Here is a 276,274-nt window from a genome sequence, read left to right as displayed (position 1 = left end):
TAATTGAGAAAACATAAGTAGCGTGAGAGATAAAATGAGTGTTAAAATTATAATACTTTTGGTTTTTAAGAATATATACATTATAATCCTCTTTACTTGATAACGATAATTCTCTTATATAATAGTAAAGACAGATGTTTGTAGCTTTCAAACAATTTGATTATCATACATGGTGTTAATATTAAAGATAGAGAAGATACAAGTTATTTCATCCATTCGTACTTTTTAAACATTTGATAGGCCTTAAACAATCATTATCATTGACATTGATATGTCATTAAGGCAAGGAAATTTTTTGGTATGATCATAAAAATGCTACAATATTATTAAATCACGTATTATAATATCAATAAATCACGTGTTAATATGACACGTGTCAATAAATTTTTAAGGAAGGCAAGGGTATAGATCCATAATAGGCTAGGAGTGGCCCTGCCCCCCTCCCCTTTTTTGACCTCTTTCCCATTTTTTTGACCTCTCTTCTATTTAAAAGTGTTGTAAAAGTCTTTGATATGGAGCCCACTTACTGTTCATGAATAGTGATTTTACTGTTCATGAATAGTGATTTTACTGTTCATAAATAGTGATGAATAGTGATTATTTCAGCCTATAAATAAGAAGAGAAACGGAAAGAAGAAAAGAAGAAAAAAAAAAAGAGAAAGGAAGAGAAGGAAGAAAGAGGAAAGAGAGAGCAGAGAGAAATTCTCCTAGAGAGAAAATTCAGTGAGCCACATATATTGTAAACACTAAACTTGTAGCTCTATCCTTTTACATAGTGGAAAAGTTACTGCTGCTGCTCTCCGAGGACGTAGGCATAGCCGAACCTCGTTAAATGCTGTGTCTCATCTACTTTACGTGCAGCTCAGACTTATCGCACATATCCCAGGTTATTTTTATAACACGTTATCAGCACGATAGTCTCTCCTTTTATTTCTGAAATTTTTCAACTAACACTTTACTTTATGTAATTATTAACCATTAACAAAAATGGACCCTTGGTAATACTAAACATATTATCAGTGGGAGACAGTTACTAATGCTAACACTTTACTTTATGTAATTACTAACCATTAACAAAAATGGACCCTTGGTAATACTAAACATATTATCAGTGGGAGACCGTTACTAATACTAACACTTTACTTTATGTAATTACTAACCATTAACAAAAATGGACCCTTGGTAATACTAAACATATTATCAGTGGGAGACCGTTACTAATACTAACACTTTACTTTATGAATTTATTTTACCGCACATTTACATTTATTTTAAAGGGTGGTGCGGGTTTATCGTCCACGCCTTTGCTTTTATTTAAATGTATGGAGCAGAATTAGTGCCCATACAAGCACACTTACTTTACCGCACATTTAAGGTATGGTGCGGAATTAACGTCCATACAGCAAGCAATTTAATTCATGATTTTATTTTTATCATCAATTAATATACCTGAATAATGAAATTCCTATTAATAAGTGGCTTAATATCCCAGATCTCGAGCCTAAAGTTTCAGATGGCAAATTTGGCAAAACTGGAGTTTGCTGCCTTGGACCTTTCCGGGGACAACTTTTTATCATGGGTCCTGGATGCCAAAATTCATCTACGAGCCAATGGCCTCGGACAAACAATTGTAGATGAGAATGATGCTTCGCCTGAAGAGAATGCGAAGGCCATGATCTTTCTTCGCCGCCACATCCATGAAGCGCTGAAAAGCGAATATGTGGTGGTTGATGAACCGTTGGTTCTGTGGAAAGCTCTAGGTGAAAGATACGATCACCAGAAGACGATGACTCTCCCAAGAGCTAGATACGAATGGACCCACTTGAGATTTCAAGATTACAAGTCAGTGTCCGAGTATAACTCTGCTATGCATAGAATTACCTCATTAATGAGGCTATGTGGGGAAAATATATCTGAGGAGGATATGCTCGAAAAAACTCTGAGCACTTTTCATGCTTCAAATGTCCTCCTTCAACAGCAATACAGACATAGCGGTTTCAAGAGATACTCGGAACTTGTATCTTGCCTCTTGTTAGCTGAGCAGAATAATGAGCTCTTATTAAAGAATCACCAATCTCGCCCAACGGGCTCAGCACCACTTCCTGAAATAAATGCTGCATCTCAGGAAGTGAATGCCACTTCATCTCGTGGTAATATCCATAAACGTGGGCGATGGGGCAAGCGTGGCCACTGGCAAGGAAGTAGAAAAAATCATGGTGCTCGTTTAGAGGGTTTAGGACCAAGGAGTGGTCCATCCACAAATGGCAAATATGCATCCCGTAATAAGGGAAAGGCACAGATGAGTCATGTGCCTAGAAATATTGAAAGCCCTTGCCACAGATGTGGAGCAAAGGGATATTGGGTGCGCACTTGTCGTACGCCTAGGCATTTGGCGGATCTCTATCAAGCTTCACTTAAGAACAGGAAAGTGGAGATAAATTATATTGATCATGCTCCGCCAGCCACAGATGGCTCATCAGAAATATCACGTCAGCAAAACAAGACGCATCTAGATGTTTCTGATTTTGTTACTAAAAGAGGGAATGAAGGTTATGAGTCCGAATTAGATTAAATCCCTTAATGTACTATTTGTATTAGCTGTACTATTTGTATTAGCTGAAGTGTTGTTTAAATTTCAATCCAATAAAAGTTGTAATGTTGTCTTCTTTTTGATCCCAGCTTATTTTACTTATTTGGTGGCATGGATGTAAATTATGGATGCCCTCAAAACAAAGGCTATAGCAGAGATATTTGTCTCGCAGACAGCGCAACTACTCATACGATCCTTCAAGATCGGAAGTATTTCTCAAAATTAATGCTTACAAAAGCAAAGGTAACAACCATATCAGGTCCTGCAAATCTGATTGAAGGTTCAGGAAGAGCCCAAATTATGTTACCAAATGGAACAATACTGTCTATTCCAGATGCTTTGTATTCATCTAACTCCAGAAGGAATCTGTTGAGTTTCAAAGATATACGTTTGAATGGCTACCATGTTGAAACAAAGATAGAGGAAAACATGGAATATCTTTGTATTACCTCCAGTGATACCCAAAAGCGTATACTGGAGAAGCTTTGTGAGCTCTCATCAGGGTTGTATTACACAACCATACGGACAATTGAGGCACATAGTGTCATGGACCAAGAGCCCACTGGCTCAAATGCTTTTAAGCTTTGGCATGACAGGTTGGGTCATCCTGGATCCACCATGATGCGCAGGATCATCACCAACTCTAAAGGACATCCCTTATTAACTAAACACATTATGTTATCAAGTGACATCTTTTGCCAAGCTTGTTCACAAGGGAAGTTGGTGATCAGACCATCACAACCAAAGGTTGATGTTGAGTCTCCATCATTTTTGCAAAGAATTCAAGGGGACATTTGTGGACCTATTCACCCCCCATGTGGACCATTTCGGTACTTTATGGTCTTGGTGGACGCATCTACCCGATGGTCACATGTTTGTCTTTTATCTACTCGGAATATGGCATTTGCTAGGCTTTTGGCTCAGATAATTAAATTACGAGCTCAATTCCCAGATTATCCCATTAAGTCAATCAGACTCGATAATGCTGGTGAATTTACATCTCAGACTTTTGATGACTACTGCATGTCACTAGGCATAGATATTGAACATCCTGTTCCCCATGTGCATACTCAAAATGGCTTGGCAGAAGCTTTAATTAAACGCCTTCAATTGATAGCACGCACTTTGCTAATGAAAACAAAGTTGCCAGTTTCTGCTTGGGGATATGCCATTTTACATGCAGCATCACTTGTGCGATTAAGGCCCGTTGCCAACAATCAATGTTCTCCAATACAACTCGTATTGGGAAATCAACCAAACATTTCACATTTAAGAATTTTTGGGTGTACAGTATATGTGCCCATTGCACCACCACAACGTACTAAGATGGGCCCTCAACGCAGATTGGGAATTTATGTTGGTTTTGATTCACCATCTATCATCAAATACTTAGAACCCCTGACGGGTGATATTTTTACCGCACGATTTGCGGATTGTGATTTTGATGAGACAATCTTCCCACCATTAGGGGGAGAAAAATCTGTGTCTAAAGAACAAGGCAAACTCATTCCTGAAAAACGATGTGAATTATCATGGAATGTATCCACATTGTCTCATCTCGATCCTCATACTGCTCAATGCGAAAACGAAGTAAGAAGGATTGTTCACCTCCAAAGTATTGCAAATCAGATGCCAGATGCATTTAATGATGCAGCAAAGGTGACAAAATCTCATATCCCAGCTGCAAATGCACCCGCACGGATTGATGTCCATAATGGACAAAGCAATGTGCCAGCAAATGGTTCATCTGCTGCACGCCTAAAACGTGGCAGACCACTAGGCTCAAAGGATTCAGTTCCTCGAAAGAGGAAGTTGATGGACAAAATGAATCCAAATGAAATAAATAGAGAGCCCACAATTCATAATTCAAATGCCCCTAAAGAGGGACATGTACTTCTTGACAAGGAAAACGTCATTGGTGAGACAAGTGCCCCTAAAGTGGCAACCGTACCTGAAAGTCAAGAAATCTCCATAAATTATACGTCCACTGATGAATTGTGGAGTAGAAATGAGATGATCATCGATGATATATTTGCATTCTCAGTGGCTGCTGAAATCATAAAAGATGATGATATTGAACCACGCTCTATTAATGAATGTACACAGAGGCAAGATTGGCCCAAGTGGAAGGATGCAATCCAGGCAGAATTAAATTCTTTGGAAAAAAGGAGTGTTTTTGGACATATTAGTCCAACTCCACCCAATGTGAACCCTGTAGGTTACAAGTGGGTATTTACAAGAAAGCGCAATGAGAAAAATGAGATCTCAAGGTATAAAGCGCGACTCGTTGCGCAAGGTTTTTCACAAAGGCCTGGAATTGATTATGTGGAAACGTACTCTCCAGTAATGGACACAATTACATTCCGTTACCTAATAAGTTTGGCGGTTTCAGAAAAACTTGAAATGAGACTCATGGATGTCATTACCGCATATTTGTATGGAGAATTGGATACAGATATATACATGAAAGTTCCAGAAGGATTCAGGTTGCCTGAAGCAGCCAGAAACAAACCACGGGGCATGTTCTCAGTTAAATTGAGAAGATCATTATATGGGCTAAAACAATCTGGACGAATGTGGTACAATCGTCTCAGTAAGTATTTACTGAAGGAAGGATACACAAATGATCCTGTTTGCCCATGTGTGTTTATTAAGAAATCAAAGTCTGGATTTGCGATAGTGGCAGTATATGTCGACGACATGAATCTAATTGGAACTTCTGCAGAGCTTCAAAAGACTGTTGATTATCTCAAACGTGATTTTACTAGAGATTATCTCAAACGTGATAAAAGACTGTTGATTATCTCAAAAGACTGTTCAAAAGACTGTTCATAAATAGTGATGAATAGTGATTATTTCAGCCTATAAATAAGAAGAAAAAAAAAAGAGAAAGGAAGAGAAGGAAGAAAGAGGAAAGAGAGAGCAGAGAGAAATTCTCCTAGAGAGAAAATTCAGTGAGCCACATATATTGTAAACACTAAACTTGTAGCTCTATCCTTTTACATAGTGGAAAAGTTACTGCTGCTGCTCTCCGAGGACGTAGGCATAGCCGAACCTCGTTAAATGCTGTGTCTCATCTACTTTACGTGCAGCTCAGAATTATCGCACATATCCCAGGTTATTTTTATAACAAAAAGTAATTAAAGATGACTAATTTAGAAAAATTTAATTCTAACATCTATTTTAAACACTTATATGTATTTGATCTATTCGTGTTTTCTATCTCGACTCTGTAATTTTACAAATTTAACTCCACCCTTAGCTATGATGATGTAGGTCCCAAAGACGAAATGATAATAGGTCGTCTTTCTCTAGCTACTTATTTTTATTATTTATGTGGAAATGGAATTTGTGGTCGAAAAAAAGTGAAAACTGGAAAAAGCAAAGTCCTGCATTATAACAAATGAATGATAATGAGCCCACACGGTTTTTTTCGAAAGAATAGAAATCAGTTTAATTAGCAGACGAAAGCAAATAAATTATTCATTTGCAGAAACAGAATCTGACATTATCTTTGCTAAGCCATTTTCGTCGGACCTTCCAAAAGCAGAATCGGTCACAACCAATGTATTAAATATCGATATTTTCGCCGATTTTTTTGGACCGACGATATTTTCGCACATAATCTTCCATTTATCGTCAATATATCGATATTTTCGTCGATATTTTCGAGGATATTTCGGCTGCGATATTTTCGTTCAATACCCTGCTTCAAATGGTCAATATATCGCGATATTATCGATAATATCGCGATATGAACTTTCAAAAATTAAACATGTAAACTCACTCACACATCTGCGCACGCTGGGGCTCGAACCCAGCCCCCTTCCGAAAAACTGCAGCCTCTTAACCACTACACTGGTCATCAGTTTGTGATTACAATCTATGTAATCTAATATATATAATACACTACTTGCGAGCTGGTTTTCAAGTTTCAACTTTTCAACTACTCACCACGTTTCAACTTTTCAAATGATTTTGCTCATGGACAGCGTCAACCAATCTCGGATCCATATGGGTGGCATGTTAACAATTACATGCAAAATTATTTTGGGGATTTATCATTCGATGACTACTCTTCACAATATACTTACTCTACACATAGAGATGATGAAGATAGTGAAAGTTTTGAACCTCATAGGAACTCTATGTGGTACTAAGTCATTTATGTATCATACCATGCAATGTATAAAATATAAAATATTGTAGTAAATTTTTATATATAAATGATTGTGGTGTGTTTAATCTTCTTTCATTAATTACTACATATTTTCTACACTCACAGTGTTTGTCAGCTTGCTATATAATCAACTTAAATTAGTTAAATCCATCATGCAATGCATTTCCTTCCAATTTTTTGTGATAAACTAATAGATAATTGACTAAATAAGCATCCTCCAAAGTTTCAATAAAAATTTCCAAGTTTTTCTTACAATTTCCGTGGTTTTTATTCAATTTTTATCGATATCGATAATATCCCGATATTTCCATCGAAATTTCCGTGTTTTTGGACTATCGATATTTCCGATATCACCGATATTTTAGACCTTGGTCACAACCCACCACGAGCAAGCAATCCCTTGTTGAAAAGACATCCATAACCCTAAAACCCTCCTCCAAAGCTCTTGCAAAATCCCAAATGATAGGTGCACCAATCAATGCATGTTCATAGATGGATCGTACGTTGGATATTAATCAACGAATTTGAGTTGACTTGTTTGATTAATCATGTTAAATAATTACATGCTAACTTAATTTGATAATTACTCAATGTAAGAATTCATCGGTTATATTGTTGTGAAATTCATCAAGTAGTTTAGAGTATTTATTCTCGCACTCGAACTTCTTATTTATATATTTTTTTCTTCTAATTTCCTCAATATTGCTTGTATCAAAGAAAAAAAACTTAAAACTTAAACCCAAGAAATTAAATTCCACTTAATTTTGAACTAGAGAACATTTATATCACCAATCTTATTATTCTACGAAGATTACTTGTATTCAACACTAATCCGACCTTATAATTTATGTTAATCAAAACATAATGGGCTTTTAGGCTGATGGTTCATCATAAACAAAACAGAACCTGTACATTTTCCTTCTTGTTGCTTTTGAATTTGGATGATGATGGTCATTGAGTTCCAAAAATTTGAAAGTAAAATTTTCGACCAAAATAGAAAGAAAGTAAAATTACAAGAATAACACTGGCATGAATTATGGAGAAAAAGTCGGTTTGCACAAACCAGGGGAAGCAGACAAAAACCCAACATGTGCTTGAATGCTTCACAGCTTTGATTGATAGGAGGAGGCAGGTTGCCAGGTGGCTTCTTGTTAACGTGATTTCTGCAAAACTTTCCTTCGTCCCCATTTCCCATTTATCCTCTTCACTATAAATGTAAGCCTCAAGCTCTGCTCTCCCTACCTCCCTCACCAAACACCTCTCACCCCTTTCTTTACTTTTTTGGGGTGAAAATGGCAGCTGTGCTCTTTCTTCTGCTTGCATTCTCATTTATGTTCACTAATCCTGCTTATGCAGCTGTACAAGTGCCTTTGGATGGTAAAGCTCTCTCTCTCTCTCTCTCTCTCTCTCTCTCTCTCTCTCTCTCTCATGTCTAACCTTCCTCAGTTGAGTAGTTATGGTGAATATCTTATTTTGATCTGTTTACTGAGCTCTGTCTTCACTGATTTAAACTATTTTAGCATTTTGTTGAGCTCTGAACTGATCTAGTTTCTTTTAAAGTCTATATTTGCTCAATTTTGTGCTCTCTCTCTCTCTCTCTCTCTCTCTCTCTCTCTCTCCCCAACACCCCCCCTCCCCCTTTGGTCTTAGTCATGTAGTGTATGTAGGTAAAAGAAAAAAAAGGATACATTCTGATTCTGAGTTGATACGCTATACGAAAGTTGGGGTTTTTATATGTTGAGATACTCACAAAGATTTGTTGAACATTCTTCTTGTTTTTTCGTTGTTTACCCCAAAGTCAGTCACTTTCTTATCAGTTATCATATCTTTGATCTGCTTATCTTCTTCAGGGCTCTTGAACAATGGCAACTTCGAAGAGCCACCAAAACCAACAAACCTCAAGAAAACAGTACTCATAGGCAAATATGCACTGCCCAAATGGGAAATCAATGGCTTCGTGGAGTACATCTCCGGCGGCCCGCAACCGGGTGGAATGTACTTTTCTGTGGCTCATGGTGTTCATGCTGTGAGGCTTGGCAATGAGGCCTCCATCTCTCAAACCATAAAGGTGAAACCAGGGTCTCTGTATGCTCTAACATTTGGGGCATCAAGGACTTGTGCACAAGAAGAGGTTTTGAGGGTCTCAGTGCCTCCTCAGGCAGGGGACCTTCCTTTGCAGACTCTCTATAGCAGCAATGGAGGTGATACTTATGCTTGGGGTTTCAGAGCCACTTCCAATGTAGTAAAAGTGACTTTTCACAATCCAGGGGTTCAAGAGGACCCTGCTTGTGGTCCTCTCTTAGATGCAATTGCTATCAAGGAACTCTTCCCTGCACTACCCACTAGAGGTAATTATAAAAAACTTATAACTATGCTTATGCCATTCTCTGTATAAAGAATATATTTCTGTTCTAAATTTTGGATCAATCTGTATTTGGGGCTGTTCTTCTAAAACTTATAGGATCTCTGCTGATTTTGCAAAAGTTTGTTGCTTGATTGTTATCTGGGTTATCTAGATCTGGGTCCCCCTGTCCTCTGGTATCCAAGATGTGGTTTTTATTAATATGCATCCATATGAACAATGAGTTTGCCTTTCTGACCTTTTTGCTTCTTTTTTGGGTGAAGAACAATTGAGCTACACATTTAGCTAGCTAAATTGTATACCCTGTGTTCCCTGTTTTCTGAGGCCCGATGAATTATATACCTTGGTTGAGAATTTGCGCATTCAATTTGATCTGAAACAAACTCAGCGCTATAAGCTTACTCTGTTTCCTGTTTTGGGTTTGTTTTGCTTATTAAAACATTGAATGTTTCTTGCAGATAATTTGGTCAGAAATCCTGGGTTTGAGGAGGCTCCCCATAGGTTATTCAACTCTTCCCATGGTGTACTCCTCCCTCCAAAACAACTAGATGTGACATCCCCCCTTCCTGGCTGGATCATCGAGTCCCTCAAAGCCGTAAAGTTCATCGATTCCCAACACTTCAATGTCCCATTTGGAAAAGGCGCCGTTGAGCTTGTTGCAGGGAGAGAAAGTGCCATAGCGCAGGTTCTTAGAACTGTGCCCAACAAGATCTACGATCTCTCATTTGTCGTTGGCGATGCAAGGAACGGCTGCCACGGTTCGATGATGGTTGAAGCATTTGCCGGCAAGGACACCTTAAAAGTTCCCTTCACCTCCCAAGGAAAAGGCGGGTTCAAGGCTGCTAGTCTCAAGTTCAAAGCAGCTTCACCCAGGACCAGAATTACATTCTACAGCTCTTTCTACCACACCAGGGTTGATGACTACGGAGCTCTTTGTGGCCCTATCCTAGACCAAGTTAGGGTTTACCCTGTTGCTTAGATTCTAGTTTAGTTATATTATCACCATAAGACTACAATATCATTACAGAGATTGTGCCACGGATATTATTCCTACTTTTTTGTAAATTTGACCGTTGATGAAGGTAAATGTTTTACCTATTTTCGACTAGAGAGAGCTATGTACTTTTCAAATTTAAGAAAATTTGTCCACGTTAAGTACTTCAGGAATATATGAAGTGAAGAATGAGTCGGGCCTTCCTCTTGATCGCATTGAGATATATCAAGGGTTTTCGGATGTTTGATGATGTGAAAAATCATATTCCACAGCTTGTTAAGAACCAGGTTGCCCTTACTAGTTTAGCAGCTCAACTGCCGAGCACGCTGGGATCATAAAAAATACATGTCGAAATTTTTTAAGTTAGATTTTGGGGAGATAATTGAATCAGTGATATGCTGTGCCAAACCTGCTATTTAGCATTTAAAATCAAGAGCTTTGTTTAAACATCATAAATTACTATTTTGATTATTTCATAGCACAAACCATAGAGCCCTAAAGCACGAATCTTATTACGAAAATTATAATATACAACAGAATCTGAATTTGACAACATGGTACAACAGTGAATGAGAAAGTCTAGTTCTAGAGTAAAAATGTATTATTTTCTGGTATGATAATATGACGTTCGCTTGATAAAATTTGAATTGAAAAATAAATTGCTGTACCAATCTGCCTGTATGATGAACAGGCTCAAAATTTCTAATGATTGGAATGTTGCCCTTCGCCATCGTCTAGAGTACCAACAAGACACTTCTCAAGTAAAAATTCAGCATTCACCCAAGCATGGTATTTATCTAGAGTAGTGTAATAAGGATTGCAATAGTTAATAGCAATTTACAATAGACTAAGTAAAAAGGAAGATGGTCCAAAACACATTGCTGATTTGTAGGCACTAGATTCGCTTAAGGTTCGGCCAGGCTTAGGAAAACCGTTTGGTTGTGTTGTTTCGCTGAATTGGATTTTAGGAATCCTAAACTCATTCCTTGGAATGAAGTGATTAGAAACCAACAGAATCCAACATTCCAAAGGTTACAGGATACTAGCAGAGTTTCAGTTTTTGAAAGCATAAATATAGGAACAAGTTAAAGTATAACTGTGTTTTGGATATTAGTATTCAAAATTTCTTTGGTGAATAAGCAAAGAAAAAATCTGCCTAATTTGACTCTTCCACTAGTAGTAACAAGTTTTATGGCCAGTTGTTCTCAGAGAACAGATTTGCTCACCACCAATTAATGCTTGTGAGCAAATCTTTTCTCTTGTTCTCACGGAGAGGTCTGACTGAAGAACAAAACAATAAAACCAAAGGTCCGGCAAGAAGTAACTAGGCCAAACATACTCAGGAAATCGGCATAACCAAGTAAATTTTAGAAAGGATACTGAATAAAGATGTACAGTCTTTTCCTACCGCCTTCTTTAGCATATCAACACCTGAAAAAAATAGCTTCGTTAGAAATAAGGAAAGTATGTCATGTAGTTCTTACCAACTAAGACATACAGAAACTCTCGACAAAGTCAAATATTTATGATTAGCAGCAGTAAGAACAAATGACCCCGTCACCAAGAAGTTTCTAGGGGATGGATACCAATTGCAATATTAAGGACGTAATCAAATGGTGGTAATGCATTTGCAAATGCTTAATAGAAAATGATTTTGTTAACAACAGACTGTTCATCAATTCAACCGTTTTGCCTTTCCATATTATCACTCTTCCTAGGTCATTAATGAGCTCAAAACGAGGGTATGCATCCATCAAGGAACTTATACCAATAGCCCTCATCTTTTTATAGCTAGTCTTCATTAAAAGCAACAAAGAATGCCCAGGTTTTTGGTATAGTACTCATAAATCGCCCATCCTATTTATCTTATTTTGTCAGCTAAGTTGGCATACTGGAGCAAGGAAACTTCAATAAGAGTGAGAGTAACCTGATAAAACATGCCTACGACAAATAAATACATTTAAAAAATTTGGGTGTCACGAAGAAAATGCAGGTAATAGCCTGCATTAGCAATACACACATTGAATGACAGAACTAAATCCAGTAAACATTTTAACTTGAACAGAATAAGATCATGTCCATACCTCCAGGGTGAAATCTCATGTAAGGAGACAAATTGTACACACGACCTTTTAGAACAGTCCACATTGAATCCCCTTTTTGGTGTTGTTTAACTTCATTTATTGAAATCAGCCTCTTATTTGACTGTCCCTTTAAACCTGAGACAGAACTCGTATATCAAGAAGCTAACGTTGATCTAACAATGACTGCACTTGAAACAATATGAGAAATCACAAGTTGTTTCCTGAACTTATAATAATATGCATCATAAATTCACGACGAATAACCAATCTAAGATACATGTTACATACACACTGAAGTAGCTACATTCATTAGCTTCTTTAAGCAGTTCAATGCAGGCACACTAGGTAAATGAGAATCGCTAAGAAAACCCAGTACTTTCTAGCTGCAAGCAATGAAGATTTTGTCAACCAGAAGTCAGAAACCCTCTGGATAATCCAGGAATAATATTACCAGAATACATTGGTTCAGTCGGCCTGAAAATGAAGATACATTGGACAATTGGATCTGTTAGAGGTCATAGATCCACACACAAAGTAATACGTAGCTCTGAGGTTTGAGCAAGAGATGCACCTCGTCAAGCTCAAATTGAAAATAAAATATCATTAACAGCTTTGTGCTTTAAGAACACAATTAAATATTGCTAAACATTTTTTTTCCAAAAAGAACAAATTAGGAACCTCAATAAACTCCTGAAGCTAGAATACAAGCCCTCCCAATCCAACCCTTTTCATTTGAAAAAGTTTGAAGTAACTTTCCTTATATCTTTTGAGAATTGTCTTTAGGATTATAAAAAAGTACAAAGGCTTTAAGAAAGATCAGTCAAATTAGTCAGAGTTCGTGATAAGAGATGTAAAAGCTTACAACCAGAGAAGGAAAAAAACTCAGTAATTATGAATGCGTGAAAGCTACCAGAACACAAATGACAAGAAAAAAAAAAATCAAAAGAATGATTGCTGGGAAGAAAAATGCAGTTATGAAATACAAGAATTTCAGCCAGAAGCACATGTCACTATGTACCTGCAAGGTCAGGATGTGTTCGAGTAAGCTTGAGCCAATCCATTTGGCTATACCCCTTCTCAAAAGGAACTTTGGCACGAGGTACAGGCTTCACTGACTTCCCAGCACCTCCTGACGATGGTTGTTTTGGTAATTCAGATTTTCGGTTCGTGGATGACGCATCAATAACACTGACAGAAAGAGAACCAACTGTTTCCTGCTTTTCAGAAGTGGCACCTAATGGCAATCCACTTTGCCACAGAAAACCTCTATTCTGATTACTATTAGTGCCATTTGACAATCCATCTTTTATGGCAATATTTTCTATATCTGAAGTGAGCTTCTTTGTCTCAAGACCATCCTGGTTGCCAGGTGAGCCAACCTAAAATATACCACAGACCTTACATTTAAATAAAATTATGACATGTATAAATTGGACCCAACCAACAATGAATCATATTTCGGAAAAACAGTCCACTGTAAATGTTGCATTGAAACCAATGAGCATATTTTAGGGGTATAGCTTTCTTGATCTCGAATGAAATGTGCATATAACAATTACCTGGCAAAAAGTGAAATCATTATCATTATCCATCTGTAAGATGAATGAAGTTTCCACGCTATTTCAACCAAACTTTCCTGTCAAAAGATATTAGAAAACATCACCTTTTGACATCAAAACAATTATGAGATGACTTTTCTAAACAATTATGAGATGACTTTTCTAAACAATTATGAGATGACTTTTCTAAACAATTATTGTACCATTATTTGATAACCAAATTGAAATGATAAGAAATAAGACAAAATCCACAAAACTGCGACAATTGGAACATTGTTGCAGAGAGAGGAGTACATAAAGAAATGCAGATTGAATGAAACACTGATTTTCTAACACATAAAACCTATTAGGACTCTTGAATACACACTGCCAATTTGTAGGGCTCCAACTCTGGTGTCTATGTTAATATCTATTTTAATTCTACATGACTAGATAATTACCACAACTAGTAAAGCAATAAGGGCATGCTCAATTCTTCATTCAGAAATACTTGCCGCTAAAAATCGTGAAAACAGAAAACAATATGAATACATGTACCTAAACGAGTTTTAAAACTGTTTTCGGAAAACAAGCTTGGAAACAGAAAAGAACTGAATGGTATTCGTGAACCTGTTTTCAGTTGAAAACTTACAAAAATATTGAAAACAAGTGATAAGAACTGTTTTCTGCTACTTTTGAAAACCCAACTTAAATTTATATTGTTTTCTAAAACTCAGCCAAACAGGCCAAACGTCTCTTTCTCTCCCTCAAGAGGAAAAAGATAAATTCATAATAAAACAAAAAATTCTCAGTAAAGCTTTTCCTTTAGATATATTAATTGGTTTATTATGAAAAAGATCAGGACTCTTCTCTTGGCGTTTTGGAAAAGAGATGCTGGAGATATCTGGCCCAAACTCCTTTCTTCCCCATGAAACTAACAAAGCATAATCTTTTTGACAAAAGTCCATGATTCATCTCAAGCTAAGGAACAATTCATCAAGCTTAAAGTCCATTACAGATCATCAAAACTTCAATTTAATTGAATACAGAACAACTCTGCATGTCTATCTGTGAAAATCAAAATTTAAAAAAAGCAATGTAATTTCAAGAACTAACCCATTAACTTCAATCCAATATCCAACTCGATTTCAAACAAACAGCTGACTACCCAATTCCCATAATTTTGAACCCAAGTTCTTATACATTCAAATTCAATTTCAAGAAAACAATTCGCTGCTGCCAACTATGAATCCAATTTTAAGATCCTATCTAACATCCAGAAACTTTGAAATTTTATTTTCTTTGCGGTTTCATTGAACTTTCTCGGCCACCAAACAGAGAGCCAGCAATAATTTAAGTAGATGAGAGATGGGAAAAACAAAAACACAGTAGAAATTCGGTTGATGGATACCTGCTTTCCCTCCTTCAGTATGCGATCGTCTTCGACACAACCCAATTAGTTGATAGGCTTTTCATTCATTTCGTTTATTTACTTATTCGTTTATTTTATAAACATACTTTTATTATTTAATTTCAGCATTTTCAGTCGTCTAGAGCTATTCAAATCCAAAATAAACTCTCTTTTCAATATATTCTTTTTTTGGGTCAATTGTTGAAAATAATTTTGAGAACCTTTTTTATTGTGAGGGCCGATAGCATACTAAACTCACATACATTACACAGATACTAGGACTCGAACTCAAAATCTTGCCAGAGGGAGTAAATACTCCAAACTATTACACTAATGGGCCTTTGCTTGTTGAAAATAATTTAAGAAACGAGAAATCTAAGAAAGGATAAACCACGTCAGCATGAGTAAAGAAAGAAAGAATATTTTATTTCACATTAGTGTTTTTTAAGGAAGAAGGGTGTTGGCCAAGAAGAATATTTCGTAGGTTAGGGAAAGAAAATTCTACCATCATGAATTTTGCTAGGTTAGTAATTATGGAAAGATTTTTCCATTAACATGGTGGTAGAATATTTCGTAGGTTAGGGAAAGTTTGCTAGGTTAATAAGGGTAGTTGTTAATTAATTTAGAAAAGTGGAAAGTTTGCTAGGTTAATAAGGGTAAATCAGGAAAAATCTTATTGAAGTATTGTTTCTCTCTCATAATAATATTATCAAATAAATAAAAAAAATAAAGAATTAACTATAGTTAAACCCATGGACATGTGTCAACTTTTGAAAAGAGTGGTAAAGATACACTTAGGGTTAAGGTGGTGAGCAAAAATGCACCCATCATGCGCTAGGAGCATGTATGCGCCTAAATTTCAGCCATTAGATAACTTCGAATCTATGGCTCTTAACAAACACTAAAATTAAATCCCACCAACCTGTACAACCGGTGAAGGAAGAAAGAGAAAAAACAAACCAAAAAAGCTGATAGCCAACATGGGCTATATAAAAAAGACAAAAGGCAATGTTTATATATATATATATATGTTGTAAACAAGATGCGAAGCTTCCCCCCTATGAAGCTTCCCCCCTTGTATTGTATTGGTATGGTGGAGCCCACATGTTAGAATGTTTTGCTTATATACGGGTTCACCCCTTTGTTTGTAATACACACATTCAACACCTAAATGAGAAGAGAAAACTCTGAAGGGAAGTTCAGTTCCTACATTCCTCTCTCTCTGTCTCTCAATTCTTTCTCTCAATTTTCCTCTCTAAATTCTCCAGTTTTATAACACGTTATCAGCACGAATTCGCTCAATCAATATCAGCTGAATTCTCTGATGAAACCCAGATCTCTCATCCCTGTCTCCTTCCATCTCTGCTGCTCCACTGCTCCAAAATAAATCCCTTGAAAAAAAAAAAAAAAAAAAAAGGAAGGTGTCGTCCCAATCTGTAAACAAACACAGATAGCACAGCAGAAACCACATGAAGCTGAAGCAGCTGGCTCCAATCACTCGGTCAGCATGGATACCGAAGCTTCACCGTTTGAAAGCAGCGAGATGGTGGCAAGTTTCTTGGCCTCGACGCTCTTGCTGAGCGAGGCATGGAAGCTATGCAGCGTAGCTAACACGGCGGCCGCTGCTCCATAACGGCGGCTTTGGACCGGACATCATCACTATCACCATTACCATGGCCGTCATGGTACATGCAGGGCTGCTCAATCTCTTCCTGGGCTGCTTCCAAGCTGTCCGACGACGACGACGACGACCCATCGGTCTCCGCCTCCGCTGCCGCGAGTCGTTACCCCCTCAGGCACCACCGCAACTCCATACTCCATGCTCACGATAGTGAACAAGCTGCAAGACATCCACTTCAGGCTCGCTAAGTTCTTCCCCCTCAACACAACTACCACCAGGGACGTAGACGTTGAAGTGATCAAAGCCATCACCGACTTCCTGTAATTGGCCGCCAGGCTGTCCCCACCGTGACCCCGCCAGCAGGCCTCGTCGCTGCCGCTCTAGCCCACGGATTCGGCCTCTGTTTTCGGTGTACAGCAGTGGTGCTGTCAAAGCGAATCACGTCGGCTCTGTGGAACTAGTGATGCGGGTTATGGAGGCCCACTCGGTGCGGAGGCTGAGCCTGGTGAGGCTTAGCTATGGCGAAGGCCATGCCGGAGCCCTTGCCGGCGAAGACGAAGATCAGCGTGGTTGCCTGAAGCTGATGACCCCACCGATGATCATGCCCGTTTCTGCCTGAAGACATCCTACCATACAAGCAAGAAGGAAGTTGAGGAACCGATGGCCATGCCAGAAGCTTTGAGTATCCGTAGAGGGCCCTGGTGCTGAGACTGCAGCTGTTGTTGATGCACTATTGGCTTCACTCAACTGCTCAGTTCAACCAGAGGCTTGAGGACACTTTGTACCGCCCTTTATGGACCACTACTGCATAGCCTGGATGATGCCAACTGCTTTTATCACCAAGCCTGCGGCTGAGAATGATGAGTTTCCACATCATGGTGGTCTCTGTTCAGAGATTAAAGGGCTGCTGCTAAAGTTTTGTCGGGCACGCCTAAAGTTTTTATCTGCTAAAATAAAAAAATAATAATAAAAAAATAAATAAATAATAAAAAAACTCTATATATATATATATATAAAAATAAAAAAAAAGGAAAAAGGGGATCACTCAGCAAGGGCATAAGCGATAAGTTTTCTGCTCCCTTATCTTCCCTATTATTTCATATTTATCTGCTTTTCTTTTACTAACCATTAACAAAAATGGACCCTCGGTAATACTAAACATATTATCAGTGGGAGACCGTTACTAATTCTAACACTTTACTTTATGAAATTTAATTTACTGCAAATTTACTTTACCGCACATTTACTGTATGGTGTAGGTTTATTACCCATACAAACAGTATTTATTTAAAAGGGTGGTGCGGGTTTATCGCCCACGCCTTTAATTTTATTTAAATGTATGGAGCAGAATTAGTGCCCATACAAGCACAATTTACTTTACTGCACATTTATTTTATTTACTGTATGGTGTAGGTTTATTACCCATACAACAGTATTTATTTAAAAGGGTGGTGCGGGTTTATCGTCCACGCCTTTGCTTTTATTTAAATGTATGGAGCAGAATTAGTGCCCATACAAGCACGTTTACTTTACCGCACATTTACATTTATTTAAAGTATGGTGCGGGATTAACGTCCATACAGCAAGCAATTTAATTTATGAATTTATTTTACCGCACATTTACATTTATTTAAAGTGTGGTGCGGGTTTATCGTCCATACCAGTAATTTAATTACTAGTAATTTATTATATGGATTAAATGTGCTGTATGATGAGTTTTTTACAGTATGCAGATCAGGACCAGAAGTTCCTTAATCCTCATCATACAATTACATCAGGACTTGAAGATCCTTGATGATGATGAGAGCTGGCAGTCTCTCCGGTACTGTATTTGTAAACATGTAATCGGACTTAAGGGTCCTTGATCCCTGACATGTAAATAAGGACCTAGAGTTCCTTAATGATGTAACAGTATCATATTGGTTCATAGTGCCGTACACATTGATGATAACTGTACATGCAGATGAATAGATACGTATTCATGACTTGATGAATAGTACTATTCACATGAATAGTGACGTATGCATAAATATGAACCATTTTTGGTAAACCGTCACTATATACAAAAGGGAACCTGCAGTTCCTTAAACTCATGGATGAGCAATTAAATGAGATGCCAGAAGTTCCTCAAAATATGGACAATTATGTAAGGGCTTGAAGTCCAGAAATATGTACAGAAAATTGTAAAAATGTCCATACCATGAGAATATGTGATTTTGGCCCGAAGTTCAAAATCTAAGGGGATTGAATGTCCATACCATGAGAATATGTTATTTTGGCCTGAAGTTCAAAATTTAACAGTGTTGAGAACCTGAAGTTCCAACAATTAAATGGACAACCCTTGAGGTATTATTGCAAATTGTGGTATGCCACATATTTCTTTGGCATAAGAAGATGATGAATTTAATAAAGTTCGATTTTGTTATAATCGACACATCAAGGAAGAAATATATTTTGTGAATTCCGGTTGTTAAGAATACACCGCGAAATGGATAATATTAATATAAACCTCAAGTAATGAATTGAGGCCCCCCACATATTTTGTTATATCTGGGCCGGAAGCCCATGGATCCAAATATATGAGAGATCCTGAACTTGAAGTTGTGGGTATATAGTAGTTAATGCTCTTCACTACTATATTGCGATATTATCATGGCTTTTACTCAATTCATATTTCATGTCCATTTGAAAAGGGCAAATAAATTCTGAGTTTGTGCCCAGGCCAAAAGTTTCGGGCTACCATGCGATAAAATATGAAATTTGGGAGAAACAATGTGGTTATTTGAACCTATAAGGCACAAGGTTCCAAACTGTCATTTTGAAAAGACGTAAAAACCACAGGTGCAAGTTTAAGAATGTGCGCAATTATTATTACAGGAACATACAACAGATAGATTTTTCCACCTGCAATGAAGGTGCAGGCCCTGTAAAATCTATAAAATTACATTATGTTCTGGAAGCCTCTGAAGGAAGTTGAGTTGAAACGCAGTTGCTACAATCCAGTTTTGCAAGGGCAATATCTATAAGAGGAAATATGGCTACTGTTTTTCAGGATCTCAATATCTTCTCGGATCCCCATATTTCTCTTTTTCTTTCCTAGAGTCCAAAACTTCACGTGGCCTCTAATAATGCCTGTCGGCACTTTCGGCGTTTTCAAGTATTATTTTCAAAGCCGATCTTGCTTTACGGATTTCACGGAACTACTTTTTCAAAAGTATCCCGAGAATCTCGCAATTTTACTATGGTTAATTTGAAATTCACCGGTTCTACCTATTCCTTTTATTTGTGTATAAATATGTTACTAACGAAATTTTCTTTGCAGAAGACATCCAGTTTACTCCATACCTAGTGATGCGATATCTACTTGTTTTTCTTATCAGTAAGCACTTAATATGCCTGAGAAGCAAAACTATCTCTGATCATCCATTCAGGAAGCAAGACTATCCCTGATCATGTTTCTGCAAGATTAGGGAATTGTGATGGCGGCCTTATGCTCTAATCTCCTGAGGTCCTTCTAGACTAGGAGAATTGAGAGCTTGTTTTCTGCTCCCACCAGCTTCCTTCCCTGATTGCTTACCTTTCCTTGCAATCAATATCACAATATTTTTGCATTTTTTCTCTTTCTGTAACTTTCTGAGGATTATTTGTTTTTTACAGAGAAAAGAGTTGTGATTTTACTATTGCAGGATATAACAAGATCATCAAGCGGTACTTTATATTTACTGGGCCGATACAAGCTTGAATGATACTTGCGAAAAGTTTCTCCCACCTAAGGATGTAAGCAATACTTGTGTTATTTTATGCTTATATACCTATTTGATATTTTATCTTGAAAGGTAACCAAATGGGAAGATAAGTCCATTCCAAAAGAATGGCTTGTATGTATCCATGAATTATTAATGCAAATTTTACAGATTGCAAGTTGGATACATTGATAATACACTGCACAGATTAAAGTCCCATACGAACATAACATGGGTATAGCAGTGATCAATATGATGCACGCCTGTTGCGTAGCAAATGATGTGGATTGAAGTCCCAAATGGACAATCCTTTGACATGTCAATATTGATATTATGCACGCCTAATGCGTAGCAAATTATATGGGTTAAAGTCCCATAATATGGGTTAAAGTCCCAGAAATTAATTGACATGTATGTATTAATCTGTGGCATGCCTGCATCATGACAGATATATGGGTTCTAAATGTTCCAACTCCCTAAATGGAGATTATCCACGCCCTACTATAAAATAACGCTCCGTTGGAGGTTATAATCCACATTCTCACATAATAAAAGCCCTCTGAAGCGGCTTGGGTACCCAAAAGCAAAGAAATGCTTATAATTGATGTATGCGCATGCAAATGAGAATGGTGGGATCATGAATTGATGAATGACAATTTTTGGTTTTGGAGTAGCTACTCAAATCATCAATGGGTTGTGCTGATTGGAACCACGTTCAATTATTAAATGTCGACAATATCATTGGCCAAAATGGAACGAGGTAATTCCATTATAAATGAGAATGAACGTGGAAGAACAAACCCATAATACGAACCCCAAAATTTGTTAATACTAAAATTTATACTTGGGTGTTCGGAATAAAAGGGAATATACCTTCTTTTTATGACACACTGTTTCTGGCAGAAACAAGGAATGTTAGGTTTTCTCCATATTTACAGATTCAATTGTGCCCCCCCTTATTACACAATTACGGAGACCAACATATAATCTTTAAGGGTTATTAAATGCACGGAGCATATCGCCAGAAGCGATTCCCTAAAAGATGTATAAATAGCTGGGTTAAAGCTATATAATGTGTCATAAAGCTTAATCCCTTTTAGACAAAATCCGTTGAAAGAATTGACATTGCATAAAGCAAGTCCCTAAAGGACATGTGCTTGAAGCACAAAATTTGTACTCAATATTAATATGCATAAATTACCTCAATGAGTACATTGATTATAATGTGATTGCAACACATTAAAGATTCTGCAGAATTCACGAAATATTTGTCTCGACTTAAGGATCGAGCATTGTGCCAACGAGATTCTTGCTTATACTAAGAAAGTATTGAAGCATTTTTATGAGGATTATCCGTTGGTCCTTAAATGTTTTTCCAGAAGTATACTAGACCAGATAGAGCTCAGCTCCACATTGTACTCTTTTTCCTTCATCCAGGTTTTTATCCCATTGGGTTTTTCCTGGTAAGGTTTTAACGAGGCAGTGTCGCTCAAGGGTTTTAGGGTATACTATGAAAATTTTTATGGTCGCTTACTGGACAAAAGCTAGTCCTACATTTTTCAGGGGGAGATATTCACAAAGAGGAGCGTGGTTTTAATAAAGACCTCCATACACTGTACTCTTTTTCCTTCATCCAGGTTTTTATCCCACTGGATTTTTCCTGGTAAGGTTTTAACGAGGCAGTATCGCTCAAAATTGACTCACAGCAGCAGTGTCACTCAAGATTGACTCACAGAAGCAGTGCCAACTACGATATTCAGAAAGCTGATCAACAGTATAACTTAAAGATATTTTGCCAAGCATCAGGGGGAGCGCACTATCAATAAAGATCTTCAAATACTGTACTCTTTTTCCTTCGTCCAGGTTTTTTTTATCCCACTGGGTTTTTCCTGGCAAGGTTTTAATGAGGCAGTGTCGCACGCGCGTCAATATACATAGAATTTTATGTTACACATTATTATGTACTCTTTTTCCCTTCGACCAGTTTTTGTCCCACTGGGTTTTTACTGGCAAGGTTTTTAACGAGGCATATTCCGTATCATTTGTGGTCTCCAAGGGGGAGTGTTGTAAACAAGATGCGAAGCTTCCCCCCCCCTATGAAGCTTCCCCCCTTGTATTGTATTGGTATGGTGGAGCCCACATGTTAGAATGTTTTGCCTATATACGGGTTCACCCCTTTGTTTGTAATACACACATTCAACACCTAAATGAGAAGAGAAAACTCTGAAGGGAAGTTCAGTTCCTACATTCCTCTCTCTCTGTCTCTCAATTCTTTCTCTCAATTTTCCTCTCTAAATTCTCCAGTTTTATAACAATATATATATATATTATTTATTATTATTATCTTTTGAGTTGATTTCATGTATACGAATAGTAGGCTAGTTTTTTATTATTTATTAATTTCTCTTTTGGGTTGATGTTTATGTATATGAAAACTTAAAGTAAGAATGTAATTAACTGAAAAAACCAATATAAATTGAAAGAAAATTATAATAAACAGAAATTTTAAATATATTTATATTAAAATAATAATAATAGGGATTAAAAAATTTGTTCCATGTTTTTCTTCCACTAATCTCACTTCTATTATTTCTCTATTATTCCACCAATAACTAGGATGTAAATGATTTCTATAAATAAAAAACCAAATATTTTAGTCAAATATAAAAATATTAGGTATGAACAAAATTAGGAAAAATAATAGAATGATCTAAAGTTTCAAAAAGTAGTTAGTAAAACATTAAATTTTTACATGTCAAATATTTATTTATTTGTGGTTATGTTAAGTAACTTTGTAAACATCTTGATTACCATTTATAAAATATATATCTTGTTCATTGACAATTTTATGTGCATAACATACATTCAAAAAATATTCAAATGTTATTTCACCAAATATTTTAAAATCTAATAATATAGGTTTTTATAAACTTGTTCTTAGTTTAAAGTATAGTTTATATTTGCATATAATATAACATATTATTGCTAATAATTTAAAATCTAAGAATATAGATTTTTATAAAATTGATTCTTATTTTAAATTGTAGTCTTTTTTTGCATATAATATAACATATTATTGCTAAGCAAAAGAACACTATCATACACAAGCATTTGATCATATAAATACTTCTATGTAAAATCAACCAATTATTAATCGAATTTTTTTCTTCATGTTTTCAATGATATTTATTTTTTATTTTTTCATTCTGTATTTATAAATATATATATAATAAAAATAATCAAATATAAAAATTCTACATTAATAATATAGAATTATAAATAAATATTAAATGAAAAATATATAAATATGTTATACCTTAATTTACAGAGAAAATTACCCATAGTACAATGCTAAAGTAAAAGTAGACATTGAAGAAGATTGGGTCCTTAGGCTTGTAAACACAAGAGTTTACATTATTAAGGACTACTATTACACTATCATGGACATATGCAGTCCATAAGCTTGTAAATCATATCCTTAAGTTTGTACATTACAATCTTTGGTTTCACATTTAAGACACTTTGCTCCTTTGTTACAACATTAAGGTGAATCCTAATCCATAACATTGTAATACTCATTTACAAAGAAAATGATCCCCTTACAACATTAAGGTAAATATGGACCTTAGAGAAGTAATTGTGAAACTTATTCTTGTAAACACTAGGGTTTACAATATTAAGGACTTCTTTTACAATGTTTTGGACCTTCCATAAACTTGTAAAGTGTATCAATAAAATTGTAATATCATAAATTACAATAGAAAGGATCTCTATTACATGGTTAAGGTAATTGTGGACCTTGGAGATGTAAAATGGGTAATTATTCTTGTAAATGCAATGGTTTATAACATTAAGGACTCGTGTTACAGTGCTTTGGACGTAAGCTTTCCATAAACTTGTAATGCAGATCCTTAATCTCGTACATTACAAGATTTGGGTTCTAATTTTTGATTTTTTGCACCATGATTACAAGTTTGAGGTTCTTCCTTATCCATAGCATTGTAATATCTTGATTTACAGTTGAAAGGATCCCTCTTACAATGATAAGGTAAAGGTAGACTTTGGAGACGTAAACGTGGTCCTTATTCTTGTAAACACAAAGGTTTACAATATTACGGACCTCTTTTACAATATTTTGGACCTCCATGTTCCATAAACTTATAAAATATATCCATAAAAATGTAATAACATAAATTACAATAGAAAGGACCTCTATTACAAAGTTAAGGTAATGATGGACCTTGGAGATGTAAAATTAGTACTTATTCTTGTAAATGTAATGGTTTATAACATTAAGGACTCGTATTACAGTGCTTTGGATGTAAGCTTTCCATAAACTCGTAACGCAGATCCTTAATCTCGTACATTACAAGATTTGGGTTCTCATTTATGATTTTTTGCACCATGATTACAAGTTTGAGGTTTTTCCTTATCCCTAGCCTTGTAATATCCTGATTTACAATTGAAAGGATCCCTCTTACAATGATAAGGTAAGGGTAGACTTTAGAGAAGTAAAGGTGGTCCTTATTCTTGTAAACACAAGGGTTTACAGTATTAAAGACCTCTTTTACAATGTTTTGGACCTTCCATAAACTTGTAAAGTGTATCCATAAACCTGTAATATCATAAATTACAATAGAAATGATCTCTATTTCATGGTTAAGGTAATGGTGGACCTTGGAGATGTAAAATTGGTACTTATTTTTGTAAATGCAATGGTTTATAACATTAAGGACTCGTATTACAGTGCTTTGGACATAAGCTTTCCATAAACTCGTAATGCAGATCCTTAATCTCGTACATTACAAGATTTGGGTTCTCATTTATGATTTTTTGCACCATGATTACAAGTTTGAGGTTCTTCCTTATCCCTAGCTTTGTAATATCCTGATTTACAATTGAAAGGATCCCTCTTACAATGATAAGGTAAGTGTAGACTTTAACTTTGTAAATATGGTCCTTATTCTTATAAATACAAGGGTTTACAGTATTACGGACCTCTTTTACAATGTTTTGGATCTCCATGTTCCATAAACTTGTAACGTGTATCCATAAATTTGTAATAACATAATTTACAATAGAAAGGATCTACATTCCAAGATGAAGTCAAGAATGGATCTTGGAGATGTAAACTTGGCCCTTATTCTTGTAAGCGCAACGGTTTACAATATTAAGGACCCATATTACAATGGTTTGGACATTGGCATTCCATAAACTTGTAAAAATTTACCCTTAATCTCGTAGATTATAAGATTTTGGTTCTCATTTACGCGTTTTTGCACTAGGATTACAACTTTAAGGTTCTTTATAATCCATAATCTTGTAATGTTATAATTTACATTAGAAATGATCTATCTTACCATGTTAAGGTAATGGTGAATCTTGGAGAAGTAAATTTGGTCCTTATTATTGTAAACACAAGGGTTTACAATATTAAGGACCTTTTTTACATTGTTTTGTATGTCAATGTCCAAAATGTTGTAGAACTTGTAAACCTTGTGTTTACAAGATTATGAATATACTTTACAAGTTTATGGAACACTCAGGTTCAAAACAATATAAAAAGGGTCATTAATACTATAAACCCTTGTGTTTACAAAAATAAAGACCACATTTATATAGCCAAGTACCAAGGCCTTGGGAGAAATTTGAACAAGTTTCACATACTATGCAATTGCCAAACAGGCTATGGTAATTGCATACTATAATGCAATTGCTGAACAAGCAATGGTAATTGCTTACCGTAATGCAATTACCAAACAATATATGGTAATTGCATAACATAATGCAAGTGCAATTGAAAAATATGCAATTAATGTCTCCCGGTTGGGAATTGCTCATTATGTTGCCAATCTATCCTTTAACTCCTCCCATGTTATCTAAATCCCAAACAAATGGTAAATGACGATTTTGTCTTTGAAGGTTAGTGGGAAATTATAAGTAATTTGCAATTAGCAAGCGAAGATAGAATAATTGTGTTTATTAGCTTGCCATTGTATTTACTTATGCAATTAGTATCTCCCTGTTTGGCAATTACAGGTTACCTAGAACAAGTTCAGATTTCTTGAAGTTTTTGCATTTTATCGCATCGTCATGCCAGTCCAAGTTGGTTTCTAAGTTTAGGTGATTACAAATTTATGGATTTGGGTGAATCATGATGTTCTAATTAATAGGAAAAATTGTGTAAATTAGGACCCGAAGTCTTATAGCGCATGTAATGGAATGAGATTTGGATAGATTTGCAATTACCAAAAAAGAGTGTAATGCATTTGCGAAGTGGTTACCCGCATGCCATGGCTATTTTGCACGTAATTAGTGGCTCTAGTTTGAAAATTTGACATTATTTGAGAGACATTTTGGACATTTATCACATTGACCACCCCACACCCTCATCTGCACTTCCCGATGTTATTAGTGACTGAACTCATAGAAGGTGATTCCTCGCAATTACCAGACAGGGAGCTAGTAATTGCATATGGAAATAACTTAATACATTGCAAATTGCATTTTTAATGGCATTTTCATTCTTTAACTGTTTCGATGGTCATATAGAATTTTATGCCGCATAAAAAAAATATTGAACTGATTTCTCCAATCAAGAATTGAAACCATTGAAAGCATTGCATAGATAAATAGATGAAAGAGGTACTATTCAATTAATCACAGAAACATGGAAATGAAATAATAACAGAAAGGAAATGATAAAAGAAAATTGCTCAATACCCTGTGCAGAAACCATTTCCAATTTCAAGTAAAACTTCTTTGAAGATTACATAAACACAACCAAAGTACATGTGATAGAAATGGGCATATATAAGCATATGCACCATATACCTGTAAAATAAAAAATAAAAAATCTCCAAAATTAAACAATCCAAAATTTAGAAATTCCAAAACCAACTAAAACAATCTCTAATCATTCCCCAAAATAAAAACAAACACTAACAGACCAAGCAAATTTTTTTTTCTTCTTCATATTTCTAGCTATATATTTTCTATTTTTTTGGTCATTCAAGCTTGCTTTATTAAAGCATCAACCAAAGACACCAAAGGCCAGCAAAACAACAGAGAACTACAAACAGAAAAATAAATATAAACTCAAGGCACCCTGCACAACAACATGAGCATGTTTAGTAATAGCCCAAAAGAGAACCCGTCATGCACACTCAAGGCACCCTGAGAAGCATTGTTGGGACCAATATGAGTCATTCTAGGTAGTCCTTGGCTCAGCATACTCCCTCTAATCAAATAAAGTTCACCAAATTTTGGCAAGAAATACCTAAAAATCTAAGCTAAGTGGACCTTGGAAGAGGTAATTAGAGAAAAAATTCATATTCAATGGAAATTTCAAAAATTATGAGAAGATCATCATTATATAATTTAAACACTAGCATAAAGTTCAATAAAAAAACAATTTACAGATATTGAAACTGACCCACCAAAAATTGGAATTTCAATCTAAAATTTCATACCAAGTGGATCTTGAGAGTTAATTCAACTCAAAAACTACAGCAGAATATAAAATCAAGAAAATATTAGGCTCAACAAGAAATACAAGAGAATAAAAAATAAAAATAAAACAAAATCAAGGAAAATGATATTTGCTAGAGGGTGATGAGATGAGGTCCAAGATTTGAATATCACAATTATATGTCACGGTCTATCATTATTCTCTTCTCCAATTCTTGCATAAAATCCAACAATATAGACTCCATTAAATTTCACAAAATGACTTGGGCACAGCTCTAAGAGGGTGAGCCATTTGCAAGGTGAGGCCAAACTTCTCTTCCATGTTCAAGGTCTCTGGTAAAACCCCATCTTCAAGCTTTCATTCAAAAGAGTTAATGAGTGAACCCAACATCAAGGGCAGAATTCGCATCGTCCATGGCAAGCCAGGACATATTCTCCTCCCAGCACCAAATGGAATAAGCTCAAAGTTTTTCCCGCTAACATCAATTTGGTCATCCAATCCTAAGAACCTCTCAGAAACAAATGAGCTTGGGTTGTCCCAAATGTTGGGGTCTCTGCCGATGGCCCATGCATTCACAAAATATAACCGGCAGATTTCAACGTTTGAATCGGCTTTTCGAGGGAGAAGCAATGGAGTTGCTGGGTCTAGTAGAAAGGTCTCCTTGATTATTGCTTGGAAGTAAGGAAGCCGAGCAATAAGGCTCGTCAATGGGCTGGGCCGGCCCGGGCTTTAAAGAGAGGAGAGAAAATACCGGGCTGGGCTGGGGGGCCTACTTCATTCGAAAAAAATCATAAACTTAATCATAAGGGCATTTTAGTCCAAATTTGAGATTAAACTCACTTAATTCCAATATTTATACATCAAACCAAATTCATAAAAAAATTCCAATAAAGTCACACAACTCAATAAGATTTTTCACAAAAATAATAAAACCAAGTACTATTTTTGAGGTTATTACATAATTAGATCGCAATATGTTTTTAAGAAATAATTTTAAAAAATAATAAGTATAAAAAAAATTTTTTTTTTTTAAAGGATGGTATGCAAATGTTTGGTGATGTGTTCAAGAAAAGCATGATTATATTTGGTGGTACGATTATATTTGGTGATATGATATGTTGTTCATCTTATTTATATGTATAATTGTTGTATTAATAATTGACACAAATTAATGTGCTAATCATCCAATTATAAACTAAGAATGAGTAAAGAAAAGTAAATGAAATGAAACAAATTATATATGTGATTTAATTGATATAATCCTAATCCTAAACTCTATTTATACATAATTATATACGTATGCGGGTCTAACGGGCCAGACTTTTGTGTTTTTAGATGGGTCGGGCGGGGGCCTTATCGACCTATGAGCCCGCGGGCCAAATGATGAGGCCTACCGAGCAATGTCTCCTTCCTCTACTGGTTTTCCTTTGCCAATGATTTTCTCTAGCTCTTGTTGAGCTTTTGATAGCTTTTTCGGATTGCGTAGCAGCTCAGCCATTGCCCATTCCAACGTGGCTGAGGTTGTATCTGTGCCCGCAGTAAATAGAATCTATTCACATAATAAGTCACAAAAATTAATGGCATAACAAATTGTAATGACCAAGCAATTAAAAACAAAAAAACAACTAACCAAAAGCAGATGTTGAAGTTTGGTCATGTCCATGTCCTCACTGTTCACTCCACTGATGTTCAAAAAAGTATCCAACATATCATTGGTTATGACATAATCATGGGCTTTTCTAGATTCCAATCTTTGGATAATGATGCGGTCAAAGACCTGTTCTATCTTCTGGACATGTTTGATATGTGCCGCCTAATTCTCTGGGGGTCAATTTTCCTAAGAACAGAGAAAAGTCCACCCAGTTTGGCTTCTGTGCCTCTTCCATCGAACCCCACACAATCTCCTTGAACTCTCTAGCCATCTCGCTACTTGCGTCAACCAAATCCATAGAGAACATAGTATGGGAAAGCAGATTGAGCGTCGTTTTGAAAGTGGCTTTTCTAATATCTACCGCCTCACCTTTGACCAAGCTTTCATTGACATCATATATGAGCTCTTCCACTTTCATGCGACGGCTGGGTTGGTTGGCGTTAAGGATTTTGGGGGCGAACAAGTGAGAGTTGCATATTTTTCGAAGGCTTCTTCATTTGGATAAAGTTGGTATCCAGGGCAGGCTGTCTCCGGGAAGGTAACTGGCTTTAGGCCTCATGATTTGGCCCACGGACTCATGGGTTGATGAGGGCCCTCCCGGTCCATGGGTCAGACTTGGGCTTTGAATTTTCTAAAAAAAACTCGGTCAGGCCCGGCCAGACCCGGTATTTTCTCTTTCCTCTTTAAAGCCCGACCTAGTCCAAGCCTATTAAATTTATGCTAAGCTAGCCCGGCTTGGCCCATTGACGTGCGCTAACTGGCTTGGATTGCATTTGGCACAATTCGGTTGGACAAGAATCGGTCATGTGTTCGGAGGACTTGTTTGGTTGTGTTTGATGAAGAAACAACCACCGTTGTTACTTGGCCGAGTTGCAGAGTTATAATGGGGCCATAGATTTAAGAAAGCTTGGTGAAATCGAGATGGGGTTTGTTTCCAAGCTCTAAGAGATTGCCAATGAAAGGATGCTTTGGTCCAGGTGGAAGAAGATGCCTTTTGGGGTTGGCTTTGCTTCTGAGGGCTTGAATTGAGAACAAGAACACAAAGAAAAGACTAGTTAGGAGGACCATACAAAAACTCTATAAATCCATTCTCTCTCTCTCTCTCTCTCTCTCTCTCTCTCTCTCTCTCTCTCTCTCTCTCTCTCTCTCTCTCTCTCTGTGGTGTAATTTCAGACAGAAAACAAAAGTTAAGGGAGAGCATAAACCTTTTCACCTCCGACATCCTAAATAATTGTTAACATGAGGAACACGGAGTTGTGGAGTTGTGCGCTAAAAGTAGTCTTTCTACTTGATGGCCAACTCGGAAGTGTCTATAAAAGCATATTTTAGTGTTTATTTAGAGAAGACTTTTAATCACAAAACGTCCCTAACATTTGCCAAACTATCAAATTGCATCCTTAAAGTTTTTTTGTATCACTATTGGTTTCTAACGTTAATATGGGTGCTTTTAAATAGTCTCTCTATCAAAAAAACTATTAAATCCAAGGATATAATCATCAAATCAATCCCTGAATTAATTGTCCAAAATGAGATATATGTTATTCTAGCTGTTAACCTTTCTCTTATATAAGAACTCCATTCACATGATATTTCGATTTCCTTTTCAAAAGAGTGACTTGCGTGTCAAGAGTATGACTTGCTTGTCGAGAGTATGATATCATATGATATGTTATTAGACTGTAAATTGAAGATTCACATTTTACTTAATAAACAGTATATAATTTATAGTTTGACAATATATATATTTTTTTATAAAGGGTCCTGGTGGTCTAGTCTTTTTATGTGTGTTGCTTGAAAGATGAGCCAATTTGTGTCTCAGGCTATAGTGGGAGGGAGAAACACTTGCATGAAACGGGGATAGTACTATTTCAAACCAATAATGCTATGACATGCGTGATAACTTTTCTATGTTGTATAGTGTTATTGGCCGATAATAATGAAATAGTGCTATCCCCGTTGAAACAAATTTTTTCTCGAACACACCAAAAGCCATCTAACTAACATCACATTAGTCACTCCAAAAGCATTTAATAACCAAAAGTAGTGATAAAAAAGAAAAGGTAAAAGTAAAATTATGTATGGAGAGGAAAGTAAATTAAAGGAAAAACTCTAGAATATAAAAGAGGACTCTAGGAAGTGGGTGTGACAATCTTAGACGAAGGTTCATCCACTGGTATCTAAGACCAAAGGCTCATCCATCAACAGAGCATTCCCTAAGTTCATGTTTTTTCTTTTTATGCAAAGTTTTTTTTTTCCGTAAACTAAGCTACTTGCATGTGATGTGAGGAAAGAGTTGAGGAAGAGTTATATGGTGGGGTTGGTGTTGATAGTGATCTGAGTTTGAAGGAGAAAAAAAGGAAGGTTCATGCTTTCTCTCCACTTAGCCTATTTCGCAGATAACAATAAAATTTTATAAAGTAGTGGAGATGTACCAGAATTATCTTTGCTTCAATCAATCTAACAAAAGAAAAGAAAGAGAACCCTACAATAGGCAAGCTGTATCAAAAGAGTTCATACAAAACAAGAGTTTCGAAATTCTTGAAGCACACTATTTAAAAATGATATCAAACAGACCCTTTGAAAATGATATTATATTCTCCAAAAACACATTATCGCTATTTGTTGTCACTAATCGATCAAATATTGGAACACGTATGTTTTATCAAAGATTGAATTTAGATACAAGTTGGGTCACAAAATTATAGAGTCCAAGCCGTAATCATTCTATTTTGATAGGTTAAAGTGTAGACATCAATAAACCCAATAATTTATATGATTCGTCTTTTTCTCTTCAAGTTGAGTATGGCAGCTCTTTTACGTCTCTAATCTTGCTTGGCCCAAAAAAAGTCAAGAAAGAAAAACGATAATATAGCCGGCAGATTTCAACGTATGAATCGGCTTTTCGAGGGAGAAGCAATGGAGTTGCTGGGTGCAGCAGAAAGGTCTCCTTGATTATTGCTTGGAAGTAAGGAAGCCAAGCAATAGGGCTCGTCAATGGGCCAGCAGGCCCGGGCTTTAAAGAGGAGAGAGAAAATACCGGGCTGGGCTGGGCCGGGTCAAAACGGGCCTACTTCATTCGAAAAAAATCATAAACTTAATCATAAAGGCATTTTAGTCCAAATTTGAGATTAAACTCACTTAATTCCAAGAGAATACAAATAAAAACAAAAACAAAATCAAGGAAAATGATATTTTTTAGAGGGTGATGAGATGAGGTCCGAGATTTGAATATACAACAATAACACATCATACTTGGGCTAAGATGAGATGAGATCGAAGATGGCGCTTGCAGTTTGCATCAAGCTGTTATCACTATCAAGAGATAAGAGAGCTATGCAATCTGTACATGGGAGGAAGACTCAGTCACCGTTATCGAGAAATAGAGGAGTTGGCAGTTGAGATGGGTGGGTTTTTGGTCATCGTCGAGAGCACCACCATAATCTTTTCTATTTCTTTTTATTTCTTTTTGTTTTTGAAATATAATATATATATATATAACCAGCTACCTGCTATGGCAGTTTTGAAAAATTGGCGCATCGGTGCTCCAGGTCCACCGTAGACTTTGCTGGTTAGGGAATTCAAACTTAGGGTCAGTTTGCCATTGTTGTACTGTGAAAATAATTGATGTCAGATTTGTTGTGAGAGAAATTAGTTGTGAGAGAAAGAAATTTGACGTTTGGTAAACTTTTTGTTAAAATGGCTGTTGGTACTGATTCTCGCATAATCATTAAACCCAGCGCCTCTTCGAAATTGATTCTTGCATAATCAGAAAATGAAAGCACCTCATTAGCTACTTTCCCTTATAACTTTCTCTCAAAGCAATTTTTAACAATAAATCATTTTCTCATAGTTTAGCAAACGGGCTGGACTTCCCAAATTTTTTTTAAAATCATTTATTAACCCAAATTAAGAATGCCAAACGAGCACTTAATTTCTAAGAGCATCTACTAATAGAAACTAGATTATGGTGATTCTTGTGAAATTGTTTGGCTTGCCACATTATGTACAAGTCTGTTTAAGGATTGCAGTTTGCAGATTTTAGAGCATCTCCAATGAAATTAGTACATGGCGTAGCAATGTTGATTTGATATGCCACAGAGAACAAAAGCCCCTCAAATGGAAGTAACAAATTTAAAACGTAGTAATTTAAATATAGGGTTATTTAATCAAATGGTTCTCAATCTTATACCCAAGTTGTATTTTGATTCCTCAATTAAATTATTTATTCAAATGATCCACCAACTCTTTATTATTTGGTGAATTGGTCCACCGTTATATTTTCTGTGAGTTTTAGTCATGTGAACTGCACATGAGGGGAATATGAAGGGTAAATGCGACTTTTTGATAATGGAGTTTTTGTTTCCTTTTTTCTTCTTCTTCTTCTTCCCTCCCTGTACAACCAAATGACAGCGGCGTCAAAAGACAACCAATCGGCACAGGAAAGATGACAACGACGATGGCTTTGTTTAGACATGACTTCTTTGACTTTGATGGCCAAGGTGGCAGCACGAGTTGAGCTCCACAATATGTTACAATGGTGGAGCTGGCTTGTTGCACCGCTAAATCACCCCATGTGCATCCTTCCATATCTCTGTTTTAATTAATTAATTAATATTTTAGTATAAATTGATGATTTTAACTCTCAAATTAATAGCAATATTGATGGAGTGTAACGGTAGGACCAATGCGCCGATTAATAAAGAGTTTGTAGACCATTTGAACGAATAATTTAGTTGATGGACCAAAATGCAACTTAGGTATTAGTTTGAGGACCATTTAAGTAAATAACCCTTTAAATATAACTTCTTCTTTTTTTGTCATTCGCTAGGGAGGGAGAGAGAAGTATTCTATTGGGTTACCTCAAGATTGTCTCTTACGTGAATGGAACCCAGATGCTCTTGAGGAGGGAAGAGGAGAGTTTGACCCACTTTTCCATTGTGGTGTCATGTCATGTGCACAAGTGAGTTACCTATAACAAATTAAGTCCCACAACATATTTTAATCAAAAGTATTGTCTATTTATTCATCCTAACATATTTGAAGGATGGGTTGAAGGGTGGATTGGAGGGACAAAGTTTTGAAGTGGCAAGTTTTAGTATAAAGGTGCCACATATTTTTTGGTTTTGGTCAATAAAGGCGCCACATATAGGTTAACAAATGACCATTTCAAAGAAAAAATTTGCTATTTTCATTGGAGATGTTCTGAGCATCACCAAGGGTATAGGCAATGTATGCAATAATGTTTGATGTGCCAAGGGAGTAAGCAAAATATACATATTGTTGTACCAACGGGCCTAATATGAGTCCATTCTCGATCCAAACTATGCACTGATATTGTCCTTACCTTAACCACCTAGAAGAGAGAATGCCCAATAAACCTCTAGGTGTGGGGTTTTTAACTTAAAATGCCTCGATACAATAAGGAGTGGACCACCTATATTTAAATTGTAGATTATTGTTATATTCTCCAATGGAGGACTTACACATAATAGTTTGTATCGAGCCACCTACACCAATGCGTACTTTCCCCAATATGCAATGTTGCCTATTTTAAAATAAATATGTATACTGAGCTCAACTTACTTTTTATAATACAATATCATCTCACATCTCTCACTTAAAAATAAAAGTAATAATCAATAAAATAAAATACAAAGAGGACAAAAATAAATAATATAATAACAATTTATACAATTCCCACATATATAGTTTGTTCCTTCAAAAGTGTTGCCACATAAAATAATAGTTTCTTTCTTTAATATGCAACATAGGTTGTTATAGAACAACTTTGTCTACTTCATTTGGATATTCCCTTGAAGATGCTCAAAATAAAGCAAAAGTTCTTTTAGGATTATGTCCTAAAGGGAGTTGGGCGCTTAAGTTAGTTTCAGTTTGAGAAATGAGTTGTAGTTTTTAAATTTCTTGAATTGCATTATGTTTCAGGTTGTTTCGCATATTTGTACAATCTCAAATAATTTTTATTTTTTTCTTTATACAAACGATAATAAAGGAGGATGATTCGAACACAAGACTTGGTTCTTTACATAAGGAGCCGATTTTTCCACACAGATAAATCATATTCTAACAACCGTGCATCCAATTTTTTTTTTATGTATTTTTAACAAGCCATTTTCAGTATGAGTGGTGTATTTTTCACCACCACTATTTGTATTATATAAGAGAAAATTTGTAGTAAAAAAAATTATTAAAATAAGTAGAGAGAAATTGGAATGATGTTTGAAATAGTTAGAAATAGTGCCACTTATCAATATAGGTGTTAATTTATGATTTGTATAGGAGGAATGACTCATACTTTGTATAGGAGGAATGACTCATACTTTATGAATGCAAACAATATTCTCATTTGCTACTTAGGATTGAATTGTACTGAAAAACTTAGACATGTTGAAGAAAGAAATGAAGGAGTGTTGTTCAAGTTGAAGGTAGAAAGATGGCTTATTTAAGAAGAAAATTTCATCCAATCCCCCAGAATGGTAAGATATCAACACCTTATAACTTATCCTTTCTAATCTCCCCAAAATGGTAAAAAGTACATGATAAAATCATTCACCTCTACATTCATTTCTTCTATAAAATACTTTGAATTTAGTGAGTTATATCCAAGTTGCCAGACGAGCTCAAGTGCACTGTAGTTTTTTTTTTTTTTTTCTCTTCCAAAAAAAGAAAACTCATAATCAATAAAAATAACATAAATGTTCTACATAGAAAAATAAATGTTGAAAAAAAACAGAAGGAAAAAAAACAAATATTCATGATGAGATAATCATATGAGAAACCGTATCGTGCAGCCAACTCATCAAAAACGCAACGCACCATTGCAACAGAGATGGACCGAATCCCTTGATTCCCTTCTGTCCTAGTCCCCTTCATCATATCCACGTGATTCCCAAACTCAAAACCACAGCCGTCTGATCGCCCATCCCAAAATTTCAAAACACCGCGCCCAAAACCCCTCCATTTGAATTCAAATCCCTATTGACCGTTGCACCTTTCCTTTAAATCCCTAACCCCCCTCTCTCACCCACCCATTTCCTCTCTCTGGAACCTTCCGTCTCTCCGTCTATCCAAACGCCACAGCCATGGCGATCGAGAAGAAACGCCCACTCCAAACCAGCAACAGCGCTAACATAGCCCCAGCCCCAACTGATGGCCAAGGCAAGACAATCGAAGAGATGTACCAGAAGAAAAGCCAGCTCGAGCACATCTTGCTCCGACCCGACACGTACATCGGGTCGATCGAGAAGCACACCCAAATCCTATGGGTCTATCAAAACGACGAGATGGTTAACCGTTCCATCAGCTACGTTCCCGGACTGTACAAGATCTTCGATGAGATCCTCGTCAACGCCGCCGATAATAAACAGCGAGACTCGTCCATGGACGCCGTGAAAGTCATCATTGACGTCGAGCAGAACTGTATAAGTGTCTACAACAATGGGGCTGGAGTACCAGTGGAGATTCACCAGGAGGAGAAGGTGTATGTGCCGGAGTTGATCTTCGGACACCTATTGACCAGTAGCAATTACGACGATACGGAGAAGAAGACCACCGGTGGTCGCAACGGCTATGGTGCCAAGCTTACGAACATTTTCTCCACTGAGTTCATCATCGAGACTGCTGACGGGAAGCGACAGAAGAAGTACAAGCAGGTATTAATATGTGTTTTCTAGAAGTTTTGTGATGCTTGATTCTTATTGTAGGATTTTAATGTATGGTGGAATTGAGGAATTAGGGTTTGTTATTGCTGTTTTTATATATTGGGATTCTGATTAATTAGGGTTCATTTTTTATATGCATTTTCGTTTTTGTAACTTGTGATTTATTCGGGGTTCTTCATGGTTTTTGTTAAAATGGTGGATCCTGACTACGTAGGTTTTCGATTGATTCGGATCTGGGCTTTCAATTCTTGTGGAGTAGTATCAGATGCTTTTAGGTTTTTTTCATTTTCAGTTTGAAGCCTACTGTGCTTGGATTAGACCTGGTATAGGATCTTGAATTTAGTATCCAATTGTGATTCTGGTTTTATTCTTTATCTTTTGAAAATTATGTGAGTGTGTATTGTTTATGGGTTGCATGTAATTCTTGATTTGACTGTATTTTAGTATTAGTGTGCTAGTGTAGTAGTTTTGTGTTAGTCGTTTAGGGGTTTGTTTGATAACATTGATGTGGACATGAAGGGAGAACTTTACTTTTGACATACAAAAGACCATCGTATGGTGTTAGCCTAATTTTGTTTCTAGGAGGACCCTCCAGGAAAATAATCTCCTTCTTTTCATCATGGGATCCTTTTGATTGATGAGATTATATGAATAGTAAAGAAAAACAAAATGTTCAAATGTTAGGATTTTACTTTTTATGGGTTTGAAATGGTGAACACCAACTTCCAAAGTATATTTATGAGTTTTATTCAATTGGCAGAGATATCATGCTCATTTATATCACTTGAATAATCTGGTTCTTGCTGATTTCAGGTGTTCACTAACAACATGGGGAAGAAAACTGAGCCAGCCATCACCAAGTGCAAAGAGAGTGAGAACTGGACCAGGGTTACATATAAGCCGGACCTATCGAAGTTTAACATGACCCATCTGGAAGATGACGTGGTTGCATTGATGAAAAAGAGAGTGATTGACTTGGCTGGATGCCTTGGAAAGACTGTGAAGGTTGAGCTGAATGGAAAGAGGGTCCCTGTAAAGTCATTTCTTGATTATGTTGACCTCTACTTACAATCTGCCTGCAAATCTAGAGATACTCCCCTTCCAAGGTTCTTGTTATGAAGTTTTTTGGTTTCTGAATCTTTCATTCTTTTTTCTTCTTCTTTATAATAGGAATTTCTCACTATGTCTACTCATTTGACAGGATGACAGAGAAAGTTAATGATAGGTGGGAGATTTGTGTTAGTCTCAGTGACGGGCAGTTTCAACAGGTTTTAACAAAAAAAATTTGATACAGAGAAATTACTAAGTTCTGTACACATGGAATTGTGAGTCTCATGTTGTCGGATTTCTTTTTACCAGGTCAGCTTTGTGAATGGAATTGCAACAATCAAGGGTGGAACTCATGTTGATTACGTCACAAATCAAATCACGAATCATGTGATGAATATTGTAAATAAGAAGAACAAGAATGCCAACCTCAAAGCCCATAATGTGAAGAATTATCTATGGGTCTTTGTCAATGCTCTTATTGACAACCCTGCATTTGATTCCCAAACAAAGGAAACTTTGACGATTCGCCCAAATAGTTTTGGATCTAAATGTGAACTTACACCAGCGTTCTTAACTAAAGGTATGTAACACTAGTTCAATTGTTCAAGTAGACAACTAGACTGAAATACTCAAACTTGATTTTCATGTACTAATTATTTTGCAGTGGCAAAGTCTGGAATTGTGGATAGTCTTCTCTCGTGGGCAAATTTTAAGCAGAACAAAGACCTGAAGAAAACTGATGGGACAAAAACAGAGAGGGTTCATAATATCAACAAGCTTGAGGATGCTAACTTAGCTGGAGGGAAGAACTCTGAAAAGTGTACTTTGATTTTGACAGAAGGGGATTCAGCTAAAGCTCTTGCAGTAAGTTTTCATATTTTACAAATTCGGTACATTCATTTAACTTGTTTGTCTACAATAGATTGACATACCTTATCCTACACAGATGGCAGGGCTTGCTGTTGTAGGTAGGGATCATTACGGTGTTTTCCCATTGAGGGGTAAACTGCTTAATGTAAGAGAAGCTAGTGCCATTCAGGTCAGGGATAATGAGGAAATTAAGAATATCAAGAGGATTCTTGGACTGCAGCAAGATAAAGAGTATACCAGTCTTAAGTCCTTGAGATATGGTAGCCTGATGATTATGACTGATCAGGTTGAATGCCTCAAGCTTCTATTTCTTTTGGTTTTATTCTCGTTTGAAATTGTCTATGAAACCTTTACAGCATTTCTTTCTCTTTCTGATCACTAAGAGAAGTTTAATGTTTGTATAGGATCATGATGGTTCCCACATCAAAGGACTTCTGATCAACTTCATTCATTCCTTCTGGCCATCACTGCTTAAAATTCCATCTTTTTTGGTTGAGTTTATAACTCCGATTGTCAAGGTTGGCTTACTTGATTTAGCTAGTTCGCTTAGCAAATTCAACACATGTGGAAGATTGTTCTTGAAAGACAACTATAACTTATATTATTTCTATACAGGCAACCCACAAAAATGGGAAATCACTTGCATTTTACTCCATGCCCGAGTATGAGGCATGGAAGGAAAGTTTGAGGGGCAATGCAAGTGGCTGGTCCATAAAGTATTATAAGGTTTGTATTCACTTTAAGTGAAATACTCTTAATTCTTATACTTACAGAAATTGTACCATCTTTTTATATGGTCTGTGAAGTGTTACTGGAATTGTACCATTTTTATATTCTTATTCTTCTACTTACATTGATATCCTTTTAGGGGTTGGGAACAAGCACGTCTAAAGAAGGGAGGGACTATTTTCAAAATCTTGCTATGCACAAGAAAGATTTTATTTGGATAGATGAGCGTGATGGGGAGGCAATTGAGCTTGCTTTCAGTAAGAAGAAAATAGAAGAGAGGAAGAACTGGCTTCGGCAGTTTGAGGTGGGAAGTTTTGGCAATTTACATTAACATTTGTATTTTGGAAATTATTCTATGGAAACTCTTAACTCTTTGTATTTGCAGCCTTCTGTACATCTTGATCAGAAGGAGAAGCTTATAAAGTACAGTGACTTTGTTCACAAAGAGCTTATACAGTTTTCCATGGCTGATCTGCAAAGGTCAATTCCGTCAATGGTTGATGGCTTGAAGCCAGGTCAAAGGAAGATTCTGTTCTGCTCCTTTAAGAGGAACTTTGTGAAGGAAGCAAAAGTTGCCCAGTTTTCTGGTTATGTGTCTGAGCATTCTGCCTACCATCATGGTGAGCAGAGTCTTGCGAGTACTATCATTGGAATGGCACAGGATTATGTGGGCAGCAATAATATCAATCTTCTTCAACCAAATGGTCAATTTGGTACCCGTAACTTGGTGAGATTAACCATTCCTGTCAATAATTTAAGAATATTGAAGCTTGTCATGTTGCGTAACTGTATTCCAAGATATTTTTATTTACATTTGTATTTTGCTACTTAGGGAGGCAAAGACCATGCAAGTGCTCGTTATATATATACTCGGCTTTCTCCTATTACAAGATTCCTTTTCCCGAAGGATGATGACAGACTCCTTGACTACTTGAATGAAGATGGGCAATCTATTGAGCCAACTTGGTATTTATAATTTTTCCTGTCTCTACAGTAAGAACACTGCATTTAGATTGATGGTGGATAAATATAACTGACATATGGCTTTTGTTTTATAGGTATGTTCCAATTATACCAACAGTTTTAGTTAATGGTAGTGAAGGAATTGGTACAGGGTGGAGCTCTTACATTCCTAATTATAATACAAGAGACATTGTTGCAAATGTAAGGCGCTTGCTTAATGGTGAAGCAATGGTGCCAATGGATCCCTGGTACAGAGGATTTTCTGGAACTATTGAGAAAACTGTCAAGGAATCAGGTGTAAGCTACACTGTATGTGGGGTCATAGAGGAGGGCAATGAGACAACAGTTAGGATTTCGGAGTTGCCAATCCGTAGGTGGACTCAAGATTATAAGGAATTCCTTGAGTCTATCTCTCAAGGAAATGACAAGGCCAAGGATCCATTCATTGAGGTAAGGTCACCTAAAACTCTTGACAGTTGCAATATTCATCAACATCATGTGTTTCAGATCATTTTCAGTTTCTAAGTGCATTATGCATGCTTCAGGGTTTCACACAGCACAGTGATCACAGTACTGTAGATATCATAGTCCACTTACCTGAAGAGAACCTAATGGCTGCCAGGCAAGAGGGTTTGCTGAAGAAATTTAAACTGACCACCAGCATTAGCACAAGTAATATGCACCTGTTTGATCCAAAAGGCGTGATAAAGAAATACGACACTCCAGAACAAAGTATGTGACACAATTCGAGGTTGTTTGATTAATTCTTTGTTGTACAATTCATATAACTGGACTTTCTGTTTGTTTATTTTCTTCTTTCCGCAGTTCTTGAGGAATTTTTTCACCTAAGACTTGAATTCTATGAGAAAAGAAAGGTGAGTTCATCAGTAGACAAATGTTTGTATTGTTGACCTGGATATGGATACAACTGTTAACTGATTTTCTATTATATATGCAGAAAGTACTATTGGATAACCTTGAGATGGAGTTGTTAAAATTGGAAAACAAGGTCAGGTTTATCCTGGCTGTCGTAAATGGAGAGATCATTGTGAGCAATAGAAGGAGGGCTGATTTATTCCTTGAGCTCCAACAGAAAGGTTTCACTCCCTTTCCAAAGAAGACCAAGGCCCAAGAGCCAGAAGTTGCTGGGGCAATTGAAGATACAGAAGAAACGGAAGAGAACTCTGAGTCTGCCAGTGGAAATGGAGCACGTATTAGTGATTATGAGTATCTCATATCCATGGCAATTGGGACCTTGACCATTGAGAGGGTTCAGGCCCTATGCGCTGATAGGGATAAGGTCAATAATGAGGTTGCTGAGTTGAGAAATTCAACACCAAGGTCACTGTGGTTGAAGGATCTTGATGCTCTTGAAATGGAACTTGGTGTATGTATTAAAAATTAATTTTGTTTCACCATTCTTTATTCACTATGCTTTATACCTTTCTCATGTATGATGTATTATTATTTCTATCAGGAGCTGGAGAAAAGTGAGGCTCTGGCAGAGGAGGCAAAAAAGAAATCACGAAACCAAGTGAAAAATGCACCTGCTGCTAAGGTTTCTAGACCAGCACCTAAAAACCCACGCAAGAATAATAAGAAGGCCAACAATGCAGAAGCTGCTGCTGAAAGCAGGGAAACATCTTCCAGTTTTGTGTTTGAAATGGGTAAGCCTAGATTAGTTAAAAGCTTTCTTTTAAATATATCCCACAGACATTAGTTCGTCTTTGAATTTTTGGTTTATGCACTCATTTAACTAAAATGATCTGCCTGCTTTGTCAGAGAAAGCTCCTGAGATAGTGAAACGGAAAGTTGGAGCAGTTGCAAAGAAAGCTCCTGCTGGCAAGAAGGTTTGCGCTGCTGCTTTATTTCTAATTGTTTTGTTTTACCTTTTTAAGGGAATACCTATTACCTTGGAAAACTGTAACTTATGTTATTCTGTTTGTTTAACAGCAGCAGGCAAAATCTGCTGTAGTTTTGAGTGATGATGATGATGAAGTGCTTGAGCTGAAAGACAGACTAGCTGCCTATAATCTTGATTCATCTCCCGAAAATTCAGCAGGTACGCGCTATATTTATCCTTCTTTGTGTATTCTAACTTTCTTTTACATTCCCAGAGACTGCTGCTAGATAACATTTATGATTTATCAATCAGAGGCCATGTCTGGAGTAAAAGAGAATGGAACATGCAGTATGCTTGGGAATTTAATTATGCGCTTATCTAATGAACATTAGTTTTTCTTTTCCTTTTTTCTCAGTAATTGGAAAAAAAAAATACTAGGATTAACTTGCAATGTTCATTTAAAAAGAAGCATGAATAATGAGTTTCATGGTTCCTTTTACAAGCTTTTCCAGCTAATCAGTAAGTAGTGAATTAACATAGTTTTACTGCCACAGGTAAGGAAACCGAAGTGCCACAAGAACCAGTCCAGAGAAAAGAACCTAGCAAAAGGGCCATGCAAATAGATGATGACGAGGATTTTGAGGTAGAAATAGCAGCTGCCCCAGCAGCAGGAAAGAAGGGAGGGAGAAAAGCAGCTGGAACTACAAAGGCATCAAAACCCCCTGCAGCGGCAAAGAAGAGAGGCGCAGCAGCTAACAAGCAATCTCAAGCCTCATCATCATCAGGCCAGAAGCTTTTAACTGACATGTTAAAGCCTGTTGAAACTTCCGGGGTTTCACCGGAGCCGAAAGTGAGGAAGATGAGGGCATCCCCATTCAACAAGAAAAGTAGTTCCGTGATGGGCAAAGTTAGTTTGGAGGTTGAGATGGCTGAAAGTGAAGAGAAGGTGGACACTCCATCCACTGAAGAAAGAAGTGACGCTCCAGTGGCGGCCAGAGCTAGACCTCAGAGGACAAACCGCAGGCAGACAAGGTATGTGTTGAGTGACTCGGAGAGTGAGAAGGAGGTCAGTGAAGATTCTGATTTTGATGCAAGTGAAGAGGACTAGGACTAGTTTTTTGTTGTTGATGGTAGATGCTAAAAATTGAGTGTGCAAAAGAAGCTTGCTGTGGGAATTCTAGCTCATTATTCCCCTTGTATTTTAAATTGTAGTTTTTATGATTTTATTATCATGCTGATAAGCAAAGTTTTAATATTTTACCATCAAGTTTGATTTGTGTTGTAAATCTGTTGAAGATCTAGCTTGATTTGTGTTAGTTTAGCAAATTGAACTGTGAATGGGTCACCAAGATTGAGGAGTTTATTATCATGCTGATAAACCAAGTCCGAAGATTTCACTTTCAAGTTTGGTATGTATTGGTCTCATTTTGATGTGGCAAGTTCCAATTGGATGTTGAGATCATCAAGTTTTGTATGCGAATAACTTGCATGTTATAGGAATAAACACGATTTTGCTATCTCTAACTAATCACGCTGTCAGTGAAAAAATTATCACACCTGACAGAACGTAATTAGTTGAAAATAATAAAATATTGTTATCACATGATATATAAGTTTTTCTCACGTTTGTGGTGGCTGATGCGTACAAAAGTTTTCTCCAGTTATTGGACTTCGATAAAGTTCCTTACTGCAAGGCACAATCTTTAGAGCCCTGTCAAGAAAGAAAGCATTTGACAAGCTTTTGCTTTTCTTTTTGTTGATTTGAATAAATCAAAACTTACCATAGGCGAAGAAGTCAGTTTCTGTATACTGTTGATGACCAGATTAAAGTGTTTATAGGCCTGCTTTTGTCTAGTTTCTCAACTCTTTTCATTCTGAAAACCGTAAAAGCAAGTGGTACCCAACAACTTTTTGGACGCTTGGCTATTGGGTTGTTTTTGGATCCCAACGACTTTGAACTGGAACTGTCTGGTTTCCACCCATTTTTAAGGGCCGAAATACCATTTTGGTCGATATGCTTTGCCAAATTGTTACTTTGGCCTTTTGTGTTTTGTATTTAGGCAATTTGTTTCTTGCGTTTTATTGAGAAATAGACCGAGATTGCGTTTTATAATGAACCAGATTGGTTACAACACGTAATTGTGCAACAATCGCATAAAAAATCTCAACATGTCAATTTTATGGCATTATATTAATAAACGAACACACATATTATAACACGAGTGCATTGAAAACACCAAATAAGGATATTGTTACACCGGAAGTTTCTCAATTTTGCTTAATTAGACGTTAATCGACTTTGATGTGACAACCTCTATGTGCTCACATTAATGCCCAAATTACACAAAAAAAGACATCAAACCAAAATAACTAGATTAAAAATCCAAACAAAACACTGGAATTAGATGGACATTTAACCCAACTTTTATTGGTTAAAGAAAATGGATTTAAACCTAGAGAGGAAAAGGAAAAGGGATCAAATGGTTTGGCGCTTTGTTAGGGTCTTGGGCTACGATTTGAACAGTTTAATGGGCTCTTGACGTCTCTCTCTGTATCTCTTCCCAAAGTTTTATGGTGATTCGGCTCTCCTCTATTTTCGGCCATCGAATCAAATAAACAACGGTTTATTCCAATCAATAAAACAATTTGATTGCTTAAAAAAAAGAAACGGCTCTTGTTTGTTTTTGGGTTTTTTAAGTTTTACGTAGCTGCATACAAGAATATTAAACATGGCCCAAGCCGCCTTCAACTATTTCAGCTAATACAAAATAACATACAACCCTGTTGCATGTTGACATTTCGAGTCTACAGAATCATTTTTAAAACAATTTTTCATTACATATTAATTTCTTTTGCTTGATGTGATGTAAATAATTAATATAAAAAACAAAAGTATTTGATTACAGATTTTAACGTTAAAAAATTACAAATTTTTTTTAATTTTTTTATGTGTTAGTAAATATAAAAGATGCTACGAATTGAAATCATTAAACTACTCATATCTTAACCGATACACAGTTAACAAATACACGAGAAACAATAATTGAAATAATATTCAACTACTCATTCATAACAAGTAAACATTCTAGAGTAAATAAAGTTTCGAAATCTCATACTTACTTTATATATTACTATTATTTTATTAGCAATGTTTTGAGTGTGATTGAAGAATGATACCAACAATGACGAAATTTTTCTTCCATGTGTTTGTGAATCTATGATTTGTGAAGTGAATAGGTGAATTATTAAAATGGAAATGACCCGTCCTTCGAAAATAAGGTCGTTCTTTTGCCATATTCGTCACAAGTTGATGTACCTTTAGGCCATTATGTTATAGCGTCCCCATCTCAGGCATCTAAAATAAGTCACATCATACGTAGGTTATTTTTTATTGAAACTATTTGTCGCACTACAAAACAAACCGAAACTTATGATCTTCTAGTATTCAATTTTCATAGTATTTTCGTATTCTTAACAAATTATTGAGATCATTAAACAGAACAAATTGTTTTTCTTCAAAGTAGTGTTGATCTAATTAATAGGCTTACTTTACCAAATTTATAGTACATTAATATGACTATTTTATTATCAACGGGATCCAGCCTAATGAAAAAGGGTTTTGATTTACAGATCAGAGGTCTTAGGTTCGCACACCTAAGGACTAAAATAACGATAATATCGATAAAATATTGAGGATATTATCCTTTTTTTGGGTCTCGAATATTTTGGAACATATCCATACATATATCGTATAAGTATCGATAATATCAGAAAATATCGACGTCGATAATTTCTCTCATACTTCAGCAACATTTGGCCAAAATATCGCTATAATATCAATAATATTGAGATGATGAAGACAATGAAAAATTTAAAGAGTTATTTGCACTAACACCCTATGAGGTTTTTTCTGTTTTCACAAAATCCACTCAGGTCTCAAATATTACATGAACACTCACTAAGGTTTTAGTTTGTTTTCACGAAACCCATTTTTCGTTGATTATTTGTCCAAAAATTGATAATTTCATTGAAAAAAAACTTATGCAAATGACAAAATTAACCTCAATAAAGTATATGCAATCTAATCTCAAAGGCAAACTTTGTCATTTGGAGAACTTTTTTAAATATAAAATCATCAATCTTTGGATGAGAAATCAATGAAAAGGAGTTTTGTGATAAAGTAACAGATAATTGACTAAATAAACATCCTCCAAAGTTTCAAGAAAAATTTCCAAGTTTTTCATACACTTTTCATGGTTTTTATTCAATTTTTATTGATATCGATAATTTCCCATTATTTCCATTGAAAATTTCATGTTTTTGAACCACCGATATTTTTGAAACCATCGATATTTTAGACCTTGCTCACCATCATGACACTTAGTTGTGTGTGTTGGAAATTCTCATTCTCTTTAGTTTAGACTATCGTTTGTACTAAAAAAAAAATATTGCAACGTCAACATTTAGGAAAATTTTTAATGTTGATTTTCAAATTTAGAAATAAAACTTTTATTGTATAATACAAACTCTAGTTTAAATTAGGGAAATTCAAACTTGTATACAAGTACACCGACTCATTAACCTGACCAACTAATCTAACTACGTCTCCTATTACTACGTGCCTTAGTTTGTAATTAGGAAAATGCTCGGCTTATCATATTTTTCATACCACATTGTGTACCACCTCTTTCTAATAGAGGTGAGCCCCATTGTATTGATAGGCTCTATCTCTATTAAAAAAGTAGTATATAATATGATATAAAAATATGATAAGTCTAGCATTACCCTTTAATTAAGACGACCAACAACTAACGTGCTCCTCCTGGTGCAGGACGCAGCTTTCTACTTTGTGCATTCAAACAAAAGTACTCTTCTCCCTTGCTCTGCCAACAAAACGACTCACACTTGAATGCGTTTCCACGCACTTTGCGTATCCGACTCACTCACTCTCTTTCTCTCTCCCTCTCTCGCTTTCTCTCTCCTCAGTAGTTAAAACTGCGTTGACTCGAACATTACCAAACTTTGAATCACCGAAACTGAAACACCAACACCACCACCACTATTTTCCCAATTTTACCCCTCCCCTCTTTCCCCTACCTTCCTCCGCCGGTCTCTCTGCAACACCCTAGCTCACTTTCGAACAGCTCCCGTGGCAATACCCGTAAATACGACATGTCCTCGGGGCAAAATTCCACGCCCCTTTAGCTCATGTAACATATTCTAGCTCTTTATTTATTTATTTTCTAGATTTGTTTTTCTGTTTCTTTAATTTGGGGGAGAAATGAAGAGACTGAGATCCAGCGACGATCTCGATTCGTATGGAAAGGATCCGAATCCGAACCCGAACCCGAACCCCAGCCGGACCTCCTCTTCTACCTCGCACAGAAGCTTCTACTACAAACCAGACACTGTACGCAAGGGTTTGCTCTCTTCCTCCTCGTCGGCGTCTTCTCTGGCGCCGGCTCGCTCCTACGATGAACGGGACTCGGCCGGCGCCGGCGGCGGGTCCAGGACCGCCCGGAAGAGGCCGGAGCAAGAGTTCGACGGGTTCGACCGGAGAAAAGGGCTCGATCGGTATAATAGAGATGGCGGAGGGTACGATCGTAGCTCGATGCACAGGTCGGAGAGCTTCTCCGTGTCCAGGCGGTCGCCGGCGGAGTTTCCGAAAGGGTTTCGATCGGAGCGGGACCGGCCGAGGCGCGAAGGGAGCGGAGCGTTGTCGTGGCGGAGGTTTGGAAAGGAGTTTGAGGAGAGAGGAGGGAAGGGGTTGAGGGATGTGAGGTCGCCGACGTGGTCGAATTCGAGAGATTCGGGGAGTGAACAGTCTAGGGTTAGGTCTCCGGTGAGGAGATTTAGGGATGGAAAGGGGTCGAAATCGGAGTCGAAGTCCAAGTCACCGACTTGGTCCAAGGACTCGGTGGGGAGTGAGCAGTCGAAGAGTGTTGAGGTGAGGAAGAGAGAGACGGAGGAGGTTCAGGTTGAGAGTGGGAGTAGGGCTAGTAGTGAAATGGAGGAAGGTGAGCTTGAGCCTGAAGCTGAAGCTCAAGCTGTAGCTGCTGGAGCTGGAGCTGAAGGAGGTGAAGGTGAAGGTGAAGGTGAAGCCCAATTGGGTCCTGAAGGTGGAGCTGAAATGGAAGAAGCCCAGGATCGAACTGGGTCCGATACGGATACCAATAAGGTTGAGGAGAAAGGTGAGCCTTTGGATGAAGACGAGGTGAGGGAGGAGAAAGGTGAGTCTTTGGATGAGGAAGAGAATAGGGAGGAGAAAGGCGAGTCTTTGGATGAAGAAGAGGTGAAAGATGTGAGTGAAGAGAATGTGTGTGAAAGGAAAGATGAGGAAAAGAAAGATGAGGGGTTGCCAAATAGTGAGAACGATATGATTGATGAAGCTCGGAATATGGAAGGTCATGAAGATAGGGATGGTGAAAAAGAGAGTTTCAGGGAAGGTAATGAGTGCAAGGAGGAAGTGAGCAAGGGCGTGGTTGTGGAGAGGTCGATGGAATTGGAAGAGGGACCAAAGCAAGACAAGGGAATAGACCTTGAAGTGAAGGCTGAGGATGATGATGATGATGATGATGAAATCACCGAGTCGGATAAGGAAGTAACAGAGGAGGAGGAGGAGAATGAAGTGGTTAAGCTGGATATGGTCGATGCAAGTATGGGTCTGAGTCAGAATTTTAAGGACAAAGGGAAAAGCGTGGCTGTGGCACCGGCCCATGTGGTGGATTCAGCAGAAGATGGTGGGTGGAATGCCAGAGAATCCAGAGAACTACTAACTTGCATGGACAATGATATGGAAGGACCAAGCACTAGGGGTTTCGAGTTGTTTTCAACCTCTCCTGTTAGGAGACAGGAGAAAGCTGATCACTCTGGTGTTAGTATGAAGGATGAGAAGTTGGCACTTGAGCCACTTGATCTTTCGCTTAGCTTGCCTAATGTTTTATTACCTATTGGGGCAGCTCCTGGTTCTCCTGATCAAGCAAGGAGTGTTCAGTCTTTAAGCACTTTTCGTACTAACTCGGATGGATTTACTCAGTCAGTGTCTTTTTCAGGTTCTCAGTCATTTTATCACAACCCTAGTTGTTCGCTAACCCAGAACTCGATGGACTTTGAACAATCGGTTAAAAGTCGCCCCCTTTTTCAGGGGATTGATTGGCAGGCACTGGCTCAGAATGAGGCTAAAGGTAAAGAAGTTCCTTGGCAGGCACTGTCTCAGAATGAGGCTAAGAGTAAAGAAGTTCCTTTGTATCAAAGACTCTTGATGAATGGAAATGGGTCTCATCAACAACAGTCTCAATCATCACAAGGCGTTCAAAATGGTCAATCCGTCCAAGGGCAACAACATCTTAGACATCCTGAAGGAAGCTCTAAAATGGCAAATGGATTGGAAAGGCAGCTGAGCTTCCATAAGCAGTTGACAGGTGGACAATCAAGGCACCAGGAAGATGTTAGATCACCTTCGCATAGCGTTGGATCTCATGAAATGGGATCAAATTATAGTTTTGACAGGAAACGACTAATGAGAGAGAAAAGTAGTGGTAGTTTATATAGAACTAGCAGCCAGAAGGAACAAGAACAGTTTCTCATTGGTGGGGCTGATTTTGTCGAGACAATCATTGCCAGGATCGTCTCTGATCCAATACATGTAATGGCCAGAAAGTTTCATGAAATGACAGGACAATCTGCAGCATGTATGAAGGAGACCATTCGCGAGATTATGTTAAATATGGATAAGCGCATGCAGCTGGTTGCATTTCAGAAGGCACTGCAAAGCAGGTCTGACATAACCATGGAGACACTACTAAAAGCCCATCGTGCGCAACTAGAAATCTTGGTTGCTCTAAAGACTGGTCTACCAGATTTCCTCCAGCAAGAGAGTGATGTGTCATCTTCTGATTTGGCTGAGATTTTTCTGAACTCAAGATGTAGAAATCCTTCTTGTCGGAGTCCTGTGCCTGTGGATGAATGTGATTGCAAGGTTTGTTCGCAAAAGAATGGTTTTTGCAGTGCTTGTATGTGTCTTGTGTGCTCAAAATTTGATATGGCCTCAAATACATGTAGTTGGATTGGGTGTGATGTTTGTCTCCATTGGTGCCATGCGGATTGTGCATTGCGGGAATCTTATATTAGAAATGGACGCAGTGCTACTGGATCTCAAGGGACTACTGAGATGCAGTTCCATTGTGTTGCCTGCGATCATCCCTCTGAGATGTTTGGCTTTGTGAAGGAGGTTTTTCAGAATTTCGCAAAGGATTGGACAATTGAAAATCTTGCTAGGGAACTTGAATATGTCAAGAGAATTTTTGTTGTCAGCAAGGACATGAGAGGGAGACGACTTTATGAAATTGCTGATCAATCCCTGGCAAGATTGGCACATAAGTCTGACCTTCCAGATGTTTACAGTTATATCATGGCTTTCCTTGTGGGTAAGTTATTCGTTTTATCAGAAAGGATTTATTGTTTTGTCCTTCCAATCTTTTGGGGTCATAATCTGTAGACTTGATCATAATTATTAGTTTCGAAATCATGCCTTTTGTCTGTAAAAAAGTTGGCTAAAATATATTTTCAATTTGCCATATATTGTTTAGTTCTCTTGAAGTATAAAAGACCAATAATGTAGCACTATGCATAGTTTTCTAAGATGACTTTCCTCTAATAATTTGGAATTTCCATCTGGAAAGTGGCTTTGGCATATCATGCTACAAGATACGGATGTTACATGGAGATTTTAGGGGATATTTGCGAATCGATGTCAATATTGAATTGTTTTCGGTTGTTTTCCTTGTTTTGAGATATATGGAAACCCTTTGATATATCGAACAATTTTTTGGCCTTTTGTTTATGTATTGAAGCTGGAAAATGAACATATTTTGGGGAAGTTTTGTTCTTTCTGCTTTTACCATTAGAGCTGATGGTTTTTAATGCAGGCAAAATCATTGAGGAGCTACTAAAACCATAGTTGCAAATTTCAAATTTGTCATTTTGGATCTCTGATCTGTAACTTTGTTTTCTGTGTTGCATACATAATTTTTTTTTCGGTCCTTGTGTTACATACATTATGTGTCTTGCAGCTTGTGTGTTTCTTAGTATTCTTTGGGGGCTTGACTAAAAATGTATATTTCAATGATTCTGAACTTCTATTTTATGCTCATGGGAGAATGTTAAGGGGAAAAAGGGAAAAAAGTAGTACCAGTATCACTAAGGATATAGGATGAGTACAGAATGTCGTTGCAGCAACTCTTGGCTTTATTGAATCTGAAAGCTGTGCCATTTTGTTGTTGTAATTCTGTTTTTAGTTGGTTGAAAATGGAAACCATAAGATTGCTAATCAAGTCGTTAACTTTGGTTTCAGATGCTGACAATTCGAAGCTAGGCAAAACACCCGTTTTATCTGGGAAGGATCAAAGTAAAGTGAGCAATGGGATTGCTGGGCCAAGCCAGGAACCTGCATGGCTGAAGTCTGTATATACAGAAAAGGCACCTCAGTTGGAAACTGCAGCTAGCATTCTTCCTAGCTTTAACTATGACCAGCATGATAAGCGCATTATAGAGACGGAGTTGCACACAATCGCCCCGAAAGAACCTCTCTTCGATGAGTTGGAAAGCATTGTGAGAATCAAGCAGGCCGAGGCTAAAATGTTCCAAACACGAGCGGATGATGCAAGAAGAGAAGCTGAGGGGCTGAAACGCATAGCGATTGCGAAGAATGAAAAAATTGAAGAAGAATATAGGAGTAGAATAGCAAAGTTGCGTTTGGTTGAGGCTGAGGAAATGCGTAACAAGAAACTTGAAGAACTACAGGCTCTAGATCGAGCACATCGTGAGTACTCAAATATGAAGATGAGGATGGAAGCAGATATTAAAGATCTTTTATTAAAAATGGAAGCTACAAAGAGGAACCTTTCTTTGTGATTTGGCAGATCAACAGGGGTTTCTATAGAACTTTCACCACAGCAGGTGTTTGCAACCTTATTCCCCCCATAATTTTATGTTGTAATGTAGTTTTTATGGCTATCTTTAGGTTTATTTCCAAAGTAGTTTCTGTTGTATTTCTTCCTTTTTTCCTTCTTTTTTTCACCACTAACCAGAATCTGTACAGAGACTGCCCCATCTCTTAATGTTATAAAACAGCTCCCATTTATGATTCATGGAAGCAATCTGGGGTTACGGTGGATCGAGTGTTGATTTATCAGAGGAATTTACTTCAATGGTTGGAATGTACCTGCATGTAATCTGGTTGAGCAAATGCGGTTCATAACTTTGTTTTGTGGTATTTTGCTCAACCTAATGCTGTAAAGGACTAAATATGTGAGAACATAACCCTCTTCTATAAACATAGTGTTCACAATGATAATCAAATGATGAAATGATTTTCGATTTGGCTAAATTTTTGTAAGGGTGATGCTTGAAATATTGACTGAAAAAATAAACGGTTCCGATCATAAAACGACATTGTTGAGCGGACTCCAACGATTGATCAGCACTAGACTAGCTGGGTTTGCAGTTCAATGACTGTAGATCGAAAGATTGTTGCAGGAAAAATAATTCAGAAACCATTTGAATTTGATGTTCTGTTTGGATAGATTGATGGTTATGTGTATGGACAATTTTCGTTTCTTTTTGTTTTTGCCAATTGTTAAATGCATTCTACATCTCTAATAACAGTTAGTTTCTCAGTTTTTCTTCGACTGTTTTTGAGTTTTTAGTTTGGTCGAATTCGAGTGTGTTTTTTTGGTTGAGCAGAATAATATAATAGGGAAGGGATGGTTGGATGACAAGCCTGGCTGGACCAGAAAAACGTCATGTCGTATAAGAATGAAAAAGCAGGCCTTCACGTTTTCAATCTCTTGCCTCGTACGGCACGTTTTCTTTAACGTTTTCAAGAGGGTTTTGACTATAATGATACTTTTTACGTCATATCATTTCTTTTTTTTGACTCTGGCTTTGATATTGGTCGCCTTTGAATCTAGGGTGTAGTAGTTCGTTGGGTTATAATCGGAGGGTGTAGATTAAGTTTTAGATTTGAGGTGTTGGGGGGGCACAGTTGGGGCCCAACATCGAGATAAGATTGAGAAAGGTACCCCAGACGTGTAAGGTAAATCTGAGACTTAATAGTCAAAATGGTGAAAACCTAGGGGATAAGAGAGACTAGACCTAGTTTGAAAGGGGTCTTCAAATACCACAAACGTCAACGCATTGTTTGTTTTTTTGTTTCTAGATATGTATTTTTTTTCTTCTTCGAAGTGATTGGAGAGTAATGAATTATGACATGTTTAGTGTGCCTCATTTTACGGTTAAATAACGGTTGAATTTTAAGTTTGGTAAGAAAGGAGATTAATTTAAATGAGATTGTATAATCTAACAGTGAGAAAAACATCAGACTCGCTTGTCTAATACTAATACAATGAGGTCAAAATGTGATTCGCAAAATAGTGAGCGTGCTATTTTGAACACGTGAGTCCAATTGGAGTTAGATCCTTGGCTTGAATTAAAACCCCACCACTACAGACCCAATCAGACCATCATCACCACCTAATCAGTCAATCGACCATCATCGCCACCAATAACCAAGCACCATAACATAATAGAGAGAAGAAAGAAGGAAAGAAAAAAGGAAGAAAAGAAAGAAGAAAACGAGAAAAGAAAGAGAGAGAGAGAGAGAGAGAGAGAGTTGATTTTCTTACTCTCTTTTGCTTTTTAATACTTTTCAATCAATTTTGTTCTTTTTTGTTATTTCTCTTTCCTATTCTACCATCACCCTCCATTAATATTTTGATATGGATACTCAATCAATGAAAGTGAACAAAACCCAGGATTTTGGATTTCACCATCACTGTAACATAACAAAACATAGGCTTTTGGACTCCCCTACAGACTTGGAATGCTGAAATATTTATATGAGAAGAATTCTTTTCCATTATTTTATTTTTTCTTTCTCTTCAATCCCTGGCTTTTTGTATTTTCTGAGAAGGTACCCAAACAAAATGAAGGTTTGAAATGATCTCATATGAAACAAAGAGAACTCCATTAATGTGAATTTGAAACTCACAGTCTCAAACTCAATTTCATTTTCCGATTCATGTTCACAAGTTCATAAAAAAAATTTCTTCATTCAATATTTCTTTTCCGAATGGTTATGACGGAGAAGAGAGGGAGAAGAGTGAGACGAATATGGAAAAAGAAAATGTAAAAATGTGTAGTTAGATGCATTTATGTTTCTTTGTGGCCACCTAAAATTTGTTTCCTTAAAAAAACAAAAACAAAAAATGGTTGCAAGGTTTATTCGTGGGGCATGAGTTTTTGTAAGTGGACCATGTAATTTTGCCTAGACATACATGTTAATTATTTCTTACTCGATTAAACGGAAAAAAATTGGAAAATTAAGTATAAAGAAAAAGAAATATAAAAGTGAAAAAACAAAAAAGAACAAAATTGATTACAAAGTATTAAAAAGCAAAAAGGAGTTTAAGTGGAGAAAATGGGACTGGAAAAATCAGCTCCCTAAATAAAAGAACGAGAGAAAGAAAAGAAGAAGAAAATGCTAGACAAAAAAGATCATAATTTTATTTGTTTTTTAAATTTATTTTTACGTCAAAATTCCTAATTAATTTAAATATTAAAATAATTATTTTTTGTCCGACATAGCACCAAACACATGTCTTCATTATTTTTACAATCCAGCTTGCTAGTCTGACGAACCACCAAACGTAGATCAATACTTAATCCAGCTTAGGTCAATCCAAACTAATCCAAGACAGTCCCAAGATTTAGCAGAGTCCATGACAGTCCGTCGTACCAAACAAAGTAATTGTTATGGATTTTGGTATTGATATCCTAGATTTGAAATTACACTTTCCAGGTGTTATGTATACTTTAAGTTAATTAACTCTAATATTAGATTGCACGTGTTCAACTCAGTTATCCAAGAAGGTAGTGTGCTCGTCCTCTTACTTTCTCTCTCTTCCTTTCCTTACATGACCTCCCCCTTTCTTCTTGTCAGAAAAATTACAAAATATTCAGTTTGAAGTGCATATTGTTATAAAAGAAGTGCCAAAATCTTTACACCTCAAGAAGATCTAAGGAAAGTTGTTTGAAAACAGCTTATAGCATAATATTCTACAGTCATTCTCACAAGTCATAAGTAAAGCAACGCACAAACTACTAAGATTTTAGATTCAATATATATATATATATATATATATATATATTTCTTCTCGTATGCGGATGTCATTGTAAATAGAGAGAAAAGTAGGGAGGGATAGTAGAAAATATATGACGTCCGCACGATTTTAATGTCTAAACATCCGCATAGAAGAATATATATTTTTGTCAATCACCTTTTTTTTTGGGTCATAATTTAGTTCCCACTTTTTTTTAGAGGAAATTTGAGTTCAAATTTCATGGACGAGAATTTATTATGTTGAATAAAAAAAAAACTGAATATTTCTTACCATTGAATCCCAAATTCATCAAATACAAAACTAATACAGAGCTAAAAAAACATAGATCGCAAAAACTAAGAGGCAAAAAAGAGAATACATAGATAACAAAACATAACAGACTGAACCCAAACAAAAACAAGGAAAACCCTAAACTTCAATGAGAGGCCAACCTCATATAAGTGTAGAGGAGGAAGAAAGAGAGGAGGAAAACAAACAAGAGAGGCATGAGCCTTTGAGGAGGCTTGCCACCGATCATTACAATCCAATTTGATTGATTTCAATGACTTTGGCATACCAAATTGGATCTCAAAATTCCAAAAGGGTGATGATTTTTCACATTTTAAATCATTTTGCAATTACTTCACGCATTGTTCATGCGTGAGTGATAAAGGAGTGTGAAAAATAATATTTGAAGTGCTAAAATTATTCGAATTTCAAAATCAACATGCCTTGATTATGAGATTTTTTTTGTTTGTTCTCGTCGCATCATACTATTAATTATTATTAATATATTTTGGGAACTGATTTTCCCACTTCATTTTCTGCACTTACACTCCCTTTCGCTTTTTAATACTTTTTAATCAATATTGTTCTTTCTTGTTTTTTCTCTTTTCAATTCTAGCCTTAAGGTTTTGATAACTGAAATTAAGAAAAATTAACATAAAATAAAACCAAAATTTTTTTTGGAAATGGATAGGAATGTAAGTATTTGTACGCCAAATTCTTTGTCTTTTTACTAAGTATGTAAGTACTATTTATCTTTGTTGTAGTTAATAGATAATAAATTTTTTGGGCTAACATGTTTATAGGTAGAAGAATCAAAGAATGCTACTAACCAAACTTTCATTATGAGCTTAGATATGCAGAGAGCAAGGTATGCATAATAGTCTCATATTTTTATTCTTTCATAATATTAGTAAGTGATTATACATGTCTTCTTATTAAAGGGAATTGTAGGGTAAGGGTAGAATAGGAAATAGATAGAACAAAAAAGAACAAAATTGATTAAAAAATATTTTTTTTTAAAAAGGAGTGTAAGTGGAGAAAAAATAAGTGAGAAAACCACATCCCCATGTTTTTTGAATACATACTATAGTTTAGAAGGGGATGTAGATTTCTCTCACATACACACGCACTATCAAAGTGTCATAGAAATTCAAAAATGAGGCCACTAATCTGCAATCAAGACCCTCGTTAACTAGATTACACCTGCGGGTGTATGATTCATATACTGTGGATGTATGACCATATGACCAGTTTATAGTGGATTTTCGAAATTTGTTAGTTTCATACTCTTCATATTTGCATTTCAAACTATGAAAGCATAAATAATCCACAAAAATACATGCTCCCTTTTTTTTTTTGGGAAATAGCTTAAAATGCCACCTTTTTTATAATTTTAACTAAAAATACCATCCATTCCCAATTTTTTTACAACTATCACCTATAAATACATTTTTATTGTGGAATGATTGTACCCATTTCAGTTTTTCAGAAATTGGGTTCTCTCTCAACTCTCTTGACTCTATCTCTCTCTTCAGCCCTTCTCTCTCCCTCGTGTAACTCTCTCTCTCTCCGACGCAATCGTCTTTCTCCCTCAGCGGTGGCTATTCATCCAAGCTTAACTCCACGATTCACATCCACGAGGTACTGTTCATCTTCCTTGTCTTTGAAATTTGGGGTTTTTGTGAATTTGGTTTATGGTGTATGGATTTGTAAGAAATTGATTTAGGGGTTTCTTCGAAATTGGTTTTGGGTCTCAATTCTTTGTGCCCAAGTACTAATTAATACCAGTCATGGAGAATTGTCACTGAATGAAGCATCCGTGGAGAATTGTTGGATGAAAATATCTTTGCTATATTCATGCTACTTCCTCTTGCGGGTGGTTTATGTTGAGTTAATATTTAAATTTTAAAATGCATTCTTTTTTCAATTTTGATTTCAACGACGTTTTCTTCAAAATTGTTTGTGTGTAAATGCAAAATAAAGGCATAGATTCTAATTGGACTATTCATTTTGCCAAAAAGCATTCCTGATGCTTGATCTTTGTCAGTGTAACAATCATGTTATGGAATTATAAGTTTGCACATACAATTTGATGGTTGTCTAATTATATGTTTCATGTTTTGGAAAATTTCTGGTATTTCTTGAAACCAACCATGGTTGACTAGTTCACATTCTCATTATCAATTTTTTTTTCTTTCCCAATTTGCTTTATCAGCCATATAGTATTGTGATTTTAATAATTATTTTTCTTATAGATGTTCACATATTAACTGGTGAAAATAATTGAACAGAGAAAATCCAATGATGCAGAAGTCGAGTCACTGCGAGAGGAATACCATCAAAGGGTTGCAACACTTGAAAGGAAGGTAGGTCTTCTCATAAAGTCTTGTTTATAATCGTGCTTGGATTGATCTAGGTGTTATATGTTTCCCTTATGTTTTTGATGAAATTGGTACTTGCCTATTTTTAATTCAGCTCCTGATAATTGGAGGGGCTATGCCAACTTATGATTGCAGGTGTATGCTCTTACAAAGGAAATGGACACGCTTCGGCGGGAGCAGAATAAGAAAAGTGATGCAGCTGCTCTTCTGAAGGAAAATGATGAAATAATTAATCAAGTTATGGCTGAAGGTCTCTTTCTGTCCCTGTCTGTCTATGTTTCTCTTGAGAAGCTCAATATGTTCTACATATTTTGTGCCTCATAGTGAATTTCAACATAGCCAATGTTCTATTGTGGATGCGAGGAGGGTTTCTTTATGCAATCATATCAATAATTATGGAAATTCCTTCATTTTTGCATTTTGTTGTACCAGGTGAAGAGCTTTCAAAAAAGCAGGCTGCTCAAGAAGGACAGATTAGGAAATTAAGGGCTCAGGTATGCTAGCCGGTTTATTCATTGTCTGATTTTGTCATTCTTTAATCCTTTCACTGCTAGGCATTCTTATATTTTTTTTCTCTGAATACTAGATCAGAGAGTTTGAAGAAGAGAAGAAAGGGTTGATTACTAAACTTCAGGTAATTCATTTATGTTAGAATCTTTAAAATTGTGGTTCTCTGATTTCGTTTGATAAAGACAACTCTTGACCAGCATATTGAAGAGCAATTTGGTTGTGGTCGTCTATTGGCTTGTATCTCATCACGACCTGGACAGTGGCTGTGCTGATGGGTATGTGACTTTATTTGCCTATGTCTGTTTCTAGTCAGCAGATTTGTCATAGGCATATTAGTGTAGTTACCATATTGCAAGGGTTGAAATCTGGATGATATCAGCTTCTTTTTATTGTTGTTTTAAAGTGAGGTATGTATGGGTCTTATGAAATTTGTACAGAAATATATTGGAGGGCAAATAATTTTATTTTAGTTTTTTATTCCCAAATGATACCAAAACATGTAAGCTTCACACTATGTTAATTTTTGCAGGATGGGAAAACATTGGACAACAAGCTGGAGGTTGTTGAGGAAATGAAGCTAGACAGGGGCTACATATCCCCTTATTTCATCACCAACCAGAACAATCAGAAATGTGTAAGTTTTAGTTTGACTCAGCGATAACTATGTCTTGAAACTGTTAGAAGGCTGCTTGTTAAAGTTAGCAGCACCTCAAGTCCCTTTTTGCTTGATGCTGATTATCTTCAAACTTGTGTATGTGCTGATAGGAATTGGAAAATCCTCTAATCATAATCCATGAGAAGAAAATCTCAAGTATTAATGATGTGGTTAAAGTATTGGAGTTGGTTTTGCAGGTTAGCATTTTTCTGGTTATGTTCACTAGTTTCTTCGTTTTTACTATGAATTGGTTGACAAACTTTTGCTCCTTTTCAGAAGCAAAGATATTTGCATTTTGTTATATATTTCAAAACTGAAGTTATAAAAGAAAATGGTTTTCCTCTTTGCTAATTGAGAATCATGTGCAGTTATGATTTCAGATATGTAGATAACCTGTTGTTGCTGATATTGCTACACGGGAGGAGAACAGAACAACTTGGAAAATGTGCAAGAAGGGAGAGCTAACTCATACAACGAAGAACAAATTGATGAAGTTAAGATCAAATTAGTAGAATTTGTGAGCTCTCCATTATTTATAATTATAGGTGGGAAGTATGTATGTAATAGAGCAAAGATTGGTTGACTATGTAATAACAATTGAATTGTCAAGTTTTATGAAAGAAATAATTTTTGCTTCTTGGGATAGTACTGTTAGGGTTCGGTGGCGATTTATTTTCCATGTCTAAATTGTAGTCTGTAATGGATGTGTGTGTATTGTATGTAGATTGACTTAATATTGCTGTCCTATTGCATGTGTATTGTACTAATATTGTATGCATATTGCCATCGTATTGCATGTATATTGTAATGCTGTTGCTATCGTATTGCCATTATATTGACCTAATATTGCCTCTCTAGTGTATGTATATTGACTACAGCTCATCAATGGGTTTACTGTTTGGGCCATATTGCATTCAAAAAGAAGACGAGGAGGAGAAAGAAACAACGTGCCTTTCAAAAACAGGCAGTCAGGTGCATCATAATTGCATCGTAAGACATTGTAAGAAATTATTTTAAAAAATAATAACAACTAAAAAATAATTTACAAAAAAAGGAAGGTATGAATAAAGAGACAGAGAGCGAATAAGGGGAGAAAGAGGCAGAACGAAGCTAGAGAGAGACAGAGAGAGAGCTGCGCTACAGAAAGAGAGCAAAGAGAGAGTTGCACTAGAGAGAGAGAGAGAAAGAGAGAGATAGAGAGCTGCGATAGACAGATACCAAAGAGAGAGAGAGATGTGCCAGAGAGAGAGAGCCGAGTGAGCTAAGAGAGAACAAAATTTCTGAACATGTGAAAAATCAGCAATAAGTGGACAATAATTATATTTTTATAGGTGATATTGTAATATTATTGCTATCGTATTGTGGTTATATTGCTTTAATATTGCCTCTATAGTGTACATGTATTGGCCTAATATTGCTATTATATCGTATGTCAATGGCCATTTGGTCTAATAACAGAGTCTCCACTTCGTTGAAAAGTAATCCTGAATTCGAATCTCATGGACACGACAATTGTTATCCATCCTTATATTAGCATGAATTGATGTTGACCTTTGAAATGATAGTTGGAGTTGCACATCGATTCATATTCAAAAGGAAAGTAATTCTCTCCCTCAATGAATCTTCGTTCAAAAGAAGGCAGCTATCAAATATTGGGTACAAAAATGCAAGGTCCACAGTAAATTAATTGGACACAAACCACATATTACAAAACTAGGATGATTTTTGGCATGCTTGAAAAGACAAGGGCCAAATACAACAGAAAAGAAAATCCATTCAAGCTTCACACTAAACATGGCTCAAGCACTCGACCATGGTTTCAATCCAAAACCTACCCAACAAGAGCATACCACGTGTCCATCATAACAGAAGATGGCATTTACAAAGCATGAACTGCAATATGTTTCTTTTTCTCATAAACAAAATTGTTACTAAAATGGAACAAAAGATCTCTAACATAGAGCAATACAAGCAAAGATAGTCAATTGTCATACACAGAAAATTAGTCCTCATCCATCCCTGCATGCTGATCTCTCTCACTAGGGCCACCTGCTGGTTTTGCCATTATAATCTGCAAAATAGTCAAAGCACTGTCAACAACCTTTTTTTAATGAAGGTATTAAACATTAAATAGGCTGCAATCAGATGGATTCATCATTTCTCACAGATTTTTAGCTAGCCAGAAAACCCCCAACATATAGATTTTCTATTTTTCAGATTCAGATTCAGATTTTTCAGGCTCTGCTACCACAGTCTCTGTTTCCTCCACCGTCGCATCATGCTTATCATCTGTTTCTTCCTTGACAACTTCAGTTTCCTCCTTATCAGCCATCTGTTCAGTTGAAGAGTGTTGTAAAGTTTCTGTTTTGACCCCTTCCTTTGCCTCAACAGTAGAGAGTTTTTGTGGAGATTCAGATTCCCCTGATGATTTGTCAACCTTTGGCGGATGCTCTGAAGACTCAACTTTCTGTGATGAATCAACACTACTTCCCTCATTTATTTGTCCCATAAAAGATATAACAGGATCAAATAGCAATTTCCTTTCAGTAGACGAAGGCCATAATCCTGAAGCTGTCACACATATAGAGGGGACATCTTACTTTCAACTTTCATGCAAAAATAGAGAACACAGCATAACTACCAGAATTCCTTTTTTCCAAATAAATCCTATCATTGAAAACTCTGTTCTACCCGAAACGAGAAACACAATGCAATTAAATACGCTAAGGAAATCATGATTTACAAGTAACGGAAATTCACTATGAGGCACAAAATATGTAGAACATATTGAGCTTCTCAAGAGAAACAGAGATAGACAGGGACAGAAAGAGACCTTCAGCCATAACTTGATTTATTATTTCATCCTTTTCCTTCAGAAGAGCAGCTGCATCACTTTTCTTATTCTGCTCCCGCCGAAGCGTGTCCCTTTCCTTTGTAAGAGCATACACCTGCAATCATAAGTTGGCATAGCCCCTCCAATTATCAGGAGCTGAATTAAAAATAGGCAAGTACCAATTTCATCAAAAACATAAGGGGCACATATAACACCTAGATCAATCCAAGCACGATTATAAACAAGACTTTATGAGAAGACCTACCTTCCTTTCAAGTGTTGCAACCCTTTGATGGTATTCCTCTCGCAGTGACTCGACTTCTGCATCATTGGATTTTCTCTGTTCAATTATTTTCACCAGTTAATATGTGAACATCTATAAGAAAAATAATTATTAAAATCACAATACTATATGGCGGATAAAGCAAATTGGGAAAGAAAAAAAAATTGATAATGAGAATGTGAACTAGTCAACCATGGTTGGTTTCAAGAAATACCAGAAATTTTCCAAAACATGAAACATATAATTAGACAACCATCAAATTGTATGTGCAAACTTATAATTCCATAACATGATTGTTACACTGACAAAGATCAAGCATCAGGAATGCTTTTGGGCAAAATGAATAGTCCAATTAGAATCTATGCCTTTATTTTGCATTTACACACAAACAATTTTGAAGAAAACGTTGGAATCAAAATTGAAAAAAGAATGCATTTTAAAATTTAAATATTAACTCAACATAAACCACCCGCAAGAGGAAGTAGCATGAATATAGCAAAGATATTTTCATCCAACAATTCTCCACGGATGCTTCATTCAGTGACAATTCTCCATGACTGGTATTAATTAGTACTTGGGCACAAAGAATTGAGACCCAAAACCAATTTCGAAGAAACCCCTAAATCAATTTCTTACAAATCCATACACCATAAACTAAATTCACAAAAACCCCAAATTTCAAAGACAAGGAAGATGAACAGTACCTCGTGGATGTGAATCGTGGAGTTAAGCTTGGATGAATAGCCACCGTTGAGGGAGAAAGACGATTGCGTCGGAGAGAGAGAGAGTTACACGAGGGAGAGAGAAGGGCTGAAGAGAGAGATAGAGCCAAGAGAGTTGAGAGAGAACCCAATTTCTGAAAAACTGAAATGGGTACAATCATTCCACAATAAAAATGTATTTATAGGTGGTAGTTGTAAAAAAATTGGGAAGGAATGGTATTTTTAGTTAAAATTATAAAAAAAGTGGCATTTTAAGCTATTTCCCTGTTTTTTTTGGGGTAACTAAGTACATGCTAACCTACAAAAAACAAAAAGTTGTACATGCCCACAAAAGATATTTTCTCACATGTAATAGGGAAAAACAAAAAGATATTTTCTTATACATTGGCCACTGAGAATGATTTATTTTCTTCTTTTCCTTCTTTTCCTTCTTTTCCACGGTCAAACACCAGACACTTCCCCACACAAGCATCCATGGAGAAACCAATCTTGTTCAACTCCACCTCCCAACAACCCTTCTTAATTACCCAAAATTTGATCTTTCTTCCATGTCCATCTGCTCTTTCAATTTGCCATTCTTTCCAAATAAAAAATAGTTCCCTTCAAATTGAACCCAAAAGCAGAAGCAGCCCAAGAACAGATTCCATTCTTCTATCTTGCCAAGGCCGTGAGCCCGTAGAGAAAGATCAGAAGCAAGGAGATAAGCAGTCGTTGTTGCTGGGGCTTTTTGTTGGTTTTGAGAGGCTGGGGAAGAACTTGAAGGAGAATTTAAGTCCAAAGCAAAAGGGTGACTGGAAGGACTTGATGTTGATGAGCTTATCATTTGCTGTGTATGTTTACATCTCTCAAAGGATTGTCTGTGCTTACTGTGCTTGGATGTCCATGCCCAACCCTCCTTGGTAAAAAAAGATAAAAAAAATATTTGGGTTTCTTGCTTTATGTAAAATTCTAAACCAAACCCGGATTTTATATTTGTAATATGTATTAGATATGTTGTTTACTTCTGGGATGGTTTTTTATTTTATTTTATTTTTATACTGGTGACTGATGACAGGAAAATTCACCTCTAATGTATGTACAAAGAATAATCGTTACAACAGAAATGGTTTAGTCAAGTTGGTTTGAGGGATGTGATATTCATTTTGTACTGGGTTTAAATCTCCTCTCTGAAATTTAGATTAGATTAAATAGAATATCTTTTGTATTATTAAAAAAAAAGTTACAGCAATGCTTTTCACAATTTCAGTGCCTGTCTCCTTCTGAGAGGACATAGAAAATTAGAAATTCAGAGAGGGCAAATGATCTTTTCATGAATATTGAATGGCTAACATTTTCTATTCCATTTCCAGAATTTAGGACCAAAATTCGCAAATATGCTCAAGAAAGTCGTAAGATGGGGTCCATTTGGAATGAATAATTTCAAACCTAAATCCAATAGTTAATTTCAAATACATTCCATGCAGTGTTTTTATTTATTTATTACTTATTATAATTATTTCATAGTTTTTCTGAAACTAGTTCGGTAATATTGTCAAAATCCAAATCCTTTACTTTCAAATACTCCATTCAAACTATGACCAAAAAACCCAAAAAAAAAACTCCTTTCAAATAGACTCGTAACTGAGAAACAAGAACTGTCCAGCAAAAGGTAAACTAAAGAAACAAGAAGCATTACTGAAAGCAATCTGACTCGTTCCACACGAACAATCTGAAAGATTATGGCAGTGACGAAAAATTCACAACTGAAACTTTCAGCAAACGAAGGGAAAATGAGATAAACATGCTTTTGTTGAACAGTTCAGAACAGTCACTTTGTATCTTCCAGGCTAACTGTTTTCATCTAGATTTAACTCAAAAGGCCTGAAACTCCCTCCACAAATGAAATTTATAGTCTTGTTTATTATAATAGACTTCATACATAAATTTCTTCATTTATCGTACAACTCAAGACTTCAAGAGCTTTGACTAATCAGCTTTATGCCTTTCACGCCTGAAGACACTGTAGAATAATGACAATAGCCAGTGCCAAATGACGATCAACCAATTATTTCGCTTGGGTTTAGGTTCCGGGGTTGGTCCGAAAAGTCCCTTGTAGATCTCTTTTTGTTTCTGATAAACAGCCTTGTCATGCTCAGCAAGCAGACGCAACTCCCTTGCAATAGCTTTGTCTTCAGGTGCAAATTTACGTGCCTTTAAAAAGTCTTCCCGGGCAGCATCTGTCTGCCCAAGCTCTGCTCTGGCTTTTCCTCGCCTAAATAATGCTTTGACATTGTTTTCATCCTCCGCCAGAACCTGTGAGCGATTGTTCAATTACAGTTAAGACAGAATTTTGATAGGGAGCTGTTATTGGCACTCCAAAAAGAGTCATTTTGCACTCCTCTCTTGTAAAAACAAAAGAGACAAATTGCACATGGTGGAAGTGCATGATAACTTTTTTGGAGTGCTAATCACGGTTCATTTTTGATATTATATGGACGGGTATTGAAGTATCACTACCTTCATACAATGCATAAAAATCTATTATTAGACATCAGTGCATTTACAAATTCAAGTTATAAGAGTCATATAATTTGAAACAACAGGATGGCGCATGGGCACATACTACAGATATCATAAGAGTATAGTATAGTATTTTAAGCAAGGACTTTTAATTTTTGATTTTTGATTGAAGAATGGTGCCAGTGAGCCTTCAAAGTTTGTATTGGTAACTAAAGAGCATTTCCGTTTTCGACAACAATCCGAAATAATAGGTCAAAGCTAAGGAAAGAATCCAAATTTTGTTGATGCAGTATGCTATTTCACTTCCCAATTAAGCCTACTATAATCCAACTTTAAGTATCTAAGGATGAATAGTACAATTTCTGGGCACATGACATGAAATATGATTTTCTTGTTTGAGCATATACTTACAATACTGCATTGTCCAATGGCTTCTTCATACCGCTTGAGCTTTATAAGAGACGCTGCAATGTTAAGGTGGCATGGATTTTTAACAGCCAAAGCCATGTCCCTGTACTTCCCAAACAACTGGAACATGAAGTCGTCACCCATATATGCAATGGCCTAACAGAAACCCCACCAGAATCTTGTCAAAAAGGAAATCTAAATAAAGAGACTGTACAACTCAGAAGCTCATCTAGAACCATAAATATAATATCTAAGAATTAGAAGTGCATAACCATTTCATACTGTTGCATAGCCTCCTCTAGTTTTTCTTCTTTAAATAAAGCATTTCCATCCATCTTTCTTCTATCTGCTGCTCCAATCCTCTCCTCCACAGTCATGTCACCACGAGCTTTCCCCTATGAAAGGCAGAGTCCACAGATATATGTTAGCATATTACTGAAGCAAAGCACTCACAGAGATATTTTGAAACTTCCATGATAACTACTTGCGAAGAGACTTTTGGAAGCAACTTACTTCTTTGGTTTCATCAAACCCAATAAGCTCAACTTCATATGATATATCTGCCAAGGGTGGAACATTCGGAAAAGAAAAGCTTCCTTCTTTCCCATACCCTAACTCCCAGCCTACATGTAAAAGGGCACGCTCTCCAGATTTCATGTTGGAGACACCAATAGCCAAGCCAGTCATTTCTTTTTTCTCTGTTGTAGAAACAAAATATCTCTCATGAGAAGCCCAATGCATTTATTTTCGTCACTTGTCTAAATAAATACTACTATAGGAAGTTTGAATTTTTTATGAACACAAATGATCTGAGTAATTAGAGAGAATAAATGCAAATAACAAATCGAAAAACTAACCACGGGTTGAACAAGGAAGGTGTCAGAATCCATTTGCATATATTTTGTATATATTTAAAGAAACTGATGACTCAGCAAGGCAAATACCTTTTCCTAAAATCATTTCAAGTGGTCGTTGTTCATCCCATGTGTCTTCAAACTTATGCCGTGTGCTTTGAGTCCATGCCCTGTAGTGCACTGTCACATATATGCAGTCACTCAGCGATTGAAGGAACCTGACTAACTAAAGTTATACGTAAACCATCTATGAGAAGGATGTGTACAAAAAAGTAATTCTATGGGGTTATCCAAGCAAAAATTAAAAAATTAAAAAATTTGATGATGCATTTTACCTTAACAAGTAGGTAACTATTAGATGAAGTTGCATTGGAGGATGTGTAGAAAAATGTAACTGAAATCATATAGAAACGAGTCCAAGTTGTTGAGGCATACGTTAAAAAAATGAAAGTTTTGTTTTTCTGTTTTTTCTTTCTTTCCTGGAATGATAGAATACTATTACAGAAATTGTATTATAACAAACTGTGTTGTTTAAGTGTACAGAAACCTCTGTCTACTTGAATGTCATGTGTGTCTGTTTGCAAGTCTCAAGCTCATTCATATGCCATACTGCCTATACTAACAAATACTTGCGCAGGTAACTAGTAGTTGAAATTGCATTGGAGGATGTATATAAAAAATGTAACTGAAATCATATTGAAACAAGTCAAAGTTGATGAGGCATACGTTAAAAAAAATGAAAGTTTTATTGTTTGGCCCTTTCTCTTTCCTGAAATGAAAAGCAATCAACAGAGTGTGAAATAAAGTTATCTTCATACTGACTACTGTGTAAACAAAACATTCAACCAATGATATGTAGTCTCCAGCTTGCGGGAAAGTATGCCGGTAGTGATGGCTACTTACGGCTTGCAGACTGGCTTAATTCAATATTAATTCTTGTCTGTTAACTTGATACAAGGCTGATTTCTAGACCAAAATACTGGAGAATTGATTTATTTCTTTTCTACATAAACACATATTTACTCTATTCATGCGATATGATCTCCTCATACATCAACTATTGTTAAACTAATATGCACAAGTGAGTATTCTAGAGTAGTGAGTGCAAAGATTTTGAAGCCTTGCATGCCAAATTGGGATCCTCAACTTAATTGATCACACCCTTCCCGTTACACTCTCCCAAAACCCTATAGAACCCTAGTTTATGTGACAACATCAAATTTCCAACAAGAAATCGGATCCATCTAAAACTGTATGTTTTATGCCAAACAAAAGACACCTAAAATGCTTTATATCAGATCATATCACAAAGCCCAAGAATGCAACGGTAAGTAATGCTAAGAAATTACATGTGCACAAAAGAATTCCTGGGTTTTCAACTAATGTACACAGAAAAACCAAAAAGGAAACAATATCTACTAGTATTTAAACGTTATCGTGGCAGAAGTACAAGAATAAGCAACCATTTGACACTTACAGAAGCATGTTGAATATTTGGATGGTATTGGACCATGACCTTCCTTAATGATTTGCTTCGTGACTTTCTCATGAAGGACTTCCACCTTAGAATCAACTTTTGGGAGGCCATTAGCATCTTGAGGAGGTTCCCCATGAACAAATGTAGCATCTTCAGTTACTATTTCACTTTCACCATCTTGACCCAGTGTTTTTAAAGACATGCCTTCGCGCGCGTCGGAGCGAGGCGGCAGGAAATCGCCAGAGGCGGTCGGCTGTTTCACGAGTTGCACGTTTAGCGCGGGGAAGGCGTAAGGAGGTGTCGCAAGGCGTGGCCAGGCGGAGCGAGGCGTGCCAGATCTGGACACTTCTGAACCTGAAGAAATTTTGCGAGTATGCAAATTGGCTGCGACTCTGCGAGGAAGACGACTCGCGTGTTTCCTTTTTAGGTTTCTTGTAATGAAACGACGTCGTTTCGATTGCAGCGTTTAAAAAAAAAATCTAAATGAAACGATGTCGTTTCACTTGGAGTGTTTTGATTTAAAAAAAGGCAAGTTTCTGTTTTTTTTTTTGTCCTTACCTTTATTGTAATAAACGTAAGGCAAGAAGAATTAATATCTTTATTGCCTTTTCTAAAACCGGCTGTAGCTTTATTCTACTTACCTTTTTTTTTTCTCTCTCTAAATTAATATATTAACACATGGACTTATCTATATATATAAAACAAAAGATAGAGAATGGTAAAACATTCAAAATATCAGAAAATACCCTTAGTTTATGCAAACATTAAGAAATAAAATTATTAATTAAATGCAGATAATATGGTAAATTCACACTTTTTCATATTAAAAAAATTAAAATTAAAAGAAAAATCAGATAATGGATCATATTTTTACGGAACACAACTACCCATTATCTTTTTTAATTCTAAAATAAAATTTGTTTTTTTTAAAAAAAAAAAGCCTTTCACTGGTGCAGAAGCACCTGCAAAGAGGCTAGTATATATAAAACAAAAGGTAGAGAATGCTGAAACATTCAAAGTACCAGAAAATACGATTGGTTAATTCAAATATTAAGAATTGAAATTATTAATTAAATAAGGATAATATGGTAAATTCACATTTTTATATTTAAAAAATTAAAATTAAAAACGAAATCAGATAATAACTACCCATGTTCTCTTTTCTTAATACTAAAAAATAATAATAATAAATTAAAAAAATCAATTGGCACTTGCGTGAGCATGTGCCAAGGAGCTAGTATATATATATATATATATATTGTATAGTACAACCCTAATTTCTACCCTTCTCAGATAATCTCCATCAATTTCAAAAATTCTCTTCATCTTTCGACTGCAAGTAAGCCATTTTATTTTTCTCTCTAATTCTTCACAACTGTAATTTGAGGTTTCTTATAATTTTTTTTCAATATATTAGTTATTTTATTCATTTATATGAAATAGTAGAAATTTGACGTACATGCATCATACTTGTATCTTAGAAATATTAATGGTGTTGTTTTATAGCTATGAATCGAAAAGATCCTGTGTGGAAGTATGCAAAAGAAATAGAGGGGGAAAAAAAAAACTTGAGATGCACATTTTGTGATCAAAGATGCAGTGGAGAAATTTCTAGACTTAAGCATCATTTGGGTCAAACTCATCATGGTATGCAACCATGTAAAAAAGTTCCTGAGCATGTGAAAAAAGAGTGTGCTGCCACTTTGAAAAAATTTCAGCTTGAAAAAAGAAAGAAAAAAGAAATGCTTAGAGAGATTGGGGATGGTCCACGAGGAGGGGCTCAGAGTATGGAAACTTCATTGGATAAAGAGTATGGAATCCCCGGTACTAGAAATGTTGCAGTTGATGAGGCTCTTAGAGTATAACCTAAATCAAAATGACCAACGGATAGATTTAGAAGCTTGGCAAAATACATTAAATTCAGCATACAAACAAGAAGAAAGAAAGGAAGTTTGTCGAAAGATTGGTAGTTTTTTTCTTCTCTAGAGCACTCCCATTTAATATTGTAAATGATGCATTTTGGCTATCTATGGTGGAAGGGATTGCCGCATATGGTGTAGAATTTAAGCCTCCATCAATGTATGAGCTGAGGACTTGGATTCTTAAGGAAGAAGTTGGATGCATCACGTAGGGAAATATTGTTAGACGACGACACTGAAGCTAGACTCGCCTACATGAAAGCGAAAGCGTTAGTGAATCTTGATTTTTTTTCGTAAGTTCAGTGTAGATAAGGAGAATAGGCTTGCTAACTTGTTTTTGGAGAGACTCTACTTCACTTTTGGATTATTTTGCCTCTGGAGACGTCCTCATATTCGACAGCACATACAAAACCAATATGTATGACAAGCCTATAGTGTTATTTGTTGGTTCAAACAACAACCTGGAGAGTGTTGGTTGTGCCCTATTGCTTAACGAGACCTTTGGAACATAAAAGTAGTTATTGGAGACATTCATATCCTCTATGAAAGGCAAGAAGCCTGCATCAATACTGATGGATGGGGATGAGGCGATAAACATAAACAAATTGAGTATGTGTTGCTCATGTGCAATCATAAGTTGTACTCATGACACGTGGCAAGGAATGCACATAATAACTTAAAGGATAAAGAATTGGTACGATCATTTCAAGTATATCTTTGGGAACCAATTACAGTCAATGAGTTTGAAAAAAAAAAGGAGTTTTTGAAGGACAGAGTTACTACACAAACAAAAGGATGGCTGCAAATGATGTATGCAAAACGAGATGCGTGGGCGAAATCACGCCTTAGACCCAAGTTTTTCGGTGGTATGTGTACTTCTAAATGTGTAGAGTGTATGAACAAGTTTGTGAAAGATTACTTGAGGAAATGAGTTAAGTTGTTTGAATGCATACCACCGAAAACAGTCAATGAAAGTGCTTACAACAATACTGAAAGTCTTGAACAACATGTGTCCCAAATTTACACACATAGGTTCTTTTCGTTGGTATGTAACGAGATCAATGCTTCGTCAGTACTCATTCATGACAAAATAATCTATAATTTCGGAGGACAGTTGTATATTTTAGTGAAATACGGTGAACCGCAAAATAATTAGAGTTATGTGTACCTTGGCGAGAAAGATGTTCACATAGAGTGCAACTGTCAAAAATATGAAAGCGAAGGCATCCTATGTTGCCATTTGTTTTATGTGATGAAGTGGGAGCATGTTATGGAAATTCCCTCGTCACTCATAATGAAGTGATGGATAAAAACTGTCCGAATAGACATTGGATATGCATTTATGTCAGAAAGTGGAAGCAAGTGGGTTGTACAAACCGCGAGATATGAACGTTTAAGTTGTATATTGCCAACAAAGTATGTTTGTATACACCAAAGAGCACATATGGGTATAGTATTATTCATAAAATTTTCTTATTAAAATAAGTTAATGTTCAAAAGACTTACGCCTCGCATAACGCGACTAAAATGCCTTACATCAACGCGACTAAAATGCATCGCATCAACGCCTTGCCTTTCAAAGCATTGCCTTGACCTACAAAGAATATAATTGTCACTAGCCTATGTTGAGACGTCTCTTTCCAAAAATCACATGAGTTTCAATAAAATAATCACAGTGCATCATAATATATGGTCATTTAAAAATCTGCTTCGCTCCTAAGCAGAGGGGAAAACAACATTCTTCTCTTTCACCTGTACACATTATACAGAGCCTATATAACTGACATCCCCACATAGCTATGATGAGTTGTGAATACAGGGATTTGTCAGTTACTAACATAAAAATAATGAGGAATGATGAATCGGTGTATGGAGAAGAGAAAAGCCCCAGTCATTGTGTCCAAGCATTGTGTTCCTTCTCGAAACATAAATTATTCCCAAAATGCTATCAAGTTCTAACTGAACAATAGTTTGGCTTGATAATGACCAACAAGAATTGGAGATTGAAGATTTTGTCATGTTAGAGAAAAGGATAAGAAAAGATCTTCATGTATTCATTGCTGTAGAACAATCAATATAAAACCAAAATAACATAATAATAAAAATCAACGAATATATTTTATATAAATATAATTGAATCAATACAACAGTAATACAAATTGTAGAATACTGACTTAAATTATAGATAGAAAACTATCTTAAATTATTCCAAAGCACTGTTCAAAAGGTATATTCTGGTTTGAACGTATTGTCAATAATAGAGGTCTGACACCTCTTCATAAGGCCCATCTTTTGACAATTAATTATATATATATTTATTATACAAATATATATATAATCCAAGCCCAAACCATGATGAAGCCCAACTTTGCCTTCATTAGTCCCATACTCTATTTAGTTGGTGCTTATAAACCATGGAAGGAAACAACTCCCTTCCAATGTGGGACTAAATCCAAGCGTGTTTTCCTATACAAACTCTAACATTCATTTCAACTCAATAACTTTTAAAAAATGTGGGACTAAACCACCTTTTTTGAAAGTTATTGAGAGCGAAACCTAAATCGTATAGCCCTAGGTTGAGTTACGTGATTATCCAACCCTAATCGAGTCCTAAGTGCCCTACAATAGGTTTACAGTTAGGGTTCGAGGCTTGCGAACGATTTTGGAACAAGTTCGGATAAGTTCGAAAGCTATGGTTTTTGTTTCGAGACTTGGATTTATGGTTTGGAGGCCAAAATTCCATTTTTATAAATTTTAAATAATTGAAACTATTTTAAAAATAATTTTAAATTCCACAAAATTCTTTACGACCATTAAATTTAATCAATTAATTTAAATTTTTATGAAATTAATTCTAATATTTAGATACTAATTCTTCACTAAATAAATAAAAGTAATTAAAACATAATATATTCAACGGCTATACCTTTAAAATATTCTATTTACTATTCTATACCTTTAAATAGTATAGCCGCACGGCTAGACTCCGAAAATATAATATTTTGGAGTATAGCCGAGCGGCTATACTTTTAAAATATTATATTTATCCTTTTTTAAGGTACAGCCGGTCGGCTGTACTCTAAGAATACACTAGCTTAACAGTATAGCCGCCCGGCTATACCCTGTAGCAAACTAAGAAAACACCAGGCTTTTTTTTTTTTTTTTTTTTTTAATTTTAAAAATATAAAATTAGTTTCTTTACTTTTGTTTTTGGCCAACTTCTTTAATTTAATATATGTGATTAAGTAATATCTTAGCCTTTTTGAATCACTTGAATTAGTAATTAAAGTATGAATTGTTATTTCTTTGGTGAATATTTAAATATGTCACTGCTTTTTAATCCCAAGGCCCAAGGCCCAAGTCTTTGATTAATATAATTATTATTAATGAGAGCCAAATTCAAAGCCGTGTCAATTGCTAAGCCCGTTAGCCTCTCTCTCCAATGTTAATTAATTATTATAGTGCTTTGTTTATAAATACCTTTATAGGAGTGTGGGTTTTCTATGTGGTATTTTCACAAAGGGCACCTCAAAAGAGAAGGATTGTTAATAGTACTCTTTGCAATGAAAGAAGTTCTCGGAGCCATTGCATGGTTGGATTCCCTTGGACTTTCAAATATATGATAATTCTTCCCCAAGTCTTGTCACTAGTTGGATATAACTTGCTTTCTATTTCTGCACAGATAATCCTTGATGTCCCAACAGTAGGAGCACGCTTCATGCTTGTGGACATGGCTGGCTCTGAAAAGTTTGAGCAAGCTGGCCAAATTGGATATGAGGCAAAAATGCAGGTAATGTCTTGGTGATGCTTAATTTATGCTGATACTGTATGCAGCACTTTCATTGTCTAACTCACGTCTGCTTTTTGGTTAGTCAAATTAACCATATATCTTATTGTTGTATCAAAACATGAAAGTGGTATACTTTATATGAATATTTTTTTGCTTTGGGCTAAGCCAAAGTCTGATAACACAGCTATGGCTTCCTTACAATTCTTTGATAATGGCTCCTTTATGGAAGATGGTTACCCAAGAAATGACTTGATTTTCTTTAGAGTGCTTTTTTACTTTTATCGCTTTCTTCTTTTGTCTGCGGGCTACAATGGCGTGCCAATGGAGGGGTCTTGTCTCTTTTGAAATCTAGAGAAAAGGTTATAAAGGCAATTGAATAATTAAGCGCTAAAGTATATGCATTGCGGAGTATTTTCATCTACCTTACTGAAATCGTTTCACACAATGAATGATGCCTTGCTACTACAATACAATCACAAAAATGAAGTCATGAAAATAATGTTTTAGTCCACACAAATAATATTTAGTTCCAACCAGTTTGAACCATTAACGTAAATATGCATGGAAAAATGAACTAGCAAGGTATATATAATCAGGAGCGGATGCACGTTGGGACAAGAGGGGTCGGACGACCTCTTGGAAGGCTGGAAATTTGGCAAGGGACTCCATGAAAGCCCCCTTGGACAGCTGCTGGAAGCTCCCTTGTATGCACACAAACTGCTCGACGAAAGTCCCAGACGATATTGATGTTTGCTGTGCAGCTGTGCTGCGTCCTTTTTTTTTTAAAACAAGCCTTGCCAAACGACGTCGTTTGGTCCAAGGCTCAGTCAAATTTTTTTTAATTGACCTGGCCTCAAAACGACGTCGTTTTGGGCCATGTTTTAAAAAAAAAAAAAAAAAAAAGATAACAGCAGCACAGAAGCACAACACAGATTCATTCTGCCTCCAAACCTTTCATTCCCAATTCCACAGCTCCTCTTCCCATCCTCTCAAACCCTAACCTCTCCTAACCTCCCAACCTTCGACAACCTCCATCAACTCTTTGTAGAAAAATTTCAGAACTTTTACACTAAGCCCCCTTGGCTACATAATCCTGGATCCGCCACTGTATATAATATATGTGATTTATTAAGTCAAAGGCATGCCGTACTGTTATCATGCTATGTCACGGATAAGAGATATGCGTGCAAATCTTGCTTAATACAGGGGCCGACACACACAAACACACTGTTGAAAAACATAAAAGAAACACTACCCTTAGATTTTGCATTTTATGGGAGCAAGGCACTATTTAGTGTTAATGTTTGTTTGTTATAAATTTCGAATCGCAAATTCTAATAGTTTTTGTTTTCAGGGTCAGAATATATGTCTCTTGGAACATAATATTGACTCCACAAATAAACTAGTTGAACTGATTTTCGTTGGTACAATATGTATATAATATATATGTATTTTCTTGTTTTTTGTTATGATTAAATTTATTTGGTACAATCATAAATTAAGGGCTGGAACAGTTTTGAGAAGGAATAATGGAAAGTTTCGATTGTGCTATCACCTTTATGATTTAATGCGCGTCCATTTCTTCCCGTTCATGTCTTTTTGAAAAATATAAATCGTATCGCCGCTCGGCTATACTCGGGCATTTTTAATAAAAAATGGTTTAGCCGCTCGGCTATACGTGTTTTCACACGTGGGCACTTAGGTGCTAGGCGGTTTTTTTAAATAAAAAAAAATTAGTATAGCAAATCTCCCTATATTAGAAAATTAGTTAAATACCTATTCCTAAATATAGTTCTATAAAGAAACCCTATACCATTCAATATATATAAACACACCCAAAAACAAACCAAAAACTGACAACTGTTACATTTTTTTTACAAAAATTAAGAAAAAAACACCCCAGTAAAGCCGCACGGCTATACTCGTTTTAAAAAAAAAACTCAACTATAGCCGTGCGGCTATACAATATATTTAAAAGCAGTATAGCCGCCCGGCTATCCAAACATTGAATTTTGCAACTTATGGAATATTTTAAATGATGTAATTGAGTGTTTTGGGACTCAGGCATACTCAGGCCAATTGGTTTTGGAGTGGAATCTCAACTTCCTTCAAGGGAAGAAGGAGAATATTTTAAATGATGTAATTGAGTGTAAATCTCGTTGATTAATTAGGAGACTCACGTCAACATCTTACAACCTCCCTTCATATGCATCATGGCTCATGGGGTCCATCTCACCCACAGAATGGCTCTGTTGATGAGCTTGGAGAAGGGGAGGGATTTGGTTATAATTTGAATATACCTCTACCATATGGGACGGGACCGTGGATGCCATGACTGAGTTGGTTGTACCTGCAATCCAAAAGTTTGAGCCTGAAATGATGGTTCTGGTAGCTGGCCAAGATTCAAGTGCTGTAAGTTAAATCTTTCTGCTCAACTCCAATTTAGATGATTTGCTTGATTGTTTATTTATTGAGAAGATTGTCTGGTTTTTACTATCTACATCGTCATTTACATGAAAGAACTTCAGTTTAATCATGAACCATATAAATCTACTTAATATCTGCCTGACTGAGCTATAAATTGTCAGATTTCTATTTAAATTTCAATATCTTGATACATTCATAGAGCTGAGCATGAGGTTCTGTTCCTGATCTTGCTTTTCTACAAATTTAGAGTTACAATGAAAATTAGTACTGCTTAACAAAACTGACATCCTCACCGTCTTTATTATGTAGAGACTTCCCATCTTTTGAAAGAGCTGTTTCTGTATAGTAATTACTGTTTTTTGTTTTGTTGGCATAAACCCTTAACAATATCCTTTTTCACAGCATGAACTTCAAGTTTTTCTCTGGCTACCTTTGAACAAATTTTATTTTATTGTCAACAAAAATTGAAGTAGCTTATAGAATAACACTGCTTGTTCTCAGTATGATCCAATTGGAAGGCAGTGTTTGACAATGGAGGGTTATGAAGAGATTGGCCGGATTGTTCGTAGCCTGGCGGACCGACACTGCAGTGGACGTCTTCTGATTGTCCAAGAAGGTGGATATCATACCCAGAGGTTGAGGCATTGGCTATTGAAGTTATTAAATCCATTAAAAAGTTCCAGAAAGACAATGTACCATTCTTAAAAGGAGCTTAATTTGGAATTTATTTTAGTAAACCTCATTCTCTGTTTGTACTCTGTCTATGATATAAGATTGTTATTGCAACAAACAAGTCGTTTACTTTATTTTTTAAAATTTAATTGAGTATTGCTTATTGCTTCAATGTTTATGTATGAGCATCCCCAATTAAAGATGAAGGCACTGTTATCTTGCAGTACACCTACTTTCATATAAAAAATTTATTAAAAAAACTGAAACATGCCATGGCTGGAGCAGAAGATCAAATTTCTCACTTTTGTTAATACATAGGTGGATTCGCAATGATTTGTTTGTGTGAGTTTTGACTATTTTGTTTAGTTGATAGCATGGGTAGTACTCTTTCATACTTCTGGGTTTTGTCCCATGTGCTTTTCTAGTTCGAAAAGTTTTATGAGGCCGCTGTTAACATGCTCTCTGTACTGTTGAAAATGTTGAAATACCTAGTTCAAATTTCCCTTTACCCACTTGTGAAAAAAAACACTAGGTTTTTTAATGCTCTATTGCTGAGTTAAAAACACATGCTGATTAGACTTACAAAATTACAAAATTCATTTTAACTTAATTTACTGCTACACTGGTTTTTTTTTTTTTGGTCTGTACTGCTACACTGGTTTAGAAATTATGTTTCAGAGTTATGAGCGTGTATGATTATCAAAATGGGCACGATGCTGAAGCACGTAATCTGTTTTTTTTTTTTTTTGGATTGATACTAGCCTCTTGGAACACTCTCAATTGACCTTTATTTTTTTCAAAATTTTTGTCAAAAAAAGAGAAGAATGATAAGTCTCCACATAAATACATACAAGTACGACAATGATTTAATGCATTTACACGCATTTGAAAAGAAAAAAAAATTAGCCATTTACACGCATTTTTATAATGGTATAAGAATGGGTGAGAAGGGAGAAAGATCGCAGGAGAGAGGAAGAGGATGGCTAAGTAATACGGTGCGAAAGGAGAGTTTTAATCTAATATAATTATTATTCAGACAAAAAAAAAAAAAGATTCTAATACAAATATCATGAGGTGGAATAATTAAATTTCATTGGATCAATTAAATAGTTAAGATTTTTTCAAATGCGTACCGATGCTAAATGTAGAGACTTACATTGCAAAATTTCTCTTCTACCCAAAAATAATTTATACAAATTCTTTCATTTCACAATGCTGGTATGAATAATTAGCCCATGTGTGTATGAAAGGTACCTATGCACATCTTTACAATATCAAAATATGTAATGGGAGCCCATAATAAAATGAAACCTCCCCATCAAAATTAAAGAATAAAAGAATGGCGGCTGAAGAGATATGAACATAAAACAAGAAGGCTGAATCAGAGACAATACAAAATTTCAGATACGAAGATAGCTATTAGAACAAAACAACAGCAGACAGACATGGACTTTTTGGTGGATTGAACTTAAAGCCTGATTCTTTGCTCCAATGCAACACTCAATTCTTACAAGGACTACCAACCTTTCTCTACACATTAACAACCAGCAGCCTTTAAAAAGTTATCATACGGGCTTGATGCAGGTAGCTGAAATCGGGGATAATGCTGGTATTCAGTTGCCCAAAGCGTTTGCCCGTTGCCAACAGATTGGTTGAGTGAAATAGCATTTGAATCAAGGAATGGATTTCCACTCTGCAGCCCCAGATTGTTTACAAAATCAGAATGATTCAGAAGACACTAAGAAGCTAAGTAAAAATTGAGTAGAAACAATATGCATGCACTAAAAGGATTGAATTAAAAATTTAAATGCCAGTTGTATGATAAAGGAAATACCGTCGGAGCACCCAGCAGAACAACAGAGGGAGTTTCCTTTTGCTGGTTGCAATCATGAGGAGAAAATCTCATCAAACTTTCTTGTCTCAGTTGGGCAGCCACGAAAGTGGACAGTCTCTGCTGCTTCCCCATTTGAAGGGCCTCACAAAGGCCAGCCATTTCCAAATAAGGCATATCTGTAGCAGTTGAGACTGATAATCTTCCAACTTGATGTGTTGTCTCCAAAACCTGCATACCACTTTCTTACTTAGCAATATATTCAAGTAAGTGTACCACTAAAGCCCTTGAGACGCCTTGAATCAGAAAATTGGAGAGAGAACAAATGGTTGGCAAACGTTCATGTTTTATATGGCATCATATATAATTTCTTTGATTATAAACAACAGGGTTATAAATTTCATCTATAAAGTTCATGAAGGATTTGATATAAGAAATTTGAGGGCTCAAATTCCTTCTCCAGATCCCAATCACAGAGGTAGTTTTCCAGATCTCATGTAAGAAGTGATAAATCGAATTTAAGCTGTATTTGTCACAGTTGCAACACCACCACCTTATACTAACTTTATGAGAACCAACATGACAACCAGGAAAGAAAACTATGACCAAAATTTTCAAAAACTAATTCATCTATATGTTCATTTATTTACTTATTTTCTTTCTGATTTCTGCAAAGGCTGCAAACCCGCAACACTCTGCTAGTGAGCAAGATACCACACTTACCGAATCTAAAAGCTCATCAACACTTATGAGGCTCAGACTTTCCATGGAAACTTTTTTGTCAGGATCTGTTTGACTTTCAGTTGCATTGGGTAAGACATCATCCTCAATTGTGAATAATGGGGGCTCAACCTGCACGGTAAAACCATTGTGTACACTCAATTGCTTGCACATTATATAAAAAAAGAAAAGGAAGGTTGTTCAAGTAACTTACCATATCACGAGTTCCATTATCTTCTATGCCAAATTGGTAAATTTGTATGGGTGTTTCCATGCACAACTGAGTTCCCAACGGACATGCATCATCAGGCAGAAAATCATTAAGCAACTGCTGTCTTATAGTTGATGACTCCTGCAGTACAAAGTACCACACTCCTCATTAACAAAGAACTAGATACGGTTCCAATAATCAATATGTGATTGGAAGCTTACATTTGGTGAATTTCCCAGTGTCTGCACTATCATAGTAGCAAACGATTCCTTAGATTGGCTCTCAGATATTTCTATGGCAGAAAGTGACCTTAAAGCATCCTCGTTATCTTCCTTTGATCCATAAACTTCCCTTACTTGGTCAGGTCCAGAATTGACAGCTTGCAACTTGCTATCGTCAACCAACCGTAGAAATGGATCAATCTGATACCAAATCATGAAAGCATACAGATCAGTATTGAGTAAGATTACCTTAGGAAGCCTTGTGTATATGAGCATGGAAACATTTTTTTTCCAAGACTAAGAATATATCTTATGTCAAAGTAGAAATAAGTTAAAAGGTTCCACCAACAATCAATGAAAATGAGGTCTGGCAACCATGTTGCACCCACCGTTTCATTTGTAAGTGCTACTTTAGCACAAGGAGCAAGAGCAACAATGTTGTAGGCTTTAGCTGAGAAGATGATCATTGATGTTGCCAAGGTAAAGAGAGATCTGCGCCTTGATGGCTGCAATCCTGAAAATGTGAAATCCCCTAATTACAAAGATGGCATCACAAAATTTACAACACAAGAGTTCTTAGTGATCATTACATTTCAATGCAATGAAGTTAGTTAAAATATGTCCAATCTAGACTTACAAACTAAATTTGAAAATACCTTCATTGTTAAAATCACACCCTTTATCTTTGAGAAAAAAAAGGAAATTAGGATATGACAAATAGATGGACACGATTGAAAGAACATTGCTTCTTACAATACAATGCTTGCCCCTATTTGATAGATATGCTCTCGTCCTTTCATACTAAATATCTTAAGCCACTAATCTCTTGCTATTCAATCAACAAGAAGATTACCATAAAGTATAAAAGAAGCAAAGATCTTATATAACCTGAGTTAGTTGAGGTTAGGTGAAAAGACGCAACATCAGGTTTACAGCCAAAGCAATACAGCAATTAATCTCCTATTTCTCTACTCATAGTTACTTTTAAATCAAGTCAAACTTGAGTCTCGTGATCAAGTACAAGATTCCTAATTGAAACTCACCATTATCACACATGACTGGCATAATTTCAACAGACATTCTTCTATAAACTAAATCATGCAGTTAAGGATAGCTTCAGTTATAGGAAGACAGGGAGGGAAAAACCAACCTGCAAACTACTCTCAGCTCCTCTGTTAATTACCAGAAACTGAGCTGCTTTACTGAACCTTAATTATTACATAACTTCTACATGATTTCTAAATATTACAGTAGTTGCGCAAGGAATACTAGGTACTACGCAATCTAAATCTTGACATTTCACAATAGTATGAGCAATGCATTATGTGGTTAGACTTGGAACCTTAAAAGAAATTCAAAAATGTAGAAAATTTGGACTTGAGAACTTACCTCCTCCAAGAGATATGCTCCTTAAGGAAAAGGCTAGCTGAAAACTTCGGATTAGAGTCTCGTCAGAGGTGTTCTACATGACATAGTGAATTGAAACAAGTGAAAAATGGGGACCAAATAAGAAAAGTAACTAATTATGGATTTCAGGGTAAAGTGGATTTTTAACTTGGGAAAATCCTCTAACCCTGAAACTATATAGAGTAATATTAACTACTCCCTAAACACTTATTATAATCAAAACAAGGGGTAAAATGACATAGCATCTTCATTGTGCCTTGTTATTGCTAAGGCCTTTACGCTTAATCTAAGGGTTGATTGTCACTTGGGTTTAATTACGAATTAAATGATAGAGTTTATAAGGCTTGATTGGTAGAGCTGATTACTAAGGAATTTATAATACGATTTATTCCTTCATTTGTATAATGAAATACAATGATTTCCTATTTTTGTTTCAACATGGAAAATGGAAGCCATACCTTAGTTCGGGCATATAGCAACACAAGGCTGTAGGTATGAGCAATTGCTTCATAATTATCAGGCGTATTTAAAGGAGAGATGGATTGCACCCAGATTGATGAAAGCAGAAGGGTAATCTGGCGACTGCTTAACCTAAGTGACATTGTCTGCAAAATTAGTCAGATAAAAATCGTCATAACAGAAGATGATGAAGCAATACTATAGTGTTAAATGTACATAGTCTATATAACAGGATAGCAGGAACAACAATTCATACCGATTCTTTATGTGAAATACTCCTAGGTTTTTCATCAACAGTCGTATTTGATGGATTCCTTTTCATACTGTAGGCTCGGCTGTAAGTTGACTTCAACCGGTTCATCACAGAATGAGAATTGATTGCAGAATCCTCATTACCTACAGAGTCACTAGTAGCTGATTGATGCCTTCTTGAGCTAAATTTGGACTTCAATCTGTTCAACATCGATTCATTAGTAACCTTTGCTTCTTCTTCAATTACAGCTTTGTCCTTCATCTCTTCACAAATGTTTTCTTGTGAGGCGGATCGCTCGTTTAATTTTTCAAAGAGTGCAGCTGATGAAGAAAATACAGACACAGTTCTCGAGAGTGTCCTTCCTATATCATTTCTTTTTGCAGTGTGGGGAGTAGCAGCACAAGGACGAGGGCAAACAGATGATGGAACAAGAACGACAGAAAATATACGGTGTGCACCCACCCTGGTTTCATGGTCCGCACAGACCATAGCTACGAGTAACTGATGAAATAACGCCTCAGGAAAGGTCTACAAAGTTTCAGATATTCAAACCAGAAAATGAAAAGAAAAATAATTAGATGAAACCTTGGCAAGTTTGTGCACTTAATTGTAGATAAGAGGAAGTGATAAACCCAATGCAATCTTGCCTTGTTTTGATATGTCAAATTAGGTATTGTTGCCACAATTTGACCAGTACGGTAAACAGCAGAAATCAAGGTTCGAGACATAACAGTAATGTTAGACATATTTTCTAACATCACAGCCATCATGTCAAGAACAGGACCTGCATCTCCTACCTGCACAATATAAGAGAAATAGAACCTAGCTTATGAGAATAATTATTCCATAAAGTTTTTTCCATAACATCTCACAAAAAGGAGGTAATTCTAGATATAATTTACCAAATCCCTACAAGTTTTATGATTGAGTATAAACTGATCTTAAAAAAATAGAAAGGATGTTACAATCACCTTATGTGTTAACTGCACAAGGCATTCATCCACTACGGCTCGAAAATTTCGGTTCCATTCAATGACTTCGGTCCCCAAATTTGAATCATCAAGTGAGCAATGTATACTTTTGCGCAGGTGTCTCATCATATCACTCAATGCACCAATTATAGCAACTGATGATTGAACCTTTGCTTCTCGAGTAAGAGAGGTGGCAACATCAACAATGTCCAGCTGCATATTTGGGTTTTTAAGAACATTCTTGTGATCAAGATGCTTAATTAAGATGGACAATATAAAGTGCCGGTTCTGCCCTGCAAAAAACAGTGCAGAGATCATGAAAATATCAAATTGAAAGATGAAAGCTAATCTCAACACAAAGGAAGACTAGTCAAGTTCCCAGAGTCAACAAGTTCTAAGCAATTTGAAGAAATTTAAATACCACAATTTTCAATTATTAACTGCATATCCATCAAGACACACAATGCGAGCCCATGTTTAGGAGACCAGAGATTGCCATTATCAAAATAGCGGAACAAAGATTCTAATACACGCCGTACGGTTGTAGCTTCCTTAGCTAACTTGGCAATGTTATGCATGCAAACCCTTGACCAAAATCTGGGGTTATTCATGTCCTCCCTGTAAACGAGAAGAAGAAAGGTAGATGTTAGCTATAACATGTTGAAATAGCTAGATATATAACAAAAGTTACAGAAAATTGTGCCAAAAAAACTACCCTGAGACATTGACTTCGCCTTTTTCACTCACTAGCAGCCTCCAAGACAAAATACTTGTCATGGGTTCTCCTGAAGAAGAAGCTTCTTCTGAACTCCCATTCTGGGTGTCTTGCTTATCATGTATACTAGCATCTGACTTATTCTTTGGACCTCCATAATTTTCCAAGACAACTGAAACAACCTGATTTAGAAATGAAAATAAAATGTCATTAGAAGCTAAAGATCATGATTTGCGGCCGGAAAAAGAGGACTATGTGATTAAAAGTTCATAAATTAAATGAGACATGAATAGAGACAGAAAGAAAAAGAATTTGTAAACAATAGTTGATAATCAATGCCTGCCATCCAGTATGTTAGCATCTACTACGGGGTCAAATATTATGGTCATGGAATATTAATTCATCAAAGGGTTATTCATCTGCGTGTTTTATTTCTTCCAACAGCTATTGCAACTAACAAGTTGATGATAATATTTAGAAGCTATCCAAGTCAATGAGCATATTTTTCCAGTTAGACAAAATAGCAATCAAGAAAAGTGATGATGTAATTATAATATTAAAAAAAGTATATAACAAATAAAGCCAGCAGAAAATGATATCAAATGAACTTACATTATCAAAATCTGATGAAATGTGAGAGAATTCACCCATGAACCAGACCTGCGCACAAAGTACTCTTGTTAGGGTGCATATGATATTCAATTCACCAAGCAGGGGAAGGTCCAATTAAGGATTTCAGATATGAATTGGATCTACAAAAATAGGAAATATCAAATGTTTATAACCAAGCACTGAGTGCGAGCAGCTGGACATCATGAAATATAAAATGGTATCATTTAAAAACCAGAGATAAGAATCATGAGATTATTTCTGAATTACCATGTAACATAAGAATTCATTTTTACATGTCGCCAACATTTAATCTTCTTTTCCTTAAAGTCTTTGCTATTTCAGGACCATTATGCAAACACAAACATAACATTTCTCAAAAGATTCTTAGTATTTTAATCCTCAGACTGCAGGTCCTTCACTCAGCTAATTTTCATATGTTTTGCCAGTAACATTCTTAATTACTTATATACGTACTCTCTCTCCACACCAATAACATTCTTAATTAAGACTTCCGTTATGGAGAAGGAACTTTACGGCCATGGCATGCCCAGTATATGCCTGTGAACTCATGAGCTTAAGCCTATAGGTGGTGAGCTCATCTAGTGTATATTATATTATGGAGCCACTTTTATTCTATGGGATAACCCATATATGAAACCTCAAAAAATCTCCCTATTCATGTCTGACACCAGAACTACAGGGGACCTGAAATCCACTCAGTCTAACTCAGTACTCTCCACAAGAACCAAATCCAGTTACTCTTCCGAGTGCACTATGTGTTTCATACTACATCATACTCTTACGAGAGTCTGATCTTTGAAGAAGGTTCAATGTCACTCTCCATGAGTCAACAATTACCATATTAAGAGTCCTGCACCAAAAGTCTCCAGGTCCAAGAGAGTCCACTAGGGGATATTTAGATCCTGATCCCTAACCCACCATAAAGCTTATTAGATTTAGTATGTCGAGTCTTTTTTTCTTTTCCCTCATTTGATGATTTTTATGTCTATTATTATGTGACAATTGTGCATGTTATTGTATCACTGTTGCCTCAACTTTCAAGGTATTAACTATAATAACTAATACATTTCTTCAAAGTTCAAAATATCATAGATTTCATTCTACATAGCCGTTTCAAATTTGTGTGTTTAACAAATGCTTGTCAATATCCATCAAACAAGTCCCATGATGAATATAAACTTATGTAGAACAATTCTAATTTGGTATAACAATTTGAACAAAACTTTCACATGTAAGTAACAATGTCAAAATTATCAATTACCAGACCACGTGATATTGAAACAAATATAATGTGCAAAACAAGTATCAAATTTACATTGAGGTGAATTACCATTGATGAAAGAGTTTTAAGCCCAGCAGAACGCAAATGCTTTTCCGACCCATCCTCCCTCATTTCTTGAGCTAAGAGACAAAGTTTTGGAATCATGCCATCTAAGTTAAACATGTATGTACCATCCTTCTGCACAATCAAAACGGTCACGCGAGATTAAAACTTCAAAAGTAATTCATATCCAATAACCAAAAGCAAACACAGACAAACAACAATCCGAAAGAGAAAGAACATACCAACGACTCCCACCTGATTATTAACAAACTCGAAAAGAGTTTGGCATCCTAAAATACGTATGTCATCATGCCGTGATTGATCAAGTAGAATTTGTACAATGCTAAGCACGCTACTTGCAAACAATGGCCTGCCATATATTAATGTATCACAACTTGTACATGAAAATCAGTCATTATGCACAACATGAGCTACAAAACAACTCCAAAGGATAGTCTTGTAATTTCCTTTCAACAACATTCAGTATTTAAATGGCAAAGTATTCCAGGAACTTTACCCTAAAACAATATATGATCTATACGGGTTGAGAAAATTACTAGGATGAATCTCAAACTTCGGAATCAGTGTATACAATAAAGATAAATAAACCTGAATTTCAGCATATACAATAAAGGTCAGCCTGAATTTCATAGCTAGGTGAATACATTCCAGTCAATCCACCACATGCCAAATCATCTTCAGTCTAGCAAAAATGTCGTTTGTGCTCTCAATGTTTAGTCATACATTGGACATACTACGTCTTGCATCACAATATATAACATCTTAGGTTATGCCAAATCTACTCAACCTAGCTAAAAAAACCTTGTGTTGTCAATGTAAATTCCTACATGGGACATTCTACGCCTTGCATCGCACTGCATAAAATCATGGGTCTCTCCACTTACTGCCAATTCATTTTGTGTCTTTGATGCTCTAACTGACACATGAAGCCACAACAGGAAAATCATCGACATGTTAGGCCCGATCTGGCTACACATGCTCCATATGTCATCCAACATAACTAATCCTCCACGGAAAATTTTAAGCCTTGCATCACAGAGATAAAATTATGGGCCACTCCACTTATTGCCAATTGGTTTTGGATTTGATGATTTGACTTTAACAATTTTGGATCTCATACATGTGAAACCAAGCTTTAAAAAAGGTAAAGCCTTCATTTATAGTGTGGACTGACTTGTTTAAGTTCTCAAGTTTTCCTAAGTTACAGTGTTTAATGCATTCTTCCTTAATGTAGAAGTGCCCCATAATTTTTACAGGGTAAAGATTCAAATATGCACATTATTTTAATGGTCAAATTTCACAACCATAGTACTAAGTAATTTCTCATCAGGCTAGGTAGTTAGTGGAAGCATGTCATGAGCACAATGCTTCTATCTAATTGCATTCTCTGGCTTTATAAATTCTGAAAAGAAATGATAAATGGCTCAGCTAGTATGTCGTAATCAACTTAGCACTCCAGCCAATAGGTCTAGCTTTTCTCAATATGTTCAGGAATCTGAAAAGAAACATACTAGCAATAACCTTCATAATGTACTCACATTTATTATGAACTAAAGAACTCACATTTGCTCCTTACAAGAGACCAACAACTTCCGGTAGATACACATAACAACTTTCACAGAGTGAAAGTTCTCAGTTCTCAAATCCTTGTAACACCTTTGCTCCAGAGTAGTTGTGATCTGAAGTATGAATTTTTGAACTTCTATCAACACAACAGAATAGTACACAAATGAAAAGTAAAATAAAATCTATAACCTGGAAGATGAAACAAATGAACGAATATTGTTTATTAATAGATAAGAAAAACGATATACCAGAAGAAAAAAAAGGTATGGAATCATTAGATCCAAGTAAATTGAACAAATTAGAACTCTCAAAGCAGCTTTTGAAAATAATGAATCCCCTCTATTTAGAATAAAAAATAAAAAAATATTTAAGCTCAAAGCATGGTAGCTGCAAAGAAACAAGGTACTGATTTCCATAACTAGGTTTGCTACGTGTCTTTAACTACAATTCTTGATCATCTTGCCAAAAGAAGATGTATTGTGTCTCAGTCAATCTGCATGTAGAACTACAATATATGCCTTACAAATTTGCCTAGGTCCAGTTCTTTTATCCATATCAATTTAGTGCAGTACTTAATAATAACCACCATTACCGATCTGCATGTGGCAATACTATCTTGCAAATTCACCTACACCCAATATTTTATCTAGATCACTTTGGTGGAGTATTTAACCACCCTTACAAATGAATGTCCCTCCTCCAAACCAACAGAAAACTTCCAAAGGCATTCAACAGAAGCAGGGACAAAGAAGAAGGCAAAACAGCAGCTTAGCACAAGCATCACAAGGTACAGAACACTATTAGCATCTTAACCAGGAGATGCTTACAATTAGTGACCACTGACCACAAGTATATTTCATTTTACTTTCTAGCATCTTCATCTCCTTCACAATGGTCAAAGTGAACAGCAAAAGCATGTGCTGCTAGGATTTTGAAAGCGCTCCTCGAACAAAATAATCTACCTTCGCTCAGACATAAAACCGTTCCTTCAGCCTTCTTTCACACATATTCATCTTCCATTTTTATGGCCATTAGATTCATTCATAAAAGTCCCATTCCAACCCCTTAAGCTTCCATAGTCATTGAAACTATATGCAAACTTAAGCATACGCAGGAAACTAGAAATTATCTCCTTGTCAATTCAACAACCTCCACTTCTGAATTCCTAAACACATGATGCCTCTTATCACGTAGTACTGTAACACTAATCCCATATTAACATTTAATTTTCTGTTTAATTAGTTAAAGTCGTACAAAATTCTAAAGAAATTCAACGCTCACCCAAATTTGAATTATGTGAGCAGCTGCAATTTCAACTCCAGATTATCACTTCAGTTCGTGTTAACAATGTAAACCATATTTCATACATATATAATGAGCAGAGGTAGCACCTTTGGGATACGAAGAGGAGTTTTTGAGGCATATTCACATAGTTTACTGATCTTACGATCATTTGGTTCTTCATCCTGCCAAAATAAGAGGGAAAAGTTCCAATAACACAAACTGAAGGAACTGGCATAAAATGAAAATTGTAACATAAAAACCAATTATGCTGAAAGCCTAATTAAACAGCCCAAATCCAAATAAATATCAATTTACATACCAAATTGTGGCATGCCGAGTGATGCTTTTTCAGACAGACAAGAAAAAACAAATATCAATTTAAATACCAAATTGTGGAGAATTTTCAGATAACACATTGGTAATACAATTAGAACCGTAAAGCATAACCTATTTGATATGTAACTTTTATTTAGCAAGAAGAACATAATACAAGACCATGGTTTTCCTTTTGTTTCACCATATTTTCTGACCTGATCATGTATAGAATAAATAAAGAAAAAATTGTTCATTTCTTGGGAAGCAAGTTACTTTTTAACATAAATCAAATTTCAGTCCTATTTTCACAAGATCCCCAAACACAAGAACCAAAAGTTCCCACATTGCTTCTGTATACAATTGCGATTTCTTTTCACTTTGTAGCATAAAAATCAATTTTTGTTGAGAATTTCCACTACCCACATTAGACATTAATTCATAAACACACAAGGAAAAAAAAGTGAAGGTGAATAGAGAAATTCACCGGAGACCGAGGAAATATCTCGGCTAGCAGCTTCTTGTATCGTTTGACGGGATGCCGTGATCTCGCACGCAATGCAGGGCAAAAGAAACAGAGACTTTCACAAACAGGGAACACTTGCCTTGAAATCACACCCATCTGTCTTCAACCTAAGTCTCAATTTCTCAAAGCCTATACAAAATATACGTATACATGTACGTTTGTATATATAATCTACAATGTACGTATGTATGCGTTGTGAAAAGGATTTCAATTTCGATGAGATGGGATGGGAATTCGTTTAATTTTTTTATATAATTGTTTTTGAGTCTGAGAGGGAGATTGGGAATTGAAATCCTGGAAAAGGATTGTGAAATTTGGGAAAAGGTGGTGGTGGTGGTTGGGGTTATGCCTCCGGGGATCGGACGGTGGAGATGGTAGGAGGGAGAAGAAGAATGAGTGCGAGAGCACCGGATCACCGAGGTTCACCACCGGAGGAGGAATGAGTTAAAAAAAGAAAAAAAAATTATACTCTCTTCCTCTGTCTCTCTCTCCTTTCATATAAATAGTTTTGGGGGTTTTATATACGAAATAGTTATTACTGCAACGGCTATATTTGGCACTCTCTTTTGTTTTATTTTGGTTTTCGTATTTTTGTTTAATTTTGTTAACCCATAGCTTTATTTGTGGACTCTTCTAGGCTTGGAGAGTTGTAGAACTTTTGGAGAATGGGTACATGAGTGAAATGATTGCCCAAAAACACGTTTTTAGTGCATGTAATTCACAAAATATCATTTTCGTCTTTATATGTTCAATTGCATTGAATTTAGTCTCTATGATTTGTAAATTGTTTACTTTCGTTAATTCTTGAAGCGATAACTTTGGAGATTCTGAGCCTCTATATTTTAATTTCGTACATTTACCCGTATTTCGAAAAATCTTGACCATTCTAATAATCTAACCATTTAAAGACATGACATGCACAACATACATGTTTAATTTTCCTTTTTATTAGACAATTATTTAAATTTAACAATTATTTAATTGTATAAACAATAAAATAAAAAATAAAATAAAAAATCCACTCCCTTTCCACAAAAAATGAGGTTGTTGGTTTCTTCACGAAAAGTGAGGAGGAAGGAGGAGCTGCAAGGAATATATATATAACTATTAGTCTATGTTTATTGAGAAATTCGTCAAATAATTTTATTTAAGGACACTCTTTAGGGTTCCCTACAAAAAAAAAATTCAACGATCCAAACAATATATTTTCACATCTTCATTCATAGATCATCCTTGCAAAAAATCATGCAAATTGAAAACTATTAAGGCATCTAATTGAGACTAATAAAAATCCATGAACGCAGTGATTCAAGAAAGTACTTAAATTTCAATAATTTAATTGAGTGGTCAAATGATATTGGATTCAAGTGAATTTTTTTAAACATGATATTTGAACTAATGTCTACAAAATAGATGGTTTAGATTAGTGAAATACAATGTGGAGTAAGCCCTACAATGGTGTCCCTCAAATACTCCTTTTGATTAACAATGTTCAAATATATGTTTACAGAAAAGGGAATGAAGTAGATGGAGGTTTTTCTAGCTTTTCTTCTCTAAGTCAAGAAGTGGCCGTCTCAATCTTCTTGGAATCTTTCCTATTTATAAGGCTTCTTCCGCAAGATATTCTCAAGCTATATTCGTCGACTCGAAGCCAAGCAGACCACATCATGCCTGAGCTCATGTCCTGTCATAGCGGTGGACCAATCCACAATGCAGTTATGATGGTTCCGCATGCAAGGATAAGGGCGGGAGTGTACAAAGTAGCCTGCCGCCTGTCACATCCTGTCTAGCGACGAATAAGAGGTCTGCACATGGGACTAGAGGTGACATGAGCGGTGGTTCTGAAGGCTGTGCATAATGCTTTTGTTAAGAGAGGTCTTGTCATCGACGTGGCTCGTCCGGGATTGTTCATTTTCTGTGTACAAATGCTTGGGTCGGCCCCTGAGCGTACATGTTGGCCAGCCAGTTCTTCGAAGATCGATAATAAATCCTTGGGGGCTAAGATGATGACTTATGGTAATGCCTTCGGTCAGCCCCTGAGCCGATACATGTTCGTGCTTTGGTGGTGTGTCCCTTTGGTAGCTGGGGTGGTGACCTTGGTCAGTCCCTGAGTCGATATATATTCATGCTTTGGTGGGAGTTTGATCGAGGTGCTAAGTAGTCTGATTGGTCTTGTTCCCATTGGGCAATTCGATTCGATTTTTACCATGTTTCAACACATAAATATACAGTCCTCTTCTATTGAGGAATCCCTCAAATAAGGACATCCTTTAGGGTCCCTTACGATTTTTTTTTCAATGATCCAAACCATCTATTTTTTAAGTCTACATTCATAGATCATTCTTACAAAATTAGACAAATCGGAAACTATTTCGATATCCAATTGCGTCCTACAAAATCAATGAACACGGTACTTCAAGAAAGTAATAAAATTTCAATAATTCAATTGAGTGGTCAAATGATATCGGATTCAAGTGATTTTTTGTAGAAATAATATTTGAATGAGTATCTACAAAATAGATGGTTTGGATTAATGAAATACAGTGGGCCCTAAAAAAATGTCCCTATATATAGTGGTTCTCTACTACGAACGTCTGTATTTTTTCTAACGTCTGGACTACTTGTTCTTTTGCCTTCTTTATGCTAATAGATCAACCCAAAACTTTTATCACTTTTCTTGGTAAAGGTAGAATAGAAACCATGCTCTGCCAGTACTTAAGGGCATGTTTGGTAGGCTGGACTAGCTTGGACAGTGTTAAATAACACTTTGAAACCCATGTTTGGTGAAAGAGGGACTAACATAAATGGGATTGTATAGTCCATAAGTCAAAAAGACACCAGACTCACTCATCCAATTCAGTGAGGATGAAATGCATTTCACAAAATAGCGAGCGTGCTATTTTGAAAGCGCGAGTCCGACCCACACAGCGACCTCCATGAGCTGCTCCTGGTTGATGAGTATTTCCTCGTTCATGCCAGGCAAGATGGTGATGACTAGCTCGTCGAACTCAATGGTGCCGTTTCTGTTGGCAACAAGGACCACGTCTCCCGTGACAAGAGCAGGGCAGCGAGCTCGAGCTAGGTGAGGTTGCCGTCGGAGTTCACGTTGAATCGCATGAAGATTACGGAAGCTGCTTCTGCTAATCGGAGCCGAGCACAGCCATCATTCTGGTAATGGCCAAAGAAGAAGAAAGGGATCAATAAGATCCCACTTGTGTTTTGGGCGTTTTGGTGTTTTTTAATTTTAGTTTTGTGGTGTGGGGCTAATTGGTTTGATTCTATTTTTCTCTTTGGAAATTTACAATTATAGACACCGTTAAGTTTCAATTCAAGTGGGCATTCATATTTTATTGTTCAGCACAATTAATCTAAAAAGTTAGGTCGCTTTTTTTTCTTGGCTAATTCTTACTTCTCATATCTTAATATCTTTCTTCCTCCTTGAAGGTTGCATGAACTGGGAGGGTGGTGTTGGAGAGGGAGTTTGGTGTGGATTCCACTTATCTTCGTAGATACCCTCTTCCAGTATAATTCTAGAGAGAGACAGAGTCAGAGAGAGAGAAGGCAAAGATGGGAAAGAAGGGCAGAGCGAGCGAAGGAGAGGAAGGAAGAGGAAAGAATGAGAGAATGAGTTTTTTTTTCTTTTGAATTTTTTTATTATATTTTTATATTTTTTATATATTTTTTTTCACACATCAGCCCCAATTAAATATCCCTAATTAAATTTAAATATTTTTGAAAGTCAAAATTCCCAATTAAATTTAAATAATAAAAGAATTATTTTTTAGTCCGACACAGCACCAAATATAGGTCTTCACTATTTTTACAGTCCAGCTTCTTAGTCCGACACAACACCAAACGTAGGTCAATACTTAATCCAGCTTAAGCCAATTCGAGCTAATCCAAGACAGTCCCATGACTTAATCCAAGACAGTCCCAGGACTTAGTCCAGTCCATGACAGTCTGCCATACCAAACGACCCCTAAAAGTCAAACATCACTTCTAGATTGGGCTTTGGACTGTAGAGAGAATTTGGAGGCTGTTATGTGCGCTTTAGTGCCTTTTTTTAATGATAAAGAATAGAGATGCATAAAACAAAATGGAAATGATTTCCTTTCCATTGAATGAATGAATTCTTTCTAATCATGTGAAAAAACAAAACGAGTTTGGACATTAAGCAATTCTGGACGTCCGCACTAGAGAATAGTCCTATATATATCTATATCTATGACATGTTGTGTGTAATAACCCAAACCTAAAATTCATTTATAATTAGTAATTTATTATGAGGAAAGACAATTTTGCCTTTGGAATAAATTATGAACGCAAAGTTGACTTTTTGACTGAAAAGGAATTTGACAATTCCACATACACCGTTGCGTAGAGCATGACGACACGAGTTCGTAGACACGAAGTGAACTCGAATAGGAGCTTTAACGAAGAAAATACGATTAAAATATCATGAAGGGCAAAACGGTAAATTGGAAAAATCAGAATTTTTTTATAAAACCTCAGTCTCTCTCTCTCTCTCTCTCTCCCGTCGCGCCAACAACCCAGCCGATTTTTCTTCTCCTCGCCACCACCACGTCCGACCATCAATTCCGTCGGCACCAGTCCCAAAAGAACCAGCTCGTCCTCCTCTACACGTCTCAGCCCTCAGCTGCTCCACTCTGCCGTTGGCGTCGCCGAAAACTGCAGAAATTCCGTCGGTTTTGTCAAAACTTCAACCCGCTCGTTCTCCTTCAATTCTCCTCCAAATTTGTCAAGTAAGGCACCCGAGCACCAGTTGACCCGCAGGAGGGACCTTCAAGAGGTCGAGCGAGCTCAGACTATCAGTGAGTGGACTCTTTGTTTTAATAAATGAATTTAAGCAGTTCAGTTTCAGTTATAAGCTGTTTTATTCTGTTAAATATTTTATGTTGCATGCTGCCGAGTGAAATCTCCTTTAAAGAATTTAAGAAAAGAAATTCTAGTTAATTATCAGATAAATGACAGTAGAATTTGAAAGGTTACAGACAGTTACTTATGCTTCAGAAATTTTCTATTTTCCTAAATCACCTTGTACCCAGAGAGTAAATGTTGCCTTCGGATTATATTTGTTACCTTCGGTTTAGTCAGTATGCTTGACAGTTGCCCCACGAGTTCCTTGGTACTCGAACTCGTGTGGAGCGAGTAATGCGGATCAGGTGAACTACGGTCCCCTGCATCCTGCGAGTTGCGGCTCGGATTGACTTCGTGTCACTGAGACCTGCGAGTATGTGTCACCCATGGTGATGCAAGGAATTGACGAATATAAGGAATTGACGGAAATAATGGTACACCTAGGTGATAGTTTAAACTGTTTTCAAATGTATATAATTATATACATGCATTGATTTCTGAAATAAAGAAAATAAGCTAGTTTGTATAACTGTTGTTACAGTGAGGTTAGTATGTTCTTATACTATTTTCTCAACTTTGTTTTTGGGTCCACTCACCCTTATTGTTGTTTTGCGCCCCCAGACAGTAGACGTGCATAGGAATCCATCACCGGGCCATTTCCCATCTTCCGCGCCTTTCTTTTGATGTAGGATTTTTTTTTGTTTTGTAAAAAGATTCACTCCTTTGTAAATTTTTAGTAGTTGCTCGGATGTTTTGCCCTAGACTGAGATTTGACCTGTTGGAATGTATATATATATGTATGTTAGCAGTTGGTTATATATATATATATATATACTTGTTTGGCAGGTGAAAATGTTTTGGTATTGAGCCAGTTACAAGGAAAACTCTGCCGGTTTTTCGGTAGACGTTAACCTTATTATTTTATCATGTTTTGTATAGAAGGGCAAATAGGTCATTTGTGCCCGACATTCGCCAGGTATCGGACACGCACAGGGTCTGGCTCGGATTCCAAAGCAGAATTTGAATCGAGTCCTGTCATTGTGTCTTATTGCTTTATGAGAATCTAATGCAAGATAATCTTTAAATCCCAATTAAAAAATCTTATTTGTAATATTTATGTACATGATAATTAATTAAATCCATAGGAATATGAACTCGTGGGCTTGGCCCTGCCCACTTCAATCCACAGGGTGGGGTCCATATGATAATTTCTATAATGTTTAGCATACATAAAAATATAGTTATATTCTTATATTTATGTGAATATGTAAAGTCTAAAATGTTGGCATATTCACATATGAATATTAGTAAATGACCCACTGTGTAGTGGTTTGGAGCACATGCTCTCTTATGATAGATTTTGGGTTTAAATCCTAGCATTCATACAGTGTGTGAATTTACTAATTTAGTATTATTATCATCCCTCTTAATAAGAAAAGTCCTCAAAAATAAAAAATAATAATTAGCGAGAGCATTCAAACTTGGTGCTGTTTTAAAATTTGGAAAGAAAAATATACTTAAGGAAGGTGGTTCAAATTTGGGATCTTTTCCAACATTGGGAAGTGATCAATGACTACTTGGTAAATTAGTCAATTACGTTATCTTATTAAATGTCTCTGGCCAGACAAAAAAATCTTCCTCGTTCTATTTCAGACACTCTACTCGAGATAAAGAAAAACTTTGATCTAGGCGGCCTTCTCCAACTCATATGGGGCTAAACTCAAATTTTCCCCCTCCAAAAAGTAACTATTTGGGTTTTGCTCAGACTCAAATCGTTTTCCTCCCAACCCTAGTCTGCAACTTTATTAAATTATTTAAGAATTGTTTAAGTCTATTTTATTTTAATCGTTAATTTTTCTTCATTCAATCTTTTTAAATAACTTCATAATTTAATTTTTTGAACAATTTGACCTAAATAAATTGAGATTCCACAAATATAATTTTATTCCAAAAAAAAAAACACACAACATAATTCTAAAAGAAAACACACAATACTTCAAATTCACCATACATGAAACCCCATAGGAATAAACTAATAACCACTATTGTGGGGGCTTGGAAAATAGTCCCCTGAGTTGTTTTCAGGATTAACTGTAGCAAGGACTGTAGCGTGGGCCCCAATATGATTTCTTGCACATGGGCTGCACCAGCAGCAAGTGGGCTCCATTGAATTTTTTTTGGGTCTAGGCAACACCTTGACTGCTATTTGGCCTCAAGTTTGGGTTTTCCCAAATTTTGGCCCCTTCATTTTCTTAAGTTGGGAGAGATTTTGGGCTATAATTTAGGATATTTTGGGTTTGACCTCATGGGTTGGAGATGGCCTAAGAGCATCTTCAAGGGAGATGTCAAATGCAAAATATTAAATTTAAATTTGATGGCTTATGTGACAATTTGACACTTCAGAAAATATTTAACTCCACCCGAAATGCCAAATATCATATTATTTTATTATTTGTTAAAAGCAAATGGAGCCATATGATGCATAAAGTTTTAAAAGAAAGTAAATGATAGTGGGATGCATGACTAAAAAAATATTAAAATAATATTTGACATCAAGCTTTTTGATACGTTATTTTTGACATATCTCTCCCAGCCTTCAACTCCATATAAGATTTGACTACTTGGTTGAAGCAACTTTAACGTTCAAATTTTGTCATTTTATGTCCATGTGGCAATTTGACATATCGGTGGGAGATGCTCTAATATGAAGACAATATACTTTTTCTTCTTTTATTTTTCAAATGGAATCTAAACTTTGAGAAGAGAGGAGCGAGAGTCAAATTCTGGTTGTAATTTGTGATAAAATATTTTCTTATCACTAGAGTTATATAAGTCACCTTACCAACAGGATTAGCTAGCACATTCTTTCTTTCTTGTATTAAGATTTGCAAGAAAGAAATTGTTACATATATACACATGACAATTAAATCCGTAGGAATATGAACAAACTTTATTTCTTGAAATCCAGTTTTTTTTTTTTTTTTTTTGTTGCAAAAAATCCATTAGTTTCTTAACTAATCAAATTTATGTGTGGATTTATTAACATAGAAAGTAGTATTTTGATTCAAAATTTCCCATTTGTTTGCATTTTATTTAGAAGTTGTATAATTTCTACCATTGTAAATGGCTCTCTCTCCTAACCGCTCTCCTTTAATTTCTCCACAAACAAAGCCTTTTAATCAGAACCACAAACTCATCCTGCGAAAATCCAAGGTAGAGAGAGAAATGGTGGCATTGATGATCATTTGCAAACTTTCACACGAAAAAGGAAAAATCTTTTGCAAACAAAAACGCAAAAGAAGAAAGCTCAGGACAAAGATTGAGAAAAAGCAAACAAAAAAACATGGGCAGCAAGAAAAAAATCCATAGTTTCCAGAAAATTTCAATTGTTGGACCATGCACACTAAAGTTGAAAGAGCTTTTTGGAAAAGTAGCCAAGTATGCTTTTGGTTTCTTCTTAATGTATGCTTTGTGCAATATATCGCACTTCCTGTTAAAGCCATATTCTCAACCTCGCATTACCTCTGACACCGTTGTAAGCCCCTCTCTCTCTCTCTCTCTCTCTCTCTCTCTCAAGACTTGTATTAAACTCTCTTTTTTATTTTCCAATTTTTTTTGGGCTTTTGAGAGGTTGCCGATGAAATTACTGATGAATTGAAACCATCCCCAACAATTGGCACACATAGCTTGTTATGAATGATTGGCAATACATATGAGCGGGAAATGTTATTCTCACTCTGAGTTTGTCATTCTGCACTCGTTTTGCTAGTATTTTATAATAATTAATTTTGAAGTGCAGAATGACATTATGGGAGCGTATAGCTGGCTGGTTATGATGATATGTGTGATCATATGGTCATGCCTTTATAGTGGCATTCTTTAATATTTACCTTTCATATCAGTCATTGGGACTCTAATTTAGATCGTCCTTAACAGGGTGATGAAGATTGTTCTTGTCATATCAGTCTACTTGGTTGTAAATGTAGTGAACAAGTCATGACAACGGAAAAGAAAAAAAAAAAAAAAAAACCCTGAAGCAACCAGCAGAATTTAATTGGTCTTTTTGAGTTAGAACTTTGGTCCCTTACATTCTATGCTATCGATTTCGACTCTTGACGACATCAGTTGTAGCTCTTCCTAGGAGGAGGACAAGTTATTTGGTCTAGAGACCATAAGCAGAGAGAAGACATCTTGTATGTAGTTCTGATGAATTCAAAACAAAGCCCTTCAATAAGCCTTCTTATGAGTCTTTTTCTTCAGCATCCAGACTAGTAGTAAATTTGATCAGATAAAGACTTCCTTATTCTAATGAGGCCTATTTCATAATTTTGTATGTCCTGTGAATAGGACTTATGCCCTTTACTTATTTGTAGTGTAAATTCTGCATTAAAAGAGTAGCAGTTTCGTATATAAAAAATCTAAAGCCTGTTCCTACCACACCTTTCATCTTTATGACAAAAAAGTGCCATTTTTGTTGGTCATTCTTGATAAGAACTGTGCTATTATGGGTGCTGTTTTCTTTATGATGCTACTCACTGCCTACTATTGTGATTAAATTCTTATCTCTTATGGTATGCAGATAGGACTGCTCATTGGAAACATAGGGTTCATACGCAATCAAGTAACAGATTCAGCGAGTAAAACATTGAATTTCATAGTTGATTTTGGCATGATCTGCTATATGTTTGTGTTAGGCATAGAAATGAATCCGTATATACTCTTTAAAGAACCAACCAAGGATGCTAAGGTGGCCTATGGTGGTATGCTCTCCACATTCATCCTAGCCTGTGCCATAACCCCATTTATGCATTTTACAGAAGGTTTCAAGGTCGACTTCACTCTCTCCCTCTCCACGGTCCTCTCTAGCACAGCCTCTCCGGTACTGACACGTCTGATAACAAGTCTCAAAATAGGAAAGTCAGACATAGGCCAGCTGGTCATTGCTGCAGGAATGCATGCTGATTTTGTAACCACTCTTCTCCTCTCCATTGGCTATGTCTTTTGCCCTGTTGAATCTGGCAATAAAGTTGTAGAGACTTCAAAGCGGGTTCGGAGATCCATTGAAATGGGTTCTGCATTAGTAATCCAGACACTTTTCGCAGCATATGTTTCACCATTCTTCATGAACTGGGTCAACAATGAAAACCCGGAAGGCAAACCCATAAAAGGTTCACACCTAGTGCTTGCTCTTGCTTTCATGGCCTTGGTCATTTCCTGCTCACCAATTTATGGATACAGTCCTGTTTTGAGTGCATTTATGGCAGGAACCTTTTTACCAAGGGAGGGAAGAGTCTCAAAATGGGTAGTAGGCAAGATCAATTACTTGTTAACTACCATTTTTTATCCCATTTTTTTCTTTTGGATGGGGTACGAAGCTGTGTTCAAGGATTTTCAACCTGGTCAATTCGGGACATGGGGAAGGTTATTTGTAGTTATTGCTATAGCAACAATTGGAAAAGTTACTGGAACAGTCATCTCTGGAAAGCTGTTGGGGTTTAACTGGCCGGAATCTGTTGCACTTGGGCTTCTTCTCACTACCAAAGGCCATTTTCACATATACTTGGCCATTGCTGCAAAAACAGTTAGTCTCTGACCTCTATTTTTTGTTCCCTCATGTGCTTTCTTTTTTTCCTTCCCCAATTTTCATGTGTTGTGATACTAACTTCCTCATATGCATTTTTTACTTATTAATGGCACGGTTTAAACATAACTGAAGCTTGTGACAGAAAATTATAGTAGATATATAACTTATAACTATACATCAACAACCATTTTCATGCCTATTGGGACCAGCTTCACTGTTTGAACCATCCTGATCTTCTTGCTTTTTGCCCTTCTGATCACATGCAGGCTGGGAAAACGTCTACTTCAACTAGCACTGTGATGGTGATAGCTATCTTTTTCACTGTTGTGCACGCCCCATCAGTCGTGGCTCAAATCATCAAGCGTGCAAGGAAACGGGTACCTACTCATCGAATGTCGCTTCAGTTGCTTGACCCTTCAAGTGAACTCCGCATATTACTATGCCTTAATGGAGCTCAAAATGTGTGTACTACCATTAACTTCATTGAGATATCTAGAGGGACAGCTGACCCTGGTATTTTGGTATATGTAACCGACATGATAGAACTCACAGACGAAATCGCAGCCACACTGGTCAAAGAAGAAGGAGTGGACACCATGACTGTGACTCACACAGGAGTAAAAGAAATGAGAGATCAAGTCACAACTGCAGTTCAAGCCTATGTAGGGGAGAGCGGAGAAGGTATCACACTCAGACGATTGCTGGCACTCTCGACTTTCAATGGCTTGCCCCAGGATATTTGCATTTTGGCAGAGGACTCAATGGTAGCCATCATCATATTGCCATTTCACAAGGTCCAACGCGAAGATGGAACCTTGGATAACGGTCATTCTGGTTTCAGATATGTGAATCGTAAGGTAATGTATATCAGAAAACTGAATGATCTTTCAATCAGCTACATATTATATCGAGAATTAACAAAATTCATTCCGATAGTTGGTCAGGCATACCAAAATGTATCAACGAAATAGTTAAATACTTCTAGCAACATGATCATATGCTTGGAACAATTATAGATTTAAACTTTGCACTTGGAAGTATATATTTAGACATGTATGATACTATCACTGATGTAATCTCTAATTTACATTAGGGATTTTGGTTTATGTCTTGAAGAATTAGTCACAGAGATAAACATGTAAAAGTTAAGTCTCATATTTCCAACCTTTTAGTTACATAGTATATGCTAAACACAATGCTAATTAGTAAGGTCATATTACATATTGACTATGAATATAAAGGAGGTGATGTCTTAGATATCTGCTTATATTTCCAAGTTCATTCACATTTCTACAGACATATTTGCTATGGCATACTTTCCATTTATCAGTTAATGATAATTATGGTATTAACAGGTCCTCAAGAGTGCTCCGTGCTCTGTGGGAATTCTTGTAGACAGAGGTCTTGGATTGATTGAAAAACTACGAAGAACTTATGATCATTCTGTCAGTGTGGCAGTCATCTTTATTGGTGGTAAAGACGATAGAGAAGCACTTGCCTATGCTGGTCGCGTAGCACGACATTCGGGTGTAAAACTCACAGTCATAAGATTCTTGGTTGATGCTAGCTCAGAGGCAGCAACTAGACCTGGGAATTACACAGTCAGCTCTTCTGAGAAAGAAGAGGAAATGAAGCTTGATGATGAGTGCTTTGCTAGCTTCTATGAGAGACATGTGTCATGTGGGCAAGTTGCTTACATGGAGAAGCATCTTGCCAATTCTGCTGAAACCTATACTACCTTGAGGGCATTGGATGGGCAGTACTCACTCATTATAGTGGGAAGAGGGGAAAGAGTGAATTCGGTTTTGACGTTTGGGATGAATGACTGGCAGCAATGTCCAGAGTTGGGTCCAATTGGGGATGTTCTATCAGGTTCTGATTTCTCAGCCATAACTTCAGTTTTGATCATCCAAGAAAACAGTCTAAAAGGACAATTAGATGGGCTTGATGATGACTTTTCTATCATGTAAATGTATCAAACATAGCAAAAGATAGCTTAGAGTTTTAGATACCAATTGTAGCAAGGAACCAAATGGTCTGTGAAAATCATAGTTTGTAGAAATTTAGGAGCCATTTGAAAAAGAAAAGAAAATGGCAAGAAAAAGAGGTTAGAAATTACAGAGGTAGTATAAACTGTAAATCGACAAAGGAGAGGTTGACTATGAATAGAAACTCATTTCTGTCTGGAAGAGTGCTACAACAAGTTGCTTATTTTCTACAATTAAGTTATTTAGACATCAAAAGTAAGAAGTGACTTCAATGGCCCCAAAGGTGCTCATATGCTTGAAAGCATACTGCTTTTGTAATAGTATGTTGTGAGCTATAGTTGAAAACTTCCAGTCAGCAAGCATGATATCATATTTCAGGTCTCATCAGGTGCAAGGCAAAATATCATTTAGTCCACATATTGAAACTAATATTTGGGTAGAGAGAGAACCAATAGGTTTAATAGACACTTAGCCCAAGCAATGTGGGACTATTTCTCTAACACACATGCTGCCAAACTTACCTTGAACGGAATGAGGGGACAACTGTTTATACAACACTTATCACGTGAAAATATATCCCATTACTCCAAGGTATATAAGTTTTTTTTCCCTCGTAACCATATATAATGCTCACTGTCATACATACATATTAAAAAGGAATAGTCATTTTTGGTCAGACATCTACTCCACTTTAAAATCCATCAAAATCCACAATTTTTTTGTATTTCCTTCAAACTCAATTTTTTTTTAAATACACCTAGACTTTTGTGGAATTTTAAGTCATGATTGAATATATCTAGACTTTTATGACTCCTTTGATATCCTGATCAAATACCCATGGACTTTTAAAATCCTTTCAAATCCATTAGAGTTCCCAATTGAATACACTCCCACACTTATTTTGCTGGCATGAAAGTAGAATGGGTGAGATTCAGTTCTCATATTTAGGATGCACGGTCTTGGAAATGTACTACCTTTACATGGAATGTGGTATCCATGAAATCCAATGAGCCACCTTGGGTTTTGTCATTCCTCTAATAGCATGTTTACTTATGATGGGAAAAGTAATGAATTGTGGAAGTTAGAATTTATGAGATAGAAGAACTGGATATGAGATCAACTACCAACCTAATTAATGGCTTTTCAGGTTTTGGATTATGGATTATGCTGTAGAATCTACATAATTTATTTATTTATATTCATCATGTGTTAAAATGCATGAGAAAAAGAAATCCAAAGAATTCTAATACCCATTCCAGGTATGCCATTAGAACCTTCTATGACAAAATTCTTCTTCTTTAACTTAAAATTCATTTCTAAATAGGAAGTACAAATTATTTTAAATATTTTGTGAATAATGATTGGAAAATAGAACTAAGTTTGATTTCCACATTTGGATAAAGTGATTCCAAATTTATGAATTTAGATGATATTATAAGGTTAAATCATAAGATTATACTATCCATATGTATACCAGGATTCGAATGAGAAGGAAATGAATTTCAAAAGACTCATTCCGTATAATCATTTTAAACCAATTCCAAATATATTGCATTTAGTTATTTCAAATACACTGAATCTAATGTTTTCTAGTAATTTTTTTTAAAATTAATTTTATTTCTAGCAGATTTAGCATTATTGTCAAATCTTCAAATTCATTCTTTCTTTCAAATTCCTCCATCCCAAAGCAGCATGTACTGTACATATCAAACATTGAAGTAGTAATAGATTATTTCATGATTACCATTTTCATTGAAAAGAAAAGAAAACTTTATTTTTTGGTATATAAAAAAAAAAAGAAAAAAAAAAAGGGGACTTATTCATTGTTCTCTTCTTGGAACAGCACCACATAAAGCCCAAAGGCATTTGACACGTACGAGGCCCTCGCCCAATTACCATATAAACCCAAACCTAATAAATAAACTCTAACAAACAAGGCCGCAGAAGAAAAAGCCCTCTTTCTTTCCCGTTCTCTTTCTCTCGCTCGCTCGCTCGCTGACTCGCCTCACAACAATCATCGTCAGCGAATTATCACACAGTCACCCCACTCATCACACCTAATTGTAATTGAAGCTTTTATTTTTATTTATTTTTATTTTGGTTTTTAATTTGGCTTTTATTTTCCAAGTAAAAATTTTGGGAGGGAGGGAGGGCGATCCCTAAACCCAATTTTTTTCAAATCTAAATCTTCTCTCGCAATATGGCATTTCACGTCGCTTGCCCAATTACATGGTACCCTCTCTATCTATTCTCTTCTCTCTCTAAAACCTCTATTTCTTTCTTTTTCTTCTTCCTCTCTTCTCGTTTCTATCTTTCTCGCTTATTTCTTCTTCAAACTTCTCATTGTTTTCTCTCTGTCTCTGTTTGTTTTGGTTTTTTCTTTGTCCCATTGAAGCCGCCGAATCTGCGACTGTCCGCTAGGGTTTCCTCGCACTCTCGCCACCGACAATGCCAAGACCTTGTTCCTCCAAGACGTGCTTCGAGTCCACGACTTTCTCATCGATCCCACCGGAATTAGGGCTCGCGACGAAGGCAAAACAGTCCAGGTCGCCGTTCCGAGAGTTGCGCCGCCGCCTCCTCCTCCTCAGCCGGTTCTCCCATCGATCGTCGGTGATGTTGCCGTTGTTGTTGATGATGAGTCGGCGGCCGCGGCCTCCGCGCAGGCCAAGAGGGCCGCGCTCCAGCGCAAGGCTGCCGCGGATATGGTCGCCGCGGAGGACTTCGTTCGGCGATTCGAGTCCGGTTATTTGTCGGTGAGGTTCTTGAAATTTACTGCTCGTGATTATTGCAATTTTTTTTTGAAATGCAAGTGTTTTGGAGCTAAATTATAGGATAATCTTGGTATTTATTTTGTATCTGAATCCATGTTATCGGTAGTGTTGATTGTAAAAGAATACTGAATGCTGACAAGTTTTTGGCTAATGCTGCAACAAAGTAACTTTTCCCCGGTTGCTTTCGTGTTTATTTTCAGTTTGCCATGTGGTGGAATGATTTCGGATATTTAATAATTGGGAGTTTCCATAAATTTGGCTTCCATTCATTATGGCATATCATATGTTTGTCTATATTTGTTAAAGAAATGCATCTCATTTTGGATTTTTATTTATAAGGAAGCTTTGAATATCTTTTAATTAATGTACACTGGGTCTATCTTTTAAGTTCAAATTGAATTGGAATGAAGACATTGATATCTTTTGTACTTTTGGAAAAAAATTTGTTAGAAGACAGAAGTGGATTTTTAAGGTCTTATACAAGGCATTTAATGTTTGAAGAACACTAGGACTGGTCGTAAAAGAAATTAAGAGAGAGAAAGCAAACACTTTACAATAGAGCGGATGTTTTTAGGGTCATCCAAAGTGGTTGCAGCACTTTTAGCTGGAAAAAAAAAGCTGTTAAGTAGCTTTTCTATGATAGTGCGCAAAAAGAGTTTACCTTCTTCTGGTATAAATTTCCCTAATGAGTCGAAAGAAGACTTTCTGCTTATGAATGACTGGATACAGCGTACCTTGTAAGGACAGGAGTTGAAAATCCATCATGATATGTTCAACAGCCCATAGCTCCCATTACCTGCCTTTCCTAGTGTATCTACTCAAAAAAGCAATTTGATTGATGGGATTTGGTATGATACTTATGAAATCAACGATATCAATGAGATTGATTTCAAATATTTCTTCTAAGAGTGTATTGAGTTGATCCCATAAGCTGGACCCCCACCCTATAGCATGTTGCTGCAGAAGCAGAACCCCGTCAAAAAAATTTGACTGCTAATTGAGGTCGGGAGCCTTTGTGTTTGCTTGGGACACGTGCTGCCGCTATGAATTTTACAGTTTTGCTTAATGTCAAATCCTTTTGAGGATCAAATTTTTTTTTTTGGGGCATTGATATCTTACTGTTCTTTGTGCCCTGGTATATGTTCTTTCTGTATTTGTTACATTGGAAATACTGGGTTCTTTTTGCTTTTAACAGGATACCTCAAGAGGCGTTGTGCGAGAAGAACAGGCTCAGTCCAATGTCAATGTTATGTGCCGGATATGTTTTTGTGGTGAAAACGAAGGAAGTGAGAGAGCAAGAAGGATGCTTCCATGCAAAACCTGTGGCAAGAAGTACCACAGGAACTGCATAAAAGTCTGGTCTCAACACAGAGGTGAGACTACTGTTCCAATTTTCATTTTTTATTTTTAATGAGGCTACAAATTTCAGGTAATAAAATTGATGGGACTTCTTTGTAGATCTATTTCACTGGAGTTCATGGACGTGCCCCTTGTGCCGAATTTGTGAGGTAATGTGTGACTTGCAGTATTCATCCAATGCTCTGTTTTTCTTGCTCTACAAAATTTTTATGTTTCCATTTTTCAATGCCACCAATCATGTATTTTTGGTATTCTTCTGTTATGTGAGCTATGGTGGTCAAAGTAGTTGTATTTGTATGTGAAATAGAATTAAGAATATGAAAGTTAGATTCATGCCCTTATCATTTAATACAAACACTAATCTTTACAACATCTTATGCTGATATGGTGTTCCTACAATAGAGTCATCACTTTTTAGCAGTAAAGTGAACATTAGCATGCTTAGTTTTGCTTTTAATCCGTGTAGTATAATCTTACACATGTACAACTCTTGTTTCTTCAGGTATGCCGAAGAACAGGAGATCCAAACAAGCTTATGTTCTGCAAGAGGTGTGATGGTGCTTACCATTGTTACTGTCAGCATCCTTCACACAAGGTGGGGTGTTCACTGATATTCCTGAGTATATATATCGGCTAGGAAATATGCTTATATTTATTGATTCATGATGCAGAATGTTTCTCCTGGACCTTATGTGTGCCCAAAACATACACAGTGTCACAGCTGTGGGTCAAAAGTCCCAGGAAATGGCTTAAGTGTAAGGTATTAGTTCTTAATGTTTTACACTGAGTTTATCTTCTGTCTAGGGACATGTTAAGATGATGATTGCTATTTTTCTTCCCTGGTTTGTGAAACTTTGTAGTATCTTAATTCTTTTGGTTGAGCACCCTTCTATAACTTAGATTGTTCTTCCAATAATCAGGACTGCCGGCACCATGCCCATTTGTGGGATACCATCTCTTTAAACCCTTTTATGCTTGTGTATAGAGTTTGACACTTACACCATTTATGCAAATGGTGTTTTTCTTTTGGTGTAGTTTTAATACCACTGCCAGGCAGTGGTTTGGAACCTATGGCTGGAACGTAACAGTAGAATTTTTGAGGATTATAAGGGAGTGGGAGTGGCAGAGATATGGGATAGAGTGAAGTTTTGGGCTGCCCTTTGGGCATCAACTTCCCTTGCCTTTAAGGATGTACCCTATCCTACAATTATGCGCAATCTGCTGGCCATAGTATCTTAAGGGTTTGTTTTATGTTTGGTTGGTTAGTTATGTGTTGAGTGGCCTTGTGTCTGTTTCGCCGGCTAGTGTTTTTCTTTTTATCTGCGTTCTAAATGCCCTTGTTTTGATCCTTACAATTTGAATAAAAATGTTTCTATTCAAAAAAAAAAATACCTCAATGAAATCCATTTAAATTTAAATTTAAGTGTGTCTTTTGCAATGAGTTTTGGTTGTGTAAGATGCTTTGATTGCACTTTTAAGTGATCTAATTTGTTTTTGCTTTTTTGTATGTTTGTGTACTTCAATGTTTTCCTTCCCCATTTAAGTATTTTCCCTAAATTGGTCATTCAAATTCAAAGCCAGCAAGTAAACTTCCGTTAGGATATATTTCCTTTTCCTCAATTCTTTTCTTATTGTATAGAAAGTCAATTTTTTTACATTTTTATTTTTTTACAACCTTATAATTTAATTTAGCTTGAATTGGTGGACTCACTATTTGCTTGTTAAATTGACAGGTGGTTTCTGGGATATACTTGCTGTGATGCGTGTGGAAGATTATTTGCAAAGGGGAATTATTGTCCGGTCTGCTTGAAGGTATTGATTAATTTATTAAGGACACAGATAATTTTTTTTTTAATTAACTTGCACTATTTTCATTACATATGAGTCATCCGTTTCATTTTTTATTAATAGGGAACCATAATGGCATATACCAATGTAATTTCAAATGGTGGATTATATTTGATGTTTAATTCAATATGTTATACTGTTTGCTCTCTCTCTCTCTCTCTCTCTCTCTCTCTCTCTCTCAGCAAAAATAATCCTGATATGCATATAGTATATAGTCATCAGACATGTTCTTATAAAAAAAATATAGTTGTCTGACATGCACACACAAATAAGGGAGGAGGTGGGGAGAGAGAAAATTCTTGACGTTTCTGTTTATCCTATTTTGTAGGTTTATAGAGATTCAGAATCAACACCGATGGTTTGCTGTGATATTTGCCAGCGCTGGGTGCATTGCCAATGTGATGGAATCAGGTTCATTACTTTTATAGACCCATAATATTTCTGCTGAATTATCCTGCCTTTACATTTCCTTGTCCCAAAGAATAATTTTTGTAATAAAAGAGGGTGGTTTTTACCATTTAACTTTGGGTCCCAATGTGAGCGTTTATATAATGAAACGTTTCCCAAATAGAACTTGTCATTTGGAGAAGAGTAATTCCGTCACTCCCTTAATCTCTCAAATGTGTTTAATTAGCCATTATGGTCTGGCCAGCAGACCAATCAATCTAATAAACCTCCCTGCATGCATACAGAACTTTCCTAGTAAGCCTCCCTTCCAGTATAGTGATTCATTATAAATAATGCAACCCTATCTTTTGACTTCAAAATTGGTGAATAATACGTGCTTATTTCTGAAAGGGATTATTTATTTGTTCAGTGACGAGAGATATCAGCAGTATCAGTTAGATGGAAATCTCCAGTACAAATGTGCCACGTGCCGTGGAGAGTGCTACCAGGTTTGCAAAGATAAATAGAAATCTGTGTCTTCCTTTCCTTTTGCTCTAAGTTAATTAGTTCGTGGTTGTCTTGATTTCTAATTTGATTATTTCCTATTTTGAAATTTCTTTTCCAGGTCAAGAATAATGAGGATGCTGTGAAAGAGCTTTGGAGGAGAAAAGACGCCGCTGATAAAGATTTAATTTATAGTTTGAGGGCTGCCGCTGGGCTGCCAACTCAAGAAGAAATATTTTCTATTTCACCCTATTCTGAGGATGAAGAAAATGGCCCTCAAATATTAAAGAATGAACTTGGGCGTCAATTAAAATTATCTGTCAAAGGGTTGGTTGATAAGTCACCAAAAAAGACCAAGGACAGCGGAAAGAAATCTTTAAATAAAGTGTCTGCTAAGAAAAAGGAACAGCAGGATTTCTTAATTGGTACAACCGAAGTGAACCAGAGTTTTGGTGGACATGATGATTCACAGTCATTTGGATCTAGCTTGGGCTATGACAAGAATGATGAGATGCAGTCCTACAAAAATGCAGAACCAGACGTATATTTTTCACCCGTCACTGGAATGGGCCACACCAAAGAGATTTGTTCTGTCAACGAGCCAGGTGTTTTGAAGCACAAGTTTGTTGATGAAGTGATGGTGAGTGATGAAGATCGGAGTTCCAAGGCCGTTCGTATCAAGGGTAAGTCTCATGGTCTTGATAGCGGAGAGGATACTGCAAAGCATGCTGGAAAGTCAAAGCCTGTGAAAGGGAAGAAGTTAGTTATAAATTTTGGTGCACGGAAGATAAATATAACTAAGTCTCCAAGGTCTGATGTTTCAACTGGTCAAAGAGAACAAGATGTGGTGACCTCGAATGGTATGTCATTTATGTGATGTGTTCTACTTTGCTATTCTTATTTTTATCATTATCATCAGAAAGATTTAAAAAAAAAAGAGTTTAGTTTATTGAAGTGGATGAATAAGTTTTTCACTTATAAATGTGTTGAGAAAGTTTCAGAAAATTGTAGGTTTACATACAACTAACTTTTTTCAGACATACATAGCTTAATATGATGTGTGATTGTAGGCTTATATTTATGGTACAATGTTTGAGGAATATGCAACATTGCTGCGTTTTGCAACTTTGTTGCTTGAGCTTGAGAGGAATAGCTATGAGTGTTCCCTAAGTCACATTTAATTAGCATTTATTTGTCAGTAAGTTGTCTCATCTGCACCCTGTTGGACCCTCACTATCTCTCATTCAGTGTTCGAAAAGGTCGAGTGGGTTGTTTGTGTTTTTTATACCCACACACTGAGAAAGGGGTAGGGGTGTAAGGTATACATGTCACCTTGCCGGTATCTTGGCGATGTCTCAATGAAATGGTGGAAATTTGGGGTGTAAACCCTCATTTCCTTGATGTACTTTGAAAGTCCACTGGGATTTTGTTGGAGCTGTTGGAAGGTCCCAACAAACATTATTCTCTTCCATTAACTGCAATACTTTTAGAGTAGAGAGAGCATCACTTATATTTTGAGGGCCTTATGGTGGGTATAGCCAAAAAACTTAAATGAACTAATAAAAATAGAAAATTCTCCAAGAATGAAGAAGAAGAAACAAACAAGTTAATGAAAAAATTGATAAATAGTTTCTCTTCATACCTAGTGTTAGGCTCATAGCTTTCATGCTATTTTGTAAGCTTTTAACACTCTGCTCTCTCTCTCTCTCTCTCTCTCTCTCTCTCTCTCTCTATATGTATTGTATATATACACACGCATATATGACCTCAGTTCCTATTCATGGGCAGGCAGTGAAGATGTGAGCCAGCAGAAGGCAAGTCGTATGGTGGATAGACATGATGGTTCTGCTAATATCGGTGATGCTAAAGGTACTAGGAGTGCAATCCATTATTATACTGGAAAAGTTTGATCCTTCCCATTGATTAGTAATTTGGTTAAAATTGATGTTTTCTCACGTTATGCAACTGAAATTTTCATGATGTTCTGTGTGTAGACAGAAGCGATTATTCTGGCCATTTGAAAGGTTCAAAGGTTGCTGGAAGAGAAGGAAATTTTATAAAGTTGGGAAAAGTTAGGTCAGGAGCTTCTGATTCTATCCCTAAAGTTGCTAGAGGAGATAAGGTTGATGGATACGAAGACGTTCCTCCAGAGCCGGTACATGGTTCGTCTGGAAAAAGCATTGAAGGGGGCACGACTGCAGTTGTGCCTGTAGGTGAAGTCCCGACTATGAGAAATGAGAGGGTATACTCCCGCAAGCAATCACAAAGCAGGTCTAATATACGTAGTGAAAGCAATGATGATCCTGCTCAGACACCTGTTTCACATTCGCCGGCCAAGGATACAAAACCTTTATTGAAGTTTAAGCTTAAGAAACCTAATCTCGAAAATCAGAGTTCTTCCTACCAGGAGGAAGAAAAAAGTTACGTTAAGGGCCAACGGTCAAAAAGAAAGAGACCGTCACCTTTTATGGAGAAAACGTCATTTAGTGAGAATGATGATAAGACACAATCAGTTCAAGATAATCTAATGGATGAGATCATGGATGCTAATTGGATATTGAAAAAGTTGGGCAGAGATGCAATTGGAAAGCGAGTTGAAGTTCAGCAGCTATCTGACAATTCATGGTGGGTTTGTTGGTTTATATATATTGCATCTCTTATATGGCAAAATTGATTGTTTAGATAAAGTGCGTCACTTGATCCATTGTGTGCAAGTTTTACTCATTAAATTTTTAAGTAGAATTCATGATGCTGTTGTATATGCTGTTCTATTCTTGAAAGAGGATGTGGTCACTTAGAAGGATGATGATTAGTCATGATTTTTTTACAATATCTTGCCTTGTATTTGCAAGAAACCAAAAGTTGCTTACAATATAAGCTAACATATGAAAGGTGTTTGGAGTTGTGATGTCAACAATTTGTTCATGAAGATGAATGTCGTTCATATCTCTGTTAGATGCTTCTTTCTCATGGATATGTGGCTGTCGATGGTGCTAAGTTACTTTAGTAGGAGCATTTTCCTGCATCCTTTATGTGTTAAGGGTTTAGGTGCATTCATTTGGTGCTGATTTATTTATTTTCCCACCTGTTTTATCCAGGCACAAGGGAGTGGTTACTGACATAATTGACGGCACATCAACGCTATCTGTTACTCAGGATGATGGCAAAGTCAAATCTCTGGAACTTGGGAAGCAAGGGGTTCGTTTTGTATCTCAAAAGCAGAAGAGGTCGAGAACATGAAGTCTGTCCCATTAAGATGGAAAGAAAATTCTGTGTTTCCAAAGGCCTGAAAACATATGTTGTAGCATTTCTGGTGGCTGGTATTTATGCTCATTCGTTTCACTTCACTCTTTCGAGAGTTGTATGTGGGGCTTTTCAGTCTTCCTTGAAGAATTTGCTCTGGTCGACTAGGGTAGTTCCAAGGTAGGCAGGCAAGCAAAGCTTTTTCTTTCGACAGCTGCCTCATTCTCTGAATGTATGTAGATAGATAGGTTTTTGTTTTTGCGTACTCAGAATTGATAATTTAGAATTTGCTGTAACAGGATAGGAATGAACAGCGTGAAATTATTGGGTGCTGTTTTTATTCAGGCTGGCTAGACGCAGTTTCCGAGTCTTTACAAATTAATGGAATTGAATATGTTGAAGTTATGTTACCATATATAATCTCTCATCTTCTATCGGAAAAGGCAAATAAAAAATTAAATAAAAGAACTATTTTTGATAACTGGGAAAAAAAACTAATTTTATTAATAATTTTTGAATAAACAATATTGAGGCATGCAGTATGCCTGGAACTTAATCAAAGTGGCATGAAGGCGGACGGATTTTCAATAATTCCAGCAGCAAGTTCGCATTGTTGAAGAGAAAGATGAAGCCATTTTCACAACCCTTGATGATATCACCCTTTCGTAAAATGCCAGAGAGAAAAAAATGGTTTGGTGTTGTTTGTTATGAATTGTTGTTAACTAAAATTTAGATTCAAGTCCCTCATTTTAGATCATTCCATCCAGACGGAGTATTGGAATTGAGCATCTCAAAAAGGCTCCCAAGAGAAGCTCCCTAGCTAGAATAGAGAATGCATAAGCAAAAATCAAGCTTCAGCAGACACCGCATCCTGCACGTGGAGAGTGAAAGTGATGAATAAAGGTTTCATACCTATATTTTTATACTTTTACAAGCACGATTAAGTGTTTAATCTAATTGCTAACAGGGTCTAGCCTAGTGAAAAAGGGCATTGACTTGCAGATCTGAGGTCTTAAGTTCGAATTCCCATGACAGTGAGCTTTTAATTGTAGTTGGATGACCGGTCGGCTCCCATCTAGTGAGCAGTAAGTTTTTGCGCTAATTTATTTACATTTAACATATATATTGGGCTTGGAAAACAAATGTAAAGAAAATCTACTAAATTTAAGCCTTCTCGCCCCAACAAAACAACTACTCATCAATACTTGTCATAATTTCATTCCAATATGAATACAGTTTTGGAGTGGGGGGACTAATTTGTTTCTAGGTTTCTAAAGTTCCCGGAAATTGATATTTCCCTAAACATCAGTTTCAATATTTTCATCCCTTGACCATTATACAACAAGAAATATTATTATAAGTTCATTAAATTACATTACAGACAACGACAACTCTCCAGAGCTTATAAAAATACAATACGGCCGGCTGCACACTCATGCATATGCAAGAAATATTATTAAACATGTAATCAGCAGGTGTCTTCGTCGTAATTTCTTGTTAAGTTCGAAACAATTCATGAGCGAATGCGCCTGATAGCGTTCTTCGTAGTTGCCAACGTTAACGACAAGTTTTCACATATTATGTAGGCATGTAAGGGCAAAAGATACGTAAGTGTACAGTAAATTACATTGCATATTTAAATGACATTTAAAGTAATATGTATTATCCCAAACAACAAAAAGTAATATATATTAATATATGCAGACGCATATTCTTCTAACACCTGCAACCTAAATAATATTATTGATTTTATAATAACTAGCCTCTCGGCAGTTTGCACACGCTTCCGTGCTTGTAAGAGGCTTTTTTTTAAAAAAAATTTTTAAAAATTATTTTAGAATTAAAAAAGATAATGGGTATAGTTGTGTTCCATAAAAATAGGATTCATTATCTGATTTTTCTTTTAATTTTAATTTTTTTAAAATATAAAAAGGTGTGAATTTATCATATTATCCTCATTTAATTAATAATTTCAATTCTTAATGTTTGCATTAACCCAGGGCATTTTATGATATTTTGAATGTTTTACTATTCTCTGCATTTTGCTTTATATATAGATTTAAATTAAAAAAAAAACAATATAACCCTTTGACAAGAGAGGCAGGCAATGTTTCATTTTCTTCATGTTGAAAAAGTGCACCCTCTAATTAATTTATAATATAAATTTTATTTTAAATACTAAACTCATAGTGAATTTCTACTATGATGGCCGTGAACTTGGAAAATCATTTCCGCGAACCAAACGGAGATTTAATGTGCAATGGGGCAGGACCCAGTTTGGAGAACTCTGTATGATTGACTTGTGTGATATTGAAATATGATAATGATCACCTGATATTACATGTTTATGTATATTATATGTATAGTGTTGGTTATATTTGTATTATTTACATCAAGTAGCAGTTATATAAAGTGTAAAACTTACTCGTGGAGTCGTGGGCGGCAAAACAAATTGTATTGCATTGAATACTGGAAGGTCTATAATTGACTTTTAAATATTAGGACTTTTTAGATCTAGGTCCTAAATGATTAGTTGTTATTAGGCCAAGTTTTTGTCGTTTTGGTTTTAGATATAGGTCCTTTGACTTTTATTACTTTTTTTGTTTGTATCGATTTAACCCTTTTAGGTAACAAGGAAATACATTGAAAATCCAATTCAATGCATTATTTCATTGTAATTGAATTTTAAAATTTAAAATTTGAATTATTTCCTTGTGAATATTTACCTAATATATGGATAAAGTATAATTTAATCAATTAAAGTAAAGACCCACATATTATACTAATCGATGAGACAAGCACCCACATAAAATTACGTACCCATCCATCAGGTAAACACCCAAATATTGAAAACACAATATATTATACTTATCAAGTTGATTAGTGGTGTTTAAGCATAGCAACAAATAAAAAATTTGAGAAAAATATGGTTGGTGGTTTACGCGTACTTTCATTTCCTTTTATTTGTTTCTGAGGGTCCTTTTTTTTTCTATCGAAGACAAACCTCAGCAGGACAACAGCACTGTACAGTCACGGATCGCTCTCTCCTCTTTCCTTTTGCTGGTCATGTAGTGCAGGAGGTCGATTGTCGGAAACGACACATTTCCAGGTATGTGTTACTCTGCAATCATCATCACAGGAGCTAGCCTTTCAGTTAGCTGGTATTTCCTCTGTCATTATCAATCATGTTTTCTTCTGAAAAATGTAACCCCACAATAGGAGAATCCTCATAGTTGCATACATATGTTTTTTCACTCGTTTTACTGGGTGTTTATCTCAAAAGTTGATACAATATATCTAGAGTCCCCTTCTATATGGAGGAAATATTTTCGTGTTATCTTCTAGGGTCACTCTCCATTATTTTTAATGATCTGCACCATTTATTTTCAAGTTTTCGTTCATAAATCGTCATTGAAAAACAGTAGACAAATCACAAATCATTAAGACATTTAGTTATGATGTAATAAATATACGAAAATGTCTTCTTTTTTTTTTTTTTTTTTTTTTGAGGTCCTTTCTTATTGAAAGGGGCGATAACATATTAAACTCACACACACAACACAGATGCTTTGCCTGAAGGAGTAAATACTCCAAACCACTACACTAGTGGGTCCTTTGCACGAAAATATCTTTTTTAAGAAACACTAAAATGAGTACCTTCTATTGGGAGCCTCTCAATATCATTCAAGATTTTTTGTAACAGATACTTTTGTAGTTCCTTATTATCTTTAATCCATCGTTTTTTTTATAATCGACAGATGATAAGATAAATAGAGGGAGGGGCTTCTGGTGTTTTATTTGCTTTTGTTGATGCTGGTTGTGCTGTTGCTTGTTTTGGTTGGTTTCCTTTTTTTATTTGTTATTTGTTTTTGTTGGATGGTTGGCTGGAATGCAATGATTTTAGCCCTAGAAAAAATGAAATAATACAAAGGAAAAGGTACCGACATAAGCGACGAAGGTGATGGGGTGGCAGCTGTCGAGTCGGTGGGTATTCTTTCTCAATTTTATTTTGTTTTGTTTCTAATGGGAGGTAAAATTACGGCATTCTGGGAAACAAAATTGAGTAGGTGGTTTCAGGTGATTGGAAACCGTTTATACATATAAATGTATCTCTCCCTTGACTGCATAGAGCAAACCAGTCGCCTTCTCCATAAAACAACCACAATAGAATAGAACCCAAAATACCTAAGAATCCTTGGTGGTGATAATATGTAAATTATTGTGTATTCAATTTTAGGTATTGGAAAAATTCAAAACCTTATAATAAGTCAAAGATCAATTGGCATTGAATTCCACAAAACTCTTTTGACAAATAAATCACAAAAAATAGGAGGTATTTTGAATTTCCCACAAAATCTGACCAATCAAGTTTTGAAATTTGTTTAGGGATTTAACCCACAACAAAATACATGTGATGGACCGAAAGAAAGTAAGGAAATTGAGTACAGTTTCGAAAAAGAAAAAAACCCTTAAGGGCTTGTTTGGTATTCAACTTGAATTCAACTTTTTAAACTCAAAAACAGAATTTGAGTCCAAAACAAAAAAACATGTTTCTTAGCCTTATTTTTAAAAACTCAATCTCAAGAGCAACTAAAAAACACCCCAATTATTAAAAACAAAAAAAATAATATATTTTTTCATATATATATATATATATATATATTTTTCTAACCCACAAGTTCCTAAATTTTTAATATTTGAAAATAGTTTTCAAGTTACATACCAAACAAGTTTTTGAATCTTAAAAATAGATTTAAGAACTCCTTATTTAAAAAAAAAAATCAAAATTTTTGAGTTCCCTATTTGAATTGGATACCAAATATCCTCTAATTTTCTGTAGTCTAAATTTACTATACGATAATTTAAACTACTCTAAAAAAGATGAATCATACAAAGAAATGCCTGCCCTACAAAGAAAAACCTTATAAGAAGCGATTAGATACATCATATTTTCTAATCATATTAGCTAACTACGTTACCTAATCCTCCTGATAGTCCTTAAATATTGGGGTATTAGTTTCAATTCATTGTTCCTATCAACACGAGTCTTGTCTTTTAATAGGTAGGTGTGACGTGTACCCTAAGTTAACCATATTTTATATGAACATGACGTGCTCTTACACATAAGCAGCCAAATAAAATAGACAGGAATTAGTATATCTTGGAAGAGTGGTTATCATGAAAGGAGTAATTACTATATTATAATTAGAAAAGTAGCATTATCCTATGAGGTCCATCAAGTTTCTTTTCTTCTTCTAAGAATATATTTGTTTTGAATCCTTTACGGAATTTAATATTTTTTTATTATGGGAATTTATTGTTTTGCAAGAAAATAACATTATTGCACTGATATTCTTGGCACTCAAGGTGAATAAAAACATTAGTGTTAATAGCACAATGGACATGAATAACAGTGATTGTTAGCTATTAGACACCTAAAATATTTAAGCCATTTCATTCTGTGTCACGAATGTATTTTCTTGTAATATAACTTGAGAAATACAAAGGGCGTATAGTTACTGATCCTGACTCGTGTACTAATGCACCATATTGCTTAAAAAGTTGTACATAAATGGTTTAGATTCAAAGTGTAATATCATAAACATCGTATGTGTTGTCACGTTCACACAAAACTTAATGTGAACAGTGATATAAATTGGTAGTCTGAAAACGAAGTATTTCCTTAGGTGTAAGACTTTCTTTCCTTTCTGTCCAAGCAAAATTTAAATAAAAATTATTAAGAGCTCTTAGAAGGCTCCATCAATATCTATAAATAAATGAAATATATATACAATTTGAACTCAGCAACATCTCGGTTGAACTGTAGCTCCAATTAAGTTCAAACTCTTACAAAACTAACTTGTTTCTTGAATGGCGTGTATAGTATCCGACGAAATGGTGGCAGAAGATTTCAGCTCAACACCTTGCCCTCTATCAAAGGAATCACATCATGAAAAAGTTTTATTACAAACAGGCGATGCACATGGAGTCTGTGATGAAGATTTTACCTCGCCCGCTTGGCAGCTGGTGTCAGCTTCTTTTAAAACACCATCTCTTGATGCACTGGAAGATTCACGTAAGATCTCTCTCTTTAAAAACTATTACGAGGAATTAAAATGATCGTTGCTTGCAGTGTTGTACAACCATTTTGCATCTTAATACGAGTGTTTAGTGTTCTATTCTGTTCATAGAATTTTGCACAGAAATAAGTAATCAGGCTACAGCAAAAGAACACATTAATTAAATTTTGTTATCATCTCTGTTTATTAGTTTACGTTCAACTACAACCAACTAGTGAAAGTGTTTTTGTGTTACATATTATATAACCATGTGTTTCAAATCTTTACAGCCGAAGCAAAACAAAAATACTTCAAAAAATGCGTGCCCCTATACACGGCTGCAGTAAATGGTCACTGGGAAGCGGCTAATAGAATCATGAATGAAGATGACACTCTTTTACATGCATCTATCACGAAAGGATGGCAGACTGTTCTTCATGTTGCCGCAGGAGCAAAACATGTTCACTTTGTGAAAGAGTTGCTGAAATTGTTGGACGAACACGACCTAGAATTACAAGATCAAAAGGGCAATACAGCCTTTTATCATGCTGTTGCAGCTGGAACCATACCAGTGGCTAAGATTTTGATGCAAAAGAATCCAAGGCTGCTAGAAATTCGGGGAGGTCAAGGATTGTCACCACTCTATTATGCTGCTTTGTTTGGACATGACAAGATGGCTTCGTATCTCTACCCTAAACTCATAGAACTTGTTAATGAGGAGGAAAGAGCTGGGATATTTTTCAGCTGCATTAACAACGGTTTATATGGTAAGCATGTTAACATGTCTATAAACAATTGATTTCGTTATCGATGACAATTTACTATGTCTGACCCCTCATTGGGTACATGGCCTTAAGATATGTAGGCCAAATACATGCAATCATCGGCAAACTACCATGCAGACAAGAAAAACATTCTTTTGAGGCCATTCAGAGAATTCCCGACGGAATTTCAAAATGTGGTGGCCGAAAGTTTCTTCAGCTTTTGGAATATATTAAGTAAACTGTGTACGGATAATTAAGAATCTTCATTTCCAATTAACAGTGTTATTGTTTTTTTTTTCACTATGCAGAACTAGCATTGAAAATGCTTAAAGAATATCCGGCGCTTGCAGTGGTTCGCAACGCGAATAGTGAGACAGCATTGCATTTGTTGGCTCAGAAGCCTTCAGCATTCTCCATCAAAACTTCAAGAATATTGAAAAACTTCCTTTATTCTTGTAATTCTCTCACTCATTGCACCTCTTTACTACTCTTAGCATGACTTTAATCAATAAGGGTGATAGCCCGAGTTTTGTCTTATCATGTTGATCTCATACCATTTCAAATTCATGTAGAACACTACTAAACTCTAACATGTTTAATTAGTGATGCTAGGGGAATTACGCTAACCTAATTGAATTTATCATGTTGACTAGCATATGTATTTTGGTCGACCAGAAACTTAGGGCTAATCCTTGTTTCGAAACCAAACCTATCAGTCATGCTCATCCTTCTAATTGCGAGCAAAACCACAAGAACATTTATTCAATAACAAAGTCATATTCTCTTCGTATGGTTTCTGGTTTTTCCTAACAGCCTTCCATTATATAGTTGAATGAGTCTCTGACAAAATAGAGTTATTCGTGTTTCACGTTATCACAACCTTTTTGTTATTCATGTTTGAAACATTAAGGTTATAGCATCAATATTCCTAGGTTGTACGTATAAGTTGTTTAGATATATATATTGTGATGCAAGTTTGAAAGTTGACAAACCCCATAATTGAAGGGAAAACAGTAGAGAAATTGACCATACCTACGTTCATACTCAAACCAAAAATCTAATTTGCTTTCGACTTGTTCCAGGTACAAACAAGAGAAACTTGACAACAACGCCCTGCTATCAATTACTGAAATGTCTTTGGGAAAAGGTTTTATGGCAAAATGACTCGACTCTTATCGACGTTATAAGAAGGCCTTCAAATGTACTATTTATCGCAACAAAGCTGGGAAACTTTAAGTTCGTGGCTGAGCTTATTGGCTCTTATCCTGATTTGATATGGGAAACTGATGAAAGCAATCAGAGTTTATTCCACATCGCAGTCGCATACCATCAGGCAAGCATATTCAGTCAGGTACAAAAGCTGGGTTTAAATAAGAATATCGTGCTCTCGTTTATAGATGATAAGAACAACAACATACTGCATTTAGCGGCGAAGTTAGCTCCACCAAATCAATTGAATACCGGGACAAGATCTACCATTCAAATGAAACGAGACTTATCATGGTTTAAGGTAACCCATCTCTCCCTCCCTTTTAAAACAATAACGTAGGAGAATTTTTAATTATTTTTTATAGGCTTCTTAGATCTAGATCCAAAACGATTAGCTGTCATTGGGTTTAGTCCTCGCATTTTTGGATTTATATGTAGGTCCTTTGACATTTTTTACTTTTTTTTGTTGTGCTGATTTTACCCTTTGAGGTAAATAAGGAAAACACATTGAAAATCTAAATTTAATGCATTATTTCCTTATAATTGAATTCCAAAATTTAAATTTTGAATTATTTCCTCGATAATATTCCTAATATATGGATATAATACAATATAATCAATAAAAAGTAAAGACCCACATATTATACCAATCGATCAGACAAGCACTCACATTAAATTATGTACATGACATACAGGTAAATAGTGTTATTATTAGCAATGAAAAATACTTAGTGATAAATCGTGTTACCTATAAGTTAGGAACATAAATTAGAAGACTACCTATAAGTCAGATACAAAAATAGACAAAATAAAATTGTATGTTACCTATAAAAAAAGGTAAATAAAATACTATTACATGTTGTAAAAAATATGAAAAAACATATATATACCTATGCAATAGGCAATAGGCAATAGGCAATATGACATAAATGATTATTACTCGATTCAAGTCATCATGGGCAACATTGGAACAAAAAATAATTTTTAAAATAAAATAATAAAAAGATTACATCATAAAATATTTAAAAATGAATGTAATTCTATGTGGCACAAAAGTCAAAGGACTTGGATCAAAGTAACTAAATCCGAGAATTAAACCCAACTCCTCAATAGGAATTAGGATCTATATCAACTTTTCTATTTTTTATATTACAGGATGTATGTATGTGTTTGTTTATTTATATATGTATGTGTTTGTTTATGTATGTATGTATGTCTATGTATGTTTGTAAATATATATATATATATATTTTCTTATCCGGATATGTCCGCATGTTATTATGGTGCGGATGCTAGTAGGCACGAAAGCAGAAAAAGGGTAATACAAAATACATGACGTCCGCACGATAATAACGCCCGGATGTCCGCATATCACAATTTCTGTATATATATATATTCGCTTATTTGGACACATATGTTAAAGTTTATTCCGGATGAAAAAGATGGTCGACTAGTACAAAGACAGGTTCCTCCCTTAAATTTTAGCTTGTAACTCTTGAGTTTTTGGTTGAATGATACATAAGAGATAGAATCTAAGTGAGTAAGGCGCATGTGTAAATGCTCATAACTACTTGAGTTACAAGTTCGTTACAATCTTTTTTATTTGTGAGATAAAAACATTGATATTTATATATTGTAAACAAATAAGTTGTTAGGTTAGTTTTTCATATTTGCTAGTTCCACATGTAATGACTCATATTATTGATCACCAGGAAGTGAAAAAGTTCGTTCCACCATCCTACCAAGAGATGAAAAACTCAGAAGGCAAAACACCAAAGGATATATTTATCGAAGAACATAAAATGTTTATCGGGAAAAGGAGTGTGGTTTCCATCCCAATGCATAAAGCAAGTGCAATGGAGGCTTTAAATCAAGCTCAACCACCACCGGGCTCCAATATTTACAACCCTAAGCTGCAAAAAAATATAGACATGTTTTGCGAACGGGGTCTAGCTCAATGAAAAATAGTCTTGATTTGCAGATTAAAGGTCTCAAGTTCGAATCTTCATGGTACTTTGATAGTATGTGTGTGTGTGAAATCTCATTCCCTCTTGTAGTTTAAACTATCATTTGTGGTTGTAGCCCATTTAACCCAAACAGGTTCCACGTGAAGCAAAGACATCTTCCATTCACTCGTGGAGAATGCGTGGCTGGGGAGGTACTTGCCAACATTTGCAATAGTGTGAGACTAGCTACGCAATAAATGCTATTATTATTATTTTTTATTTTAAGGTTAATTACAGTTTAATACCCTGTGGTTACATCCTTAAGACATGTTAGTCTTTACCGTCTTAATTTTTACAATAACACCCAATTTTTTAAATTTGTTACAATGTGTTTCCACCATTAAGGTTTCCATCAGATCTCTCCGTTAGTTGTTTATGTGGCACTATGAGTCCCATATTAAAATATTAAAAACAAAAAAGGGATAAATAAACTCCCTCTCTCTCTCTCTCTCTCTCTCTCTCTCTCTCTATGCTCTCCCTGTATCCCGCAACCATCCAATGCCCCCCTCTCCGATTTTCTTTTCCCCCATTCCCCATGACCATTACCCTCCAACCCCCAATGAACCCAAAACCCCAACCCAACCCCACCACCCCCCCTTCCTCTGCCCCCCGGGGCTTGATTTCTTCTTCCCTCTATCCCGACCCAAACTCCAAGCTCCACCCACCAACCACAACTCGCAAAGAAAGTCGTAGAAGCACTCGGTGTCTTCTTCTTCTTTCCCTCGGGCTTTGCTCATCGTTTACTGGGCATTCCCATTTGGTAATGAAAATGCACAATAAATTTTGCCGATGTCGTTCAGATCTGACCCAGGTGGGCCGAAATAGTGGCAGTTTGATGATGGGTTGGAAAATTGGCCCATTTTTTTGTTGGGTTCAGAGAGAATGGGGTGGGAATTTGATATGATCAGACAAGAAATGAGTGTGGAAGTGTGTGGGTTTTAGGTTGTGAATGAGATCCAATAATAGGCACAAAGAGAAAGAGCGTGGGGACAAAGCTCTATGTTGCTTGGGGTTTTTTGGGTTGGGGCTTGAGCAATATTGTTGTTGTTATTGGTTTTGTTGTGTGTATCAGTGTATAGAGAGAGAGAGAGAGAGTGGTTGGCAAGTTGTGGTTGGTGGGTGGGGACTACAGTATGGGGTCGGGGTAGAGGGAGAAGAAATCGAGAGGGAGGGGGAAGCAGAAGGGGTCTAGGTGGTTGCTGGGTTCGTGGGAGTTGGAGGGTGGTGGTCATTGGGGAATGGGGGAAGAGAAAATCAGAGAGGGAGGGGGGCGTTGGTGGTTGTGGCATAGAAGGAGAGAGAGAGAGAGAGAGAAAGTTTATTTATTTATTTTTTGGTTTTTAATATTTTATTCATATTTTAATTATTTATTTATTTTTAAAATATGAGACCCATTGTGCCACGTAGGCAACTAACAGAGAGACGTGAAGGAAACCCTACTGGTGGAATCACATTGTAACAAATTTAAAAGAACGGGGTATGTTATTGTAAAAATTGAGAAGATATGGACTACTATGTCTTAAGGGTGTAACCACATGGTACTAAAGTGTAATTAACCTTTATTTTTATGTTATTGTTATTTATATCAATGACTATAAAGAATGCTCTTTTGTTTTTGTTTTTGTTTTAAAAAAAGAAAGAAAATTACAACGAGATTATATAAGGATCCCTAAATTCTAGTTATCGTACATGAGTTTCAAGAAAACAGAATGCAGGAAGTTTGTAAACCAAATACAAGTATGAGGGCATCTCCAACAACTTTGGAATTCTAAAGTAGGTGAGCCACATCAAAAAAACTCTCTCCAATAACCTCTTCAACCTCAGTCATCAAAACTGCAACGTCTTTCTCTCTCTTCAGGACTGGTAAGTTGACTTTGGCTCTTAAAATATTTAAATTTACTTTGGAAAAACAAAACTTACCTTGAAAATGTTAAAGCCATGCATTTTGTCTTTTCATATAATAATTACATTTTTCACATTTTTTCATTTTTTTTCAATTTTTTTTCCATGATGTTGCATTAATTGAATTGAAGAGTTTGTGGAGCAAAAATTATTGGGTTAATTACAGTTTAGTACCCTATGGTTACACCCTTAAGGCATGTTAGTCATTATCTTTTCAATTTTAACAATCACATACCCCGGTCTTTTAAATTGGTTACAATGCGGTTCCGCCGTTAGGGTTTTCGTCAAATCTCTCTGTTAGTTGCCTATGTGGCACTGTGGGTCCCATATTTTTCAAAATTTTTAATTTTTAATTAATTAAAATATTAAAAATATATATATATATAAATCTCTCTCTCTCTCTCTCTCTCTCTCTCTCTCTCTCTCTCTGTGCGCCATATCTTCGCATCTTCCAGTCACTTTGGGAAAGCTTGAGATCTGATTTAAAGGAGGCCTTGTTCTTGAGATCTTATGGGGGAGCCTTGCGATTCTTGCTTGTTTGGGCTCTTGGGTGTTTGGTTGCGGAGATGGCAAGTGGAAAACTGATATGGGATCACAGCCCTGGTGTGAATATTTTCAAGCTCTTGATGAGAATCAGAAGAGATGAGTTGCCTCAAATTCCAGAGAACTTGTGCGAAGAAGGAAAAGATTTTCTGGGGAAGTGTTTTGTGAAGGACTTGAGAAAGTTGTGAATGGCTGAGATGCTTCTGAGCCACCCTTTTGTTTCTAATTATGACACCGTTTTGGTTGAAGACAAGGAAGAGCTATTTTGGTGGGTCACCATTTCCGAGAGGCAATTTTGATTTCCTAGATTGGGTTTCGATGGCAAGTTACGGAATTTCACTAGGATTTGGGGATTTTTTCGGATTTGGGGTTTTGGATTTGGGAATTTCACCAGAAGAAGCCCAAGCCCTCCCACATCCTCTTCAACACTGTCTTCTTCTCTCGGCGACAGAGCCAGCGACAACGACCCTACAGACACAACCACTTGCTTGGCCACTACTGTAGCGGCAGTGTATGAAAACAAATCTCAAACACCATTAGAAGAATCAAAATGTGGGCCGACGCTTGGAATGGAGGACTGGGAGAGTGTCTTGTCTGAGTCTCCGAGCCAAGAGCAGTCGATTCTGAGGTTGATTATGAGTGATATTGACGACCCTTCCCTTGGATTGAACAAGCTGTTGCAGAGTGAAAGCGGTTCTGATAAGCAAGATTTGGAATTCAGTGCAAGTTGGGGGGAAGAAATCGAGTCTGGGTTTCTAGGTTCGTGGGGATGTGGTTGCAGGCTGGGGTGTGGTATAGTTTGCAGGTGGTGGTGTCATGGGGTAGAGAGTGGAGAGAAGAGAGAGAGCTGAGTTCTGGGTTCATTGCAAAGAGAGAACACACAAAGAGAGAGAGAGAGAGAGAGAGAGAGAGAGAGAGAGAGAGAGAGAGAGAGAGAGAGAGAGAGAGAGAGAGAGAGAGAGAATTTTTTAGAAAATTTTAATTTTTTTGGTTTTTAATATTTTATTCATATTTTGAAGAATTTAATTTGCTACTACTCTTGTACATTAAGGTTTTCTTGTATATTAAGGTTTTCCTATATTAATTAATAGGATAATATTAATACAAATTCAGTTATATACCTAATCTTAGACATAAGATTATAAAGAAATCCTATACCATATATATATATATATATATATATATATATATTTTTAAGGACCTTTCCTATACCAATTTTTTTTTTTTAAGGACCTTTCCTATTGAAAAGGGCGATAACATATTAAACTCACACACACAACACGGATGCTAGGACTCGAACCCAGGATCTTGCCTGAGGGAGTAAATACTCCTAACCATTACACTAGTGGGTCCTTTGTAACCCTATACCATTTAAAAACTATAAACACAAAAAAAAAAAACTCAAAAATCGGCAGCTGTCAATTTTATAATTTAATAGCTATTTTTTAGTTTATTTGTGTGTGTAAAATACCTATATTGCCCTTGTACTATGGATTTAAAAGAGAAAAATCAAATCTGCCCAAATCTGCCAAAAAACCAGATCTATCTAGATCTGCCAAAAAAACCAAATTTGCCAAAAATCAAATCTGCCAAAAAACCAAATCTAATTTATTTTCTCCTTTCTCGCTGGTGTTTTCTCGATGTTGGAGCAAGATGAGCTTCCAATGAAGCTCAATCTCAGGTTCAACTATATTCTTCATACTTATCTTCGAGCTCTACTCCTCTTTCACCACGTCGTTGTCATCATCATCGTCCTTTTTATTTTCGTCGTCGTTGTTTGGTTTGGACTTGAGATTTTTGATATTTTGCTTAAATTATGTGTGTCTCTTTAGATTTTAGTTTATTTTCAAAATGTATTTTAAGCTTTGATGATTGATTTGTCCTCTATTACTATTTCAGCTACGGATCTCATTTTTGTTTAACTATGTACTTCTATGACAAAGTATTAACAATGTACTTTTATGACATGATAGTATTAACAATCTGGGCTCGACTTGTTTTGAGTTGGTCTGGTTTATTCATTCATCTTTTCTTTGGTGGACATGTATTAGAAATAGCAACAAGACAAGCATTAATCAACATCGTAAACTAGTAGTGTTATTACCTTAGTGTCACATCCCGGGATCGGCTCCGCTGTAGCACGATATTGTCCGCTTTGGGCCCCCCTCTCTGCCCTCACAGTTTTGTTTCTGGGAACTCACGAGCAACTTCCCAATGGGTCACCCATCCTGGGATTGCTCTGGCCCCCAACTAGCTTAACTTCGGAGTTCCTACGACTCCGAAGCCAGTGAGCTCCCAAAAGGCCTCGTGCTAGATGGATGCGAGTGTGCACATATAAGGCACATCACCCCATCTCCGTTGGTTGATGTGGGATCTTACAGTCCACCCCCTTAAGGGCCCGACGTCCTCGTCGGCACACTCGCACCACACGGCAGAGTGGCTCTGATACTAAATTGTCACATCCCGGGATCGGCTCCGCAGTAGCACGATATTGTCCGCTTTGGGCCCCCCTCTCTGCCCTCACGGTTTTGTTTCTAGGAACTCACGAGCAACTTCCCAATGGGTCACCCATCCTGGGATTGCTCTGGCCCCCAACTCGCTTAACTTCGGAGTTCCTACGACTCCGAAGCCAGTGAGCTCCCAAAAGGCCTCGTGCTAGATGGATGCAAGTGTGCACATATAAGGCACATCACCCCCTCTCCGTTGGTTGATGTGGGATCTTACACTTAGACTGGAACATTACAAGGGTAGATATGCATTAGAAATAGGATGTCATAGAAAATTAGCAGTGTTATTACCCTAGATTGGAACATTACACGGCGTAGACATGCATTAGAAATAGGATGTCATATGAAACTAGCAGTGTTATTACCCTAGACTGGAACATTACAACCATTAATCAATATGACAGTAAACTAGCAGTATTATTACCCTAGACTGGAACATTATAGCCATTAATCAACATGACAGTAAATTAGCAATGTTATTACCCTAGACTGGAACATTACAAAATAACAGTGTTATTACCCTATACTGGAACATTACATGGGTAGACATGCATTAGAAATAGGATATCATAGGAAACTAGCAGTGTTATTACCTTAAACTGGAACATTACATGGGTAAACATGAACTAGAAATAGGATATCATAGGAAACTAGTAGTGTTATGACCCTAGAATGGAGGTGTTATTACCCTAGACTAGAACATTACATGGGTAGACATGCATGATAAATAAGATGTCATAGGAAACTAGCAGTGTTATTACCCTATACTGGAATATTACAACCATTAATCAACATGACAGTAAACTATAACGTTATTACCCTAGACTGGAACATTATAGCCATTAATCAACTTGACAATAAAGGTATGGAACATTACAGTCATTAATCAACATGACACGTTAATGAAACTATGGTTTTCAAGACATTTTGTTTGTAATGAATTGTTTGAGGTTTTTTATATATAAAATTGGGTTGGGCTTGTTTTGGATGCTATTTAAGTTTTTTTTGTGTTAGGCTTCTTTTAAGTTGATCAATGGCAGTCAAGTAATTTATAGAAACTTCAATACCAATTTCTTATGTAATAAATGAGTTTTGGGTGTGTTTCTAAAATGTATTCCATGTGGAGTTTTTTTATAATTTCAGCCCATATTTTGGGCATATTATGAAGCTCCCTAATATTAATGTTGGTTTTCCTATTTTGTATATTACTAACATTTTTTCTTGATTAATGATAATTAGTAATTTGATGATCATAAGATTTTGATTATATAGTTCGATTATTTTTTATAATTTTTCGTTGAAGACTTTATTTTAGGAGACCATATTATTATTTTGGCACATGACTTGTAAAATCTCAAAGCTTTAGCATGACCTAATTGTAGCCAGATCGCCAATGACCATATATTAGATTCACGATAGATGTGTCACACTTGAAGAATCTGAAAGCTTCGCAATAGTCCCTTAGTTAGTATCTTTCACTACTGATAGAAGACACCAAGGAGGGGGTTGAGAGCCAAGTATCGTAACCCCAAGAAGCATATATGAAAAGTTCTGAACACAAAGAAGCAATTAAACGTACTAAAAGAAAAGTGAGTTTGAAATCGAAATATTAATGATGGAAATACTAAAACATTAAGCAAAACATGTTTCATGTTAATTTAAATTATAACTCAATTAAAATTTTCATAGAGAAACTTTAACTAGAAGATGAAGAAATTAAAACAAATTTAATTTTTCCATGTTATCTTTTATCAATGGTTGTTTAGAAAAATGAATTGCTCAATATCAGTTCTTTAAAAATAAAAGAATGCTAAGTCAATTATTAGTAATGAGAAATATACAATTGAACTTATGAAAAGACAATAGCACTTAATGATGTAGATTTTCGAACACCTAAAAAATATATTCAAAAATCACAAATTAAATTACTTACAAGCACACGAATCAACAACAATATAGAGATATGCAAGTATGAGTTCGAACCCACAAGGATTGATCAAAGCAACTTAATTTATTAAATTGCATGAAACTTAATTAAACGAATGATTGATTGAGTGATTGATAAAATAAAACTTAAATTGCAAGAATTAAAAGAAAAACAAATAAAGCACACAAGAATTAAAGGGGATGAAAACCAATTTATAAAAGCACTAGGACATTGAATCCGCCACTAATAATCCAATTTAGTCTCTTAATTATCTATCCATTAATTAATCCAATTGATGTTGTTGATTAGTTTTTCTTTTTCATGAATTATCTATGGTATTTAGGCTAACTCATATATTCCTACATGTAATTTGTCTATTGTATTTAGTACAAATATAAAGACATAGAAACTCTTTAAGCTTTGTGAAAACCTTTGATAACCCTACCTGGTGCCTCAATTGCAAGGGTTTGAAACTCGTTGGAAGCACTTTGTGGACAAGGGCAAGCTGAACTCCGAGCGGGGATTAATCCCACCCTTCGAGTGTGTGGACACCTCGTAGTATTTACCCAAAAAAAATAAAAAAATTTGATAACCATGTGAACCCCAAGAGTATGATATTTACCCTAGAAGAATTACAATACATAATCACAAGAAGGAAGCCTCAAATTAGGTGTGGTATTTACTCTAATTTGCATCAAATAACTCAATTAAAAATCGTGATGGTAGCTACGCATCAAGACATTCAATCAAGTTTATAAGCATGATGACTAAGAAGCCAACATTATAAGGTAATCAAATGATTGGCAAAATAAGAAATGTCATAATCATAAGAAATGTCATGAAAAGATAGAACCCGGAAAACAATCCTAAGCTCCCCCTCGTCTCTTGAATTTTAATTGTGTGTATAAAAGGTTGTTGGTCATAGAGAGAGTTTAAGGTGGCCTTAAATAGTATAAAATAACTAAATCTTACTCTAAAAAGGTTTCGAAAAAATTCCTCTAAATGAAATCTCAAAATCCTAAACAATAAGGAAATAAACTAGGAAAGAATCATTCTTTGACTCGAAACACGTCATCCAAATTGCACACATGTTTTGGGGTCGTTCCACTTCCTAGAAAATTATAGAAAAAATGAAAATTGTAGCTTTATCTCTTAGCTTTCGAGGCATATATTACACGTCACTAGGAAAAAAGGGGAAAGTCTCCAACTCTTCAATCTCCACAATGCGCAGTTCTGACGGGATTTCAACTTAGGCTGTATTGACTTGACTTGCAATTATGGAACAATTGGCTTCATAGAAATTTTGACACTTTAACACAATGATCGCCAATGTCTTAGCTTTCTTCTCCAATTGACCTTGCTCTAAAACTCCTCTAAAAAGTTCATTTTTCCGTCAAAAACCTTTTTAGTGTGCAAAATAGCTTAAAATAAGGAAAGTAAAGTAATAAGACTACTCTTTTTAACTAAATTTCCCTACAAAAACCACATATAAAAATGTGTAAAAATATAGAAAATAATGCACTTATCACTTAACATCAATTATACTAAAAGAACATGAAAATATTGCACAACCAAAAATTAAAGAACATAAAGAAATTAAAACCAAATTAATTTTCCAACATTATCTTTTATCAATTATATTTTTATCATCGTTAAGAGCTAACTTAGCATTCTTTTATCTTTGAAGACCCGACATTGAGCAATTTTCTTTTTTCTAGCATATGACTTGTTAAGAAAAAAAGGGGAATGTTCTTAAGTAAGTTTGTGCATTGTTATTTGTTCTAGTGAAATTTTCAAGGAGATCAACAGAAAAAACTAGGCACATTGCCGAACCTCTATAATTCAATGTTCTTTGTGCATTTGCTTTATCTTTCTTGTAGTGTGTGTATTTATTCTTCTTGTGGTTTGTTTGTGCATGTCGTATAGTGTGTCTTGAAGTGTTTATTAGTCTTGGATTTAAACTGAAAAATACAACTCCAAGTACTACATGACCAGTCATATTAGAATTCCATGTCCATTAGCAGACCACATTTAAGTGGTTTAAATAAAGATCTTGCATGTGTACCTCTTCAAGTTTTGCCAGCTCTCCATTTGGATGTACTAGGCCTTAAAAAAATCAACGGAAAATAAATTAAGTAACATAAAAAGTCGATTGATCTCTCATTTTGTTTTCATATAATTTTGAATTGGTTTGGCCGTCACCCGTGAAGAACTTTCTGATTATTAAACAACAAAGCTAGCATCCAGATCCAGGCCAGGGTGGAGCTCCATCGAACTCATTTGTCTGACCTTTGGTAATTGTTATTTTTATTTATCCAGACTGACTGGGTTTATTCCATGCTGAAGCTGTCAATTCATTTTTAATTTTAATTTTAATTTTTTTATAACTAAAACAGGTTGGAACTCGTCCCTTCCCATGTTTTGTTAAATTTCCCAGTTGATAAAACAAAGAACCTGATGGTGCAACTAACGCAAGAGAGTGGAGAGAACATGAATTTTTATTTCGGAGACAGGTCCACATTCCAGAGCTTCTATCAATTATGTTAATTTCTTCGTCAAGAGAATGTTAATGAAATTGCCACACCGTATGAAATTTTGTCGTAATATATGTCATATAGGCAAACGGTCCAATTTTGCAGGCGAGTGATACAAGACGAAGAATATGTTTGGGAGTGCTTTTAAAAAGGTTAAAAGCGTTTTCTAACAACCAAAATCGCTTTTGACGGTGTTTGATAAAAAAAAAGGTTTAGAGTGCTTTTGGGGCATAGAAGCGCTTTCTAAAAAAGCAATTGAACTTCTTAAGAAAATTTCAACATCTTTATAATAAAAACATCTTTACTAGAAACACTTATGAGTTGAAGTGCTTCCTAAATAAACAATCTCAAACAAGCCTAAGAGTCTCATGTGAGGTCAATAGAAAATACATATCAAATCCACAGCCATTAGGTTGGTCCTAAGGATTACTTGGGCTTGTTATGAAATTTTGTTAGACGAAAACTAAAAGAGGTTGTTGGTTCAATTTTTTCTTTCTTCAAATATTTTTTAATAAAATTTTAATACAAACGATATTGAGAAGGCAAGATTCAAACACAAGACTTCATGTACAGAAATAACTGCTTTTAATCATTTAAGTTACAAGCTCCTTAATATTTCTTTTGAGCTACTATGTATCATTGATCTATTACATACCATCAGTTTTCTCTTTATTATCATTGTATATAACAAGGGAGCTAATTTCCCCACTTCCCTTTTCTCCACTTACACTCCCTTTTGCTTTTTAATACTTTTTAATCAATTTTGTTATTTTCCTTTTCTATTCTACCCTTACCCTACAATTTATTTCTTTTTTACTTCACTTTTATATTATTATTATTTCTTTATTCTTAATTTTCCAACTTACACTCCGTTTTTAGTATTAAAGGGAAATTAAAAAAAACTTAATTTCTTATTCGATTAAAGGAAAAAAATATTGAAAATAGAGTGCAAGTTGGAAAATGAAGTATAAATGAAAAGAACTAATATAAAAGTGAAGTAAAAAGAAATTAATGTAGGATAACGGTAGAATAGGAAAGAGAAAGAACAAAATTGATTAAAAAGTATTAAAAAATAAAAAAGAGTGTAAGTAAAGAAAAAGGGAGTGGGGAAATCAGATCCCTATAACAAAAATCATTTTATTAGTCCCTGAATTTAGACCCTATTTGCATTTGAGTACCTCAATTTCCAAAATGGTTCCCGTGGTCCTTTAACTTTAGTTTCGTTAGGACAAATGGTCTTGTCGTCAATTTTGTTAACTTTTCTGTTAAGTGCAGGGGAAAAATGGTATTTATGTATCAAAATTGATTAAAATATAAATAAAAAATTTAAAATTTAAAATTAAACTCTCTCTCTCTCTCTCTCTCTCCCCTTTTATCCTGATTTCCACTCCCCCCAAACTTTTTTTTTGGTTGGTTTTTTATTTGATTTTCTTTTATTACTATTTTAAAGATTTGATTTTTTATTAATTTTTTTTATTTTAATATAAAAATACCATTTTACCCCTGTATTTAAAAAAAAAAGCTGACAAAATTAACGGCGGGACTATTTATCTCCAAACGAAACTAAAATTAAAAGACCAAGAGAATCATTTTAAAAATTAAGATACTCAAATATAAATCGAGTCAAAATTCAAAAATTGATAAAATAATTTCTCAACTTTCTTTTTCTTCTTTCCAGTTAATAATAGACAGAAGAACATGTATTAATTAATGTCTGACTAATAATTTATAGAAAAAGGTGGACCAGAACGTTGTTATATTGTCACGTCAGGCTTGTTGCCTTTCCTCGTACAATGTCTTCTCCTGTCCTCCTTTTAGAAAAAGTTCCCAAATCTTTTCAACACTTTGCATGCCGCTGTAGTCGAGGCCGGGTCTGACGAGTGCCTGCTAGGTACCCCATCTCCACACCACACAAAGCAAATTTCTTTTTCTTTTTTTAGTATAGAATTTTGTGCTGCATAATTTCTCTTTGTTATTTTTTTTCCTTTTTTTCTTTGGGAAAAAAAAAAATGGTGATCAAGCTGACATCTGAATTACGTGGCAAAATTTTTGGACATGTAGGATTGAAATAACAATCAGGGATTGATCTTTGAGCTTAAGAGCTAGCCTGAGGCCCTGAAGGCCAAGCAAAGGTATATCTACCTCTCCTGACGACATGCATGTGATGCATGCATGATGCATGCCCACTTTTCTCTTTTCTGCTTTTACATTTATCAACATTAGTTACATACACATGGAAAATACAAAGGAACTAATCTTATTCATCGCATGTTTGCAGAGCAATGGCACAAAGAGAAGGCCAAATTCAACTCGCCATAATGGTTATGATTCCACCAGCAGATGCAGGTTAGACTCAGAGCATAATTCAGGCATATACATGCATGTGCCTCGCATTTTTTTTTTTTTAAAAAAGATGTTTAAGATGCACAGGGGACAAATAACAAAAATACTTTAAATAAACGATAAAATAAGTGAAACAAACATACATTGGAATCATTTTTTCACTCAACAGAGTATTATTCTATAATTTCTCCTCATAATGATTAGATTTCTTTCTAATGCAAGTTAAAACAAGGCTTTTCAGTTCCAATGGTCCCTCAATTTATATCCGATTTGCATTTTCGTCCTTGAATTTGCAAACTGGTTGTGGTGGTCCCTTATCTCCACTTCAATTAGCAATTTTGATCCTCTGTTACATTTTCTATTAAATTTAGAGACAAAAAAGTTATTTTAGCTAAGTCCAACCCCATCACTCACACCACTCCCACCACCACTATGTATCCAAATCCACCATTCTCACCACCATTAGTGAACCAAAAATAAAAAAACAAAATAGAAATTCATGCACCAAAACAAATCAACCTACAACACCAAATAAGAACAAATCAAGCAATTGATGAAAATACGATTTTGCCCATTACAAAGAATTTGAAATACTTTTCTGCCCACAAACTTCACGAAAAATGTAATAGGGAACCAACACTGCTAACGGAAGTGAAGTGAGGGACTACTACAATCATTTTATACATTGAAAAAACGAAAATACAAATTGGGTACAAATTCAAGAACTATTGGAACTAAAAAACCTTAAAACAATAAAAATATGAGCCCATATATATTTACAATCGCTCCGTGTGTCAGGCGGGTGAGAAATTTGTGCTAGGGGAGGATGAAAACTTTATGTACATGTATTTGGTGTTTACATATACGTAAAGAAAATTTCGGATTAAATTTTTATGTACATTATTGCCCCATGTTCTCACCTCTCTCACCAATATATATTGTCTACCTTAATATATGTTACGCATATGTTTTTTGTTTTTTGTTTTTTTTGGTCAAAATATATGTATATGGTTAATTAGACATATTACCCCGTGTCATTCAACTTATGATGAATCTGGGATTCCATCTGCAGCAAATGTTGGAAGCAATAATGGTAATTCAACGAGACCAACCCCATTTAATATACCATGGCCTTTTTTGCGGATCCCTTCCTTCCGTCGTCGCAAACCAAGTAAGCTTTTTCTAAATAAGCAATTTTTTTCCTTTTTCATAAATTTCTTCGCATGTAACTTGATCAGCTAAGTGATTACTAAAAAACTCTAGTATGGAGAAGAAGAAGAAGAAATAAAAATAAAAATAAAAAAGACGAAGAAGAAGACACAGATAAAGAGGGGAGAACAAGAAGAAGAAAAAAAAAGATGCGTCATGGGCCAAATGATGCTACGCGTGCAGCATGGAGGAGTGTGCAATGCTTTCCTCATTTCTATACTTCATTCATGTAAAACAAAACAAAATTCAATGATTCATACTCATATTTTTTAGGCTTAATTGCTACAGTGCACCATGAAACATTGGTCAAATCTCACTTTATCCTCTTAAAGTTAAAGTGACCCACTTTGCCTATTTGACCAGGGTTTGATATTTCACATTGCCCCTGACCGGCAACTCTATCCAAAAGTTCGTTAAGTTTGATGACGTGGTAGGGGTGTTTTAGTAATTTTGTGCACCTAAGTCGTTTGAGTGGGTGATGTGGCAAAGTGGAGCCCACCTCGAACATGGATAAAAAATTCATTTTTGTTAAATCATTAAAATAATTTTTTTAGAAACAATTGAAGAAAAAAATCGTTAATTTTTTAAATAATAAAAAATCTAGGACCCACTAACCCAAACCCAACCCCGATTTCTTCTCCAGCATTCCCCCATTGCCCCCTCCCTGCGCAAAACCCAGAAACCTTCCCACCCCCTCTCCCCTTCCCTCGATTTCTTCTCTGCTCCCCCCTTTCCCCATCGTAACCCACCCAGATCCATCTCTCTAGCCCCCCACATGCAGAACCTTGCTTTGGGTGCAAAAAAAACCAGAGGAGCTCGTTTTGGCAATCGAAGGTGATGAATTGGATGAGTAGGGTTTTGGCATCGGGGTACTTGTGGTGGCCGAGGAGAGGGTGGAGGAGGGTGAGGAGGGGATGAGGGGTTTGGTTTAAGGAAGGAGTGTGGGCCTAGGTCCATTGGAAGAATGAAAGGAGAGCATTGGGCTTGTTTGTTGAGAATGGAAAAGATGAGAGGCTGCGTGAGGTAGGTTTAAGTGGTTGGCAGCGGTTAAGAGGCTGATTATGGTTTGGAGCAGTTCAAGTTGCGTTAAAGTTTGAGTTGGGTAGGTAGGGTTAAAGTTTGAGTTGGGTAGGTAGGGGTGTTTTAGTAATTTTGTGTACCTAAGTCATTTGAGTAGGTGATGTGGCAAAGTGGAGCCCAACTTGAGCATGGATAAAAAATTCATTTATGTTAAATCATTAAAATTATTTTTTTAGAAACAATTGAAGAAAAAAAATCGTTAATTTAAAAATAAATAAACAACTGGGACCCACTAACCTAAACCCAGCCCCGATTTCTTCTCCAGCATTCCCCCATTGCCCCCTTCCTACGCAGAACCCAGAAACCTTCCCACCCCCTGCCCCTTCCATCGATTTCTTCTTTGCTCCCTTTTCCCCATCGCAACCCACCCAGACCAATCTCTCTAACCCTCTACTTGAAGAACCCAGCTCTGGGTGCAAAAGAAGCCAGAGAAGCTCGTTTTGGTGATTGAAGGCGATGAATTGGACGAGTAGGGTCAGGGTACTTGTGGTGGCAATTGAGAGGGTGGAGGAAGGTGAGGAGGGGATGATGGGTTTTGTTTAAGGAAGGAGCGTGGGCCTAGGTCCATTGGAAGAATGAAACGAGAGCACTGGGCTTGTTTGCTAGGGTTTTGGGGCTGAGAATGGAAAATATGAGGGGCTGCGTGAGGTAGGTTTAAGGGGTTGGCAGCGGTTAAGAGGCTGATTATGGTTTGGAGCAATTCGGGTTGGGTTAAAGTTTGAGTTGGGCTGGCCATGGAGATGCGGAGTGAGTTACAAAGTCTCATAATGTTGAAGAAGAAGAAGAAAAATGGGTTGCGGTTTTGGACAGAGTCAGGGGAATGTGTGTGTGTGTGTGTGTGTGTGTGTGTGAGAGAGAGAGAGAGAGAGAGAGAGAGAGAGAGAGAGAGAGAGAATTCAATTTTTTAAAGTTCTAAATTTTATGTTTGTATTTTAATTTCTTAAAGTAAATAATGTTCTTTTATTTTTTTAACCCATATGGGAGTTGGGCTCCACTTTGCCACATCACCCATTCAAATTGATGAGTAAATGACCTAAGTGCATAAAATTACTAAAACACCTTTGCCATGTCATCAAATTTAACGGACTTTTGGATGGAGTTGACGGTAGGAGGCAATGTGGAACATCAAATCTTGGTCAAGGGGGCAAATTGGGTCACTTTAACTTTAAGGGGGTAAAATAGGATTTGACCAATGTTTCATAATGCACTGTAGCAATTAAGCCTATTTTTTAATATTAAACTTAAAGTGTTATTGTATATGGGCTTTGCGGGCTAGGCTTTTATTGATAGGTTGGGTTGGGCTTTTTTTGAGCTCAAATGGGCTGGGCTTTAAACACTTTAGTCTAAAGAATGGGTGGGGCCGATCCATAGCCAACATCAAGCCGGGCCAAGCTTTTCTTTGATGGGCTGGGCAGGCTCCCCTCAGCCTGTGAGCCCGTGAACCAAATGATGACTCTTGTAACATGTACCTGTCACTAGGTTTTTATTTTTGTTTTTATTTTTTTGTATATTTTATTCTTATCTATAGAGTGAAGGAAGTTAAGGTTTCAAAAGAATTTTAGCTGCACATCAAATTTTATTTCCGTTTGGTTCCTTTAATATAATATCATTTAACATATTTATTAAAATGACATAGTTTTATTTCCAAATTGTTTATAAATAATATTGTTTTTCCAATAATAAATCTCGGATTCCATATGCAACAACAGGACCAACTGAATTTAATATCCCATGGGACTTTTTGCAGTTTCCTTCCTCTTATTGCCAAACACCTGGTAAGCCTTTTTCATTTTTTTTTTTTTTAAGATTACGCTTTTGTCTCTGTCTCTCACAATTGAGTTTCATATAGTTTTGCTATCTTTTGTATTATTTTATGGTGCTTCTATTTTATACAAGCATCTCCTCCAATTGAATAAAAAAGTAAGCCTTTTCCACAAAAAAAAAAAAAAAAAAATCATAAATTTATTGGCATTTAACTTGATCATCTAAGAGCATCCACAATCATGCTCCATATTTCTTAGCTAAAATTTAATTAAAAACACAAAAAAGCTATTTTAGGAGTTCTCTAAAAAAATTCAACTCCAATCATACTCCCTAATATGGAGAGTCATAAATGCTTTACTTCTGATTGTCATAAATGCTTGACTCCTTTTTTTTTTTTACAACTTAATTCTTCATTTTACAATAAAATTTTCATATTCAAATAATGAATATTGCCAAATAATTGTAAGTTTAATTGTTATTCAATTTTGATATTCTATGGTTTTCTGCTTTGAAAGAATTGGCTGTCAAAATAAAAAATCATGTGAAAAGAAATTTTTTTAATTTTTAAAAAAGTGTTTGTTTTTTGCAAAATAACTACAAGGAAAAGAATTATTTAAAAATGTGTTTGTGTGTTGCAAAATATCTATAGTGAAAATAATTTTATAAAAGAAAAAAGAAAAAAGAAAAAGGAGCTCGTGCTTTGCAAAACACCTACAGCGAAAAGAATTGAAAAATATATAGTGTTCGTGTTTTGCAACAACATAATGCAGAAAAAAAATTGATAAAATGAAAGATATTATTAAATAAATGCTCAAAATAATAATAAAATATAATAGCAGTTAATTATAGAGAATCACTAGGAGTTCTTTATCTCTCTCCTCATATTTAGGAGCTCCTAGCAGTTTCCCTATTTTAGGAGTTGAATAACGAGCATGATATTTTGATTAAACATATGTGTTAGATTAAGTTTTGATGGTGTTATGGTTCTTCATTACTACATTATTATCAATTAGCTTCCTAACATGCAATCATGAGCCTATTAGTAGGCTTTTAATTTTAGCATTATTTATAGAGAATTTTGGTTGGACATAAAATCTGATTTTCGTTGTTTCATATTATAAAGGAATATTATTTAACGTTTTTGTCTTTTTTAATTTATAATTTTTTTTATTGAGAGGAAAGATAATATAATAAATTATCACACACAATACGAATACTAGGACTTGAATACGTGACCTTTTCTAAAGGAGCAATTACTTCAAACCACTATACTAGTGGGTGTTTTTTTTTAAAAAAAAAAAAAAAAAAATTTAAAAAAATAGTCGTAACTTAATATTATTGAAAAACAATATTATAATGAATATGAGATTCTATCTGCAGCAAATGTTGGAAGCAATAATGGTAATCCAACCGGATCAACCCCAAGTAAGCCTCTTCTAGAGAAGTTTATTTTATTTTTATTTTTATTCCAGAAATATCTTGGCAATGGCATCATGTATTCATTACTTAAAAAAGGTTCTTGAATTATAAGTCCCTTGAATCTTTAGTTATTTATTTATTTACTTATTTTTAACAACAGACATTCAAAATAAAGTGTTCTAGTGACTTCAAATACTTTCAATACACAATATATTTTAGTATTTTAATCACTATTTCATCTCATACTTGTGGCTTTCACTTTGTTGGTGAAGGTCATGAGCCCAGAACTCATGCAAAAGAGTTATTTGTGCTGTTTAATATATAGAAAATTCCTACTTTCATCCAAATAGGATAACATATTTAACACGAGTGTTGCTATTTCTACGATATGTTGGTGAGTAAATGATCTAGATGCATAAAATTACTAAAACACCTTTGCCATGTCATCAAATTTAACGAACTTTTAGATGTAGTTGATAATAGGAGGCAATGTAGAACATCAAACCTTGGTCAAATGGGCAAATTGGGTCACTTTAACTTTAAGGGGGTAAAGTGGAATTTGACCAATGTTTCATGGTGCACTGTAGCAATTAAGCCTATTTTTTAATATTAAACTTAAGTGTTATTGTATATGGGCTTTGCGGGCTAGGCTTTTATAGGTAGGCTGGGTTGGTTTTTACTTTTTTTTTAAAATTTTTTTTAATTTTTTTTATAGCTCAAATGGGCTGGGCTTGTGGTTGGGTTGTGCTTTAAACACCTTAGTCTAAAGAATGCGTAGGGTCGGTCCATAGCCCACAAGCAGCTAGGCCGAACTTTTCTTTGATGGGTTGGGCGGGCACCCATGAGCCCATGAGCCCGTGGGCCAAATTATGACCCTGTATATATATATTTTATTTATAAAGTTAAGGAAGTTAAGGTTTCGAAAGAATTTTAGTTGCACATCAAATCTTACTTTCGTTTGATTTTTATTTATTTATATATTTTAATACAATATCATTTAACATATTTATTAAAATGACGTAGTTTTATTTCCAATTTTTTTTTCTAAATAATATTATTTTTCCAATTATGAATCTCGGTTTCCATCTGCAACAACAGGACCAACCGAATTTAATATCCCACAGGACTTTTTGCAGTCTCCTTCCTCTCGTCGCCAAACACTTGGCAAGCCTTTTTCATTTTTTAAAAAGATTATGCTATTGTCTCTGTCTTTCATATTTGAGTTTCAGATAGTTTTGTTATCTTTTGTACTATTTTATGGTGCTTCTATTTTATACAAGCATTTGCTCCAATTTTAAAAAAGTAAGCCTTTTCCCCCCAAAAAAAGAAATTCATAAATTTATTGGCATTTAACTTGATCATCTAAGAGCATCCACAATCAAGCTCCATATTTCTTAGCTAAAATTTAGTTAAAAACACAAAAAAGCTATTTTAGAAGCTCTCTAAAAAATTCAACTCCAATTATACTCCCTAATTTGGAGAGTCATAAATGCTTTACTTCTAATTGTCATAAATGCTTTACTCCTTTTTTAACTTAATTCTTCATTTTACAATAAAATTTTCATATTCAAATAATGAATATTGCAAAATAATTGTAAGTTTAATTGTTATTCAATTTTGATATTCTATGGTTTTCTGCTTTGAAAGAATTTGCTATCGAAATGAGAAATCATGTGAAAAGATTTTTATTTTTATTTTTTGCAAAATACCTACAAGGAAAATAATTTTTTAAAAAAAGTGTTTTTGTGTTGCAAAATATCTATAGCGAAAATAATATATATTTTTTTAAATAAAAAAGTGCTCGTGCTTTGCAAAACACCTACAGCGAAAAGAATTGAAAAATATATAGTGTTTGTGTTGTGTAACAATATAATGCAGAAAAAAAAATGATAAAATTAAAGACATCATTAAATAAAGGGAGACTTTGGAAAAACCCAAAGGAGAGAGAAATTTTTTAAAAGAAGTCAAAATGGACAAAATTGCCACAAAAATAATAATAAAATATAATAGCATTTAATTATAGAAAGTCACTAGAAGTCCTTTCTCTCTCCTCAGATTTAGGAGCTTCTAGTGGTTTCTCTATTTTAGGAACTGAATAAGAGCATCCGCGCGCGCTGGGGCGGGGCGCGGGTTGTATTTTCGGGAGTGTAAAACCACTTTTACATCATCTTTACACCTCCAGGGGGTGTAAATACATTTTTTGTTCAAATAGAAAACGATGTAAATCTAAAGATATAAATACTTTTCTTCATTTTTCCTCTACTTCTCTCAGCTGGGTCCCACCTGCAAGAGATGTAAAAAAAGAATGTACAATTGCATCTAAATTTACATATCATGGTGGTGATGTAATTATACATTCATTTGCACCCCCCATGGTGGATGATTCCGATCACAACGGGTGTATATTTAACATACACTCCATCATACACCAACCCCCCCAACTATGGATGCTCTAACAAGCATGGTTAGAGGTGAGTTTTTTCAATTCCTCCCTAAATTTTAGCTAAGAAGGTGATTTAGAGAGCCCATTGTGGATGGTCTTAATAACTAAAAAATATCAAGATTGACTTCTTAACTGTACAAGAATAGATTTTCATCATAAAATAAGATGGTATTTTGATTAAACTTATGTGTTAGATTAAGTTTTGATGGTGTTATGGTTCTTCATTACTACATTATTATCAATTAGCTTCCTAACATGCATTCATGAGCCTATGAGTAGGCTTTTAATTTTAGCATTATTTATAGAGAATTTTGGTTGGACATAAAATCTTATTTTCGTATAAAGGAATATTATTTAACGTTTTTATCTTTTTCTTTATTTATGATTTTTTTTATTGAGAGGGACCATAATATACAAAACTATCACACACAATACGAATGCTAAGACTTGAACACATAACCTTTCCTAGAGCAGCAATTACTTTAAACTACTACACTAGTGAGTCATTTACATATTTTTATCTTTTTAAAAAGAAGTTGTCGTAGCAAACAATATTATAATGAATATGAGATTCTATCTGCAGCAAATGTAGGAAGCGATAATGGTAATCCAACCGGATCAACCCCATCTACTATCAAATTGGATTTGTATCCATTCGCTTCCTACGAGCGTCGAACACCAAGTAAGCCTCTTCTAGAGAAGTTTATTTATTTATTTTTCCAGAAATATCTTGGCAATGGCATCATGTATTCATTACTTAAAAAGGGTTCTTGAATTATAAGTCCCTTGAATCTTTAGTTATTTATTTATTTACTTGTTTTTAACAACAGACATTCAAAATAAAGTGTTCTAGTGACTTCAAATACTTTCAATAACACAATATATTTTAGTATTTTAATCACTATTTGATCTAATACTTGTGGCTTTCACTTTGTTGGTGAAGGTCATGAGCCCAGAACTCATGTAAAAGAGTTATTTGTGCTGTTTAATATATAGAAAAAATAGAATTTTACGGGGTAATTTCTCATTGTATTACTTCCTTGAAATATATACACATATAATCCTTACTCTACAAGGAAACACTAATCAATAAAGGACACAACAATAAATCCTTCCTAATAAAGGACTCCTAATATTCACAATATATTTACATACTTATTTAAATAACTCACGTTTACACTCCCCCTCAAGTTGGTGCATATATATCACACATGCCCAACTTGTCAAGTGAGTTACCAAACTTTCGACTACATACTGCATGAGTAAGAACATCTGCAAGTTGTCCCTCTGACTCCACAAACGGTATTGATACAATCTTCTTCTCAAGCTTCTCTTTGATAAAATGACGATCAACCTCTACATGCTTCGTTCTATCATGCTGTACCGGGTTATCAGCTATGTCTCTTGCTGACTTGTTATCACAAAACAACCGCATGGTATCCTTTGGTTTAAACCCAAGTCCCCAAAGAAGTTTTCGGAGCCAAAGGATTTCACAGATTCCTTGAGCCATACCTCTATATTCGGCCTCAGCTGAAGACCGTGACACCACCTTCTGTTTTTTACTTCGCCATGTCACCAAATTCCCTCCAACAAAGGTAAAATATCCAGAAGTAGACCGTCTATTAGTTACATCACCTGCCCAATCCGCATCAGTAAACCCTTCAATCCTCAAATGCCCATTTTTTCTATACAAGACTCCTTTTCCAGGTGCCGACTTCAAGTATGCCAAGATACGCAGAACAGCAGCCATATGATCCACACTTGGTGAATGCATGAACTGACTCACAACACTCACAGCATATGCAATATCAGGACGAGTATGAGCCAAATAAATCAGTCTCCCTACAAGTCTCTGATATCTACCCTTATCAACTAGTTTCTGCTCCGGATCCAAACACAAATGATGCTTCTCAACAATAGGCGTCTCTACCGGCTTACATCCCAACATACCAGTTTCTTTTAATAAATCCAGTACATACTTACGTTGAGACAAGAAGATACCTTTTGACGAGCGAGCAACTTCAACTCCCAAGAAATACTTCAAATCCCCTAAGTCCTTCATCTCGAATTCGACCGCGAGATTTCCTTGCAACTTGGACATCTCATCAACATCGTTTCCTGTTATAATCATGTCATCTACATAGATAATCAAGGCTGTTACTTTATTCTGTCTACGCTTCACAAACAAAGTGTGATCAAAATGACTCTGACAATATCCATTCTTTCTCATGACTTGAGTAAATCTACCAAACCATGCACGGGGCGATTGCTTAAGTCCATAGAGTGACTTACGCAACCGACATACTCCAGTGTTCCCACCATTGCTATATCCAGGAGGAAAATCCATATACACTTCTTCCTCCAAATTCCCATGGAGAAATGCATTCTTCACATCAAACTGTTTTAATGGCCAATCCATGTTTGCAGCTAAAGAGATAAGAACACGTACCGTATTCATCTTGGCAACCGGGGAGAAAGTGTCCTGGTAATCTACCCCATATGTTTGGGTATATCCTTTAGCCACCAACCTTGCTTTGTATCTGTCTACTGTTCCATCAACTTTATATTTAACTGTAAACACCCACCGACATCCCACTGTCTTCTTCCCTATGGGTAGCTTCATCACCTCCCAAGTATTATTTTTCTGCAATGCCAACATTTCCTCATCCATTGCTTTTGCCCACTTTGGATCTTTTAGAGCTTCCTCCACTCGAGTTGGTACATGGATAGACTCCATATTACTTACCATAGTCTGACGCTCTGGTGCAAGCTTATTGCATGATACATAGTTGGCTATCGGATACTTCACCTTTCCTTCAGGAGAAAACCTATCAGGAGGCACACCTCGATTTTGTCTTGGCGGCAATTTATAAGTACCTACACTTGGATTAGTTACACAATCATTTACGATACTTACCTCAGGCATATTCAGAGAAGATGTATTGGGCGGCACTTCGGAACTAGAGAGAGAAGGTGTACTAGGCTCCTCAATAAGGGTTATACTGGGCTCCGCACAAGGTTGTTCAACAGCAAGGTTCTTCTCGATAGTAGCTTGCCGTGACTCTCCTAGTAGGGGATGAGTACCAGGTTCTACACGCTGTTCAATAGTCACATCTCCCCCTAGATCCAACCAACTCAGATTACCATCAGTGTTCTCCCCCTGGTGATCTGAAGTGGAAGGTACAAAAGTGTAGAAATATTCTGTTTCAGAGAAAGTCACATCCATGGTTACATACATATGTCGGGTCTCAGGATGGTAACACTTATACCCTTTTTGGTGAGACGAGAAACCCACAAAGACACACCGTAGTGCACACGGATCCAATTTACTACGATGTATTTTCTGAATATGAACATAAGCCACACAACCAAACACTCGAGGAGTGAGAGTATTACTGGACACCACTGGAGTATGTTGAGTGAGGACCTGAATAGGTGTTTGAAATCCAACCACCCGAGAGGGCATACGATTAATGACATACACGGCATAAGTAACAGCTTCAGGCCAAAAACGTGGAGGAACCGAGGCCCCAAGGAGTAAGGCACGAGCTGTCTCCAAAATGTGACGATTTTTACGCTCTGCAACCCCATTTTGTTGTGGGGTATGCGGACATGTGGTTTCATGGAGAATCCCTTGACCATGGAGAAACTCCGACAACTCAAAATTAATGTATTCTCCTACATTATCAGAACGTAGAACTTTAATAACGGAAGAATATTGCGTTTGAACCATCTGAGCAAATGACCGAAATATGGCACCAACATCACTTTTATTTTTCAACACATAAAGCCATGTCATACGAGTGCAATCATCAACAAATGTAACAAACCACCGAAGTCCAGAAGAAGTAACAACTGGAGAAGGCCCCCAAACATCGGAATGCACAAGATCAAATGGAAAATGTCTTTTATTCATACTAGGAGGAAACGAAGCACGATGGCTTTTAGCAAGAATACATACTTCACACTGTAAGTCTGATTCATTTATTCCACTAAATAAATGAGGCAACATACGCCTTAAATAGCTAAAGGATGCATGGCCTAATCGACGATGCAATAACCATACTTCTTGTAAATTACTACCACGGAGCACTCGGACTGCATGAGCTCTGCCAGGAACGACATCATCCACGTAGTACAACCCCTCTCTCTTAGTGCCACTCCCAATTATCTCCTTGGTCTGAATATCCTGAAGTAGACAAAAGGACGGATACATTAGAACAACACAATCCAATTGTTCAGTAATCTGTGGTATGGAAAGTAAATGATGTGATAAAGATGGAACAAGCAAACATCGGTGTAAAGGGAGAGAGGCTGTGAGATACACGGTACCAGCACCAACAACAGGTGCACGGGTACCATTAGCAGTTGCACTATATTCCCTGTGAGATGTTGTCATATATTGGAACACATTCTTATCGTATGTCATATGATCTGTTGCACCAGAGTCCAGAATCCAACCTGCATGATGCTCAGTGTCGGAGGCCAAAAAAACATGCCCTACAGTACCTATAGTGGAGGATGAATCACCATGGGTAGAACGAGTCAACAAAGTTTGACTCGGGTTATTGGAGATAGTCTCATCCTCCTTAGCTTTTGGTGGGGCAGTAGCCAGGGATGCACGGCCTCCATTATTTCCCCCACTCCCACGCTCCTTTGCACGTAGCTTCTTCTTCAATTCTGGGAACCACTCAGGTACCCCATGCTTGGCAAAACACGTATCCTCAGTATGACGGGTTTGTCCACAGAAAGTACACTTCAAATCATCTTTATTTTCTCGGGTAAATGGACGAGAATTTAAAGACTGACTAGAAGGATTACTAGGACGAAAGGCAGCGGCGGGCCGAGAGACCATGGCCATGGATGGCAGCCCTCCTTGGTTGTTACTCTCACTCATCATGGTGGCATGTCTTTGTGCTTCACGCCGAACAACAGAAAATACTTCCTCAACAGATGGTAAGGGTTGAGTACGTAGAATATCACTACGTACTTTATCAAAGATATCATCCAAACCCGCCAAAAAAGCATACACACGATCAATTTGAATCTCATCTCGAAGGGTCTTGAGATCCACTGCACACGCCATCTTGATTGGTCTCCTTTGATCTAACTCCTGCCAAACGGACTTGAGATCAGCGTAATACACACCAACCGGTCGGCCCTCTTGACGGAGTCTGAAGGATTTAACCTTTAATTCATAAATTTGAGAAATATCCGAACCATCATAATAGGTCCGAGCCACCTCTTCCCAAACTTCTTTAGCAGTACGTAGGTGAATAAAAAATCCCATGATAGCAGGTTCCATGGAATTGATCAACCACCCTTTTACGATTGCATTCCCTGTCTCCCATGTCTCATACCCAGCACTATTCTCAGCAGGTTCCTTGGTACTCCCTGTCACAAAGCCTTTCCTACCGCGTCCAGCGATGTGCATCTCCAAAACTTTGGACCAAAGAGGATAATTTGATCCATTCAACTTCACTGTGTTTGGTACAGCAGACGCATCATTATGAATAACAACAGGATTCAATACTGGAGTATTGGTTGGTGTACGAGAGCTACCCTCCAATTTCAAAACAGCACTATCTTCCAAAGAGGCACTATCTTCCAAAGAGGCCATCCTATCTTACGGTGCACAGCTCTTGATGTAGCAATCCACACGGTTCTGGAGGTAGTAATCCACACAGCACAGCCAAATCACACACGGCAATATCACACACACCCACACAGCCTAACGTTCTGCAAGGGAATATTGCAGAAAAGAAAGAGTCGGCCGTCAACAGCAGCGGAAAAATATTCTAGGGTTACGGCAACCTAAGTTCTGATGCCAAATAGAATTTTACGGGGTAATTTCTCATTGTATTACTTCCTTGAAATATATACACATATAATCCTTACTCTACAAGGAAACACTAATCAATAAAGGACACAACAATAAATCCTTCCTAATAAAGGACTCCTAATATTCACAATATATTTACATACTTATTTAAATAACTCACGTTTACAGAAAATTCATACTTTCATCCAAATAGGATAATATATTTAACACAACGAGTATTGCTATTTCTACGATATTTATGACCACATTGACCACCTGTCTAATACTACAGATGGATCCCACATATAATCATTAAAGTTGTCAACAAATATGGTACAAATAGTATTATGAGAGTTTCTCCAATATGTATTTTATGTTAAGAATTTGTTACATACTTCAAATCTTGGTCGTCGAATCATTAAAAATGTTGGTAATCTCTTAGATGCAATCCAATTGCCGAAATTAAAAATATTTAACCAATCCTTAACTTTAAATACTTATTGAAGAATGCCTATATCATTGAAACAACTAGCTAAAATATTTGAAATGTACTGTCAATGACCATTTGGTCTAGTGATACCAGTAGGTGATAACAATAAACTTTTAAGGTGTTTTAAACTTGTTATGTACAGAAGAAGCAGAAAATTCAGATTCATGTGTACCCCTGTACAGAGCTGCACTAAAAAATGACTGGAAAGCAGCAAAAAAGATCATAGATGACGAGCCGTCTATAGTGCGTGCCAATATCGCACAGGGATCGTATACTGCACTTCATGTTGCAGCCGGAGCAGGACATGTTCGCTTTGTGGAGAAGTTGATGGGTAGGATGGTGTTAAATGACTTGAGACTGTTAGACGAAAGAGGAAATACTGCTTTTTGTGTAGCTGCCGCCGTTGGAAACGTTAAAATTGCTAAAATTATGATGCGAAGGGATCCAGGGCTGCCAAAACAACGGGGTTTTGAAGGACATACGCCACTCTATATTGCTGCTTTGTTTGGACATCAAAAGATGGTGTCGTATCTATATTCTGAACCCACATATAGAGATTCACAAGAAGATCTGCCCAGGCTATTTTTCACAAGCATAGATAGTGGTCTCTACGGTAAGTTCCAACGTTTCTGTCCCTCGCGTGGATTTTTAATTAGAATGGTATTTTTTTTTAATTCAATTTTATACAAACGATACGACACCATCTTTTGATGTCCAAACAAAGCAGCAATATAGATGGTAAGTAATTTTAATCTAATTACGGAAGTAAGTGATTCAAACTTAAGTGCAAAGAGACACGTTCACTATCTTTGGGTTGACACATGCCATGCATTTGCGGTTGGAGGGAGTTTGCGCCTAGGGAGAAAAATTAGGATGTGGATGAAAAAGTCGGTGAATAAAGATTGAGGTTTACTGGTTACCCCAAAAAAGAAGAAGAATGGTGCTCGTCTATGACTTTTTTTTTATAGGAAGTGTGTATGCTCATAAATATTTTTATTAGAAGAACGTCAAAAATAAAACCACTTATTAGAAGATCGTTAAAAATTTGAATCTCTCATCCCTTATACTAGCCCTTTGGCACATGCTCATGCATGTGCCAATTGGTTTTCTTTTTTTATTTTATTTTTAGAATTAAGAAAAGATAACATGGGTAGTTATGTTCCATAAAAGTTGGACTTATTATTTGATTTTATTTTTAATTTTTTTAATATGAAAAAAATGTAAATTTACCATATTATCCTCATTTAATTAATAATTTCAATTCTTAATGTTTGAATTAACCAATGGTATTTTCAGGTATTTTGAATGTTTCACCATTCTCTGCCTTTTGCTTTATATATACTAGTCTCTCTACAAACGCTTCTACGCCTACGAAAAATACTTTTTTTTTTTAAATTTCAAATTTATTTTGAATTAAAAAAGATAATGGGTAGTTGTGTTCCATAAAAATAGGATACATTATCTGATTTTTCTTTTAATTTTTATTTTTTTAATATGAAAAAGTGTGAATTTACCATATCATCCTCATTTAATTAATAATTTCAATTCTTAATATTTGCATTAATCAACGGCATTTTCTGGTATTTTGAATGTTTCACCATTCTCTACCTTTAGCTTTATATATATATAGATATGAGAAATGCTATTTCCACCCACCTGTCTTATTTTCCCACCCACCTTATCTTCAAAATTTAAAACAAATTTATCTATTTGTAAAATGACTTTTAAGGACTTAGATTAAAAAAACACCTATTCTCCTTCATCCCTATCAAACCCTCCCTTCTCTCCCTCATTCCGACCAAACCCAAATCAAAATTCCAATAAAGCTTCAAAATTTCCAACTGGGTCCAATCCAATTCCATCAGATTTCTCCTCAGTTTCTGAACCCAAGGGCACAAGCCTTCTTTCTAATTATGACAGTTCTCTCTTATTATTTTTGTTCAGTGGCGAGACGATGAACATTGAGACTAATTTTCTTTATTTTTTTATTTTAATAATACTTTACAGAGGATCCCACGCGTTTTGATTGACAGAGGTTGAATGAAAGTAAGGAGAATTTGCTTGAATTAATAATTAGAGGGTATTTTAGGAATAATGGTGAGTGTAAAAATAGGATTGTATTTTTTCAAATTGACATAGTGGGTGGGAAGATAAGGTGGGTGGGGAAATAGGACGTGGAAATAGCAGCACTCATAGATATAGATACACAAATGCACACAATATTGATGGTGAATTTTTTTATAAAATAATAAATAAATTGTACATGGCTACAAAGGATATAAGATGGTAATGAATCACTGATCGATATGCATTTGAAGTGAGGTCGAAAATATTTTTCCATCACTATAAACATTTAAAATGAGGCAGAATTTTGAATAATATTCATTGTCAGTTAAAAATATATGCATCAAAATATCTCTAAGTAATGTGGCTTGCGCATATGAGTGCTTGCAGGTTTAGCCTCAAAATTGCTAGAAGATCATCCGGATTTTGCTTTAAAACGTGATCGTAATAGAAAGACAGCCTTGCATTTATTGGCCCAAAAGCCAAAGCCTTCATCATATCCACGAGGAAGTCCAGGAATATTTGCGAGCTTCAAAAGATGTGAGTTTATAATAATAAAGTATCGTGTTCATTAATTTTGTTCGTCTCAATTAGATATCTTAATTATTTTAAATTTATCTGATTTTTTGCAAAGATGATCTATGAATGAAGACTTGAAAGATAGATGGTTTGGATTGTTAAAAAATAATTCGTAGGGTACCATAAATGGTGTCCATCAAATAAAATTTAAAATTATTTGAGGGATCCCTCAATGGAAGGAGACAATATATATATAGGGGCGGATCCGTGACACTAAGTTTTTGACACAATTTTTAGGCCATTAGATTACTCAACTTTCAATGAATGAGATTAAATCTGACATAAAAAATAAATTAAAATGTTTTTCTCTCTCTTCTCTCTATTTTCTTGGGGTTGGTAAATTTCTCACCCCAAAATATTTTTTTTCTCTCTCCTCTTTCTCTTCCCCATCACGTTTTCTGCTAACTCTTTCTTTTATCAGACGAAAAAAAAAACTTGTTAATATTTCTCTCTCTTTCATTCTCTTTAACTGCAAGAAGAGGTACCTCTAGAAATGAAGTTATTCATATCAATGGGTTTCAAATTGTTGTCAATGTTTCTGAATCTTTGGGTATAGGATTTAGGGATTTTAATCTTTGCTTTCAACTTTGAACTAAGCCATTAAAAGCCTTAACACATAATATCGCCCTGGTCTTGTAAAAAGGAACTTGTAAATTGAAGTTATGTGAATCAATTTACCACCATTTCTCAAGTCTTATAGATAGTAGCAGTGAGGAAGTTTATGCGAATTCAAAATATTATTTGGGTATCATTCTTCTTCACCATGATATCCAAGCTTGTTAAAAGGTAACACAACTTGGCATTTTTTATACTAAAAAAAGGACAAAAAACAAAGTAAAAATTGGGACATTTCACCTAATATGTAGGATTTCATTAGAACATCAAGACACAAGGGTTTGAGCAGCTAGAGCAAAAAAATTGAAGAGATAAACGGAAAGAAAGAAACAGTGAAGAGCAAGAAGGGTTTTTTTGGGTTTTGATGAGAGAGAGTTAATAGAGAACGTGTTGGAAAGAGGAAGAGGAAAGAGAGAAAGAGATGATTTATTGAGAGAAATTTACCTTTCCGAGAAAATAGAGAGAAGAGAGAGAAAATTACTTTTATTCATTTATTTTTTATGTCAAAAAGTCATGTCAGGTATAATTTCAGTCATTGAAAGTGGAGTAATTTAATGGCCTAAAAATTGTGTCAAAACTTGTCTCAAACACGTAGTGCCATGGATCCGCCCCTATATATATATATCATGCATTGTGTTTCCAATGATCTGAACCATCTAGTTTTTGGATAATCTCAAAGATCATCTCTACAAAAAATTACTTGAACCTGAAACCATTTGGGCACTCAATTAGATAGTTGTTATAGTGTTTTCTTGAAGCACCTTGTTCATCTATTTTGTTAGTCCCAACTAGGTGCCATGATTTTCAATATGCGTCATTTTTTGCAAGGATGATCTATGAATGAAAACTTGAAAAATAGACGGTTTGGATTCTTAAAAAAAAAAAAAAAAATTGTAGGGGACCCTAAATGGTATTATTTGGGAGATCCCTCAACTGAATCTCTCTCTCTCTCTCTTGCGCTCTCTCTTTCTTTATATATATGTGTTAAAAAAATCCATATTTTGTGTTCATCACGGTATTAAGCACTGACTTTCTTTCACGATCACTACTACTACAGATAAAAATCCAGAACAAGCTTTAGTCAAACAACTCTGGTTTGAAGTTGCAAAACATGGAAAGGCAAAGCTAATTGATGTACTAACAAGTCCTTCGCATCTATTGTTTGACGCAATGGAAATAGGAAATTGCGAGTTTGTAGCTCAGCTTATTTACGAGTGTCCTGGTCTGGTATGGGAAAGAAATAGCAAAGGATGGACCATAATACATGCAGCAGTTTGGCATCGTCATGAGACTATCTTTAGTTTAATATATGAGGTAGGCATTGTCAAGAATGTGATAGCTACCTTTAAAGACAAGGAAGATGGGAGCACTTTACTTCATTTAGCTGCAAGATCAGCTCCGGTAAGTCAGCTGAACAGACTAGCTGGAGCAGGTTTTCAAATACGACGTGAATTATTATGGTTTGAGGTACCAAACTACACGCACGCTCTCTCTCTCTCTCTCTCTCTCTCTCTCTCTCTCTCTCTCTCTCTCTGTTTTAATTAGGACACTGCTTTGCTTAATTATTACATATAAAGAGTCATACTCCGTGCCGACAAATCATAGTCTGACATATGCAAAGTAGCTCATTAAATTGCAAAGAGAAAAGTTTATGTACACCCGTCGGACTGTGATTTGTCTACAGAGGGGAATGGCGGCTAAGTAGTTTTAGTTTAAGGAAAAATCTTGGCTCTCCTTAAATTAATGTACCAATTGTTATAAAATTGTTCAGTGTCTGCAAAAAATTAATACTCATAGTCGTACGATATTGCATCCTTGGCTAATTTATCATAGAAGTTTCTATAACTTTCACCATGATCTTGATTTTGCCTGTCTAGTTAACTGAAATTGTATTTTGTATACATGTTAATATTGCAATTAAGCAACCAATCTGGCATATGCAGGAGGTGAAAAAGATTGTTCAACCTTCTTATATACAGATGAAAAATTCAAAAGGCGAAACACCTCAAGAATTATTCACTTCTGAACATGCAACGTTGTTAAAAGATGGACAGACATGGATGAACGGAACAGCACAATCATGCACAATCGTATCAACCCTCATCGCCAGTGCTTTATTTGCTGCAGAAGTTACTGTTATTATGGGAAATCATCAAGTTAAATCGGCCCCGTTTCGAATTTTCATCATTTCAGATGCAATAGCATTTTTGTTGGCCCTAGCTGCAACGTTAACGTTCTCGGCCATCCTCACCTCACGCTATGCTGAAAGAGATTTTCTTAGTGCCTTATCATGGCGGTTGAAAATGGGACTCGCATTGCTCTTCTTTTCTATTACAGCCATGATGTTTACATTTAGCTCGGCCTTTTTTATTGCTTACGGTCATAAGGACGTCTTCTCTATTCTCGTAACTGTATGTGCAGGTGTGCCAGTGCTTTTATATGTTTTCCTGCAGTTTCCCCTTCTCAAGGACATATTTGCATCCACGTTCTCTTGCACGTCTATATTTAAACAAAGTGAACCCGTGCTACTTTAATTAATAAGGAACTCAAGAATCAATGTATTTAAATTTGTTTTCCCAGTATGTTTTTACTTGAATAAAATTTATTATCATCCTTCTGTAATGAATTTAACTAGACACTTGATGATGATCTGTTTACAAACTAATTATAACACCAAACTATGTGGGTGATAAGTTTGGGAGAGGATATGCTACCTCCATTTTCTTAAATTGGGAATAATTTTCTACATTGATTTAATTAGCCTAAAAGGCTTGATATATACAGTTTTTCTATTTAAACCTTGCACTTCTCTTTGTTCACCCCACATTCTAAGTTCACCCCAACTTCTAATTCAAAATTTCACAATTTCTAAGAAAACTCGACTATTTTCCCAAACTAACCCTAAATACACACCGAGCAGAAAGAGAGGAAAAAAAAAAAAGACTCGTCGACCTCACACCCCGGACCTCGCTATCTTACCCTCACCACTCTAAGTTCACCTCAACCTCACGTTACTTAAAGAGATAAAAACACTGTTGTCCAAATGTGTAGCAGCATTGAGAATGAACTAGGAGGTTTTGTGAAGAGAAGATGAGAGTGTAGTAGTTTCTTGGATTGAAAGAGGAGTAATCTAGCAATAGGGTGTAGAGGATAGTGACGGACCCAGTAATTTTTCAGCGGATGTGCAATTTTTAAAAGCTAAGAGCTCAAAAAAAAAAAAGAAAAAAAAAAGACAACTAAATATCCTTATCATTTAAACAATACTAATGTTATTCATAATCAACAGAGAGAGCTAAATAAGAAAAAAGAATTTGCTACTGATCTTACTAATACAGAGAGAGCTAAATAAGAAAAAAAAATTTATTAAAAAAAGAATAAACAAAATTGGCGTTTGCTCAAGAAAAAAAATATACGCATCCGACTTACTTTGGATTGGCGTACTCAAGAAGGAAAAAAACGCAAGATTCTTGTGATGCACACACACTTTGATGAAATTGAGTGATGTTAAATTGGTTTTTTATAAAGAGAATTCTCAATCCCACTTAAATAAGGAATTTCAAAAACCCAATTAAATAAAGAGAAGTCCCAAATAAAACCCAATTTGGCAAGAAGTATAAAGCCTTTTTAGAAGCCCACGAATGGCCCATCAGTTTCCCTATTTTTTTGGGTACTTTTTTATAATTATTTTTAAACCCTGGTCCAAAACAACATCGTTTTGGCCAAGTTTTTTTATTTTATTTTTTATTTATTTATAATTTCTATAAAGCAGCGCTTGGTCCAAAACAACATCGTTTTGGCCAGGCTTAGTTTTAAAAAAAGAAGCCCGGGCGCTACGCGCAGCACGCAAACGTGAGTCATTTGTGCATTTCATCGAAGAACTTGCGTGCGTCTCTAGTCTGAGTAGAGGTGCAACTCCAGCATCTCTTATGTAGTTTTTGGACGACTAGAGGTGCATGTGCACCTGCACAGGTCCGCCACTAGTAGAGGAGTTTGGATTTTTCTAAACTTTAATATGAAGAGTAGTGGAGTGTGCGTATAGATGTACTAGCTAGGGTTAAGTATCAAGTTGGATGACCTTTTTTGGTCTTTTTACATAATAATAAAACTTAAGAGCTTAATGATTTAAGTATTGGGGGTGAACTAAGAAAAGTGTGGGGTTTAAATAAAAAAACTCGATATATATACCAGGTTTACATAGCTTTGCAAGGAAACACAAATACTTGGAGCCTAAGCTAAGTCAATGACAAACTTTCATAAATTAAGAAAGCAAAATAACTTCCTATTTTAGAATTCTTAACACTCCCTCTTAAGTTGGACCATGAATATCTATAATGCCCAATTTGTGCACGAAATTAGGAAACGCAACATTGCCCAATGCTTTGGGGAGCAAGTCAACAAACCTGTGAGGATGAAGGAACAAATAAAGTAACAATTTCAACATCTTGAATCTTTTCTTTGATGACATAACAATCAATTTCAATATGCTTTGTACGCTTATGATATACTAGATTATAGTTGCAATGTACAAAGCAACGTAATTATCACAAAATAGTTTTGCGAGTCCAAGATTGGTAACGTGTGAGTCTTTGAGAAGGTATCGCAGCTAAGTTAATTCACAAGTTGCAGCATCCATGGACTTATATTATGCCTTAGCGAAACCACAGGGGAGAATTTTTTGTCTTTGTCTTCCATGAGATAACTGAGACTCCAAGAAAAATACAGTAACCTGATGCTGACCTCCTCGCTATAGGATAATTTGCCCAATTTGAATCACATAAGGCTCTCAACTCGCTCTTAGAAGAAAGACGCAGACCTTGTCATGGACTAGTCTTCAAATAACAGAGAACTCAAAATGCAGCATCCAAGTTGGCTTCCTTAGTTGATGTATAAACTGGTTTACAATATTGACTGCATAAGTGATGTCATGTTTGGTAATAGTAAGATAAATTAGCCTATCTACTAGCCTTCAAAAAGGTGAGGGGTAATACCTTATCTATTTGTAAGCTTCAAATTTTGTTCCATAGGAGAATAAACAGGTTGAGCACCCGACCATCTGGCAGGACCCGCCCCGAATTCACTCTCGGAATTCGAGTCGGACCCTGTGTCCATCCGACATCTGGCCGACGCTGCTAGACTGCCCTTCTTTCCCAAGAAAGGCAAAGACTTCTATCGAACATTTGGCAGAGTCTTCCCTGTAAAAGGATTAATTCCCAAAAAGAAAATCCACCTGTAAAGCAAGTAATAAAGAAATCCCAAACTTCTAGCAATAACATGTTAAAGAACACAAGTTTATACAGTTCAAAAGGTCTCATGCTAGTAATCCAACCCTAACATGGGCAATACTAGAGCATACTAAGTAAGTAGAATTAATTACAACAGAAGCTAGTTCCACGAACTACAAACAAGAAGTCTTAAGGAAGGAAACGGAGTCGTTGGAAGAAAAGCTCTATGTGGATTCATGGATCTTGTAGAGCTACAGTCTAGGGGCGAAAAAAAAGAAAGGTGTAAGTGGACAAAAATAAAATTTTAAACATAATCTATAATGAACATGCTAACCCCCCTTCGTTTAATAATACCAACCATGCAATTGAAATCCTTTATATAAGTATATTTTGATACTTGAGATATGTTGTAAATCCGAAATCCATATTATATCATATAATAAGGAAATTTCATAATCAAATACTCTCCCACAAACATACCCTTCCCAAGGCACAGGCTTGCAAAACATAGTATAAATCCAGTGATCAAGATATCCATCCCAAATATGAAACCACATAAAAATCATCATACCTGTGCAAGCAAAGTGCCCTCAATGCACATGCCCAACAAATCCAAAACCTGGTATACTTTCCTTTTAAAATATATATAAGAATATACATATGCACCACAGCTAAACATCTACCGGGAATGAATAGTCCAACATGGGGATTATTACAACTAAACTACATGACCGAATCCTCAATACACATGTGACTAGGGTAGAGCAGTCCAACACGAGAACTTTGCTCCCCAAACACGTACGGTAGAATCCTCAATAAACGTGCTGCTGAAATCTCCATCATACACAAGCAGACAGCCTCGCCAAGGGTTCTACAATCCACCCACCCAAGGGTGACTGGGTCTGACACACCTCCCTAGGAGCCTTCCGTGTGTCTTGCAGACACACCCCCAGAAGAGCCTTCCGTGTGTACCAAGTATCCAACTCAATCCAGATTTAGTTTTCATTTTTTATATAAAAATAAATAATCAAAAATCAAAAATGTAAGTTTGATTTCGGTTTTTGTTTACTGAACGAAGCCCAACAGCTGAAAGAATACACAAGGACCAACAAACTTGAGTTGGGCCCACAAATCAGAACATACAGCCCAATCTCATCATCCAAACCAACAAACAAAAAAAACCCATATAAGAATAAATTATTCGATATTACAGTAACACCTTGACATGCCACATGTTATGATCTTTGTGATTTTTGTAACACCATGTGGACATGTGCTAAGTAGTAATAAAGTAAACGATGGAAATTAAAAATATAAAGGAATTCATACATCCCGACCGGTTGTGAATGCTTAATGTAGTAATTAAGACAAATTAACTTAACATGAAGATGACATGGTTAATAGGGTTGTGGCAGATGGTGTTCGACTAGGCGAAGTTGGACAAGTCTGCTTTAAAACCATTGTTGGCAAGAAGCAAGTTTTTCTCCTCTCTTTTTCCTTAATCAGCTGCCCAGCAAACAACTCAAGCTTCTCCAATCTGGTCTTGCGGTTTTGGATTCTGTCTAGAAGAGCAAATGTTTGTATATTGTATGGTCTGGTGCCAATCTGCCCTGGAGGTTTAGGATTTAAAAGTTAAGAATTGAAGAGGAGAAATTGATATTTTCATTGTTTGCAACTTAAGCAGAGAAATTATTAAATGACTTGTGGAAAAAATCGTGGAAATTGAGGGTTGAGATTATTTCTATTGAGCAATAATTCGTTTTTCCTGATTCAATATACATAAATCCAAACACTGAAATTATTAATTATCACTATATTTATTCCTTTTTCTACTTCTTCTTCCAAGTGCAAGATAACCCCAAAAGGGGTTGCGGGTTTTTTTTCCCTATCAATTGGGGATGGTCTACAGGATTCATAACTACTACTCTTACGACAGGACGCTTACCTAGCCAACATTTACATGACGCGTACTACCATAACCCATCTATTTGTTTGATAATAATAATGAATTTTTCTATTATTCAATGGCCGATTAAGGCAACTAGATATCTATAGCATTGTATCTTATTTCTATATACATCATCATTCCCATAAACTAAAGGCAGAAAGACACAAAGACTAGTACAAAATGTAGAAAAGTTTTAGCAGTGAGTGAGTCACAGATTTACAGCAAGGGAAAGACAATGGAAACTTCTTACTTCTCACATTTCTTCTCCTATAATGCCAGTGAGCATTGATCCAGTCACATTTACCGGAGACGGGGTTGGGTCAATCCCGGGGCTAGCACCAGTTGTGCTCCCTTCAGGCTGATTGTTAACACAGCTTTCCTTTCCTAGCCTACACGGAAGTCAACTTCACAATCTCCTCCTAGCAATTAGCCTTTCCTGTTGTAAATCGGATTGTATTAATGTCTATATTATTTCCTACCTTAAGTAGATATCCTGTACTAGTATAAATAGGGACTTTGTGTAATCTGTTAAATACAAGGGAAATATATTTTCTACACTGATGGTTGAGGAGAACATTGCTCTCAGTTGATGAGGTGTCATCATCCACCAAAAAGCTACTTGTGGTTACATCTTTGAAATCCCAATCTACCAAATAACATGGCTTTGACATAACAGTGCTTGTTTCAATATCTCCAGAAAGTATTGCCACCACAAGTGACATCGATGGCCTCATCATTGGTGAAGCCTGAGTGCATATGAGAGCTGCTTTTATCAATCTAGTGTTGGAAGTTTGAAAGCAAATGTCTCACATTGGAGAAAACAAAAGGTTCCATATACTTTATAAGCATGAAACCTTAACATCAATTAAATAAAGATTGGTGGGCTGATGGGCTTGGTAATGAAGACTATCATGGTTGGCTTGCTTGATTAATATTAATATTTAAATAATCAAGACTTGAGCCTTGGGCCTTGGGTATCTGGAAAATAAAAGAAATATACCTAGCCCGAAAATAAACTAATTATTTTTTATTTTTCGGATTTCTTTGGCAGAAGTTAAATTCAAACCAGAAAGACATCTTTTTGTTTGAATTTGAACAGGTATAACTGATACTAACTGCTATTTTGAAAGGGTGTAATTCTATTATAAAACCACAAGTCCTAAGCCATAAGACGTATCTCTTTTTCCTTAAAACTATCTCATATTATTTTAAAGTTACCAACTGTATTGGAGAGAAGCACACCAACGTTCGCCAGAATTCAAGGATTCGGTGCTGGACCCTTGAATTATAGATAGTTGAATCCTGTTGAACTTCAAGCACTGAGAAGAGGCGAAATTCTGTCTTTAGGACATTTCAAATACGCAAGCCTCTATCTTCAATAAAAGTCAATATTCTGTACTTAATTTATATATTTGCACATTTATACAGATTTCGTAATTTTGCTACTGTTTATATTTTAAGAATTGTGCAATAATTTAGTGATCCTATAGTATAAAACATTTACTGATTATTTTCCTAACATCTAGTTGCGTCTTTTTCATCAAACTCTGTCAATCTCGGATCCACCAGCCCCAGACTCTGGTCGTTTTCATGTAGAGTCCATGCCAGAAAACATACATCATGGCATGGTCAAAAAGGAAAAAAATAAAGAAGTTTTCACAGCAATGCTAAAGTAAAAGTAGCTAGGCAAAGTTTTCCTACCCATTCAAGAAGATAAATCTTCTCAGGATCCAAGTTGTCGTCAGAATTTAGTCTCCCGCCGAGGATCTCCAAAGCAACAACCCCGAAACCAAAAACATCAGCCTTTTCTGTCAGACGTCCGCGCATTGCATACTCCGGCGCCAAATAGCCTCTAGAAGATTATCACATGCTTACTAAAAATGTTGCTTGGATTACACCCTCCCTAGTCATGATTAACAATGTATAACATAAACGAGGGCTTACATTATGCCTGCAACCCGGGTGCTCATGTGTGTTTTCTTGTCATCATAAAGCTTTGCCCATCCAAATTCTGATATTTTTGGGGAGAGTTCTGTATCTAGCAAAATATTACTGGCTTTGACGTCTCAATGTACAATCCTGGGCTTTTACACCTCATGAAGACAAGCAAGTCCTCTTGCTGTTCCCAGCAATATATTGAAGCGGGTAGGCCAGTCAAGGTGCAAGTCATTTCTTCCTGAAACAATACATGGAAAAACAACCAATGCACATATAAGAGAAAGAGGTAAAAAATAAAATAATGAAAATATGTTTTTGATATGAGAATTGGGGAGAGCTTTAACATATTTTAATTGTTTAGGATACTTAATTGAATAATCCCTCATACAGAGCAAAAACTAATAAAATCTAACTAGCATGAGTTTTCATCTTTCTTTATTTTCCATCAGAAAACCAACAGGCAGTGAAAGAAGATTTATTCTCAAGGAAAAAACTTGGATGTAACTTCAGAGTACTTCAAACTGCAGAATATTCTGATTCAGATAATTACTCTTTTGGTTTCTTTAATCTTCACTCCTCAGCAGAGAAAATTATAACAAACGGTTGCGTAAAAAACTTGGATGAACGTTTGGAGTACTTGAAACTGCAGAGTATTCTGTTTCTATGAAACCTACCAAAAAGTGCCTGATCAAGGCAAGATACTCATCAACCAAAATACGGTGGCTTCCTTCAATGCAGCATCCATACAATTTCACTAGATTGCGATGTTGGACTGCAGAAATCGTAGCAATCTCTGTTACAAATTGACTCTTCCCTTGGTGAGATGCTATTGAAAGTTGCTTCACAGCCACTACCCTCCCATCAGAAAGTGTACCCTATAAACAGAAATACAATGCAGTGACTGACATGAAAGGGAAGTAGAAAGAATCTATTTTGCTTCTCTCAATTTCTTTTTGTAAGAAGTCAAAGTCGTTACTTTACAGTAGCAGATATTGATGTAAAATAGATTTCACCTTATAAACAGGTCCATATCCTCCTTCTCCTAGCTTATTTGAAGGATTAAAATCTTCTGTTGCAGCTCTCAACTCAGCATAACTGAAAGTATTTGGTCGGGGACCTAATCCTAGAAGATCTGCATATTCAAAAGAGAGTATGACATAGGTTTAAATTTCGAAAAAACATATCAGAAGTATTTTCTCTCAAATATGCTTATCAACACTAGAAGGAACCTAGAACCGCATGCAGAATTAACCCTTAAGAATCTGCTCATTGCTATTTTACCTTCATCGTCATCTTTTTTTGATGTTTTTCACCGCATTTATAAAACTGCAAATAATAATAGCAAGATCACTACTCCGACGGGGACGCTGCAATACCAACTATCAACCCAATCCTGCTCTTCTTTCCTGGAGTAGTTGGTGTATCTGAGCAACTATCGACAGCTGATATTATATACCTGAATCACCTTGTTCAGGTATGCAACATGTTCCCTTACCAGCCCAGAAAAGATGAATATCTAGGTAATTCCGTCTAATGAGGTTGCCTTTACTTTAATTAGCTTAAGTTTTTTTTTTTCTTTATCAGCAGCCTTACTTGAATATAGATATCAAGTACACGCCTTCCTAGACTTTGTGAAGTTTGTGTATCGCGGCTAGCAGAAACCGTTTCTGCAAATTGCAATGTTACAGTATAAGGTCCATTCTGAAGACCCAGGCCATAGTATCTCAGTGAACCTGGGGACACTCAGTCTCGAAAAGCTCTGGTGTGAAATCTGCACTGGAGACTTGCGTAAGGTGGTTTCCACAAATGATTGATTCAAATTATCAGAAAAACCCGCATTGCTAACAGCCCATTTCTGTGTACTGGTTACATTAAATGTTGCTGGGCCAAGAGCTGAGTCTTCAGCCTCATACAATATGCCATCATTTCCTCTCATTTGTGGTCCTCCACACTTGGTTGAGAAGTTTGTATCTGTACAATTCAATGTAATAGAACAAGCTATGATTAGTGAAAAAACTTCAAACTAATGTAATAGCACAAGATATGCTTACTAGATTTATCAAGACATTCCTACAATATGTATACATAATGAGATAAGCAATGCCTACTGCTGTAACATAATCTTGCATTAAAAAAATAAATGCTAGTGAAATATAGAAGAAGATTACATCGTGGGGTATTTCGATTGCATGGAAAATTCCTCTGGAGGCAATTCAATCCAGGAAGACTGTAAACACAGAGAACAATTATTATTTATAATAATTAAACTGTAGTGGAAGAATCCATTAAAGTGCAAATGTGTAATAGCAATCACTTTATGTTTGAACTATCCGTCTAAAAAAAAGGGTATTTCGATTCAACTCAAGTTATGTTTGAACTGTCAAATGTGAAGTTGTTGACCACTAAATTCCTGCATAAAATCATTAATCAATCCACATATGAAGATGAAAATTTCGTGTTCAAGATCACAACATATCAGTACTTCAAATCCATCCCTTCTAATTTATTGAATTTCATTCATGTGGTATTATATATGCACAATGAAGGTGATTTGGACCATAAAAATGGAAGTGAAAGATAAAAAGGAGACATACAGTTGCGATATTGTGGTTAACCATGGGGGAAAGCTTCCTGAGAAATACTTGTAAGACAAATCTCTGCACATAACAATACAGAATGAGAAGGCACAAAAATGCATGAAAGTTCAAAGGAATTTAAGTAAGAAAAAGGCTGCCAGAATGCACGCGCACACACACAGAGTACTAGTTTCATTGCCAGTACATATAGCATACTTTTATGACATTAGGACTTACATAGTTTGACGTTGATTGCTCTTTTGGCTTGGAAGAGGTCCAGACAGACTATTGTTTCCAAGAAATCTGGCCATATCAATTATAGGAGGCACCCAGAAAAAAAAAAAAAAAACAAAGAAACAAACAAAGAAACAAAGAAACAAGAAAAAGGTCAGATGAACGACTAAGTTTCTGAGCAGGAAATTCAATGGCATAAGTACAGAAAAGGGGAATAATGAAGGCAGGCCTTATTACAAATATGTAAGAGAACTCATGTTGAACAAAGAACTTGGGAGTTCGCCTGTTAAATTGTTGAAACCCAGATCCCTGCTGCAACATGAGTGATAAGTTAAAGGAACAATTAGAATGATAAGAAAATTAATTGGTATCTTTGGGATTCAAGCTTATATATCTGCTGGAACGTACAGTATCTGTAAACGTTGATATTCTCCAAAATCAGCAGGGATGCTACCATTGATTAATGTATTCCGTAGAACTCTGTTACACCACCAAAAAAAAAAATTAGTGGACAAGTAAATAGAGTAAGATTTTCAATTTGAAATGAAAACAAAGTTTGATTACAATGCATGAATGAATGAGGTGTTAACTTACAAATCAGTTAAGTTCTTCAAATTTCTTATGAAATCAAGAGACGAGCTCACATAATATATATGACTGATTCGCCTTCATTATCATACACAAACATAAATGATGCCCAGTAAATGGAGGGGGGAGAGAGAGAGAGAGAGAGTATAAAATGTCTTAAGCACTTGCCCTTACAGAGATTTCAATGAAGTCAGTTGAGAAAAACTGGTTGGTATTGGGCCTTCAAAAGAGTTCCCTTGAAATCTCCTACAAAAACATTTGAGATGCTTGTGAATAAAAGACCCATCTCAGCCATGCAGATTTGCTTTCATAAACTGCAGAAGGTTAAAAGTTTGCCATAATTACAAAGAAGTCAGTTTTCTCCAATTCCCAATGAAAGAAGGTATCTTTCCTAAGAAAGGATTGTCTGATGCATAGCTAAAATTCAAAAAGTTGACTCATAGTAAGCTCATCCCAGAATAGAAATCTCAAAGCACTGAATAAACAAAAAACTTGCAGGATTTTCATTTTGATGAGCTTAGCAAATGTTGAAGGAATTTCGCCACCTAGTCCACAGCTGTCCATGTAACTGTGAAAATAATAAACTGATTGCTACCAATTTCGTACGATAAACGCATTCCTTGGTCATCGATAATGAATTAACAAATAAATCGCTCCTTTACGAGAAAATAATTACACATTGCAAAATGTGATTCAAATTCGATGAGTTAAATGAAGCACTCACAATAGCCCGAGATTGACTAAGCTACCAAGTTCTGAAGGGAGTGTTCCGGAGAAATTATTTGATCCAAAGGACCTGCAACAAGTCATGTTGAAGAGGTATAGAATTAAATGATAGGGGATTCTATATTTAACATGTCCCAATAGAGCATTTCTCAGTTGTCTTTGCTTACAGCATAGTCAGCTCCTTAAGGTTTCCAAGGTCCTTGGGGATGGGCCCAGAGAATGAATTGTGGGCAATTGACCTGAATGGAAATATCAATTAAAGATATTAGCACCCGTTTAAAATTCAGGATAAAACAGAGTAATTTTATGTATAGTACTATGTGCTTCTTTGGCCATATGGTATAACTCACTTGGGAGTCTATGTTTAACTACTTACAATACTGTCAACGCAGACATATTGCCGATGAATGCTGGTAGTGGACCGGTGAAATAGTTCAGATCAAGTTTCCTACAAGAATTGAAACAAAATGCAATGACCAGCTATTAATCTCTGAGTATAAAAAATATTCGTGACAAAATGCAATGTTCTGCTTAGTTTTCTAAACTTGAAAATTAATTGATTTGCTACAGTCAACAACACAAGACTAAAGAATATGGAGAGAGAGAGAGAGAGAGAGAGAGAGGGGAGGGTAATAACATACAGTTTGGTAATGTGGCAGGTAGTATTTTTGTCGTAAGTACAGTCACAAGTGATGGCTGGATTATTCTCTGGCTTTTCAAACTCGCTTCCATTGATGGCAAATCCAATGCATTGCTCTCCTCCACTGATAGGCAGGGCTTGCATGTCCCATTGCTTGAATATTGAGATCAAGGCCGTCACTGCATTCTCAATTCAATCATTGCGTACACATCAATAACATATTTATGCTATACCTGAAAGATGGCTAGTACCTTCGGATGGATCGGTAGTAGCATTTTGAGCCATGGACACATGAAACCAGAAGCAGCTGAGAAAGCATAGACTGCAAAAAGAAGCCAAAGGACGCTGAAAGAGGCCATTGTTGTTTCAGACTTTCAGTCAATCTCAGTGTTCGAAAAATCGGCGTAGGCGGGAGGCTAGGTGGCTCGGCGGTCGCTAGGCAGGCTCAAGGAGACTAGGCTGTCTCTGGGAAGGCGCGAGGCGGCTAGGCGGTAGCTAGGCGGGCGCTAGGCGGCTAGGCGGTTGCTAGGCGGTATCTAGGCGAGCGCTAGGCGGCTAGGCGGCTAGGCGGTTGCTAGGCGGTATCTAGGCGAGCGCTAGGCGGCTAGGCGGCAGCTAGGCGGGTTGGGTCTTTTTTCGTTGCCGAACCCGGAGGACGAAGCAGCCGAAACCAAAGAAAACAAATTGAAGCTTGAGTTGATAGAGAAGCGAAATGGCTTGACTGCGAGTGCAAGTTCCGTACTCTGCGAGTGCAAGCTTCGTGTTCGTGTGGAAGAGCTGCGCGGCTATACGTTTAAGATATTCGAATGTCTTTGAATCAGCAATAAAGAAACAAGGCCTTATTGGATATTTTGGACGACAAAATGTCAAATTGTCAAGGATGATGAATTCCGAGCAGTTTGATGATGTGGAAACTGAGCCCTACTATTAATAACGTCATCATAGAATCGATTTTTTTAACAAAATTATTCTTTTACTATATAATTATTCTTCTTTTATTTGACACAAGTTTTCAACCATTAGATTAGAGTACAATGAATGGCTAAAATTAAACAAACTAATTTTTCATATATTTTTTTAAAATATAATTATACATTGTAATTAATTTTTTATTGACTTTCCCATTCCATTTTCTCTCTTTGTATTAATATTTGTCTTTTTTTTTTATACCCCCTGAAAATGTATTTGAGTCTCACTTTGCCCTCTGAATAAGAACAGATCCATGTACAGGCTAGGCTGGGCTCTAGTATGGTGTAAATTTGTTAAAATACTAAACTTAGTACAAATTTTATAAGCTAATCCTACTCCAAAAAATATTAACCCACAATCTCTTTGTCTTCTAGCCTGTGATGGTTTTTTGTTTAATATTAGCTCACCTCTTTTGACTATAAAAAAAAAAATTATTTATGACTGCTTTTGGAACAAATAACATGGTAGTAATAATAAATTACTATAAAAACAAAATGGGAAATATTTAATGTCTACCAATATGAAATTTTAATATTTTTTTCATGCAATATGTTCCCTAGCTAGTAGCCGTAAACCCCCTTTCCTTTTTTGCCAAAATAAACTGCAAACCCCTCTTCTTTGGATTTTACAAGTACCAACTAATTAAGTGGTTTTGAAGTTTAAACTCCAAGGCTTGAGGTTAAATAATGGCTGGTCTGGCCCCTCTGTAGTTTGGATTGCTTCTGTTGAATTGCATTTGCATCGCTTCTTCTAGCTGGGTAGTATTTGCCTCACTTTGCTTCATTTTTTTTCTTAAAGATGTTATTTTATTATTTTATTTGTTACTTTCTGGTTTTGAAATATTTTAAATGCTATTATATTATTATTATTATTATTATTATTATTATTATTATTATTATTATTATTATTATTTTACTTGGAGTCTCCAAAGCCAAGAAAAATATTAGCCCACATTCCTCGATCCGTCCTTGCCCTTGAAACTCATTTTGTCTCACTGTACTTCCTTTTCCACACATATTTGCCTTACTCTGCCTCGATTTCGGTGAGGCCAATAACTTAGGATCAAAAAAATTAAAAATTCAATTAAAAATAAGATTAAATATTTAAAACATAATGTATATTAATTGATTTTTTAATTTTTAATTAATATTTTGACCGGAATTTGTTGGCCTCGCGGGAATCTAAACAAAGTGAGACAAATACATGTGAAAAAAAGAGTAAAGTGACACAAAATGAGTTTCAAGGGACAAGGGGAGACTCAAATACACTTTCAGGGGGCATGTCATAAAATAAGCCTTAATATTTTGGGAGCTTTAAGCCCTATTTATGTCACATCCCGGGATCGGCTCCGTTGTAGCACGATATTGTCCGCTTTGGGCCCCCCTCTCTGCCCTCACGGTTTTGTTTCTGGGAGCTCACGAGCAACTTCCCAGTGGGTTACCCATCCTGGGATTGCTCTGGCTCCTAACTCGCTTAACTTCGGAGTTCCTACGACTTCGAAGCTAATGAGCTCCCAAAAGGCCTCGTGCTAGATGGATGCGGGTGTGCACATATAAGGCACATCACCCCCTCTCCGTTGGTTGATGTGGGATCTTACAATCCACCCTCCTTAAGTGCCCGACGTCCTCGTCGGCACACTCGCACCACACGGCAGAGTGACTCTGATACCAAATTGTCACATCCCGGGATCGGCTCCGCCGTAGCACGATATTGTCCGCTTTGGACCCCCTCTCTGCCCTCAAAGTTTTGTTTCTGGGAGCTCACGAGCAACTTCCCAGTGGGTACTTCGGAGTTCCTACGACTCCGAAGCCAGTGAGCTCCCAAAAGGCCTTGTGCTAGATGGATGCGGGTGTGCACATATAAGGCACATCACCCCCTCTCCGTTGGTTGATGTGGGATCCTACAATCCATCCCCCTTAAGGGCCCGACGTCCTCGTCGGCACACTCGTACCACACGGAAAAGTGGCTCTGATACCAAATTGTCACATCCCGGGATCGGCTCCGCCGTAGCACGATATTATCCGCTTTGGGCCCCCTATCTATCCTCACGGTTTTGTTTCTGGGAGCTCACGAGCAACTTCCCAGTGGGTCACCCATCCTGGGATTGCTCTGGCCCCCAACTTGCTTAACTTCGGAGTTTCTACGACTCCGAAGCCAGTGAGCTCCCAAAAGGCCTCGTGCTAGATGGATGCGGGTGTGCACATATAAGGCACATCACCCCCTCTTCGTTGGTTGATGTGGGATCTTACAATTTAGTATCCTACTTAAAAAGGTAAATTCAAAAACTATGATTCTTGTTAAAAACATGAGTTTTCAAAGAGTGATTTTAAGATGATAAACTTGTTTGGTATTGAACTCCAAACTATTTTCAAGATCTAAAAAAATTGAAATTAAATGAGCCCAAGAGAATATGTTTTTTATGACAACATAAGTTAAATGAGCTCAAGAAACACTATGGCCAAAATACAAGGATGGGATTTTGCTTCATCTTTTGTATTGGCTTATATAAGCCACACTTAGACCGTTTTCTTTCTAGGGTTTGAAGAATCCAACTTTGGAGTGGGTTTGAGAGGAGAGAAATCTCCACTCTACCATGCTAGAACCAGGCACCAAGAGGAGAGGGCTAGCACCTTACCTCCTCTTGGTCATCTTCTTCATCTCTTACACTACGTTTGTGTGTATGAACCAGAGGGTATCTACTTTGGTACCTTGTGAAGACTCTATGAAGCAAGCAACAAGGAAGAAGGTCTTTCCAATGGTGAAAACTTGGAGACCATCCAAGAGAGCTTCAAGGATAAGAAAGTCTCATCCTTTCCTCCCTTTCTTTTGTGCATAAGTGAGATTAGACCTAGAAAGATACTTGGAATTTATTAGCATTAGGCTTAATAAGATCTAAAAGTCACTTCCGCCTCTTTGAATGTTTGATTCATTTATGTTGTAGCTTAAAATCCATAATTTTAAATTTAAGTGCATGTTTCCTTCAGAGGGTGAGTTATGGAGTCTCCTTAGAGGTTTGCAAATGCCTTGGGCTAAGGGTATTATAGGACCCTTGATGTTGAATGTGACTCTTCTATCTGTTGTTTCTCTGATGGCTAAGGCTTCTGGAGAAATGAGGAAACAAGTATGGAGACAGTGAAGAAGTTCTTGGAGAAATAAGGTGAAATGGCAATGACAATGGATGGGCTGCAGGACAAGTTCTTTGAGTCCTTTATCATGGAAGGCATTAAAGTTGATCTCCTTGAACCCGGTCGTATTGTTTGCTCCTTCAAAGTACCCCCTCGTTTACTGAAAGGAGGCAATTTCATGCATGGTGGAGCTTATGCTTAGCCTAGTTAGGAAGTTGAGATTGAGGCCAAGGCTTTACGAGTTTAGAAGGCTGTTGATGTTGCCAGTGTTGAGTTAAGGAAGAAGAAGACATGCTCAGGGCCATCATACCAAGTACCTTGCTCTCGCTAGCAAAATCTGAACAACTTGGAAGTTGGAACCGAGACAATTCAGTCTGTGTTCCTATGTAAAGATTTTTCGACATTGAATAAATTTAACTGAATTATATAAATTCACAGTTTGAGATACAAACCAATGGTCAAATTTTCATCAGACTCGTATATAATATTGAGAAGTCTTTTGGTGTTGTCAATGTTGGGGAAATATTGTTGTCACTGGTGCTTCTCTCTACACTAAATAAAGTGTGGACAGCTTGGAACCAACCATTCAGTGTTTCGATTTACAAATTTGTGCTCATGATTATAGTTCACATAGTTTGACATGCAAGCTATGCTCAATTGCATCGCTCCTCAGACTGATACCAATTCAAAAAAGTTAAAAAAAAAAAAAAACCATAAGTTTTAATTGCTTAACCTTTTGATTGTAACATGATACAACTGAATCATGAAAAAAGAATTGACTATTTGAGTCATAATTCATCAAAATCGCGTTCCTCATCGTAATTGTATTCGTCATCATAGTTGCATCCATTATGTTCGTCATTTGCAACATATGTATCATCATCATGGCCTTATCTTGTAAGTCTTTACTAAAGCTTTATACAATAATACTAACCTTGTTCAGCCATTGTAGCAGTAGAGTATCTTGATTTCGTCTAGAGAGTCTTCTACCCTATGCAGCACTTTAGTTTCTCTTTCTATTAAATAGGGTGAGATCTGATTTGAGAGAGTATTTGCTGCAAGGGGAGGGACCTCTATTTATATGTGCATCACTCATAAAGCTTTGCCTATCAAGAAGCGTTTGAGTGTCCTTTTTGCATTAGAATAGGTTTGTTTCAATCCATGTTATATTAGGAATCCTGATAATACTTGTGTTTAACTTTAATAAGCTTTGTACAAGTATTATCTCATAAGGATTGAGTCCTATTTCCTGATCAAACCAAAACTCGAATCCTCTTGGGATTAGAAGATCATCTTTTATGGGCTGAGACAATAAATCGTCTTACATTCTCCCACTTGATCGATTAATCCCAAAGTTTTGTGTTGATCACTTAAGGCCTTTGTGAAATATAACTCAAACTGATTCCATCAAGCAATTGTCAATTTTAAAGAATGAAAAGGAACCATCAAGACTTCACTGGATATCTAATGCTCCAGGATCTTTATAATTACATTAATCATTCTTTAAAACCACATAAGCTTCAATCAAGATTAAACAGAAAAATAAACATGTTCTACTGTAAAGCTTTATGAACATGTTCATTCAATGTCCCTTAATTTGACTACTAAGGTCTTATCACTTTTAAAATGATATCCTGTCATGAATGAAAACCGTATGCAGATATCTTTAGCTAGCTTTCTGCTTAATTCATTCAAGTATTTATAAGCATATACATATATAACATTTAAGCATGTAAACTGTTTTAATGAGAAAACTTCATTTCTGAATCACAAAATAAAATAAACATCCATCGAAAACCATAACCAACTGTGAATTAAGGCTATAACAGAAAACTACTCAAAACTTAACAAGGCTCCCACTGATTTAAGCATTCAAATCATTCCTTAATCCCATGCTCATAACATGCCTGTGAAACACTGCATTTGGGATTCCTTTTGTGAGAGGGTCTGCAATCATTCTGTCTGTACTGATATGACTTATATTAGTATAGCCTTGAGCAATTTTCTCCTTCATTATTATGAACTTGACATCCAACAGTCTCGAACCCTTTGTTCTTTTGTTTCCTTTTGCAAACAAAACTGCTGCATTGTTGTCATTCCATATTTGAATTGGTCTGTGTATTGATTCAACCACATTCAAGCTGATGATGAAATTTCTTAACCATATGGCTTGAGAGGTAGCTTCATAGCATGCTAGAAACTCAGCAAACATAGTTGAACCTGCTGTCAGAGGTTGTTTTACACTTCTCCACGACACTGCACCTCCGCCAAACATAAACACAAAACCTGATGTAGATTTTAAGGAGTCTTGACATCCTGCAAAATCAGCATCTGCATAACCTTGTAATTCCAGTGTATCACTTCTTTTGAATGTCAGCTTGTAATCTTTTGTCCTTTGCAAATATCTTAACACTCTTTTCCCTGCAATCCAGTGAGCTTGTCCAGGATTAGACTGAAATCTTCCTAGCACACTGACTGCAAAGGCCAAGTCAGGTCTGGTACCAACCTGCGCATACATTAAGCTTCCAACTAGTGAAGCATATGGTTTATCAACCATTTCCAGCTTTTCTTGCTCAGTCTCAGGTGCTTGTTCAGTGCTCAGTTTATCCCCTTCTGAGATAGAAATGTCACTTCCTGTGCAGTTTTGCATATTGAATCTCTTGAGCACCTTTTCTATGTAGGATTTTTGTGATAGTCCAAGTACCCCATTCTTTCGATCTCTGCTTATATCTATGCCTAAAACATATGATGCCTCAGCTAGATTAGTCATTTCAAAGTTCTTAGATAGGAAATTCTTGCAGTCATGTAGCATGGTGAGGTTTGTGCATGCTAGTAGAATGTCATCCACATACAGAACTAGTATAATGAAATGTCTCCCACTCATCTTCATGTATATGCATTCATCTAAAACATTCTCAACAAAACCAAAATCTTTCACTACCTTATTGAACTTTAGGTACCACTGTCTAAAGGCTTGTTTTAATCCATAGATTGATTTGCATAGCTTGCAGACCAAACTTTTTCCCCCTTCTTGAACAAAACCTTCAGGTTGTACCATGTATATGTCTTCTTCCAAATCTCCATTTAGAAAAGCTGTTTTGACATCCATCTGGTGCAAGTGGAGGTCAAAATGTGCTACAAGGGCAATAATAACCCTTAATGAATCTTTGGTTGAGACTGGTGAGAAAGTCTCATTAAAATCTATTTCTTCTTTCTGTGTGAATCCCTTTGCAACCAACCTTGCCTTATACCTGTCTATCTGTCCTTTTGAGTCCAATTTCGTTTTATATACCCACTTACAACCAATTGGTTTGCAACCTTGGGGTAAAGTTACAAGCTTCCAGACTCCATTTTTCTCCATTGGATTCAGTTCTGATTTCATTGCTGCAAACCAGTTTTCTCTCTTTTCACTTGTCATGGCCTGTTTGAAGGTTGCAGGATCTTCTATGATATTCACATCATGTTCTGCTCCCTGCAAGTACACAAAATAATCATCTCCTAAAGCAGGTTTTCTTTGCCTTTGTGATCTTCTTAGTTCCACGTTAGGTTCTGGATTTTCTACTTCAGGTGCTTGAGCCATGACTTGGTTTTCTGCTGGCAGTGCTTGATCGTCATTTAATTCCATTGGTTCTGCAGTTTCAAGTCCATTTGTATTGATCTCATCAGTGTGTACCAGCTGAGTATTGCTTGAATCAATTTGAGGTAGTCTGACAATATCTTCATTCGAAATCTGTGGCATGTCATGGTTCAAGGTTATTTCTTCAAAACTGAAACTTTCCTCCTCATCTATTTCTTGGTCAGTTTCTATAAAGACTGCTCTTGAGGTTTCTATGAATCTGGTAGTGTGTTTGGGGCAATCAAATATATATCCCTTTGTTCTTTCAGGATAGCCAACAAAATAACCACTTATGGTTTTTGGATCCAACTTCTTTTCTACAGGATTGTAAGGTTTTGCTTCTGCTTTACAACCCCATACTTGCAGATGTTTAATGCTAGGCTTCCTTCCATTCCAAACTTCATAGGGGATTCTATTTATGCTTTTGGTTGGAGTTCTATTTAGAATGTAATTTGCTGTTTTTAAGGCTTCTCCCCAAAGAAAAATTGGTAAATTTGTACAGCTCATCATGCTTCTTATCATGTCTTTCAAGGTCCTATTTCTTCTTTCTGAAATTATATTTTGCTGAGGTGTACCTGGATTGGTATACTGAGCTATGATTCCTTCTGAGCAATGTAGGTTTCCTTGAGAGATTTAAATTCTTTAGGCAATGAATTTAGTGCAAAATGGACCATCATATCTTCATCTACTGTCATATCCAATTCCTGTAGTTTTGGCCCTAAGTCAATCAAGTTCATGATATGAGCTCTCACATAACCTTGCCCATCATATTTCATATCAATCAATTGATTCAGCAAGGTACTCTTGACAGCTTTTTCGGATTCCTTAAACCTCTGTGCAATTGCCTCATAGTATTGCTGTGCATTCTTAGATTTAGGAATACTTCCTTTCACTGATGAAGACATAGCCCTTTGCATGATTAACATAGCCATCTTGTTTGCCTTTTCCCAGTTGGCAAACTTAGTCTTTGTTTCAGCAGAAGCATCTGCAGCTGGTTCTTGAGGAGGTTTCTCTTTGAGCACAAAATCGTAATCCAGAAAGCCTAAAGATATTTCCAGATCCTATTTCCACTTGCTATAATTCGATCCAGTCAAGGTTTCGATGGAGTTGTGATTCATTGTAAAATTTGCAGTACAAATTAAACAAAATTGTCCCTAAATCTTTACTTAAACATGTCAACTTATACATGTGGGTTTAAGTTTAACGTGTTCCAAAACCCTAAACGGTTAACTATACAGGCTTCCTGCGCAAGTAACTCACATCTATGGATGTAAAGATACTTACAAGCCAGTGCAACTAACTCTCCAGATTGTTCCATCAGTGGTGATCAATCTGTAAAATTTCCACCTGTGGATGGAGAATCATATAGAAGGCTACAAACACTGATGCAATTTTCTGACCAAACTGTCAAATTCAAGAACTCCTACATAGCCTGAGCAGCTGTGGCTTACTCATTCCGCATAGCAGTTTTCAAATTATTGGTCAAAACTTGATGAGCAGAGATAACCTTATGCTTTTAACGGTTAAGATTTTTAAAACAAGGAAAAACTGCATACTTTTATAGCTTATGATCAAATGGTTAGATTAAAGGACAAAAGCCTAGAGCTCTGATACCACATGTAAGTCTTTACTAAAGCTTTATACAATAATACTAACCTTGTTCAGCCATTGTAGCAGTAGAGTATCTTGATTTCGTCTAGAGAGTCTTCTACCCTATGCAGCACTTTAGTTTCTCTTTCTCTTAGATAGGGTGAGATCTGATTTGAGAGGGTGTTTGCTGCAAGGGGAGCGACCTCTATTTATATGTGCATCACTCATAAAGCTTTGCCTATCAAGAAGCGTTTGAGTGTTCTTTTTGCATTAGAATAGGTTTGTTTCAATCCATGTTATATTAGGAATCCTGATAATACTTGTGTTTAACTTTAATAAGCTTTGTACAAGTATTATCTCATAAGGATTGAGTTCTATTTCCTGATCAAACCAAAATTCGAATCCTCTTGGGATTAGAAGATCATCTTTTATGGGCTGAGACAATAAATCGTCTTACATACCTGGCTTCAGCCTCTTCACTGTATCCATTACTTTCATGCTCAAAATCATCATCATCATGGCTACCTTCAAAACTGTTATTCTCATTTGACAGTTGCATATCACCATGACTGCCACAATTAGACTTTGTGCCTTCTTTGAATGCAGGTGCATAACCCTGATTTTACACATGGGGAAAAAAAATTAGAAGTTCTAGCAATTACTCGCAGAAAGACACCTCTATTCTCTAAAACCTACCAGGATTCTAACTAGGAACTACATTGCATGGCAAAAAAAACTATTAACCATGTAAAAAGATGAAAGATTTTCCTATTTTTTTAAGTCTCTCGTTAATTGCCCAATAAGTAAACAACCTGCACAATTGATCATTCTTTTACGTATTAAGTTCTATCTTGCCATGGTTTGTGACACTTGTATATACCTTTATTCCATTAAACAGGAATTTGGTGTCTGCACACTAACCAGACATTAAGGAAACAAAAAATATATTGAACAAGTAACATCATTTGACAATCGAAATTAAACGTGCCATTAGATTTGATTCGCTTTTAGTCGCTTGTAGTCTGTGCATCAGTTAACGAGACCTTGGATGTTGACAGAACTTTATATGGGATTTGCAAAGCATGAATAAAGCAAAATTGATTCTAAAATAAGACACATAAAAGATGCTTACAAGCTCTTCATTTAATTTATCCAAAGCATCATAGTTGATTTTTGAACTCAGCCTCTGCAAGAACAAAATGTCACATTAGTATCTGTTAAATAAATTATAAGTAGGACAATCAACATTGCAGGAAAATTTAAGCACCAAAAATCCCATAAACCAATTTATTAACTTACATTCTAGTATCCATCACAGTAGAAACTAGGGGTGGGCATCTCATCCGAATTATCCACGTACCGACGGTTTGGTTTGGTTTGGTTTGGTTAAATAATTATTTTTTAATTTTAATTATTCCGATCCGATCCGTACTGAAATAATTGGTTTGGTTAACGGAAACAAAATTCCTAACCTGACGGAAACCCGTACCGATCCGATATTTATACTTATTTTATTATTTAAATACAAAACAAGAAACCAAAGGTAAATACAACCAGCATTTTGTATCATTCTTTTATCACTACTGTATCACTTCTTTCTCACCATTGTATCATTACTTTATCACCATTTTAGCACTGCTTTATCACCACTGTATCACTTCTTTATCACCATTGTATCACTTACCTGGGTACTGTAGCACTTTTTGGTCAGAGAGGAATTTATGAACTTCCTATGTTTTCCCGTTTTGACCTTTGTCGCTTTTTTACATGCAACTTTCCAATTGTTGATCCAAATTTTATGTTCTTTATATGGTTGGATTCAGCATGAAAAACTAAAGAATCTACGCGGAACAAATGTCAAAATCATTTACATAAATGTAGATAATTCAATAAAAAGAACACTCAAAAGTTCAAATAACAAACACAAGTGACTCCTAATACATCTTGAGTACATATTGAATGATATAGTGACTAAGTTATTTGATTTCATACTTGGATGAATTTGACTATTGAATTTTTATATTTTACAAGGATAATTTGGTGTATTTGTTCAAGAACTTATGTTATGTGAAAGTATTATAAATTGTATTTTTATTAGTATGTTTTTATTATGGTACTACTGGTGTACCGACCAATCCGAACTGAATATTAGGTTAACCGATCCGAAGTCTACCGAAGTCTTTGGTTTGGTTAATGGAAGAGCCTTCTACCATTCCTAACCGATCCGTGCCCAGGCCTACTTAAGATTAATTGAATACACCATGCTACCAGACAATTTATTGAATTACTAATTTACCCTAATATAAAATGACCAAAAAGAATATATTTAATTGTGAAACAAATATAATTTTAATAAGTACACTCTACTCACCATCTTCAACCATAATCAAAGAAATGTTGTCACATATTGATTCCAGTATGCAACAAATAAAAGAAAAAAAGAAAAAAAGAAACCCTGCCACCTTGGCTTCATATATACTTAATTTCAAGAGAGGGCAACATTCATCTTTCATAGGAACACCCCCAGGCAAGTCAAAGAGCACGATGACATGAATTTGGCTCATATAACTATAAACCTATTGTAGGGCACTTAGGTCTCAATTAGGGTTGGATAATCACGTAACTTGACTCAGGGCTTTACGATTTAGGTTTCGCTCTCAATCTTGGGCTCTGAGAAGATTTAATTAAGACACCCAAAGGAAAATGAGTAATTTATTTTTTCGTTTTTGCACAGTAGAATTAAATTAGTAACATATTTAAATATTCACTGAAGAAATAAAAATTAATACGTAATCACTAATTAAAGTGATTCAAAAAGGCTAAGATATTACTCAATCACGTATATTAAATTAAAGAAATTGGCCAAAAAAAGAAAAGTAAAGAAACTAATTTTATATTTTGAAAATTAAAAAAAAAAACATAAAAACAAAAAAAAAAACCTCTCCCGACGAAATTTCGTCGGCAAAGGTAAAATTCGTCAGGAGACGTCTAATCCGACAAACATTTGCCGGCATAGACCTGTGCCGACAAGAATTCGTCGGGAGTGTTACTTTCCTATTTACAAGGTATAGCCGGGCGGCTATACTTAAAAATATTTTTTTTGGGGTATAGCCGTTCGGCTATACTGTTAAGATATTATATTTTATAGTATAGCCGGTCGGCTGTACTTAAAAATATTCTAAATATAATTTTTGGAGTATAGCCGTGCGGCTATACGGTTTAAATATTATATTGAAGGAGTATAGCCGCCCGGCTATACTATTTGAAGGTATAGAATAGTAAATAGAATATTTCAAAGGTATAGCCATTGAATATATTATGTTTTAATTACTTGTATTTATCCAGTGAAGAATTAGTATTTAAATATTTGAATTAATTTCATAAAAATTACTTAATTAATTATATATAATGATCTTAAAGAATTTTGTGGAATTTAAAATTATTTTAAAAAGAGTTTCAATTATTTAAAAATTCTAGAAAATTATTTTAGTATTATTCTAAAAATAGAATTTTAGTCTCCAAACTAAAAATCCAAGTCTCGAAACAAAAACCATAGCTTTCAAACTTATCCGAACTTGTTCCAAAGCCGTTCGCAAGCCTCGAACCCTAACTGTAAACCTATTGTAGGGCATTTAGGACTCAATTAGGGTTGGATAATTACTTAACTCGACCCAGGTCTTTACGATTTAGGTTTCACTCTCAATCTTGGGCTCTGAGAAGATTTAATTAAGACATCCAAAGGAAAATGAGTAATTTATTTTTTCGTTTTTGCACAGTAGAATTAAATCAGTAACATATTTAAATATTCATTGAAGAAATAATAATGAATACTTAATCACTAATTAAAGTGATTCAAAAAGGCTAAGATATTACTTAATCACGTATATTAAATTAAAGAAGTTGGCCAAAAAAAAAAAGTAAAGAAACTAATTTTATATTTTTAAAATTGAAAAAAAAAGAAAAAAAAAAGAAAAACCTCTCCAACGAAATTGATCACTTTTTATGTTTCCTTTAAAGTCAATGATTTTTTTGAATAACCCAAATTTTAATGTAGTCGTTTAAAATCGCCATTGAATACCTCCAAATTTGAACTTTAAAAAGTTTGAATTAAATAAAGAATTTTATAAACTTGTATAAAATCTAAGCTTTGAAACTTCTTTAAAATCTCAATTCAATACACCCTAACATACAACACTACTAGTTGAACAACTCAGCTTGGAATGAATTGGCTAAAACGCTCATATCATATTTGCAATTGAAGGAGAACTACCTGTTTATTATTTTATACTTTTGTGCCAGTGAGAACAGATTCAACATTAAGGGCTATAAAGTCTATTGAAAAATTCGACCAACCAAAAAAATAAAAACAATGGGTTTTCAGTTGTTGCAGAGAAATTGGATGATTTAAAAATGGAAAAAAGAAATTGATATCGTATAAAACAATAATATATATACATCATGCTGTCCATATGAGGACACGACAAAGAATCACGTTGTCCGTCCGGCGAATCGGCGTGCTTTTATACTTTCCTTTGTTTATAGCACCTTGTTTAGTGCTTTTGCAGTCATTGACCTTGCTGCATTTTCCAGATGCTATGTTTTCTTCTGTTTTGCTTTCTTCTTCTTCAAATCTTTGCTGGTTTCTTCTGAAATGACATCTGGGTGGAAAATGAAGCAGTATTGGCTAGGTCTGAAACACACAGAGGCCCGAATCATCAATGACCATCGTCAACTGCCATTGTCAACATGTATGCGGTGGAGTTTCTTTTTGTTGACACCGGATTACGTCGAAATGCAAATGGGTTGGTTTTTTTTTTACTACTCTCTCCTTTCTTTTTCTCTCTCTCTTTCTTTTCTGATGATCAAATTCTGTTTCAAATCTTGTTTAAGTCCCATATGGATTCATCACCAAAACCAGAACATTTTATCACTTCTGCTCACCCACTGAACTGAGAAACTGAGATAGCCCTAAAAAGCTATGAATTAGCCTCTATCCGTTGATTCATTGTGACCCTTGTAAATAGCCGACCTAACTCACTTGATTTATTAGTTTTTGCAACTCAAAAACAGAGACTTTTACTTGTTCCCATTTCTTCAAGAAAAGTAGCACCTGGGCTTTTACCCCACTAGGCTTTGGGAGGATGGGCTTACTCTTTCAATTGTTGGTGCGTTTTATTTTTCCATCTTTGGGCCCTTGTCCTAGAAAGGACAAAAATAGCATGTATCTTGCGGTCGCATGAGACACTATTAACGTAATTAGCCCGTTGTTTATTGGGGAGCGACTAATGAGGTGTTAGAAGAATATTTGATGACGCCAATCCCGACATGATTTCTTTATGATGGTGAGATACTCCTCAATAGCTACGCTTTAAACACCTCATTATAGTTTTATTAGCCACCATATCTGGCGGCCGCATTTCACTCTCCATATCTTCTTCCATTCAGTACTCGCCGTCACAGAGTGGTTTTCTAGTGGTGGGTAAAGAAACTCAGAATTTGTTTTCTAGTTTGTCACTTCCATTATTTAGTTACTCGTTTTACCAAACTCGCTTGTTTTTTCTTCCTTTTCGTTTGCGTGTAACAGCAATTCTATGTCTATGGCATCTGTTCGGCCTGTAAATCGGGATGATATTGAGGATGGCTTTGGCCCGCATGCACCGTCTAGCGGTAAAGGCTCACAAGTCCTTCACACCAACCCACAAGCTAAGAGCCAGAAGAAGACTAGGAAAGCGTAAGAACTCTATTTTATTTATTTATTATCTTTTTCTGATTTAGATCAGGTTCAAGTGTTCAAGTGTTGATTCATCACGTTTTCTTTAATGCATTGTCAATGTTAGTGGGTTTTGAGAAATTTACGTGTTTGGGATACAGCTTTTTTGTGAGAACTAAAAGATAGCTTTGAAAATAAGAAGACAATAGAATTGTTGAACTGAACTTGTTATTCATTGACTGAAACATGCTCCTTATAGAGGAGCATACAAACAACTAATTAGTAAATAAACAGGAACAACGAAAACACGTCTAACAAACTCCATCCACTAGAAGGATTCCTAAAGACCAGGAAAGGAAATGACTCCTATAAAATAGGAACTAACAATTATTCTGTAGAAAACATAATTAAGATAAATCTCAACATCCTTCCTTAAACTGAATGTCATAAGACATCAGTTTAAATAAAAAAAACATAAACGCATCACAGCTGCTATTAAACAATATCCTTGGCAGAGCAAATTCCCAACTTCTTCCTGAGCTTCAAGAACACTGGCAACTTGAGAGGTTTGGTTAGGATATCTGCAGCTTGGTCTTCACTTTTACAAAAGATCAAATCAATGGTACCATCATTACACAGATCACGTAGGAAATAAAACCTCACATCTATATGCTTACTCCTGCCATGCGAAACTGGATTTTTGGACAGCTTATTATCACAGAACATTGGTGTTGATCTTGCTGGAAGCAGCCTCCTTAACCAAACAGTTTGGCATGCACAAGATGCTGCAGCAACAAACTCTACTTCAATAGTCGATAAAGTCACAATTGGCTGTTTCTTTGAAAACCAAGATACAGCTGCTGATCCCATTGTAAAAACATGTCCTGATGTGCTCCTTCTATCATCCAAGTCTCCAGCGTAATCGCTGTCGCTAAAGCCAATCAAACCATCCTTTGTACCCTTTCTATAAAGTATGCCAAAATCAGAAGTTCCTTTTAAATAGCGGAAGATCCTCTTTGCAGCAAGTAGGTGCAGACTTGTAGGACATTCCATATAACGACTGATGAGACTGACTGCATGCATTACATCTGGCCTGGTGGCTGTGACATACATCAAACTTCCTACAATTTGTTTGTAGAGGGTGCTGTTTACTTTCTCTCCTTCAGGATCCTTTGTTAGCTTCAAACCACATTCAGTAGGAGTGCCAACAGGATTGCAATTTGACATCCGAAACCTGTCCAAAATAGTATGAACATCTTCTTTTGGGATATGAATATCCCAGCAGGAGATTGCTCTACTTCAATGCCAAGGAAGTAGTGCATCAAACCAAGATCAGACATTTCAAATTCTGCCACCATAGATTTCTTAAAAACATCAATCATAGTCATATCACTGCCTGTATAGATTAAATAATCTACATACAAACAGACAATAAGAATTTTTCCACCAGCACCAATTTTACTAAACAACGTGTGTTCATACGGACACTTTTGAAAACCTTCTTTAGCAAAATAAGCATTTATACAGCTGTACCAAGCTCTAGGTGCTTGTTTCAGCCCGTATAATGCTTTTCTCAACTTGTATACCTTCCCTTCCTTTCCGAGCTGCACATATCCAGGAGGTTGATCGACACAGACTTGTTCCTGTAAGCTCCTATGTAGGAATGCTGATTTCACATCCAATTGAAAGATGGGCCATGAGTTTTGTGCTGCCAGTGAAAGTACCAGTCTGATTGTATCCATCCTAGCGACCGGAGCGAACACTTCATTATAGTCAATGCCATACTTCTGCTTATATCCTTTAGCCACCAGCCGTGCCTTGTATTTGTCAACTCCACCCTCCTTGTTCAGCTTCGTTTTAAAGACCCATTTTACACCAATCGACTTCTGCCCTTCAAGAAGATCTGTCAAATCCCATTTGTTATTTCTCTCAATGGATCTAATTTCCTTCATCCATGGCTCTTCGCCATTTGGTTTCTTTGTGAGCTTCTTGAAAAGTTATAGGATCAGAGTCTGTAAACAGTGCAAAATAAGTCAGTCCATCTTCAGATTGATCATCATCACTAACCTCGTAATCCATCATCCATGCTGGCCTTTTCTTTGTGTGTTGGGGTCGAAAACTAGATGGCTGGCCTTCATTAGAGGGCTGCAATTGCTCTTCAGTTTCTTTGCTTGCTGCTTCTTCATACAAAATAACAGAAATCTGCTGCTGCTGCTGCTGCTTTGAGTCTTTATCTGTCCAGTCCCATATTGTTTCTTCATCAAATAATACATCACGACTGATGATGATCTTCCTGGTGGTGGGATTGTACAATTTATAGGCCTTTGAGTGCTCACTAACCCCAAGAAAAATACACTTTTCTCCCTTATCACCAAGCTTCTTCCTCTTCTCATCAGGAACGTGAACATATGCTATACAACCGAAAATTTTGAAGTAATTTACAGCTGGTTTGTGACCATTCCAAGCTTCTTCAGGCGTCATGTTTTTGACAACAAGAGTCGGACTTCTATTTACGATGTGAATACACCAATTTACTGCTTCTGGCCAAAACGTTTTTGGAACACCACAAATTTTCAGCATGCTTCGAACCATGTTCAAGATTGTTCGGTTCTTCCTTTCACAAATACCATTTTGTTGTGGTGTATATGGTGCCGTTAGTTGCCTTTGAATTCCATGTGTCTCACAGAAATCCTCAAATTCTTGTGAGATGAATTCTCCACCACGATCAGTTCGAAGAACTTTTATATTTCTTCCGACTTCGTTTTCAACAAGGGCTTTAAAGCTTTTAAAGGCTGAGAAAGCTTCAGATTTTGCCTGCAAGAAATACACCCAGGATTTTCTACTGTAGTCATCAATGAACGTAATGAAATACCTCTTGCCACCATTGGAAGTTGGATTGATGGGTCCACAAATATCTGAGAAAATAAGCTCCAAAGGATTTTTGGCTCTCCATGCTTTTCCTTTCGGAAAAGTTTCACGATGCTGCTTCCCAAGAACACATTCTTCACAAATTTGAGTTGGACAATCAATGTTTGGAAGACCTCTCACCATGTTCAGCTGTTGTAGAATCTTCAATCCCTTGAAATTTAAGTGGCCATAACGATAATGCCACAACCAAGCTGTCTCCTTCACTTTGGCAGAAAAACAAGTCTGGCCCACACTTTGAATATGCAGAGGAAACATACGATTTGGTGTCATTTTGACCTGTGCAATGAGTCCCTTCTTTGAATCTTGAATCTGACACATTCCTTCTTTAATTGTGATCTCATAGCCTTTTTCCTGAAGCTGCCCCACACTTAATAAATTGCTTTTAAAATCTGGGACATAGAAAACACTAGAGATGGTTTGTGTAGTGTTATCCTTAGTCCAGATATCAGACACTCATACTGTTGCAGCTTTGAGATACAGCTTTTTATCATTTGGTGTTTCCTTCTGAAAACATGCATCATTGGTGTTTGCAAAATTACTTCATAGGTCTTTGGTATTCATATGCTTTCTGTAGTGTTTCTGTTAATTAGTTGTTTGATGCTTTCTGTATCCTCGCGGTATGTCCAACAACAATAAGTGCATGAATTGTGGATATCATCAACATATTGTATCGCTCTTATTGTGTCTCTCCTTTGTCTTGATAAAAAATTTAATTCAAGTGTTCAACTATTTCCTCTGTATAAGCAGAGTAGAGGAGGTTTTCTCTCATGCAGCTAAAAGGCACATGAATTACTTCAGCTATTAGATTGAAGGTGATGAGAGTGCAGTTGACATTGGGTTTTAGGATTGTCGGACTAATGGCTGAAGTAACTCATCCGAACTCTTGTGCATGAAAGAAAAGCTCGTGAAGGTAGAACCCTTGGTTACCACTCTGTTGTCTTCTAATTTCTGCATTTTCTTCAATGTCACAGCGTTGGCCCTGCCACTTCACACCACAGTCCGCCTTCTGCAATACCGGTGAGTTTTCGCACACATTCTTTCCTTTCTATTTCATAAATTCCAAAATTTATATCTTGCGTGGTTTATTAACTCAGTTTTGTATATGGAATAAAGGTGATATTCATTATCTACATTATGTAATCTATAAGGTACATTCTTGTTCTCACAGTTTTGCTTGGTTAATCCAAGAAAGATATAGTTTTGGTTGAACTAATATTCTGAATAATTACTTTCCTGCCTGCCTTGTATACATGTATTCCTGGTTCTACAAATTTTTTCTATTACTACTTGCTTGCGCTTGTTGTGTACTTGTAGTCTCCAAAAGATGTTCCGAATAATTATCATATTTGTAAAAATAATGATTTAATTTGTACATGTTATGATTCAACATTTCTCCTTTTTAAAATTATTTTCTGGGTTGTGTATATCTCGACCTTGTCTATTCAGCCTCCACAAACTAGTATTCAGGAAGGACTTGCGACGAATCCGATTTCAAGTGTTTCAAGTGGTACAGAATCACGTGCTGGTCATGTTGAGCCACAAGTTCTTAAAAATGCCCCCACAGAAAGTTCCCCTGGAACAGGAAGTACATCAGACAACCAAAGGTTCACTGGGAAAGGTCACAGAATTATGGAAAAGTAAGAAGCTTTATTGATTCATACCTCTCCTTTAACCATTTTTCAGCTGATTTTGAGAAAGTTAGTCCTTTGAAACCTAATTTGGTGTTTAATATTAACTGTACCTGATATTTCTCATCTCTTGCTCTATTCCGTATTTTTTGTGGTTGTTTAATTAAGAAAGCTGCAAGAGTAATAACTAGCTAACTGTACGTGAAATTCATTGATACCACTCTAGGTCTACTTCGTTGTCGGTGTTTTTAAATGAACTGCTTTGGTTTTTATATGCTTTATGCTGTATTCATGTTAATTGGCTACTGATCTTTTTCTGATTTGGGACCTTTTGTTATTACTGTGTGGCTGTGTTTGGTGCCTATGATTGGATTGGATTGGATAACTCACTAGATTCCAGGTATGTTGAAGGAAGAAATGGAGGCCATCTTCCACACTTGGTCCACGTTGGAGGTAGAGGATGGATTAGTAATGAAGGAAACCTTATAACTTCCCACACGATGAAAAATCCTTCTGCTCTACCTTCATTTCTTATTTCAACATACCTTGAATCTAATAAGGTATCCAATCCAATCCTAGGCAACAAACGTGGTCTACGCTTGTAAATTTTTTGTAGTGTACTGTGTACCAGGTCACTTTTATGTGCGTTGACATTATGGCACCAAGAATTTCTCATGTAATTTTCCAAAATTATCATTTTTTCCATTTCTTGTTGTCAACTATGCCTCTGCAGAATCACCAAGATGTTCAAGAAGTTGAAACAAAAGCTGGCACGTTAGACTCAAAAGGGCTTGCCTGAGAAAAAGAAGATTCAACATTTTTACGGCATTTCTTAGCATCTCATGCAGTTTTGAGGAGAGTTCCAGTTTTGATTACTGGAGTTCATTCTTGTGTTTAATTTCTCATTTGACATTTTTAGTACAGAATCCCTTACAAATATACTCCTGGATGTTTAATGTAGTTTGAAAAGGGAGAGCATATTCATAATTTGCATATGCTCTTTGGGGTAAATCAAGGAGTATGAGTGAGGGTTAAGATTACCATATGTGTATTTGAAAATATTTTCTACCTGAAAATAAGTTAGATCATCACTAACCGTTTAGATAAATTTGAATTTCAGATTTTAGCAATTTGAAGAGCTACTGAATATACCATCGTTCCATTGCTTTCTTTCTTTGTTTTATTTTTTTAGGGCAATTACAGAAAATTCCCAAACTAAAGACAACTCTATCTTATCTCTCTCCCACCACCATCCCCAAGCACCTTCATCCCTCCGACAACAACACCGACCCCCTAAAAGCTGCAGCCCCCCACCCCTACCAGATCCATGTTTTGTTTTGAGCCTTTTTTTCATAGTTTTTGAGGGGTGAACATCATACATTGAATTAAATTTAAGAAGCCGTGGTTCAGAATTCAGATGCTGGGATTTAGATTGGGACCCCGAACCCAAGTTTGCACCTAAACCCCGAATCCCAAGCTTCAGACCCACATACAGACCCCGTACAATGAGTTTGACTTACCGTTTTCAGCATTTTCAGAAATAGAATGATGCATATGTGATCTGAAACCAAGTAATAAAAATCACGAACGGCAAAAAACCTTAATAAGAAAACTCAGCTGCAAAGGAATATTTGCAATCATTTCTGCAGCTAGGAAGCATGAAGCGATGTGACTGAGAAAACTAATGTGTAAGAGTAATTTCGTTTTAAAATTTGTTTGGACTGGTTAGACTCTATACAGGTGGAGGTGGTCTAGTAGAAGCCAAAATCCAACACAATCATCCGAATCCAATTCACCCTGGATTGCAAGGAAGTGCAAACCTCCACAATCCTTCTTTGCTGCTTCCCAAGCTTCAGCTTTACTTGTTGTTTCAGGAGTTTTGTTGTAGGTAGCATAAATATATCATCCAGAAATTCCAACAGAAAGAATCAAGCGAGCCCGTGACAAATCGGCTTCAATTGAACAAACTTCCAACCCATTCATCCAAGCTGCAACAGTTTATAGAAAGATGTGATTATGATCTCTTACGGTTAGAGGAACACCAGAAAATTGTATAAGACACAACAGGAATAAGATAGCAGATTCAAGGAGAACGTATCACAATATCCCATGAAGGAACCAAGTTTATCACTACCACTCTAAGGGTAGAATAACACTGGCCTGATCAAAAATTGGGTCTATGTCCATGTAGGATACTGTGATCTTGTCAAGGAACTTCACATGGTAAGTTCAATCTGGACTACAAATTCAAATTACAGTTCACTCGACCAATGGTTTATATTAACAATCTAGCAACATAACATGTTAGGCTATCTGTACGAAGAACATCTATCCAAAGATATTTGCAGTGTATAGATAGAGTGAAAATAATGCATAAGAAGAAAGAAATAATTATCTGGATATAGAAAGACCGGAAGATGATATTGGAGAGAATGTACACCGCTAGAGGTTTAGCACGTGAAGATGCAACAGCCAATCCTGGAATCAATGTCTTGTCGTCAATTTCAATCCCCAACAAATCCAAATCTAGACTCGCACCAAACACGAGGTTTGAGTCCAAGGATGAGATTTCCTCTTGAACAGCTGAAAACAGGAGTTAGATTTAGTGTGGAAACAGGAAATGTTAAAAAGAAATATTGGATGGTTAGGGCAGGTGACAGGATGTGAGTTGTTATGTCTGTCAAGACCCATAAATCTTCATTAGCAAGTCCTTTACCTGAAAAGGGCAATTGGACAAAGGCCCATTTCTCCCCAACAAGATTTTCTGGAAGTTCCATTGGGAATGGGTTATCTACTGCAAGGAGTGGCTTAGATCCTTTCTGGAAACCAGGATGGCGTGTGTATACAGTCTCGTAGCGTTCTTCCAACCATAAAAGTAACGAGAGACACTGAAAGAAGCAAAGTTCCAAGACAATAAGTAGACAGAGCATAGCAGTTTTACCAGAAAATCAAAGCCAGCTCCATTACTACACTAATGTACACTAGTTCAAAAGACATGCAAGTTCTGCATCTGTGTTGTAGTATCACCACAATTGAACGTTACATATGATTTGAACGTCCATTGTAGTGTCTTGTTAACATAGGCTCCAAAAAAGGTGTGAACAATCATCGGTAATAATCTGTGTTTTATATCATTAAGTAGAACGAAATACTCGGATTAAGGGATTTCAACTACTTGGGATTGGAGAAAAAATCCATGTCAATAAGTGATGCAAAACGGAAGAGAAACTAGAAGAATAGAGCCTCCACAAGGAGAAAGGACACTCTCAGTGAGACAAACATATACTAAATTTATCTAATGCTTACTACATTTAACCTCATCCTCCATTCTCATGCTCCATCATTATAGAGCCTACATTAGAGTTCACAAAAATATCTACTTAGACCGCTGAGCAAGAGTGTTAAGCACAGATAAGTCTTACCACTAATGTAGTCCAATACATCAACACAATACAAAGGGCATTTCTTTCTGGTTATAGTTTTTAAACAAAAGAAAACAATCAACATCAATTTTTCCAAAAGAGAGAGCTGGCTAAATGCCAATAGACGATTATGTTACGTACCAATCACCAGATAAAATTCATGCAAATCTTCAGTATATTTCTGTAGCAGAGAAGGAAATAACAAGCGTATTTGAACATTTCAAAACAAAACAAAAGAATAAAGAAGAACCTTCAACTCTGTACCGGCCTTTTAAATTCTCTAGGCTATTATCAGCTGAACTTTCTTAAGTTACTTGATTAGTAAAAATGTCCTCAGACTTAGTTGTGTGATTGAAAAAATGCTTTCGCTATCCATACAAGTTCCGAAAATTATACAATTGATAAGGAAAAAACATACTAACCCGTTTACTGGGAATGGGTTTTATACCAAGCTCGTTGCACGCTTTTGTTATAATTGTCTGCATCTGTGACCTATAATCCATTGAACAAAACGCAATCATACGAATTGAACCATTCCCAAGTGACATGGTTTCAAGTATGCACAATCCAAGAAAGCACACATAATGCAAAAACAAATTTTGTAAACACATGTTAAAGAAGAAAAATACATACGTACGTATGTGTACAATACCTATATTATATGTTTGCTTCTTTTTTTTTTAAACGTGTATTTTACCGAGTCTTTAAAACGTGTATGGAAAACATAAGTATTATTGAAAAATATGTACATACTTGTATAATACGAGTATTAAAAGGGAAAATGCTAAGTTCTTTATATGGGTAATAACTCTAGAAAAGTAAAAAATCAAAAGGAGAAAATAAACAAGAAAAATACGTACGTGTACAATACTTGAATTGTATGTTTGCTTTAAAAAAAGTGTATTTTACCGAGTCCTTATGACGGATACGGAGAACGGAAGTATTATTGAAAAATACGTACATATTATTAAAAAAATAAGTATTATTGGATGACATTTGTTAGAATCTTATCATAAAGTTTGATAAATTTTTATAAACTTCTATAAATTCGAAATAATAGTGGACCATGATGCTTGTGATATTGGTGGTAGAGATGGTAGAAGTATCAATGGAATGAAGGAAACATGCATCTAATGATTTGAAAGGACCCGCCTCGAATTTCTCAAAATCCGAGACGAATCCTGTGGAAATTCCCGATATCACCCTGATGTCAGGCCCACTTCTAAAGCTATACCCTTTTTCCCAAAATGGAATAAGGGTACGAGACTTTCTGCCAAAATTTCGGCAGAGTCTCCCCTGTAAATTGAACATTGCCCAGAAATTCAACCTGCATAAAAACACATTTAATATCCACAACTAGCAGCATGCACAATATAATTTCATGCAATGCACATAAACGGCCTTCGGCCTTCTAATAATTCTCAACTACCAAGCACGCTAACAAATCAATTCATGCCTTAAACAAGGCAAACGATAAATTCAAATATAAATTATGACTACTAATTTTCAACATGCATCTTTCAACTTTTCCAATCCCAATATACGAGGTTTTAACTTCCTAACACAATCAGATTTATGTTCGCAGTTGCACCTAATAACCTTATGTAATGACCCAAACCTAAAATTCATATTTAATTAGTAATTTATTATGCGGAAAGACAATTTTGCCCTTTGACTAAATTATGAACTCAAAGTTGACTTTTTGACCGAAAAGGAATTTGACAATTCCACATACACCGTTGCGTGGAGCACGACGACACGAGTTCATAGACACGAAGTGAGCTCGAATCGGAGTTTTAACGAAGAAAATACGATTAAAATATCACGAGGGGCAAAATGATAATTAGGAAAATCAGATTTTTTTTATAAACCTCAGCTTCTCTCTCTCTCTCTCCCTCTCCCGTTGCCTTCCTCAGTCGTCACCTTCCAAGCACCATAACTCCCGCCACCGACCACCTCTGCCCCTGCCGTCGGCGCCAATAGAACCAGCTCGGTTCCGTCTTCAAGCCCCGACCACTCTCCGCTGCCAGCCGCCGCTGTAGTCGCCGGATTCCGTCCAAAAACGAGTCGGTTTTGTCAAAACTTCGAACCGTTCGTTCTCCTTCAATTCTACTCCAAATTTGTCGAGTAAGGTATGGATTTCTACCTATTTTCCGTGCTCTAGCTGATGGTTGGGTAGGTTTGCATCGATTTTGACCGTAGCTAGCTCAGTTTGCAAATTGAAATTCGGCCGACTTTCGGCCTCCGTGTTCGGCCACTTCCGGTCAATTTTTGGGGTTGGTCCAAGAACAAAAGTGGTTCCAAATATGGTGTTATACCTATTATAGGAGTTTGGAGCCTTGGTTTTGAGATTTTCCGGCGATGCGTTATCGCTTTGGACACCCATCGCTGCCGGCGCGTGCGGCGGCGCGTGGGCTAGGGTGGTGCAGTGACGCTGTGTTCTGATGCGATCCTTAGGTTGTCACGAGCGCATAGGAATTCGCGGATCTCAATTTGGATACCGTTTGAGCCTCGAACGGATTTTCCATATTGTGCGATTATCGGGTTCAATACTGTTGAGCCGTTGGATCGTAATCAATTTCAGATATGTTGTTCTAGATAATTTTAGAAACGTGTAGGATTCGACGGATCGTGAATCGGTGTCCCGGATACTCCGAAATCGCGAACCCTAGGACTAGGGTTTAGAAATTATGCGATTACAAGATTGTGATCGATCCGACCGTCCGATTGACACCAATACCCTCGGGACATGTGCCCTAAATATATTGGACCTTCTAGCGGCATCCAGATCATATTGTGAGGTCATGGACCCGTGGGGTTCCGGATTGATTTTTGGACTTTAACGCTTTTTGAGTCCCAAGATATCGCGAAACTATCCCACGTGGAAGGAAAGCTGTTATGGGCATAGGAATCACTTTAAATTGACGCACGTCTTTTTAGGAGCCGGGGTTAGGGTTTTGCATTTAATACTATATTGTATTAATAGAATATTATGGTCATTGAATCAGGCACCTGGGCGCCAGTTGACCCGCAGGAGGGACCTTCAAGAGGTCCAACGAGCTCAAACTATCAGTGAGTGGACTCTTTGTTTTAATAAATGAATTTAAGCAGTTCAGTTTCAGTTATCAGCTGTGAAATATTTTAGGTTGCATGCTGCCGAGTGAAATTTCCTTTAAAGAATATAGGAACAGATATTCTTGTTTATTAGCAGATAAATGGCAGCAGAATTTTAAAGGTTACAGAAAGTTAATTATTCATAAGATTTTCTTCAGAAACTTTATATTTTCTTAAACCACCTTGTACCCAGTTATTAAATGTTGCCTTCGGATTATATTTGTTGCCTTCAGTTTAGTCAGCATGCTTGACAGTTGCCCCACGAGTTCCTTGGTACTCGAACTCGTGTGGAGCGAGTAATGCGGATAAAGGTGGACTACGGTTCCCTGAATCCTGCGAGTTGCGGCTCGGACTGACCTCGTGTCACTGAGACCTGCGAGTATGCGTCACCCATGGTGATGCAAGGAATTGACGGATACAAGGAATTGACGGAAATAGGGTGCACCTCGGTGAACTGTTTTCAAATGTATCGTTATATACATGCATTGATTTCAAAAATAAAGAAAATAAGCTAGTTGGTATAACAGTTTTTACAGTGGGGTTAGTATGTTCATATGGTATTTTTTAAACTTTGTTTTTGGGTCCACTCACCTTTTTGTTGTTTTGCACCCCCAGGCAGTAGACGTGCACAGGAATCCACCACCGGGCCACTTCCCATCTTCGGCGCCTTTCTTCTGATGTAGGATTTTGTTTTGTAAACAGATTCACTCTTTTGTACATTTAGTAGTCGCTCTGATGTTTTGCCCTAGACTGAGATTTGAACTGTTGGAATGTATATATATGTATGCTAGCAGTTGGTTGTATATATATACTTGTTTTGACAGGTGAAAATGTTTTGGTATTGAGCCAGTTACAAGGGAAACTCTGCCGGTTTTTCGGTAGAAGACAACCTTGTTATTTTATTGTATTTTGTATAGAAGGGCAAATAGGTCATTTGTGCCCGACATTTGCCAGGTGTCGGACACGCACAGGGTCTGACTCGGATTCTAAAGCGGAATTTGGATCGGGTCCTGTCACCTTAGGCTGCCTACGTACCCTCACTGAGGGATCAAGCCACATGTAGTTCTTTCGTAAAACCCAATTCCACACATAGGCAATACCTTTATTCATTTCTCTGTATTTCACATAATCTCCCCATACGCCGGTACTACCAATTCCACGTATGGGGTCTGTCAACACTCCGGATAACCTACGCCACGTGCGACCTCACCATATTATCATATAATCTCCTCATACGCTGGTACTACCAACGCCACGTATGGGGCCTATCAACACGCCGGATAACCTATGTCACGTGTGATCTTACCATACTATCACAATATCTCCCCATACGCCGGTACAACCAACGCCACGTATGGGGCCTGTCTCAATGCCGAATAACCTACGCCACGCGAGACCTCAACATCATAGTACAATATCTCCCCATAAGCCGGTACAACCAACGCCACGTATGGGGTCTGTCGACACGCCGGATAACCTACGCCACGTGCGACCTCAACATACTGTCACAATATCTCTCCATACGCCGGTTCAACCAACGCTACGTATGGGGCCTGTCTCAACGCCGGATAACCTACGCCACACGAGACCTGAACATCATATCACAATATCTCCCCATACGCCAGTACAACCAACGCCACGTATAGGGCCTATCCGCACACCAGATAACCTACGCTACGTGGGACCTAACTTCCACAAGGTGGTACTTGTAGTGTAACCGAAATCCGAGGAGGTGCCTAAGGTAGTGCGTATAGCACTTCAAACTAACATTCTAGACTCTTTTTATACCTTTATAAATATATATAAATATATATAATTTAATTCTAATTGTGTAAACCTCAACAATAGTCTAGCACCCGATAATCCCCCTGGGAAGGTGAAATTACTCCGGAAGACTCACGGTCAACCAAGGGTCAAACTACCCTAGCCAGGGTCAAACGGACCCACGGGGCCCACGACCTCCAAATTTCAATCCGAAGGTTCCTAGGGGTTCTACAAGGTATAGGACACTAGTCCTGCAAGTTTGGTCCAGATCGGACGGTCGGATTGCTCACGATCGCACGATCTGACGATTAATATAAACATAAACTTTAAACTATTAACTCGGAACATCCGGGGCTCCGATTCAAGATCCGTGAATTCCTACACGATCCTAGAAATACCTAGATTAACATATATTAAATTTAAAACCATCCAATGGTCCCAACCTATCGAACCCGGATAACGCGCAATAGGCGATATCCGTTCGATAGTCAAACGATGTCCGAATTGAGATTTCCAAAATCCTACGCACTCGTGACAACCTAAGGATCTTATCGAGACATAGTGCAACTTCACTACCCTCGCCCACGGGCCGCCACACACGCCAGCAGCGCTGGGTGCCCAAAGCGATTACGCATCGTCGTAAAATCTCAAAACCACGGCTCCAAACTCCTACCCTAGGTATAACACCCTATTTGGAGCCACTTTTGTTTTGGACCTACCCCAAAAACTGAATGGAGGTGGCCGGAATCGCGATCCCAAAATTGGCCGAATTTCAATTCGTAAATCGAATTACCTACACTAAGAATCGATCCAATCCTACCCAACAGGCAGCTAGAGCATGAAAATTAGGTGAGAAATCATACCTCACTCGTTGGAATCGGTGGCCGGAGGAGGGAGATCGACGGCGGAGAAGTTCGGACGACACCGGCGGCTTCTTCTCCATTTTTCGGCGAAACTGGCGGCTTCCTTCATTTTTTAATTATTTATTAATGTTTTAATTTATATGAACAATTTTGCCTCTCAATTTAATAGCAATATTATTATTAACAGTCTTTAACAATGAGATTGTTTTGATACCAAAATGATACCGGGGCAAAAATTAAAGGATCATTTCAGTCAAAAACCGCAGATTAAAACCTCCAAACTCCCAACCCCATAAACATACTTTAGTGGTAGGTAGGTAATGGTAGATAAGCAAACCATGCACTATACTATAGACTGGTTGATACAATATCCCTTGTATATAGAGATTTAGATCACATTTTCTTGTATATAGTCATTTCAAATCCATTCTAAATGTTATGGACATCTGATTATTTCAAGGTATATACGATAGATATATATATATATTTATTAGCAAATTTAACTTTCTTATCAAATCCAAATAATATACATATTTCTTTCAAATATCTCCATCCGAACAGAACCTCATATCTAAAATTTGGCAATATGAAATGAAACAATCTCTTTAATAAAAAGATTTGAGGCCTGCATGCTAGAATCGAATAATGGTACGTAGTCAAACCGACAGGATCCACGCCAAATTGCCAATGACAGCATCCATGATTCTAGGTCTAGCAGCAAGATCACGCCATTTGTGCCATGACATAAGCTCCATATTATTTTTTTTTTAAAAGTAAACTCTTTCTGGATTTTTTAAAAAAATTAATACACCAAATATATATATAAAGAAAAAGAAAAATTTGGTTATATTGAATCAAATGTAAAATATTAAGGATATAGTAAATTAGCTAGTTCTGACTTGGTATCAACTCATCTTCTTCAAAGGAGTTCATCTACAACAACGACATCACACCAACTGACATATGGAAAGTAATTAACAATATAATATTCATTTTTGCGTGTATGATGTCAGTTTTAGCTTGAAGGGTGTTTCTGTAAAATGTTTTCGGGAGATCAGTACTTATAAAGAAGGACTCTTTCCGGTGGTCGGGTACTCTGTCAAGTTATATTGTCGAGAAGGACTTACACGGAGAAGGTATGCATTTTAGCGCCACTTTTGTGTCATACGAGTTCTTGTACTTCATTCGTTGTCCTTTTTTCTTTTATATGTCTAATTACTTTATTCTCCAGGGAAATGGAAATTCTGATTATGTGGAGATCGTATCCAGATTGGTGGACTTTAAAGTATGTCAATGATTTCCTGTTGGTTTCTTTCACCATGTATCAGAACTAGAGCTCCACAACAACGATCAAATCTATGTAGGTACTACTTATCTTTATACTAAAACTTGCATGCAACAGGTTCACGATCCCCTCTCTCTGCATCGTTCATCTGGTGAGACCGCCATACTTTGCATTTCTCATCATGTTAGTTATAAGAGGTGCAGAGAGAAGGGGAGGTAGTGAACTTGTAATATATATGCACATTATTCTCTTACGCTACACGATTATAGAGCCACTTTAGTGTCGGAAGGGCGATAACTTGTAATGGATTCATGAGGAATAAACCCTTTCCATGGGGAAGTTGTCTTCCCAGAGGGATTGTTTGATCATGATTCTAACTGGATTTATCATTAAGTATAAAATCATCGTTTAGTGCTTAGGGTTTAAAGTTTATTTCTTGAATTTGGAAATGATTAGCTTCCAAAAGATAAAATCATTACTTCTATCGTAATTTGAAGGGTTACATGGTCTTAGCTACTTTTGCTTGTCATCCTTCACTATGCCTCTATCCAAAACTCAGCCATAGATGAAGGGGAGGGCCATCTACAGCTTCAAATATGATGAGAAAACCAGGTCCTACATTTCAAAACTAATTTTACATTCAGAATAGGATAAAACAAACATGGAAGAGTCATGAACTTCCTACTTACGCGTGGGCGACTGCATTTCACATTTTTCAACTTAGAGAGATAAAACCCATGTCTCCCTAGCTGTAACCCCAGAATAATTAAGTACCATATAACCAAATTATATATAGCTCCTTAAGTACTGATTTGGTCAATCCTTTTGGTTTTCACATATTTTATTATGATGATAGCTGTTGTTAACCTTATATTTGTTTCATATGTGTGTGTATATATATATATATATATATATATTATTTCGTCTATCAGCCTTATCTTTAACATATATTTTAAGTAGGGACATGACTATGTAAGCCATGGGTTCATGAACAACAAAACATAAAATACTCAGAAATTAGTTCATGCTTACCCATGATGAAAGGTGTCAATATATACCTTTTTTATATTAAACACGACATAGATAGGTAGGAATTCTGTGTTTTCGTAGTGCATTTTCTTCTTGTCCTCAATTGTCATAGATATATTAACTTAATCAATCACGCGATTTGAATTTTGACAGAATAAGGAGGAGGAGCCAAATTCATAATCATATGGTATTTAGTCTTCTCAAGTATACACGTCATAACTATTTCTTCTAGTAGTATCTATTTAATCTTGATAAAATAACAAAAAAAATGTGAGAATTATTCTTTCTTTAGTTTTTTTTAGCAAAGAGTAATTTTGAATTTTGATCGTTGGAGTTTTTTGAACTTTGATCAAACAGTCATAAGGAGTTAAAAATAAGTAGTTAGGTTTTATAATTGAGATATTTAGTCATATACCCATTCTTAACATTAAAACTATAAATAAACCATATACAATTTAATTTCTATAAACAAACCCAAAAAATGACAGCTGGTTCTATTGAATTTAATTTTAATTATTAAATTACTTTGATGCCCTATTGAGTGTTTTGGGCTTTTTTATGAGGTTTTTGGGTTGGGTTTGTTTTAAGAAATCAATGATAGTTTTGTAATTTAAAAGAAGTTAAAAGCCTTTTTGTTATGTTGTAAATGGGCTTTGGGTGTGTTTCTAAAGTCCATTTAATATAGGGGTTTTTTTTATAAAAAAAAAAAAAAGAATTAGGCTCATATATTGAGTACTATAGTAAATCTCCCTTTATAATTTTAGTCTTGACTACGAGGGTACATAATATAACCATACATCTAAACAAGTCCTCATGTAAGCATTCATTTAAAACTGAGTTTCATACAAGGATATCTAGTTTGAGATCAATTATCATTTGACAATAATTATAATATATATCTAAACAAGTCGGCAAATGGAAGAAATATTGTCTACGTGACAACAATACGTATGTAGTAAACGCCAACAATTCTCGAATCTCATGTCTTTAACCGTAATTATTATAGAATTTGTGTACAAGAGATAGTCTGAACTAGAGAGGGAGGGGAGGTTTCTCACACATACACTACCAAGGTGCCATGGGGGCTTGAACTTAAGAACACTAATCTACAGGTCAATGCCCTTTTCAACTAGACTAGACTCCGTTAGTTGCCTAAGGCTTATATAAGTTTACATGGGTAAATTGTTATGAGTTTGAAATGTGTCTTTTAACATTTCTCTATCAAAGAGTGTTTCTCCTATTTAGTGGACATGGGCCAAATTGTGATTTGTCTCCTTGGCCCTCCTAAATATATATATAATATTAAGCTTAAACCTTAATTTGAATTCTTCAATGATGTCTTGCGTTTGATCTTTCTAGGTTTTGGTTTATTTGCGTAATCTTGCTTTGCTTGTACGTATAGAGTTCTATCACCATCATGTCACGAACTATATAGACGTATTAATCAAGATAATTGGTGTACAAACAATGAATTTAGTTTTCCTTTATCAATTTATATTAAAATGTAATTCCATATAAATTTGAAAGCTCACACAAAGTACTGACTTCTCTATCTCTCTAATGGCATGTTATATTCGAAGAAATGGCAGCAGAAAATTTCAGCTCAACACCTCGCAGACCATTACAAGAACCACATCCATTAAGTATATTCGCTGGCTCCCAAAAAGACGATGCTAATGAGATCTGTGACACAGATTTTACTTTTCCCACTTCGCTCACGGTGCCAGCTCCTAGTAGAACAGCTTCCCGGCATACACTAGAAGATTCTCGTAAGTTTATCTCTCTCTTAATTCTGGATCCCTCAACAGAGACTCTCTGTGTATTATATTCATGCATGTTTCAAATCTTTACAGCGGAAGCAAAGCAAGAATACTTCACAAAATGCGTGCCCCTATACAAGGCTGCATTAGAAGGTGACTGGAAATCGGCCAAAAAAATCATAAATAAAGATAAGACCATCGTACGTGCCTGTATCACAAAAGGATGGCACACTGTTCTTCATGTTGCGGCGGGAGCAAAACGTGTTTACTTTGTGAAGAAGTTGCTGAAACTGTTGGATAAACAAGACCTAATCTTGCAAGATCAAAATGGGAACACGGCCTTTTGTTTTGCTGTTGCAGCTGGAACTCTACCAGTGGCTCACATGATGATACGAAAGAATCCGAGGGTGCCAGAAATTCGGGGTGGTAAACAAATGACACCACTCTATCTTGCAGCTTTGTTTGGACATGACGAGACGGCATCGTATCTCTACCCTAAACTCATCAAACTTGTTGATGAATGGGAACGAGTTGGGATATTTTTCACCTGCATTAACAATGACTTATATGGCAAGCGTTTTCGTTAATTATCATGATGTTTTTGCTTTTAATTTTTAATTTCGGATTGCGTGTGGGAATTAACACTGTCCTTGTTGTTGTTGTTGTTTAATATGCAGAACTAGCCTTGAAAATGGTTCATGGCTACCCGGAGCTAGTAGTGGCTCGTGACCCCAATAGTGAGACAGCCTTGCATTTGCTAGCTCGGAAGCCTTCAGCACTAGCCACCAAAAGCTCAGGAATATGGAAGTGCTTCGCTTACTCTTGTAATTCTTGCCTCATTACACCTCAAGCTTAGTTTACTCTTGCTATGTCTTTAGGGTTTGTTTGGGAGTGATTCTAGATAGGCTAACTCATAATCACTTAAAATCACGTAAAGTGATTATGTGGAGAAGCACCTAGAGGTTCTTATCCCCATAAGTGATTCTGGGTGGACCAGAATCACTTCTAAACATGTCCTTAATCAGTAAGGGTGGCCATTGCGTTTTGTTCCGTTATGTTTGTCATATTATTTTGTGTTCAAGTTAAATCTTAGTAAACTCTAACCCAATTAGTTTAATTAATCGTGTATGATAATAAATATTTGAGTCCAGGTTAACCCAAGAGCAAGAAACCTAAATCAAACTTAGCATTAGCTTATGTAATTAACTTTCAATAGAAAATTTATAGAGAAAAAAAAAAAAAAAAGTAGCTAGTGATTTTTTCCATAATATAAATTTAAGCTCAAACACTACTTCTTGACTTATTCAAGGTACAAATAGGGGAAGATTGAAAAGAACTCCCGGCCTTCAATTATTGAAACGCCTTTGGGAAGAGATTATGTGGCAAAGTGACCGGACGGTGACGGACGTGATAAGGAAGCCTTCACATGTATTATTCATGGCAACAAAACTAGGAAACCTTGAGTTCGTGGCTGAGCTGATTGGGTCTTACCCGGATTTGATATGGGAAACAGATGATTGCAATCGAAGTTTATTTCACGTCGCAGTTATGTACCATCATGCAGGAATCTTCAATCTCGTACATAAGTTAGGTTTATACAAGGATTTCGTGCTCTCATTCAAAGATGACAAAAAATCCAATATCCTGCACTTAGCGGCACAGTTAGCTCCGCCACATCAATCGAATATGGTGCCAAAACCTGCCCTTCAAATGCAACGAGACTTATTATGGTTTAAGGTAAACATCCCTACCCTTTAACTCTCCTTTATCTATTTATGTATGGGATAGTATTCTCTTATCAGACTATCAAATTTTCGCTATGAACTTAACATAGTTTGATGCATAACATGCCATATTGTCTTATACAAGAACATTTAGGTATACGACAATTTGGTATTTGTATTCTAGGTTTATGTGTGTGTATGGGATAATATTCTTGAAGAAAGTTAAGGTTCTACCCCAAAACTAATTGGCAATGGAGGAAGTAACCCAACTCCTTATAAGCCCTTACTAGGTTTCTCTACTTTCCAATGTTAGACTTTTTACCTTCACATTTTCACACGTCCCGGCACATGTGGCGAATTTTCATGTCTAACAAGTGGACAACACATACTGGGCGACGTGGAGCACATGTGGCTGTCGGGCTTTCACACATGGGCTAACTCGCTCTGATACTATGAAGAAAGTTGAGGTTCTACCCCAAAACCAATTGGCAATGGATGGAGTAGCCTAACTCCTTCTAAGCCATTGCTGGGTTTCTCGACTTTTTAGTATGAGACTTTTTACCTTCACATTCTCACAATTCTCTTATTAGAATATTAAATTTCCACTCTGAATTTAACGTAGGTTAACACATAACATGCCATATTATCTGATATGAGAACATTTCGATATACAATAATTTGATATTGGTATTCTAGGTTTTTCAATTCCATACATAATACAGCTTTTATCGCTGATGTGCAGGAGGTGAAAAAGGTTGTTCCACCTTTGTACCTAGAGATAAAAAACTCAGAAGGTAAAACCCCTAGAGATATATTTCACGAACAACATAAGGGTTTGTTGGAAAATGGAGAGTCCGGGGTGAAAAGTGGTGTGCATGCTTGTTTCTACCCACGTTGCTATTTCAGTGTTGGCTGCTCCTAGTTTATCTCGACTGGCGTCGTTACATGATGGTTGAAAAGAGGCGAAAGTTGTGGTTTTTGAAATCCATTAATATTTCATCCTATATATATAGCTTCAGGCTTTGTAGACAGTGTATACGTATTTTCAGTATTTAACGGTTTTAGGGTTTTAAATTGTTGAATGTATTGCATTAGGTTGCATTTTGATCATGTAGGCACTATGTAAATAGATTTTTGTGTTGATTTCTTAATGAATATTGATACAGTAGAAGCTAAGCTTATTTACAAAACAGAACAGTTAACAATTCTAACAAACACACGCGTGCTCTCCATGTACTCTTTCTCTTACAAAGTGGAAATCAATGTGCCTAATCTTGGAGTGGTACACAGGATTTGAGCTGAGTGCCAATGCCGAAAGGCTGTCATAGTGTATCACAGGTGGTTGAGATAAAAAAAACATGTTAAAAAGTGGCAACAGTCATCATTATTTGGTGACATTTGATGATTAACATGTTAAAAACTAAAGAGGGCAACAAACTAACATGTTAAAAACAAAATTAGAGCGGACAAAAGTCTCAATAAAAATACTAGCCCATATCACCACAATTAATTATAAACCCAAACAAAGTCCATAAACCCAACATGACCGCAACCCTAAAATTACCCTCTTATAGAGGGACAATGATACTTCTTCCTCCTCCCCTCTCTATGAAGTTTTTGCTTTGGGATTCCCAGATGGAGAGCCTACCCATTTTAAAGTTAATAATGATACTATTTGTGACTATCTAAAACCACATATCTTGCATAAAAATATACCAAACGCGCAAATGGAAATGATTCATATATATATATATATACACACATACATACATATATATATATATATATATATATATACAATGGTGGATCTAGGAATTTTGTAGGAGATGGGCAATATTTAAAAGGCTACAATCACAAAGAAAATAAAATAATGACCAAATACCCTTAAATTTAAACAATAATAATGTCATTCTTAATTAATGAGAAAAATAACGTTATTTTGAACAAGACATTTTGAACAAGGACATAATAATAAGCGAGCGCAGCAAACAAAACAATTAAGCCTTTTTGAGGCATTTAATCGAGCACATAATGGGCATCAACCAAGGTTTTAAAAAGCAAGGCGTGGTAGAGAGGCATTCTTGGTCTTGTAATGTGAAGCGTATGCCTTTCGACCATAAATTAATTTAATTAAGGAACATTATAATAATTAACAAGAAGTATCAGTTCTCAATCAAGCATTCCCACATATATATTATATTAGACATACAATATTCAAGCTAATGTAGCCATATTCAGAGTCCCAGAGAAAACTGGAGAAATAGTCTCGGTTCTTTTGGAAAGATAGTTAAGCTCAGCAAGTCCAATTTGGGCTTGAATTCACGGGGATATAATAGGATTTCATTAAAAGGATTTCATTAATAGGATTAAAATGAAATGTTTTCAAGTCACAAAACACACCGTTTCATTAAAAGGATTTCATTCCCCAAATTCAAAACCACGTCGTTTCATGTTGGAATTATCAGAAAGAAAAACAGGGCACAGTGGTCATCTTCTTCACAAGAACTGCGCCTCAGGCAGCCTTAGTTGCAGCTACAAGAGATTTTCCGGTGAAGGGAGGTGCAGTTGCACATCCTTGCGCCTTAATAGGTCCACCAGTATATATATATATATATATATATATATATTTTTTTTTTTAAAAAAAATATATATTTTAATCAATGATTGGGCTATATTTCGTCCCTTGTTTTTGTTTCTTTATCTTAGGCAGTTGGCACCTAAACTTCAGACTTTAAAATACACGAAAATTATTTAAATGGTGTGAAATCTTTGAAAAGTCAATTTTGTTCCACCTCTTTACGAATAAGTATTGTAACTGATCTCTCATTAAATATATATATATATATATATCATATACATATAATATATATCAACTAGTGAAGAACTTTCTAACAAAATCATACTGACGATTCTGGTTTACCAAAAAAAAAACATACAGATGTTGACAATGATGGTAATAGTAATAATACTGTCTTTATAATCAACGAAAACTTGATCGGAACGCGGAATGGTTCAATTGTTTTTGTTCATTGACATTTGACAAGTTGGAACGCGGAATGGTTCAATTGTCCTTTTTATTTATTTATTTAATTAGTTATAAGATGGAAAAGATAGGAACTATATTTTGGAGAGAAGCCCACTCTCCAGTACAGGTATCAATTATGACAATCTTCTTTTCATCAAGAGAAAGTATGCGACTGTCATACCAAACAAAATTTTGTCCTGACATATACATGTATATATGCAAAGAGGTTAAAACCTCTTTTAGGGTCCTCGTACTATATTTTTTTATCTATCACTAGTACAACATGTATTAACTTTTTATACCAACTTACGTGTCACATGATGATGCAGCAATCTATGTCATAAAACACATTTTACATCTTTATTTAGTTAGTTTTTCTTTTTATGTTTTTCTTTGATTAAGTATTTTAAAAACCTAACCCTTTGATCAATAAAAGAAAAACCTAACCCTAATATCATCCTAGCTGCAATACTGTCACCGCTGCGATTTCGCCATTGTCAAACGTCTATAGAGTTGATATGGCTTTTCAACTTTGCTGGTTTTCCCCACTTCCTGGAAATTCCAAGTTATTGATTCGAGGGCATATAACACTCCGATGAGATGGAGAAAATGATAGATGAGAAAATCAACCTCTTCCGAATTTGGCATGACGTAGGATTTGCCTCAGATTTGGATCGAAAGATCTATACTCTTTCCTTGATTGAATTCTCATTAAGTATTGATGTAAAAAATTTAATAGCCACTATTTTCTTCAATTAATTAATCAATGGCTATTTTATATACAAGAACTGAGCAGAGGAGAAAAAAAAAAAACATTTGATAGGTAGAGCTAAACTTCTTTGAACAATTTACTCTTGCATCTAAGGTCTTAGGTTCAATTCACCTTCCTCTAATATCGCTTGTATAAAAATAATAAAATAAAATAAAGAGTAATCAACGTTCTAACTGGGCACATGTTCTTCCTTCATACAATTAAATAAAAACATTGAAAAGCTATGACCTATGAAAATGATACCATTGGTTATTTTGGCTTCTCATTGCCTTTCTATATCAATCGAAGTTGTTATGAAATTACAATAAGTATAAATAAAAATCTTTTATGTCCAAAAACGAGGCCAAAAAATTTAGGTCAAACAAAAACCAGAAGTTCCGATTTTGCTCTGGCAAAAATCTGAAATTGATTTGAGTTATAATACTCTTGCAGCAAAGAAGTTGACTTCAGATATAATATTCTTGCAGCATGGACAAAAATAATAGTAATGATGGTGATCACATTGATGATAAGTATTATTATTTTGCCTATAATATTATTTTGGTCCCTGCAGTTTGAGTTCCATTTTGCTCCATGAGGTTTCACTTGTCATGATTTAATCCACATAGATCACTAATAGTTTAAGAACAACGATTAAATTTTGCCACTTTTTCAATAGAATTTGTACGTGAAAGAACTTATATGGTATTTATAGATTTCCAGGAAGTGCAATTTACCCTCACATATGTCACTCACGATGATTTTTCAAAAGAACTGGGGTTGTTTATTAGTTTTTTTTGGCAGGATTTTTTGCTTGGCTGCGCTCATGATTTCGTTGGCGGCTCTTGTGGTTTTGCTGTCCTTCAAATCTTTGGTGACAACAAAGTAGCAGTGCTCTAGTGGTTTCTTGGTGAATTTGCAGGCAAACGAGGTGGATAAGTGGCTTTTACTGACTTGTTGTATGTTCACAATTTCTTGAGTTGAAATAACTGCATCAACTCTTTGTGGTGTGCCTAATTTATGGATACAATTATCATTTTTCTCTCCAAAAAAACCGTGGAAAACAACCTACATCAAGTACCATAGTGCAATACCATTAACACTTTGTGTCATGTGTTACAATTATTAATTGTGGTTCATCTCTTTATAATATTAACATGGCTAACTTTCTTGCCGTAAACTGAATATATACAATGATATACAACAAACTAGGTCTTAATTTAGTAGAATTTCTCTTTTCAATATTGACAGAGATTTTGAGTTCAACCTCCATTCTTCGAACAAAACAATCCTTAAAGACGTGGCATCCCTGAATAATGTTAAGGGGCACCTCAAACTATTTTACAAGATCAGTGAAAGACAAGGCAAGGTCAGCAAGCCCTATGGGTAACAACATTCCTCTCAAGGAAGCAAGGTTTGAATCTGACAATTGATGTAGTAGAGAGGACGTGCATCCTCAAACACCCTGCTATCTGATCGGAAACTCAAAAGAAAAACCTAACACAACGTATACAAACACTATTAATTAATTTTTACTTTTATTATTATTTTTATTGTAACAAACACGTTATGTCACACGTTATTGAAACACCACCTACTATAAAACTTAAATTAAGATCACATTTTTCAATTTATTTATCTCTAAACAAAACTAAATTATAATTAAACTGACCGAGAATGTGTTATATATTCGCGGCTGTCTTGTTTCCTCGTACTTGAAATTTGTATTCCCTTTTGCTCAGAAGAAAATATATGTCCTCTCTTTTCAGTATGTCAACCTCTCCAAGTATTCATGCTTCCTGTTCCTGCTCAGGTACACAGTCTCCATTCTTTTTGTTCATGGTTTCCTCTTCTTTTGTAAAAAAAAGGGCATCCGCAGATTGCCAAAGAGTTTGTGCAGTCAGATATATGCTTCCAAAGGGGCCACCAAAATGTATGGCACGAACATGCATGGGAAATAAGCACTTTTATTTTCTAATTATGCATGAAAATAAGCACGGTTATTTCTTTTTTACTAAGGTGTATTGGTCTTCCTCTTCCGTGCGGGAATCTTGTGCTTGAGAATATCATTGGTGTTGCTAGGCCTAGTTCAGTTTTAATGTTGTTTTGTTTTGTTTGGCTGTTAGCCCCTTGATTACCAAAAACAAAAAAAACGTTTGGTTAAAGTATAGTTTTTAGTACTGCAGTGATTTGATGCATGCTTATAAAACAAAAACTTAGGATGGATACAGTTGGCTTTGGCAGGGAAGCGTTTTTTGAAAGGCAAATTCAGACCCAAGCTTATTCAAGAGACTTCAAGTTTAACCCAAGATCAATTGTGCCTTTGCCCTTCCCTTCACAAATGAATGCAGTTCAAGAATTTTCCATGTAAAAAAAATATCCTGACATCGATCACATGCTTTGGTAACCCTACTCAGGCCCTACTTGGTTTGGGCAACGACATATTGCCCCAAAAGATGGGGCCTCCTATAAAACCTTATAGTCCAAGAATTATAATAGCAAAAAACATATTTTATGTGTGTAACTGATGCATTAAGTATCCAACTTAGCAAAAAAGACATATATAGTAGCAAAATTTATTATGAAAATTTGTTGGGCATATTTGTTTTTTTCTTTTTACATAGTGGGTAACTTTTACTTAAACTAACCAACTTAGCATCTAAGTTTGGAACTTTTTATTTTAATTTTTGTTTAAAACAAAGTAAGTGTTAATTAAATATAAAAGGCCTCAACTTTTATTTATGCTAAGAGCATCCAAAATCAATGAACCGACCCTACCTATGGTCTATCCACAATCCTTGATAATTTTTTATCATATTGACTTCAGGACATTGCAACAAATTTATATTTAATTAGGGAGTAGCCACCTAACAATCAGACCGTATGTTACCTATCGACACCACAATGACTATCATATTTGTATGGAACCATGAAATTTTCAACAGATGGGCTAGCTAAAGTTATTAACTTAAAATCTATTTTTTTTTTCTACTTACAATTTCTATAGTTTTCTAGAAATAAGAGTAAACATTAAATCATATAAACCACGCACATAGAGTGACACCACAATGGAAAAGTGGGTCAAACTCTCCCCCTCCTCCCCAAGTGTACCCAGGTTGGATTCGTTAGTTCATAGCTCCATTAACTAAAGTTATCAACCATCAAATCTAATTTTGATACAAATTATTTGACATCTCCATTGAAGATCCTCTTAACTAAGCAAAAATTAAATATAAAATGATTATAGGCCTATAGGCTAAAATGATTATAGGCCTATAGGTTGATTGGACAATGGGTTATTAGGCTACATTTGCATAGACTACTATTCTTTTATAAAGTGAAATCATATAAAAACACATTTAATATTTTTTAATATTTTTTAAAGGCTACCTAGGCTAGAGCCCATGGTAGCTTTGTTGCTAGTTCCGGCCATGTATAAGACTAAAACCTAACAACCAAAAACCGAAAACTGACTTATTTTTTCAGTTTACTGACTTATATTTGTTGCATATGCAGATAAAGGAAAACAGCCAGCCGAACCATGTGGATCTTTGCATAAACCTGCATCAGAAGGTGATGGGGAAGGGGCAAAAGATATCATGGAGAAAGATGAAATTATTGTAGGTGCTAGTATTTCAAAAGGATCGTCTACCGCACTTCATGTTGTAGCTGGAGTGCGACATGCTGACTTTGTCAAGAAGTTGGTGACATTGGTTGATGATATTAATGACAAACCAGCAACTTCAGGAGAAGACCTGCGTAATGAATTTTTCACTTGCATCAAAACTGGGGTTGATGGTACGTTCAAACATTTCTCTCCCTCTCTAGCTCTCATGAGAGAAACTTGGGTATATATCTAGCTGAGCTGATATAAACTTTAAGATATAATTTTAAAAAACTTATAACATGTTCATTGTTCCACTTTGTCACTCTTCACATCTTTCCATGCAAATGTTACAAAAGAAGTTATTGTAGATAAAAGTGGGCGTGACAAAGCTGTCGATGAAGAGGGTTTTCATTTCAAGTGTATTATTCAACTTATGCTTTTGGTATGATTTCCATATATTATATATGCTGTGTGGGTGTAAATGTAGGTGCAACACGTCACAAGCCATCTCGAAACGAATCACTAGCAAGGAAAGGAAGGCCGCCTCTCCGCTTACCTAGTAAGATTTAGTTTTAGTTTTTGGGATTTTTACACATAGGCCCATTCTATCATATGACATAATATACAAAAACACTTATAAATTCTATTTGGACCGAAAAACTCAACTTATCACTTTCTAATTGGTTCTTAATGTGTTAAATTTTTTGAAGAACCATTTAGAAAATAACAAGTGGTGGGGTTTTTCTCTCCTAAGTTCTATAATGATTTTTATTATTATTATTATAATATATCATGCTAAAGTAGGCTTGTTTATAAAAACCTATTACCTACCTTTTTAGCTTGTTCATTTCATTTTGTTTGTTTGCTTGTAAATAACTTTATTTTTTCCTAAAATTTTCTTATATTTTTCAACTATTCTCCCATCTATTTACTCATCACTCACTCATATATAGTAAACAAATGTGAGAGAGAGAGGGGGGTGGGGGGTAAGTGGTGCAATTATCACATATACTTAGTGGTCTCAGTTCGAACTCTCATGACATCTTTGTAATGTGTGTGAGAAAATTCCCTCCCCTCTAATTTAGAGCATCGCTTGTACTAAAAAATAAAAAAGTCAAAATGATGTCTTGTAATTCCTCTGTTTTTTTTTCGTTCCTTATAAACAAAACTCAAAACCAAAAACAAAAATGCTACCATGGGAAACTTTTTTATATTTTATATATTTTTACTATCATTGTTTGTTAAAATATGAGTTACTGATTGTACTGATCGCTTGTTCTTACTCGTATATAGTCACAGCAGAAGACCGAAGATTACGTGGACCTCTGTACGAGGCCGCCCTAGAAGGTGATTGGGAAAGGGCAGAAGAGATCATCAAGAAAAACCCAACTATTGTAGGGGCAAGTATCGCAAAAGGATCGTACACTGCACTTCACGTTGCAGCCGGAGCGCGACGGGTTGACTTTGTAGAGAAGTTGTTGACATTCATTAATGACGAAATTAAACTTCCCTCAAATTACCTAATAAATGACTTAAAACTGCAAGTCGAGAATGAAGGAGCCAATGATGCTGCTTTGTACTTAAGACATGTCCTACGTCTGCAAGACGAAACAGGCAATACTGCTCTGTGTCTGGCTGCTGCTGCTGGATCTGAAAAAATTGCTGAAATTATGATAGGAAAAGATCAAGACCTGCCAAACCAACCCGGTAGTGGGGGAATGAGGCCACTCTATTTCGCTGCTTTGTTTGGACACCAGGAAATGGCAACATGTCTGTTCAAATTATACAAGCCTCCACCAGGACTTTCAGGAGAAGAGTCAGAACAAGAACTGCTTGGGGTATTTTTCAGTTGCATAAAAACTGGTCTCTACGGTATGTTCAAAGTCTTCCTCCTCTCTTCTACCTCTCACGATATAAAAACTCGGGTGGGATTGTGGCACCCCACAAAAGCGTAAGACAATTATATATGGGGTTGTATATATACCATATTACTGAGTAATTATAGTGTACTACGGTAATATGGCAATACAGCCACGTTTTATAACTTGTCCACACATGTTATCGTACAAGTGGAAATTTATTGATACTATTTCTAAAAGGGTAAAATATCAACCTTTTTGTCCACCCATATATAACATGTGAACAAACTATACCACTTGACCGTACTATAATAACATAATATAATTTCTCAATATTACCAAACGTTGCAATTAACCTTCATATTAGTTGCCATCTGCAGGTTGTTACCACGCCTCTCAACGTTGAAGGGTTTTTCTGTTTTGTTTTATACTATATATATAAAACTTCCCATTCTGCTATGTAAAAACTTGCAGGTTTAGCCTCCGAAATATTCCGAAAAAAGGACAACTTTGCTTCAAAACGTGATAATGATCGTAAGACAGCCTTGCATTTGCTGGCTAAAAAGCCATCCGCATTCAGTGAGTGTCTTCTAGTATCAAGTATCAATTCAATCATGATCCTTAGTACATATGAATTTTGATCCATGATATTTGAAGTCTGAACCTCCTCCGACAAAATAGAAACCGGATGTCATTGGATCAAATGGTCATTGGCAAGATTTGATGTCCTTAGCAATACTCCTGCAGCACACACACCCACATACACACACACGCATATATATATATATATATATATATATTTATTTTTTTTGTATATATGTGTGTGTGTGCGCGCCATGCTTCCCTTTTCTTTTTCCTCAATAATGAAACCCATCATAAGGAAGGGTTTAACTGTACAATTTGTTGCTAATTCTAATTGTGTCCATTTTTTGTGTTGATGATCATGTGGAAGGAGCTAACTTAATTCTTTCACCATTTATAACTACAGATGCTAAAAATCCAGCCGATGAATTAGTCAACAACCTCTGGAATAAAGTTGGAGAAGAAAAAAACCCTGAAACATTCATAGCCCTATATACAGATCCTTCGCATCTGCTGTTTGACGCAGTGGAATCAGGAAATTCTAAGTTTGTAACTCTGCTTCTTGAAGCTTGTCCAGCTTTGATATGGGATACAAATGACAAAAATTGGAGCATAATACATGCAGCAGTAAAGCATCGTGATGAGAGTGTCTTCAGTAAGATATATGAGATAGGTCTGATCAAGGATATCATAGCCGCCTCCAAAGATAACAAAAATGGTAATACTTTACTTCATTTAGCTGCAGAATTAGCTCCGGAGAGTCGGTTGAATGAGCTACCTGGAGCAGCTTTTCAAATCCAGCGGGAATTAGTATGGTTTGAGGTATCTATCTATCTAGCTATATGGACATGCAAGATATTAATACGTTTTTTCTTTTATTAATGAGGAGTGAGGTTTTCTTTTTCATTTTTTAATTAATACAAGTAATAGTCTAAACTAGAGGAGCAGGGGGTTCATACATAGGGTTCGAACTTGAGACCATTGATATGCATGGTCAAGACAGGAGTACGTGGATTTGAAGTTGGAATCTCTTACAACATTGGAAGGAGAAGTATTATCTATTATAAGGTTTTTTGTTGTTGTTTTTTATTTATTATTTATCGCAAGTGGTCCATCAACGTTATAAATTAGTCCTCATACTCTTTTTGGGTGAAGCATAAACTTCCTTAAGTATAGTAATAACTTGGAAAGTGCAACATACACATATTGCAATACTAAATAAAAGATATTAGAGTATATTGTTCTTGTTTCTGTTTTTTTTAAAAAAAAATTTAAAATATGTGATTCGATGTTTTAATGTTTTAATTCCATATACGTTTCATTTTATATATTTTTTCCGGTTTCAATTTCACCTTGGAATTGCTTGCCTAGTTAATCAATTCAAATTTGTTTACGTCATTAATAGTGCAAGCATTGAATGTGGCATGCAGGAGGTGAAGAAGGTTATGCAACCTTCGTATAAAGAGATGAAAAATAAATACGACAAAACAGCTGACGAACTGTTCACTTCTGAGCATAGTGACTTACTAAAAGAAGGACGAAAATGGATGAATGGGACAGCACGGTCGTGTACAATCGTGTCAACCCTCATCGCTGGTGCTTTATTTTCAGCAGGAATTACTGTTTCGCTTGGGGGAGCTCATGATTTTAAAAAAGCCTCATTTCAGATTTTCATCATATCAGATGCGATAGCGTTTTTGTTGGCTTTGGGTGCAATATTGATGTTCTTGGCTATCCTCACCTCAACGTATGCCGAACGAGATTTTCGCCAAGACTTGCCCAATAAGTTGATAGGCGGCGTCATATTGCTTTTGTTTTCCATTATAGCGATGATGGTGGCATTGAGCGCGGCTTTTTTTATTGCTTACGGGAAATACTACCTACCTATTTTGGTAACTCTATGTGCAGCTCTGCCAGTGATTCTCTATGTGGTTCAGATTGTTCCCCTTTTCAGCCTCTTTCGCCAAAAGAAATTTGGAGACGTAAAGAGAGAGAGAAAGAAAGGAAGTCCTTTCACCCTCGTTTGGCAAAAGAAATTTGGAGAAGCAAAGGGAAAGGAAAGAAAGGAAGTAGAGCAGAAATTGAAAAAGGCAGAAGCAACCTCACCCCTTGAACCTTAATTAGGTTTAAGTTGCAATTGTTGGGCTCTTGTGTGTGGTTTATATATAATGTATTTTGAAAATTCTTTATTTGATCTTGAGCGTGAAAACAGTGAAGTGAACATCAATTTTATGTTGTTTGTACAACATCCGTTTATTTGAAGTCAAGCATGTTTGACTTGTTAAAAGTGCGATGGTTTATTTGTTACAGTCAAGTCAATGGCCTAACTCATCTCTCAGACACACAATTTTACATGTGTAATTTTAGGTCATATCAAATCAGCATATACACACCACTAGAATAATAGCCCAAAGACCGCACTTTGAAATTTCCCTAGAATTGCGAACCAATTTGTTTGTTAATACTCAAACATCACAACAGTATGTTATAACCATGTAAATAGAATTTCAGATACGCATCAGCAATAAGCACAGACAATTGCACAAGTGACACAGGAGATGTGTTGTGAAATTATTGCAAGCGCACAATCCGCACAAGTAATATAGTGAAATTATTCCAAGAAAACTGTAATTTCTTTTTAATTACCAATTATGATTAATTCAGAAGTTTATTTGAACAGATAATTAGAAAAATTGATTGATTTAATTAAACTAAAACAGTTATTAAAAATAACAATTTAATTAATGATGGAAAATCAAGTTTGATGAGACACTAGAGCATCCGATTTCACCATAACCAATTCCACTTAATTCTTATAGCAAAGTAACCCTACTTACTACCCATGTTGACAGTTAGTTTCTTCTAATTAATTTGATATCCCATCTAGGGCTCAACCAAAAGTATTCATAATTAACAACCTATTCTCTCTCGAGCAATAGATTTAGAAAATCAAGAACCCATTAAGTTCTATGAGAACCTGCAAAAAAACTGCATGAGTTCATGTTAGTCCCTCTCGGGCACTCATTCAAGACATGGTATTTGTTATGAGAAGCAAACACCAAACATCTCCTCCTGGTCTCCGTTTGGATCATCAATTAAATATTAGCTAGATATTTAAGGCATTAAGAATAGTAACAAATACTAAACATGGAATAGTAATCAGAAATTAATATAACTATAAAAATGAAGTATTCATGGTTATGCTACACTGTACCCTTAGCAAGAGAAATTAGTTCATGACAAAATAAAAGATAAACAAGAGAATTGTTGTCATAAACCAATTTGGCAGATGGATTTGATCTTTGGATTCTCCACAATAACACCTTCGTAAGCTCCAAAAGCACTGCGACAGCAAACTCTTGGCTTTCTCTCTAATATATTTGTGGGTGTATGAAAGTTGTATATGGTAAAATGGTAGTCCATAGAGAAAGCTTAGGGTGAACTTATATGTCCCCTTGTCTTTCCAAGATTGCCAACTTACGGAGCATCTTAAATACCATTTATGACGTCTTCAGCGTCAAAAAGGTGTCATTCTGTGTCGGAACACGTCATCTAGCCAAAACTGAAGGATGCACACAAGGTGCGGGGTCCACAGGAAATTGAACCTAAAGCTCTGATACCAATTGACAGGACCCGCCCCGAATTTCCCGAAACCCGAGACGAATCCTGTGGAAATTCCGACATCACTCCGATGTCGGGCCTACTTACTAAAGACCGAACTTTCTACCAAAATTTTGGCAGAGTCTCCTCTGTAATTTGAACAATCCCCAAAATTTCAACCTGCATAAAACACATTTAATGTCCCAACAAGCAGCAAGCACAATATAATTTCATGCAATTCACAAACTCAGCCTTTGGCCCTCACATAAATCGAAGCAAAACTAAACTACCAACAAAGCCCTTAAACCAAATATTGCCTTAAGCAAGGCAAATAATAAAGTTAAATAAGAATTATGAATACCAAACGCAACTCACAACATCTAACTTTCCCAATTCCAACATACAAGGTTCTAACCTCCTAACATAATCTCATCTCGTTCTCACCCGAATTTCAGGACCAACGACAAGATCCGCACCACACTCAACAAAAGTTTAACCCGCGGCTGCACCTAGGCACTACCCTAGGCTGCCTACGTACCCTTACTGAGGGACCAAGCCACACGTAGTTCTTTCGACTAAATCCCGGTTCCAACCACCTTCAAAACCCATCTCTCTGTTAATCACATAATCTCCCCATACGCCGGAATATCCAACGCCACGTATGGGGTATGTCTCACAAGCCGGAAGAATCCCACGACATGTGTGAGACCTAACAACCATAAAATCTCCTCATATGCCGGAACATCCAACGCCACGTATAGGGTCTATCAGCACGCCGGAAAATCCTACATAGTGGATAACTTTTACTTATGAAATTTATTGGGGATATTTGTTTTTTTCTTTTTACATAGTGGATAACTTTTACTTAAACTAGCCAACTTAGTATCTAAGTTTGGAACTTGTCATTTTAATATTTGTTCAAAGCAAGGTAAGTGTTAAATATAAAAGGCCTCATCTTTTATTTATGCTAAGAGCTTCCACAATCCTTGATAATTTTTTTTATCATATTGACTTCAGGTCATTGCAACGAATTTATATTTAATTAGGGACTAGCCACCTTAAGCAATCGGACCATATGTTACCTATGGACACCGCAATGACTATCATACTCGCACACATAAGATAAGACTAAAACCTAACAACCGAAAATTGACTTATTTTTGTTGCATATGCAGATAAAGGAAAACAGCCAGCCGAACCAGGGCCGTACCTGAGATTTTGAGGGCCCTGTGCGAAACTTAAATTGAGACCTCACATAATCAAATACGAAAATACTATAAAAATTTGCCATAACTTAATGTCATAAACATTTTTTTTATAACTAAAATTCACCATCAATAAATATGTAATGACAATCAGAAATCAAATTCATAAAAATTTAAATGTTTCCATTTGATAAAGTTAAATGTTTGGTACAAAAATAAGCTCCTTGTGCCCCCTATACGGTCCCTTGCTGCCTCCAATAAACAATCTATGTTTAATAGGAAAAAAAAAATTGGCAATCACAAATTAAAGAGTAGTTGCACACAAATGTCATTAACAAATTAGATTATATTGCATTAAACACAAAAGCAACAACATAAACATACCTAATTATCCAAAAATCATTCACATTGTATTTGCTGTCTTATTTGAAGAATTAGAACTATTACAAGAGCTTTTACCCCAAAAGAAAAAAAAACACAGCCAGTACAATACTAATGTTTGAAAATTGGTCTTCTTGAATTTTTAGAAGAGAAATCATCAATCAAATGTTCATAATCAAGTTGTTCAAGAAGTTCACTTTCAATTGAAATCAAAGCTAGTCCGTTTAATCTTTCTTACCACATAGTTGATCGCAAGTATGATTTTAACAATTTTAATCTATCAAGAGCTCCTCTTTGAGATTGAGTCAATTCCTCAATTTTTCTTTTTCTAAGCCGTTTTGTATATCTAGAAACGTATTTTCTAGTAGGTGTCATGTTTAGATTACAAAGAAAAATTCCAAAACCATATAACCTGGAAGAAAACCCCAGCGAGAAATAAATAAATATTTCTACAAACTATATTCTCATATAATCAATAATCAACATGATAATAATTTAATAAAATAAGTCATGTAATATATATAATAGATTGAAATTTAGATACATAATTTGAATTGAGATTTGAATCTAACTATTTGATTTTGAGTGGTGTTTATGAATTTAGGAATTAGGGTTTTCTCTTTTTGGTGTTCAAATTCCTGAAAATTGAAAGAATAATAGAAATTGTCAAAGGATTGAAAAAAGAACCAAAGAGAAATGATGAACGATGATGATTACTTACCAGAAAATCAGAGTTTAAGAAAAAGAAGAAAGTACTTTTTTGGGAGGAGAAAACCTTTTTTATTTTATTTTAAAGAACGTTTGGGGGATATATGTACTCCTCCTTTGGTGTGGTTAAGCTTTGATGTTACCAATTTTTAAAACGCTTTCTTTTTTTTTTCTTTTTTTTCAAATTTTATAATTATGTAAAGTTTGAATGCAAAAATAATATTAAAAAAGGCCAATAGATCGACCTCAGTGAGTATTGAACTCTGGCACTTTTGGCAAATAAATTTGCACTCCTACCAACTACTTTGAACACACTGTTATGCAAATATTCAGACGATGTACTATATATACAATTTATATAATATTAATATATATATATAATATAAAGAATTTTTTTTTTTGGGGGCCCTTAAGAATCGGGGGCCCTGTACGGTGGGGCCACTTGCACCACCCCAGGGCCGCCCCTGAGCCGAACTATGTGGTTCTTTGCATAAAGATATCATAGAGAAAGATGAAATTATTATAGGTGCTAGTATTTCCAAAGGATCGTCTACTGCACTTCATGTTGTAGCTGGAGTGCGACATGCTGACGTTGTCAAGAAGTTGGTGACATTGGTTGATGAAATTAATGACAAACCAGCAACTTCAGGAGAAGACCTGCGTAATGAATTTTTCAATTGCATCAAAACTGGGGTTGATCGTAAGTTCAAACATTTCTCTCCCTCTCTAGCTCTCATGAGAGAAATTTGGGTATATATCTAGTTAGTAAATCGAGTTTAGACCCATAAAATTTATTTTAAATCACCTACAACCCTTTCTTTTATTTTTCTATTTAAAATACCCAATTTTTTCAAATAATACCCGATGAATAGGATCCAACTAAGCAAGTTACCTAATATAACTTAAAATATGATTTATTGTATTTTTCGGATTCCAAAACTACCCCTACTTATAAGTTAATGTTTATTGGGGAAGTAACTAATGACACGTTGAATTTGAAAAGATCTTCAAATGGTTGTAATAGATGTAGGAATTAATTTTGAAATTAATTTGAAATTAAATATTAACTTATTAGTAATCTGTAGGTGATTAACGTTTTGGTTTATTTAATAAAAAAAATTATGTTTTTTTCCTTTTATGAATTATACAACTAGTAATCTATTTTCTTATAGTTTTATGAATAATAGTGTACATTCTAATGATGTTGAAAAGTAATTTGATAATCTATTTATTATTTTTTTTCAAATGAACCTATTTTTTCTCTAAATAATGTACTTTTTTTTTTTTTTTAATGAACCTATTTTTTCCCTAAATAATGTACCTAGTTTTCTTTCTAAATAATGTACCTTTTTTTTCCCTCTAAATAAAGCACCTATTACTTGTTTTATGAAAACAATTTTTTTTTTGTAATGAACCTATTTTTCCTCTACATAATGTACCTATTTTCTTTCTAAATAATGTACCTTTTTTTCCCTCTAAATAAAGCACCTATTACTTGTTTTATGAAAATAAATTTTTTTTTAAATGAACCTTTTTTTTCTCTCCAAATAATGTACCTATTTTTTTTCCTCTAATAATGTACCTAGTAAAACAATTTACCAAGTATAATGAACCTATTTTTTCGCTAAATTTTGCATCTATATTTTTCTCTAAATAATGTACCTATTACTTGTTTTATGAAAAATAATGTGATAATCTATTTATTTTTTGTTTTATGATTTATTTTTTAAATGAACCTATTTTTCTTCTAAATAATGTACCTATTTTTTTCTCTAATAATGTATACCTAGTACAACAATTTACCTAGTATAATGAACTTATTTTTTTCTTCTAATTAATGTACCTATTCTTTTCTCTATAAAAAATGTGCATAAATTTACATTAAACAACATACCTATTTTCATTAAATTATTGTGTACCTATTTTTAATTTATGAAAAATGTATCGAAATTTCAATTGCAAAGTAACTGACCTAGTTTTATTTTTAATTTTAATTTTTGGTAAATAATATACCTATATTTTTATACGTATATATTTATATTTATATTTTATATGTACATTATTGGATATGTAATTTACAATTTTTTATTTTTATTTTTTAAAATTTTAAGGGGCGATATGTTAGAGGGAATGTCAACCAAAAGAAATAGGGTGATTGATATGTTATTAATAGGGAGTTTTAATTACAATTATGGCAGTTAATAAAATTTTTGGAATAAATTATAAATAAAATATGAAGTCTGATGGCAATGATGTAAAAACGTAGAAATACTATGACTTCTTATATCTTACTGGTCATTTAAGTTTGAATTTGGGTTTTACACATAGATTTATAGAATGATGGGTATATGTATAGGAAATAGAAATTGTAAGAACCTATATTGGACAAGTCTATATCTAGTTGACCTGATATTGTATATATATAACATGTAAATTACAAAACTTTAAGATATAATTTTAAAGAACTTATAACATGTTCATTTTTCCAGTCACTCTTCACATCTTTCCATGCAAATGTTACAAAAGAAGTTATTGTAGATAAAAGTGGGTGTGAAAAAGCTGTTAATGAAGAGGGTTTTTATTTCAAGTGTATTATTTAACTTACGCTTTTGGTATGATTTCCATATATGATTATATATGTTGTGTGCGAGTAAATGTAGGTGCAACACGTCACAAGCCATCTCGAAACGAATCACTAGCAGGGAAAGGTGGGCCGCCTCTCCGCTCACCTGGTAAGATTTAGTTTTAATTCTTGGGATTTTGACAGATAGGTCCATTCTATCATGACATAATATACAAAAATATTTATTGACTCTATTTGGACTGAAAAATTTAATTTGTCACTTCTAATTGGTTCTTAATATGTTAAAATTTTCTAAGAATTATTTAGAAAATGACAAGTGACGACTAATTTTGAATTTTTCCCTCCTAAGTTCCATAAAGATTTTTATTATTATTACAATATATCATGCTAAAATAGGCTTATTTATAAAAACCTATTACCTACCTTTTGCCTTGTTCATTTCATTTTTTTTGTTTGCTTGTAATAACTTTCTTTTTTCCTAAGATTTTTTATATATTATTTTCCAAACTGTTCTCCCATCTATTTACTCATCTACTCACATAGTAAATAAATATGAGAGAGAGAGAGAGAGAGAGAGAGAGAGAGAGAGAGAGAGAGAGAGAGAGAGAGAGAGAGAGAGAGAGAGAGAGAGAGAGAGAGAGAGAGAGAGAGAGAGAGAGAGAGAGAGAGAGAGAGAGAGAGAGAGAGAGAGAGAGAGAGAGAGAGAGAGAGAGAGAGAGAGAGAGAGAGAGAGAGAGGTGCAATTATGACATATATTTAGTGGTCCTAGTTCGAACCCCTATGACACCTTGGTAATGTGTGCGAGAAAATATGCTAAAATATGAATATGGTTTGAATACTTTGGGTTAATCTTTATTCTTCTCCATAAGGAGATATATACAGGAGTTTACATGAGTGCTTTACAAGGAAATAGATGCAGTAATCAATTAGGATAGTATCTCCTAATTATACAAAGATTTGTCAACTATATAGAAAAGGAAAGTAAATCCCTTAATTAATCAAGGAAATAAATCTCCTTGATTAATTAGGAGACTCACGTCAACATTCCTCCTCAAGTTGGTGCATATACATCACTAATGCCCAACTTGGTAAGTGAGTCATGAAATACTCTGCCATAAACAGATTTTGTTAAGATATCTGCCAGTTGGTTTTCTGATTTTACGAATGGTAGGCGAATGATCTTCTTTTCAATTTTTTGTTTGATAAAATGTCTATCCATCTCAACATGTTTGGTTCGATCATGTTGAACTAGATTATGGGCAATATCGATGGCTGACTTGTTGTCACAATGTAACTCCATTGGCTTTTCTGGCTTGAAGCCCAATTTTGTCAATAATCTTCTGATCCACAATAATTCACAAACTCGGTGGACCATTCCTCCATACTCTGCTTTTGCACTAGACCAAGAAACTACATTTTGTTTTTTGCTCCGCCAAGTGACTAGGTTACCTCCCACGAAGGTAAAGTAACCTGAAGTTGAGCGTCTATCTTTAATGGAACCAGCCCAATCAGCATTTGTATATCCAACAACTTCAAGATCTCCATTTTTTTAGAACATTAATCCTTTCCCAGGGGCTAAATTTAAGTATCTTAAGATCCAATCAACTGCATTCTTATGAGAAACATTGGGTGAATGCATAAACTGACTAACCACACTCACAACATATGCAATATCTGGTCTTGTGTGTGCTAGGTATGTCGACCTTCCAACAAGGCGTTGGTACTGTTCCTTATTGGTTGGTTCTTGGTCCATGTCTTCACACAACTTGTGATTCATCTCAATGGGTGTGTCAGCAGGCTTACATCCAAGCATTCCTATTTCAGTAAGTAGATCCATTACATACTTCCTTTGAGACAGAAATATACCAGTTTTTGACCTTGCTACTTCGATTCCGAGAAAGTACTTCAGATCACCTAAATCCTTCATCTCAAATTCCTGAGACAAATACTTTTGCAACTTCAGTTGCTCTTCTGCATCGTTTCCAGTTACGATTATGTCTTCTACATAAACAATCAATGCTGTAAGTTTTTCTTTATCACGCTTCAAGAATAGGGTGTGATCTGAATTACTCTGTGTATATCCAAAATTCTTCATAGATTTAGTAAATCTGCCAAACCATGCCATGGGAGATTGCTTTAACCCATATAATGACTTTTTGAGCTTGCAAACTTGATTCTTTTTGTCAAGAGCTGAATTAGATCCTGGGGGTAAGTCCATATATACTTATTCTTCCAAGTCTCCATGTAAGAATGCATTTTTGACATCAAACTGATGTAGTGGCCAATCGGGATTTGCTGCTAGAGACAATAGGACTCTAATAGTGTTAATCTTGGCTACTGGGGCAAAGTTTTCCTGGTAGTCTATCCCATATCTCTGTGTGTACCCCTTCACCACCAATCTAGCTTTATATCTTTCAATGAATCCATTTGCTTTGAGTTTCACAATATAAATTCACCTGCATCCTATTGTCTTCTTTCCATGAGGAAAGGCCACGAGTTCTCATGTCACATTCTTTTGGAGAGCTCACATTTCTTCATTCACGGCTTCTTTCCATTTTGGGTCTTCTAATGCTTTAGTTACACTGTTGGGGATAGATATGTCAGCCAACTGCTTCACATAGTGCACACGTGACTCTGATAATTCGCTGAGAGATATAATTATTGATAGGGTATTTTCCTTTGGCTTTAAGATCTACTTCATATTGTACTCAAGGTTTACCACGGTTGTTCCTTTCTAGAAGCTGATATGTAGGCTCCGTGCCTTCAGAAATCAAATCATCATGGGATATTTCATTAGTGTTATCAGTTTCAGGAAAAGATGTTACCTGAATGACTTCCTCATCTGGTGACTGGTGTGGTACTGGAGCAGAAGCAGGCAAAATCTCATAAAACAGTTCAATTTCCTTTTCCTGATTTTGACAGCGTGGAGACAACTGATCATTTTCCTCTGGCGACCGGTCACTGTCTGCTGGAGATCGGTCGTTTTGAAGCAATTTCTCTGCATGTGAAGAACTGAGGGGGGCGACCGGTTGTTTTGATGCAGAGTGACGTCCTGGGAAAAAAAATTGAGAATTTGAGCAGTGATGGATTCTTGATTCTCCTTTTGGGCTGTTGAAAAATAGAAGTCATGTTCTCCAAACATAACATCTATGGAGGTAAAGACCTTCTGACTTGGTAGATGATGACACCGGATCCTTTCTGATGAGGTGCATAGCCAATGAAAACACACTTTTCGGCTCGAAGATTCAATTTGCTACTTTGGTGATCATGACAAATACAACACAGTCGAAAATTTGGGGTTCCAGGTTTAGGGTGTGAGGTGTTTGGATATGGTGGTGAAGTGTTTGAAGTAGTGTTTGGAAATTTAGGATACTAAAGAGAATTCGATTGATGAGGTATGCTGTAGAGACAATGGCTTCGCCCCAAAAAGATCGTGGCATATTGGCATCAATGAGAGAGGCACCGACGACTTCCAATAAGTGTTTGTTCTTTCTTTCAGCTGCCCCATTCTGTTGGGGAGTGTAAGGGCATGAGCATTGATGTATGATGCCATGATCTTGTAAGAACTGGTTAAGATCACGGTTGAGAAATTCTTTGCCATTGTAAGAACGAAGAACTTGAATTCTGGCATGAAACTGAGTCTCCACAATTTGATAAAACTGTTGAAATTTGGAACTGACTTCCCCTTAGGTTTGAGAAGGGAAACCCTAGTCATGCGTGTACAATCATCTATAAATGAGACAAACCATCGAGCCCCTGCCGGAGTAACAATTTTAATAGGTCCCCAAACATCAGAATGTATAAGAGAAAACGGAACCAAACTGTTATTTGAACTTAATGGGAATAGGACACGATGACTCTTAACCAATTCACACGTATCACACTGGAAGTTGGAAAATTAAGACTGGAAAATAATGATGGAAACAAATTCTTAGGATAACCAAATGAGGAATGCCCAAGACGTTTATGCCACAACCAAACTTTGTCTCTCTCCCCATCAGAACGAGTTCCGCTGGTTATGAAAGCTTGACCAACCTTGATCTCACTATCCGTCGCCCAGTCCAAGTAGTAGAGTTTGCCCAGTCGAGTACAACAACTAATCGTCTTTCCTATGAGGATGTCCTAAAAAACACAATGATTCAGCCAAAATGTTACAATACACCCAAAGTAGTAGTAAGTTGTGCAACAGATAACAAGTTATGGTCCAAAGATGGAACAAGTAATACAGAATCTAGATGTAGGGAAGTAGAGAGAGATAGAGAGCCCTCCCCAACCACAGGGGATGGGCTAACATTCGTATTAGACATCACTGACGGAGTGGATGATTTACGACTAATGAGTTGGCCAGGATCAAATGTCATGTGATCCATAGCACCCGAGTCGATAATCCATACGAATTTTTGAGAGGATGTATGAAAAGTAGAACCTTTCATGGTGGCGATAAAGGCAAGAGTCTAGGTAGTCGGGTTAGCAGGATTGACCGCATGCTTCTGTGAATCTGCAATAAGGGGGAGAACCGTAGGGGTTCCTGACATCGCAGCGTAAGAAAGATGTGATATGGGAATGTGAGGAATTTTGATTGGAGGAATTTGATTTGAGGAATTTGATGTAGGAATTGGATTTGAGAGGTATGTGTATAAGATTTGAGGGTATGTCTTTAGGGATTTTGATAAGAGGATTTGGAGGCTTTAGATTTGATGGATTTGGATTTGGGGAAAAATATGAGGAATTTGAATTAGGGTTTTGGATTTGAATATGAGAAATTTAAGATAAGGGTTTAGAGACAACCTAGGATCGATTGCTCTGATATTATGCTAAAATATGAATATGGTTTGAATACTTTGGGTTAATCTTTATTCTTCTCCATAAGGAGGTATATATAAGAGTTTAGATGAGTGCTTTATGACCGGACCCGCCCCGAATTCCTTAGAACCCGGAACGAATCCTGTGGAATTTTCGACATTGCACCAATACCGGGCCCACTTACTGAAGACCAAGACTTTCTGTCGAAAATTTTGGTAGAGTCTCCCCTGTAAATTGGAATTTTCCCAAATTTTCAACTTGTTAAAAACACAATGAAAAAAAATATCCCAACATGCAGCATACACAAAGTAGTAACATGTAGTTTACGTAATAGGCCTCCGGCCTTCAAGTAATTTGAAACAGAACACCATCAATGTTCTTAAATCAAATAATACATTAAATAATTCAAATGATAAACTCAAACTTATTTATGAATGTCCACTGTAATTAACATAAATTAACTTCCCAAATTTCAATCATGTGATGTTTAACCTCCTAACACAAATGCAAGTAGTTTAAGGCCTCAGCCCAAATTGTACAACAATCCAAAACGGGGTTCATACCTGTTTTGAGCATAACACATTTAACAACTCTTCCTTAGCCAAACTAGAATATGAACAATTATTTAATTGCACCTTGGTTTCAGCCAAGTTTCAGGACCAACGATAAGGTCATAACAAAACTCAATAAAAACAACATAAGTAAAATTTAGTCTGCAGCTGCACCTAGGTACGACCCTAGGCTACCTACGTAACCCTTGTGAGGGATCAAGCCACACGTAATTCTTTCATCAACTATCACGGTTCGGATAATCTTCGCATATTTGAAAAGAATAAAGCCTACGATTAAATTGAGATTCAAATACAACATCAAATTCAAAAAGGCATCTATTGAACTCTTTAATAGTTCCTTTCCTTTTATCCGTTCATCTTTGCAACCATACCCTATCCAAGGCATATGTTGCCGATCAACACTTTTCAAACATTAATACCCGTACAGAATACTCACGAAGCACAATCTCAAGAGTCTCAACCCAGTAACGAATCCACGTAAACGTATATATATATATATATTTAAATACACTCACCTCTTATCATCATCATGTACCAGGGGAAAACAATCCAATCCAGGGATCGTTTGACTAGACCACATGGAGGAATCCTCAACAACCATATGGCTAGGGCACGAGCCATCCAACTGGGAGACTAACTCTCAGCCAGCACGTACAGCCGAATCCTCAAGACTCGTACGCCTGTGACAAGTCCTATGCATGCAGACTACCCAGTCTAGGGTCCACATATCCACATATTCGTATCCATGTATCCATGTATCCATTTCCATTTATCCAAGTATCCATATCCATTATTTTCAAGTATCAATATCCAAGGGGAGATACATATGATGATGTGCATCATATACTGGGGAACACAATCCAACTGAGGATCGTTTGACTAGTCTACATGGAAGAGTCCTCAATTGACCATGTGGCTACGGAACGAGCCGTCTAACTGAGGACTAACTCTCAGCCAGTACGTACAGCCAAATCCCTTAAGACTCATACGCCTGTGACAAGTCCTACATGCGTAGACTACCCAATCAAGGGTCTACGGTAACACTCCGTTAAGGTATGCCCCGGGTTCCAACATATCCAAACCATATCCACAATTCCAAAATCCGTATCTAAGGAAGCCCACACATCGGAAAAACGCCACATGTGGGTATAATGACCAGGGAAGGTAGATATGATGGTGGAGTTCATAACCCTTATAACAATATTATAAAAACAATGTTCCCTTCCTTAATTCAATTGTTCCAAATATTTATTCCTAGTAGAGACAATAAACTCTCAAGCATACAATCCATATCCGGGGACGTACATAAGGTAGTGCTAATAGCCCTCAAAATAACATACTAATAACTCATTTCTTTCCACAATCTCACATCAACAACCCAAGTACCCCACACATAACCAAGATAGATAGAGATTCTCAAAATCCGTATATACATACAAGAGAATCTCAAATATGCCAAAACCCAAAAATACATATTACAAATGCTTTATAAAACAACAAGTTCAACAATTGAATATATATATATATTATATTCAATAAACAATTAAAACATTGTGCATAACTTTTCCGTCATAAAACCATGCATATTATTTGAAAACGAAGTCCACTCGCTTCCTAATAATCATAGCCGAGCCCAAGGCTCACTTTCACAACTCTCCAATTCAATTAACCCATACTCAACTATTCCATAATTTTAATTATTAAAATACTAACCAAGATATTTCATAAGATAATAAAATATAATTCCAAAATCCCAACATAATCAACATAACTCAATTCTCGTTAGTAACGTTGTTCTAGTACTCCTCGAAGGGTCAAACCACCCAAACTTAGTCAACGGGGCCCGCATGACCCACGACTTCTGTTTTACGATCCGAAAGTTCCTGTGGGTTCCACAAGGTTCAGGATATGCGTCCTACAAGTCTGGTCCTAATCGGACAGTCGGATCGCTCAAGATCGCACAATTAGACGGTTATTTTAAAACGCAAACTTTAAGTTATTGAATCGGAACATCCGGGGCTCCAATTCACGATCCGCGAAATTCTACACGATCCTAGGAATACCTAGATCATTATATATTGAAATGGAGTCAATCCAACGGTCCAAACATATCGAACCTGGATAACGCCCAATATACGATATCCAATCGTTGAACAAACAATAACCAAATTCCTATCCGAGTACACCTAAGCGCTCATGACAACTAGGGGATCGCATCGGGACACAATGCCTCTATGCTACAGTGCCTACGCGCCGCCACATGCGCCGGCAAAGCGTGGGTGTCCAAAAAGATATTGTTCGTCCAAAAACTTCAAAATTACGGGCCAAGCTTCCTATCCTAGATCCAAGACATCGATTGGAGCCACTTTTGTTTTGGACCCACCTCGAAACATGGCCAGAAGTGGCTGGAATTGAGATCCCAAAACAGGCCAAACTTTTGTTCCAAAATCGAACTATCAACACTAGAAATTTCTCAAATCCTACCCAACCATTAGCTAGAGGATGAAAAATAGTCAAAAATCCGTACCTTGATTGCTTGAAATGGTGGCCAGAGGTGTCCGAAACGATCGAAGGAAAAAGGGCTCGAAAACCAGTTGGATTTTCACAAAATCAGGCAGCTGCACAGGCTGTTGGCTGCGGGGTTTGGATGACGAGGCCTCACCGGTCATTTTGAGACTGGACCCAGCTCCGGTGGTGGACCACGGCGGCGGTGACGGCTCCAAGAGCCAGTTCGCTATTTCAAAAATCTCGGGTGGGGGGGATGGGGTTCTGCTCCAGCCCAACCAGGAGAGAGAGAGAGAGAGAGAGAGAGAGAGAGAGAGAGAGAGAGAGAGAGAAATGAAGGTTTTTCTGAATTTAATTAAACCCTTTTTGAAATAATTACGATTATGCCACTGGAGGTATTTTGATCGTAACTTTTTCTTTACGAATCCGATTCGAGCCTACTACGCCTCTATGGACTCATCTCGGTACGATCTACATAATAATCCACTCATTGCCCCAAAATACTTTCGGATTAAAAAGTGACCATAATACCCCTACTCCAAGGGCAAAATTGTAATTTCATATTCAATTCAATTAATTTAATTACTGAATAGTCTTATTTTGGGTCGGGATGTTACACTTTATAAGGAAATAGATACAGTAATCAATTAGGATAGTATCTCTTAATTATTCAAAGATTTGTCAACTATATAGAATGAGAAAGTAAATATCTTAATTAATCAAGGAAATAAATCCCCTTGATTAATTTGGAGACTCACGTCAACAAAATCTCCACCCCTCTAATATAGAGTATCGCTTGTACTAAAAAATTAGAAAGTCAATATGATGTCTTGTAATTCCTCAGTATCCTCTCTTCTTTTTTTCTTTCCTTATAAACAAAACTCAAAACAGGAAAAGAAAAAGAAAAATGCTACTATAGGAAACTGTTTTTCATTTTATTTATTTTACTGTCATCGTTTGTTCAAATCTGAGTTACTGATAGTACTGATTACTTGTTCTTACTCGTTTATAGTCAAAGCAGAAGACCAAGGATTACGTGGACCTCTGTACAAGGCTGCCCTAGAAGGTGATTGGGAAAGGGTAGAAGAGAGCATCAAGAAAAATCCAACCATTGTAGGGGCAAGTATCGGAAAAGGATCGTACACTGCACTTCACGTTGCAGCCGGAGTGCGACAGGTTGACTTTGTAAAGAAGTTGTTGACATTCATTAATGACAAAATTAAACTTCCCTCAAATTACCTAATAAATGACTTAAAACTGCAAGTCGAGAATGAAGGAGCCAATGATGCTGCTTTGTACTTAAGACATGTCCTACGTCTGCTAGACGAAACAGGCAACATTGCTCTGTGTCTGGCTACTGCTGCTGGATCTAAAAAAATTGCTGAAATTATGATAGGAAAAGATCCATACCTGCCAAACCAACCCGGTAGTGGAGGAATGAGGCCACTCTATTTCGCTGCTTTGTTTGGACACCAGGAAATGGCAACATATCTGTTCACATTTTACAAGCCTCCACTGGGACTTTCAAAAGAATCAGAACAAGAACTGCTTGGGGTATTTTTCAGTTGCATAAAAACTGGTCTCTATGGTATGTTTAAAAGTCTTCCTCCTCTCTTCTACCTCTCACGATATAAAAACTCGGGTAGGGTGGTGGCACCCCACAAAAGCATAGGCCAATTATATATGGTGTTGTATATATACCCACAAATAAAGTGGGTAGAATATTTTCAGATTATATTTCATTCTCCAAAAAGGGGTATTTATTATACAAGAGTACAAACCCTAGTAGGGTTATACTAGGAAACTAAGATAAAATCCTAATTACATAATATCTATACAAAAGGAAATAAATAGAATCATAATATATTAGGAAGTAAATCTCCTAATTACACTAGGATCTCTCTAACACTCCCCCTCAAGTTGGAGCACATGCCCAACTTGTCAAGCGAGTTGAGGAAGTTACTGGTAGAAACAGCTTTTGTAAGGACATCGGCTAACTGATACTCAGAACTGATGAATGGGAAGGAAACATTCTTCGCATCCAACTTCTCTTTAATGAAATTTCGACCAACCTCCACATGCTTTGTAGGGTCATGTTGCACCGGGTTATGTGCAATTGCAATCGCAGTCTTATTGTCACAATATAAATCCATCGGTTTCTTAGGTCCAAAGCCAAGATCTATCAAAAATCTCCTCAACCACAGTAACTCACATACGCCATAGGCCATCCCACGATACTCAGCCTTAGCACTAGATCGAGACACCACCTTTTGTTTCTTGCTCCTCCAAGTAACAAGATTACCACCAACAAACGTAAAATTCCCAGACGTAGAACACCTATGAGTAGCTGAACCTACCTAATCAGCATCTGTGTATCCTTCCACATATGTATGACCATACTTGGAAAACATTAACTCCTTGCCAGGAGTTACTTTAAGATATCTCAAAATACGCGTCACAGCTCCTATATGGTCTTCACTAGGCTAGTGCATAAACTGACTTACTACACTCACTGCATATGTAATGTCAGGACGTGTATGAGCTAAATTAATTAATTTCCCCACAAGCCGTTGATAGCGCTCCTTATCAGTAGGAATTTGATCAGGATATAACCCCACTTGTGATTCTGTTCACTAGGAGTATCAATTGGTTTACAATCCAACATTCCAGTTTCTGCAAGTAAATCCAAAATATACTTCCTTTGAGATAAGAAAATACCATGCTTAGATCTGGCAACTTCAATCCCGAGAAAATACTTCAAGTCACCTAATGATTTCATCTCAAACTCAGACGCCAGATATTTCTGCAGAGTCTGTATTTCTGTCTGATCATCTCCAGTTACAATCATATCATCAACATAAATTATTAAAGCTGTCAATTTACCTTTGCGGCGCTTCAGAAACAAAGTATGATCCGAATTACTTTGCACATACCCAAATTTCTTCATAGATGTAGTGAATCTTCCAAACCATGCTATTGGAGATTGCTTCAATCCATACAAGGACTTCCGTAGTCTACATACAACACCCTCCTTAGAGGTCACATGAATACCAGGAGGAAAATCCATGTAAATCTCTTCCTGGAGGTCACCGTGTAGAAATGCATTTTTGACATCAAACTGCAATAAGGGCCAATCGTGGTTAGCAGCAAGGGATAAAAGCACACGCACAGTATTGAGCTTTGCCACTGGAGCAAATGTCTCCAGATAATCCACTCCATATGTCTGAGTATACCCTTTGGCTACCAATCTAGCCTTGTCACGATCAATGGAACCATCAGCCTTATGCTTTAAAGTAAACACCCATATGCATCCAACTTCTTTCTTCCCTTGTGGCAAAGGAACTAGATCCCATGTCTTATTCTTGTTTAAGGCATCCATTTTCACATTCATGGCATCCGTCCATTAGGGGTTAGATAGAGCATCCTGCAGCTTAGTTGACACACATATGCAGCTTAGTTGACACACATACACTAGATAATTGACCCAAATATGATGCATATGACTTAGATAAACGATGAGTTGTACATAATGACTAATAAGATATTTCGATTTGGCATGTATATCAGGAGAATATTGTACTTTGGGTTTCCCACGAGTAGTACGTGGGGGTAATTGATAAGTAGACACAGACAGATCATCAGAAATTAACTCATTTGACTCAGTATCACGATTGGACTGGGGCAATGGCAGGGCAAAGGGGGGTATTGTATCAAACTCGTCTTCACAGGAAACACATGGAATAACATCAGTTAACCCAGGCGACCGGTCGTTTCCAGCCAGAGTGTATCCAGATCAGCATCACGCAATCGGTCGCTATCTTTTGGGCGACCGGTCGTTTCCAAGCAGAGTGTATTATTGTCAGGCATCGGGTCAAGCAATCGATCGTGCCCATCTGGGCGACCGGTCGTCTCATCTCTTTTATTCATACTTCACACACTTACTTCATACATTTTTTTTCTTTTTCTTTTTCGACTCTTTTTTTTTTCTTTTTCTTTTTCGTTTTTTTTTTCAATAACTATAGTGGTTGTGCAATGTCGGTTCCCTTAAGCTTTCGATTTAATCCATGTAGCGAGCTTTAGGTCAATGACTCCCAAACCACTAAGGCTTTAGGGCACTAGGTGTAGAACACCTCTAAGGACTTATTAACTCGAGCTAAAAAGGCTACGGAACCAACTAACCACCCTGCCCCATGCCAAAACTCTACCGTTTGACTCAAGAATCACTGCTGATTAGGCAGGACTGGCCTAGCTATTGGCAAACTTCGGGTGAGACAATTATTACTTGATAACACATACTAACTTTATTTATATTGAACAAAAATTAAAACACACTTAGACAAAAGGTAAGTATTTCAATCTCACCCCCCACAAACCATGTTGGTGTGATGTGCAAATTTTAAAGTATAATTCATGAATTAGTGTCTAAGCAACGATAAATAGAAAAGACTCTATTGTGGGATTGATCTTCACCATGTCCATTTGTTCTAATATTTAAAATAATCTATGGATATTAACCTAAAAATGAAAATTTTAAACAAGGCTAAAAAAAAAAAAAAAAAAATTTAAAACTAAAATTTATTTTCCCACCCCCAAACTTAAATCACATTTTGTCCTCAAGGTCTGGAAAATAAACAAAGGAAACAAGAGCAAAACAAACGACTAAATCCTAGAAAATGGAAATAAAAAATAAAGAAAATACCCTAAGAAAAGAAATTAGGAAAGCAAAAGAGAAAAACAATAAAATAAAATAAAATAAGAAAGAAAAAGAGAAAAACAATAATAGAAAAGAAATAGGAAAGAAAATACCCAGAAAGGAGTTATCACACATGATTGCAGCAGAAATTCAACAAATCACGGCAGAGTGTACAACGGAAAACCTAGAGGCACAAATACAGCAGATGCACGAAGACAAGCACGAACACAGTAGAGGTATGAACACAGCAGAGGCACTGCGGAACACAGTAGAGGCCCAAATACGGCAGATGCACGAACAGGACAACACAACTCACAAACCCAGGGGGGCACACATGGCACAGGTAGAGAAAAAATATAGGGCTAGAATACGGGTGGGCACAACACACAGGTCACACAATTTTACATGTGTAGTTTTAGGTCATATCAAATCAGCATATACACACCACTAGAATAATAGCCCAAAGACCACACTTTGAAATTCCCTAGAATGGCCAACCAATGTTTCTTAATACTTAAATGCCACAGTATGTAACAAACTTGTAAAGGGAATTCCAGATACGCATCAGCAATAAGCATAGACAATTGCACAAGTGACACAGGATATATTGACGTAGTAAAAAACCTCAAGATGAGGAAAACAACTGTGGGCACTATGCCGGAAAATAAATCACTATGAGAAAGAATCAAAAAGGTCTTACAAGTCTCAACTCACAAGACTAATGCTCACAAGGCAGACTTGCCTACTTGCCTTTGCTATGCAACCCAAGCAGTGATCTTGTCTTCCTTCGTCAATAAGAGATGACACAATGCTGGTCTCAGCTGCTTACACCTCAAGGCACAATTGTTGATCACTAACACGTATAATGCTCATGAACTCATAAATATATGAAAGGATGATGATTTAATCACTCATGGAAGCCAACAAGGAACATCAACACGAGTTTTCTATATAAAACCTTAAAAGATCTCTGCAAAAATGTTATGTCATTGTATTTTTCCCCAAAAAACGCAGAAACAAAAATTGGAGTTCCCATCTTTTGTTTCAAGTACAAGACTAGGTTAAAGACCAAAAAAGGCTTTAAGCAAAAATGGGCTTTTTCACAATCTAGTATTTCTTTAAAACAAATAATGCCACTTAAGTACATACCAAATTCAACGCAGCACAGATGATCGTAAGGGTCACTCTCTTGCACAAGAGGTGAGCCGAGCGTAAAATATTAGGGTTAGATATTTCTCTTTTCATATTGAGTCATTGCCGTCACTCTTCGATCTGATTCCGAGGTGCTAATAATTGTTTTCTACTGAGAGGAATCTAGCTTCACATGCTTTGTCGCATAGAGGTGTGGGTATCGTCTGGCTTCACAAGCTCCCCCTATGGTGCTTCTCCTAGGTGCGACGGCATTTATGGTGGTTGCCTTGGTTTTGGTGGTTCCCGAGGGTTTGTTTATGATTTTGTGCCGATAGTTTTCCTTGTCATCGACAGTCACGATGCAACCTGTTTCGTTGGTATCGGTGGTCATGATGCAGGTGGGTTTCCCCACGGCCCCTCCACCGCCCTCATGATTTTGTTAAGGTGGAACGTCAAGGGGCTTGGCAACCACTATACGTTTCACGATCTCAAGAATCTCTTTCAGTAGAAGAAACCATATATTGTTTTTCTTGCTGAGACTCGAATGATAGCTATCCAAATGGGAGGTTTGATTAGGAGAATGGGCATGGATGGATTACAAGTAGTGTTGCTCTCATCCTCCCCAGGTCATATTGATGTTAAGATTACCTTTCCTAATTCATTTGTGACTAGGGCTACTAGATTTTATGGCCATCCTGATCCTAGTCAACGAGTTCATTCTTAGGAACTCCTGTGTCGAATGAGTCGGGTGGATTTTGGTAACAGGACCTGCCCAGAATTTGTCGGAACTCGGAACGAATCCTGTGGAATTTCTGACATCACATCGATGCCAGGCCCACCTACTAATACTATAGCCTATTTTCCAAATTAAAGAAAAGGGGCACGAGACCTTCTGCAGAAATTTCGGCAGTCTTACCTGAAAAATGAACATTTCCCAAAAGTTTTAACTATTAAAACACAGTTATAACTCCACCGGCAGCATGCACAACTCAAAAACATGCAATTTACATAATAGGCCTCCGGCCTTCAAATAATTCGAAAGTAGAACCACCAGCAATGCTCTTAAGTCAAATAATGAAATTAAACGATGCAATTAATGAACTCAAACTAATTTAAGCATGCCCACCGTAATTAACATAAAATAACTTCCCAATTTCCATCATGCTATGTTTAACAACCAAACAAAATCACAAGTAGATTAAGGACTTGATCCAAATCATACAACAATCCAAAACGGGTTTCATATCTGTTTTGACCACAACCACATTTTAACAACACTCAGTCGAACGGGAAATGAATAATCAATCAATCAAGCCTCGTTTCCAAACGAGCTTAAGGACCATCGACAAAGTTGAGACCAAACTAATCCAAAGGCCAAGGGAAGTGAGACTAGCTCCACACGACTAAATTAAAGTTCCAAAGATAACTTTAGTTTGCAACTGTACCTAGGTAAGAGCCCATGCTACCTATGTACCCCTTTGTGAGGGATCAAGCCACACGTAGTTCTAAACACAAAAATCCCGATTGAAATCACATACAATCAATTTCAGTAATACTAATAAGTAAATTCTAGAATTATCCATTTCCCTTTACTTTAAATCACGTCATTACCATCATAATCCTTTTTAAACATTAATCTTTCCCCGACATAGTATAATAATCTCTTTTTCTCTCCTTGTTACTTTACTATACGCTGGAAGGTCCAACGCCACGTGTAGTAAAGTAACAATAACCCAAGTGTACGGATCTTTTACCACACGCCGAATAATCCAACGCTACGTGTGTGATAAAGTAACTAGTATCCCAATGAGCACACACGCCGGAACATCCAAAGCCGCGTGTGGCCCAACCAAACCATGTTCTATGCGCACTGACAACTTCATCACACGCCGGATCATTCCAACGCCACATGTGATGAACTAACAACAAACCATACATGCCCACACGCAGGAATCATCAACACCACGTGTGGGTACAACAACCAAGGGAGGGTACTTAGCATGGTGTAATCCCATATTCATATAACCCAACAATAAAGTACCCCATCTTATTTTAATCTCTTGCCCAATTATTTAATTGTAGAGTGAATAACAATTCCTCAACACATATAATCCATATTCAAAATAATTAAGCCTCAAAAACCGAAATACCCAGTACCGAACAAATCGTTCCCATCTAACCTAAATATATATATATATATCATAAAATAACACCCGTACTTCCTAGTTGAAAACCAAAATAAAATCATAACTAAGCAAACACCAAACCTGAGTAAACTCCTTTCGATTTTATTAATATTCAAAACACTACTCATATACTTAGGAATATACAATCTCTGAAAATCCCCTAAGACAAGATAATAAAATCCAAAATAGCGTATCTTACACAAAGTCACCATAATCCTTTATAAATAATATTAATGGCACTGATAATAATAAGAATAATATTAATATTATTAATATTAATACTAACAAAATATAAACGGAAAGTCTTGTGTTGCAAGATAAAAGCCGAGACCGAATCGATAGCCCTTTTCCCATAACTTTATATATATATATATATAATATTCCATTTCTTAAATTAAAATTTTTCCAAATATTTAATCATAGTATAGAAAATAAACTCTCAAACATAAATTCTATTAAGACCCCAAAAATAATTAAATAGAAATCAAAACTTGTTTACACTTAACTTCCATAAAATACTATATTCCATAATTAAAACAATAGACTTTTGTAAACAACCCGATACCACCCATTTCATATACTTTAATAATAATCATAATAATATTGGTTAATGATAAATAAAATCTTTAGAGATCCCATTTTAAATCAATTTTCAATCCAAAACTCATTATGCAAGAAATTCCATATTAGAAGAACGAAATACCTTAAAATCAAATATCCAATTATTTACTAGTAACCATAGCCGAGACCCAAGTTTCGCCTTCATAACTCATCGATCAAGTAATTCTTACTCATACATTACATAACTTCAAATAATAGTCAAGACTCATTAATAAGGTCGTTCTAGTACTCCTTGAAGGGGGAAACTACCTCAGAAGACTCACAGTCAACCAAGGGGTCAACTGCCCAAACTTGGTCAACCGGGCATGCGGGGTCCACGACCTCCGATTTCCATTCAGAAAGTTCCTACGGGTTCAATAAGGTCTACTATTCTTGTCCTGTAAGTTTGGTCCAAGTCGAACGGCTAAATTGCTCGTGATCGCACGATCAGACGGTTATCGTTTAACACAAATTTAAGTCATTGAATCGAAGTATCTGGGACTCCGATTCACGATCCGCAAATTCCAACACAATCCAAGAGATGGCTAGGCCAACATAGATTGAAATGAAGTCGATCCAAACATCCCAACATATCGAACCCGGATAACGCCTAATATGCGATATTCGATTGACGATCAAATGATAACTAAATTCAAATCCAAGCATACCGTCGTGCTTCGGATGACATGGGGATCATTTAAAGGCCCAATGGCTGGCCACAAAGTGGCCCACGTGCTGCCGCACAAGCTGGCAGCGTGTAGGTGCCCAGAGTAAATTCCGGCAGCTGGAAGATCTCCAAACTGCCAAACAAGACCCATGCTAAAACATCCAACTCAACTAGGGGAACGTTTTTGGTCTTGGATCCTGGCCAAAAAACCAGCTGGAGCTACCCAAAAGCACGATAAACAACAGGCCAACCTAAAGGTTAAAAATTGATCTCCCAAAATTCAAATTCAACCATAAAACGTATACCAATAGCTAGAGCACAAGGAGAGGATGATGATTGGTACCTGGATCGACTGAATTCGTTGCCGGAATCGCCTGAAATTGGCAGCTGAAAGTTTCGAAAAATCTGGCTCTTTTTCGAGCTCCAGCGCTAGAATTAATTACCGTCGAGGCTGGACTCCGACCCAGACGTGGTCGCCATACTCTGGCCATCAATCCCCGACTGGTCTTGTACCTTGGCGTTGTCGAACGGCGACGATCTCCTCCCAAGTTGTGGCCTCCCCATCCTGTTTGCTGAGAAGAATTGGGGAGAAAGAGAGAGCTTGAAGGGGCGGGGGTCCACGCACGTGTCTCTACTCAAAACCGGGTTTTCCTTTTGTATTTTCAACAATTTTTAAAATGTCCAAAATATCCTTTTAAATTTCAAACCTTTTCAAGTTCGTTACAGCTCGGAATTGAGCGAGCTGCATGTCTACGAACTCATTTTGACGTGCCCGACGCAACGGTAGAACTCAATTCCCAATTAAATAAATCATATAATTTAAATAAATTTAATAAATGGTTAAAAATTGGGCTAGGATGTTACATTTGGCTTTTCGATGTGATGTAGTAACTTTAATGAAATTCATGTCCTTGATGAAAAAAGTGGCCCTTGCATTCGAATCAACTGATTAAATTGAAGAATTCCAAAAGGCAGTGGGAGATTGTCATCTGATGCAGTTTGATTTTGTGGGCTATCCTTCTACTTAGACAAACAATCAAAAAGATGAGACCAATGTACAAGCATGCTAGGATTGGGGTTTTGGGAACGTACCATCACTCCAATAGTAGGGAAAATTTACTACCTATCATCTTGTGGCCTATTCCTCAGATCACCAATCGATTCTGATACGCAGCCTAATCACGATGCCCGACACAATGAGGTAATGCATTGCTTGTAGTTTGAAGAACAATAGACGAAAGATGGGAATGCGCAAATATTATTCGGGAGGGGTGGCAACGTAGGGATCCTTATGGCTAAACCCATATGATTGTGCTAAACGCTATCGTTATGGAAGCAACAAAATTTCCGTCATATGAAATCTAAAATTCAAACTCTATAAGGTTTTCTAGATTCATTCCAAGCCGTTGCACCAACATAGGCTATTCTATAGAGCAAGAAATTGGTTGAAAATGAGTTAGATTGGTGGAGATCGAAATACCTCATATTTTCATAATATTACCAGTCTGATCAGTTCATAATTGTATATCATTTTGTACCCTTCTAGCTTATGTTTTTGAGTTAAACTTGTGCTTTTAATCTCTTTTGTGTTTATCATTCAGTTAATTGAACTTTAGGTAGCAATGGTGGCTTTGGATAGGAAAAGATGCAAAATGGTGCAAAAACGTGCAAACTGAGTTAGCAATGTGTTTCGGCCTTAACTTCTTCCTCCAACTTGGATTAACCCAAATGACATATGGTTGGAAAGATGACATTCTGAACTTCAGGATGGAGGGCTCAAGGTCATCATTTGCTTAAGAAAATCCCAATTCGTGAGCTCATGAAATTTCTGGTCATGCTGACTTAAAGATGAGCTGATTGTTGCTTGGCCATGATGATCTATGGTATTTGGTGGGATTTGTTAGTGAAGTGCAATAGCCAAATAAGAAAAGAAACTGATTTTCAATTGCATTGGTGTGTTAGGTAAAGTTGGTGAAGTGATTGTTGTAGGTAGAAGGCATATTCAAATCAGATTTTCTCTTTCCTTCTTCCAATAAATACCACATCCATTCCACACCAAATTAATGAACCACATCCAGGGATTCACACTCCCACAAATCACTCCATCCATCTTCCACATTCCCATCATTTCCCAAACACATTCATAAATCATCCTCAAACACTCTCATGACTCCAAACACTCTAGCAATGAACCCAACACTCTAAACAACCCCAAATCACTAAAACTGTCCCAGCAAGCCTTTCTTCCCTTTCCCTATTAATTTCCTCTTTCTCAGCCATTACCACTCACCTTCACTCATCCCAAATCACCTCCTTAACCTTCATACATCCTTCTGGACATACGGGAATCTCTTGGAGAAGCATTAGACGTGGAGAAGCTCTTGGAGAACCACTGGAGATCATAATAACTTCATAAAAGGGTTTTTCTACTCCTATTGTATTCATAATGTTTTCTAAATTTCGTTCATGTTATTTTGGCAGTATGAGTAGCTAAATCCATATATAAGGTTTCGATGTAACCAAACATGAAATTTCTGGGTTTATAAATTTCAAGTTTCAAGTTTGATTCGAGATTCATGATCTTATTCATTATGCCCACCTGCCTATATGCTAATCTAAATGCCTAGCTATCATTTAGATTTCTGTATTTTGGTTGAAACTAAAGTAGACACCATATGCTTTTGTTTCAATTGAACTATGAATAAGATGAGTATGCATGGACATTCGACAACAGGGATTAGATACATGCTTGGCTGTTTAAAACATTCTTCGATGCTTAATGGATTTCTAGTGCTTAATTTAAGTTCTACAACAAGGACTTAATTAGGGAATTAGGAATACAAGGTTTGGACTAGACACCATGGCTTAATCATACTTTACCTAGAATCATTCTTTGAATTTGTATTAGACTTGTCACTTGAATCCTTATCGCCTAGAATTGGATTGTTATGGTGAATCGAATGTCCTTGTAACAACCCGATCCTTAATTAATTTTTTATTATTAATTTATTCAAGAAAAAGACCAAAATACCCTTGAGATATTTTATTAGGTTCAAAATCAGGAAGGAATTTGAAAATTTCAATTGTACCGTTGAGTAGATCGCGTCGAACGGAGTCCGTAGACACGTAGCGGCTCGAATTCGAGTTCTATCGGGGAAGATACAATAAAAAATGCCTCAGGGGCAAAATCGTAATTTTCCAAAGTCATAATTTTTTTTAAAAAACTAACTCTCTTCTCTCTCTCTCTCTCTCTCTCTCTCTCTCTCTCTCTCTCTCTCTCCCCCGTCACTGAAACCCCCCTCCCTGACATTTTGCTCTAGCCGATCCCTTCCCTCCACCCTAGCCTCCGCCACCAGCCACCCTAGCCCTCGAGGCCGGTACCATTTGGACTGCCATCACATCCCCTTCCCTTCAAAAACGATCTCCGTCTTGGAACCGCCCAATTTTGGCCAGAAATAGCTCGAAACCACCTAGTTTTGAATGAAACTTTACTGCCGTCGTTCTCCGTCATCCTGCCACCAATTCTGGTGAGTGAGGTATGCTTTCTCACCTATTTTTGATGTCCTTGCTGATGGTTGGGTAGGATTTGATCAATTTTGAGTGTAGATAGTTCGATTTTCGAATGAATTTCGCCCAATTTTGGGATCGCGATTCTGGTCACTTCCGGCCATTTTTCGACGTATGACCAAGAACAAAAGTGACTCCAAATGATATTTTACACCTAGGGTAGGAATCATGAGCCGTAATTATGAGCTTTCCGGCAAAGCATTATCACTTTAGGCACCCACTAGCTGCCAGCGCGTGGGCACTGTAGCAGAGGTGCATTGTGTCCTAAAATGATCTCCTAGTCATCACGAGCGCGTAGGTACTTTCGGATTCCAATTGGGTTAAATTTTGAACCCCGAACGGATCTCTCCTATTGTACCATTTCTAAGTTCATTACGTTTGAGCTAGATAATTCCAGGATCGTATAGGATTTGACGAATCATGAATTGGAGATCCGGATATTCCGAAATCGCGAACCCTAGTGATCGTGAGCAATCCGACCGTCCGATCGAGACCATACTTTCGGGACATGTGTCCTAGACATAATAGAACCTCTAGGAACCCTCATATCGGAGTTTCTAGGTCTTGGACCCCACGAGGTCCCGGGTTGAATTTTTGGGGACTATCGTTTTTTGAGTCTCGGGTCTCTTTTAGACCATCGTAAACATGAGAATAACTTATATGGGCATAGAAATGACCTTAAACTAGTGCATGCACTTTTAGAAGCCAGGGGTCAAGGTTTTTGATTAAATATTTATTGTTAGCTATTTTATTAATTAAATATTCATGATGGTTTAATCAGGCACATGGGCTCAGATTGACCCGCATGAGGGACATTCAAAAGGTCCAGCTAGCTCGGACGCCCAGTGAGTGGACTTTTGTTTTATAAATAATTTTGTACAATCGAATTCCATTATTTGATCTTTCATAATTTTTATTGACTATGGCATGATTTGCTAGATTTGAATGTTTTTATTATCCTTATGCTGCCAAGTTGGAATGCTTAAAGGTTATGGAAAGTAAAAATTGAGTTAATTGTTGGATTGAATGGTAGCAGGATTTCAGGATAATTAAGAGATAGTTTTATAAATTCTAACCTTTTCCAGAAACTTTATTTATTTTAAAAACCACCATAGGTACCCAATGTTGCCTTCGGTTTATAATTATTGCCTCGGAATCACTGTTGCCTCGGAAAATATAATGTTGCCTTCGGATATGTCAGCATGCTTGACTTTTGCCTCACAAGTCTTAGGGATATCCAGACCTTGGGAGCAAGGAATGCGGATCAGGTTGACCAAATGTCTCCTGAATCCAGCTAGGATTGCGGCTCTGGTGACTTTGTGTTTCCCGAGGCCTGTGAGGACATGTCGCTTCGGTGACACGAGGAATTGATGGAAATTAAGGAATTGACGGATTAAAATGGGTACACCCTAGGTGGTAGGCAATTATTTCTTTTTCAGGTTTTCAAATGTTCGATGATTGAATGCTTATAAATATATAAATACACATGCTTGATTTTCTGTAAGAATATAGTATGCATGTGTTTAAGTTTTCTAAATGTTTTTACGAAGAGGTTAGTATGTTCTTATTCTATTTTCTAAAACTTTATTTTTGTGCACTCACATTTTTGAATGTTTTGTGCCCCCACTCTTTCTCTCTCTCTCTCTCTCTTTTATGTAGGATTTCTTTTGAAATCAAGTTGTTCTGTTGTAAATTTTGTACAGTTGCTCTAATATTGACCTAGGATTACTTTGGGCCTGAGGCCATTTCGTTTTGATGTTGACTTGCTATATATATATATATATGCTTGTTTAACAGGTGAAAATTTTGGGAAATGATCAAATTACAGGGGAGACTTTGCCGAATTTTTGGCAGAAGTCAAACTTGTAATAAAGTTGATTTTTAACTAGAAGGGCATTTTAGTCATTTGTGCCCAGCACCCGCCAGGTGTCAGACACGCATAGGGTTTGGCTCGGATTCCAAAGTGGAATTTGGGTCGGGTCCTGTCAACTTGGTATCAGAGCATTAGGTTTAAATTCCTGTAGACTTCACACCTTGTCTGCATTCCTGTTTTGATAAATTCCTGTTTCTTGTGACAGAACCATGGGCCCTAAACGTGGTGGTACTCATATAGAAATCCGACGATCGTCCCGACTTCTAGGACGAGCTCTTTCTCCTGAGCCAGAGAATCCTCCAATTTCGGGACCGGTACCGGAACAAGTTGAGCAATTGTACGTAGAACGTCCGGCAGGAGCTGTACCGGGGATGCCTACTATCCTGGTTGATCCAAATTCCAGCATACATTGGAGTTCTTGACTCAGGCAGTATCTAGGACTAGGCAATCCCGAGATCCATCCCTAAACTATGCTGATCAAGCCAGAAGAATCGGGGTAATAGAATTTGATGGTGATGGTGACCCCGCTATGGCCGAGGAATGGATAGAAAAGATAGAGAGAATCATGGATGTGATGGATGTTCCTCTGGGGCGCAGAGTGGTGCTGGCCACTTTCTTTTTGTCCAGAAATAATAGACACTGGTGGGAATCAATTAGAAGGCGGTATCAGGAAACGTCAGCTATCTCCTGGCAAGAATTTTGGATTGCTTTTGATGAGCAGTTCTACCCACTGGCTTACCAGAATATGAAGATGGAGGAATTCCTTCAGCTCAAACGGGGTAGCATGACAATGTTGGAATATGAGAAGAAATTTAATGAGTTGTCCAAGTACTGTGCTCTGCTTGTGTTGGATGAGAGGAAAAAGTGTCAGTTGTTCACTAGAGGACTCAAGGCATACATCCGGGACATTGTGATTGGACAACAATTAGTTAACTTCAGAGATTCGGTGATGTCTACCTCACTGATCAAGAGTAGTCAGATGATGGTCCGGGGACGCAGTGATTTTCGTAGATGGACATATGACATGGGTGGTCCCAGCCAGTAATCATCCAAAAAGGGTAGTTTCAGCTTCGGATCATCCAATGGCCATAGCCATAGAGGTTTTCGAGCTGGGGTCAGCTCCAGTAGAGGGTCCAACCATAGTGGGAGTTCTGGACCCCGTTTAGGAGGTAGTTCAACCAGAGGTTCTGGTAGACAGTTGCAGCCAATTTTCAGTGGGAAACATCGCTCCCTGTGTGCTACTAGTCCCTATCAGCAGGGCACTACTGGGTGCTATCAGTGTGGTCAGACAGGGCATTTTCAGAGGGAATGCCCGATATTGCTGCAGAGTAGGGATTCTACCTCTGGGCCAACCCAGGGGACTGGTGCACAAAATGGAGTACGGAGTATACTGCAGTTTGTCGAGGCCTCGTCCAGTAATGGGGCCCAGACTAGCATGGCTAGCAGAGGTGGCAGTCAATCAAGCGGATGTGGTGGACGTTCCAGGGCTACAGGCAGAGTGTATAACAGGTCTTAGCAGGAGGCACAGGCGTCACCAAATGTGATTATAGGTATTTTGCTAGTTTTTGGGATTCCTATTAGAGTTTTAATTGACCACGGGGCTACACACTCGTTTGTTGCACATAGTTTTGCCCACAATGCAGATGTGAGACTCACAGCTCTGCGTGAAAAGCTCGCTATTTCCATACCCATGGGAGATGTTTTTACAATTGGTATAGAATACATGGGTAGTATGGTTTTGGGAGGGACATAATTCTGGAGGCGGATCTGATTCCCCTGGATATGGCATATTGGGATGTCATTCTGAGTATGGACTGGTTAGCGAAGCACCGTGCTTCAGTAGATTGTTTCTGGAAGGAGGTCATGCTCTATAGTCCAGGACGACCTAAGGTGACTTTTTGTGGTGAGCGTAAAGTTCTTCCATCTTGCCTCATTTCAGCCATGACGGCAAGACAACTGCTCAAGAATGGGTGTTCAGGGTACTTGGCTCATGTGATTGACACCTAGGATAATGGATTGTGGTTGGAGGATATTCCAGAAGTACGGGAATTTTCGGATGTGTTTCCTGAGGATCTTCCTGGATTACCTCCTCATCAGGAGATCGAGTTCACTATTGAGCTCATTCCAGGAACGAACCCTATCTCTCAAGCACCGTATAGAATGGCACCAGCTAAACTGAGGGAATTGAAGACACAGCTACAGGAACTAGTGGAAAAGTGTTTCATCCGACCCAGTTGTTCCCTTGGCGCGCACTTGTTTTGTTTGTGAAAAAAAAGGATGGTACCATGAGACTGTGTATTGACTATAGGCAGCTGAACAAGGTCACTGTATGGAATAAGTATCCATTGGCTCGTATTGATGACTTGTTTGATCAACTGAAGGGTGCCAAGGTATTTTCTAAGATTGATTTGAGGTTAGGGTACCATTAGTTACGGATTCTTGAAGAAGATGTTCCTAAGACTGCTTTTTTTGACAAGATATGGGCATTATGAATTTTTGGTGATGCCTTTTGGGAAGACTAATTCGCCAACTGCGTTTATGGATCTCATCAACGGAGTGTTTTGACGTTACTCGGATTGCTCTGTGATTGTGTTCATAAACGACATCCTGGTGTATTCCTAAAGTCAAAAGGCACATATGAAGCAGTTGGAAATCGTGGTGTAGACTTTAAAGAGGAGGCAGCTGTATGCCAAGTTTAGTAAGTGTCAGTTTTGGTTGGATAGAGTGAATTTCTTGGGATATGTGATTTCTACAAAGGGTATTTACATGGATCCCTAGAAAGTGGAGGCAGTAGTGAATTGGTCACGACCAACTAGTGTCATTGAGGTACGGCGTTTTCTTAGGTTAGCCGGGCATATATGAAGCAGTTGGAAATCGTGCTGTAGACTTTAAGGAGGAGGCAGTTGTATGCCAAGTTTAGTAAGTGTCAGTTTTGGTTGGATAGAGTGAATTTCTTGGGACATGTGATTTCTGCAGAAGGTATTTATGTGGATCCCCAGAAAGTGGAGGCAGTAGCGAATTGGTAACGACCAACTAGTGTCATTGAGGTACAAAGTTTTCTTGGGTTAGCCGGGTACTACCGTCGCTTCGTGGAGGGTTTCTCTACCTTAGCGGTGCCTCTCACACGTTTGACAAGAAAGGGAGTTAAGTTTGAATGGTCAGATGAGTGTGAGGAGAGCTTCAATGAACTCAAGACCAAGTTGACCACCACTCCGGTGTTGGCACATCCGGATGATAGTGGGAACTTTGTTATCTACAGTGATGCATCCTGACAAGGATTAGGTTGTGTGCTGATGCAGCACGGTAGGGTAATCGCTTATGCTTGTAGGCAACTCAAGAAGCATGAGTTGAATTATCCTACTCATGATTTGGAACTTGCTGCTGTGGTGTTTGCCCTAAAGATTTGGCAGCACTATCTCTACAGGGGAAACATGTCAGATTTTCACGAATCATAAAAGCTTGAAGTATCTATTCACCCAGAAGGAACTGAATTTGAGGCAAAGGAGATGGTTAGAGTTGATTAAAGATTATAACTATACTATTGAGCATCATCTTTGTAAGGACCCGCCCCGAATTTCCTAGAACCCGAGGCGAATCTTGTGAAAATTCCCGACATCACGCCAATGTCGGGTCCACTTACTAAAGACCGAGACTTTCTGCCAAAATTTCGGTAGAGTCTCCCCTGTAAATTGGACATTTCCCAAAATTTCAACCTGCATAAAAACGCACTATATATCCACAACTGGCAGCATGCACAATATAATTTCATGCAATTCACATAAACGGCCTTCGGCCTTCAAATAATTCTCAACTACCAAGCATGCTAGCAAGTCAAACCATGCCTTAGACAGGGCAAACGATAAATTCAAATATAAATTATGACTACTAAATTTCAACACACATCATCTAACTTTTTCAATTCAACATACGAGGTTTTAGCCTTCTAACACAATCACATTTTCACCTCAATTTCAGGACCAACAACAAGGTCCGAGCCAATCTCCATATGACAATATGACTAACATTTAGTCTGTGGCTACACCTAATAACCTTAGGCTACCTACGTACCCTCCCTGAGGGATCAAGCCACACGTTGTTCTTCCTTTAAAACCCAATTCCACACATAGGCATTAACTTATTTCATTTCTCTGCATTTCACATAATCTCCCCATACGCCGGTACTACCAACGCCACGTATGGGGCCTGTCAACACGCTGGATAACCTACGCCACGTGCGACCATACCATACTATCACAATATCTCCCCATATGCCGGTACAACCAACGCCATGTATGGAGCCTGTCTCATTGCTGGATAACCTACGCCACGCGAGACCTGAACATCATATCACATGTCTCCCCATACGCCGGTACAACCAACGTCACGTATGGGGCCTGTCGACACGCCGGATAACCTACGCCACGTGCGACCTTAACATCATATCATGTAATCTCCCCATACGCTGATACTACCAATGTCACGTATGGGGCATGTCCGCAAGCCGGATAACCTACGCCACGTGGGACCTAACTTTCACATGGTGGTACGTGTAGTGTAACCAAAATTCGGGGATGTGCCTAAGGTAGTGCGTATAGCACTTCAAACTGACATTCTAAACTCTTTTTTATACCTTTATAAACATATATAAATATATAATTTAATTCTAATATTGTGTAAACCTCAACAACAGTCTAGCACCCGATAATCCCCCCAGAAAGGTGAGACTACTACGGAAGACTCACAGTCAACCAAGGGTCAAACTACCCTAACCCTGGTCAAACTGGCCTATGAGGCCCACGACCTCCAAATTCCAATCCGAAAGTTTCTATGGGTTCTACAAGGTATAGGAAACTCGTCCTGCAAGTTTGGTCTAGATCGGGCTTTCGGATCGCTCACGATCGCACGATCTGACGGTTATTATAAAACATAAACTTTAAATTATTTAATCGGAACATCCGGAGCTCCGATTCACAATCCGTGAATTCCTACACGATCCTAGAAATACCTAGATTAATATATATTAAATTTGAGACCATCCAACGGTCCCAACCTATCGAACCCGGATAACGAGCAATATGCGAAAATCCGTTCGATAGTCAAACGACGTCCGAATTGAGATCCGCAAAATCCTACGCACTCGTGACAACCTAAGGATCTCATTGACACACAGTGAAACTTCACTACTCTCGCCCACGCGCCGCCACACATGCCTGTAGCATTGGGTGCCCAAAGCGATACGCATCGCCGGAAAATCTCAAAACCATGGCTCCAAACTCCTACCCTAGGTATAACACCCCATTTGGAGCCACTTTTGTTCTTGGACCTACGCCAAAAACTGACCGGAAGTGGCCGGAATCGAGATCCCAAAACTGGCCGAATTTCAATTCGAAAATCGAATTGCCTACGCTAAAAATCGATCCAATCCTACCCAACAGGCAGCTAAAGCATGAAGAATAGATGAATTTCCATGCCTTGATCGCCAGAAATGGCGGCCGGAGGAGGGAGATCGGAGCCGGCGAAGTTCAAACAAAAATCGGGCAAAAATCGCCTTTTTCCAGTGGCTGGAGCGGCGGCCGATGTCGGGGGAGGGCCGGGTCGTGACGCCGAGGCCAAGCAGGTCCTTTAGGCACCAGTCCCGTCCGCAGCCGCTGCCAGTGGCCGGAGATTCGAGGAGAGAGAGAGAGAGAGAGAGAGAGACTGACGGGGAGAGAGAGAGACCGACGCGAGAGGGAGAGAGAGAGAGAGAGAGAGAGAAAAAAAACTGATTTTTATAAAAATCCCATTTAGAAATAATTACGATTGTGCCACTGAGTTTCTTTTGACCATATCTCTCTCGTTACAACTTTAATTCGAGCCCCCTACGTGTCTATAAACTCATCTCAGTACGACCTATCCAAAAATAGTAGTCACTGCCCCAAACTCTCTCCACGTAAGAAAATGACCAAAATATCCCTATCTCAAGGGTAAATTTGTAATTTTTCTTAAATAATTTAAATAACTTAAATAAGGGATTTGGAGTCGGGGTGTTACAATCTTGGAAGAGCTAATGTGGTAGCTGATCCTCTCAGCAGGAAGTCATCTGGGTCTGTTGATCATCTCCGAGGGAGATATCTGCCTATGTTGGTTGAGTTGAGAAAGTTGAGAATTGGGCTTGGTATGGATGACCAGGGAGCCTTATTGGTAACTCTTTATGTGAGATCCGTGTTGGTAGAGTGAATAATTGCAGCTTAGCTGCAGGATCCCTTGATTTGTACCCTGAGATTGGAGGTTGAGAATGGTGCCAAAATGGATTATTCAATGAGAAATGACAGAGCTTTAGTGGTGGGTACCAGATTGTATGTTCTTGAGGATGAAGCATTAAAGAGGGAAATGCTTGAGGAGGCTCACTGTTCGGCTTTTGCCATGCATCCTGGCAGCACAAAGACGTATCGTACTCTGAGGGAGCATTATTGGTGGCCTTTCATGAAGAAGCAGATAGCAGAGTATGTCATTAAGTGCTTAATTTGTCAGCAAGTTAAAGCTAAGCGGCAGAAACCATCGGGGTTATTGCAACCACTTTCGATGAGTGGAAGTGGGAGCACATCACCATGGATTTTGTGTTCAAGCTTAATCGGACACTGAATATGCATGATGGAATTTGGGTAATAGTGGATCGACTCACCAAATCCTCCCATTTTCTACTGGTGAGAGCAAACTACACTTTGAATAAACTGTATAAAATTTTCATAGATGAGATTGTGAGACTGCATGAGGTGCCAGTATCCTTTGTCTCAGATAGAGATCCTAGGTTTACATCCCGATTCTGGATGAAGTTAAATGAAGCTTTTGGAACTCAATTGCGGTTTAGTACTGCATTTCACCTCCAGACTGATGGACAATCAAAGAGAACGATTCAAACTTCGAAAAATTATGGTTTTGTCCCTAAGGAATTTTTTATTGTATCTTCCCCGATACAATTCGGATTCGAGCCTACTACATGTCTACAGACTCGGTTCGACGCAATCTATGCAACGGTACAATGGAAAATTTCAAATTCCTTCCTGGTAAAAAAGTCAACTTTGAACCTAATAAAATATCTCGAGGGTATTTTCATCTTTTTCTTGAATAAATTAATAATAATAATAATAAATTAATTAAAGATCGGGTTGTTACAGCCCTAGTCTCCAAATCTGTGTACTAACCTTCAAAACCACTGTTTATTCCACTTGTTTACTTGCTTTGTTTGCAATTTCATTTTGTTCACAAGCACTCTCACTTCAAATTCCAATTTCATTATGCTTCATTTGTTTTCACAATCACAAGCAATCTGACTTTAAATTTTGTTTTAGACTTAACTTCTTTTTTATAGAATTGAATCACAAACAATCACAAGCAATTTCATTTAACTCTTAATTAAGTAGATTGGATCTCTCCTGGCTTGGTGCCCCCAGTTTTTCACCCTGTTGGGTTTTATGGGTCAACAATTCTTTTGTGCAATTTACATTCCGCTGTTACTAGTTTTAATTCATTAACCATGAACTTCTTTGTGTTTGAGCTTGTGTGCTTTTGAAGAAGTTTAATTTAAAAAGGGTAGTCTTTTTCTTCTCGCCTACTTCATCTCCCCCTCCCCCTCCCCCTGTAGGCTTTTAGAGGTTAGGGCCTGGCTTTACAATGGCCTTCCAAGTTAACAAATGAGAAGTCCTTTTAGTCATAGCAAGGAAACATTCTTTTCCTAAGTACTTCTTAGCCATAAGCTGAACCCACCAATTGGCTGGCTTAGTTAAACATATCCAGCCTAACTTTGCTAAAGCCGCTTTGTTAAAGAGAGTAGCAGATCTAATCCCTAGACCCCTTAGACTTTTGGGCAAACAGATATCTTTCCAAGAAACTGAGGGGGACCTTAATCCCACTCTCCCAGAAAAAAGGCCTACTACAAGCATTCATTTCCTTACATACTTCTTTTGGGCACTTAAATCAAGAAAGAGTATGGTTCGGGATTCCAAATACACTAGCCTTAATTAAGGTTAGACGACCTGCTCTAGATAACGTTTGGGCCTTCCAACCAGCAAACTTGGATCGAATTCTTTCTATCATCATTTTGGCATTAGTTGGATTTTTCCAAAAAATAATATTGTGTATTCCAAGGTTGCGACCTAGAATGGTCTTATGTTGAATCTGCATAAGGTTACTTAAAGCAGCTCTACCTTGGGAATGAACATTACCCGAAAAATAAACTGTGGACTTGTGGAAGTTAATTTTCTGACCTGAGACTTTAGAAAAATTCTCTAATACTAGGTTGACATTTCTAGTAGCCACAATAGTTGCCCTAGCAAAAATAAGACAGTCATCAGCAAAAACCAAGTTAGAGATTCGGTCACCTCTAGGGGAAGATAGAAGACCCACATTAGATTTGGGATTCTTGGCAAGATTATTAAAGTGCCTAATAAAAGGTTCCATACATAGAATAAAAATATAGGGATCCCTTAGAAGCATTGAAATGGCCATAGGGAGAGCCGTTAATAAGCACGGAGAAAGAAGTACTAGAGATACAATTCATGATTCGATCACACCAAGCAGTATTGAAACCAAATTGTGCAAGGCAACCTCTTATGTACCCCCAGTCAAGAAGGTCATAGGCCTTCCTCAAGGTCAAGTTTAATAGCCATAGCTCCCCGAGTACCTTTATTACGTTTGAAATCATGGAATAATTCATGAGCAATGAGAATGTTATCGAAAATTGATCTTCCAAGGGCAAAAGCTCCCCGGTTTTTGGAAATACACTTCGAAAGAATAGGTCTTAGTTGATTAACAAGGATTTTAGAGATGATCTTATACGAAACATTACACAAACAAATGGGTCTATAATGATTAACAGTCTTAGGAGAATTAACTTTAGGAATGAGAGCTATGTTGGTGTGATTTACATCCTGTAAAGGAATATTATTGGAAAGAAACTCATTGACTAAGTTTTTAACCATTTGCTTAGTGTTTTCCTAGCATTTGTGATAGAAGACAGCTTGCAACCTATCCGACCCAGGGGCTTTAAGAGGACCAATACATTTAATGGCATAATCCAGTTCAAAATCTGAAACATGAGCCAAATGGTTAACGTTGTCTTGGCTAGTAACACAAAGCTCAACTATTTGGAGAAAATCAGTCACCAAGTGATGATTTGGGGCCTGATCAACCTTGAATCTAAGTTTGAACGGCTTAATAAAAATCTGAGGGAGATCATCACCCTCAACCCAAATCCCATATGGATCCCTTACTCTTAAGAATTTGATTATGTTTCCTTCTAATGAGAGCTTGATTGTGTTTCTAAAGTGCATTTCATATATGATTTTATTTATATATATATAATTTAGGCCCCTATATTGGGCATAATAGTGAATTTCCATTTTTTTTCTATTAATGTAATGGCAGATCTCATGGAATGAAGCTCAGAATCCAAATTAGTTAAGCCCAAGCCCATTAGGATGTTGATTATGTTTTAACGCATGACATATGACTTTCCATGCACATCAAGGATTCTCATATTAATTGTAATTGATTTCCTTTTATTTCTGACTTCCTACTGTGAAAACTTAAGAGTTATTATTTTCCTTGGCCTACAAGGCTTTCTTGTATTATAATTATGGCATCATACAAAGAGAAGACTACACAGAAAATTCTCACAAACAATATTCTCTCATATCTTAGCATGATATCAGAGCGGCAATCTTGGGATTCCTGCTAAATCCTCACCAAACACTCGTCGACGCCACCATATGGGATCAAGATACGATCATCCCACATGGAGGTAACCCCATCAATTCCTCTTCCACCCAGACCCCAAACCTAGAAAAATTGACAACCCAGATGACCTAATTTTTAAAGATCCAAACCCTGACCCTGACCAAGAATCTAGAAGAATTTACGACCCAGATGACCTAGTTTTTTAAGAACCGAACCCATATCCCGACCCAAAACCATGAAAAATTAACAACCCAAATGACCCAGATTTTGAAGATCTTGATACTGACCCCGACTCGGATCTAGACTCAGACCTAAATCCTGACTTAGATTCCGACCCATATACTAACCTAGACTCATATTCAGAGCCAAATATTGACTCTGACTCAAATTCAAATCCAGATACCGACCCAGACCTCGAATTAGACTCAGATCCATATCCTAACTCAAACCTTCACTCATATTCTGACACAGACTCAAATGATCCAGACATTGATTCCGACTCACACTATATCATATGAATCTTCAACTACACAGATTATGACTTCCCGAACAAAGATCCAGACAGATAGAGGAGATTGCACATACTGTGGCGATCTGAGATACACTCATGAGACTTGTTTCAAATTGAATGGCTACCCAAAATGGTGGGATGAATTCAAAGACCAAAAACGACTTGATGTTGCAAAAAGCAATTCTAATTTTTTATTCCATATTTCATATAAGAGTGATTCCACGGGCTAGATAATTGATTCTAGCGCAACTGATCATATGACATCTGATCCTGATGATTTTCTGAGTACGTCCCAACCTAGACGAACTAATATTGCTAACGCCTATGAAGTCACTTATCCTGTGACATGGGCTACCACTGTTTTTATCTCATCCTCTCTCTCATTATCTAATATATTACTTGTTTCATCTCTATCCAATACATTGATGTGAGTTGGTCAGGTTATTGAACAATTGAATTGTTGTGTACTAGTCTACTCGAGTTGTTGTTTTCTTCAGGATATTCACACTAATGAGATAATTGGTCATGGTACTAAGAGAGGGGGGACTATATTATGTGGATGACTACATGGTCAACAGTCTCTGATAGGAAACAACGACAAATCTAGATGTGGCAACGTCGATTGGGACATCCATCTTTTAGTTATATAAAGCATATTCTACTAGATTTATTCTCAGACTTCAAGGACTTCAATTTCAAATATGATACTTTCATTTTGGTTAAAAGTCACCATGTGCCCTCCTTGAATTGCTTGAAATTGAAACCATAGGGGTTAAAATCAACAAATTGAAACCACATGGACCAAAAGTGACGTTTTGCCTTATTTTAATTGCTGATTGTGATAACCGTTTAGGAGAGTTATCTTTTCCTCTTTTTTTAATGGCATTTAGGATTATTGGTTTTTGTTTTGTTTTGTTTTTAACCAAAACGTGTGCTAGGATGGCTATAGAAACTCTACACCTTTTCGTCTTTGATGGAAGGAAATGGTTTTTTAATTTACATATACGGCTTGTTTCATAAGGAGGACTAGACTAGTAAAATGCCTACATTTCATGTGCATTCAATGCATAATATAGATATGTTGTCCAACTTGGAAGAAAAATGGGAACTATTCATAAGAGGCTAATGACTAAAACTTATTCCCCTTCATCGTTTAATCCGTTAATTAACATAAACGGAGTATTACTATTACTTATACTCAATGGATATGGCACAATTCTCAATTTCAATTTTTTATTTTTATTTTTTTTTAGTAACTTTTGTTATTTGTGGAGGTGCAATTCAATCCACAAATTATTAAAAAGTATTTTCGTTTAAAAATAAACCATACAAATTTAACTTTAAAATTTAAAATTAAAATAAAACATCTCCCTCCCCCTTAATCTCCCAACCCCAACCCACACAAACAGTACCCACCCAACCCCAACCAGCCACCACCTCCCTGTAACCACCTCCCTATAATTGGCATTTGCAGGCAAAGAGGAAGGGTTAGTGTAATTATTCTTTATTCTTCCTCAACATAAAGAGTGTTTAATTTCCCATTTGCACTTGCAAGCATCAATGATTAATTTTCAAGGGGCCTTAAAATTATTTCTAAAATAAATTAGTCAAACACAACTCTCTCATGGTGATGGAGGTGCCACTCTCATTCTTTCCCAACACCCTTGTGTCGATAGCAACCGATAAATAATGTTTTATTTTATTTTATTTTGAAACTAATTTAAGTTGGGTTATAGGGAGGTGGTGGCTGGCTAGGGACTGTTGGTTGGGGCTGGGGTTGGGAGGAGAAGGGGTCATAGATGTTTTATTTTATTTTGAAACCAAATTTTTTTTAACATTTATATTTATTTTTTAAATAATTTTTAGATTGAACTGCCCCTCAAAAAATAACCTTCAGTTAAAAAAATTTGACAGAAATGGAAAATTATCCTTGAATTGCTTCAAATTAAAATCACATGTACAAAAATGACTAAATTGAAACCACAGACCTTAGCAATAAAAGTGATAAACCACATTGACCAAAAATGACGTTTTGCCTTAAAATAAAACTCCTCTGGTTTCTCTCCCTTTATCCACTTGCACAAAAGCACACCAGAAGACCTCACCATCTTCCATATTTTGATACCCAAACCACCAGCCTCCAAGGCCAAATAATTCGATCCTGAAGAATCGCAAAGGGGACCATAGAAACAGCCCTGAGTTCTTCAGTTGGAACAAAACTGGCAAAAGGGGGGCCCATACTCCACAAGAGATACTAAACAAAGGGGCCTTTTAGGAACCATAAATGTGGAAACTATTCCAGAAGAAAAATAAAGCTATCGAAACCATCTTACAACAATGCAATGTTGTCAACGGGATTTCAAAATTTGGAAAAACAAAAAGAAGGAAAGAACAGCTAGCTGAAGTTACTTTCTTCCTTTTCCTGGAAACCATTTCCATGCCTTTTGCAGAAACTGCTTGGGTCCTGACATCTTAGTCTTAGGAGGTGACCCGTTGCGTGGGTAAAAGTAAACTTCAGGTGATCCTTCACCGCTTGATATCGATTGTATCTTACAGCTGTCCTCAATATCAGGCCAGTTACGCTGATCATCAGACTCCATAGACATCTATTTAAACAGAAAACAATTATATAAAAAATAAAAAACGATGGCCATGTTATGTTAAGACCAAGGAACTAAAACCACACAACCACAAATAGTGTCCGAGCAAGCTTTTCCATGGATATAAATAAAATAAAATAAAACATTTACTTCTGAAACAGCTTCTGGTGACTGGCAAAGTTATTAGTTAGCAGCCTCTACTTTGGCAAAGTTAAAGAGTGCAAAGAGGGGCAATTAAACTAAATTTGGACAAAATATATAAACACTAGGCATCAGGCTCATTATAAATAAACGTATATTAATCAAACTTAGTTTAATATGAGATTACCTTAAACCATTTTCATCTCTTATCAGTGCAAGTGTTAGGTAAGGGTTCGACACCTTCAAAAGATAGCTTTGTAACATCTTAACATAAAACAGAATTAGAAATACCTACTGATAGCCTCACGACTACTTTGAATCTACTCCCCACTTCATGCAAGAATCACAACCTAAAAGTGTACCACAATCTCTCTCATCTATATCTAGTATGGACAGAAACTAATTAATTAGCAAATATAATGCTTCTTTAAACATAATGCAATGCACACTATTAGCATAAGCTATTCAAGTAATATAAGAGGGCTGAGAGCCAATTACACTTGAACACCCACTTTAGAAGAGCATTGTACGACAAACATAGCAGAGGGAAACATGCTTAGATCAGTCCCTCCAATCAGACTCAACCAAGGATTGAAATATCGGCCGATACACCGATATATCGGCCGATACACCGATATATCTGCCAATATATCGGTATTTTCAACTGTCGACACCAATATTGGGGGGTAAGGCCATATCTTCCCCTGTATCGACGATATATCCCCGATATTTCTAGATACCCATAACAGAACCCAAAAAAAATTTAGAAGTTTTGAAGACAATTGAAGCAAATTGAAACCCAAAAATAGCTAATCCTTGTCCAGAACCCTATAATTTATTAATATGAAGAATCTATGCACAATCCACTGCCCACATACCTCCAATCCATCTGAAGAGGACATGGCAATCAGTTTTGGATCTATGAGCATATGAACTAGACCTAGTACTAACTCAAGTGAATCTTATGATGGCTATGGTTATGTCATGTCTGATTATAGTGGAACTAGTTATGGAGCTCAAGATGATAAAAAAGATTATGGACCTACTAGTTGGTTAATCCTAACTATCCCATATATGGGAGGACAATAGGGAGCTCAAGAGAGACCTATGTGCACCATGTTCAAACGTGGCTTACAAACTGCTTGGGTTACATGATTTGGTATGACTATTGTATGAATCTAGATGGTTGTTCCTCATTGTTTGAACCTCATAGGAGCTCTTCATTTTTGTAGATGGACACTTATCTAAATTGTAATCCAATGTTTAAACAAACTATGGATTTATGCATGGTTTATTCATTCTAATTAACATGCAGGGCAGAAGTGTAAAGCTGATGTCCAATCGCTGTAACATTACAAATGATTCAAAACAATGAACAGAAAAATTGACAGATAAAGCAATAGTACCGAAGTTGGAATGAAGACAATTGAGTTCTAGGGCAAAGAGTCCAAGAGAAACTCGATAATCTGATTTTCTGGAATAAACTGATAAACAAAACTTCATGTAAAGCCTCTTCAAACAGTATTTATACTTGGGATACACTAGTCCTAGAATCCTAGCCCTTGATTTACTTAAATGGCTATCCCTCAAAATACTTAAAACTCACATGAATACTTTAAAAGAATAGAAGCAAAGCAATATTGTACGGAAAAAACATAGCACATAAGAAATTAAACAAAACAAACATAAGATAAGAAAACAATTAAAATACTAACTAGCTACGACCCAAGCCAAGCTGGATAGCAAGCCTGCTTAGTCTTGGAAAATCCTTGTAGATGCTCTTGCATCACAGTTCATTTGTTTTAGAATTACTGTATCTTTTTAGTTTTTATAAGTATCTGTTACTGTTTAATGTGTCTTTGCATTTATGCGTCTTTCACACCTAACTGATGCAGGAGCATCTACAAAGCTCTCTAAGATTACTTAGGCCTGTGACTCAATTGGGCTAGGTTCTATTTACTTTAAATTATTAATTACTTTACTTGTTTTCCCATTCTTACCAGGATTTGGTTTAATTTCCTGTTTAGGTTTTTAATTTCCTATGTCAATTAGGTTTTATATATTCTAGTATAATAGGCTATTAAGGGACTCTTGTATTTAGTTTTTGTTGAGGAATATAATTTCAGACATTAGTCTATAGAGTTTCTATTGGGATTTTTCCCTAGAACTCAATTATCTTCGTACCAACTTCGATTCTACTGCTTTATCCTTCTATTCTCTGTATTATGGGTATGTTTGGGTCGCTGGACAGCAGCTTATAGCTGCTGCCCTCCATCAAATTGGCATCAGAGCCAGGTTAATCCTTGTTTCACACCATGGTCGGACGTGCTCGAGGTTATGGACGAGGGAACCAAGCCCAACAAATAGAGATGGCTGAGGTGTGGTGTATGATGGAAGAGTTGTCGAGAGTGGTGCAAGCCCTCCAACAACAGGAATGCACGGATGCCTATATGGAGATTCCGGAATGCAACCGCAAACCCTTAGACATACGTGGTCGTAAGGATGACTTTGAAGAAAAGGTAAAACCCTTTTACGAAGCTGGAAACCATGATGATGGTGATAGAGGCGGATTGGAAGGAGCGGTTCGCTCTAATTCTTCTGTTAGTTCCCTAGAAGACGATTGTGAAATTTGTTTTGGGGTGGAGAAATTTTTTGTTAAAGTATTTAGTGAGAGTAAAGAGAGTATCATCTGAAAATTTGTTGAAGCAAGGGGCTCTTGAAGGCATCTTTGAAGATGATAAAGAAACACTAAAATTTTTAGACCAAGTGGATGGTTTAGAAACTGATAATTCTGAGTATGTTGATTTTCTTGGGGTTGATGCTTTTAATTTGCAGATTGCCAAGAGCTTCATTGATCTAGTCAATCTACTATCTTTTGGATTAAAGGTTTTTTGGGCTGCAAGATTGTTTACTAAAGATAACTGGAATTGGTCCAAAAAGATCAAATATTCTAAGTATCTATTTCTTTGGAGTGGGAAGGTTCAATTTCAAGGCCAAAGTTCTATAGACACTTTGTGCAAGTGGAAATTGTGCTTGGACAGTTTTCAGCAAAAGGTTGGAATTCGAGGACGAATTCTTCCCAATCCGGTGGAATTGATGCAAGAAAATAAACATAAGTATTCAAGAGTGGTTCGATATTCAAAATATCTCTTTGTTTGGAAAGGAAGAATTCAGTTTCAAGCTTCTCATGGAGTATATCCAAAATAGCTCTGTGTGGAAAGGACGAACTCAGTTTCAAGTTTCTCATGGAGTCTTAGTTGATAACAGCTTAGACTCGAGGACGAGTCTCTTCCAACCTGGGGAGTTTGATGCAGGAGCATCAACAAAGCTCTCTAAGATTACTTAGGCCTGTGACTCAATTGGGCAAGGGTTCTATTTACTTTAAATTATTAGTTACTTTACTTGTTTTCCTATTCTTACTAGGATTTGGTTTAATTTCCTATGTCAATTAGGTTTTCTATATTCTAGTATAAATAGGCTATTAAGGGACTCTTGTATTTAGTTTTTGTTGATGAATATAATTTCAGACATTAGTCTATAGAGTTTCTATTGGGATTTTGCCCTAGAACTCAATTATCTTCGTTCCAACTTCGATTCTACTGCTAATCCTTCTATTCTCTGTATTTTTGGTATGTTTGGGTCGCTGGACAGCAGCTTATAGCCTCTGCCCTGCATCACTAACTAATCTTTTAATTTTTTCATTGAAAGTTAATTTTGAAGCCCATACATGAGGCAAATCTTGCAAAGAGATAATATCCTCTTATCATAGAAAAAGCTGATAGATACAAAGATAGTTAGCATATAAAAAGTATGGCTGGATTATTTGCTCTACCTCAGCTACTATGTAACCTCGTTCTAACTCCATCTGCAAGCTGAACTACAACTAAATAATAACCAGCCCCCCTAGGGGCACACTCCTATGTGTACCAAGAAACTTTTTTCTACGGAGTACAAAAAGATCTATAAAAAAACTGTAATTGCATAAAGAAGAAAAGTAAAATTACGTTTAAAAAATAAAATACAAAACTCATCTACCAGGATGACCAAAATCCGAGTGAAGCTTTGCCAAAAAAAATTAATAATAATCCAAGTTAAGTGAAGAAAAAAACCAAACCTCTGTATTGTTGCCGACGATGTTGTTCTGCTGATTCCCCATGGATTCTTCAGATCTCTAACCCCACACCAAACACACACACAAAAAGTACAAAGCATCTAATTATAAACCAAATAAATACTGGAATATACAAAACGGGTAACTACATCTTGCAAATTAAACTGTGAGTTAATTTTCATTGTGGAACATGGCAGGAACTTTGAGCACTAAAACTTGGTCTCGGTTAACAAAGAAAGCAAAAGAAACAATTTGGTTTAAGAAAACTGTAAGTTTGTTCCCAATGGTAGGTTTACTTGCAGTTAATGGGATAAGGCTTGCGCACACACAAGCCACAATGAGGAATTTTTTTATAGTGGTGGGCTATTATTTCTTATATGCAAAGATCTAAGTAAAATTACAATCATTCTTTCTCAAAGACGACAGCTAGAAGTGCTATCAATGAGGTGTGGCTGACTGGATTTTGTTTTGAAGGCTGCTTGAATATGATAGGCTAATTTTTGCTTGGGTGGACTGGGCTAATTTCCGTGAAATGGGGTCTAATGCCTAAAAATTAGTACTACACATATATTATATATATATATACGTATATTATACATATATACATATATTATACATATGTATACATGTATAAAATATATGTACGTGTATATGTGCACATTATAGTATATGTGTATGTAAGTATAATATAATATAATATATATGGGTACATAATAATCACAATAATAATAATATATGTTATTATTACTATAATATAATATATACATCTTAAACATTGGCGAGCATGGGACTAGTTAATCCTCGCTTTCCACATGGGTTTAGTAGTCCCCTCCTAAGGAGGTGTTTTTGGTGGGCCCGATATTAGCAATCCCATCTAAGACTAGGATTAGATGAAACAAACATGGGACTAAATTTAGTCCAAGCCAAGCCTGTGTAACAAACAGCCCCATATGGGGCTAAATCTAATAATAGGGAATTTTTGGGTTTAAGAATAAATTCCAATGACAGTCCAAGAATCAGTAAATAAATAAAACAAATAAACGTAAAGAAGTAAAAAACTTGAACAGTTAATGTCAAATGCTATTACGAGACTATTTATTTGTCTCAAAATGACTCATTGTCTTGAGTCTTCTAGTACTCCTCTAATGTTGAGCAAGTGTTTTAGGACATCAATGAGTCATTCAGAGTTATATTTGAAACCTACAAATAAGGTTATTTCTTGCATAGCATACCAGAGAGGTAATATCAACTTTTCATTGTCAAGTTGATAGAAGCAACAATGAAACTTAATATCCACCGTATGGCAAGACTTTTGGTTCTACCTTACCAATGTAACCTCATCAAACTCTTGCTTCCAGCTGAACAACAACTTAATAAATAACTAGCCACTTGGCACACGCCAGCTGAACTACAACTTAACTAATAACTAACCCCTTGGCACCCGCTCCAGGGAGTACCAAGGAGTTTTTCCACTCTATGAAAAAGACCAGAAAATAACAAAACTTTAATTCAACAAAGAACGGAAAATAACATATATTAGCCAAAAGGCATCACAATATATTATCCAAAAAAGTACTTAAAAAGTTAACACTCACACTACATATCCTATTCTCATTTGGAATGTAATTTCCACACATACTACATATGAATGTAAATACTACAGCTAATAAACAAGAAGAACAGTAAAATTAGGTTTAGAAAAGTATTCTCCTCTAGCAGGATGACCAATAATCCGACTTAAAGGAAGGGAAGAAAAAAGGAAACCTCTGTATCATCAGTGAAGTTGTCGTGCTGTTGATTCTCCACCAAGGCTTCTTTGGATCTCTAACCCAACACCAAAAACCAAAAAAATAATAATAATAAGTAAAATATCATCTAATTAAACAAATATATAAATGGGTAGCTCCATTATGTAATAAACTAAACTGTGAGATCATTTGCATTGTGGAAGATGATTTTGAACACCAAGACTTTAACAAAGAAACCAAGCCAAATAAGCAAAAGAAACAATTGTGTTACAGACAACTGTATGCTTTTTCCGACTTGCAGTTTTTATTACAGTTAATGGGATAAGGTTTTACATGTTTTTCTTAGAAAAATTTCTTAGATGTTTTATTTCACTATTTCATTATTTCACACAAACATAGACTAATTTTTAATTTGGTGCACCTCATGTATATGGACCTTTTCAATTCAGTGGAAATTATGCTCTTAATTTTTCTATCAGCTGGCTATTTTCTCAAACTCCATATGCCTTGCCCTGTTCCAATCCACGTATGAAATGGTGTCAACATAAATGGTATCAACTACATATAACCTAGCAATAGGCAATGCGCAGAGCAATGGAGAGCCCTTTAGATGCATACCCATGCATCATGCAAATATAAGCAGCCTCCTTTACATTTGCTATCATATATGTCAAGCTCAATATGTGATGCAATACAAAAAGAGTGTTTCAGCAAGATATCTTTTGCACATCGAGGCTATGGAGATGTACCAGATGGTGGGCATGGAGGAAGAGAGATGGAGAGTTTTGGGTAGTACATGCAGGTAAATAATAATAAATTCAGGTACAAGTATTATTAAAAGATAATAATAAATCTGTTGAGATCAAATCTCAACCACTAATAGTGCATCAATGTATATATCATGGCACCATAAATTTTACACAAGTTTCAACACACGTTTTCAACCATTAGAGTAGGCTACAATGAGATTAAACAAACTAATTCTTTCAATAACAATTAAAGCATATTTTTCGGTAATAAATGCTACAGCCTTCTAGAATATTCATTCTCTCTCCTATCTTTTCTTTTTTTTCCATTTTTCTGTGGCATCTTCTCAGTCTTTCTCAGCTCATTTTAGCCATGGATCCATCATCTCAAATCAAGCTCGCCCAAGTGCTTTAGAAATACTTGGTACATATCCATTTGTTCACAACTCAAAATTGACTGGAATAGCCCCGTTACCAATAAAACATGAACTATCCCAGGACAACCAAAATCAAAGCATAAAACAAAGCCTCTTTGACAGTTTTCTTTGAGTTTTGGGTTATCTACTATAGACGTCCCTAAACTTGGCCCCCAGTTGCAATTGGGTCCGTGAACTTTTTTTTTAAGAAAATTACATCCGTTAACTAGATAAATAGTTCCAATTGGGTCCTACCGTCTAACTCTGTCAATTTATCTGTCAAAGTGAGCGGGTAAAAGCGTCCTTTCGGGTTTTTCATCCATATTGACCCCAACTCCACCTTCATCCATCATCAACCCTAACAACCCTACCTCCATCTTCACAAGTTTACAATACAAATCCATATCAAACAATTTGTGATTGGTAGAAACCACATAGGATTTACTTGGCTCTATTTACAGTTTGTAAAATTGAAAAGAAAAACTGAAAAAATAAATTCAGCTGCATGCACCAAACGGGTCTTTGAATTTATACTCTTTTTGTGTGTTTGGATAAGTTTGCAATAATGGGTTGTTGAATTTATGTTGCCCTTTTTGTGTTCACTGCCAGTTTTCTTGGTTTTGTTTTTAGATATTATAACTGGTTTATCTCTTTCAGTGTCTCTGTCTCTTTTGTTTTGTTTTGTTGGTTCTGTTTGTAAAAATGGATTCTTGTAACGTTCGCTGGAGTTCTTACTTCACTCCACTTCCACTGTGTCATTGAATTGAAAGAGAAAGCTTGATTATTGTTTTTTAGTGATAATGTAAAGGTGGAGGTATACCTGAATGGACTCTCTACACAGGATTGGGGATAACTGTTTGTGTTTGTTCAGTCTCTCCCTCTCTCCTGCAATCCATTCCCCCTCCTCCTTAGCCCACCCCCTCAAAACCCAGATCCCAACCCAACCTGAAACCCACCCCCCATCTCCCAACCCGCAGAACCCAGAACCCACCGAGCTCCAGCTTCACCGCCGAGCTCACGATGGCCAGCTCCGTTGTGATTCTATTTCTCCGATTTTGCTCTAATTCTTTTTAGACGTTCATGTCTCGAAAGCTTTTGAAAAATTCTTCTTTTGTTTGTTGTTTGATGAACTGATGAATTTGTGAACTGTGTTTTGTTGGTGTTTGTGATTAGATCAGGATTTTCGTATGGGTTTTACGTGTTCAAACAATGAGGAACAACCATCTAGAATCATACAATAGTCATACCAAGTCATGTAACCCGAGCAGTTTGTAAGCCATGTTTGAACATGGTGCACATAGGTCTCTCTTGAGCTCCCTACTGTCCTCCCATATATGGGATAGTTAGGATTAACCCAACTAGTAGGTCCATAATCTGTTTCATCATCTTGAGCTCCATAACTAGTTCCACTATAATCAGACATGACAGAACCATAGCCATCATAAGATTCATTTGAGTTAGTACTAGGTCTAGTTCCTATGCTCATAGATCTAAAACTGATCGCCATGTCCGCTTCAGATGGATTGGAGGTATGTGGGCAGTGGACTGTGCATAGATTCTTCATATTAATAAATTATAGGGTTTTGGGCAAAGATTAGCTATCTTTGGGTTTCAATTTGCTTCAATTGCTTTCAAAACTTCTGAATTTTTTTTGGGTTCTGTTATGGGTATCGGCAAATATCGGGGATATCGGCAAAATATCGGGAATATCGCACTTATCTGGGATATATCGTGAATACAGGGGAAGATATGTCCTTACCTCCCCAGTATCGGTGTCGACAGATATATCAGCTGATATTTCAATCCTTGAACAAAAGCAGGAAACTAATAGAAAAAAACTGATCCAAAGTCTCAATACAACCACAGAGATAGGACTGAACTATGTGATTTCTTCTTGCATCTCTTTCATCAGTAAACCCTAGAGAGTTTGACAATAACCATGAAGGTTTTTTACTGTGTACGAAAAAAATCAGAAAACAATATAATTGCAATTCAACGAAGAAATATTCCCAATATTATCCAAAAATATCACTAAAAACATTCCTAAAAAATTAATACACATGATGCGTATCTTATTCTCATTTGGAATTCACCTTACACACCTACGACATATGAACGTATATATTACACATAATAAAGAAGAAGAGAAGCAAAATTATGTTTTAGAAAAGGAAAAAAAAGAAAAAAAAATCTCGAGCAAGATGACATATTATCTAAGTTAAGGAAGAGAAAATAAATAAATAAAAAATCAAACCTCCGTATTATCAGTATCGTTGCCCACTGGCTGATTCACCATAGCTTCTTTGGATCTGTAACCAAACACCAAAAACCAAAAAATGGTGAACTTACTTCTGAAACAAATTAAAACATGATTTCATTTGCTTTGAGGAAGATGGCAATAAATTTGAAGCCGGAATACATAAGAAACAATTTGGTTGCAAAAGCCTGTAAATTTGTTCCCCAACCGTAGTTTTACTTGCAGTTAATGAGATAAGTCTTGCATGTGTGTGTGGGTGTATGTTTGAATACAATAAATTTTATTCCATAAAAATAAATAAACCATACAGAAAAGTGGAGAAGTAATCCACCAATAACAGAAAGAAACAAGAAAACTAATACAGAGATATACACCTATGTGAAAATCCCAATCCTAATCAAGATACTGCAGCCTTCCAATCAAGCATAATGGTAGAAATGTATATATTCCTAAAAATAGGAGAACAGAAACCCGGAGCTTTGCCCAGTACTTTGCCTTTTCCCACACCTCCTCCATCCGTTGATTTCTCTCCAACCAAATAGGCCAAAAGAATACCCAGCACCAGACATCCCCAAATTGATCTAGTCTTTCTACCACCTCTCAATATTTTAAACTACTCACTGAACAAAGAAAAACAGTCCTTTGGCGCCACCCAACAAAATTTAATATCATTAAATAAGAGACTCCACAGCTTCCAACTAAAAGTACAAGACAAGAAAACGTGGTCCACACTCTCCCCTGCCTTCTTGCATAAAACACAACTGTGTGGACATAAAGATGATCCCAGCCTGCATCTTTGAAGTAAATCACAGGTGTTAACCCTCCGTTGGTTGGTTGGAACCTTTGATTCCCAAATCAATTTGAAAGGAAGAAACGGAGGACTGCCTGGTAAGTGTCTCAGCCATTTGAAAAAGGATTTACAAGAAAATTTACCAAAAGACTCTAAGCGTCATCTTCTCGAATCCTCTCTATCTAGATATCATCTCACCTCTTCTAGCAGCCTCAGCAAGATTGTCATCTCCACCATCTCATTCTCTCAGATTTCTCCTAAAGCCAACATCCCAGCTATAAGAGAAAGAGAAGGTATTTGTGCAAACTGCAATGAATAATTCATGATATCTTGATAACCTGTGCAACCTCAGAAAAAAAAAAAAAAAATTTTAAAATTGCCGTATGAGTTGCCCCTAACCAGATATCCTCCTAGAATCTCACCTTATCCCCTCTTCCGACTATCAGCTTCTATCAATTCTTAAAAGCTTCGTAGCCTTGAGAAATGTCCTTCCACAGGTTCCTTCAACTACCTTTAACCTCTGAGTTAGAATCCAACCATTGCTTGCTAACCCATACTTGCCTTTTTTTATTACCTTATTCCATAACGTCTCCCTTAAAGCCATTTGGAAAGCAAAGCTTTATTTTTTACCGATAAGCTTGCCAAATCCCAACCCCCCATCTTCTGGGCATTACTAACCAGGTCCCAATTAGCCAAGGGGCTTTAAATAGGGTAAGACAAACTACCCAATACCGATTGAATTAACAACCCCCTTTTGACAAGAAGGCCCTCTTCCAGCTCTGCAACCGCCTTTCCACACTGGGTTCTAGAAACTAGTACACCTCAGTTTACACCCCATTGGCTCGCCTATTTTTAAAGGCCAAGGGCCTATTCCACATTTCCACAACTCTGCCAACCTCTTAACTCTCCTATTGTGTGTGTTACCCAATAACGAGCATTTTGACTGGTTGATCTTCAAACCAGAAACTGTACAAAAGAATTCCATCAAGAAAGTCTTGGGCCAAATCTAATGGAGCCTTTTGTCTTCTTTAGGCTTTTTTTTTTTTTTTTTTTTTTTGTTGTCCCTTAGACAATTAGAACGTAGTTTAGAAAATATGTAAAAAACTGGAAAGAGATGGGTAAAGAATTTCTTTAATCTACGAACCTTCAACACTCTGTACACAAGACATAACCACAAAGTCAAACAATCTGCCAGAAAAAAAAGATCTAAAATCTACAGATTTGCATGCCAGTTATCACACCAAGACCAATTTATATCACCTTCGAACAATTCCCACATCTCTAACAGATACATTAATACAAGATTTACAAATAAATAAAAATCCCTGACCTTTGATAAACCAAAACCAAACTCAAATACAACCCAGACAAACTAAAAATTCCTAGAAGATAAAATGAAAAGTAATCTACTCAAAATTAAATACAAAACAAAACAAAAATGCTTCCAGATAACAAGGAATTGCAGAAGCAAATGATTAAAGAAAAATCAAAGATGTTAGAAACCTATTAGCATTCAGCTGGGGATTATTTTGTAAATTTAGGAGGTTGGCTGATTTATTCAGAGGATCAGTTCTTAGTTTTTTACATCAGAACTTCTCTCTTTTGGTCTTGCAAGGCAAAGTGTCTATCAACTTATAGCAGAAATATCTTCAAATTTGAAGCCTTGAAGGAGTGGCACCAGGTGTTTTATGCTTGCAAGGCGAGGTGTAAGCCTATTAACACTCCACGCTATTCCAAAATTAACTAAATGCCCCCTTAAATTGTTGTTTACAAAATATGCACCTATAATGTATTTTGCTGCCTTTTTTACATAGTTTCAAGCACGATCCTTTCTGGTCATGGTTCATTACAAAGAAGCAATTCTAAGAAATGCTCCCAAATACTTCTCAGTGGAAAAAGCTTAATAGAATGAAATTGAAGACATAAGAATGCAACTGGGTTGTGGGTGTGCTGCTGATACCTGCTGGAAGCTGCCTAAGTCTAAAATTGGAAGCTCAGAACTACTAGCTTGTTCTACTTGAACTGCCGAAAACGTGAAGTCTTTCCTTAAAGTGCAGGGTTTATCAAGGAATTATGCGTATGGAGGCTGATAGGATTTTCCACTTCTTTTTAGAAGCCACAACGGAACTACAACTTAATGAATAAATAATCTGTGCACAAAACATAACCCCAATGTCCAAACTACATGAAAACAATAAGACTATAAATTGTACAGATTTGCATTCCAAGTTGCCATACTAAAAGACCAATTTATATCTCGAAAAATTTCCCTCTAATTATACAAAGAAACCTTTATTACAGGATTTAAAAAGAAACAAAAACAAATCATAGAGGCCCTGATTTTGATAAAACCAAACCAAGAAAAATCCTTTCTACTCTTGGTTGATTACAGCGGGACCCAAAAAATTCTTCCAAAATACTTACTACGCAGGGAAAATGAAAAACAAAAAAGCAACTGGGTTGTAAGTTTGGCGGTACCTGCGGGAAGCTGCCGGAATTGGAATTGGAAGCTTAGAACTGCACTTTGCGTGTGAGGGTTCACTGTGTTTTTTCTTTTCTTTATCCTTTCCGGGGTTTAAGGAGGAATTACCAAATAAAAGGACAGGAGGGGTGGGCACAGTTCGCCGGTTTTCACCTCAAATCAGAATCAAAATCGGTATTATTTAATTGGTTCAGTTTTAATAAAAGAAATTTATAAATCTAGCCGGTTCAATTAAATCGATTTCGGTCTAGTTTTTCTTTTTTATTAAATTTTGAACCGAATTATTATTATTATTATTTCAAATTATTTTTTTATACAAATTTCAATTAAAATTTTATTTTTTTGCTTAAAAATTAAAAAATGATTCAATTTCATACAAAGAGAAATATTTGGCCTAAAAAATAGAGATGTTTTAAAATTGGGCTCGAGAAATATTAGTTATGAGATTAAAAATGTAGCATTGAATTTAAATAATACACAACCAATCTGGTTTGGTAAGGTATGAATCGAAATAGTTTCAATTTCGTTTGGTGTCAGTTTGTTGACTTTTTAGTCAACCAATTTTTCAGTCCAACTTGATGTTTCGGTTTTTCAGTCCTAATGCCCACCCCTAACGGTGATGGTGGTATGGTGCCGATTGATGGGTTTAGGGTATGGTGCCCACCCTAATAAAAGAAATTTATAAATCTATAAAAATAAAAATAAAAATAAACCTGATTATTTTTTTTTTCAAATTTTTTTATATACAAATTTCAACTAAAATTTTATTTTTTTGCTTGAAAATTAACAAATGATTCCATTTCATACAAAGACAGATATTGGCCCTAGAAAAAAGAGATACTTTGAAGTTGGGCTTGAGAAATATTAATTATGTAGCTTTGAATTTAAATAATACACAACCAGTCTAGTTTGGTAAGGTGTGAAATCAAAACCATTTCAATTTGGTTCGGTGTTGGTTTGTTGACTTTTTAGTCAACCAATTTTTCGGTCCAACTCGATGTTTCGGTTTTCCAGTCCTGATGCCTACCCCTAATGGTGATGATGGTATGGTGCCGATTGATAGGTTTTGCAGCGCGTTTAAAAGCCATAGGCTACATTGTCGTTTGGTGTATGAAGATGTTTTTGGAAAAACAAAAAAGAAAGGAAAATAAACATTGTTTGTACCATATCTGTCCCGCCACTCATGTCGTGACATGTGAAAAGAGCACAACACTAAGGAAGACCCTATGACCCATACTGGCAAACCAAGTGGTATGGATCGGCAGGTACCTTCAGTACCCACGACCGATCCAGCTTCCAATGTAGTCCTTTGACCCTGCTGGCGAGGTCAGTCCTGCAAACGGCAGGTGCTTCCGACTCTATCCTTTGATTGGTCGTCCAAAACATACGTCTGGCACGCTTTACTTATTCTATGCCTTCGAAAGGGGATCTTGCAGGATAACCTTGAACCCCCTGCTTGGATACTTACTGGGACTCATGTCGACCTCAGAAGGCACTCCCATAAGTCCTACATCGAAACTAAGTACCAAGAGAATACCTAGCACTTTCTATAAATAAGGCCTCTTGCCCTAGACACATGGTAAGACTTTTGACTTGACTCTTGTGTTCTTGCATGGTCAATAGCTTGCTTTTAGAAACTAACTTTAGCATCGGAGGGTCTTCGGCTGGTACCACACCAGTGGATCTCATCTGTTGTTTCTCTCCTCTGCCCTAATCCAGCATTGCATCCCAAGGAAGGACGTGCTCGTACCGAAGGCCCAACAGGTCCTTAGACCGTCTACATCACCTGTAAGTTGACATTATCTCTATCAGTTTAGTTTTAGCACAAACAAACATAAAAGTGGATTTCTTCATCAAAAAATATAAATGGCTTTCTTCATTTAAAAAATAAAATAAAAAACTTAAGTGTCTTAAAATGCTAGGAATACCCATCTTGCCCATGTTTACTTATTATTAGAATCATTTCAGTAAACAAGCATGAAAAGTTCAAAAATATTTTAAAACATAAAATAAAATAAAAACACAACCATCAACGAGGTTTAGCATAGTGAAAAAAAGGTCTAGACTTGTAGACCATAGGTCTCAAGTTCGAACCCTCATGGCATCTTAGTTGTGTGTGTCCCTTTTAGTTTAGATTATCGCCTGTACTCAAAAAAAAAAAAAAAAAAAAAACCACAACCATGCCGCACCTTTATCGACGCCACTATTACTATCATGGACCCTTCGATAAACCCATTTTAGATGCTCCCACCATCTTCCCAACCTCCCCTTCATTTTAAAGCCAGTCCTGAGATTCTAAACACATGAGGGATCATCAAACTTCATGCATTTCAAATTCACATGAATGAATGTGGATATGATAAAAGATAATTTCATAGTAATCTCAATTACGTTAATTTTTTTAAGATAACTTATCCCACCAAGAAAGTGGGATACACTCCAACCCCTTGACATTAGACCCAAGGCCTGGGAGCCGCGACACAAACCTGGAACATTGCCAATGAAGGATACTTATCTTTTCTAAACCAATGTAATCTATGAAACCCAATCCTATTTCATAATCCAATCCTCTAATGCAATCCAATCCAATTTTACCTCATAATCCATCCAAGCCACATGTGTTCCCTTTTATTCATCACAAAAAAATTTCAAAAAGAGAGGAGCCAAAATACCCAAAAATAAATTCTAAGACAATAGAAGAATTATTCAACAAAACAAATTGCAATATGATAAGTTATGTTGGAGAAATTACAATTAAGAAAATAAAATAATTATTTAATCTTCTAAGAATCACGTAGACAATTAGGCTGAAGTGCGGATATCTTGTTCTTTTTAAGAAGATTTAAGCCTGATGCAATTTGGCAAAGCACACAAAAAGATTTAAGTCCATTGTGGTTTGGCAACGCCCATGAACCAGTACAACACTAATCTCTTGATTTGTCCTCTCCAGAATACAACATCTCAACTACATCCCAAGTGAAACATTTTCTTTTTTCGGGCCAGGCTGGGCCGAGCCAAGGTTTGATCGGCCTGAGCTCGCCAATATGGCCAAGCCTAAGTGGGCTTTCCGAGCAAGGCCATCCATTGCCCTTTTTTTGGGCCTTATATTGCCTTTACCTTATTTCCATTTTAAACATTTAAGTAAATGTCTTATCTTTTTACTTTAATTTATTTTTATATTACTCTGTTTTTACATAAGTTTACAATGCAAATAAGGAAGTAAGCCCCATTTGGATTCAATAAAAAATAAAAAAAAACTAGAAAATCAAATTCCCAACAAATCAAAATATGAACATCCAATTTTAGTATAAGATACAGTTTATACCAATATTGATACATCAATAAGTCAATGTATACTTTATACTAAAACCTCATAAAATCATGTTTGATTATTTAAGTTGTAAGGAATATAAATCGCCAAAAATATCATTGAAAGCATTAGTATTTAAAATTCTATTTTTCATACTTAGTCAAATTTTGAGAGAAAACGGTTTTTCAAGTATGATATGTAGTAATCTTCGGCAGTTGCTCCAGTTCGGACAGCTCCATATGTGCCTCATCGATGATGTTATTCATGAAAGGCACGACCCTCAATAGGCAGGCAATGTTCACCGGTTCGGCACCCTCTTCGGCTTCATCACCAGGAATAAGGATGACCACCTCTTCGTTCGGACCCCTCGGCCTTTTTGGCAACGGCATCACATCGAGAGCCCTCTCAATTTGTCGTTTGCCGATCACTTGGAAGTAGACCTCATGAACGACCTCCTTCTCCTGGGCCTTCTTCTACTAGCGACGTTGGCAACAGTTACTTCATCTGCCAAAGAGACCTCCCGCTAGCGCTGACTCTTCCCCTTCGGCCCAAACGTCAACTATCCATTTTTCTGTTGCGACTCCGACAGCCCACGGGACTCCATACATCTCCTAGTAGCCTCGGACATGACTCTTCCTCCCGCCAATGTCATAGAACACAAAGTCAGTACAGCCATGGCATAGAGCGAGATGTTGAACGGCACCCCAAGAAACATAGAGAAACCATAGAACGAAAGTGGTTGTCGAATGGCAAGCACAGAACTTACTCTCTTTCGGTCTTCTCGGCTTCAGTAATCAAGCTCGCCTTGAACAAATTCTCGAAGCTCAACAGAGTCCTGAAGTAACTATCTTTTTAGGCAATCTTCCTCCGCACTCTCTCAACTGCCTTCACATCCTTCTTCAATTTGCTCAGCCACTTCAAGGAGACTGGCATATAAAACAAACGCAAGTTAGAATATGCATACCATGTATAATGCATATACAACCGGTACACATGTGCTATTCCATGCAAACACAAAACAAAAACCCAGACAAACTGCCAAACGGCACATTCCTGCCTACCGATTGTTCAAAAAGTAGTAGGGAAGTGCCTCTCAACGGTCTCACCAGGTGCCGATTCCCAACACCTAGACACCAACATCCGACGTCGATGCTAGGTCTTCTGTGACCTCAGCACTCCGACTACGAAATGCCCTCGCTCCCCGGCGTGCAGACAGTTTGACTGCACCCAACCCCCATAGTCTGAGCTTTTCACCCTCGTCACACTGTACAGATGTGAGAACTACTCGTACCTCGGCTCTCCCTCTTCGACAACACCGAATGCATTTATGGTGCTGATGAGTGTGATCCAGAAACTTGGGTTGAACTGCTCAGAAGCATAGTCGACCTGCGGCAAGATCTTCTAAACCAATCGTTTCAACAGCAGCCAAAGGCCATGCTTGAAAACATCAGTAAAATAGACCACTTTACCATCGGGATTACTCAAGGACTCCAATGGCTCTAGGATTTGTATTACCACTTAATCCGAATTTGCATCACCAATGGCTCTAGGAAGTCAACAACAAACACTGGGCCCTTAGACTGTGCCATTGGCACCCGTTGGCTACCAGTAACAACTGTCAGCACTCATTCTGTCGATACTTCAGTTGCCACGGCATCACGACCAGACATTGATGCCCGATTCATGTCAACATCTGTGGCTAGACATGAAATGCCCACAGCTTCGGCAGGCGCATCCGCTTCTTCCAGCAGCTCCAGATTCGTGACCTCATAATTAGCACTCTCGGACTTTGGAGCAGAGCCTCTGGTAGATGACTCCCATCAAAGGCCCTTCGACAATTAGTATCCTTTAACTCACTCTCTAACATCTACAAACAGAAGCAAAAGGAAACTAAATGTCATGCTCAAATCAAACTACCAATCCTAATGCATCAACGCCAATGCTCTCATGCAAATCTCTCAAGTTCACACAAGTTCATTCATATTCATACAAGTTCATCCATGTTCATGCAAGACTTCAAACAAATTCAGAAGTTTGATCCAAAAAGAGAAAAGTTACAACGACATACCTTGTTTCACACGGCGGTTTTGGTCTTTCAAAATCGCCTCTACCCTAAACAAGTCACTGGAAATCGCTTATGTAGCTGCAAGAATCTAGCTAGAAATTGCCTCTCCAAAGCCTTGAATTTGCTGTCACACGCTAAGTGGCCATTCTACGCGACCCTCCCTCTTATTTATAAGACGAAGGTAGCATCGGAATACGAAATGACGTGATCTTTCGTTCTCCTTCACGACACATGTCACACGAGAGAGGGGATCCACTGTCCCTAATTTTCATGTCCCTTTGTGTCCTTTGTATAATTTGTTAACACGTGTCCACTCACTTAACCAAAATAATAACACTGTTAACTTTCAATAAATTAAAAATTAAAAGAAATTAAATCCCCACCCAAGTACCCCACCTCGACAGCCCCAAACCTCACTGGTTCCAGCCTCCTCACCTAAGCCACACGCAACCTCCATCCTCTTGCCCACTTCTCTTCCACTACCACCTCCTCCTCTTCTTCCCAATCCCCCCCTCAAATTTTGGGTTTCATAATTGGAAGGGTTTCAATTTTAATAGTCTTTCAATTGGGTTTTTGGGATTCATGCACCTAAAAATAAAGGCTTGAATTAGTGATATGATAATTTTATTGAATGAATTGAGGAGGTCAGGGAAGGGGAAGAAGGATAATTTCGGTTGCTGGGATTGTGTACGGGTATATGGTTTTGCTTCGTGATCTTTCAATTGGGTTTAAATATTTAATTGTATACTGGTTTTTCAATTGGGTTTCTGTGATTCATAAATTGGGTTTCTCAATTGAGAGTACTGGTATATGGTGATTTTGTGGTTGAGGGAAGAGGTCAGGGAAAGGGATGAAGGGGAAGGGGCATGAAGGTCACGACGGGTGGTTGCTGCTTCTATGGTGTTGGTTTTTTCTTTCTAAATTTTATTAAGTTAACGGTGTTAATTCAGGGTTAAGTGGGTGGACATGTGTCAAACAATTAGATAGGGGACATAAGGGTACATATAATTTGGGGACAGTAGATCCGCTGACAGGACCCGCCCCGGAATTTCCCGAAGACCGAGGCGGACCTCGTCTTGATCCCGACATCGTTCCGATGCCGGGCCCACCTACTAAATAATCGAGACTTTCTACCAAAATTTTGGCAGAGTCTCCCCTGCAATTTAAGCAATCCCAACAAAATTTATTCAACCTGCAACACACAGTAATACTAATCCCAACCAGCAGCATGCTTTCATACATACACAAAGTCATACTAGAGTGGCCTCCGGCCTCACAAGTAAAATCTACCATGGCAATACAGAGCATCTACTGAATTTAGATTACAAGAACAGTTGAGTAGAAGAATTTACACAGTTCCTAATTAGAAAGATGCACCGATTCCGCTTCGTACACCACTTGCACTTCCAAGAGCAACTACTGGCTGGGGGGCGCAAAACAGAAAACATGTGAGTGGACAAAAACTAGGTTTGCAGTTAAAAATAACATAGTAACCCCACCATGTAAAAATAATGCTCAAGTCATGCAGGTTCACAATTCAATAAGAAATTACTCAAAACATGCTTCAGTAAAACTCATCTAAAAACATCAGTTATCTCTTTCCAAAAAGAACCTCATTTTCTCAAACTCACCACTCCTGTCAACTATTAAACAAACTCCAATTCCTTTCACACTCAACTATACATATTCAATAAATATACATATAAATATATATATATATAAATAACTATAAATAGCTATACGATATACTCATCACACCACCTAGGTACCGGGGAAAACAATCCAACTGGGGGATCGTTTGACTAGTCCGCAGGATTTCCAGGTGCTATCCTGCGTCTAGGGATGAGCGGTCCAACCGGAGGACGAAACTCCAAAGCTCCCACACCGGAACATCCAACGCCATGTGTAGCTCTCAAACTATGTCCTACGCGCGCAGATTGGGTCATCACACACCAGAACATCCAACGCCATGGTGATGACCCTAAACTCTATACACAGTCTTTCCGTACGCCGGAACATCCAACGCCGCATACGGAAAGTGTCTCACCCGCCGGAACATCCAACGCCGCGAGTGAGACCAGTAACTGGGGAAGGTACTTACGTAGTGTAATCACACAACTTCTCTCTAATCACATTCTTCCATATCACCCTCCAACAACCCAGATATCTCATCTAAAAAGAATATATATCAAAAGATACTTCCCCACAACCCATATATATAAAATACACTCTCAAAACCCAAAATGCCAATCTCACAATATATTGCCAATTGCTATACAACCATCACACTTAACTCATGCATATAGTATATAAAATCCATGAGCCATTAAAACATTATGCAAAATCTTTCATTAATTAAAACCAGGCATATGATTAAAACAAAGTCCACTCACAAGTATTCCCTCGCTGCCTGACCACGTGAAGGTCCTGCTTGCTGCGTGCGTGCAGTCGAAATACCTATTTCGAGATACGAACCGTTAATTAATATAAAAACCACGTCTAAGCGGAAATTACAAATTACATGCTTAACTCCCCAAATTTCCCATACGTGCACGTTGAGGATGGTATCCTAAGATCCGATTACAGGTTTAGGGAGCGTTCACGGTGTTCACGGTTATCGCTAACCCGTAAACTTTGCATTTCTGAATCGGAACATCCGGGGCTCCGATTCAGAATTCGTAAAGTCCCATACGGTCCTAGGAATTCCTAGAACAACATATTTTAATTCAGGAAAGATCTAACGGTTGGAACTTATCGAACCCGGATAACGCACAATATGCGAAAATCCGTTCGATAGCCAAACGACATCCGAATCGAGATCCGCGAATTCCTATGCGCTCGTGACCACCTAAGGATCTCATCGGCTAATTTACATTCTCACCAGACTCGCCCACGCGCCTCCACACGCGCCGGCAGCGCGTGGATGTGCAGAGTAATTCCGGTGATGGAAAAAACTCCACACCCGAGCTCACCCTTCCTACCCTAGCTTCTACTCGAGGTCAAGATCACTTCATTCAACTACGAGAAGCTCCAATTCGGCCAGCAACTGGCCGGAATTTCATTTTGAAATTCGGCCCAAAACCTAGGTTTTCTAATCGATCTCTTAGGCAACGAATCGGTCCAAACCTATACACCCAACAGCTAGAACTCGAAAAATGGATGAGAACCCATACCTCAATCACCGGGTTTGGGCGGCGGAGGCGGCGGCGCGACGGCGGAACAGCTTCGGTTTAAAACCGTCGAGCTCGCGGCCGGAATCCGTGGTTTCCGACGGGGAAAACGGGCAGAGCTTGACCGGGGCGACGAGACGAGTCGAACGGGACCGATCTCGGGTCCTGCCGTGGCCGGAACTGAGCGAACCGAGGAGAGAGAGAGTGAACGTCGGGGAGAGAGAGAGACTGAGGAGAGAGAGAGTGTCGCGCGCGAAGAGAGAGAGAGAATTGAGAAAAAATCTGATTTTTACCAAACTTTTTTGAAATATTTACAAGTTTGCCACTGACACTATTTTGCCCGTAACTTTTTCGTTACAACCCCGATTCAAGCCTACCGCGTGTCTACGAATTCGTCTCAATACCATCTACCTAGAAATACCACTCGTGGTCCCAAAATCCTTCCGAAGAAGAAAGTGACTAATTTACCCCTATCCCAAGGGTAAATTCGTAATTTTATATAAATCGATTAAAATAAACATTTAAATTGGAGTCGGGGTGTTACATCCGCTCCCGTCACACGACAGCATTCAATCCCCCACTATGCATGCACGGAAGCCTAAGCGACAACCACTAGCCCTTGCGAATCAACACCATCTACATTCAGCTACTACAACCCACATACACATCGGCAGGCATACATGGCGTCCTCGCGTACCAAACAGCAGGCGTGCAAGGTCGAGTTTTCACTTACCCTCCTAAACCGTTTGTCTTCGCAGGTGAAAGGCAGGCGTGCAGGGTCAAGTTTTGACTCACCCTCCCAATTGTTCATCTTTACGTGCCAAACGGCATGTGAGCAAGGTTGAGTTTTCACTCACCCTCCCAAACCATTCGTCTTCACAAGTAGAATGACAAGAGTGCAGGGTCGAGTTTTCACTCACCTTTTCAACCATTCGTCTATATTGCTGAACTGCAGGCGTGTATG

The 276,274-nt window shown here is 36.6% G+C and overlaps 19 protein-coding genes, 2 long non-coding RNA genes and 3 pseudogenes across 29 annotated transcripts; 14 read left to right on the top strand and 10 right to left on the bottom strand.

The window, feature by feature from the left end:
- On the top strand, positions 7,695 to 10,336 carry LOC18786926. The gene is made up of 3 exons (XM_007218098.2): positions 7,695 to 8,147; positions 8,621 to 9,118; positions 9,591 to 10,336. Exons 1-3 carry the CDS (start codon positions 8,063 to 8,065, stop codon positions 10,109 to 10,111), a joined length of 1,104 nt encoding a protein of 367 aa, XP_007218160.1. The 5' UTR covers positions 7,695 to 8,062; the 3' UTR covers positions 10,112 to 10,336.
- LOC18784772 (cytochrome b5 domain-containing protein RLF) lies at positions 10,606 to 15,266 on the bottom strand. Its single transcript, XM_007218293.2, has 6 exons — positions 15,160 to 15,266; positions 13,770 to 13,846; positions 13,229 to 13,589; positions 12,211 to 12,345; positions 11,507 to 11,557; positions 10,606 to 10,923 (listed from the first exon to the last, which is right to left on the bottom strand). Exons 2-6 carry the CDS (start codon positions 13,800 to 13,802, stop codon positions 10,829 to 10,831), a joined length of 675 nt encoding a protein of 224 aa, XP_007218355.1. The 5' UTR covers positions 13,803 to 13,846; positions 15,160 to 15,266; the 3' UTR covers positions 10,606 to 10,828.
- On the bottom strand, positions 27,967 to 30,332 carry LOC18784951 (annotated as a pseudogene).
- LOC18786685 (DNA topoisomerase 2) lies at positions 36,328 to 44,245 on the top strand. Of its 2 annotated transcripts, none has more exons than XM_020557627.1 (19): positions 36,328 to 37,315; positions 38,138 to 38,430; positions 38,526 to 38,592; positions 38,684 to 38,954; positions 39,039 to 39,238; positions 39,321 to 39,530; positions 39,649 to 39,762; positions 39,860 to 39,970; positions 40,113 to 40,277; positions 40,359 to 40,700; positions 40,806 to 40,939; positions 41,032 to 41,386; positions 41,482 to 41,668; positions 41,762 to 41,811; positions 41,895 to 42,323; positions 42,414 to 42,603; positions 42,719 to 42,786; positions 42,890 to 42,998; positions 43,334 to 44,245. In XM_020557627.1, the coding sequence occupies exons 1-19, from the start codon at positions 36,746 to 36,748 to the stop codon at positions 43,885 to 43,887; spliced, it is 4,419 nt and encodes a 1,472-aa protein (XP_020413216.1). In that variant the 5' UTR covers positions 36,328 to 36,745; the 3' UTR covers positions 43,888 to 44,245. The 2 variants fall into 2 exon arrangements, with proteins under 2 accessions (XP_020413216.1, XP_007220582.1); XM_007220520.2 differs by having other exon boundaries at positions 36,746 to 37,315; positions 42,893 to 42,998.
- On the top strand, positions 47,604 to 53,110 carry LOC18787122 (protein OBERON 4). Its single transcript, XM_020557628.1, has 2 exons — positions 47,604 to 51,205; positions 52,132 to 53,110. The coding sequence occupies exons 1-2, from the start codon at positions 48,061 to 48,063 to the stop codon at positions 52,689 to 52,691; spliced, it is 3,705 nt and encodes a 1,234-aa protein (XP_020413217.1). The 5' UTR covers positions 47,604 to 48,060; the 3' UTR covers positions 52,692 to 53,110.
- On the top strand, positions 57,753 to 59,668 carry LOC109947470. 2 transcript variants are annotated; one of them, XR_002270233.1, is made up of 6 exons: positions 57,753 to 57,868; positions 58,519 to 58,593; positions 58,744 to 58,858; positions 59,041 to 59,102; positions 59,195 to 59,393; positions 59,648 to 59,668. It is a non-coding gene; the product is annotated as an uncharacterized LOC109947470 (long non-coding RNA). The 2 variants fall into 2 exon arrangements; XR_002270232.1 differs by having other exon boundaries at positions 58,483 to 58,593.
- On the top strand, positions 59,666 to 60,416 carry LOC109947471. The gene is made up of 3 exons (XR_002270234.1): positions 59,666 to 59,752; positions 59,884 to 59,970; positions 60,142 to 60,416. It is a non-coding gene; the product is annotated as an uncharacterized LOC109947471 (long non-coding RNA).
- Positions 61,431 to 63,676, bottom strand: LOC109947469 (golgin candidate 5-like). Its single transcript, XM_020557626.1, has 5 exons — positions 63,594 to 63,676; positions 62,872 to 62,946; positions 62,607 to 62,721; positions 61,939 to 62,344; positions 61,431 to 61,844 (listed from the first exon to the last, which is right to left on the bottom strand). Exons 3-4 carry the CDS (start codon positions 62,614 to 62,616, stop codon positions 61,980 to 61,982), a joined length of 375 nt encoding a protein of 124 aa, XP_020413215.1. The 5' UTR covers positions 62,617 to 62,721; positions 62,872 to 62,946; positions 63,594 to 63,676; the 3' UTR covers positions 61,431 to 61,844; positions 61,939 to 61,979.
- On the bottom strand, positions 65,298 to 69,262 carry LOC18785146 (peptidyl-prolyl cis-trans isomerase FKBP42). Its single transcript, XM_007220342.2, has 6 exons — positions 68,850 to 69,262; positions 67,463 to 67,552; positions 67,032 to 67,216; positions 66,791 to 66,913; positions 66,522 to 66,674; positions 65,298 to 65,903 (listed from the first exon to the last, which is right to left on the bottom strand). Exons 1-6 carry the CDS (start codon positions 69,049 to 69,051, stop codon positions 65,577 to 65,579), a joined length of 1,080 nt encoding a protein of 359 aa, XP_007220404.1. The 5' UTR covers positions 69,052 to 69,262; the 3' UTR covers positions 65,298 to 65,576.
- LOC18786343 lies at positions 74,869 to 77,760 on the top strand (annotated as a pseudogene).
- LOC18787629 lies at positions 78,353 to 90,774 on the bottom strand. 2 transcript variants are annotated; one of them, XM_020557624.1, is made up of 20 exons: positions 90,073 to 90,774; positions 89,593 to 89,616; positions 89,381 to 89,455; positions 87,987 to 88,102; positions 86,658 to 86,772; positions 86,409 to 86,537; positions 85,058 to 85,105; positions 84,446 to 84,627; positions 84,152 to 84,348; positions 83,731 to 84,023; positions 83,407 to 83,556; positions 82,763 to 83,287; positions 82,506 to 82,652; positions 82,030 to 82,102; positions 81,030 to 81,154; positions 80,641 to 80,841; positions 80,423 to 80,560; positions 80,212 to 80,340; positions 79,492 to 79,719; positions 78,353 to 79,350 (listed from the first exon to the last, which is right to left on the bottom strand). In XM_020557624.1, the coding sequence occupies exons 1-20, from the start codon at positions 90,205 to 90,207 to the stop codon at positions 79,195 to 79,197; spliced, it is 3,186 nt and encodes a 1,061-aa protein (XP_020413213.1). In that variant the 5' UTR covers positions 90,208 to 90,774; the 3' UTR covers positions 78,353 to 79,194. The 2 variants fall into 2 exon arrangements, with proteins under 2 accessions (XP_020413213.1, XP_020413214.1); XM_020557625.1 differs by lacking the exons at positions 89,381 to 89,455; positions 89,593 to 89,616; positions 90,073 to 90,774 and having other exon boundaries at positions 87,962 to 88,019.
- Positions 97,762 to 102,721, top strand: LOC18785466 (cation/H(+) antiporter 28). Its single transcript, XM_007220875.2, has 4 exons — positions 97,762 to 98,524; positions 99,569 to 100,570; positions 100,840 to 101,430; positions 101,929 to 102,721. Exons 1-4 carry the CDS (start codon positions 98,333 to 98,335, stop codon positions 102,541 to 102,543), a joined length of 2,400 nt encoding a protein of 799 aa, XP_007220937.2. The 5' UTR covers positions 97,762 to 98,332; the 3' UTR covers positions 102,544 to 102,721.
- Positions 104,118 to 113,088, top strand: LOC18787476. 2 transcript variants are annotated; one of them, XR_002270255.1, is made up of 14 exons: positions 104,118 to 104,793; positions 104,957 to 105,314; positions 106,528 to 106,705; positions 106,791 to 106,840; positions 107,194 to 107,286; positions 107,363 to 107,451; positions 108,425 to 108,503; positions 108,868 to 108,950; positions 109,357 to 109,435; positions 109,552 to 110,290; positions 111,219 to 111,299; positions 111,425 to 112,055; positions 112,529 to 112,853; positions 112,973 to 113,088. XR_002270255.1 is itself a non-coding variant. In XM_020557733.1 (13 exons), the coding sequence occupies exons 1-13, from the start codon at positions 104,762 to 104,764 to the stop codon at positions 112,668 to 112,670; spliced, it is 2,634 nt and encodes an 877-aa protein (XP_020413322.1). In that variant the 5' UTR covers positions 104,118 to 104,761; the 3' UTR covers positions 112,671 to 113,088. The 2 variants fall into 2 exon arrangements, 1 of the variants encoding a protein (XP_020413322.1); XM_020557733.1 differs by having other exon boundaries at positions 112,529 to 113,088.
- Positions 115,660 to 123,028, top strand: LOC18787146. Of its 2 annotated transcripts, XM_020558481.1 has the most exons (7): positions 115,664 to 115,782; positions 116,578 to 116,657; positions 118,558 to 118,749; positions 119,023 to 119,499; positions 119,805 to 119,951; positions 120,579 to 121,006; positions 122,418 to 123,028. In XM_020558481.1, exons 3-7 carry the CDS (start codon positions 118,569 to 118,571, stop codon positions 122,664 to 122,666), a joined length of 1,482 nt encoding a protein of 493 aa, XP_020414070.1. In that variant the 5' UTR covers positions 115,664 to 115,782; positions 116,578 to 116,657; positions 118,558 to 118,568; the 3' UTR covers positions 122,667 to 123,028. The 2 variants fall into 2 exon arrangements, with proteins under 2 accessions (XP_007219817.2, XP_020414070.1); XM_007219755.2 differs by lacking the exon at positions 116,578 to 116,657 and having other exon boundaries at positions 115,660 to 115,782.
- LOC109947119 lies at positions 133,964 to 143,156 on the top strand. Its single transcript, XM_020556590.1, has 6 exons — positions 133,964 to 134,256; positions 134,403 to 134,470; positions 135,540 to 135,638; positions 138,466 to 138,531; positions 139,901 to 139,945; positions 142,966 to 143,156. The coding sequence occupies exons 2-6, from the start codon at positions 134,407 to 134,409 to the stop codon at positions 143,154 to 143,156; spliced, it is 465 nt and encodes a 154-aa protein (XP_020412179.1). The 5' UTR covers positions 133,964 to 134,256; positions 134,403 to 134,406.
- Positions 148,761 to 155,171, top strand: LOC18786694 (ankyrin-2). Its single transcript, XM_007220297.2, has 5 exons — positions 148,761 to 148,785; positions 148,836 to 149,306; positions 151,148 to 151,297; positions 153,009 to 153,418; positions 153,895 to 155,171. The coding sequence occupies exons 1-5, from the start codon at positions 148,761 to 148,763 to the stop codon at positions 154,483 to 154,485; spliced, it is 1,647 nt and encodes a 548-aa protein (XP_007220359.2). The 3' UTR covers positions 154,486 to 155,171.
- Positions 159,325 to 170,864, bottom strand: LOC18786905 (annotated as a pseudogene).
- Positions 174,127 to 175,690, bottom strand: LOC18787416. The gene is made up of 2 exons (XM_020556588.1): positions 175,585 to 175,690; positions 174,127 to 174,575 (listed from the first exon to the last, which is right to left on the bottom strand). Exons 1-2 carry the CDS (start codon positions 175,688 to 175,690, stop codon positions 174,127 to 174,129), a joined length of 555 nt encoding a protein of 184 aa, XP_020412177.1.
- Positions 179,710 to 186,540, top strand: LOC18787365. 2 transcript variants are annotated; one of them, XM_020556419.1, is made up of 5 exons: positions 179,710 to 179,925; positions 180,708 to 180,854; positions 184,733 to 184,778; positions 185,208 to 185,398; positions 186,123 to 186,540. In XM_020556419.1, exons 1-5 carry the CDS (start codon positions 179,870 to 179,872, stop codon positions 186,166 to 186,168), a joined length of 486 nt encoding a protein of 161 aa, XP_020412008.1. In that variant the 5' UTR covers positions 179,710 to 179,869; the 3' UTR covers positions 186,169 to 186,540. The 2 variants fall into 2 exon arrangements, with proteins under 2 accessions (XP_020412008.1, XP_007218577.2); XM_007218515.2 differs by having other exon boundaries at positions 179,713 to 180,598.
- On the bottom strand, positions 187,344 to 189,359 carry LOC18785152 (protein TAB2 homolog, chloroplastic). Its single transcript, XM_020556586.1, has 4 exons — positions 189,234 to 189,359; positions 188,106 to 188,277; positions 187,828 to 187,972; positions 187,344 to 187,377 (listed from the first exon to the last, which is right to left on the bottom strand). The coding sequence occupies exons 1-4, from the start codon at positions 189,357 to 189,359 to the stop codon at positions 187,344 to 187,346; spliced, it is 477 nt and encodes a 158-aa protein (XP_020412175.1).
- On the top strand, positions 195,627 to 201,540 carry LOC18787280. Of its 3 annotated transcripts, none has more exons than XM_020556300.1 (7): positions 195,627 to 195,688; positions 195,784 to 195,912; positions 198,447 to 198,635; positions 198,720 to 199,196; positions 199,304 to 199,450; positions 199,936 to 200,363; positions 201,093 to 201,540. In XM_020556300.1, the coding sequence occupies exons 3-7, from the start codon at positions 198,449 to 198,451 to the stop codon at positions 201,270 to 201,272; spliced, it is 1,419 nt and encodes a 472-aa protein (XP_020411889.1). In that variant the 5' UTR covers positions 195,627 to 195,688; positions 195,784 to 195,912; positions 198,447 to 198,448; the 3' UTR covers positions 201,273 to 201,540. The 3 variants fall into 3 exon arrangements, with proteins under 3 accessions (XP_020411889.1, XP_020411890.1, XP_020411891.1); XM_020556301.1 differs by having other exon boundaries at positions 195,784 to 195,916; XM_020556302.1 differs by lacking the exons at positions 195,627 to 195,688; positions 195,784 to 195,912 and adding an exon at positions 196,629 to 197,053.
- LOC18786230 lies at positions 205,865 to 212,467 on the top strand. The gene is made up of 7 exons (XM_020556600.1): positions 205,865 to 205,939; positions 207,643 to 207,924; positions 208,221 to 208,292; positions 209,027 to 209,605; positions 210,067 to 210,171; positions 210,581 to 210,996; positions 211,605 to 212,467. Exons 1-7 carry the CDS (start codon positions 205,879 to 205,881, stop codon positions 212,292 to 212,294), a joined length of 2,205 nt encoding a protein of 734 aa, XP_020412189.1. The 5' UTR covers positions 205,865 to 205,878; the 3' UTR covers positions 212,295 to 212,467.
- LOC109947117 lies at positions 249,859 to 250,557 on the bottom strand. Its single transcript, XM_020556580.1, has 2 exons — positions 250,243 to 250,557; positions 249,859 to 250,155 (listed from the first exon to the last, which is right to left on the bottom strand). Exons 1-2 carry the CDS (start codon positions 250,555 to 250,557, stop codon positions 249,859 to 249,861), a joined length of 612 nt encoding a protein of 203 aa, XP_020412169.1.
- Positions 253,383 to 266,911, bottom strand: LOC18786261. Its single transcript, XM_007218550.2, has 5 exons — positions 266,762 to 266,911; positions 263,491 to 263,545; positions 260,091 to 260,150; positions 258,330 to 258,386; positions 253,383 to 254,080 (listed from the first exon to the last, which is right to left on the bottom strand). The coding sequence occupies exons 2-5, from the start codon at positions 263,530 to 263,532 to the stop codon at positions 253,880 to 253,882; spliced, it is 360 nt and encodes a 119-aa protein (XP_007218612.1). The 5' UTR covers positions 263,533 to 263,545; positions 266,762 to 266,911; the 3' UTR covers positions 253,383 to 253,879.

The sequence above is a fragment of the Prunus persica genome, chromosome G2 (genome assembly GCF_000346465.2).
Source record: "Prunus persica cultivar Lovell chromosome G2, Prunus_persica_NCBIv2, whole genome shotgun sequence".
Taxonomy (NCBI): Eukaryota; Viridiplantae; Streptophyta; class Magnoliopsida; order Rosales; family Rosaceae; genus Prunus; species Prunus persica.
This window is presented reverse-complemented; position numbering and strand designations above follow the sequence as displayed.

Excerpts from the sequence above, each read along its gene's own strand:
- LOC18786926 (XM_007218098.2), top strand. The coding sequence starts at position 8,063 with ATGGCAGCTGTGCTCTTTCTTCTGCTTGCATTCTCATTTATGTTCACT. Across the intron at positions 8,148-8,620 it reads TGTACAAGTGCCTTTGGATG|GGCTCTTGAACAATGGCAAC; the intron begins GTAAAGCTCTCT and ends TATCTTCTTCAG. Across the intron at positions 9,119-9,590 it reads CCCTGCACTACCCACTAGAG|ATAATTTGGTCAGAAATCCT; the intron begins GTAATTATAAAA and ends TGTTTCTTGCAG.
- LOC18784772 (XM_007218293.2), bottom strand. The coding sequence starts at position 13,802 with ATGGATAATGATAATGATTTCACTTTTTGCCAG. Across the intron at positions 13,590-13,769 it reads ATGATTTCACTTTTTGCCAG|GTTGGCTCACCTGGCAACCA; the intron begins GTAATTGTTATA and ends GGTATATTTTAG. Across the intron at positions 12,346-13,228 it reads AACACATCCTGACCTTGCAG|GTTTAAAGGGACAGTCAAAT; the intron begins GTACATAGTGAC and ends GTTCTGTCTCAG.
- LOC18786685 (XM_020557627.1), top strand. The coding sequence starts at position 36,746 with ATGGCGATCGAGAAGAAACGCCCACTCCAAACCAGCAACAGCGCTAAC. Across the intron at positions 40,278-40,358 it reads ACTGGCTTCGGCAGTTTGAG|CCTTCTGTACATCTTGATCA; the intron begins GTGGGAAGTTTT and ends TTGTATTTGCAG. Across the intron at positions 41,387-41,481 it reads CCAAGGATCCATTCATTGAG|GGTTTCACACAGCACAGTGA; the intron begins GTAAGGTCACCT and ends TGCATGCTTCAG.
- LOC18787122 (XM_020557628.1), top strand. The coding sequence starts at position 48,061 with ATGAAGAGACTGAGATCCAGCGACGATCTCGATTCGTATGGAAAGGAT. Across the intron at positions 51,206-52,131 it reads TATCATGGCTTTCCTTGTGG|ATGCTGACAATTCGAAGCTA; the intron begins GTAAGTTATTCG and ends CTTTGGTTTCAG.
- LOC18785146 (XM_007220342.2), bottom strand. The coding sequence starts at position 69,051 with ATGTCTTTAAAAACACTGGGTCAAGATGGTGAAAGTGAAATAGTAACT. Across the intron at positions 67,217-67,462 it reads TGAAATGATTTTAGGAAAAG|AGAAAAAAGAAATGACTGGC; the intron begins GTATTTGCCTTG and ends TTTCTACAACAG. Across the intron at positions 66,675-66,790 it reads CTATGCAACAGTATGAAATG|GCCATTGCATATATGGGTGA; the intron begins GTTATGCACTTC and ends GGTTTCTGTTAG.
- LOC18787629 (XM_020557624.1), bottom strand. The coding sequence starts at position 90,207 with ATGGGTGTGATTTCAAGGCAAGTGTTCCCTGTTTGTGAAAGTCTCTGT. Across the intron at positions 86,538-86,657 it reads TCGAGTTTGTTAATAATCAG|AAGGATGGTACATACATGTT; the intron begins GTGGGAGTCGTT and ends TTGATTGTGCAG. Across the intron at positions 85,106-86,408 it reads TTAAAACTCTTTCATCAATG|GTCTGGTTCATGGGTGAATT; the intron begins GTAATTCACCTC and ends CTTTGTGCGCAG.
- LOC18785466 (XM_007220875.2), top strand. The coding sequence starts at position 98,333 with ATGGGCAGCAAGAAAAAAATCCATAGTTTCCAGAAAATTTCAATTGTT. Across the intron at positions 100,571-100,839 it reads TGGCCATTGCTGCAAAAACA|GCTGGGAAAACGTCTACTTC; the intron begins GTTAGTCTCTGA and ends GATCACATGCAG. Across the intron at positions 101,431-101,928 it reads TCAGATATGTGAATCGTAAG|GTCCTCAAGAGTGCTCCGTG; the intron begins GTAATGTATATC and ends TGGTATTAACAG.
- LOC18787476 (XM_020557733.1), top strand. The coding sequence starts at position 104,762 with ATGGCATTTCACGTCGCTTGCCCAATTACATG. Across the intron at positions 105,315-106,527 it reads TCGAGTCCGGTTATTTGTCG|GATACCTCAAGAGGCGTTGT; the intron begins GTGAGGTTCTTG and ends TGCTTTTAACAG. Across the intron at positions 107,452-108,424 it reads GGAAATGGCTTAAGTGTAAG|GTGGTTTCTGGGATATACTT; the intron begins GTATTAGTTCTT and ends TTAAATTGACAG.
- LOC18787146 (XM_007219755.2), top strand. The coding sequence starts at position 118,569 with ATGGTGGCAGAAGATTTCAGCTCAACACCTTGCCCTCTATCAAAGGAA. Across the intron at positions 119,952-120,578 it reads GAAAAACTTCCTTTATTCTT|GTACAAACAAGAGAAACTTG; the intron begins GTAATTCTCTCA and ends GACTTGTTCCAG. Across the intron at positions 121,007-122,417 it reads GAGACTTATCATGGTTTAAG|GAAGTGAAAAAGTTCGTTCC; the intron begins GTAACCCATCTC and ends ATTGATCACCAG.
- LOC109947119 (XM_020556590.1), top strand. The coding sequence starts at position 134,407 with ATGGCACAAAGAGAAGGCCAAATTCAACTCGCCATAATGGTTATGATT. Across the intron at positions 135,639-138,465 it reads CTTCCGTCGTCGCAAACCAA|GACCAACTGAATTTAATATC; the intron begins GTAAGCTTTTTC and ends ATGCAACAACAG. Across the intron at positions 138,532-139,900 it reads CTCTTATTGCCAAACACCTG|CAAATGTTGGAAGCAATAAT; the intron begins GTAAGCCTTTTT and ends TTCTATCTGCAG.
- LOC18786694 (XM_007220297.2), top strand. The coding sequence starts at position 148,761 with ATGACCATTTGGTCTAGTGATACCA. Across the intron at positions 148,786-148,835 it reads CATTTGGTCTAGTGATACCA|AAGAAGCAGAAAATTCAGAT; the intron begins GTAGGTGATAAC and ends TGTTATGTACAG. Across the intron at positions 149,307-151,147 it reads CATAGATAGTGGTCTCTACG|GTTTAGCCTCAAAATTGCTA; the intron begins GTAAGTTCCAAC and ends GAGTGCTTGCAG.
- LOC18787416 (XM_020556588.1), bottom strand. The coding sequence starts at position 175,690 with ATGGTGATATGCAACTGTCAAATGAGAATAACAGTTTTGAAGGTAGCC. Across the intron at positions 174,576-175,584 it reads AGTGAAGAGGCTGAAGCCAG|GCTTTCTGGATTACGATTTT; the intron begins GTATGTAAGACG and ends AAATATCTTTAG.
- LOC18787365 (XM_020556419.1), top strand. The coding sequence starts at position 179,870 with ATGTATGCGGTGGAGTTTCTTTTTGTTGACACCGGATTACGTCGAAAT. Across the intron at positions 180,855-184,732 it reads CAGAAGAAGACTAGGAAAGC|CGTTGGCCCTGCCACTTCAC; the intron begins GTAAGAACTCTA and ends TCAATGTCACAG. Across the intron at positions 185,399-186,122 it reads GGTCACAGAATTATGGAAAA|AATCACCAAGATGTTCAAGA; the intron begins GTAAGAAGCTTT and ends ATGCCTCTGCAG.
- LOC18785152 (XM_020556586.1), bottom strand. The coding sequence starts at position 189,359 with ATGTCACTTGGGAATGGTTCAATTCGTATGATTGCGTTTTGTTCAATG. Across the intron at positions 188,278-189,233 it reads AACCCATTCCCAGTAAACGG|TGTCTCTCGTTACTTTTATG; the intron begins GTTAGTATGTTT and ends TGCTTCTTTCAG. Across the intron at positions 187,378-187,827 it reads CGTGCTAAACCTCTAGCGGT|CTTGGATGAATGGGTTGGAA; the intron begins GTACATTCTCTC and ends AAACTGTTGCAG.
- LOC18787280 (XM_020556300.1), top strand. The coding sequence starts at position 198,449 with ATGGCAGCAGAAAATTTCAGCTCAACACCTCGCAGACCATTACAAGAA. Across the intron at positions 199,451-199,935 it reads GAAGTGCTTCGCTTACTCTT|GTACAAATAGGGGAAGATTG; the intron begins GTAATTCTTGCC and ends GACTTATTCAAG. Across the intron at positions 200,364-201,092 it reads GAGACTTATTATGGTTTAAG|GAGGTGAAAAAGGTTGTTCC; the intron begins GTAAACATCCCT and ends GCTGATGTGCAG.
- LOC18786230 (XM_020556600.1), top strand. The coding sequence starts at position 205,879 with ATGTCCTCTCTTTTCAGTATGTCAACCTCTCCAAGTATTCATGCTTCC. Across the intron at positions 208,293-209,026 it reads GCCGCCTCTCCGCTTACCTA|TCACAGCAGAAGACCGAAGA; the intron begins GTAAGATTTAGT and ends ACTCGTATATAG. Across the intron at positions 209,606-210,066 it reads CATAAAAACTGGTCTCTACG|GTTTAGCCTCCGAAATATTC; the intron begins GTATGTTCAAAG and ends AAAAACTTGCAG.
- LOC109947117 (XM_020556580.1), bottom strand. The coding sequence starts at position 250,557 with ATGCACTTTAGAAACACAATCAAGCTCTCATTAGAAGGAAACATAATC. Across the intron at positions 250,156-250,242 it reads GGTCGGATAGGTTGCAAGCT|GATGTAAATCACACCAACAT; the intron begins GTCTTCTATCAC and ends ATTCCTTTACAG.
- LOC18786261 (XM_007218550.2), bottom strand. The coding sequence starts at position 263,532 with ATGGTGAATCAGCCAGTGGGCAACGATACTGATAATACGGAG. Across the intron at positions 258,387-260,090 it reads ACTTCACTGATGATACAGAG|AGATCTGAAGAATCCATGGG; the intron begins GTTTCCTTTTTT and ends GTGTGGGGTTAG. Across the intron at positions 254,081-258,329 it reads TCGTCGGCAACAATACAGAG|ATGTCTATGGAGTCTGATGA; the intron begins GTTTGGTTTTTT and ends CTGTTTAAATAG.